We start from the raw sequence: 211,396 nt of genomic DNA on the forward strand, positions 1-211,396 counted from the left end.
GCTAATAATGGCATGTGTGCACACATCTAGTCCTCGCCAAGCACTGTTGTGAGTTTTTAACATGCATTAACTCATTAAATCTTCCCAACAATGCCATGCAGCAGCTCCCATTATTGTTCCTAGTTTGTCCATGGGGAACGTGGGACACAGAGAAAGAGTTCTGTTCAGCACCGCAGCAAGGGAGCAGAGCCTGTGGGAAACCTGAAGCCGACCCAGTCCTGACCTATGTTCGCCTGTCTCCCCTGGTGTTCTAGGTCAGAGGACATTCTCTGGACCTGAGCGACTTCATCTTGGGGTTGACCGTGTATTTTCTAGCTCTAGGAGCCACTTGACCCATTCAGATTTTGGTAAATAGCAATTTCAAACTTAAAACTTTGTTTGAATTGAGGATTGAGATAGTAAGTCTTTCTAGATCAATGCCTCGCCTTATATTTAACCCTTCATGAATATAGCTGTCATTATTGATATTAGCACCATTTTGTTGGTGAGAAAACAGAGGACCGCAGAGGCTAGGTCACTCGCTCAAGGTCACACAGCTCATCATTGGTCAATACAAGGTGGAAATCTAGGTTGGCTTCTCATATTTGGATCCTTTTATCCAGAACACCTTGCCACTACATTTTCATCGAGATCCAGAGTGTGGAAGTCCAGCAAATTGTTTTGACAGTTCTTTTCTAAGCGAGCATCAGTCCTGTATAAAGCCAGCTGTCAATGGCACTGGACACTGTAGCCTGCATGCTCCCAAATCTGCAGTTCATCAACAGAATGAAATCTAAATGTCAGATCACATCCTGTCTGATATTTGTCCTTCCCTAAACACACATAAAACTAAAATATTTGTAGACGGTTTTGCTATTTTCCAAAGCCTTTTCCGGACTCTTTATTCTATGCGCCTTTCAAAGTTCTGCACTCTTTGCTCCCTGTCAAGAGTGCCCTGGCTTGGGCTATGGTTCAACGTATAGGGTCTCCAGTCCACCTTTGCCAGACAGCGTCCCTCAGGATCCCTTCCGCCTCTACAAGGCTTGAAAATCAAGTTTGGAAAACTAAGGCTCAGAGGAGTACGGACAATTCATAAAGCGAGTGGTTGGTGTGAGCAAAGGTATATCCAGGTTGCTACTTGAGGGAGGTAAACTGAGCGAGCCCAAGTTAAGGGAGGCCCTATTTTGCATTTTGGAGAGTAGATGCATCTAACTTTTACCTCTCAACCCCTGTAAGTGACAAATCTTAAATTCTCAGCTGCATCAAGAATATGTTGGGGCACCCTGGTGGCTCAGTTGGTTAAGCATCTGACGCCTGACTTCGGCTCAAGTTATGATCTCATGGTTCCGTTCGTGGATTCAAGCCTCACATCGGGCTCGCTGCTGTCAGTGCAGAGCCTGCTTTGGATCTTTTGTCCCCCTCTCTCTTTCCTCCTCCCCAGCTCATGCTCTCTCTCTCTCTCAAAAATAAATAAGCATTAAAAAAAAAAATTCTCACTCCCCCTCCCCTTTGCCCCTCCCCCACTCATGCTCTTTCTCTCTGTCTCTCAAAACAAATATGCTTTATAAATAATAAATTCAGAGTAACATAGTAAGAAAGATGCTAAGAATCAATCTGGCATCTGTATATCATTCACTTTTTTAATGTCGAAAGAATTGTCATATTTTGAAACAAATATATTAAACATGATTTTATGAAAGCTTTCTGGTTTGGAGAATTGTCTTCCCATTAAGTAAAATTTCAGTGTTATTCTATTTGTATGTAACTAATTTGCAAATACCATTTGCTCATCAATTAAAATGAAAATTACTATTGTTAGTAAATCAGACTGATTGATTTTGATAAGACATACTAGATATGAATAGTCTGAGAGCTGGGAAAATCTATATAACTTCTGCAGTCAGAAATAAGGACCTACTGGGGCACCTAGGTGGCTCAGTCAGTCAAGTGTCTGACTTCCACTGAGGTTATGATCTCACAGCTCGTGGGTTCCAGGCCCCGCGTCGGGCTCTGTGCTGACAGCTCAGAGCCTGGAGCCTGCTTCGGACTCTGTGTCTCCCTCTCTGTCCGCCCCCCGCCCCCCACGTGTGCTCATTCTCTCTCTCTCTCTCTCAAAATTAAAACATTTTTTTTAATTAAAAAAAAAACTGCCTTCATTTTCTCAGGGAGAAAACTTCCTCCTTAATTCCAAAGATCATTCTTTTGAAGCTCAGTGTTTGTTGGAGACCGGAGAAGGATTTGTGAAAGCTCCTCCCAGCTTGTTCCTGTGGTCCAAGCACCCGTCTGTCTGTCGGGATCCAGGGACACTGGAGTCATAACTGAACATACTGCCTACTGCTCACAGGCTGCCCACTGCTTTGTGGGGGTTTCGTCCTACTGTTACATTTATGCCTCACCTGGAGTCCGACACTCATCCTATTTCCAATTCCTAGCAAGCCAACGTAGCACGCTGAACACACCCACGAGTTTTCATTTTTGACAGTTCTTAGAAAGCCAAGCCCAGTATTCTGAGAAGTGTGAGCACCTGAATGAAGGGAAGCCTCAGATGGAGGGGTGGGAGCTCCCCTCAAGATCCCTAAAACCGTGGCAACTCCTGGCTGCCTCCCCCATGAGGCAGGTCTCAGAACCAAGCAAACATCCGCCCTGCCTCTCCTCTCAGGACATTCCGCCTCTTCACGGGTGTTTCCACAAACTCGCTGCCTACTTTCCTCTACGGGTTGGTAAACCAAGCAAGCCTTTATTCCGAAAACATAAGAAGACTCTTCCTTACTACAGCCATGGAGAAAACCCAAGATATGGAAAGCACGCAGAGGAAGCAACAGAAAGACAGAGTCTGGGGCAACATAGACTTTTGGGGGGGTTTGTACAAGGTTTCAGTTGGGTGTTCCTTTTTTTCTGAGACTTAATTTTCCATCCTGGGTAATTGTTTACAGGTAGAGGATAAATCCTGATGACCTCCCGAGGTTCCTTTCAGCTTCTGTGTCTTTGAGCCTGGAGTTTATTTTGTTCTTAAGTAAAACTGCTTTTTTTCTCTACCATTAAATGTATGGGATGGCAGATGAGTTAATGGTCCTGGGTTTAGTACCTCTCTACCCCTTTTAAGAAATACCCTGCATTTCCCTCAAGGGCAGGGAGGATACCTTGTTTCTCTCCAGATTGCCACAAAGCAAGGGTTGGACATTGTCTGACCTGATTCGAAATGGCATATTTGGATCACTTGATAATTAACTTCCTTAAAAACTCGAGATTCCCAAAAAGGGCTAAGAATTTGGTCTTCAAGACAGAAGAATATTTTTAAATGATATAGATCTATGTGTCCTGACACAGATCTCTAAGATACAATCTTGAGGACAAGAAAGTGTGAAACAATATTTACAATATGATTCCACTTGTGTTGTTTAAAAGAGAAAACAACCCCAAACAATTGGTTTCCATAGGTATATATATTTCTGGATGCAAACGCATAGAAAAACCGCCACCACAGAGAGGCCACATAATACGACAGCGGTGTCACCTCAGGGAGAAAAGAAAATAGAGGGAAGGGACCTACCATTATCTGATGTGTTTGTAGTTTTAACAACCCAACTTTATTATTCAATACTTGTGTTCTTAAATATAAACAAATAAGTGGAAGATCAAACGTCAAGGGAATTCAGAAAGAGGAAACAAGTAGATAGATCAAAGTTGCACAGCTCACAAAAGCAAGGGGGAAGCTCTCAAAATGCCGCTCAAAACAAGATCTTAGGGGCACCTGGGTGGCTCAGTTGGTTGAGCAGCTGACTTCCGCTCAAGTCATGATCTTAAGGTTCGTGGGTTCGAGCCCTGAGTTGGGCTCTGCGCTGACAGCTAGGAGCCTGGAGCCTGCTTCAGATTCTGTGTCTCCCTCTCTCTCTGCTCCCCCCACCCCCCCACTCACACTCTGTCTCTCTCTCTCCAAAATAAATTAAAACACTAAAAAAAAAAAAAAGAACGATTGAGCAATGGGGGAAGGGTAATGTTGGGGGCACTTTCAGATGCTGTGTGCTATTCAAATGTACTCTGGAGGGATGATGTAAGTTAGAAGTCACCCAATTTGTACCAAATTAGGAAGCAGTGCTATTCAGAAGAGATATCGATTTTAACTTATTGTTGTTGAGATACAGAGAGAGACAGCATGTGCGGGGAAGGGGCAGAGAGAGAGGGAGACACAGAATCCGAAGTAGGCTCCAGGTTCTGAGCTGTCAGCACAGAGCCTGATGCAAGGCTCGAACCCACGAAACCATGAGATCATGACCTAAGCCGGGGTTGGACGTTTAACCGACTAAGCCACTCAGGTGCCCATCCCCCCCTTTTTAAACTTTTTTTAAATCGATTTTAAAAACAAATCTTAAAGGAACATGTTTTAACATGGAAGTCAATAAATAGATACATATTTACATTGAAAATGACATATTATTTTTATAAATTTCCCTTTTGGGATGAATTGATAGGTGGAAGAGATTTTGTTTATAAAAGGAAAATTCAATTTTAGTCTTTAAAATATTTTGATATTAGTGGTTTTGTGGGTATTTATAAATTATCTAAGGGTTTTGATGAAAGTCTCCTCACATGAATGTTTAACAAAATATTTACAAGGAAAAATTTCATCTCGGTTGAAAATGGAATTTTTCCACTGAGACTAGCAGTATCTCTTTTTCTTTGTTATTAGTTTGCTTAATGTATACAATTTTATTTTATGGCAAAGCATTTCAGGGTCACTGCAGACAATCAGAAGTTACAGAAAGTAAAAAGGAAAAAAATTAAAATTCTCATAATTTAACCAGCAATATCATCCTTGGATTGTCTTTGCCAATCTTCTTATGCATATAGATATCTGTATTACAAAAAGAAAGATGCTATTTTGCAAAAACATTTTTAACTTAATATATTGAAAGATTTTTCATGCTAATAAATCATTAGGTATTTTAAAACCTGGGGACAAAAATGCCATCTATCAAAGTACTCTGGTCAAGAATTCACTCAATAGGGGTCCCCGGGGGGCTCAGTCGGTTAAGTGTCCAACTTCGGCTCAGGTCATGATCTCACAGTTCATGGGTTTGAGCCCCACACTGAGCTCTCTGCTGTCAGCACAGAGCCTGCTCTGGATCCTCTGTCCCCTTCTCTTTGCCCCTCCCCTGCTAGTGCTCTCTCTCAAAAATAAATAAGCATTCAAAAGAAAAAAAAAACAATAAAAACCATTGATTTTTTTTGAGCAATCACATAACTTTTGAATGTCCCTGTATAAAGCATTCTCAAAATCTGGTGAGGGAGGAGAAGCCAGCATGGTTAAAATCCAACCTCATGGGTGGTTCAGGGAAGTCTCAATGTGTCCAGGGCTTCCCAAACTCACACTCAGCTGCTTGGGTCAGGGAGGCAGGGCCTGCCCCCAGGGCTCCGATTATAACCAACCCCCCCCCCCCCCCCCGCCCACCCCACCTGCTGGACCCCAGCCTCCCACAGCCTCCTCCCTTGTACAAATGGGACCTCTTCTGAATCATTCGGCACCCAGTATCTCTCACCAGGACCCTCTCACCTTGTATCTTATTTTTTCTCGAACGACTTTTTCCCGCTGCTCAGTATTTCATATTTGGAAAGGCTTATGTGCTTCTCTGTCTTTGTGACGATAGCCACACCATGTTGGTGTCCATCTGTAGCCCAGCACCAAGCACGGCACCCAGAATATCTAAGTTCTCAACAAAGGCTTGCCAGGTGAACATCACACCATGGTCTCCCTGTCTTGAGGAGGCAGTGTAGACGTTTGTGGAGACTAAAATGGGCTCGGGCGACCATGCACATCTCATTAGGTTCAACAGACTCCATTTCTTCCTCCCGACTGAATCAGTGCACTGGTTGGATTATATTAAATTCCTAACTTCAAACTCTGGGATAAATCAGCAAAAGAAGATTATAAAAAGCAGAAAAAACAACCATTGTTTTAGCTAAAAAAAAATTAAGTAAAAGCCAATTGAATTCCAAAAAAAAAAAAAGTTCAGTGAAGGGGAAGAATCAATCAATAGTTTCATATTACCTGAATAATCAGATGGTGGCATTTTGGTCACTTCTCAACCAGCCATGTCTAAGGGTGTTATAGAAAATATTGGGGTACATCTCTGCAGTCTGTTTTAATATTAATTTTTTTCCCTGTTTTATGAAGAGAACCGATAGGAAGGCCCCCTAGTGGCCAGTGGCACAATTTGGGATGTGAGTCAGCACATCCCAAATGCTTGGCTAAAAACAGTCCTACACATGGATGCTTTTCTATTTAAGCACTATTAGAAACACTTAAAAAAACTCAGCTTTTCTCACAAATGGCTAAATGCTCTACATGTAAAATATGTATTCTTTTAAGAATTGTTTGTCTTTTCCATTTACAAGCATAAGAACTATACAAAGCTAAGGGAGAACAAAACCATATTTCTGTCTATGTCATGACTATTAGTCTAGTCAAAGATTTTGCTTTTCCCTAACTTTCCCCCAGAAACATTCACCTAAAGAAACCGCCCTTATCTATTACGGAACAATACACACTGGAATACCTTTATTATCACTTTTTCTCCAACTTAAGTTTGCCTCAGTAGAACAGTAGCATACTTTCAAGTTGATGTACTTGGAAGTGATTTAATTTTGAAGTTTTAGTTTCTTTAAAAGAAGGTTCGACTTCATTTTCAAAATTATTAATACACTACTTAAGTAGTGTCAGGGTGAATGTGGTATCACCAAGAATTATATTTGAGAAAAGTTCTATCTCAAATCTCAAAAACAAAGCAATAACTCAATTTATATTTTTTGGAAAATAGGACCTTTTCACTTTGAAAAAAAAAGATGTCGAATTATACACATTTAACATATCTTTCACTAATATTTATCCTTCTAAAACCCAATCTCTTAATAAAATGTCATATCTGGAGCCCTTTGCATGATGGTAGAATAAAGTATTGCATTTCTGCATTAGATGGAAATGTTTAGATCATCCTTTTAAAGGAAGCAGTAAAAGGGGCGCCTGAGTGGCTCAGTCTGTTGAGCATCTGACTCATGACTCATCAAGTCATGATCTCAGGGTCGTGGGATCGAGCCCCATGTTGGGCTCTGTGCTGAGCGTGAAGCCTGCTTAAGATTTTCTCTCCCTCTTTCTCTCTCTCTTTCTCTTTCTCTTCCCCTCCCCGATGCCCCTCCCCCACTCTCTGGCACTCCAGCATGCAGGCATGTGCACACATTCACTCTCTCTCTGTCTCTCAAAATAAAAAAATATACATCCATATAAAGGAAGCGGTAAAAACAAAACACCCAACCCTCAGTTGACTCTACCTTTGTATAACGGAACTCTTCTGAGATTCACATTTCATCTACATCCCAATCCAAGTCCTCGGTGTTTTAGTAAAGGTAAGTGCAAATGAAAGTCAGTGATGACAAAAAAGTGGCTGATGGGGCGCCTGGGTGGCGCAGTCGGTTAAGCGTCCGACTTCAGCCAGGTCACGATCTCGCGGTCCGTGAGTTCAAGCCCCGAGTCGCGCTCTGGGCTGATGGCTTGGAGCCTGGAGCCTGTTTCCGATTCTGTGTCTCCCTCTCTCTCTGCCCCTCCCCCGTTCATGCTCTCTCTCTGTCCCAAAAATAAATAAAAAACATTGAAAAAAAAATTAAAAAAAATAAAAAAAATAAAAAGTGGCTGATGAATTTTATTTTGTGACTCCAGTCCTCTCCCATCAGTTTATACAGCTTCTTTTCACTAATCATTATTATCTCATTTCATTACACTTCTCTCACCAGATGAGTGACTTTGATCATTTTCCAAAAAATGAAAACACACATAAGCCATGTATACTCCTCTTTTTCTGAACTCTTTTGTAGAGAACTATGTAAAATAAAAGAAGACACATCGTTCTCTTTCCAAAACGTAGCTTGTGTTTTGTTGTTGTTACTCATCATGATTTCTAGGAGCTTCTTCGTATGGTATCATTAGTGAAATCACAGAATAGGAAGATCATTCTGGCCATGTACATTATTACTAACAAAATTATTCGTGTACACAGAAAGTAGGCAATTTCCCTTCAGGTATTTTAGTTCTTGTCCAAGTTTATATGCTTCAAATGGGGACAATTTAGAGATCATTTGTGGCTCAATTAAGCCAAGAACTAAAAATATCTCTAAATATTCCTTGAACTCAATTAGGTGGTATCCTCCCACCTCCCTTTGCACTTTTGTGGGAGATAACATATTACTATGAATTATTACTGCTTTATTTTGACAACTTTATTTTGGGCTTTCGCTGTGGAGGAAGTGGAAAATTTTAAGCATGTTAAGCAAACGGATTCAAGAGGTGGCCTCTGTGCTTCCTTTGTGTAGGATGAACGGTCAGCTCTTGCACACTTCCAGTCCCCGGCCTTCCCCCAACCCACCACAGCCACCTTGCCATGCTGCATGTGCAGACAACAGCCTTGATGTCTTTGCTGTTAGAATATGTAATCACCCAGAGTTAGGAGTGGAAAATGGGAGCCTCCAATCATAAGCTCATAAAAGGCAATTTCAGTGTCAGAGTGGTAGACTGAATAAATATAGAAAGGATTTATTATGAAGTTCTGTAGTGATGTTGGCACGGGCAGCACGCTGCTGGGCAACATTCTATCGCCAAAATCCAGGCACTAGCACAAACATTGAACCACTGTGTTCTCAGTGACAATAACGAGAGCAGCTTGACGATTGGCTGGCATGGCCACAAAAGACACATGCTGGCATGTTTCGGAACATAAATGATAGATCTGCTGCTGGGAGTTTATAATTATTTAATCAAACCCAGACTGCAGGACCTGGAGGGACATCATGTGTCCTCCCAAGTGTGGAAAAAGGACAGAACTCGACCATTGACAGACTCCAGGGGGACCACAAGGGGCAAGGGGCTGTGCGGGTGTGTGCTTTCCCAGGCCAGCCAGGGCCCGTCTCAGGCCTAGGGAGGGGATCGTTTCCCCCGGACTGCATCATCCCCCAGCCGGCCCGGAGGAAGTGAGTTACCGGCCATCCTCTTGATGTGCTGATGGAAGTGGAATCAATTATATTTCCTTTCATGGAATGAAACTTATGTCCTGTTCTGAACAGGAAACGACTCGTTTGATCCAACTCTTTCTCCATAACACACACACACACACACACACACTTACAGAGGACTTGTGCCAGCTGCTTGCTGTATGTATACATAGTTTTAAATCCTGGAAGAATAAAAAGCTCCACCCCATTCATCCCCACGTCCCGTGTTTGGAGAATGAGATGACGGGCATGCCATGGTCATGAAACACCACATGATACTGGATGTTTGGAGACCAGGGTCTGGGATGCAAATGGACGTTGCTCTTCAAATCAGCTTTTAACCCGTCACATCCTGGTGAAAAGGGACATGGGCTGGGGTGGGATGAAACTCCGACAAGAAAGGATAGTGTGTTTTGGTAGAAAGAGAACAGATTAAGTTAAATGAACATTACATTGCACCCCTAGCCCCTAAGAAACTTGGGAGTTTAAACAAGGTACTCTGTTGAATGTAGCCGTTACGTGCAAAATTCAGCTTCTACTTTAAAGCCTGCCCCCCCCCCCCCGCAATGGACTGATAATGTGAAAGCATAGTTTTGTTTTTCCTAAGGATATTGAGTTAAAGCAAACTGGCATTAGGGAGAATGAATTCAATATGATCTTGATATGACTTATCAAAGTATTAATTCTAAAGTTTTCCCAAATAGAAACTTTCCATTCTGGATAACAGATTCTTCATTCTGCCTCCCACCCCTCCCGTTTCCGCCCCCAAATTCTTCTATTTAAACTTTCGGTACAGAAATGCTTTGGGGGGGGGTGTTACCAGCCGAGCAGATAGGAATGTGCCCCTACTTTCTGTGTTGGAACACTATGTGCAATGTTGAAACCAGGGATACATAGAACTTCTACAGTTATCCAAATAGATATTTTTCCTCTAAATATGATGGGGTTTTTTTCTTTATCAAATGGCTGTAAAAATTATACAAGTGGCCCGCTAGTACATTTTCATTGTAAGTAAAATGGAAAAAGAAGCAACAGTCCCCTTGAGCTGCCTCCAACCCCAGATCCTACTTTCTAACCCCAGAGGTAACCACTGGTAATAGATTGGGTGTGCAAATTTCTTTCCCCCATATGCTCTTTGTAAGGAACAAATTTCAGAAACAAAGTATGGAAAATATTTAACCTTCCGCCACGATTATTAGGTTTTGATGTTTAAGAGGGAAAAATGCCCAAACACATAAAAGCGGAAAATCCCCAAACAATTTGGTAAGATATGCGTTGTAGTTTTCTTCGTTCTGAAAAGTCCTCCAAAGGTTTGACAGACATACTTTCAAACACATGTAAAGACATCTCTACTTTTAGAAAATAAACTAAAAATGAGGTCAACTTCTTAAAAAAAAAAACCAAATCTTTTATCAGTTTCCAAAGTGGCGGGGAAGATTTAGGAGGAAAAAATTAAACCATATTTCAACCACTCACGTCTTATGTTCAACCAGTTTTGACTTTTTCTTTCTGCAGTGCACCGGCATCATTCTTAAAAAGTTTTGTGAGTTTGGGCGATTTAAACACAGATTCTTCCCAAGATATGGATGTACATTTACACACTTGTTCTTTATCTTTAATTGGCATTTTAACAGGATAATCTTTTTACTTCTTTCTTAGATACCTTCAGTAATGCTAAACTAGTTTATATAGAATCTGTAATTAAGCAAAGATATGGGCTTATTTTAAAGGTTGCAGTCAACACTTTATTTTATAAATGAAGAGGAATTCAAGCTAGCTGAAGGGGCTGGAATGATGGCGATGGGCATTCTGCTTCCGTATAAAACCACCAACAAAGATAATAATGAAACTATCCAGAGAACCTTGCATCTTCCTTCTCTTGCCTTCTGAAGACACATGGGAATTTCCATGTTCATGTCGCAAGCATGTTCTCTGACTAATAACTTCTTGTTTAGAGTTGCTTGCCTGTGCTGAATTTCTTTAAGGGCATTAATTATCAAGGGTGCCATTTTCTGTGGCCTGTCTGAATAAGCTCAGGAACAGGACAACATTTTACACCTTTAGGCTATGCTCTGCCTTCACATGATGCTAAATTCAGAGAACAAAAGACAAAACCAAACTAAAAACAAAACAAAACAAAAAACACTAAGCCCTTTGCCTGGCACCACGTAGTCAACGGATCCAGCCAAAGGACTGAATGCTCACATTTTATTTGCTTTTTAAACGAGATCCTTGTGTGGAGAGGGAAAGAGAATGGCAAGAACTCTGGAGCAAGAAGACACATGCTGTGGGTAAAATGAGGTATCTAGTCCCTGACTTTGACACAACCTGGCCCAGAAGACTGGATAAACTGAGTAAGATGAAAGGGTAATCCTGACCACTTGTGATAAAATCAAATTCATATTGTCAAGTTCCAGAGGAATTTCACATAAAGAAGAATTTCTGTGTTGTGCTCTTTGTGTTTCTTTTGCAAGGAGATGGTTCTTGCAGTGAGATAGTTCGGGGATCTGCAGCTCCGTTAATGTTTTCCCCCTAGACTTAAAGTTTTCTCCAAATAGCTTCATTCAAATAATTCACCCAACAAATAGTTCTTGAACAACTGCAATGCTCCAGCAGTGTATTGATGATGGAGTGACAACAGTCAATAGTAAACGTGCTGCTTTAAGGACAGCAGAGTATCGCAAGGGAGTTTGGAAATCAGGGGAAGGAATAGAGATGGTGAGAGCTCCCTCATCAGGTCTGGGAGGCAGGAGGTAGCAGGGGAGGTGACTAGGGGATGGTAAGAAGTGCAGTCATGGGGCTGCTGGGTGGCTCAGTAGGTTGAACATCCGACTTTGGTTCAGGTCATGGCCTCATAGTTCATGAGTTCGAGCCCCCCATCAGGTTCTCTGCTGTCAGCACAGAACCCGCTTCAGATTCTCTCCCTCTCTCTGCCCCTCCCTTGCATGTGTGCATGCACACACATGCTCTCTAAAACATTTTTTTAATGTTAATACACATTTTTAAAAAAGTGCTGTGACTTTTCAAGATGAACAGGAGTTAGCAAGGGGAAGGAGAGGGGAGGAGCTAGGCAGCACAGTGTGTGTAGGGGTAGTCTGATATTCGCCTCCATGGGAGCTAATACTGCAGCAGTGTTAGAATCCATATCTCTTTGTCCTTTTCTGGAAATTCTGAATGTGCATGTCACTTGCACATGTATTGATGGAGTGGTTGTAGGTTTCCTACCGACAGGGAATTTTCTGGGGCAAATCACTGCCATAACTCTAGATATACAACCTTGTCTGGCTCTGAGGGATCAATGAATGCTAGTTTTATCTATAAAGTTAATTTTATCTATAGTTTTATAGCTTTATCTATAGAGTACAGTTAGAATATGATTCATTTTTGTTAGGTTTGCCAAAACAAAGGGAAACTATTTTCTAGAATCTTCTATCCCCTGTACCACCACATGAAGTGATTTAAAAAAATCTCTGGGGGGGGGGGGGTGCTTGGGTGACTCAGTCAGCTGGGCATCCGACTTCAGCTCAGGTCACGATCTCACAATTTGTGAGTTTGAGCCCCACGTAGGGCTCTGTGCTGATAGCTCAGAGCCTGGAGCCTGCTTGGAGTTCTGCCTCTCCCTCTCTCTCTGCCCCTACCCTGCTCACATTCTGTCTCACTTTCTCAAAAATAAACAAACATTTTAAAAATTTGTTTTTAAATCTCTATTTGGGGAAATACCTCTTTTTGGTCTTGATCATACCATGGTACCTAAAAGACCTTGGCTTCATGGGAGCTTACAGAGGCCACCAGCCAATGAGTATGTCCAGCCCTCCTGACTTGTGAGATCACAAGTGGCTTTTTCCTAGCATTGGGTTTTTTCCACACATGGAGATAGAATTTTCAGAAATCAGAAAAGACAAAGAATATTTTGGAAATTTCATTTAAATGTGGCTCCCTTCTTTATTAGACACCTGACAGTCCCATATCCAAGGAGAAAACTACTGCCTAATCTCCAGTATTTTAAGAGTTAAGGTGGTATTTATGAGCTCAAGTTAATCTCAGTTGAAAATGAGTCTGGATCATCTTCTTTTAGCCTCATTAATGCAGAAAATTGGCTGAGTTTTCTTTGAGTTAAAGGAGAGCCAGGTGAATCATCCCCAAAGAAGAATGTCAACCTTCTGTCTAAACTCCAAACTATCTAGTTCCTGACAGCTTCTAAGAGAACAGCAAAAACTTCAACTAGGACAATATGGACCTTCCCCAGAGGTTTCCAGAGAAATTCTGTGCAGTGTCAGCCATAAAGATGATAGAGAAGGAAACTAGAAAATAAAAGCTGAGGACTAGAGAGGATGGCAAATGGATGTCAGCTCTGACTGGTGGCTGTTGCTGAAGCACTGTGTTGGAAGGACAGGAAAGTCACATCTGGGGTCAGTGGCAAGGGCACCGTGACTGACCATCAATGTCTGCCTTGGGGACAGAGAAGGATGTGGGTCCAGATGTAATTACTTGCCCTCCTATGAGTCTGTGTAGGCAAAACCTTCATTTGGAAAAAATTTGTAATTTTTCCAAGATGTAAAGATATAAAAGGCTACAGACTATTGATAACTAAGTGGCATAAGAGACTCTAAACAAATTGAGTGTCATGGTATTTAGCAAATGGCCTGTGTGGAAACATTTATGGATCATTTATTTGAACACATTATAACTGAGTAGTATAGCTATCCATGCTAAGATAGTCGTATGTTCACAGAGCAGCAGTAGAGAATGAGGGGGAAATAATCCATAATGGTGATGGTCATGATAAATAATCACAACAACAGCTAGCATTTACTGAACATCGGTTAAGTACCAAGCCCTCTACTGTGTTTTATATATACACTGTATCGTTTATTCCTCAGAAAAGCCCTGGAGGCAGGTACTATTATAGTCCTATTTGTAAAACAAGGAAATAGACCACAGAGGTAAAATAAATTGGCCAAGGTCACGCAGCTAGAAAGTGTAGGCAGAGTTGTGATACAAACCAAGGCACGGTATTAACCAGGCTTTCAGTATTCATCACTCTTACCCTGCCCTCATATCTCATGCACAAAGGTCACTATTTTGATAATAAATAATTACTCAGGCTGGCCACAAAGCCTTTCTTGTGCCAGGTACACAATAGAGAGATTTTCCTTTCATAATCTCAGAGATTCTGCCTAGTGATGGTTGAACACCTAGAAACAGCCATCAGGGACTATATTAATGATTTCAATATTCAACATGGCTAATGTCCAGAAGAACGTGGGAAGTAATTGAAATCTGTGCTGATAGAGAATGGACGGGCATATACAAATAATTTCTGTGGGGCAGGTAAAGGGCTTTGTGTCTCCATAGATTTACTGTGAGCATTTTATATGGGAGATTCACTGAGAAATGATCCAGAAAGGGTTCTTTTCTTAACGCTGCAGAGGCTACTGGAGAGGCCAGATAGGCACAAAAACAAACAGCATACAAATCAAATGTAAGTGTTCCAAATTGACTAATTCTAAATAGGGGGCATGGAGAAAATATTCTGGGGAGCATGGAATTTGAACCTGGCTTTGAAGTTTGAACAGTAGCCCAAAAGGCATGAAGGACCACATTCCTGGCAGCAGGAACCAAGATGAGCAAAGGACCAAAGATGGGGAATATCATTGTACATTTGGAGATCTCTTGATTTGCTAAAGCAGAAAAAGAAAATGCATGAGTCTTAGAGGGAAGGAGGGAGGAAGTGTAGGGGGGAGCTGGAAAAGCAGCCAGGGCCTTAAAAACCATAAAGATTTGGACTTTGTTCCATAGGCAATGGGGAGCCATGGAAAGCTTTAGAGTAGAGGAGTGTCTTATTCCCAACTATATTATTAATTGATTATCATGCAGCAGGGCAGAAGATGGATTGGAAGGAAAAACACTAGAGGCAAAGACACCCAATTTAAAGGCAACTTCGAAAGCCTGGGCAAGAGTTAATGAGGGCATGATCAAGATCAGAGTCAGGGGTTTGGAAGGAGGAGATGTACAGCAGTCTCTTTTGGAGACAGAGCTGATGGGAGGCAGGTATTTGAGTGGCAGCCATCTATCACGTGCAAGGCCAGCATGGCCTCTCTGAGTCTCAGACTCTAGCGTATTTGGGGGTTGGGGGCAAGAGGACGGGGCCTTGCTCTGAGGAAAAGGGTCAGCAAGTTTCTGCTCTGGCAAAACCATATGACTTCCAGCATTTTTCTAGGACCTTGACATCGACATGACCCCAACCGACATTTTCCTTTTCAGTCATGCTTGTACTTTTCCACTTAAATGAGTCTCAAGCCCAGTTTCATGGGGATTCCAGGGAGCCCGGAAGGGTGAGGTCATCTCCTGTCTTGGGATACAGCAGGCACATTATAGCTCTGTTTTCAATCCTAGAATCTGGGAGTAGGGATAGTCCGTAGCCATCCCATCTGACTCCCCTTGGGCAAGAAATAAAGGTATGCAAACAGACCATCAACAATCCCAGGGAGCCTGGGTGGCGATGCAGACACAGATGTTTGATTGTGGGGACCAAGACTTGAGCCTCTGTTTGTCCAATAGCTGCCCTGAAACCATAGCTAGAATGAAAAAATCCCACATTTATTAGGGTGTATTTTGGGAGGGAAGTAAATCGGCACTGCATTGTCTCAGACCAATAAAATATTAAATTGCTATAGAAATAATACCATGTCATGAAAGGAATTCCCTGAGTTAATATTTCCACATTAAATTAGGCTAAAGCTATATTAGGTTAATATGATACTGTGCTAATCCGGAGAGTGAATGAACTCAGATATGCATATTAGTATTTAGTTGGATTAAAACAACCCATAACCAAATGCTCCACTAACCAGGAGCCTGACATTCCTAACATCGTTGTAATTTGCTGCAAATGTCTCCTCCCCGGCACCGTCCTCCACACCAATTTTTATTGTCATAGTCTCTTGGTGGCAGGTCTTTGTGTTGTCACCTGAAATTAAGGACATTTTACCTAGATTCGAATTCAAAATAAAACTCATTTTGCAGCATGCTCAGATTCCTCTGATGTTCCAGAAGGGAGTATCTTTATTCCTTCCAGACAGTTGAAGAGGCCACAAGTACATGTGATCGATCCCTTTCTTGCCCCATCCAGATGTTCTGCCTTACAGGATGTTCCTGGGTCTACAACACACCGGCCTGATTCAGGAGCTCAGTGTGTGGAAGGGGTCAAAGGGCTCCTTTCATGGATCCACCGTCCCACCATTCCTTTTCACAATAAGCAGGCTGAGGATTGTGAGCGGGATAGAATGACTGGGGCTTTCTTTCTTGCTTGCTCACAGATGTGAATATCCATCCAGGCTTTCCTTTCTAAGTCCTCTACAGTCCGTCCTGGGGTGGGGGTATTTGTCGTAAAAGGACATTATTCCAAAATCTGTCCGTCTTCATGGTAAGTGGATTCTTGCATGTTCACACTTGCGCTTATTTATAAGTAAATTTACATGTGGTCATAAGAGCATTCTGAGACAGGGTGATTGCTCAAGGAGCCACTGCACTCACTCAGATGAATGGGAAAGGGGGCAATTTGGGACTGGCTATTTCTTGGATAAGGGAGCGCCTTGGTGCATTAGCCAGCTGTCCAGGTAGATGAATGATCTGAGGCTGGCTAGAACGAACCATCCTGGTAGCTGTGACCATATACAGGATTCACTGGGATAGTCCTATCCCAATTACCATCTGTGGACCAGTAGTATCAGCATCTACCGGGACTGGGTTACAGATGGACTTTTTCCAGCCCATCCCGGACCCACGGAATTAGTCCCTGGACACTGGGCCCAGGAATCTGTGTTTTAGCACTCGCTCCAGGTGGTTTTTTTGTGTGCTAACACGTGGGAAATATCAGTCTTAGATGTGGGGTGTGCTGGACCCTCAAAATATAGTCAAAACCAAGCTTGCCTGTTGACCTGGTATTGTCATCCTGATGATAAGCTCTTTCACCTTCAGTCCATGTGTCCTGAAAACAACCATATCTGGATCCCAAGTTCACATCCTTTCTCAGCTCCTGATAGTCTCTCACAAGTTGTTGGGGTATTTTGAAATTACTAGTTTAAATATAGGGCTAGAAAGGTGATATGGGGTTTAACATAGGTATGCTTGATGTTCAAAGACTAATGACACCCACAAATGTGCTGGAAATGACTAATATTCAACCAACAGTCTTTTACATTTTGATAAGCTGTTTGAAAAACTCTTCCAACAGCCATCATCTCATTTTCTCTGCTTAAATACTTAGAGAAGAGTCAATCTCACATTATTATTCCCATTCGATAAATAAGGACTCTGAGGCTCAGTAGACTAAGTTCTGAGAATCATACCTTTAATTTGAAAGTCTATCTGTGCTTTATCAAGTTTCAAAATATTTCTGGCAGAATACTTTGCAAAGGTCCACAGTCAGAAAGAAGGTCAATCTGCTGAATCAGATCAATCTGTCCCCTGGCATTCTATCAATTGAAATTTTCAACACCAGATGAAAGGCGGGGGGCGGGGGCGCAAACTCTACCCAGGCAACAGTGACAGGAGGGGTACAATTCCTCATCTGCCAGAACTCTGCCTCTCCGGGCACCAGGACCACCATTCAGTCAGCAGATCACCCAATACCCAACGGAGCGCCAACAGTGTTTTGATTTTAATGACTCCTAAGCTGAAGATGTCCTAGTTAAACTGAGACTGGGCAACCACTTAGCAGTTGGTTAATACTTAGACTATTTAGTCATTCGAAACAATGCAATTAAGGATGAATCATGGCTCAGTAACCTAAACAAAATCAAATTAACAAATGGGTGGCACTCCTTTTGGTCTGGGAGGCTAATTCATAGCCTCCCACCTCAAAGTTCCCTGAATCTTGTGCAGATTTCCGGGCATCCAGACTCTGAATTCCTTCTCATTTTAGCACAGACCCAATTGTTGTCCATGTGTGTACAGCTGACTAATAAAAGGAACGAGCATTTTGAAGGGGCTTGTTACATAGGATCTCTGGGCACTGACATCACAGGAAGTCTGTATGAGCACAGGCTTTCGGATCAAACATGCTACACTCTAAGTCCCAGCTCTACATCTTAAAGCTAAGTGACTATAGGCAAGTTACTTAATCAGTTTTCCTATCTCAAATATGGAAATAAGAATAGTGCCATATATTTGTGCATGTGAGATATATGTTTGTGTGTGTATGTGTGTGTGTGTGTATAGCCACACACACACACACACACATACATATATATACTTTACCGTATCCAATAATTACTAATTTATTTAGCTTTTGAAACAAGTCTATACTAGAATTAGATCTTAAACTATATTAGATCTTAAACTCCAATTTTCCTCTTTATATAGACCTATAATGGTTAATATCTTTGAGATTCTGAAGATTTTAATGGGATCATGCATACTTGGTGTGTGAGAGAATCCTACCATTAAGAATTTTTTTAATGTTTATTTTTATTTTTGAGACAGAGTGAGACAGAGCATGAGTTGGGGAGGGGCAGAGAGCGAGGGAGACACAGAATCCGAAATAGGCTCCAGGCTCTGAGCTGCCAGCACAGAGCCTGATGCGGGGTTCGAACCCACAGACCATGAGATCATGACCTGAGCCAAAGCCGGACGCCCAATTGACTGAGCCACCCAGGCACCCCAAGAATCCTACCGTTTTTAGAAGTGGGTCCATGGAAGTGTAGCGACCTGCCCAAGGTTGCACCACTTGAGACAAAGATGTGGATGGGATCTGCTGCTGTCCACTGGTCAACTTCTCTTCCAGACACAGTGAAGCCAGTTTTCCTTGCCTGAAAGGTGAAATGTGTTTTTTTTTTAAGTTTATTTATTTATTTTGAGAGACAGAAACAGCACAAGCAGGAGAGGGGCAGACAGGGTGACAGAGGATCCCAAGCAAGCTCTGCACTATCAGCACAGAGCCTGACACTCCCACAAACCATGAGATCATGACCTGAGCTGAAATCAAGAGTTGGACGCTTAATCGACAGAGCCACCCAGGTGCCCTGGACTTATGTTCTCGTTAACAACACTGCTCAATAGAAATAGAATATTAGCCATGTAAATAATTTTAAATTTTCTAGTAGTCATGTTTGAAAAAGTAAGAAACAGACAAATTTAATTTCAATAATATATTCCATTAAATCTAATATATCCAAAATATTATCATCTCAACATGGAATCAACATACAAATTTATTAATGACATATTATACATTATTTCTTCTGTACTATGTCTTCAAAATCCAGGGTGTGTCTTATTCTTATCAATTCAGAGGCTAGGTTTTCATCAATCATATTTGATCAGCATTTAGATTTCATGATATTTATGGGTGAAAAAAGATAGATTGCCATACCCAAGTGATGGCAAACATATTTAAAAGTTTTCCAGGGGCACCTGGGCGGCTCAGCTGGTTAAGCATTGGACTTCAGTTCAGGTCATGATCTCACTGCTCGTGGGTTCAAGCCCTGCATCAGGCTCCGTGCAGATACCTCAGGGCCCTGAGCCTGCTTGGGATTCTGTGTCGCCCTCTCTTCCTGCCCCTCCCTCGCGCATGCTCTGTCTTTCTCTCTCTCTCTCTCTCTCTCTCTCTCTCTCTCTCTCTCTCAAAAATAAACATTTAAAAAAAAGTTTTCCATTACCTGAGTTAAACATCCATTTTTAAACTAAAATTTTCTAAAATTAAATAAAATTCACAGTTCATCAGTAGCATTAGCTATATAGCCATTTCAAATGTTCATAGCCCCTTGCCCCTAATCTGTTGGATGATGCAGATCTAGGCTCTTCTAGCCCTAAAATTCTCAATCTTGAGAAACTTCATTGCCATCTCCCACATAAAGATGATATAAAAATTCTGACAGAGGGGGTAGGTGGCTGGCTTGCTTGGAGAGATAACAGATGCACACTTGAGAGAACACCCAGAGATTCGAACGCACTTGCTTGGGTGAACTTGGGCAACAGCTTCACCTGTCTGACCCCCAGTTTGCTCGCGCATGAAATAGGGATTATGACACTTCCTTCATAAAGTTATCGGAATAGTACCACATGAGGGTTAGCGTAATGCACTGACTCCAGGCCAGGGATAGCAAGTGCAGAATAAAACATAGTCTAAATCCTTCTTGAACAGGTAGCCCCGAATTTGACACACATACATCTTTCAAGAAGAGCTCATCTTTCTTAGCGGCAGCCCTGTATTTGCCCGATAGCCCTCTCATCATGCCTCTGGGATCCTTGGAAAGATGCCACTGACATCCTGCAGTTAGAAGTGATTGCTGCCAGGTGATATAATGAGGTAGCATGCTTTTTTTTCATGTCATCCTTTTTTGAACATGCTGTTCTGTTTCTTTTTCCTGGAACGCCCTTTCTGGTTTTCTCTTTTCGGCCTGGCAAATGCTTACTCTTTTTCAGAACCTGGTTCAAGTGTCTCTGAGGGACTCTTGCAAACAGAATTATTCGATGCTTTCAATCATTCTCTACCGTTCTATGTTGAAAGCAACAACAACTAAGAGGTTGGATGGTGTCAGCACTGGCTCCTTCTCAGGGAAGGTCATGGGTGGGCTGCTACAGAATCATTTACTTCAAAGAAAAATTCAATTTCTGAGCGGGGGGCAGTAGCTTAAAAATAATAATGATAATAAATGTTTGACACTTGACATGGATTATTTTGTCTACTCATAAGAACAACCCTATGAGAGAGATACTGTGGTTCCCCTTCAGAAATGACGACCTGGCCGAGTCAACCTGATTTTAGAGCCCGCTCTTAGCCACCTTGCAGCATAGTGTTGCCATTTTGGAGAATGTGGCAGATGTTCCTATTGCCTCCCCTAAATCCACTCTTCTTTTCCCATCAAAAGAGAACCCCGGATTTGTCTGAGGTGTCAGTGTGCCCTCAGATTCCCTTGCAGCTAAGGGTAGACATGCATATGGTTCCTAAGACAGAAACGTTTTTCTAGCCTGAAATTTGCACTTGTTGTGTGGAGGCATAGCAGCCGTCTTGTGGCCATGAAGTCAAGGACCATCCTCTAAGGATCACAGGAAGGGAAGCTAGAAGGAGCCAAGGTCTTTGAAATCCTGACCAGCTAGCTACACCACCCCCCAACTCCCTGGCAGGCTGGCTGTGTCCAGATTTCCCATTAGGTTATCAATATAAAATCTATTTGATGCAGCCACTGTAGTCAGATTTTAGCTACAAGCAGCCAAATGCAATCCTAGTTAATGGAGAAAATTTATAGCTGGCTGAGAAACTCAACAAACTACATTTGTTTGATTTGTTTTTAATTATTAAGTAAACTCTACCCCCAACCTGGGGCTTGAACTCACAACCCCAAGATCAAGAGTCACTTGCTCTACTGACTGAGCCAGCCAGCCACCTCTTAGCAAACTACATTTGATTCCTTCCTCTTCACAAATTGCTACTTGAACCTCTTCTAATTTGGCATTTGCTGCAGAACCTTATCTTTATCATTTCAACTGACTGGGCAAGTTTCCTGTCCTCCTTCCACAAACTGGCTGTGTCATCCCCATGATATTTCCCAAGAAGGGATATTTTCTTGGCTGACTGGGATCATTCCTCCTGGACTATCTGCAGGTTTTCCCATAAATAGCACAGAGATTCATCTGGCAAAACTAAAAATTCCATGGTCACGGTGACAAGGATTCCTGCCTTTCCTTCAGGCCAAAAGTCGAAAAGCATGGAAACCAAGAGTGAAGTTTTCAAAGCAATCAAATAGGCAACTAAAAGTGAAGTTGTAGGACAGGGGTTGGTAAACTGCAACCTACAGGCCAAATTCGGCCCACAACCTGCTTTTTCAAATAAAGTTATACTGAAACACAGACATGCCCATTGGTTTGTATGTATGTCTCCATGTTATAATGGCAGAACTGAGCAGTATCCACAGAGACTGTATGGCTTGTAAAGCCTAAAACATTTAGTATCTAGACCTCCACAGAAAGTTTGCTGACCCCTCTCAGACAGCAATTAGCTATGGAAGAAAGACATAACAGAGACTGACTGGTAGTAATAAGAAGAAACAAGAGCTCTAGCCCCCCTTTATCCTGCTAAGCACAGTGCCAGTTAGAACCCTGCCCTAGTTCTGAACGGCCCATTTGAACTATTCTGTGTGTGAGGATCCTGGGGCTCCCAGGAGGTTCAATAACTTCCCTGAGGTTATACCACCTGATTGACAAAGCAAGAATTCCAACCTGATTCTGTCTGGATCTAAAGACTACAATTTTAATCATTAATCATTAATCATCACATGTATTTCATATTTCATAAGCATAACATCATATTTCTCCTCTCTGTTTAATTCAATCCCTAAATACTGAAATTAATGCAGAGGCATTTAAATTTAAAAAAAAAAAGGCTACGTGGAAGAAGAAGAAAATCCACTTAACTCAGAAAGGTCCAGAATATGGAGATGAGGATATATGTCCTCTAAAAGGAGATAGGGGACCCCAAAATGGGCAGAATCAAGCACAGGTAAGAATGGAATCGCGGTGTTTCTCTAGTCAAACTGGGCTCCCATTCATGTCAGCCTACGTGGGTGGTCTGCCCAAATAGCTCTCCTTTCATCAGGGGGTACAACACCAGGAACCCGCAACTGAGACAGGAACTGTCATCCAAGGGTGGTGCTGAGCTAGTGGGAAGCCTGTCAGGCTCTAAGTCACAGGCCCTGGTCTCCACTCCTCCCCCTAGCTTTGTGCAAGTGATCAGGACTTCCCACTTGAAAAAAGAGAAGTGGATGACAGATGTTGAGACAGGATCTGTGCTGAGGCCTAGGGGTTCACAGCATATGTTTAGCCTGGGCAAGTTATACCATGGGAGAACACATATGGAAAGAGCTAGGTGTGTTTCAGGACTTAATGTGAGTCTAATGTGAGCCCAAGGTTGGAGGCAGCCACTGGAAAAGCTACTTTGGTCTTTGGTTACATTAACTGAAGCATGATATCCAGGATATGAGAGGTGATAGTTCCATTTAACCTACCTCAGGCAGAGTGCACCAGGTGCACTCTGTGGAAGACAGAGGTGGAGAATGGGGCACAGGGGTTCTAGAGACCAACAACTATACATCCACCGCAAAATTTGGAGAGCCTACCATATGCAAGGCACGGGGGTCTTTATTGGATATGCAGATTATTTGCCTCTTGAATGTTAAATCTACAGACATTAAATCAATGATCACACAAGCACCGAGTTAGGAAGCATGGGCTGTGCCATGAGGGGAAAGGATAAAGTGTTGAGGCGAGGTATAATAACAGGGCTCTTAAGTGAGATCGATTCTCTCAGAAGGCCTCCAAGAAAGTGACATTTAAACTGAGACCCAAGAGGTTAGTGGGAGACAGTGTGTCAACACACAGTGGAAGATCATTCCAGGATGAGGCGACAGTAAAGTAAAAGGTCCGGAAGTGGGAAAGAGCCATTTAAGGAACTGAGAGGCAAGTGTAATTGGAGCTTCCTAAATAAAAGGGATTGTTCAATTTTCAGGTAGGAAGGGCACTTAGGTCAGTAAAGAGCCACCAAAGGGTTTTAAGCAGGGATGGGATAGGATACTTTTACATTTTCTGTTTGGGCTGCTGTTGGGATGAGCAGCGGCACCACGATCAGAAGAGGTGAGGCTGGTTATGAGGCTACTGCAATAGTCCACCCTAAAGGGGATGGATGGAGCCATTGAAGAGCAGCAGGAAGACCAGAGAATTGAACCCTGGAGAAATGAGGCTGAGTGCAGGATGCAGTACTTGAGCTTATATATTCAACTAGCTCGCATGAGAAAGAGTCCTGCCAAAGAAAGAATAAGTCCCTCAATCTTGCCAAAGAAAGAGTAAGTAGCAGTGGCTAGAAGCTGATTGAGAAAGAGGTTGCCACACAGCATAAAGAACTTCCAGGCAGGCCTCAGCCTGGATGCTGCTTTCCAAAGCATAGTATAGAACAGGGCTTCCAAAATCCTACTCTGTGGCCTTTTAGATCCAAGAAATAGTCTGTGAGAAATTAGTTCTGTAGTTGGTGAGAGGAGACATGACATATACACAGTACCCTCAGAGAGTCGCCTTGGACCTGATCATATTCATTAACAGTGCTGAGAAGTGCTGCTGTTAAGAAACTGAATTAGCAAAATTTAAACTACCATTTCCCAAAACTTTTCTGGCCCTGACACTTTATTTTGAACCAGCGGTCCATGGAGCACACTTTGGGAAACACTGCTATAGAGAATTCACACATAACTTTGAGAGTGAATTCCGAAATTTCTTCTAAGTCTATAATCTGACATTCTTTCTTAGACCTGACGTCATTCATGCAGTTCCCTTTTATAAAGCAGATATTTCTGATGGGACAGGAGTTCCTGTGTAGACGATCATCATGCATGTAACGAATGTTAGGATATAGATGTGGATTTACATCTTAACTGCCCCACTTACTAACTGACGGATCTTGAGTCATCTCTTTGAACTCCATGAATGTCAGTTTCCTCATTTGCAAAATGACCAAATATTAGTACCAACCGCAAAAGCTGCAGGAAGGATTAAGCAAAATCCCACATGTAAAGGGTAGTGAACACTTCATAAACAGAACCCTGGGATCTTCAGCAGGAATGGCCCTGGGTGTTACAATGACCCAATGAACAGGCCAGTGGTTCACAAAGTTCTAGTTGCATCAGCATCACCAGAAAGCCTTGCTTGCGACACAGATCGTCATGGAGTCTTACCCAAGAGTATCTGATTTAGTAAGTCTGATGAGGAGGTCTGAGAATTTGTATTTCTAACAAATTCCCAGATGATGTCAATGCCGCTGGTCCAGGAAACACGCTTAGGAAACAAACCAGTCAACTAAGTTGGTGTTCAAAGTATCCCCAATTTTTCTCCACTTGGCAGACAGGATGAGGCTTAATTTGCAGGTTGCTAATGAGACAATCCCAAAATTACCTTATTCTTATGTAAATTCCTTCTTGGGGCCAAAACTTGGCTCTGAAAGGAAGCCCCCTTCCCCACCCTGCAGATGGGTTAGAGTAGGGGTTAGGAAGACAGGAGACATAGGAAGTAGAAATACATTCCAGGAGGGGAAAGGATCCTACAAGCCCACACCTCTTGAGGATCCTTTGGTATAGACGCTCTGATTCAAAGACCATTTCCCATTTATCTTCCATGCCTGGTTTTGCTCCTGGAGAAGCAATTAAACTTTAGTTTCATTTTCAACCATTTTTCACCCAGTTGGGAGCCTCTCTGGAGGATTTTTCTCCTCACTGGAAGCTCCTAAAAAGACAAGTCCATTTTTTTGGCTTGTCTCCACTGTTCTTGGGAGTTTATACATTGATTAAAGACCAAAACACACATTATTCTCATATTCAAAGTACTTTTGCAAGTTCTGACACTTTTCCTGGTACCATGTTGAAGACATAGGCCGAGTAGGAGATGATCTGAGGAGGAACAATATTTATGAACTATGATATTTTATAAACACCTGGCATTTATATAAACATGGGAACTGGGATTTTTAATAAGGCAACCTTTCCAAGTTTGGCATTCAAATAGAAAACATGCTTATTGTGTTCTTCCTGCATGTAAGGAATCTTGTTGAAAGTACCTGGCACCTAGACAGTATTTTTGTAAACAGTGATTTTAGTCTATGGTGAATCCTAAATTAGACGCCGCTTACGTGCTATTGCAATATTTACTAATTCCCCCCAGTTTATTTTCATTTAAGGAGTGACAGGAGGGATTTCAACTTTATGATGTTAAGTTGCCTTGAAGGACTTTGCTATGACAGTTGTAATGTTGAGCCCAGAAGAGTTAGGGACAAGGTGCAGTGCAAACTGCTGAGGGCTGGCCCCTGGCCCTGGCATACCCTTTCCTAACCCCCTATCCCAGCCTCCAGCCCCCACAGGAACCTTGGAGCTTCCAACAAAATGCTAGTATTTTCATTTCAAATACTGATTTTGGTTTTCTGGGAGGCCTCATGTAAAATAGCTTCTACTCCTAAATCTGTTGAGTAGAGGAGGTGGAACACTATCTTGTTTGAGGTCAAAAAGATCACCAAAGAAAATTGCTTTCAGAAAACGTGATTTTTCTATTGTTACAGGCAAAGATGCCCCTCACTCCTCAGAATCATGGAAAATTCAGGAAGACACCAGTATATGAAAGCTGTGTCACAGGACTCTGGTTTCTTCTATGCAAACCATCTTTATTTAAAATCATAATATTAGTGTCCATTTACCAAGAACTTATTATATACCAGGAACTGGGCTCGTCACTTAACATTTTATTTAATCTTTACATTAGCCATAAAAGTGTTGTGTTATTATCTGCATTTTACTTATCAGGAAAATTTAAGACCAGAGAAGCTCCTGCCCAGGAACACACACAACATAAGGAATAAGTGGGAAACCTAGATCTCATCCAAATCCTGCATTCTTTAAAAATATATATATTTTTAATGTTTATTTATTTTTGAGAGACAGAGACAGAGACAGAGAGAGACAGAGTGTGAGCAGGGGAGGGACAGAGAGGGAGGGAGACACAAAATCTGAAGCAGGCTCCGGGCTCTGAGCTGTCAGCACAGAGCCCTACATGGGGCTCGAACTCACAAACCACAAGATCATGACCTGAGCCAACTGAGCCAGCCAGGTGCTCCTCCTGCATTTGTGACCACCAGGAGTATTGCCACATAATGCCTGTGAGGTTGGTATCATTAGCACCTTTTTCCACGTATGAGGAAACTAGTTTCACGAGGGTCACCTGTCTTACCCAAAGTCACAGAGCTCCTAAGCAGCACAAGGAATCAAACCAATCTGCATTAATCTACTGCATCTTCTTTTGACCATTATGATATATTTCCACCCCAGCTACAGTCAAATATATATTTTGTAGAATTATAAGTTTCCATTTTTCTTGTTTTCATTCTGTGTCACCTTAATAAAATCCCCAATAATTTTAAAAAGTATTTTTCTTCAATATGTATAGGACATGAGGTGGAAAGGTACATATATTACCCTTCAGAGCCTGATCTCAAAGCCCACCGTCGCCACCTACTAACTGAATATAAAAACCCGGGCAAGCTGTTTGGGGTCTCCAGCTTAGTTTCATCTAGGAAGTGAGTGGTGGTTGTGGTAGGGGTTGCTCAGAGACAATACCTTCCTAGTGGACCTCTAGAGACCATGAAATGGATGCTGTGCCCAGCATGCCGTGGAAGCTCAGAGAATATTAATTTCTTCTCTTTGCATTTTCCACTTGGTTTCTCCTTCTTCCCTCACCATCTTCTTGTATGCTCCTAAATCATGGCTGGAGTTTTCATAAATGGCTTTGCCCCCATTCTTTAGGAACTGCTTCTTTTCTAAGTGCTGAAGTTCCCGGGAGATACACAATCCTGTAGTTAGGCACACTCATTAAGACTCATCCAAGTGAGTCATGGATTTTCTCTCTAGGACCCATGCATGGTGAGTTCATTTCAACATCTTTTTAATCCCATGTCACTAACAACAGTAGAATCAATAAAACCCACGTGTGATGGGAAACCACAAATCTATTTACCTGTTTGAATCAGGCAAGCACCTACCCTGTTGGCTCTGTCATTAAACTTCTGGGAAAACACTCTGCACACCTGGAAATATGAACTGGAAATCTCATCATGAAAGATATTTCTGATAAATCCCAGGCTTCACCACATTGTGATTCTCAGGAAATTCTGACCTTGCTTTGTTTGGGTCTGGACTAGAGTCAAAAGCATCTCTTAAATGAAACATCATTTTCAGAAGGGCTAAAAATGTGGGGCCATTCGTTTTGATTGCCACTGGATCCTTTTCATTCTGCTCAGCCTCTTTATCCCCAGCATTAAAAAAAATAATAAAAAATCACCATTTAATTGACTTGAGGCCAAGTTGGTTGACTACGGGAAAAAAAAAGTGTATGAAATAAGAGGTTACAGTCATTGAGAGCTTTAAAAGAGTGTAGACAGTAAAAAAAGAAAAAAAAATGGCCGGGAAATTGTACTTGCCTTTTTTAAAAAAAAAAAAAAAGACAGGACTGAATACATTTTCCAGGCTCTTGAGTTTAATTAAAGTCAAAGGAACATCTCAAAGGCAAGTGAAAAAAACAGAGCAGGCAAGACATTGAGGTGACTAGGATAAGAAACTGTGTAGAATGTTATGGAAAGAAAAAAACTGAAAGCAAGAAAAGGAAAGGAAAGAAGATGGAAGGGGAGAGGAAGAGGGCAGCAAGGGCAGGGGGAGGGGAGGAGTGGGGGAGGGGAAAAGTGGGGGAGGGGAGGACAGGGAAGAAAGGGAAATGTGGATTTGCCAAACCCCATCAGATGACATGAACTCATTTTCTATCGGCAATATTCACGGCTCTCCTTTAGGCGCAGGTACTCTCCTCAATCTCCAGCTGGGTCACAGAAGCTGGATGTTACATGTCTCCCCTAAGAACACGCACTGGCAAATGCCAGAGCAAGACCAAACCATTTCAGATTCCAAAGCCCGTGGTCTTTCTAATCTATCCATCACCTTGGGTTACCATCTATGCATTTCAATTTTTAGTGGTGGTGAAAGAGGTTAAAAATAACTTTATTGCTAATTCTTCCTAGAAGGGCAAGGCATGTTCACTGTAGAGAAATCAAGTAATACAGACTTCGGTGCCATGATGATAACAATAGAGCTCACATGGATTGTGCTCTTACATTGTGCCGGGTCTGGGCCACAGGTCTTGGAGGGGTTATCTCGTTTCATCTTTACAGCTCCATGGAGTAGATACAGTCGCTTGGGACCTCCTTTTACACATGAGGACATAAAGGGAGGCTTACCAAGCTAAGTAACATGCATGAGGTGGCTCCATTTGAGAAAGGGTAGCTAAGATAAGAAGCCACAGGTGTGACTAAGTCATTGCCCCGTCCCAAGCAGTCCTACCTGAACGTCATCAGGAGAACGCAGAGAATTTTTGACAGCTATTTTTGTAAATAGATATTGACTGGCTAATTATTTTCATCCACACTTTGTTTTCTCTTTTTATTTGCTCTTGTCCTCATTGATACTATCTATGAAACTATGGTTTTAATGTGCTCATTTCAGATTTTCTAATACACATGAAAGAAAACACATCAAAGTAAGTGCAAAGTGGTAAAATAAAATAAAAAGATTAATTAGTTGACCACCTACAATAAATTTTTTAATGTTTTGCTGGTGATAAAAATATCATCCTCTATCAAGCTCAGAGACATCCACTGAACAAAGTAGAAAAAGGTTGGATCATACCCAACACTTCTGGGTGGGGAAGAAAGAGGCAGGACTAGAATGCAGAGCTCAGGGCTCTCACTGCAGACTTTTCCCTGTGTGCCATTAGCCTCTCTCCCGTGTCATGTGTGTTCCCTAGAGTCTCGAGGTTACAGCTGGGAGCTTCAGAAAACTTCAACATACAGCTGATCCTGTATTTATGATATTTTGTTCATCATGGATGTTTTGAATTAATAGTGATTTTCTCTTTTAAAAAATATTGCATTAGAACATTATGATGACTGAGTTTCCTAACATGTTATCATATATAGGGGCGCCTGGGTGCCTTAGTCGGTTAAACATCTGACTCTTAGTTTTGGCTCCGGTCATGATCTCATGGTTCGTGAACTCGAGTCCCATGATGGGCTCTGCACTGATGGTACAGAACCTGCCCGGGATTCATTCATTCATTCATTCATTCATTCTCTCTCTCTCTCTCTCATTTTCTCTCTCTCCCCTCCTGCACAAAATTAATAAATTTAAAAAATAAAAAATAAAATGTTATATATAATGTTAATATATTTGTCTTTATACCAACATATTAAAAATATAATTTTTATTATTTTTTAATGGAGAAAGGAGACCACGAATATCCTAACTTGGCCCCTATTAACTGATTACTTCCTACCTCAATCCAACACACCCCACTTTTCCCTCAGGACCCTGAGGCTTCATGAGAGACCAAAACTATACAAAACAGTGGGCCTAACAGCAGTTCAGAGCCCCTTGTCCCTTCAACTGTGACACATGAATGCACTTTAAAAAGCTTTACCTTGTTGGATAACATTTCTGAGAAATTCCATAACACACACACACACACACACACACACACACACACACACACATATATATTTTTTTCCTTTACTTACAAATGCTTACAGCCCCTCTTGCAAAACTCCTCAGGTTCTCTCTGGGGCACTTTCACCTCCAAACTTTTATCCCTGATAAATTAACCATTATAATCAAACTATCTAGCCTAAGCATTTTGAGTTGCTGTTTTATTTTTAAAAAGGGGTGGGGGAGGCATCCAACAAACCAGATGTGGCCGTCTCCAGTTTCAGTGCTTAATGTACAATAAGTTGCAGGTTTCTTATAGTTCCTCGGGGGTAAATCACAAACAAGAATTAGCACATCACCAGCCCAACTTCCTCTTCCCAGCATGTCTGTTTCAAGTTAAAGTGAACAACGACTCAAATATCAAAGGCATATTGCCCCTAAATTAGCCAATCAGCTCCAAATACAGCTGGAAACAAGAGCAGGGGATAATGTTTTTCAATCAGTGGACAACCCTTTGAAAGTTTAATTATAAATGGTAACCGTTTATTTCAAGCTAAATGGATTTTGCCACTTCTATGTGGGCAATACACACTGCACGTCACCCCAGCCTAATCTCTGTCTCATACTGCCTGCCACAGGGGAAGTAAAAATGATGTAGGTCCCCATTCTCTAACATCATTTGTGTTATTGTATCATTTTTTTAAGGGAATGGCAAATACTTGCTATATAATTGTTCGAAGAAATCAACTTTCTGAGCGGCTTTCTTACAAAGAAATTGGTCTAGGTTGACCTGACAAGGCAGATTAGAATCAGCGTCCCTGGAAGTGGCAATCCCGTTACTCATCAGTGAGGATGGTTTTCCAGGTCAGGGGAAGGAAGAAGGAAGGGGTGGTCTGCTTGAGACTGGTCTGAAGAATCAGGTCTGGGAAGAAACAAGTTGTTATCTGTTCTTGTCAAGGGCTGATGACCTCAATCCCAGGGGTTCACGCTCTGGAGATAATTGCAATGAATCATTTCTAGGCAAGCCTCCAGAAGCTTCTGCTTGGGCACAAGGCAATCTTCCTCACTCACTCCCCCCCTCCCCCCCCAGTTACACATCACTTCTCCTCAGGTGGGAAGATACAGTGGAAAGGTGAGGATTTGTCCGTCCAGAACATCACCACGTTTAGGAAACTCCTCCTCCCCCACTCCATAGACACACTTCTCCCCTCATCCCACAGGACAAAGAATGATGACTGGCCAGCCTGAGTCAAGAGCCACCACTCAAGTGAGCTTTAAAGTGAGATTCAAGGTGTTGCGTGCCCATCAATCTGCAGGATTCCCACGTTCTTTGGAATCAAGCCCGGAATTGGACATCTGGTGGAGAGCTAGTGAGGAAATGCATCCCAACCCTTGAAGACAGATAGACCTATCACTTATCCAGCTGAGTGACCTAATGCCAACTACTTGATACTCTGAACCTCGATAATCCTATAAGTAAAATGGGAACAATATCTGCCCTGCAAAGCTTTTGTAGGGATTATAGTGACTGGAAATAGTGTAGCTACTAAAAAAATCATAAATGTAGATGTAGTCATATACCAAATTTTCATGCTTCATCAGCCAGTGATGATAAAATGGGGTCATGTTTGTATTTAACTCCCAAATGACCATGATTCTGACTCCAAGTGGTAGGACCTCTGGGGCCAGGTTTGCCCTTCCAAAATGCTCTGCAGTTTCTTCTAAGTCTCCCCAGTTGCTGTCGCCCATACATAAACAAAGTGGTCTGAGACGGTCTCCAGGAGGGATCCTCTGTCAAGTAGTGTCCACCGTGTTTTCCTCTACTTTATTGTCAGTGTCACCTGTGCCCTTGCTATTAGGCCATCAGGGTCCAGGCCAGAGATGCTATTCCTGATGCTCCCTCTGTCCTCACTCTCAGTGGTGCTGGATTCTGGAGGCAGTGAGGAAAAAGAACTCTCTCCAACTACCTGCCCCTCTGATTCATTCCTTATTTCCTAAGACAATTCCTAAGACAAACTCCAAAGAATCAGGGACATTCAGAAGTAATCCCATCTTCATTAAGCCACACCCTCCAGAAAACCCAATTTGTTTAACTGTGAACAAATAGCTCCAACTACAGAGATGTAAAACTGCTTGGAACTTCTCTCCACTCCCACCAACTCCCCTCCCCCCTCCCCCTGACTGTGTGTGCGCGCTTCTCAGTAGCTTCAGAGACCTGAGGGCTCAGCCTCAACGGGTCCCACATGGAATCTGAGCCAACCCTACATTAATCAAAACAAACCCCCCAGTGTAGACCTTGCCCACAGCCAGTGACCACATGCTAGGAGGACAGGGGACAGATAACATATGGGTTTGTAGAGGTCAAGGGGTCTCCAAGAAAGGATGTGAATATGATTTGTTGGAGAGACTATAAATCAACTTCTTCTCTTCTCCCTTTCTTACATGTGCCATGTGATGTATAGGGTTTTCTAACAATAAAGACAAATTATGATGATAACAAGGTCAAGGTACAACATTTATTACAAGTTATATCTGGGTTTGGCTTCATATTGGTTCAATAAATAATTTGTGTGTATTGAATCATCAATAGATATTACATAGGAGTATGATATATACACAAAAACAGATTACATATATGTATTAGTATGTTTTATATATATATATATTATATATATATATATATTAAAAAAGGGATATATAAATTAAATATCAGACGTTAGACAAATCTAAATAAGCCACTCTTGATGGTGTGGAGTCAAAGGTAGGTACTGTAGGAAACCTATTTAATTTTTACAAACCAAAAGCTGGCTATAAATATTAACATATGAATGTATCAGAATTCTTGTATTCATCTTTCTGGTCCTTCAAAGCTAAGTTTTACTTTGCAAGGACCCAAAATGCCATTCTGTGGTTGAGAAAATCTGCCCACCAGATCTCACAGCCAATTGTTTCATGCCAGAGGTGCTGTGTGATCATGTATGTAAAGGCAGGAAACTCAGGGATGCTATAAATGGCCAGTTGCCTAGGAGCAAGATTTCAATAAAAACCCTGCATGAAATGAGTCTCACACTTGTAACAAAATGAGTTTGAAACAGTCAAAAAGTGGTAGGAGGTCCACGGCTTTATGGCATGACTAACTTGAGGAGGCAGGCAGGCTAGGAATGCAAGGAAGATAGAGCTGGTTTTATGCAGCCCGGTTCTTTCAGTCTTAGATGGCTGTTCTGTATAAATGTTCTTGAAAGTTCTCAACTCTAATGGTAAACCTCAGACAGCACTATTTCACCAAACCACAGTTTTTTAATGGATCATTACTGTTTTTGCATTTTGTCTTTACTAGTCTTTCCTTTCCTTGGCTGGTCAAACTAGATTTCCACTCTATTTCTTGTATTTCATCACTGTTAAGGATGCTATGATGGCTTCACCATTTCCCATGAATGAAACTGGATTGTGTCTGTTTCTTTTAATTCCTTTAATTTAAATGGGTAAGACTGAGTCATTACGGACAGGTGGTCTCACCCAGAATGCCCGCCAGTGCTAAATGACTAAGGGAATAAGGCTCTAAGGATGAGGTCAGGAAGTCTGACCCAGCGGGGCAGGGTGAAGGTGCCTGGGTTACTCTCCTGAAAGCGCTGGGGCCGGTGGAGGGGGGGGGGGGGGGGGGGGGGAGGGGCGCGGAAAGTACAACAAGCCCAGCAAACCAGATGTCTTAACTAACCAATTCAGTTCAGGTAAATTAATTTAGTAAAACTAATTTAGTGAAACAAAGTAAAGCAAAATTTAGTTACATTTTATCTGATGAGAAATGGCTGTTGTTGCATTTGTTATTTTCTTAACATTTTATTTTGGAATAATTATAGATCCACATGAAATAATGCAAAGAGATCCCTTGTGCCCTTTACCCAGTTTCTCCAGTGGCGACATCTTGCAAAACGATATCACAACCAGGGTATTGACAATGATACAGTCATTTTCTAGGATAAAAGCACAGAAATGCAATGCTGGGTCAGTGGAAGTTGACTGTTTGAGTGTCTATTCATTTAAGAAACTGCCAAATTACTTTCCAGAATGGCTGTACCATTGTACATTCCCACTAGCAATGTACAGATGATCCAATTTATCTACATCCATAGCAGTATCTGGTGGTGTTACTATTTTTTCATTTTACTGGTAGGTGTGTGGTATTATTTCATTGATGGCTAATGATGTTGAATATCTTTTCTTGTGTTTATATGCCATGTGTATAACCTGTTCAATGAGATGTCTTTGCATATCTTTTGCTCATTTTGTAATTTTTGTTTTTGTTTTGTGTTTGACTTGTCTGCTTTTCATTATATTTTTTTCTATTTTTTCATATGACTTCCTATAGGTTACTTTAAGCTTTTTTTTTTAGAATCCCATTTTGGTTTATCTGTATTTTGAGTGTATTTTAAATAGAGCTTTTTAGTGGTGTCTTGAGGTTTTACATTATATATACATAACTTATCACAATCCATTGGTGTTAATATGTTATCAGGTCTAGTGAAAGGTAGAAACATTACTGCCCTTCACCTTCACTGTTTATAATATAATTGTCTTAATATAACATAGTTCTTTTAAATATTTCTTGTACATACACTTAGACCCATATTAGTGTTAGAATTTGTGCTTCTACTGCCAAGCATAATTCATAAATTCTATGAAGAATCTAAGAAGAAAAAGGAATTCTATTTACCCATATTTTTACTCTTTCTGTTGTTCTTTCTTGCTGTTCCAACATTTCCCCTTTTATCATTTTCTTTTTGTTTATATTCTTTACTCATTCTTTTACGGTAGATCTTCTGGTGACAAATTCTCTTGTTTTTCCTTCAAATTAAAAGTATGATTTCCCTTTCATTCCTTGAGGAGTATGTTTGCTGGATATAGAAATTTAGGTTGGCAATTCTTTTCTTTAAGCATTTGAAAGATGTTTTCTTATACCTCCATTGTTTCTCATGACAAATTTACTGTCATTTGAAACGTTTTCCCCCTATAGATATTGTTTCTTTCTTGCTGCTTTCACAGTTTTTTCATCTTAGTTTTCAGAAGGTTGATGTGTCTTGCTGTAAATTTCTTTGGGTTTATTCTGTTTGGGATTCTCTTGGTTTCTTGAATCTATAGGCTCATGTCTCCTGCCAAATTTGGGAGGTTTTCAGTCATTATTTCTCTGAGTACTCTGTTGGTCCTTCCTCCTCTCCTCTCTTTCTGGGACCCTGATGTCACAAATGTTAGATTGTTTGTTATTGTCCCACAAGTCCTAAGGGCCTACTTATTTAAGTGTATTTTTTTTTCTATTGCCCAGATTGGATAATTTCTATTTTTCTATCCTCAAGTTTGCTGATTCTTTCCTCTATGCCTTCCATTTCACTGTTAAGGCCATCCATTGGATTTTTTAAAAATTACAGTTATAGTATTTTATTATTATTTTTTATATCTTTTATTGATTTCCTGGGACTTTCTATTTCTTTCCTGACACTTTTCACTTTATTTTTAAAAATCTGTTTCAAGAATGTTTGTAATTGCTCCTTGAAAGCATTTTTAACACGGCTGCTTTAAAATCTTTCTCAGAGAACCTTAACACCTCTGTCACTTTCATATTGGTGTCTATCAATGCCAAATAAAAACAAAGCAGCTTTCAGTGCTGAGACATAAATTGCATCCTGGGATCTAAGTAGCTCAGCAATGTCCTGATTCTGGCACTATTCTTTCATTCAAATATTCTTTCCTTCATCAAGTACGTACTGAGTGTCTACCTTGTCCAAGCTCTATGCTAGGTTCTTGAGATTCAACTTTGAGATGGTCAGACAGCAACTGTTCTCCAGGACCTAAACATGTAGTAGTGTGCAATTTAAGTTCTTCTAACAACTCACTGTTGCATCTTAGACATCACTTTGTCCTTTTTTATTCTCACTTCAGGATCTTTACAATGAGGGTGGGTTAATTAGAATATTTCTTTGAATTATGAAATACGTTGAGAATACTATGAAAAGCCATGCTCCTCACAAAAACGTGCATAGCCTAAATATATAGCACATACTCGTATACACAGTTTTACATATAATTTTGTAAGACCAGAGAAGATTATCGTTAGGAATATCTATTATTTGTTGTCTAAGGAAATTTTGAGTTCAGTCATTATATGCTTTAAAACATTTATACATCATTTGATACTGATAAACTGTTGTGAGAACACTTACTAGAATCCAGGAGATGTTCTAAACAATTTATATAAATTTTCTTACTTTATTCTCATAACAAATTTTATTAATCAAATGTAATATGTGATTAAACTGTAAAGGAAGATTAAATAGAAATTTTCCCTTATGGACTTAGATGAGTCTAAAGGGAAATATTGTGCTCTATAAATTCAAAATTAATAAAATTCTTCAGTTGCAGATCCCTACAGGGGTGATATAAAGGTGGAAATTGGGAGAGACTAAACTAGGTGACAGGGGAGTAGCCACTTATAAAAGAAGAATATATAAATATTTATAAGCTTCAAGCATTGTTTTAAAAAGAAATAAAAGTATGAGCACTAAAAAGTTTAGAGCTTACCAGAGAAAAATAAAAATAGAATTAGTAATTGTTTTTAAAAACTGTTTAATGAAAAGTAGAAAAAGATCTTAAAGGTATAAACAAAAAAAGGTTAGCTAAAAATTATAGTGTTAAATAGCAAAAATGCCTTAATATATTCAACATTAGAATGAATATAAATGGGATAAATTAAACACACTGGTCAAAAGACAGAAACTCTCAAATTGAATTAAAACAAAAAACAGGGGCGCCTGGGTGGTTCAGTCAGTTAAATGTCTGACATCAGCTCAGGTCATGATCTCATAGTTTCTGAGTTTGAGCCCTGTGTTAGGCTCTGTGCTGATAGCTCAGTGTCTGGAGCCTGCTTTGGATTCTCTGTCTCCCTCTCTCTCTCTACCCCTCCCCTGCTTGTGCTCTTTCTCTCTCAAAAATAAAGAAACATTTTTTAAAATTCTTAAAAACAAAACAAAACAAAACCAAAAGAAAATAAGACCCAGCTATACATGCTTGAAATATATATATATATATAAATAATATATATTAAATATATAAAAAATATATATTTTATATATTAAATATATATATAATTATATATATAATATATTATATTTTATATATTAAATATATATTAAATATATATATATCCATCCATCCAGAGGCACTCATAATCACAAAAGCAAAATACTTAAAGCAACAGGTAAGAGAATTAAGAGAAAGACAGAAATAAAATGCTATTGGAGATTTAAAATCACTGCTGTTAGAAACTGAAATACTAAATCCAATACAAATAAGTTGGAATATAGAAGATGTTAATAATATAATTAAGAAGTTATACATACAAATGTATATACAATTTTTCACCCGGACATAGAATACACACTTTTTTTCTGGAATAAATAGATCAGTCATAAAAAGAAATTACATAGTAGATAAAAAAGAAAGTATCAATATATTTCTAAGGCTCCATATCAGACAATGTTCTCTAACTTCAACTTAATAAAATTGAGTTACCTAAGAATAAAAATCCATGTGAATCTAAACTAAGAAAAAATAAATCTACTATCAAACAGACAGACCTTGGGCAAAATAGAAAACAAAAAAGGAAATTGCACAACTTAGTGATAATGAAAGCAGTGCATGTTAGCATCTGTGGGATGTGGCCAACAAAGTTTCTAGAATGCAATTTATAGCTATGAACACATTCTGAAAATAAAGAAGACTGAGAAATAAATAAGCTAGGTGGTCATCTAATGATGGTAGAAAAAGGACAACAGAGTAAATCTAAAGAAACAAGAAAGATCGTACTATGAAGATAAATGACATACATGGAAGGTTTTAGAGAGGAGGTGAGTAATATGTAATTCCTATTGCACACATATTGTCCTAGAAAGCTGAAAATGTAGGAAGTCTGGGTTGCTCAATTAAGCCAGATGAAAAGAGATTAAGACAATAATAATAATAATAATAATAATAATGTCAATTTAACTTCTGTACTTAGTTTTTAAAGTGTAAAAGAAAAATTATCTATATATTTCCAAAAGTATATTAAAATGATTCAAGAATGACTCAACATAAGGAAAATGAGCAACATAATTCACCTTTTTAGACAAAAAGACTTCAAGGTCACAATGGAATTAAAGGATGATAAAGTTTAACAACCATTTCTGTGGGGAGGGAACCCTTAGAAAACTAGAAATATAGTATTTTTTATTCCTATCTGAAAAAAACCTTAGAAAACTAGAAATTATCTGATAAAGTTTATCTACCAAAATCCATTGAAAACAAAATTTACATAAAGCAATTTTATAAGCATTTTTTTTTTTAGGTCAGGAACGAGATAAAACTTATCACTTAAACACCTGCTATTCCAAATATCTGGAAAATCAGTAACATAATAAAAATAAATAACAAAAGTATTTGATTGAAAAGGACAAGACAAAATGTTCATTACCTAGAAATCCATGGGAATTAGGAGAAAACCATTAGAATTTGTAAGGGAGTTCAGCAAGTTTATGGTAAGCAAGATTAAGTACTAAAAACTAGTAATAGTAACAAGTATTCTGCACCTACTAAAGCAAATTCTTATTAGAAAAACTGTGATAAGAAAATAAGAAAATTTATGATGGCAATTAAAAGTATGAATTATGGGGCACCTGGGTGGCTCAGTGAGTTAAGTGTCTAACTCTTGGTTTCGGCTCAGGTCATGATCTCACAAGTTCATGAGTTCAAGCCCTCCACGGGGCTCTGTGTTGACAGTGCAGAGGCTGCCTGGGATTCTCTCTCTCTCTCTCTCTCTCTCTCTCTCTGCCCCTCCCCTGCTTATGCTGTCTGTCTCTCTCTCTATGTCTCTCTCAAAATAAATTTTAAAAATTTTAAAACTATGAATTATCTATTTGCTAATTTAATAAAGACCGCACAGGATGTTTATGGACACATTTTTAAGTTTATTCTAGGACACAAAAGAAGGCTTGCATATTCTGTCCAAGGTTGGGGTAATTTAACATTGAAATTATATCAATTAGTATGCCCCAAATTTAGTTGAAAATTAATGCAATTCCAATAAAAATTTCAAACATGATTTAAAAAAAATTTTTTTAAACATTTATTTATTTTTAAGACAGAGAGAGACAGAGCATGAATGGGGGAGAGTCAGAGAGAGAGGGAGACACAGAAACTGAAGCAGGCTCCAGGCTCTGAGCTGTCAGCACAGAGCCCGACATGGGGCTCGAACTCACAGACTGTGAGATCATGACCTGAGCCGAAGTCGGATGCTTAACCGACTGAGCCACCCAGGCGCCCCACATGATTTTTTTTTAGAAATGTATTGTAATATATATATATGAATGAATGATGGCTCTTCAATGGCAAAGAACATTTTGAAAGAGAAAGGTAGGGAGATTCTTCTTGCCAAGTTTTAAGACACATTAAAAAGCAATCGTAATGAAGACAGTGTGGCAACAGAATAGGAGCAGGCCAGTAGGCCAACAAAGCAAATTAGAACACCCCCACTGACTACTGGTACCGCAGGGAACTTGGAGTGTCATAAAGATGGCACCACAAATCAGTGGGAAAAAGGACTGATTATCTGGTAAAAAGAAATCAGGAAAACAGCCTCACTATGGAAAATAAAAATTAAATTGCTAACCTCACACCAAATAAAAAGAAGCCCTATGTGGAATAAGAACTAAATGCAAAAGTTAAAAGTATAGAATTAATGAAGACAGTGTAAACCGTATCTTTATGACCTTGAGATAGGAGAGGTTTATTAATTAAGACCCCAAAACATAAACCCTAAACAGATAGGCTCAGGTATCAAAAATGAAAAAATTTTTCCATGGATTTCCTGGGTGACTCAATCTATTGACTGACTCTTGATTTTGGCTCAGATCACGACCTCACAGTTTGTGCGACTGAACCCTATACCCTGACAGTGCGGAGTAAGGGCGACACAGCGGGCTTGGGATTCTCTCCTTGTCTCTCTGCCCCTTCCCCACTCATACTTTCTCTCTGTCTCTGTCTCTCTCAAAGTAAATAAATAAAAATTTAAAAAGAAAGACATTTCCTTCAAAAGTATACCATAGACAAAGTTCTCAGGCAGAGGTGAGACTTACCCTCCACCTTGTAATGTTACAAACAATGAGAGTTAACTGAGCAATTACTATGTAGCAGGCACTGTTCCAAATACTTTACGTACATGGAATCATTCACTCTTCCTGAGTACTATTGTTACCTCTACTTTACAGATGAGGACACTGAAGTTAACTAACTGGTATGAAATCACACGATTGGTAAAGGGGAGGGCTAGGATTTGAACCCTCGTAACCTGGCCAAATCCAGTCTGTCCCCTTAATTGTGGCTACGTGGTCTTTCGGGTCTTTTTCTTGGTCTTTTCATGGTCTTTTTCTTTGTTGGTGCTAAGAAAAGCAAGTCAGGGAAGAAGGATCAAGGATGCCCAATAATGGAAGGATGGTGAGGAGAAGCCATTGAATGTGACACTCCAGGGACTTCCGAAAGCAGTTTCAGGGAAGGGTGAGCACGGTAGGCTTGTGGAGTAGTGACCAACCAGCAAGACTGTTCAACCTTTCGAACTACAGCCAGTTCTAGAAAGTGTGAGAAGGACTCATCTTTCTTCTTAATAGCAGCCACTTGAGCGTTTTGTGGTTTGCATTTTAAGAATATAACTTAAATTTTTTTTTTTTGGATAATGCTGCCGATTATGAAAAACATGACAGCTATAAAATTCATGATCCTTACTTTCCAGAACAGACTCCCCACAAATTCAGGGTGTCTGGCGAGTTATAGCTAAAGCCTTCTAAACAAATTGGTTTTCAAACCAGCATCTCCAACTAATATTTTCCACAACACGCAACCCCATTCTTGTTTGCGCTAAAGCATTGGAATGAAACCATACTCTGTTTGTTCTCCAGCTCACATTATGACCTGCTATAAAATGAATTAATATTCATAAATCTTTTTTACTGCACTAATCTCAATGTTTTAAAGTGGTGATTACCACCTGACATGGGGCAGGCCAAGGACTAAAGGAATCTTCAGACAGCCCAAGATCCTATTCCCACGTGAGCGTTCAAAGAGGAAAGCAAAGGGTTCACATATTGAATTTGAGCATAGACATGAACATTTTGAGAAGGTTTTCCATAAGGACCCCAGATACTTTGGGGTAAAAATGTCGTGAACATTTTTTTTTTTTTCAGAGCGTCTGGGAACATAAGCAGGGGAGCTGGGCATAGGTTATGTAATGTGGAATACACCACGTGGCCAACCTTCTTGAAATTTTCCAGATGGAACCTACAGTTTGAAAAGCTTAGAAATGCCTTCCGTAATGTCCATGTTTTCTGTAATTAAAGTTTCCTCAGACTGTGACAGCTGTGTAGTAGATTGGCTTCGATGATCCGTGTCCTAAGCCACTGAGAAAGCCCACTGGCTTCACAAGGCTACCTGAGGAGAGACAGACCTTAAAGCTGCCCAGTGGGAAACTCAGAACATACTGGAAACCAAGAACACACATACAATGGAACAGAGAACTGGGAGAGAAGTGTAGACACTTTTGGCATGGTTTTAATGAAGAGAATAAGAGGAAGGAGGATGGTTTACATTGTTGAGAATCTTCATTCTCAGTTTCAGACCCAAGTTATCAAAGACAGAGATGGGACCAGGAGGGACACATTCACTCAATAAATAGTTACTGAAGTTCTACTCTGTCAGAAAGCATGTAAGAGTGAACAAAAGCAGAGCTTAAAAATTAGTGTGCACAGTGACCAAATAATGAGATGAAGGAAAATAGAATTATGGGCTGAGATAAATGATTTTAAGGCAATAAAGCCCTATGACAGTAATCAAAGAAGTTAACCAGGTCTTAGGAGTCAGGAAGAGTCTGAGGGTTCCCTGCTAGAGAGACCCAGGAGGAGCCACTCTTGCCAGCAGTGTCAGGGGCAGAGCCAGGCTGGGGGAAGTTGGGGAGCAGACAGCAGTAGCCCGTTGCCCTTTGCCCTGAGCATGCTGTCCCCAAGGGACGCCCGTCAACGATATGTCTGAAATACTCCACTGCCAGGAGCAGTAAGACTGGAAGGGCAGTGGAGGAAGTGATGCGAAACCAAGTCTATACTGTCCAGGGCAGAGACGTGAGTCACTGGTGCCTCGTGAGTCATCCAGTGGGCCAGGCCACACCACCGGCTTGCCCTTCCATGATGGGAATCCTAGCTTGGGCTCCAGTCTGCAGCCATACCAAGCTGCAGACCCATCTGCCCAGTGACAGCTCAATTCGCTTGTCCCTAATACTTTTCAAATAAAAAGGGACCCAAACTGCTATGGTCTTTCACAAGGAAACCCACTTCTCCTCTGGTTTTCCATGCCCAAGTAGAAAACAGGGCCAGGGCTTCGTTTTCAATGCCTCCTGCCCTCCTCATGTCCCACAGCCAAACAATCAACAAATAACTTTCCAATCCACTCCCTTGTCTCTCTTCCTCCTACCTCCGTCTGTGTTGGTACCACCATCATGTCTCATCTGTAGAACCTTAACCACCTCCAACTCCAGCCTGGTCTCCCTGCCGCACCTACTGCCAGCCACCCACCTGCCCTTCCCATGTGGTCCCCACCGGAGACCTGGAGAGGATCTTGAATGTACGGAGCTTCAGAGAGACCAAGAATGACTGCCTCCAACCCCAGGGCATCTCCCAGCAGTCCTCCTGATGACCTGTGGGCCCGGGAAATCCTTGAGCCACTATTGACAGATGGCAAGAGGTCCCTGCAGGAGACTGGGACTTGAGAGAGGCTATCGCCATGTGAACTTCAGTGAAGATGAGATCCAGGAAGGAAAGGCCCAAGGGAGTTGGGGAAGCTGGTGCTCTGCATGCTCTAAAGCCTGGCTCTTCTGTAATTCGAGAAGACAGTTTTTAAAAAACAAAAGTATAATAACCAAAACACCACCGCCACTAGTATGTTGTGGCTGACATGGTCAGGGTCCACCACATTTCCCTGGATCCCTTCTCACCTCCTTGCACACAGCTCCTAGTGTGTGTTCACTCCCAGCAGCCTGCACCTGAGCCTTGTTGTGGGTGGCTGCCCTCAGCCTCCTGGAGTCCATGCACCTGACCTCACTTACCCACCACTTCTCTCTGAGATGTGACCACACTGTCTCCAGAGCTTCCTCAGGGAATTCAGCCAAAATTATCTTTGGTGTAACTTTGCCTGATATCCTTGCTTAGCTGCCTTCCCCTCCCTCTCCCACTTTTATCTGGCTTCTCCTGGGATTGCCTCGCACTAAATCACTTTCCCATAAATCCTGCTCTCCAGGGCTGCTTCTGGAGAACCAAGCTCTTTGCACAAGGCACAGGCTGAGCATTTGTTATGTACTGTTTTCTCCAATCTTCAAAACAACTGTGTGGGCCAGTACCGTAGTATCTCCATCTTACTGATGATGACACATAGGATCAGAGACATCTGGTTTCTTTCAAGCAGCCAGTAGTAAGGAGAGCCATGGTTCCAACCCAAGCCTCGCCCAACTCTTGGCCATTATGCTACACCATCTCTTTGCACCCATTCCCCTCTACCCCTTGCTCCTCACCCACTAACACAAAGCAGAACCTGAGACAGGGTCTGACACTCTCCACTATTCTGGAGAGTAGTCCCAGTAAACAGGTGGGAGGAGTGGGGAGGATACAATAGGGACAGAGGGAAAGCAAATATGAGGGTGTGTGCCAGCTGGCCTCCATGGTGGGTCTTGGTCCCACCTAGCCAGACCTTTGCAGGAGCTGTGTAGACTGTATCTCAGAATTATCCACCTGAAAGACAGAAGGGTGGGGTATTTCTCTACCAGCTCTGTCCCCTGTTGGTCGAGGGACCCCAAAGATGTTAACTCTCTCCCACTCCCAGGCCCACAGAGAGTGCTCCTGGGAACTCTCCCATCCCCTCCCCTCCCCTGTCAGAGGAGCCCCAAGACAGAATGTGAGGAAGAGGCTCTTAGGTGTATCTGGCTTGAGTGGCTGCCACAGCAAGGACTGGAGTAAAACGATGTGAGTCAGAACACACATCCTTTCACTGTCTAATGCAACCAATGCCTCCTAATAAGAGCCCTTATTTGTGGAGCAGACCATGTGCCTGGCACAGGGCTAACCACTTTCCATGTGTGAACTTTCTCAATACCTTGCTGCACCCTGACTGGGCAAGCACTGACCAGTCTACAACCCATTTCATGGTTGTAGAAACTGAGGTCCAACGTGGTGACATTAACCTTTGTGGAAAGCAGCATTGCTGAGACGGGGACTTGGCCTATGCATCCCCAGCTCCCCCTACCACCCGCTGCTGCCCCAGAAGGCAGCCGGTCTCCCAAGCCATGGCAGCCTTCCACAGGCTGGGCAGGCCCCAGCTCCAGGCCCGGTTCTTATGTGGGGAACCCAGCCAGAAATCCAGCCAGGGACCGGATGGCGTCTTATAATTTCTCCATATCCCCCAAGCTGCCTAGCACTAAATAAATACTTGCTGACTGATTGACTCATTCCAGCACCGCTTCCAAGTTTCCCTGGGCCCATTCTCTAGGCAGCCGGGCCCCCTCCCTGGCCTTTTGGACTCTTCCATTTCCACCAGCTCCCGAAGCCTGAATTTGGGAGTTGAGGGAATATTGCATTTTCAGAGATATGAGCTGGTAACAGAAGGGATTTGGCAGCGAGACTGGGTGGGCAGTGGGCTCATGAGTGGAAAAGAGCTGGATGAGATGGGAGGGGTCTTGAGACTCCTTGTTGCAGAGACTCCAAAGAAAAATGTGCATTGGCCACTCTGAGGACATATTCCTGAAAGACCCCATAACCGCGTGGTTAAAGACACCCTCCTCGGTTCAGATCCTCTCCACCTATCACCTTACCTGCCTGTGCCTCCGGGTGCTCATCCCTAAACTGCGATAATAATAGTGACCACCATTGTGTAGGGTTGTTGCTTGGGTGAACATGAATTAGTATAGTGCCTGGCTAGTGGTGAGTGCTCAACACGTATTAACTGTCATGGTTGCTGTTATTATGTAGCCAGGGTTTATAACCTGGCAAGGTTACTTTGCTACTCTCGTTCCCTTGATGAGCAAACGGCCTCAAGGAAGGCAAATGTTGTGCACCCGTACTAGCGTTTACATTCAAAGCTGGCTCAGATTGGCTCTGAAGCCCGTGGCCTTCTGCTACATCAGCATTTCAATCATTTATTGATTGATTGATTGATTAATTATGATTCCAGTATTCATGAGAACTATTTGTCATTGTTGCCCAGCAATGCTTTGCAAATATCCACCGGGAAATGTTGCTTAAGGGGAAAGAGAATTAACTGGTGGGCAAGAGACAAGGAACCTCACTCTCATTGAATGGAAGGACGCGTAAGTCTCAGCTCAGCCTCAGGCTGGCCTCAGTTGAAATCACCTCAAATATTGGGTGGTTTACAACCTATTCAGAGTTCCAGTATATATCGTTTCATAAACCTGCAGGACCTAGTGCTTGCTGGTTTTTAACATCTCATTCATAACAGTAAAGTTGTTCAGGTTTCAAGTTCCATCAGCACATAATATTTGAATTCTCGTTTAAGGTTTAGCTAAAGGTGTGTTATATGTAGGTCAGAAGCAGCCTGGCTAAACTAGCCACCCCATGGCTAGAAGGCAGATGAGCAGAGAGATGGCATTTGGCAAGAATAGGAGGTCACTGCAACGGTATCTCAAGGATCATGGTCATGAGAAGTCTGCCAGTACCTGTGCTTGGAATACTGCTAGCACCCCGTGCCTGACCCTTATTCCTAGCTGCTCACAGTAAGAGGACACCCACGATTCTCTGAGTGTGTTACTCACTTCAAAACCATCCTATGGAGTAGGGAACTGACCCCATCTTACAGATCAGGAAACCATGGCGCACAGAACAGTAACTTTCCTATGACTACCCAGTCATTGAGTGAAGCTGTCACCCCCAAGAAATCAGACTCTGCTTTCTGTACTCTCAACCACTACCGTCCACTCTATCACTCATACAGAGTGGGAACGTGGGCTTCCGTGCCCCACCAGCAAAATGGGGATCATGCACAGGAGAAGGGGCCTTAGGTAGGGTTTATAAAACTTGAGCAAGAAAGAAGAAGTTACCTAAGGGAATGACGGTAGATACAACTCTGTTCCGATCACACACTTGGGTCTTTTATTCACGAGCACCTATGTGTTCTTTACAAAAATCCAGCAAAATGGGAACTGTCCATGTTGATGGAAGTGGAAACTGAACCTTAGAAAGGTCAGATGGCTTGGCCACAGCCACCCAGTTGTGCACAGGATGTGGCCAGGACTGATTCTTGACTTCCAATCTCAGGGCTACTTTCATTGTACCAGAACTACTAGAGGCTCTGAAGGAAGGTTTCTTTATTTATTCCACCTGACTGAAATGCAGATTTTATTATTATGCAGGTATAATGAGGCCAATAGATCAGGAGACAACTGCTATGGAGAAGATAGTTTGTTACAGCTCCCAAGAGGAGGGGACAATGCCACATCATGCAGGCCCACTCCAGGAAGTGCCAGGGTCAGTTAGGAGGCAAGAGGGCGTAGAGGAGAATATGAGCGAGAACCTTTATTGGTGCTTTCAAGAGAAGGAATGGGAAGAGCAGGGTAAGCAGGCTAGACAGATTTTAGATTGGCTAATTTGAGTCATTTTGGTGGACTCTGGAGCACGGGGGCTGTCTCAAGTTATCTGGTACTTGGCCCTGGGGTGATTCGGGCAGGAAGATAATGACCCCAGTGTGAGAGGTGGCTGAAGTTTGGGTTTCAGATGGGTTGGTTTGCATGTGAAAGGCATGTTCCCTAGTGAGTTATTTGCTCTCTCTAAAAATTAGCTAGCCCCAGGAGGGTCAGCTCTTCCAGTGTCAACAAAGTGCCAACATGTAAAGCATCAAAATAAAAAGACATGCTTAATAAATACACTACCCTAGAAGAGAATAGACTTAGCAGTATCCTCATAGGAAGAAACCAAGCAGACAGGACACAATTAGGATGGATGGATGGATGAATGGAGAGCTGCTCAGATGGACCAACAGATCTGTAAGGTTTATTCTCCCTGCTGACCATAGTACTAGTCCAACACGTATGGTCGTTTCCATGGAAACTTCTCTAGTGCAAGATTAGGGGTAAAGCACAGTCACAAAGCAGCATTCATGGGACCTCTGGATAGACATTTCTTCCATTGCTTCAAAACGAAGACCCTGCTAAATGACGTGGAGGGAGAGCTGGAGGCGTGCAGCTGGCCCTCGGGATTTCACATTAGTCGTTATTCCCCATAACTCTGCTGCCTAGACATCAGAGCACGGCTAGTTACAAACATGAAGTCAGCTCCCTTCCAAAATCAATAAGAAGCTTTTGACTGGGCTATCCACGTTGACTCGGAGAGGAGAATAAGGATGCAAAGCTAGGAAACCAAAACTAGAGAATAAAAACTTCTGAATGGGTGCTTTCATTGGTTTGTTGGCAAGAAACACATTCAAGGAAACCAGGTTGGTTCTCAATTCCCTTTTTAATAAATTAAAAATACCTTCTTCTGATACTTGGACACATGGGGGCCAAATGGCTTGGATAATTCATTAGCTCTGATGGAGAACGCCATATTTCTCCATCAGCAAGTTGGACTCATCTTACAACGATCTCCAGGCTCATAACTACACTGGAAAGAGGGCTGTGTGCAAGCCCAGTCCTGCTACATTCAGGATTCGACTCTCCCTGAAACTCTGTGACTGGCGCTTTTTCTTGTGGGGTATTTCTATAGAAACCCATCCCTGAGTCTAGCTATTAATTGGAGAAGATTTATTTATCCTATAGGTTTGATAATCAATCATCAGATTTCAGCACTTGTTTTGCGGGATTCCATTTCATCACTTGCGACAGTATATATTATTATTCATTATATAAGTTTGTTAACGGTGTATTTATTTGAGTGACTCTCCTTCTAAATAAAGGGGCCTTATAAAGTTTTTTTTGTAATAAAAGGTTTATTTTTACATCAGCTATTTGCTTTCCTATGCTAAACCTCCGTTGAAGGCTCTGAGCAGCATGCAAACCAAATTCCTGCGTTTCAGGCAGGGATGGGGCTGCTGGAAGGTGATAAAAACAGCTGCATGGGCCCTTCAGCAGATTTGGCTTTTTTCAGCCCTGTCAGTCACTTTCCCCCTGAGAAGGGAATAAGAAGCCTGGTAGAGATTAGGAATGGTAATGTAAAAAGTTTCTACCTACTGCATAAAATTCTTTCAAATTAATGCAAGCATTAAATTGTCAATGATTTTTCACATAAAGCAGATATTAAACCGTTCATGCCCGCTGGTGTTGGTATAAAGTTTTGTCAACATTTTTGGCACATAGGTTCTGAGCCTGGGGGTCGAAAAATGTTTTCAACCAAATTTTGTTGTTTCAGTTGCTTTTTTTTCCACTCGTGTGTTGTAACTCAAATGTAGATTCTTTTCCCAAAAACGAAATTTGGCAGGCCATTAGTCCATAATGTGGTCTAATGCCTGTGGGTATTTTTTAAACATGTAAATGGCCAAGATATTTAGATTTTTGAGGTTGAAAAACTGCGCACGCACTCCTAACAACTTCTTTTTCAGCTGTATTTAGTATGCATATTTACTGCACATGTGTATTAGGTAGCATGCCGATAGACTGGAGATTAGTTGGGAAAATACACAAACGGCTCTTCGCAGGGGGGACTGTCTCACAGAGCATGAGTTGACATGTCTCCTCATTTTTTCCTGGGGAGGAAGGGGGAGAGTTGAGGCAAGCCATGGTTCTGAGGGCTCACTCCTGGAGTGAGGAGGCTCCAGGCCATTTCTACTCCTCCATGGGGCCTGAAGACACACGGGGCAGGACGGCCATGCCCCAGCCTGCTAACCAACTCCATAGCACATTAATATCCAACGGGAGAGGCTGAGCATCCAGATCCCACGTTGCTAGATCCTGTCTCTTGCCTCAATGCCCTAGCCAGCACCAACACCCTGTGGACACTAATCCCCAGCTCTTCCCGACATGGAAGGATCCACAGACAGAATCCAAAGCAAATACTCTGAGTATAAAGAAAACACACTGTAGCCTAATCCACTGTCCAGATAATTGAAAACTAACAGTTATTACCTCATTTGAAAGTAATTTTTAACAATTAGCTTAGGAAAGTATTTTATAATTTTTTGCTAGACTTACACAAACTAAAAAAATTTCATGTAATCAATTAAATCTGGCAGGATAGCATCAGGCACTCATTAGGCTAGGCTGCTTGAAATTCATGTACAATTTCTTCCTTATGCTGATCTGCAGGAGCTTTTAAACTCGCACTGGGATGCTGGCAACATCCTCCAAACATCTCAGACACATTGTCTCTCTGAACCTGAACTTTTTTAATGGTGGTTAAACATGTTGTCTGCTTTAGTTTCCTGTCTATCTTCATCATGAGCCAGCACCTGTTTCCAATAAATTATATGCAGAACTGTATCAGCCACACCTTGGCAACAGCTGCCACCCTTAAAAGCCGAGTGCCCTTGAGGACAATACACCTGTGAACACATAGAGTGTTTATTTAGCTGAAAGCCAAAACTCTAAGTTACATAAAGCAATTATCTAAAGCCTAATGTATGCCCATTATTAACACAAAATAACCCTGTTCTTAAAAACCAATAAAAATCTATTTAAAGGATTTTTCCAAATCCCACTGAAATTTGTACTCAGCTAGAGACCTAGTCTTAGCCTGGGACTTAAAATTCTAATGGTGGGCAAGGGAGAGGTCTGTATGTGAGTTATAATATAATATATTCTGAGCTCATGCCTGGAATTTGGGGCATGAGCATGCCTGGGTCGTACAGCTGAAGCTTTAGACTATTGAGCAAGGACCGGCTTATTTAAAATAATCTTTGTTACCTGTCACTTTAAAAAAATTGACTATGGTCTAGAGGTTAAAAAAAAAAAAAGGAATGGATTCAGTTAATATTTAAATGTAAGAACAGTTCATCCCAGGATACTTTTCTTTATTTGTACAGCCCACCTTTACCTTATGGTTCATTACCTAATAGCATTACCCTTAGGTAATGGGGTTGGCAGTATACTAATGAAAATGGAACCGGTGTCAGGTAAAGAGCTTCAAACTTCCATCCTGTTGCAGGAAATATATGAATAGTGAAAATTCCAGCAAACTATAGTATCTGCTGCACACAGTTTAGTTTCTAGAGTGTGTGACCTGCATCACTTTCAAGGAATGGGATCACATAGTACATATTGCTGAGCAATAAATAAGAACAGGGCATAGCTATCGTATCTCCCAAGGGAAGTCTCATGAAATCTGAATGATCTTTTGCTTAGGGTTTGTAGTACGTTAATCCCTGTCTGATACTTCCTGTTGACATTGAACTGATGGACCCGTAGTCACTTAGGTGCAAATGTGTTTTAGCACTTCTGTTTGGCTGATGCAAACGCTATGGAAGTAACTGCTAATGAGTATTACAGCTTCCAGCTTGAGCCATGGTACTGTCGGTTCACATTCAGTACAGAAGTGTCCTAAAGCCTGTGAATTGGACTCAGCAGAAGAAAGCCCAGGAGCAGCCTATGTCTTATGACAAAGTCCACAACACATCAGCCTGGCTACCCTTTCCTGAATCTGGACACATGACAGTGGCTTAGGCTGCTACAGGGGGAGGGCGACCCACGAATGCAGCGTGCCATGGCCATGACTGCTCTACTCTCTCCCTTTCCAGTTTGCTGGTGCTCTCATTTAGTTAACAACTGTTTTCCGATCACCTATTCCAGACCAAAAGTGGGGGACACCAAGATGAATGAGACAGATGGTTGCTCCTTCTTGCTGGGTTTGCAAAGACCTCCCCTGGGCATTTGCAACATCTGTGATGAGAGACCCAGGTTCTCGCTGTGATTCTGTCACCACGGGCAGAGCTGGTCTGGAGCAAGAAACTCACACGGTTTCAGACAGCTCCCTCCCTTGTAAAACACGCAAAACAACTCCTGCGGCATCTACATCAGAGAACCGACAGGAAACTCAAATAAGCAACGGATGCACATAGATCCTGCAGATTTCAAGCACTGAGTCCTTTTGGGGACCTTTGGGTTTCAAGCTGTACTTGCACTGAGGTTATTTCTTTAGGTGACTTAGCTTGTTGTAAGTTTGAAGACTCAACATGAAACTCACAAAGTGCGGCCACAGCAGCGGTGTCATTATCAAAACTCCAGCAAGCATTCCAGCCAGACTATTCCCCGCTGGATTCACTTAATGTGTAAGGAGATCTTTCAGCCAGACTTCACTGGGAAGTATATATGTGTGTGTGTATACACACACACACACACACACACACACACACACACGATGAAAAATGAAGAAAATTAGGAAAAATGTGTTTTCCTTTTCTAACAGTATAGAAATAGTATAGCATTATGCTAATTCAAGACTCTGTCTCTATAGATATAAGACTTCCTTCTTTGATTGGGTTTCTTGATTAAGGGCCCTCACATACAATTGCATGTAAATGTGAGAGGAACCCAATTTGCATTCCAGGCCAGAAGACACCCAGGAATGGATTTTAAAAGGAGAGAGCTCATTCTTATCCTTCTGGAGAATTTATCTTTATAAAGGTCAGCAAATTTAGAGCACGCTTTGCTAATTTACCACGTGTATGGGAAATAAGTCACGAGTACAAGTTTGCACAGAAGATAAGACTTGCTATGTTTTACAGAAACTGGGTTTTGAATATCGAAAGGATAATTCAAAAAACATTTTAAAATCCTATTGGTTTCTCTGCCTGCTTGTCAGATTTCCCATTGGTGATGAAACACTGCCAAGGGCAGATTTAGTGCTAGTCATGAAACCAGACCTGGGCTTGTGGTTACTTGATAATAACTGTGATAATAAATTCATCCATTAATTTCTTTCCTGTTTCCCTACATGAGTAATGTTAAACCAAGATGTTATGCTATTGGAGGGAAAGAATCATTTTCATTCTCTTTCTCTCTCTCTGGAAGCTTTTTCTGTTCCCAAAGACTAGAACCACCCTTCCCATGCCACAGGAGGAGAAAGCAAAGATTGGAAATCAGGTGCCCCGGGACCTGGGACTCTCAAAGGCTATTCGGCACAGTGACAGGCTTCTTGGAGATGGGCAAGTGTATTAAAACTGGATTCATAATGAAGATAATAAATACAGTAGCCTGTATGTGAATAACCAGGCAAAACTTGCCCAAACCTTCCCACAGATAAGTGGAACAGAGGCTATCAAGTGAACTTTTGTTGTTTTGTTTGTGTGTTTTGTTTTCTTGTCTCTTTTCAGGCTCGACCCACATACAAGGGGAAAAAATGAGATCACTGTAACATACTTTCTATTACTTTTGACCTGAGAGAATTTATGCACCTTCTAGGGGCATATCTCAATGGACCATATGTTCATTTTTCCTCACAAATGGCAGGCTCACAAATTCCATTTTATAAGATTGAAGATTAGGCTTCAGGTTTATTTCTGTCCCGCACATGGGAAAGAGACAAGCCTAGCCTTTCTGCCTATATGCCTTGAAACAAATCAATGAATCAATAATGATTTGTTTTTCCTCCTTTTCTCCCCTCAGCCCCCTTCTACCCTGAAAGCCAGGTAAAGAATGAAGAGGAACCAGAATGATTTCAAAGTGCAGTCCTTTTGTGTGAGGGTGATTTATGGAAACACCCCAGGCTTGAGTTCTGAAAGCCTTTTCGCTGTAGACAAAGCAGAGAGGACAAACAACACAGTGATCTCGGTGTATAAAACTATACTTCTTTGTGTGGGATTTGGTTTAAGCCCATTTTGAACTGCCAGTTCATTGTTTAAAAATGCACACCTGCACAGAACCAGTTGTGGTCAAGAAGTTTATTAGCAAAAGAATGTTCGTCAGTTCCTGGAAATCCTATATAAAGAACCGTCATGGTTTTTGTTAAGAATGAGATTCCCCATGAGTTACCAAAATCCAGTCGAACATCCTGCCTTAGCTAAGAGGAAGTTTGGAGAAGAAATAACTCTGGGATGGGAAAAGGATCCAGGAAAAACCTAGGAAAATAGGCAAACACAGCCTTACTTGAACTTAGTATCAATACAGTGTAGGGACATGAAAAGATGTGGCATGGTCTCCCCAGGTGTGACGACTGATCTAGGTACAAGGAAATAATAGATGGGAAATGTTTTTCACAGCTGAGAAATACTTCATCAGTGTAAAACTGGGCGTCCTGAATGACACTGAGCCCTAATATTTTTTCAAAGCTTTATGGCTAGAAATGGGGCAAATGGTTTTTTTAAAGCTTCCAGGTGGATCCTTGTGTCTAGAGACAGCAGCCTTAAATTCACTGTGTTTGTGGAGCAGCTGCCAGTGGAGGGCATGGACAGTTGTTCAGAAAGCATTTTGGTTCTGCAAAAAGAAACTCAGAACCTTTTCTAATGTGGATGTTCGCACAGCACAGGGCTCTGCATAATAGTGTAAAACCTTCTTTGGGGGTGGAGACAGAGATGCAGATTATGCTTCCTTTTGGAGGAAGATCTCATGGTTGGTTTGCTTGTTACGGATTTTAGTAGAATGGCGGCCCAGGGCAGAGGTGCCTGCTGGGGATCTCTCAACAGTTGAAAAAAGGTAGCCCCTCAGCTCGATGGCTTGTGGCAGGCCAGCAGGGGAGGTGCTGTGGGAAGTCTGTGGAGAGGTTCTGCTGTGTGCATTTTAATCCCTTTCTGTTTTCCAAAGGCTTTCGTAATCATTGTTAAATCAATGAATCAATGGTCTGGTCTTTGGGGAAAGGGAGATGGGACCAGGTCTACGTATGGCGGCAGGCAGTTGGTGGAACAGGACAGGCAACCTGGGTAAAGTGGGGCTGCCATCTGAAGGAGTGAAATGGGGATTCTGGGAGAAACGTGTCCCCTGGGCAGAACTTGGGAAAAGACAACAAGCCCTAAGATTAAGCAGGATCCTTCTAATTTCAGCGTTGAAGAGGAATGGGATCCTTGAGGCTAGTGCTTTGAGGCAGGGAGTCAGATGGTCGTTCCAGGCACGAAGTGAGAGCAGATTTCCTAGGAGCTCACCCTGGTGTCCCCACTCCCTCCCTGTGTGTCTGTGGGGAGTGACATAACCTCTCTCCACACCAGGTCCTGCATCTATTAAAATGGAGATAGTGAATGTAACTATCTCAAGGAGTTTAAACGAGGACTGAAGAAAATAACATATGTTAAGTAGGCAAAGTACGTGTCAAAGTGTCTGCAATAATAAATGTCCAATAAATTATAACTTTTATTATTTTATAAACTAGAACTTAAGTGTTTATCACTGCAGCAGAAATAGACAGGGATGAATGTGTACCAGGGACGAAGGTCTCTCAAGCAATTCCTGACACCAAGTAGTGACTCAGTAAATTTTTCCCAAGTGATGAATCACATAGACGAGGTGCGTCAGTTTACATTGAGTTGGGACTCAGCTTCACGTACCGAGTTATTTTTTAACTGCTTTCTAAAACACTTGATAGAAATAGTAAGGTTATCCCACTGGGCTTGTTATGCCAAGAAACACAGACATGTGATCGAGTCGATTCCAGGCTGTCACTGCACACTCACCCTCACTGTGTATCCTGATCTGCAACCTTGCCTAGGTCTCCTACAGGAATTGCTCTGGTTTGGCCTGTTTATGTCAGAGAGGACCCCTCAGCATGGGGATAAGTAACAATCACTAAGGGCAGGTGTAACATGGGGCTGCAGGAGGCTTGTTTCTTTGCTAGACTCTATATGAACGCTGTTGAGTGGCAAAGTCAATGAAAAGATGCAGAGACATGAGCAGCAAACAGGCAAGATGCCACCATACTCTCTCCACTTTGTCCCCTACCAGGGACATGGGACTGAGAACTAGAAGCAAAGTGAGGGCTGCAGTTCGTCCAATATCATAAAGAGGGGAAGGAAGGAAGAAAAGAACTGGAAGGGGAAATACAAAGAACTTACCTTTACAAAGCCAAACTCAAACTACCACGTACCCAAGAAAGAATTGTTACCTGACTTGTGATATAATCGAATAGGCAATAATCATGTAGTTCATTTTCACATTATGTCACGAAGCTTCATAAAAATGGAATGGATAATGAGACAGGAAAAGGAATCATGGAATAGAAGCTGTTCTCTGGATCGAAGATACACAGAACTCCATCGGGGTATAAAGGGAAGAGTCCCAAAACCCGCCAGGGGTAGGAGAGTGCTAGGAAATGCAAAGTGAGATGTCTACTCTGAAGGAACTTGACCAGGCTTTATTGCTTGGGATGGCGTTTGGAGTAGGTCCTAGATGACCTTCAAGGAATGTTGGGATTTTGACATGTAGATTCGGGTCTGGTCAGGATCACTGTAGATCCCAGCTCCAGTTAGGGTGTGGATTTAAGTTGCGTCTCTGACCACACATGCTAATTCCATGATCTCTAAATGCATACAAGTGGTAATTAAGGGAAGGGAGCTAATATTTTTTAGTATCTTTTGTGTGCTAGGGTACTGTGCTAGATGTAGCTCTAATTTTTCAGTAGCACTTGGCAGTAGATATTATTCTCGTTTTACACAGGAGGAAGCTGAAGTTCAGAGAGACTCTTGCATCTGGGAGCAGCAGAGTTAAGATTGTAGACTGGCTCTGCCTGCTCTTTCCTCCACAGAAGAGAGAGTCAGAAACTGGATGAGAGAGGCTGTCAAAATGAGGTTGTGAGCATGTGTTGTGATTAAGCACTGAACGAAATCATGCAGTTATGTTGGGTCCCTCCCCTCACCCCAGACTGGAAGCATACACTTTCTGCATGAACTCTGAAACTGTGCAAACCCTATGGTGTAGACATTCTACTTTGCACCTTAGCGCTTACTGTACAGTATTTACCGCACAGAAAATTTACAAATAAACGCAAGGAAGTACGCTCGAGAACGGTCACTGCAGTATTTCTGCAAAAACACATCAAATCAACCAGCCAAAGAAAAAATGCTAAAAGCCTGTTGATGAGAGAACTTTTTTCAGAGCAATAATGAGAACCAAACCAGTTTGTAGATTAAAAAATAAAAAAACATTACTGAGGGAAAATTGACGGATACAATTGTACATATTTAAGGTGTATGGTGTGGTGATTTGATATACATAAATGTTGTAGAGTGATTACCAAGATCAAGGTAATTAACACATCCACCAACTCACATAGTCAACATGGGTTTTTTTTTTGGTTTTTTTTGTTTTTTTTTTTTTTTTTTTGGTGAGCATGCTTAAAATCTACTGTCAACTTTCAAGTATGGGATACTGTGTTATTTTTTTTTTCAACGTTTTATTTTATTTTTGGGACAGAGAGAGACAGAGCATGAACGGGGGAGGGGCAGAGAGAGAGGGAGACACAGAATCGGAAACAGGCTCCAGGCTCTGAGCCATCAGCCCAGAGCCTGACGCGGGGCTCGAACCCACGGACCGCGAAATCGTGACCTGGCTGAAGTCGGGCGCTTAACCAACTGCGCCACCCAGGCGCCCCTGGGATACTGTGTTATTAACGACCGTCATCATGCTGTATATTAAATTCTCAGAACTTATTCTTATAACTGAAAATCTGTGCCCTTTGACCAACATCACTTTATAAACTCCTCTTCCCAACACCTAGCAACTAACATTCTATTCTGTTTCTATGAAATTGCTTTTTTTTTTTTAAGGTTCCACATCTAAGTAAAACCATATGGTATCGGTCTTTCTCCTTCTGGTTTATTTCACTAGCATAATGCCCTACAGATTCATCCATGTTAGCACAAATGCCAGGATTTCCTCCTTTTTATGGCTGAATAATATTCTATCATATATATGATATGTCATATATATAACTATATATAACATATACAATTATGATAGAATATATATATAATATATATATTTCTTTATCCATTCATCTCCTGAAGGACATTAAAGCTGTTCTCATGTTCCTATATTTTGGCTCTTGTGGATAATGCTGCAGTGAACATGGGTGTGTAGATATGATATATGATTATTTAACAATTTCTTTGTTAAATATTTTTTTAGAAATTTTTTTAATGTTTGTTTATTTTTAGAGAGAGAGAGAGAGAAAAAGAGAGTGGGGGAGGGGCAGGGAGAGAGGGAGACAGAGAATTCAAAGCGGGCCCTGTGCTGTCAGCCGTGAGCCCAATGTGGGGCTCGAAGTCACAAATCGTGAGATCATGACCTGAGCCCAAGTCAGGTGCTCCACTGACCATGAGCCACCCAGGCGCCCCTCTTTGTTAAATATTTGCCTTGTTCCAATCTTTCATCATTATATATGGTGTACTGATAGATATCTTCATATATATATAGTTGCAGCTTTGATGATTATTTCCTTAGGATATACCCCCCCAAAATTAACAGGGATTCTTCTTTTCTTTTAATGTTTATTTTGAGAGAGACAGAGCACATGAGGGAGGGGCAGGGAGACAGAGAGGAAGAGAGAGAATTCCAAGCAGGCTCCGTGCTGTCAGCACAGTCCCACATGGGGCTTGATTCCACAAACCATGAGATCATGACCTGAGTTGAGATCAAGGGTCAGATGCTTAACTGACTGAGCCACCCTGGTCCGAGACAGGGATTCTTAAATAGGTAATGTTTTTAAACTTTCTAAATATCCTTTTATTTGTATTGTTTTGATTGAGGTGTAATTAACATGCAACACTATATTAGTTTCAGCTGTGTAATAGGATGATTTACTATTTGTATATATTGTGAAATGGTCACCACAATAAGTCTAGTTAACATCCATCACCATACATAGTTATTAAAGAAATGTTTGTTTCTTGTGATGAGGACTTTTAGGATTTGTTCTCTTGGCAACTTCTAAATATGCAACACAGTATTATTAACTATAGTCACAATGCTGCACCTTACATCCTCTGGACTTATTTATTTTATAACTGAAAGTTTGTGCCTTTGACCCCCTTCACCCATTTCCTTAGGATAGACTCCCCAAAATTCACCAAGATTCTTAAAGTAGTATTTAGTGGACAAAATATGCTATATGAGCATTAAAAAACACACTAAGAGGGGCGCCTGGGTGGCTCAGTCGGTAAAGCATCCAACTTTGGCTCAGGTCATGATCTCATGGCTTGTGAGTTCGAGCCCCACGTCAGGCTCTGTGCTGACAGCTCAGAGCCTGGAGCCTGCTTCAGATTCTGTGCCCCTCTCTCGCTCTGCCCCTCCCCTACTTGTGCTCTGTCTCTCTCTCTCTCTCTCATAAATAAAACATTAAAAACACACACACACTAAGATTATTCTAAAAGTTAATTAAATTAATTAACTCAGTCCTCAATAATAAAAAGCATGGGAAAACATATCCAGGGACTGATCTCGTTTACTTTTTTATGCTAGCTTTAGAAATACTTCTTTAAGTGCATTTATAGTAATCTGTAAATAAATGCACAAAATTTTAAAAGGTAAATAAAAACACACAACTCATTGACCACAATGTTTACCTCTGCAGAAGGGGCAGGATTAGAGATGGTTATCAAGAGAACTATAACTTTCTCCAAAATATTTAAATATTTTACAAAGAGTAGGTCAAATTGCTATATTCTTATGAAATTTAAAATATCCCTTCCTTTATATGTAAGTCTTTACAAGATAGGGTAAATTTTGTTCCCTTGAGTCTATAAGCATGGAAATAATGTGTGTCCTTAAGGCGATTTACATAATTTACAGAGAACCTTCTGCTACCTGATTGGTTATCACAATAGCCCTGTAAGCCAGGCATTATTGTATTTAAATCTGTAAAGCAGATACACACGTTGGGCAGTAATGCTAAATCCACAAAATTCCTCCTGGCTGATATTCAAGAAGATGGCCCTATTTTGGTTCCCTAAGATCTCCTCCCTGCTCTGTTACCACAAAGCTCATTCCTTCCCTCTCTCCCTCTCCCTCTTCCTCCCCTCCCCCTTCCCTCCCCATTGCTAGCTTTGAGAAGTTAAGAGGCCAACTTGGGGAACCCCATGTGGGAATGAACTGTGGGCAGCCTCTAGGAGCTGATGACATCCTAGGCTGACAGCCAGCAAGAAGCCCTCAGCCCTCCAATAGCAAGGAACTGAATTTTGCCAATGAGGTAAGTGAGCTTAGAAGCAAGTTCTCACCCTGATGAGACCACAGCCCCAGCAACTTTGAAGTCCTGCAAGGCTCAAAGCAGAGGATCCAGCCAAGCCATGCCTGAGTTCCTGACACAGAGACTGTGAGACAGTAAATGTGTTGTTCTAAGCCATTAAGTTTGTGGTAATATCATCACATAACAATATAAAACAAACACTTTTTCCATTGAAGGAATTGAAAATTTGAGGCACATCTTTGGAGCAGACTATGCTCAAGAAATTATAAAATTGGAATATCCACCATCATATTGCTCATGCAGGGGATGAAGGTCAAGGTAAGTCATGCACTGGCCCCAGTAGAGCAGCCCTGACCTCTCTGAACCAGGATTCTTTTGTTTTCACTCTATGGAAGTGCTGACATGTCAGCTGTTTTTGCATGTGTGAAAGGATCTTACACAGAGGACTCATGTCTTAGAACATGCACGTGGTGTTTGTACAGCAAAAATAATGTTGGTTCACAAGACCTACGTATATAGGATTTTACTAGAGCAGAGAGGCCTTGGAAAAACCTTCCAACCCAGCAAGCTTGCGTTTTCTTTTTAAAGCAATACCAACCAAGCTTAATTTAAATCAATAGAGAAGGTAAAGGGGGGAAAGGGGGAAAATATTACCTAAGCACAAGATAACAAAAAGGAAAGTGGTAGGTAACATATATAAACCTGGGGGGAGTGAAAATTCAAGTAAAATGTTAGTGGAATTAATTGTTTCTCCCCTAGAAACGTGGCTGACTTACCTCCCTATTAGAAGGTGGCCTTCGCTGAGTGCCTCTTGATTGAAGGGAAAGCATGTACCTTGGCCATGTCATAGTCACTGGCTTACTAAAGGTTGCTGCTCTCTTTCCAGCACCTGTGGCAAGAAGCAGGATATGCTGAACTGGAAGAAAGGAAAAAAAGAAAAAACAAAAAGGCAAAAATATTAGCAACATTGTTTAAAGGAAAAGCTGTAAGAGAAGATGGAAACAGCTTACAATGATCCAAAAGGGAGACATTAAGGCAAAGAGGAAATGTTAATGTAGGCTAAAAACACTTCTGTCTGGGAAGAAAATGAAAAATTCCCCTAATGGGTGATTCAAAAGCAATAATAAGCCTAGTAAACGTTGAATATACACCTACTGAATTAAACAACAGGAATATTGCAAATGATTAGTTAGCACCTCGAGTCGTCATTGCACTAAACTTTTATCCATTTAGCAGATATTGGCACGCACTAACTCTTTAATGTTTCAGCACAACCCTACGAGGTACACAGTGTTGTTAATCTCCATTTTACAGACCAGGAAACTGAAGGCGGTTCTGAAACGTGCCCACCTCGCTCGACTTGAGAGTGGAACTGGGATTTGAATTCAGGGCTCTCTGATCCGCTAGTTTTCTCAAGTTCCACGGTGATAGTAGAAAGGAAGAGCAGGGCAGAGTCAAGGTTAAGAAATGCCCACATGCAGAAGGGAGGAAAGACAATGACTTATTCCTGGGGGTTAAGGAGCCCAGTGATCGCAGAAAAATGCCCCAAGAGATGAGTAGAACAATGGCAACAAAGGCACAGTGAGAAATGCTCTCGGGATAAAACGGAAGAATAGTGGAAAATTTGATTTTAAAACCACTTTCCCAACCACTATGCTGATACTGGAGTGAATGAAAGAGAATGCCTACATTAGAATCACTTGGGAATGCTGTTGGACTCTGGATCCCGCGGCAGCTCTGAGAATCATTGTGACAAGCCATCATTGACCAGGGGGCCCTCTACAGCTAGGGAAAAATTCTGCACCAGAATGTAACTAGGAGGATGCTACTCACTGGTAGGAATGGCCATGGTAACTGGATATGTTTAGGTAACACTGACAAGAAGGTTAGCTCCCTGAGGAACCCAAGTCATAGATTTACCTGGCCCAAAGCCAGGCATGGGTATGGCATGGGTTAAATGAAAAATAATAATAATAAAAATAAAAAGATCATGAATAAGGTGATGTCTCTCATCCCTTCACTCCTGTACTAAATAAACAAGCAAATGAATGAATGACTAAGACATGGTGTAGGCTGACAACAGGGGCCCCTGGATGAAGCTGTAATCAGTGGCAGTGAGCACAGCACCCATTCTGCCATGCTTCCACAGCTAGGTGGCCAATAGATGGTGGGGCACGCCCTATACCACCAGTGCCAACCTGAAGGGCAGTCTGGACGGGCAGTCAGTCTGAGAAATACCTGAAAGACGCCTGAAATTTGAGAGGTCCTATAATAAACAAGGTTCTGTGTTTTGTTTTTTATCTCTGTACGCTGGGTGTGTTTAGAACATGACTTATGGTACTCATGAGATTGTCACCTGCTGTCTCTGCTTCCTTCTCCTAGTCAGATAAAAGCTGTGACACATTGGATTTCACCTTGTCTAGTATAAAATTTTTTTCCAGCTCTATTGAGATATCATCGACATATAACATCGTATGAGTTTAAGATATACAGTGTGTTGATTTGATACGGTCGTAAAATGTAAAATGATTAGCACAGTAGTGTTAGCTAACACCTCTATCACATCACATAATTACCATTTCTTTTTGGTGATGAGAACCTTTCAGGTCTACTCTCTTAACAAGTTTCTCGTATATAATACATTGTTGTTAACTATAATCACAATGCGTTGCATTAGACCCCCAGAACTTATTCATCTTCTAAACTCAAGTTTGCACCCCCACCTTCTTTAATTTCATACTCCTTGGTGAAAGGAGATGGGGGGGAGCAGACTGGAGATGATGCAGAGAGCTGGTGCCTTAAGGAGTCTAACAGACCTTTTCCTCTCCACCATTTCTGCAGGAAGGTTTTACTCCAGCATCTGTATTTTATCCCAGCATCTCACAAATCTCTCTTAACACAGACCATCGCCTGAATCCCTGTAGCCCTTGTATCTCTAAAGGCATCCCTGCACTGTGTTTACCACTGTTACTCTCACCAACAGACATGAAGCTGAGACGATATTTCTAAAAATAAAGCGGCTCCTCCTTCTCTACCTGTCCCCGAAACTGGGTACTGAAACAAAGCCAGGAACACCCTTCGTAGCAACTCCCTCGCTGCCAGGAGATTTGTTTTCAAAGCGTCTGACAAGCCACATCCGATTCATCCTCAAAACTGACTTGTCAGGGGAATAAACAAGTGTCAGAACTTCCCAAGAAATCTAGTGATGAAAAGGCCTTTAACGATGAACAAATTAAATTCAGTTCTCACGCCAAGCAACAGAAAGAAAGCGAAGTGAAAAGCCACAGAAGACAAGCACAGGTATGATTTAAAAATTTTTTAACATTTATTTATTTTTGAGAGACAGAGAGAGGCAGAGTATGAGCAAGGAGGGGCAGAGAGAGAGGGGGAGACACAGAATTCGAAGCAGGCTGCAGGCTCCAAGCTGTCAGCACAGAGCCCGACGTGGGGCCCGAACCCACAAACCGCAAGATCATGACCTGAGCCTAAGTCAGACGCTCAACCGACTGAGCCACCCAGGCACCCCTCAGGCATGATTTTTGATAAGGCCGTTGATAAGCGGGACTGTTAATGAGAAACAGATATAGGAGGGGTTGTCGCGACAGCAGACACCCAGGAGAAGGGGGCTGAGCTGGGCAGGTCTTGCAGGAGAGGTACTTTGGGGCTGACAATTACTCAGCGTTTTATGAAAATGTCCCATCCACGGGCATCTGCTGGAGAATCATCTTTGCACCTGCTTTTGCCACTGGCATCCGTGCGTCTCTTCTCCAACTCTTCTGTCCCAGGGCAGACGTGTGCACAGTGGGATTCCCCTGCCTTGTTTCCGCTGCTGCATTCCTCTCTAATGCTGTCAGATCAAATGAACATGCTCTAGGTGACCGCTCAATACTTCAGGCTTTAGGCTCTTAGATGAGCTGTAGCAATCTAACGGTGTGATGGTTTCCATTAAATTCTGAACCTTGCCCTGTAGGGATGGAGCTACAAAAATGCATAAATTATTTACTGTAAGGGCTTTGCTGATGACTGATAAAATCAAATTAGCTGCTTTGGGCTAAGGATGAATTTGAAACAGAATTTCCTTCTTTGAAGAGACAGTGACAAATCTATTTGATAGGTCTGCATGTTAACTTTTTTTTTGGTTGAAATTTTAACAGAATCCTTTGTTAGGCAAAATGAATGAGATTGGCCTAGGTGATGAACTAGTTTTTTCCCAAAATGTTTATTTTTGTCACATTATTAAAGACATACCCATCCATATAGATTTTATTTTTAAAAGAAAAAAAAAACAGGAAAACCACAACAAAAAAACCACTCACCCATAATCCCAAAATCTGATATTTGGAGCATTTACTCATAGCCTTTTGTCATGTGGGTGTATTAGTATGCAAGTTTTTAAAGTGAAGTCATTTTATATATATGAATATTTACTTTCTTCATATATTCATTAAAATCTATGTTAATGAGTATATAATATTCCATATTCTGACTCCATTTTTTATTACTGCTTTAGAATAATTATTCCGCCAAAAGGTACAAATACTTTTAAAGTTCTTGATATACATTGCCATATTATTTTCCAGAAGCTCTGATTTTATTTATTTATTATTTGAGAGAGCTAGGGAGCACACATGTGATCAGGGGAGAGGGGCAGAGGGAGAAGTTAGAAATCAGTAACAGAAAAACTGGAAAACTCACAAATTTGCTGAAATTAAACAGCACACTTTTTTTTTTTTTAATTTAGAGAGAGAGGGAGAGAGAAAAAATGCAAGCAGGGGCGGGGAGCAGAGGGAGAGACAAAGAATCCCAAGCAGGCTCCATACTCAGCCTGGAGGCCAATGCAGGGTTCTATCCCATAACCTGGGATCATGACCTAAGCCAAAATCAAGAGCTGGGCGCTCAACCAACTGAGCCACCCAGGTGCCCCTGATTCAATTTATAATCTCACCAGTTATGTATGGGTTTTTAATGTTTGGAGTTTGGGGATTAAAAACTCATAACAGAATTCGTTTCATACATACGGATACTTCTCAAAACATTTGCTCATTTACTAGATGAAAATACTCTCTCATTGCTCTTTGAATTAACTGACTAATGAAATTTACTACTTTTAGGCTTTCAAGTTAGTCTTTCAAAGAAACTGGGGTAGTGCATAAAGAGTTTTGCTCTGTTCCACTCCTTCCTGGCCACATGATTTCCTAATTCTCTCATTATGACTGATATAACCAAGAGTACCTGTATTGAAGTAAAAATATATCACTTTTTCGTAACTTAGCTGGTTCCCACATGAGATGCAATACTAGTCTGATTCAAATCCTAGTCTAGCATGTTCAAATAAACATGCTACAGGAGCCAGAATTAATGACAATGTTTAAAATGTATATCTAACTTGACTTGTCTCTCTTAAAGAACATTTTTTAAAGACATAATTTATCATTCATGATATTTCTTTTTTTTTTAAATTTTTTTTTTTCAACGTTTTTTATTTATTTTTGGGACAGAGAGAGACAGAGCATGAACGGGGGAGGGGCAGAGAGAGAGGGAGACACAGAATCGGAAACAGGCTCCAGGCTCTGAGCCATCAGCCCAGAGCCCGACGCGGGGCTCGAACTCACGGACCGCGAGATTGTGACCTGGCTGAAGTCGGACGCTTAACCGACTGCGCCACCCAGGCGCCCCATTCATGATATTTCTTTAAAAATCATCCTATTTCTTCTGTTCATTTTTGCCCCATGGATACTTGAAAGTTTCTTTCTCTTTCCATCAATATTCTCCATCAAAAGCTGCATCCGATGTCCCAGAGCCCTTAGTCCTTGCCTTTTACATCAGACCCTCTTTCCTCCTGATGCTCGTGTCTTAATTTCCTCTATTTCTACTCCAAATTTGGTATCACAAAAGTCTGAATCATGTTGCTGAAGAATGAACTTTGGTTGACAGAATGGTAAGGCAGACACACATGCACAGTGACATATCTTTTCTACACCTTGGCTTTCTTTTTTTTTTAATTTTTAAGTGTTTTTTAATATTTGAGAGAGAAAGACAGAGCATGAGTGGGGGAGGGGCAGAAAGAGAGGGAGACACAGAATCCGAAACAGGCTCCAGGCTCTGAGCTGTCAGTACAGAGCCCGACACGGGGCTCAAACTCACGGACCACGAGATCATGACCTGAGCCGAAGTCGGATGCTTAATCAATTGAGCTATTCAGGCGCCCCACCACTCTGGCTTTCTAAACTCCACTGCTGTTAATATGTAAATGAAACTTTGTCACAAATCATCTGTGTTTGTACAGTAGAGTCCTATCTCAAACTGAGTTAGCACTTGTTGATGTCCAATAAAATAAAAATTTCAAATGTCATTAAGGGCCCACTACACCAAAGGTATTGTACTCTATGCTCAAGAAACAAAGAAACTTACAAAGACATACAATATCTGTTTCCTTTTCTCTATGTGCCTTCGGTTGGAAAGATGAAAATTATAAACAAGGGGGGAAAAGCCCTATCTTCCAAAATAAAATGTAACAACGATGTAATTCAAGAGAAATGTTTTAGAAAGTTCATAGCCACTAGAGTAGTACAATAAGACTGTAATACATATTCCCCATCTCCTTTCTTCAAACAAAACACAATCACCCCAGGTGGAAAGATATGGCAGCAGGGTCTTCAGCTTCCAATTTTTGGGTAAAGTCTCGTCTAGAGAAGGTGGCCTCAAATTTTGGATTCTCCAAATGTGGTTTTGTTGTGGAAAATGTGCCTTTCACATCTCGTGTTTACTTGTCTGTCTATAGATGCCATTCACTGGGTATACCTTTGGTGGGCCACAGAGATGGCCTTGCTTTCCTGTAGTTTCCAGGGGGTATATTTCATGAACGGGCCTTGATTTGGGCTCTAGTTGACTTTGTTTTCTATTTCCCTGATCTTTCTTATTCATGTTTTTGTCTTATTCATGTTCCCCCCTCCGCCCCAGCATCGTATGTTTTTTTTTTTGTAAGATGCCATAAATTCCTAACACAAAACTGCATATAAACAACAAAGGGATGTTTCTAGTTAATCGCGTGCCAGCATTTCTTTCCTTGTATTTGATTAGCTACTTGAGGACAGGGGTTCTGTCTCCCTCATTAGAATATGGTATTTATTTTTGCATTTGTCTTAATACTCAGCATTGTATGCAATATATGTCTCAACAAATTGTTTGTATATATAATTTATCCCACTGAAATAGTTTTGTTGAGCATTGTCCTTGATTGAAACAACAGTTCTCCCTCAGTTCTGCAATCACGCAGGCAAGAGGTGCTGAAATATCCAAAATAAAGCATTTGCACAGGAAATACCAGGCTTAAGAAGATCTGCCATATCGTGAATAGATAAGATCACCCAAACTAGCTAGCTTAACTTTTTAGGAACAAACAGATGGTCAATAGTTCATTATAATCACTGAGAACCAAGATGAAAATGGTCTCACTCAAAAAGGAATTTTACAGCCTCTAGCTGAAGTTTAGGATCAAGCTGAATAAAACTGGGCTGTTGAAGAAGGAAACTGGATGATTATATCTTGCCCAGTCTCCACTGGACACCCAAAGGGAAGAATTAGGAAAGAAAAGCTTTGGCTTTTCTTTGGGAATGGTCCTTCCCTGGTTTGACTTTGTAGAAAAAGCTAATTAAGCAATGCCAGATGAAAAACGCAGGCGGCTGACCCAAGATTTGATCAACATAGCATTTACTCAGTTTAATTCAGTGAGCATTTCCCTGTGTGTTCTGTGCAAGACACTGCCCCAGGCAAGATAGGAATGTGAGGGAGATAGAAGAATGTGGGGGAGGCAGAAATGAACAAACACGCAAAAGACACAAAATCTGGCCCCAGAAATTGCGGAGGAGCTCATGGAGAAGGCATTGGAGGAGGGGTGAGTCAGAGAGCCCGAAATGGAAGGATGGGTATTATTCCAGGAGGAGGAAACCTTCAGCACAAGGGCATGGTGATGGAAACTGTGCTGTATAGTTGGAAAGGCGGGTTGGATGGCTAGACGACTGGGGAGATGGCAAATTACCAAAATATCAAAATATTTGGAGATATGTGGTGACTCAATTACATGCTCCGGTTCCACATAGATGTTTGGAGTCCTAAACAGCCAGATACTGGCCAGGGAAATTTATCTCATGCATGTTGTATGGGTAGTGGGAGGACCATAGGGAAATCCATCCTTTCTCACTCCCTTCCCCCACTCCCAGCTAAGCCAGGACTATTTCTATAGGGAATCTCAGAACTAATACTAGTATCTCATTCATAGAGCTGAGTGGTTCTTTTTGTCCTATGTCAAAGATTTCACTTTATTAATATTAGCACTTCAGATCAAGATGATCTTTTCAAAGCATAGTTTCTACTGGATGAGTGGTTCTTAAGGTACATTCAGTGAAATCCTAAGTTTCCTTTGGAAACACCTCCAGGTTTCCCAGAACGGAGAAAGAAATATATCAAAATGAGGAGGAAACAGGAGCAGACACTCACCCCATTTCAAAGACAGCAGATCTGCGTTAGTCTATTTTATACATGAGCCCCCTGCTTGCAACTTTATTTGGAAAAAAAAGGGGGGATTCCATATCACCAAAAAAAACAACAGCAACAAAATGCTTTCATAACCTATCATTCAGAAAACACAGCAAAGCTATGGGAGTGGGAGGGACATGAAGGGCAAGTGTAAGAAGGAGGGATGTAGACATCAAGACATCAATATTAACGACTGGGGTCTCAAATCCATACTTAAGTGTATCTTGGAATTTTATGACTTTTACCTTCCTGGAAAAAAAAAAAGAATCCACTGCATGGATTCTCTTGGCTTGGGCAAGCCATAAACAGGCAAACTTCAGTAATAATACCTATACTTTTTGAGAACTTACTCCATGGCAGACACTGTGCTAAGCATTTGTATGTCTATTTACAGCAAATCTTTACAATGAATCAAAAGGTCATCATTGGGTGGTTCAGTCGGTTGAGCGTCTGACTTTTGATTTCAGCTCAGGTCATGATCCCAGGATCCTGGGATTTAGCCCCACATTGGGCTCCATGCAGAGTGTGGAGCCTGCTTGAGATTCTCTCTCTCTCCCTCTGTCCCTCTCCCCAGCTCACACACTCTCTCTCTCTCACTCCTCTCTCAAAATTAAAAAAAGGTTGTCATTATTTTAAACTATATTTCTTTTAAATAAGGGGACAAGGTTCAGAAAGTTATGTAACATTCACCAAATCACAGTTAATAATAATTAATAAATGGGGTAATTCATAACAATAGGAACAGGCGATAGACACTATACAAGATGTTTCCACCTCCTCCAAGTCCAATTTCAAGGGCAAACACTGCCTATGGGACCCAATGGTTATATTGGAAAATTCCACAGGAAGAAATTCATCCATCTGCCACAGCTCCTGCAATCTTTGGATCTTTAACTTTATGACTCTTCCTTATCTCTTGTCTCTTTTCCCTCATGAACTACGATAGTTTTTTAAGCAATGAGATCAGTGAGATATACCAAATGTTTACATGCAAAATATGTGATTTATGGGCTTGTAATTATATCCTATCAAAATTTTTATCAAACTATTACCAAAATTTTCTCTTACCTCATGACAGTAGCCCTCAAAGCTTCAGAAAAATATATTAAATTTTTATCTTAAAAAAAGATTTCTATTACCAAATATTGTATTCCAGATTGTTGCGGGCTAGTGTCTCACAAGTTCTTTCCTACCCCTAATGTCTCAGCCTCAATGAATCATTGTTAAAATAAAAACAGGCCTGTCTTAAAGAGTGGTGTCACAATTTCAAATAATGGCCATAAAATGTCTCCTCTAGGCCTGGTCCACAATAGGTATCTTGTGCTATAATGTTGGTAATAATTGTAACGTAAGTGTATTTCTCCACTACTTGATTATAAAGTCCCGAATGGAGTAGCTGTCCTGTTTCGTTTATAGTTACTTCACTGCATTGAGTTTGATAGTTTGTGGGTGCTGTAAGCTCGACAATTTAAGTCCACAGTGCTTGCTTTACTGAGGATTGGGAAAGAGGAGGCATGGGGCTTGGCTGGGGCAGGCATCTTGTAATTCCAAGAAGTGGTAGCCAAAGGAAAGCAGAGAGAAGGTGAAGCAAAAGAGAGGGAGGGAGGGAAGGAAGGACAAGCATGCAAGAAGCTAAAAGGAAGAACAGAGCAAATGGGGGTGTTCACTCTTTACCGTCAATGGCAAAATGCCTCCTCATCTGAATGGTTTCTGCGCTTCATGACCAGGGGAGTCTTCCCTGCTCTCATCCCTTGAGCCTCCCACTCAGATCCTTTGCCAGGAACTCTTTTCCACCCCTTCCTTGCTGCCCCACGCTGAGCTGAGCTCCCCTCCTGTGCATTCTGCATTTGGCCATGCTTTCCTCTGCCCTGGCCTGGATCTGTGAATGCTGGCCACGTGGCAGAAGCCCCATTAGTGTTTGCTGAACTGGACTGCTAGAAGGTTCTGCACCTCTCACAGATCCAGGGTGTAAACAAAAGAGTCTACACGTCCTGGGGACGACCTCGCATCTCCAAGTTGTAGGCAGCTAACACACAAGCCAACCTGTTGAAAAAAAGTCTTGGTGACATCTCTGTCATTGCTCAGAGTGGCCACAAGTGAATGTTAACAAAAGCCTTCTTTTGTTAGCCATATGTGAAGTGGTTTAGTCAGAGCAGAATTAAAGCACACATCCCAGAGGCGGTGGTGGAGAGCACTAAGCCCCCTTATGAAAGTCACCTTCTAGCTCCAGGGGCCCTCATCCAACTGGTCTGCTAGGCCAAGAACTCTCTGCAAGTTGGCAAGAGCAAAGCCTCAGTAGCCTGGAGCTAGTGTGATAGAATCCCTGGGTGGTAAGAGCATGTCAAAAGGCAGCAAAGAGGGTGAGGAGAGTAGCTGAGCACTGTCAGCTGGTGAAGCCACCAGGCTCCTTACACCTTGAACCTGGAGCCCTCCCACACTGTCTGCCTTACATCCACCCCCCCCACCCCACCCCCACCCCCGGTAGCGACCAATCAGATTATGGCCCCCTTCTGATTGCACCAATCTCAAGTGCTTTGTGTTGTAAAGACCTAGGCTTGCCAGCAAGGCTTGGCAACAGCTAAACAGTTAGTAGCCTTAGGGCAGGGGACTTAAAGAACTTGGCCTACACCTGCTTTGTATGTGGAGAGGGAGCTTATGATCCAGGGCCTGCAAGTCAGATAGCACAGATACAGAGATGTAGTTCAAAGATCCAGCAGTCACTAAAGGCTGGAATTGAGTACAAAGGGTCTTTGAGCTGATAATTGTCAAGTTCTCTTTCAGAGAAAAGCCTTTAGGAACAACGTCCCTAGAGTTGCCTTTTATATTGTAAATCTGTGCAGAGTAGGTTTTCTTAAACTACCTGATGGAGCTCTGTCACCAGGGCGTCTCGTGCATTGTAGGATGTTTGGCAGCATCCCCAGCTTTTACCCACTAGATGCCAGTAGCATCACCCTCCTCCTCCCAGTGGTGACAATCAAGGATGTCTCCAGACAGCACTAAATGTTCCCTGGGGCGCAAAAAGTGTCCTCAGTTGAAAACCACTAGTCTAGACAGTGGTAACTCTCATGTCCAGCTACAAAATGAAACCTAGTGTTGAAAGCTCCCTCAAAATACAGCCCGAGCAACCCTGATGATACCCCCATCTGGCTGTTTTTTCAAGACTCCAAGTTGGTTGCATTTCTCCCTAAGCCTCGTGCCAGTTCACCAAATCATTCTAAACTAGCCAAACTCACTGAATGCAACAGACCCAATATCTCCCTGGAGGAAATGCTGACATGAGAATGGCTTCTTCAGGGTCACTCATTAAACCAACAGATTTTTATCAAACCATGTGTCAGGTTATAGAGTTTTGGAAAGATTCATATGAAGCTTCTTACGAAATAAAGTCCCTTTCCTGTCTCAAAGGAAAGAAAACCATAACAATGCTTTGAAATTACCAACAAATCAGCTCTTCTGTACTGATTCTGGATAATTTGGTCACTTACTATCCTTAGGCTCAATCACCCTTCTGCCCTTTTGGGGCTGTACCTTCTCATCTCTGTGTTAATAGGAACTCAACATGAAGCTCTGCAGTGATCACAATGGACAGCCTTTCTCCAGATAGTGCGGTCCAGAAATCTGGAAGCAAGGGCGAACTGTTGATTGAATGCCTACTCTTTGCCAGACACTCTTCCATGCATTACACATACAGTAGCAACAACTTTGACCAAAACTTAGCAACCTCACAGATGAGGAAACCATAAATGTAATCATGAGAAATATGAGAAAAATACATGCGAAACGAGACTGCCACCTGGCATGACAAAGGAGGGATCTAACTAGTCAAGAGAGGACCGCAGACAAAATACTTAGAGTGCACACCTACAGTTGAGGCTGACAGTGTAGGTCAAGACTCTGGGAAGTGGCCCTTCGCCCCTGAAAGTCCTCTCTCCTCTGAATCACCCCAGCTCCTTAAATGTAAGCCTGCTGTGGTCTTTACACATGCTGCCTTACCTTATCAAGACCTCTCTCTCCGTTTTTCTTCCCCATCAGTCAAGGGCAGGCCCTTGCTGACCCATCGGGCATTTGGTACCAGAGCTGGGCTCTGACTGACGCTCCTGTTTATGGCATTCATTGTGATTTCCCCACCCAGGATGTTTGACTTGTGGCTCAGCTGCTACCCTGACTGGGGCTAGTTTTTCAGCCCTCTCCCCAAGTTAGTAAACCAGTGCCCCGGGGAGAAATACCCCAGAACACACCGGCTTGATCATTATTTCTTAGTTCAGGGATGGTAATACTCCCGATAAGTGTTTCATCACAACACGCTCTTCAAGCACAGAGTCTGTTTGTGTGACTGGGAATCAGAGGCTCCTCACAAAGTCCTCAAGAGAAGGATGATAAATAAAGTGACGGACAGAAGACAGAATGCTCACACCTGGCCCAGGCCCTGGTCCGGTTAATATCCTGCCTCGTCTTTCACACCATGCTCTGTACTCCCTGCAGAGATATGAAACAGCATATGAGGGAAAACGCCGTGGGTCAAATAAAACAGCATGGATAAAAGGGCCTCCTGTGTGTAGACCCATTCTTCTCTGGGCCTCGGCCATAAATCCAAGCAATAGCACCTGCATCTTTCCAATGCAAAAGGAAGTTGTGCGGGTCATGAATAAACTTAAGAGTTTTGACCTCAAGAGGCACTTGCTACTTGTATTATTGTCTTACTTACACAGTCAACAGTTTTTTTCAGTAGAAGCTATTTTAGGGGCATAGAGCTCAGTGGGCACTAAGGAGGACACACGAATTAACAACACCTTGAATGGCTTGCAGCGAAGCTACTCAGAGTGGGGCTCCATGGACTGTGCTTGGCCTATGGGTTGTTTGTGACCCTCCATGATGAATAAGAAAGAAAGAATGAGAGGAAGCATTTAGAAACTTGTGCCCAAGGGTGCCTGGGTGGCTCAGTTTGTTGGGTGTCTGACTCTTGATTTCAGCTCAGGTCATGATCTCACAGTTCACGGGATCAAGCCCCACGTTGGGCTCTGTGTTGATAGTGTGGAGCCTGTTTGGGATTCTCTCTCTCCCTTTGTCTCTGCCCCTCCCCTGCTCATGCTCTCTCCCTCTCTCTCTCTCTCTCAAAAACAATAAACTTGAAAAAAAGAAAGTTGTATAGCAAATAATGTGATAGTTGTTGAATAATAGCAAAAATTCAAGTTTTCATTTTATGTCTTATTCTTCATTCATTTCTACAAATGCAATACTTACTGTATTTTATAAAGGTAAGGGTCCTCAGTGTTTTATAGCTAAGAAACAACTTGTCCTTAACCATCGACAGTTTGAGCAACACCGGTCAAATACACACGTGATTAAAATACAAGGCAGATAAAAACAAACATGCTGAAAACCTGAAGTAGTTCAACGTTACACAGGAGGGGAGGAAAATTCTGGAAAACGTGGGTGCAAAGGTACAGGAAGCCTAGAAATGATGCAACTTCACTTTCCAAGTGGAACAAAGATTAATCAAAAGAAATAAATGTAACAAAGACATTATTATTGACACTAATAGTAGAAATGGTCCCAATGTGACAGTTTAAATATCCAGAAATATCACTTAGGTATGAAACTATTGGCACCACATGCAAAGAAGATTCTGGAAATCATACTGTTTCCTTCTGGAAGGAATGAACAGATTTGGTTGAAAACAAGCCAAGGAATCTCAGAAAATATCCACCAATGTCTCAAAGTAGAGAAGGCTTGGTACAGTGGGACAGTGGGAGACCCTGTGAGAGTAAACTCCTCAATGTGCCCTCTAGGGACACCTTTCTTCAGCCCATAAACAATATGCTGAGGTCACAGGGGCGGAGTTGGAGGAGTAGGTAAACTCAGTAAACGTCTCTCTAGCCTGGCACGGCAGAAGCCAAGTAAGTAACAATGTTGCAACAGCAAGTGTTTTAACCAATGCCTGGCAGCAAAAGAGTCCTATTAAAAGGAGGAAAATGCTTGTAACCACACCAAATCAGATGCTGGCTAGCTGCAGGGTTTCTCTGAAACTCTGACTCCATACAGGAGCCTGCTCACACCACAGATGGGAAAAACTGAAATCTGAATGATACCCAGTCCTTGGGATGGAAACCAATCAAGAAGCGAGGTGGTTTCTGGTGCAGGCATTTGAACAAAATGGGAGGTTAATCAAACCGAGGCGAAGTTACCAACTGCAGCGGCTGCCTTGCTTGAGAAATTGAAGGAATAACAACATCCAACCCAAATCGCACGTGGTACGAGAGTTGCGACCCACTTTTAAAAACTGAATGGGGGAGGGGGGTGGCGCAGTCAGTTAAGCGTCCGACTTCAGCCAGGTCACGATCTCGCGGTCCGTGAGTTCGAGCCCCGCGTCAGGCTCTGGGCTGATGGCTCAGAGCCTGGAGCCTGTTTCCGATTCTGTGTCTCCCTCTCTCTCTGCCCCTCCCCCGTTCATGCTCTGTCTCTCTCTGTCCCAAAAATAAATAAACGTTGGGAAAAAAAAAAAAACTGAATGGGGAAGGGGCACCTGGGTGGCTCGGTCGGTTAAGTGTTTGACTTTGGCTGAGGTCATGATCTCACAGTTCATGAGTTCAAGCCTTGCATCAGGCTCTGTACTGACAGCTCAGAGCCTGGAGTCTGCTTTGGATTCTGTCTCCCTCTCTCTCTGCCCCTCCCCTGCTCACACTCTGTCTCTGTCTCTCTCTCTCTCTCTGAAAAATAAATAAACATTAAAAAAAAATTTTTTTAATGAATGGGGGACAAGAATAAAAGGAAAAGAATGAAAGAAAAAAAAGAAAGAAACACTGGCATGTTCCCTACAAGAAAATGCCGCATCCCACCCCCAGTACCCTACAGGAAAGGGCTGCAGCATGAAGAGTGAGAGAGGGCAGGCAGACAGGGGAAAGAGGGAGAGAAGAGGGTTTTGTTTTAGAAGAATTTCAACTGAGAAAAAAAAAGACAATTGTTCTGAATTCTCAAATAATTTTTAAAGCACGTGGGTGAAATAAATGGCCAAAATGTGGTAAGAAAATGCAATGATATGATGAATAAGGTTTAGCAAAATTTAGGAAAGAAATAAGGTTAAAGTAATGCTTTTATAGGACATAAAACCACATGCAAAGCATGGAGCACAATCACTGCTGCAGGAAACGGGCTTGGAAAACACATGAAATGTAGCAAATAATGAAATGTTAGAAGGAAGGGGATCCTGGGTGGCTCGGCCGGTTAAGTGTTTTGACTCTTGATTTTGGCCCAGGTCATGATCTCACAGTTCATGGGATCCAGCCCCGAGTCCGGCTCTCTGCTGACAGCTGCCGAGCCTGCTAGGATTCTCTCTCCCTCTCAAAATAAGTAAATATACTGAAAAATAAAAAGACTGGAAATGTTAATAGCCAGATTTTTAAAAAGATGTTAAAAAGGAAGAATGGTAGCTATACAGGGAAAGGCAATATACACACACATATATATTCTGCACATTAAATATATATTATAATAATTTAATATATACTTTATATCCAAAAATGAATAATAGGTGATTGTTTTTATTAGAATAAAACAAATATTCATGTGAGGAAGACCTGTGTATGTACGGAGATGGCTGACAGATCCTAGGAAAACTGATATATATCAATGTTGAGAAAAAAAGTTCAGTAAAATTACTGTACTTAAATGATCAAGAGAATTGTACAAGCATCTATGCAGAATAGGCAAGTCACTCAAGAAATGAAAAGAGACCAGGTAGGTGTCTCAGAGAATTAGATACCAGGGAAGCATGATAGCAGTAGGTTAAGGCTCTGTGGGCTTTGAGGCGGAAACACCTGGCTTGTCCATACGTTTGCTGGGCGACCCTGCACTCCTACCACTTACTTGAACTTTCTGGTCCTCAGTTTCCTCATTTGTACTCAAGGATGTATAAGAAAATCAGCCAGTGCATATTCTTCTCAATTCAGAGAGGTCATGAAGAGACAGACCATCCGTCAAATTATAGAAGCCAAAGAAGTCACCGCCGACGCATCAAAATACACACAGTAAGAATTGCTGGAAATACAAGGAGAAACTTCAAGAAAATAAGAGGAAAGATGACTTCATACACCTCTCTAGTCCCCCTCTGGTGGGGTCAAGTAGAAATGAAATTAAGAGGCAGAAGTGGAGGGGCACCTGAGTGGCTCAGTCGATAAAGTGTCCAACTTCAGCTCAAGTCATGTTCTCACAGTTCGTAAATTCAAGCTCTACGTCGGGCTCTGTGCTGACAGCTCAGAGCCTGGAGCCTGCTTCGGATTCTGTGTGTGTGTCTCTTTCTGCCCCTCTTCTACCGCTCTCTCTCTCTCTCTCTCAGAATAAATAAGACATTAAAAAAAAAAGGGAGGCACAAGTAGATTTAAATAGTGTAATCATTTAGATAAATATCTACTTTCTGTCCTACACCCAAGAATACATATTAGTAAACTCAGGCAGCATGTATAAAAATGTTCCAAATTACTTTTTTAAAAATTCCAGAAAGTAAAAAATAGTACAGGCTGCACTCTTTAATCACATGTAACAAAACACAAAATACATGAAAGAACAAAAACTGCTAACAACAAACTCCCTGTCCAACAACAAAAAAATAAAATTAAAAAAAATCTCTACAACATCTCTAATGTTAAAGAGAACATCAAAACCACAAATGCAAAACATATGGAAAACAAAATGAGCACATTTCACCCCAAATTCTGAGGGAAATAGCAAAAACGAGTAAGGTAAAGGTCCTTCCTCACACACAGTCGTTATTAGAACAAAACTGTAGAAACAGCAAGATGAGCGTTTCCTCAAAAGTAGAACACACTGGGGGGCGCCTGGGGGGCTCAGTCGGTTGAGTGTCTGACTTCGGCTCAGGTCATGATCTCTCAGTCTGTGGGTTCAAGCCCCACACCGGGCTCTGTGCTGACAGCTCAGAGCCTGGAGCTGCTTCATATTCTGTGTCCCTTTTCTCTCTGCCCCTTCCCCACTCACACTCTGTCTCTGTCTCAAAAATAAACAAACATTAAAAAATAAAAAAATATATATAACACACTACAAAAATAACTAAGGAAACACAGGGAGGGATCCATAAAGATAAAATAGGATTGGTATAGTAGAAAATGCAAGAAGTGATCCTTTGAAAGCCCAGGAAAACAGATAAACCAGCGCATAGTCTAATCAATGATCAAAAGAGGGACAGGCTGCTCAATACTCAAACCAGGAATGAGAGAGAAAAGAAATAACAAATTTAAACTACTAAGAAGCAATGAGGACGTGAAAAGATGTTCGCGCTTACAAATTATCACATGAATACAAATCAAACTAACATTGATGTAACATTTTTAGCCATGAGCTAGGCAAAGACATGTCACTATCCAGTTTAGGGGAGGATGGGGGACGATGAGACCATTTTTTAACTTGATGAGGGTGAAAATCCATGCACATCATCTGGAGGATGGTTTGGTAATATGTTGCCAGACTTCTGAATGTGTGTAACCTTTGACTAAATACCTTTACTCACAGGAATATGTTTTAAGAAGATAGCCAGACACACACATGGCCACGTGGGGCACAAAGAGCAAAACTTAATATTTAATATCCGATAAAACATGTGCCTTTAAAAAATTATGTTGTAGGGGCGCCTGGGTGGCGCAGTCGGTTAAGCGTCCGACTTCAGCCAGGTCACGATCTCGCGGTCCGTGAGTTCGAGCCCCGCGTCCGGCTCTGGGCTGACAGCTTGGAGCCTGGAACCTGCTTCCGATTCTGTGTCTCCCTCTCTCTCTGCCCCTCCCCCGTTCATGCTCTGTCTCTCTCTGTCTCAAAAATAAAAGTTAAAAAAAATATTAAAAAAAAATTATGTTGTAGATTTGCATTTCTTGACTTGGAAAGATATCTACAACATGTGAGGCAAAAAAAAAAAAAAAGAAGCAGCAGCATGTAAATGTGAAATTACAAATTCAAAAATAAGTACTTTGAATACCTGCTCTGTGCCAGATATCCCGCCAGGCATGGTGGGGAGCACCAGGAAACAAGACAGAGAAAGCCCCTGCCCTCATCGACACTGGAATAAAAGCATAAGCCCACACTGGCCTGTGGCACATGTCTGAGGAAAATGTTCACCCTCTATGAACAGTAGTTATCTGTACTTGGTAGGATTTGGGGTAATTTCCTACTTTCTTCGTCATTTCTCTGCATTGATAGTTTCAAAATGCACATATCTGGTTATTTTAATCAGGAGGATGATTTGTTTTCTGAGAGCTGTGGAAATCACTCGTGGTTGAGAGCATGGTGGACTTGGGTGTTTAAGCAGTGCTGGAAAATAAGGGTAGAATTTGCATTCATTGAGACCGCAGTATTTCCCATTATGATCAATATATGATCACTGTTTACCGAATTTAAAATGAGAATACTATGACCACCCATAGGAACATACAATGACTCTCACACAAAATCTTGTGTCTAGATTTAGCAAATCCAGAAGTCTTCTGAGTCTCCCTCATCCACAGATGAATGAAAAAATCAACTGACTACAGCTCTTAGGAGGCCTTAAATAACCCACGTTTCTCCCGGTGAGGTGAAGGAGCCAACGGCTAAAAGTCCTGTGTGGCTCCAGGTGGAGGTACATGCAGTGGTAAAACTCCACTGCAAAACCAGTCATTTCTTAGATTTTTGTAACCTTTTCCCATTGGGAAAAGCAGTGAAATATTTGAGAAAGAAAAGAATGCATGCTTTAAGTTCAACTTATTTTTCACGTTTGACTTTAATTTGGGGACTACACACTCAGTATTTTGATATTGACATCTGTTTTATGTTTTGATTATTCTTAAATGTGCACTTCAGTGGATATGAACTCCTCAACTTTTGGGTGACGTCTGTCATCCGAACCACAAAACTGTCTGCGGTTTCCCCAGGAGCCCATCGTGGGAATAATGGGGTTCGTTGCCTTCCTCAGTACCACATTCATTTGTCTTCTTTATAAGGCTGACATTAGCGTTGGAATGTCCTGCCTGCCACTGTCTTCCGGAAGCCATTTGAATCTTCTTGACCTGGGTCAGAGGTTTAGCTCAGGGCAGAAGACTGTCAGCAGCACCCATATTCTTATGTCCCTCAGAGTATCTCTGTTCTACCATTCAACCCATCTGTGTGTTAGAACACAGCTTCCCCCATTCAAGCTTAGAAATAAAAATGAGTGTGTGTCTATAGAGGGAAGAGTGCATCTCATAGGTACTTTGGCGTAAAACGTGAGAGAGGCCTGAGGATGCAAGTTTTGAAAATAATGAATTGTGTGTTGATGTAAAAGCCCGAATAAAAGGAGCTCAAACAAGGTAGAAGTTTTATTTTCAATAGATACGAAATTGGAAGTTAGAGCATTTAGGCAGCTTGACAAAGTCATCAGACACACTGTGTCATTATCCCTAAGATGGGCCCTTCTCTTCATGGTACAAGATGGCTGCTGGAGTTCTAGCCATCTTGTCAGCATTCCAGAGAGCAGAGTAGAGGAAGGAATAGAAGGAGACCTTCTCTGCCTTTTTTGGAGACCTCCCATTAATCCCACACAAACCTTCTCTCTAAATCCCAGTTTAGTTACTTGGCTCCTATAAGCTACAAGGTAAGCTAGAGGAAGCAGGGTTTTTTTGTTTTTTGTTTTTTTAACCAGATGGTAATGAGCCAGCTAAAAATAAGGGCCCTTATTAATGAAGAGGAATGGGAGGATGGATAGAATGTTAAGAGGCAACATGTAGGCACACACCAATGCATGTAGACATAGCTTTAATGACTTATTAAAGTTCTTCTGAGGGAAGGGGCTGTCACTACCAAGTTACCGCAGGGTACCAATAAGGCAAGATCTGGAGACACAGGGAGGTCTGTAGTAGAGCTTAATTTCAAATGGAAAGATTCTGAATTTAGCTGTTGTGCCCAAGAAAGACGTGGGGAGAAGATAAGTCACCGAGAATATGGGAAGGGGTCAGAGAACTCTGAGAGGTAGTGTGGTGAGTTTTAAAAAAGAAAAAGAAGGATAAAAAGGCAAAGGGGAGGAGAGGGGAAGAAAAAATACCTCAGCGGTAAAGTAGTTAAATGGATCTGTAGAACCGGGATGGCCAATACGCAAACCCACCTAGGGCTGCCCAAACTTACTACATTCACAAATCCCCGCTAGAGGGTGGGTGCTATGGGGGGAGGGGTAAATCTAGAAAAAAGCCTAGAAAGGCCCCTCAGCCAGGTCAGCACACTCCACAGGGGACGGTGTGCATGAGACAACGTTAAGTAGAAGCAGCAGTTTTGAGACAAATGTGGATAGAGAACAAGAGCCCCGCCCCCCTGCCCCATGGTCACAAACTTCCCCGGGGGCTCAGGGGAACAGATGTACCACGAGTCATGAGGTGGGATTTTGAGCCAATTCTCTCCAGAGCTTAAAGGGCATTTCCATGTGGGTTAAGTTGCCATTAAACGTCGGCTTTTCTCTCCTGTCAATCTCCCCAAGTACACGTGAAGAGGATGGGGAAATGTTTATTTGAGCTTTAATAAAACATAAGCTTTATAATGAAGAAAAACAAAGTTAAATGCCATACAGCTGGTTAGTGGTTCAACCAGAACCAGAACCCGTGCTTTGTATGGCCTCCTTTATTTAGGAGGGAAATATGTGTCATTATCTAATTAACCAGAGAGATTCTGGAGTGATGTGCTCGAATGCATGAGTGAGTCTAGGCTTGGCAGAAAGAGGGCCCTGATCAATTAGTCATGTCTGCTGTGTGCTCTGGATGTGGGGCGTGACCTGCCATGCCGCACATCCATTGTCCTCCTTAGACCATGATGACACTCTAATTGCTGGGATTTACATCGATGCCATTAGGTGTAATAGATGTAATAGGCCATGTGTGTTCAGACTTGCCAGGAAGAAGAATCTTAAAATCGTGTTTTTTCTGAAGTCCTGTCTAAAGTGGGGCAGAAGATCAAAAAGACAAACTCTACGACTTACAGATACTCTCGTTTCTCCAGTTCAACCTACTGTGATGCTTCAACTTCTTCTATAACATTCTATTAAAAGTTCAGCCTTTCTTGGCATTCCTCATGGAGCCGGAATAATAATAAACGTGGCAACAGCAAATAGCATGGGCAAAGCTTCTAGTAGGTGCTGCGTGTTATGCTAAACACTTCACAGAGCGCTGTCTTATCTAATTCCCTCAGCGATGTAGGAGACTCATGCTCCCATTATCCTCATTTTCTAGATGAGAAAACTGACAGCAAAGGTTAGGATCCTGCCCCAGTTCTGACAGCTGGTTTGTGTTGAGCCTGTTGATTCCAATTCTAGGGGTAACCTGCATCTCGCTGCCTCTAGGAATGACCGTGGGGAGAACAAGCAGAGCCCCACCAATTCACGGGAACAACGAAAGATTTCCATTCCACATCTGAGTCCTTCCCAGGACCATGGTGGACTCATATCCATAGAGGCAGCTGGGAGGGTAGTGAAATGTTCCTTCTCAGGCATCCTATTGACTTGGTTCCTATTCAGAAGGGATTCTCATTAGTGAAATCTGGAAGAACAAATATTTTTCTGAAAACATTTCCCCTTCCACAGCACTCCAAGAAAGCGACCAAATGTCTTCAGGCTAGGATTAAATTGTAGTAACTAAGGCTTCTAAACAGACAATCACTGTACTTTCTCCCTGAGGGACAAATTAAGAATTTATTGATGCTTTCCCTCATTAGGGTTTCAGTCAATGGAACACAATTTTGTCACTAATATTCTGGTGGGAATTTTCCAGAGTGATTAATGAAGACGAATCCACGGGCCCTGATCAATGGTAGCTGACTGCTCTCAGGCCGGGAGAGGCATGAAGTCTTGGGGTGCATTTCTCATCTCCTCTAGACACAACAGTGTGGGGGGGATAAGTGCCTGTCATCCATCCCTACCACTATGCACTCACTCACTCATCCGTGCCGTCTCCCTCACCCCTAATATTAAAGAGCGCACACAATGTGCCAAGCCCTGTTTTAGGCACCAAGGGAGATAGCCATGGATAAGTCATACAAGGCTCCTGCCCCACCCCCACCCACAGACTTCAGAGGTTCATTGCAGGAGATGGACAGACAATACACAATGGCCAACATCACGAAAAAGAACTTCAGATGGTGCAATGTCCATGAAGAGGTAAGAAGTGACTCTCAGAGGAGCTCCAAGTGCCTCTACACCAATCTGTACCCCCAACTAGAACATTCCTTAAAATAAACTCCAATAAGGCCACGAAAAGCCCATGAGTTGTAAAGAGACAAGACCATCTTCCCTTAAAAGTGGGTAGCATGCTGCAGGCTTCATTATCCATGGTTTCACACTGTCCCTCTTCCACCCCTGATCCTAAAGGAAGCAAGCTTCCATCTGGCCTGGCATTTTTAAAAAATGATGCAGTCATGAAATGAGAAGACAAAAAATAATAAACTCCAGAGCCTGCCTTGAGAATAATGTTTTACCAACAGGATGTGTCATAAATATAAAATGGCAAAGAAAGATGTTCCAGGATTTGTCCTTTGTCCTTTGCTAGCCAGACAGATAATGAGTTACCATCAGGGAATTTTTTTTTTCTCATTTAAACATGAGCTACATATAACTTCCATACTTTTGTGAAAAGGGAACCTATAAATCACAAGTTATTGTTTCCTAGAAACTGGGATTATATAAGGGAGAGCCAAACAAAACCCTTTGTTTCATGAGCTTGCAACTTTTTAATTAAATACCACTTTAAACTCACACATGCATAAGCCAAATGTTCTCAATCCATTCCGCCTTCAAGCCCGGTGTCCAAGCTCCGCTCTCCATCACTGTTGCTATAGTAGGGGTAGGATTCTTGCGTTTATTTGTTTCTATTTTTTCCTCTGTCAATTTAGGTAAACTTAAGAACACAGAGCATAGGACAGGGATTAGTTCTTAACTTTTTTTTTTTTTTTTGGTAGTCATCATGACCAAGGACCAGACTATACATATAAGACTATAAACAAATAAGGAAGGGAAGGAGGGTGGGAGGGAGGAAGGAAAGAAGGGAGGGAGGGAGGGAGGGAGGGAGGGAAGGAGGGAAGGAGGGAAAGAGGAAGAGAAGGAGGAAAGAAGGAAGAAGTAGACTCCTTAGCGTGTAGGGGGCATGTAAACCAAAAACACTTAACTTGACTCCTACAGATCATTGAGGCAGAATCTGATTAGTTCTTCACCAGTGTCTCTGTTCCCTTCATCTTTGGCATACTTCTAAATTGCATTCGCCAATTTCACGTGAGGACATGTGGCTAATTCCCCACGGAATGTCAGCAGAAGGGATGTGTGTTACTTCTAGGAACGGCCCCTAAAATTTCCTGCCCTGTTGCTCAGGTTTCCTCCCCTTTCTCCTGCTGGATACATGCAAAGGATCGAGTGGAGGTCTCCGAGGCCCTGCAAGATGGTACAGCCACACACGAAGCACCTGGGTCCCCCTTTATATTGGGCTGTGACATGAGAAAGGAAGGTAGGACACCGAGGGATGAGGGTTGTTCCTAACACTTAACCAGCTCTGAATAATACATTCCAGTCTTAGTCTGTCTGGGCTACCATAACAAAATACCATAGACCGGGTGGCTTAAACAATGAACATTTCTCGTAATTCTGGAGGCTGGGAATCCAAGATCAAGATGCTGGCAGATTTGGTGTCTGATGAGAGCCCACTTCCTGGTTCATCAAGGGTGGTCTTCTTGCCATGTCCTCACATGGCAGAGAGATGAGAGAGTTCTCTGGAATCTCTTTTTTTTAAAAAATTTTTAATATTTATTTTTGAGAGAGAGAGAGAGAGAGCGAGAGTGCACGCAGGGGAGGAGCAGAGAGAAACAAAGACACAGAATCTGAAGCAGGCTCCAGGCTCTGAGCTGTCAGCACAGAGCCCAACGTGGGGCTCGAACCTACAAATCACAGGATCGTGACCTGAGCTGAAGTCTGACACTCAACTGACTGAGCCACTCAGGCACCCCTCTGAAGTCTCTTTTATAAGGACACTGACCCCATTCATGAAGCTCTGTTCTTCTGACCTAGTCACCTTCCAAAGGTACCACCTCCATCACTGTGGATTAGGATTTCCCCATATGAATTTGAGGAGGGATACACACACATTCAGTCTATAACTCCTTTGCTCCATTGTTCCATCCATGAAGGTGACACTAACAGATACCATGTGGATAAACTCTCTCTTTTTACTATTCTCAGACATTTATGCCATGCTTCAGACACCTCTAACCTCACATTCAGAGGATATCCCAGAGATCTTATCCAAGGATTTTAAATACTAAATTTATATTTGTAGCCAGTTTGTAATCTACCCTTCACTACAATCCCTATTTGAAAAGGCCTTGAAGAATCAGTTCATCAGGGCATCTGGGTGGGTCGGTTGAGTGTCCAACTTCAGACCAGGTCACGATCTCATGGTTTGTGAGTTTGAGCCCCACACAGGGCTCTCTGTTGTCAGTGTGGAGCCTGCTTCAGATCCTCTGTCCCTCTCTCTGTCATGCTCTCTCTCTCTCAAAAATAAATAAACATTAAAAAAAGGAATGAGTTTATGATGAGAAGTCAAGATGAAAAAAGTCTTCTAAATCAGGGGTCGGCAATTTTTTTTTCTGTAAAGGCTACATAGTAAACATTTTAGGCTGTGAGGTTTCTTTTGCAGCTAGTTAGTACCATCACGGCAGTACAAAGGTGGTTTAGATGCACCCAAATGAATAGGCGAGGCTATGTTTCCATCAGCTGTAATTTACAAAAACAGGTAGATTTGCCCCCATGGGCTGACCCTTGCTCTAAATCATTCCTACGTTTTCACTAAATATGATAGAGGCCACACGTAAATTCCAGTATCAATTTCAATTCTTGTGTCATTGGTTTATATTTGTTTGCTGGTTTGTTTGTTTGTTTGTTTTAAACACCACCCCTTGAGTAGTATCAGCTAAGACAAATACAGCTGTAAACACTAACTTTCTCTGCCCCAGCACTGTACTCACTGTGTTTGGCACAAGGTAAAATGCAATAAGTTCTAGTTCTCTTCTACTTTCCATAAAGTTTGCCCTGAAAGGTCAGATTTGAAGTCAAATCTGAATAGAAGTCCCATTTGTTAGTCTACACCTTTGGTCAAATCACTTTCTTTTTGTAAGCCTTGCCCTCCAAAACTGTAAAATGAGAAAATTTATATATTACTTTCAGGATATTTTGGAGAGGGAACCAAATAGAATCAGGTATATATTTTGTGAAATGTAAAGCCCAGTACAGAGGTAAGAGCTTATTATTATAAGCTGCCTCTCCCTTCCTGGATTCTGGATTGACTTTCTTCCCACTTGAAATGTGATTTTTTTTTCCTGACAAATCCCAAGGAGGTCCACTAAATCCCCATTTAGCCTAGGCCAGGAGGCTGTTGGGGGTGGGGGGGGCAGGGGGGAGGGGGGAGGACAGACCGGCTCCACCTGTGTCCTGATTGACTGTCAGAAACCTGAGCCTCCTTTATAGGGACTAACTGCATCCAGAGAACACAGCTCCAACTGCCAAAAAGGGTTGCTGTTTTAAAGAGATAAAATGCAATAAAGATCTTTTTGTAATGGGCGTTCTCAGTATGGTTTGACCAGCCAATGACACAAGGCACTTGGCCTTGGACCCAATGATATTTGAAATGAGCTCTGGAATTGAGATCCTATTCCTATCAAAAGAGTGTTACCCTTAGTAGTCCGCAGCTAAGACCTTCCAAGTGCAAAAATCAAGACTACTTTTAGTCAAGTATTAAAGTGGTGAAAAAGATTTGTGGAGAGAGTATTTATCCCATTGTTGCAAATTTTCATGTCTGCCCCATTTAACTGGGAGTTGCCACGTGTATAAAACTCCAGACTCTAGAGGAAGTCTGAGTCTTCCCAGCCATGGGCATCTGCACACCATCTAAGAATAGTGCACAGAACCACTCTCAAAGAAACAGAATGCTTTTTGGCTCCATCGATGATGCCTGCATTAAACGTTGAAGGAAAAAAAAACTTGAAGGAAATCATTGTAATTGGTTCTTGCTACCTAGTCATTCGATATTCCTGACAACGTCTAGAACAGTGCCTGACAAGAGAAGGGCTTCAACACAGATTTGTCAACAGACCGAGCCCTATAAACTGGGCAGTGTCCTGTATCTGATAAGGTAAAGATGACAAATATCCAACTGGGCCATACTCCACCTGTGCTCACCACAGACATCAATAATCACTCTGAATGGCTTTTTCCTGATGAACCAAAACAGAGCAACAGTAACATCTTGACCAGGGCGGCTCTTCTGCAGCCTGCATAGTCATGACTCTAGGATAATGGGCCCTCTGTTGGCACTTTGCCTTTCCCCCAAACCACGTTTTCCCATAATCTTAGTTAATTGTGGTCTACTGATCCACTCAAGAACTCAAACTAAACACCTAGTAGCATCCTTGAAAATTTACCAGTATCCAGTAGAATCAACAAATCCTGTGCACTCTAATACCCAATGCAAATTCTGAGTTGCTTCGGTTCAACTCCATCATGATGGACCAGGGCCATTTTTGGTCTCAACTACTTGAACAACTTTTAAAGCTCCTTTGCTTCTCTGTCAACCCCCAAGCTCTGTTACCCATACAGCCACAAGAAGGGTGCTATTAAAACTTAAGGCAGATCACGTTAATAGCTCATGGGTGGACCATGTGAACTTCACGATCTAGATCTTTCCTTCCTTTCCAACACCAGGTCAGTTTGCTCTCCTCTCCATTACTGCAATGCAATTGCAGCTTCGTGGACATTCTTCCAGTTCTTGGAAAATATTTGGATCTTGGTTCCACTGAAGGCCTTCCCACATGTTCTATTGTCTCCCTGTAAGTCTGCTGCCCATGCCTTTCATGACTAAGAACTGATTCTCCAGATCACAACCAAACTGCTACCTCCTCAGAGAGGTCTTCCTGGATTACTCACTCAACCCCCACCTTTTCTGTCAGCCTGATGCTCTGCTCTCTAACCCTACTCTTTCTCTGAAGACTTGGACTTAATGTATGTTTTACACACATAGAAGTTGCAATTTTTGTAAAAAAGGAAACATCAATGAAAACAGTACTGTAGTCATTTCCTAGTAATTACCACATTTCACATTGTTATTTTACTTTTTGTTGTTATGCCACTTCTCTAATGTGGTATAAGTTCTTTTGAGAATGGGGACAATGTTTGCCTTGTCAGTACTAGAGAAAACACACACACACACACACACACACACACACACACACAAACACACACACACACACACACACACACACACACACACACACACACACACACACCAAATATCCCTTCACTCTGTATGGTTAGAAATTCTAAACCATATTCATAGATATACCTTTTTTTGTATCTACCTTTTCCACGAAATCCATGTACACGTAGAAGGAATACCCCCAACATAAGAGTAGACCAGATCTCCATATTTGAACCATGGGACACGATCCATTCTCACCATCTGAGCCCAATATTTGTCATCAATTGCCTTATCCAAGATACCTTTAGGGCAGGGATCTCATTGGGACTTTGGCCATTTTCAAATCCCTCAACTAATGCTGCCCCATAATTATGTTTTGAATCTGTGGAAGGACAGAGCCAGGTAGTGACCCAGACATCCAAGTTTTGTTTATTGGGTGGCCTGGGTTTGGTTTAGGCTCCAGGAATCTAATAAGAGGACACCCAGAAAGATGAAATTAAATCCCTAAATGCCTATTCATTCAATAATCCTAAAATAATTTCTAATAAAATTAGAAACAAAGAGCAATTGTGAAGGGTCTTTGTCTGTTTGCCCCACTCCTCAAAGAGCCTCCAGGGGTAGTTTTCAGAGCTTTGGATGAGGTTTGGCCCATTTAAGTCCCATTGTTTGTGGTTCCATTAGAAAAGTGAGTCTCTCCTCCCCCAGCCTCCATGCAACTCTTTGAAAATGGCACTCAATGAGGGCATTCCTTGCAGAGGAACTTTGCCCTTAGGGGAAAGTTTCAGATGACAGGTCATAAATTTAGAAGGCCCCAGTCTCAGAAGGCACCCTGAATGATTTCAATAAGGTGCAGAAGGAGAGGGTTGTTTTAAAAGCATTCTACCAGAGTGTTCAGAATGGAGAGGTTCAGCTGTCAATAGCTCATGGATGGACCACGTAACCTTCATGATCTAGATCTTTCCTTCCTTTCCAACACCAGGTCAGTTTGCTCTCCTCTCCATTACTGCAATGCAACTGCAGCTTTGCAGACGTTCTTACAGTTCTTGGAGAATATGAAGGCCAGTTTATTTCCTGAAGCATCCACATATTTTCTGGTCACCCAAGTCACATATCTTTTTGCATCACTACAGGGGATATTTACCTACCCACTTAACAGGTAGGCAAAGTGAGTCTGGGGGTTCCTTGGGGGATGCCCAATATGGGCCATGTCCTCTAGTATCTCTTCATATTTAGAATATGACCTCGGCTGACATCAAAAATGTTCAGTCTCATAGATGGAGACCTCTTGTCTTAGATTAAGTAGATACATTCAGAGTGCGAGCAGATTAAGTGAAGGCCACCATAACAGAAGGAAATAATAGTGAGGGGAAAGAATTCCCCTCTAATTGACAATTGCATTAATCAGCTCTATATTAAGGCAGAGAACTGATTTGACTTCCTTTTGGGTCTGGTGGAGAGATACAGGGAAGGTACAAATCATCTTACTTGTTAAACTTCCTTCCTCTTTGTACCTTTCCTTTACTCTCAGCATTCAGGATAGTGCCTGACACATAGTAAACACTCAATAAATATTTATTAAATTGCTATTAATGAATGTGATCAATTTACCACTTCACTTTGGCCACACACATTGTCTAACTTTCTGGGATTCATATCACTGTTCTAAAATAGGTTGTTTTGTTGTTGTTGTTTTTTTAAGCAACAAGTCGACCATCATTTCTGCCATTGAAGGAGAATGTTACCTGAGACCACCCTTGGTCACAACTCTAAGATATCCCTCGGTCTCCCTGAAGTGCGCTGTGCAGAGATTGGACATCACAAGCTTCTCCCACAGCAGGTCTAAAGGATGAAGGTACGAGCAGCTGAGTATACAACCCGTGGACCAGTGCCGAGTGAAGTCACTACCTTGGGGGCCCAGGACTGTCATCACTGTCCTTGCAAGTCCACGCTTCTGGACTCTTGTGTGGACACTGTGCACCTGCAGCATCTGGCTGACGGCTCAGTAGACTACAACAGACTGGATTCAAATCCAGCTTGGCTGTGGGGCTGGACTTCTCTGAAACTCAGTGTCCTTGACTGTGAAATGGGAGAGGATATAACCACTTCAATGCAGCAGATAGCAAATTTTGATGTGTACACAAATCACCTGGAGATCTTGTTATGATGCGGATTCAGACTCAGTAAGTCTGGGACGAGGCCTGACATCCTGTATTTCTAAGAAGCTACCAGGTGATACCCATGCTGCTGTCTGGGAACCAAACTCCAAGCTGCAACACTGTAGGGCATCCCATGAGATAACAAGAGAAATCAAGGGAGATCGTTATTTATGTTAATAAGCATTACAAGGAAATTTATTAATAATAGTTATAGGTAGGAGAATTCTGGTTAAAACACATGAAGTTACCACCAACCAGGTTTAAATTAGACTGTTTCTGGCCCTTCATCCTTTTATGGCAAGTTTTGTGATTACATGTGAAACCTCCTTCAAGACCCTCCTCATAAGCCCTCATGTAACTACAGAAGTCAAGGGCACAGTGAGAAGATATTTTATTACCCATGTATTTATGTATGGGTTTTTGGGGTTTTAAAACTGGCAATTAAAACCTTGTAAATTTGTATTATCAACAAAATAAATGTAGACGGGTTAGTTACTCATTGCTAATAAATTTGATCATTCATTTATAAAACGAATGTTCGCCCAAGAATCACAGAGCACTCTATAAATATCGCTTCACTAAGCCACAAACCACCTTGACAAGGAAGGCACATAGCACCCCTGAGGGGTTAAACAAACCCTCCAGGGCCTGGGGGAGGGGAGGGCTGCCTGAATTCCAGCCCTCTTGTCCCCTCCCAAGCTCAGGTTCAGCTTCTGCCCCACAGGGGCCACTCTTTGAAGCATGATATCCGTTTGGAAGCAGTTCAAATCAGCCTGCCTGGAGGCTCCATCCCCAGATAGCCCCAGGAACCTGTCTGTGTGAGTCAGAGAAAACCATATTTCTCTGATTTGAGAGGCAAAAGAGGACTTGCCACCACCCCCCTTCCTCTTTCCCTATCATGTGCTCGAGGCAGTTCAGCTACTGTTGAAGAAGGAACGCCCAAACCAACTGGCCCAGTTATGGGACTCAAATGTGGAATAAATAAAACAACGGTGTTTTATCCCTGGTTTCCCAATCCAAATACCTCTCCCCCTTCAAGCTTTCCCTGCAGGGGGTCCTCTTCACTTCTTTCCCATCAAAGAATTCAGTAAACCCGTTTGTCATCCAGTCCTGGTGCCCTAGATGGAGCCAGGCTTTAGTGTCTAGCAACACAGGGTGTGAATTCCAGCCCCAGAGCTGAGGGGGACCACGGATCTCATGTTCCTTAGCTGTGAGTTGGGATTTTACAGTCTACATCACCTGGCGGCTTGTGAGGACGTGTGCAGAAATAATGTGTGCAAAGCGCCTGGCTTGGATAGGCCCTCATAGGTGGAATTTATCACTGATTGGGGCGGCAGTTGTGATGTTGGCCACAGATGTTGCACCAGGAGCAGAATCTCAGGAACCCTAAGCAATAAAAAGGATATGGTGCTCTTTTGACCCCTATACACGCACACATACATACACACACATGCACACCTGCCACGTATATACACACACACCCACATACATGTGCCCAGGTACACCTTCACACCCACGCCTGGGCACACATTGCATGCACACATCAGTCCATATGCATAACTCACCCATGCTCTCCTCTCACTCATGGTCACAGGCACCCATCCCCCACGTTCATACATGTGCATATACAAACCAAACTCACTCCCCAAACCTATATTATGCTAAAATTTCAATACCATTTTCTGATGTCAACATCTTGGATAAGCATATAAAACCTGACCTTCTCTCTCTATTGTCTGCTTCTTTTGTGGAGAGGGGGCTCTGGCGGGGTGGCCCCTCCTTTGCTGATGCCCTAAACAGAGCTAAGCCTCCTGTTGGGCCATCTGGCCCTACCACGTATCACCCCTCACTTTCTCTTCCCCAGTTCTCCACCAGACCATCTTCATGAAACACCCCCCAGCTGCCAGCCTTCTGAATGCTGATCCCAAGTCTTGCTCTGTGGGTAGGAGGAACCCAAACCTCTGCTCCCACAAAGTCTGATTGTGAGAAGCGGCAGTGTTTGTTCTCAGCCCCCCGTCTACTTACCTGCTGCCCCCATTCCACCTTTGCCTGCACACCTGAAACATCCACGTGGTCCTCTGCTTACACGAGACCTCATGGTTGGTGGGTTCAAGATTCTCCTCACTCATGATCTCTTCAATTCTTCTTACTTGGTAACCATACCTGTGTTCTCTTTCCAGATTCAGTCTCTGGAAAGAGCAGGACTCATCCTTACCTAGTGAGCTTTATTCCAGTCCTATATTGAGGTAGGAAATTTAATGAGACCTTGAAATATTCTATTCTTCACTGCTGCTTTTAGTGGCTCAACATGGAAAACCATAGAATTTTTGAGCAGAGAATCAAAAGTAGAAAATTTATAGGATATTAAGCTTGCTGAGACATGTCAATGGAGGGGAGAGGATCTCGAAGCTTTTTAATGTATCTTTCTATTAAAGGATTCCTGGTTTGCCCTGGGCTTGGAATGAATCATCTCCACTGAAGGCTCTAAGACATCCATTGCTCGGGCTACCTGCCCTGTGAAGGCTCTTCTCTGAGAGGGCAAATGTCTGCTCTTAAGAAATGCTACAGGACATTTTACCAATCTGAGCTTGGCTTGCTTGTGGCCACCCCATATTAGCCTTCCAGCCAAAGAGAAAGGCCATACGATTACTGAAAACAGACCCATTAGGATTAAATTATCTTCAGACATACTAGGATTAAATTAAATAAAGGGCCACTAGCAATTCCAGATCCATATTTAATTTCTCCATGGAAGCCATTATTATCGATACATTTTGCTGGGGAGAATAAATGTTGCCTACCAACTGATGACATGAACTTCTATTAAGTTTTTGTATTATTTTTCCTTTGACTTCCAATACAAAAGTTATCCAAAAGCCATTTATATCTGTATTTGCAAGTATGGTTAAAAACTGCGGTACGTCTCCTTTGTTTAATTCAAACGACATTGATCGATGTTTTCCGTTCCTGCCTTTTCACCTCTGGAGCCTGGCTCACACCATTCCTTTCATCTAGAATAACCTAGTTGCATATGCCCAAATCTGTTTCATTTTCAAGGCGCGCTTGAGGCTCTCAGCTTTTAAGGCTCCAATGCCTTGTTCTTAGGTCTTTGCTGATTTCTCCACCCAAAGGCGTCTCCCCCAGGGGGTGTACACCCTCACATAAGAAATCGCAGGAGTGGCTCCATTCCATGTTCAGAAGGCAAGGCATCCTGGCAAGTCAGGCTGACATTCCTTTGTGTTGGTGTTAACAGCTTTATTGGGATGTAATTTACATATCATAAAATTTGCCTTTTTTTAGGTGAACAATTCAGTAGGTTTTGGTGCATTCCATTTGTTCAACCGTCATCATCATCTGATTTTAGACGCTGCCCACTACCCCACAAAGAAACCCCATGCACAGCACACATCAGCAGTCATGCCCGTTTGCCCATCCCAGAACCCTAGGCAACCAATCTCTATGGATTCGCCTATTCAGGACGTTTCATGTAAGCATTCTTGTACGGTATCTGATCTTCTGTGAGTGGCTTCTTTGACTTAGCATATTTTCAACTTGTCCATTTTGTAACATGTACCAGTGCTTTATTCCTTTTAATCTCTTGTACGGATATACCTCCTTTGTTACCCATTTACCAGTTGATGGACATTTGGGTTGTTTCTTTTTTTGGCTGTTATGAGTAATGCTGTAGTGAACATTCTTGTACAAGTTTTTGCACGGATGTGTGTAGATACTTAGGAGTGGAATTTCTGGGTCATATGTTACCTTCATGTTTAACATTTTTAAGACCTGCCAAACTGTTTTCCAAAGTGGCTGCACCATTTTACATTCTTCCCAGCAATGTAAAAGGGTTTCACCTGCACATCCTTGCTAACACTTGTCATTGTCTTTTTGATCATCAGGCTTGCATTTCAAAAAAGTCTGAAGCTTTATTTCAAACTTGTTTGAGGAAAAGAAGGGTATCTGGAAAACTTCAAGAAACTTTTTTTCCATAGGGGCACCTGGGTGGTTCAGCTGGTTAAGCGTCTGACTCTTGATTTTGGCTCAGGTCATGATATCACGCTTATGGGATTGAGCCCCTTGTCAGGTTCTGCACTGACAACAAAGAATCTGCTTGGGATTCTCTCTCTTCCTTTCTCTCTGCCCCTCCCCCACTCATTCTCTCTCTCTCTCTCTCTCTCTCTCTCTCTCTCTCTCTCTCGCTTGCTCACTCTCTCCCTCTAAAAATAAACATTTAAAAATATATTAAAAAAAGAAACTTTTTCCATTACAATCTCCCTGAACCTCTGACTCCTGAGCAGACATGAAACATGGAAAGAAAAAAGCTGCTATACCTCCAAACAAGGAAGCCCCCTGTGGTTTCCTACTCAGTGCCGTGATTTGCAAATGGTGTGCCTTTGGTAGATTATTATCTGGCCCTTGGTTGCCTCAGAGGTAAAATGAAGGTGGTATTTTCATTATTCATTAAAATGAAACAAGACATGTATATGTAAACATATCTGGAAGTTCACACCGAATGCAGTAGGCATACTCTAGAAAGTTCATTTTGAGTGGTTCTCCCTGAAGTCTTATAGTTTTGTGGCATTGCCTCTCCACCAACAGATGAAAGGGGAAATCTCGGTTAATTTTTGTAAACATTCCATCTGTGTGACAAGAATGGGTATTCTCTGTTCCGTGCAAATATTTTGTATATACACACATCAAGCATGCTAAATGTATAAGTCAAATTCAATTGATCTTTATTTACTTTTTGATCTCCTTGATTGGTTGGTTTCCCAACCAATCCCACATCAACTGTTCATGCATCCATTTCTCCTCATGTTTCTGTTGTATCTCTACAGCAGAGATTCCCGTCTAGTCCTCTCCTAAGTGCTCTGGTCCATCCCGAAGCTCTCTAGTGCTTGAAGGACCTTTCTTCACAGCCTAAGAGCAAAATAATATGGTTCTCAGGAAGAAACGAAGAACTGCTGTCAAGGGACGCTTCCAAGGCACACAAACCTGAGTTCAAATCTTGGCATCGCTGCTTCCCAGTCTGTGAACTTGGGGAACGACCTTCACCTCTCTGAGCCTCAGAGTTGTGTCTACGAAATAGGGAGATTAGGGTGGCTTCCACCCTGGAAAGTTGGGCAGCTTCCATGAGATAAAGCATGGAAAGCACTTATCACAGAGCTAGGAACGGGAACCCAGTTTTTAGTAAATGCCAAGTTTTGTTGATAACCATAAACAACAACATCAACAAGAGCAGCTGCTAACCTTCCTGGAATGCCTAACATGTTCTGGGCACTAAGCCAAGGGCCTCGGCTGTACTGGCTCATTTAATCCTCACAGCAAAACTTTGATAGCAGGATGATCACCATCACCATTTTACAGATGAGGCCACGGGGGTACAAAGGGATGAGAAAGCTGGCCCAAGGTCACCGGCAAGTGATGGCTCTTAAACTGCGCCTCCACCGCGGGAGCCTGGGCTCATCTTCTGATGATAACGTGGGTCGTGGAACCGACAAAAAGACAAACCACAACAGGGACTATTTGTCCCACATCCCGTCCTGTGGCCTCCCAGAAGTGCCCACAGCACCAGGCTACGCTCTGGGTGGCTACTGTGGTTCTTCCTTTGTGTCTGGGAAAGAAGAGTGTTCGATAGGATCCAGCTGCCAGCTCATTGCCTCCTTACTTGCGTATTTCCAGAGCAGCTCCCGGGTCTGGGACAACAGAGCCCTTATTAGCCTCCTTGTTGTGAGCATAGTCACAAACATCTGAGAAAAAGCTGTGATGGAAAACTGAGAAAACCTTTAGAACATGCACAATAAACAGGCACTGCTGGGACACACGGATGCATAGCATGCTACACTTTCAAAAGTTAACGCTCTTGGACCCAAGCCCCAGCTTCCCAGTACAAGTTCTTTTTTAGAAACAAATACACAATACACAAATATATTCCCACTATGAAAAGAAAAACCCTCAAACAATAAATAAGTCTGATGAATAAAACGAGAAACTTGCTCCTTATTCCCCACCTCCATCCTGAACCCACATCTCTTTTCAGTGGTAACCGCCATCGATGGATTGGATTTGCCTCCTCCCAAGCTTCTCCCTTTGCATCTGGATGCATGTATATGTGCACATAACCATGTTGCATTTTGGAAAAATAGCTTTGTTTGCTTTATCCCCTTAGCAATAGGTTTGGGAAATCTCTCCAAGCCTGTGCACACACATAGTGACAGACATCATTCTTATTAACTACTGAAGAGTTTCCCATGGTGTGGCACTGCAATGAATTATTAAACCTTAGTCTTTCTTGGGGCGCCTGGGTGGCGCAGTCGGTTAAGCGTCCGACTTCAGCCAGGTCACGATCTCACGGTCTGTGAGTTCAAGCCCCGCATCGGGCTCTGGGCTGATGGCTCAGAGCCTGGAGCCTGTTTCCGATTCTGTGTCTCCCTCTCTCTCTGCCCCTCCCCCGTTCATGCTCTGTCTCTCTCTGTCCCAAAAAATAAATAAATGTTGAAAAAAAAAACAAAAAAAAAAACCTTAGTCTTTCTTGTTGGACATTTGGGCATAATGGTGGGCAGACTCTGAGATGGTCCCCTGTGATCTGGTATTTGTGCCCCTGTGTAATTGTCTTGCCTTGACTGTGGGTTGGCCCAGTGATTTGCTCCTAATCAACAGAATAAAGCAAAGGAGAGGAGACGTCAAAGGAGATGAGATGATTAGGTTAGAAGAGATTGCAACTTGACTCTTCCTAGCAGACTCTTTTCTTTTGCTGGCTTATAGAGAGGCCTGCATGGCAAGGAACTAAGGGCAGCCTCTGGCCACCAGCCCACAAGTAACGGAATCCTGCCAACAACCATGTGAGTTTGGAAGCGGATCCTTCCTTATTGGAGTCTCAGATGAGTCTCCAGTCCTAGCCAATACCTTAATTGCAGCCTGTGAGAGGCCCTGAAGCAGAGGGCCAGCTAAGCTGTGCCTGGATTCCAGATCCACAGAAACCGAGATACTAAATGTGTGTTGTTTTAAGCCACTACATTTTATATCCAGCAATAGATAATTGGTACAGTTGCTAATTGCTTTCTATCACAAACAACACTAGAACAAATGTTCTTCTGCATATAATTAGTGGAGTATTCTAGGATCAAGTCCTAGACCTGAAGTTGCCCCAAGGGTAAGGATATTTACCATAGATAAATAGCACTAAATTAGCTTCTAAAAAGATTTAGCAAGTTACACTCATGCAAACCAAATGAAAATTTCCACTTGTCTCCATGCCCTTTCCAAATCATTGGTCATTTAATAGAAGTCTGAAAAAAATCAATACTGCATTGCTTTTATTGCATTTTCCTGATTACTAGGATGAGCATTTTTTTTAAATAAATTCATTGGCTATTGTCTTCCCTTTCATCTGAACTTACACCTTGATATCCTTTGCTTTAATCCTATTTCAATTCAACAACCAGAACTATGGATATGAATATTACATCTGGAGACACACAATCACATCCGCCTTATTGTGGATGCTCGTGTTAATCACCCAAAACATTATCTAGTGTCTCCACTGTATACTCACTACTTTGTCCCTTGCAACTAACTCCTAAGCAATTCATGGAAAGATTCTGAGATCATTCAAATATCCTGCTCCTCATCAAAATATCCCTGTGGATTTAGTTGTGCCCTTTGATGATTCTTGAATGAACAAAACTTTATCACAGAGGATTCAAAGTAATGATTTCCCAACTCCCAGCACCCTCTCCACATATACGAGCCCACATTCAGCCTTCTTTTGTAAATAAGGTCTTCTCTCCTCCCCCATTTATGTATTTATTAGTAGCACAGACTCCCATTTTCCTGTTTTTCTCCATGATTTATAATTCATTACCATCCTTAATTATTTTGGTGCCCAAAATTTCCCAGATTTGGCTAACAGAACCCCTTCAAGTCAGCTATAATTCCCTTGTAATATGCCTGCCTTTTTTTTTTTTAAATCACGTCTTTACTTTCTAAGACAACAAAATGTTCCAGGCTCATCTTACACAAACCATTCCCAGTCCCAGAAGCAGCCATGTCTTTGAAGAACCCTGGTTCCTTTCAGTGGACAAAGGTATTAGAGATCAAGGCCTAAGCACCAAGAATGCTTATTAAATAGACCCGCTTTAAGTGCAGTTTGGTGAGTTGTGATGAATGTATGCACTCTTGTAACTACCACCAAAATCAAGATAGAGTTTTCTTCACCCCTCAAAGTCCCCTTATCTTGCTTTTACACAATTTCCTCTGTCCCAAATGCCTCATTTTCTGTCCCTCACTCATTCTGCAAAACCCAGATCAAATATTCTTTCCTTCTTAGAATTTGGTTCAGCTTCCCCAGCCAAGGTTCCTAGTTCCCTCTTCTTTGTTCTCAAAGAACAAAGAGTAAAAGTACTCCCTTAGCAGCCCAAGGGCTCTGAAGATGGATTCTTCTAGCAGTTCCGCGTCCTTGAGAGAGTTAATCAATCTCTCTCTTCATTGCTTTCCCATCTGTAAAATGGTTCATCCTCCAATAATTCCCATATCTACCACAGGGCAAGCCTGTCAGTTTGACCTTCAAAGTATCTCTCAGGTCTTTGCCTTTTTGTACATTTCCACAGCCATCATGCTAGTATCTCTTTCCAATATTATCTAGATTAGTATCTGATAATTATAATAGATTAGTAGCTAATCTATTATAATGCATCCTGGGCTCACTATAATGCACCCTCTACAATGCAGCCAAAGCCATCTTTTAAAATGCCCATCAGCACTGTGCCCCTCCAGATGCCACACACTCCAATGGCTTCTCAGTGCTGTGGTGAGGATGACATCCCTCCCCACATGGCTTCTAAGGGCCTTCTGGGGCTGACCTCTCCTGCTCACATCATACCACATTCTCCTGACTTGCTTTCAAGCTCATCCAGTTCTCTGCACACTGTCCTTCTCCCTCTTGCTGGAATACTTCCTGCATCTCACCTGTTTAATTCCTCTTTGTCCTTCAGATGGTCACATCCTCAGAGAAGCCCCCTCTGCCTTCTCTGAGAGATCAACCCTCCCCCCACCCCCGCCGCCTCCAGGGTGCACTCCTCTAGCTCTGTCACTTTTTTGGTAGCACTTACCACAGTCGTCCCATCTCATCGATATTTTGCGATATTTGATGACCGCTTGTCTCTCTGACTAGACTCAAGTCTCATAACCATAGACACTGTGCCTCTTCTAGGACTGACACTCAGTGGGTATTGGTTGAAAAATGAATATCCCTTTGGGTTAATGTCAGAGTAGAGGAAATAATACGTGGCATGGCTGAAGAACGGCATCACACAAGCAAAAGTAGTCCGTGCTAGCGGTGCATCAAGCTGCTGCTATGTCAGGGAGAGAACTTTACACATAGTTTTATCACTCTCTTACCATTTTCTAGCATGAGTTCTTATTTAGAAGCCTGTTCTCTACCATTCCAAAAATGCCTTGAAGGTGGGGCTAAGTCACAGTCCTCTGGAGCCTCCAGCACCTGGTTCAGTATCTGTGCTCAGTAAGGGCTCCGTGAGTGTGCGGTGAGGCTGTGAGAGCTTCAATAGGTGAATGAAGTTGTTTAACCACCAGGTGCTTCTATTTCCCCATGGAAATGGTGGCAAGATGAAAATATGAGCACCTACCTCTTGGGCCGGTCATGAGGATTTAGCTGGATTGATATTTGCAAAGCGCCTAAAACGGCATTTGGCAAATTGTGAAGTTCTCTGCTTGTTCATTGAATATATGCAAATATGCAAGGCACCAGCCAAATGTAAAGAATTTGAGTCATCAGAACCATCACAGAAAACTTGTGTGGAGGGGAGAGGGGAGTTGGAGGGCTGGTCATTTCTCTCTAAGCACACAAGATAGCATAGGTCCCTGCTTTAGAAAACCCTAAAGTGCTCATCCCTGACCTCTTTTCTTACATTCACATCACATTTTCCTAGCCACCCCTTACACATTTTTAAAGCCAATTATTAACTGTAGGATAGAATGGATTTTTCCCTAAAATTTTCTCCACTGTTCTTTAAAGCCATCGCCATTCCCTCTTGTTCATTTAATCAAACCGAAATTGGATTGTGAAACGGTCAAAGCAAGTCAGATCTGAAAATGCTCAGTTTGGACCTTTTCTTCTTTTATGATTATTAGTTTTGACCACATATGTGGATTTTTTTTAACCTTCTCCCCAAAGAATTCCACAGCTCTAAGTACAATCCCTTCTCAAAACATCAACTGACATGAAAGCAAAACTCTACCAATTCTCTGACTTCTAATAAAAATCTGATAAATTCCATATCTTACCAACAAACCCAGTGGTTGGCAGCTGAATAATTTAGTCACACTGGCCATTTAGCACCATGACAGTCGGTGCCTGAGTCACTTATGTTCAAGATGCTTGCTCTCGAAGGTACAGTGCTCTTTATAAGCCAAATGTAAGGCAGTCAGACCCCATCAGTGACTATCTGCTTGAGGTGATCCTTCCAGTTCTGAATGAGAAAATTCAAAGATGGCAGCTGTCTCTTTAGTATTCAGTTCATACTTGTGAAGCCCTCAACATTTTCCATTTAAACTTTATTGGTGTGAATCCCCCCTTGGAAATTAAGTCATGCTTTCAGTTCCTCACATCCCAGAACATAGCCCTTTTCCTTCAGAAGTAAATAGGGCAGTATCTTGGGCTTTTTCTGAACATCTTGTCAAAGTGAAAAATCCTTTTTTTTAGGGCCAGCATTCATCAGTTGTGCTTGTCTTTTACTCTGACTGAAAAAGAAAATGGCCCAGTCTTCCAACTGGCTATCCTCTGGTTGCCTTAATTCATGGGACGCCAAGAAGGGAAAAATTGGTAGGTTCAACAGTGTTGGACAAGGATAAACAGAATCATATCACATTAACTGTAATTTAGAGCATTTCAACACATCCCTGCTTCTGCCAAAGCCAGCAAGATCAGCCCCCATTGGAAAAAAAGGAGGAATGGGGTGGGGCTGGGAGGTAAAATGGAGAATCCGAATTTCTATTTTCTAAGCTAGAGTTTGAGAATTAGAGACCCATCAGCACTTTCTTGAATGTTTTGCTCATTCATGCTATAAAAATAAATATCACAAAATATTTTCTGGACTCAGCCTCGTCTGTTGCTAAAACCAAAGCCAACATGCTTCCAAACAGACTCACTGAGGCTCATTTCACAAGGACGGACGTTGTCAGGCTGGCAGGCAGCCACTGGAAGAGTTATTGAAATTCAATTCAAAATGATGTACTCTGCATGAAAATGCCCATTTATGAGCATTCAAAAGGATGGAGAATTTCTCAGGAAGATGACAGCAATGACAACTTCTAGGACCGACCAGTGTTGCCTGGAGATGATTACTCCAAAATACACACGCACTCCCAGAGCTTTGCTGGAGAGTCTTCTGAAGGCTGGGACTGTTTGTATTCAGATGAAATCTCTGTAGATTGAGCTATTTATTACAGACTGAGTAAACAAATATATGCAACAGGGGTTTGGTGAAATTTGTAGCTAAAATACCCGCAGCAGGGTCGGCATCATGAATCCCAACCACCCAGCTTAGAACAGCAGAGCCCAGGGATGAAGAGACCCCTTTTTTACATGAGTGCTCCCCAACATATTCAGAAAAAGAACATCTGGAAGTTATGATCTCTCTAGAGAACCCCAGGAAATACTGATACCATTTTTTCCAGCACATGACCTAGGAACAATCTTTCTAGCTAAAACGATGGCTAGTTACGGATATGCGATTTCACAACTCAACCCTAAATATTGTACTTTTTGAAAAACTGTCATTCTCTCCAACAGGATTGAAATGATATCTATGAGGGAAGGGACTTAATCTCATTTACTGCTGCCTTCCCAGGGCCTGAACAAACTTCCTCAGAAATACCATGTGTTCAAAATACATGTACCTCGACCTTTCGGAGTTCTTTCAGAAATTGTATTTGCTGCTATTGAATCGGTAACTGAAACAGGTAGATATTTAAATAGAATTTGTGAGAGAGGAGAATTCTCAGCAATTAAGAAAACATTAAGATTAATGTTCAGCAATTAAGAAAATGATATTCAGTAATACATCCTCTGCATTGGGAGAAGACAACCACCATAACATTTAAAGGTGGTTATTTCTTAGGTGTTTCTGAGGCTCACCTCTATTGAACACCAGCAACTGGCAGGAGCAAAGTTTGAGAGTCATCATTCTAACCTGTTCTGACATTGCTGAGAACATGTATTTAGAATAAGATTATTTTATCTAGCAGGTCAGATTAGGAAACTTGATCCCCAGCTTGACTGATTTATGTCAATTAATGACCACAGAATAAAGGCATTATTATGAAGTGATTCTGTGTAGTTATGCAATGCCTTGAAGCCAGAAATATGAATCTCCACCTCCATATGGAGCTCAGTGTAGTCTTGTGGTCAGAGGGTGGAGGCATCATTCATTTATTTGATAAATAGTCTCTCGGGGCCTTTTCATGTGCCAGGTTCTATCTAGGCCCTGGGAAGACAGTGGGGATTAGACCAAGTCACTGTCCTCACGGAAATTACTTTCTTCTTGTGGAAGAGAAAGATAGTTTTTTTTTTTTTGTAATGTTTATTTTTTCAGAGAGACAGGAGTATGAGTGGGGAAGGAGCAGAGAGAGAGGGAGACACAGAATCTGAAACAGGCTCCAGGCTCTAAACTGTCAGCACAGAGTCCGATGCGGGGCTCAGACTCGGGAATGGCAAGATCATGACCTAGGCTGAAGTCGGACACTTAACTGACTGAGCCACCCAGGCGCCCTGAGAAAGATAGTTTTTTTTTTTTTTTTTAAATTTTTTTTTTCAACGTTTATTTATTTTTGGGACAGAGAGAGACAGAGCATGAACGGGGGAGGGGCAGAGAGAGAGGGAGACACAGAATCGGAAACAGGCTCCAGGCTCTGAGCCATCAGCCCAGAGCCCGACGCGGGGCTCGAACTCACAGACCGCGAGATCGTGACCTGGCTGAAGTCGGACGCTTAACCGACTGCGCCACCCAGGCGCCCCGAGAAAGATAGTTTTTAAAAGAGTGTAATAGGAGGTCACTTAGCAATAGGAGCTATGAAGAAAAATACAGTAAGACGAAGCAATAGAGGGGAAGGTGCTGATGATAGAAAAGGCTTCTCTGGGGAAGGAACATTTGAACAAATTCTTGAATTTAGTAAAAGCACGCACTATGTGATAATAGGGACCACTGACATCTGACAAGATCCCAAAGGGCTTTCTGGTCTGAGCAGCATCACACAATGACAATCAGATGAGAACCATCCATTGCACAACTGTACTTGAGTGATGAAAATAATTGGAAACATCTTGTTTCTTCCACTAGGCTGGCAGAAATTTAGTGAGGTACACAGAAAAGGGGAAGGCATAAGGACACATAAGAAGGAAAATTCTAAACTCTAGGCCTGCCTAGTCATAATGAAAAGCGATGGGCAAGTTACTACATGAGACCCAAGTATTTATATGCAGGAAGTCTCTACCCTTAACTCCTAAATATTATCTTGGGGTTATTTTCATAATCAACATAAAAAAAGAGAGGCAATACGTATCTCAGCAGAAAGAGCACCAATGTTGGGGACAGAGAGATGACAATCAAAGTCTTGGCCTGTAACTTTCCAGCTATGCCAGCTTACATCTATTATCTCTCTGAATTAATCTGTACACTTGGAAAATGGAAACATCCGTGCTTGGTTTATAGGGTTGTGGCAATGTTCATAAAGGCCGAGCCCATCCTGCTGATGGTGGTGGACAGATAGTAATGTACACAAAGTTATACAGAAAACAGAAGGAAAAACTTCCCCTAAACCCCCCTCCCCCCCCCAAAAAAAAACCATCCAGTCTACTCATGGATTAAGGTACATTCTCTTTACTTGTGTTTCCGAAATGAATGTCTATGCACATAGTCTCTTAAGAAACTTAAGAAAACCAACTCTAACTGGTGACTAACTCCCACCTGAATTAGAAACATTAAAATCCACAGATTATTTTAAGAAGTTTAACCTTTTATAAACCAACCTTCTAATTAGAACAGGAATAAGCTCATGTTATCTAAACGAGTATGAACTTAATCAGTACATATAAATGGATGTAAAACAGGTATTTTTTTTTCCGTTAAACATTGATCCTACACGTGTCCATCTCTACATTCATCCAACCAAGAGTACTTGCTGAAGTTTTGCTATGTATCAGGCATTGGTTTACATGGTTGGGTTTCAGCGATAACAGACCAAGTTGATACTGACTGCCTGGAATATTCTAGTGCAGAAGACAGAGAAACACAATTAAGAAATAAACCCCCAAGTAGTAAGAGGTATTACTAAGTGTTAGGAAGAAAATTCTATTTGGAAGAACTAGAGAACAAGTGACAACCTAGAGGAGGTAGGTTGGATATTGAAGAGGGTGGTGACCCATGGGCCAAGACACAGAGGAAATGAAAGAATGAATTGTGTCAAGATCTGGAGGAAGTGCATTCTGCGAAGAGGGAGGAGCAAGGGCCAAGGCTCTGAGGCAAGAATGAACTAGACATGTTCCAAGCACGAGAAGAGCTGTTGAGGCTGGAGCCCTGGGCAAGGCAAGAGGGGGAAGAAATGAGCTTCAAGACGGAGGAACGGCCATGTCACCAAGGGCCTCATAGGTCCTAGTAAGGATTTGATAATTGATTCTAAGTGTGAGGGGAAACCTTTTAATTATATACATTTGTTTCTTTGTTTTCTAGCAAGGAAGTGATTTGATCTGATTTCCTTTTTGAAAATGCCTGTAATTGCTACAGGAGAAATAGAGGCTGTGTGTCCTGGTGCAAGAGGTGGCAGGGTCTGGTTGTGGAGAAGGGAGAAGAGAAAAAAGAAAAAGCCCAGACTGACCCATGAGGAAGTTACTACTCTAATATCCTCTAAAGAAATGGCAGGGGCTTAGAGTGGGTCACAAGGAGCAATCCCATTAGAGATTTAAAATCTTTATATTAAAGCAGAGGGAACAGAACCTCCTGGTGAAGACAGGACTGTATGAGGAAGAGAGAAATCAGGGACAATTTCTATTGTTTCCAGCCTGAGCACCTGGGCACATTTACTGAGATGGGGAGACAGGAAAAGGAGCAGATCTGAAGAGGAAATCGGGAGTTCTTTTTAAGGCATATTAATTTGAAATTCTCCTTACACATCAAGATAGCAACACTGAGCAGTCAGATGGAAGGGAGACAAATATCCATGATTTGTTGCTGATGGGTGTTAATTCCAGGAATAAAAACTCAGTAAATATGTCTCTCTTACCCCTTAAACTTTGGGAAATAACTCCATCTACTTTTTTCAAGAAGTAGATTCTTACCAACTTCACTAATTAAATAGATCTAAAACTCTTACACTCCATAACTCCTGAATACAGATTGTTTCTTAAGTGTATATAGAACATTCACCAAAATAGACCATATGCTGGAGCCAAAAGCAAATCTCAACAAATTTCAAAGGAGTATGTGTTCCACTTCGGTGCAGTTAAACTAGAAATCAATAGTAGAAAGATAACTAGAAAACCTCCAAATGCCTGGAAATTAAGCAACCCGATCCCATATAACCTATGAGTTGAAAAAGTAATTAAAATGAAAATCGGAAAATATTTTGAACTGAATAATGAAATGTGGCATATCACAATGTGGGGGATATAGCTTGACAAGTGTTTAGGGGTAAATTTGTGGCTTTAAATACATACGTTAGAAAAGAACCGTGAAAATAAATTGCCTAAGCTTCCATTCAATAAACAGATTAACAACTTAAACTCAAAGAAAGTAAAAGAAAGGAAATAATAGAAGTGAAAGCAGAACACAAAGAAATACACAAAGATACACAAAAGGAGAAACTAACAAAGCCAGTTATTCTTTGAAAAAATAAGTTGATAAACCTTTGTTCAATTAGCAAAACTGATCAAGAAAAAAAGAAGAGAGAACACACATTACTGATACGAGGATTTTAAAAAGCCACATTATTGCAGATTATATAGACATTAAAAGATCATGCAAATAAATTAGACAAATGAGATGACATGGATACAACTCTTATAAGACACAACTTATTAAAACTAACACAAGAAGAATTAAGAAATCTGTTAAAGAAATTAAAGCTTTAACTAAAAACCTTCCTACAAAGAAAACTCCAGGCTCAGATGGTCTCAAGGGTGAAGTCTTCCAAACACTTAACAAGAAATAATAGCAATTTTATGTAAACTCTTTCAGAGTTAAAAGAAAGGGAACATTTTTAAACTCATTTTATGAGGTCAGGATAACCCTGACACCGAAACATGACAAAGCCATTATAAAAGAAAACTACAGGCCAATCTCTCTCATAAACAAATAGTAATAATTTCTTTTAAAAAGCAAATTTTCCTTAACATATTCCTTGGCTTCGTGTCTTTTTTGTTCAGTTAGACTAATTCGTAAGTACACTCGGGACACCTTTGATGGCTCTAAGAAACACTTCAGGAGAGGAAATTTTCAAACTGGAGTGTATTTTAATTTTTTTTAACGTTTATTCATTTTTAAGAGACAGAGCATGAGCAAGGGAGGGGCAGAGAGAGAGGGAGACACAGAATCCCAAGTGGGCTCCAGGCCCTGAGCTGTCAGCACAGAGCCTGACACGGGGCTCGAACCCACAAACTGTGAGATCGTGACCCGAGCTGAAGTAGGACACTTAACCCACTGAGTCACCCAGGCACCCCTCACACTGGAGGTTTGCATTAAAAAGTAGGTGCCTGTAGTTCGCCTGATATCCCCGAAGATACATTTGTCTCCCCAGGACACAATTCATCATAATTCTGGATCAAAACTATCTTTTGTTCTGTTTAAAGAAAATAATTCAAATTAAGAGAGTAAAAGGACATCAATCAGCTCAGCTCACCAAAACTTATGTGCATGACAAGTATATGCTAACACAAAGGATGCTACCAGTGAGATCACTCCTTGTTGTATGCTTGTGAGGAGCTGCAGGTGAAAACAAGCAGACAATCACATACTAGGAAGTACCCACATACAAAAGCCTTTTACAACCACTTGGCACCAATCATAGTGACGAAGAGCTATGATTTCTGTTAGACAACATATAGCAAATACACCACCTCAAGTTATTTTTATATAATAAGTTATTAGATAAAAAGATAATAGTTTAATATTTTCCTTGCCTATATAAATGTCAAATACTTTCATATGCCATTTTATTAGTCTCAGTACTCCTGAAATGTGTTCACCTTGATCTGCCCATTTTGGAACACAAACCAGTTAGGCTAAACTATTAGCAGTGTACCTAAATAACCAAATTGGCTGATTCATCTTATTGAATTGACCGGTGGTTTCCTACGTGCTTACAAATCAGTCAGCTGCAGTTGCCATAGGTCAGTGGTCCCCAGATCAGCAACATGAGCATCACCTGGGAACTTGTTAGAAAGGCAAATCCTCTAACTCAGCTTAGAACCATTAAATCAGAAACCAAATCAGGAAACAGCCATCTGGGTTTTAACAAGCTTCTGATGCCCCCTCAAGTCAGAGGACCACTAAGTGAACCACAGAGGACCCACGTGTTATCAATTTCATTCATTCATTCATTCATTCATTCATTCATTCATTCATTCATTCATTCATTCATTCATTCATGCGCATTCATATACAACGTCTTCCCCTAAGACACACACACACAGTTTTCAAAGAAACAAAAGGAAAAACTTATGGGAAAAGAAAAGGCTACAGTAATTCAAAGTCTCCATTAAACAGGAGATCAGTTAATTGTGGTATTTTGGCTATGGCATAGACAGAATTGTGTATAGATTTAGGCATGATCTCTCTGGCTTTAATTCCACTCCTCTCTCGCTCAGGAACACGTATCTGAATTACAAGTTGGTGTGAGTGACAGTGTGAGCCATCATTATGATTTGCACACAGGTAGAGTAGGAGATGGTTAAAAGACTGGGTGGGCTCTGGGGCCTGGGTTTGAAGTTCATTCCTCCTATTAATTGTGAAACCTTGGACAAGTCTCTTAACCTTTCTGTGCCTCAATTTCCTTATCTGTATAATATAGATAATAGTTGTATCTATCTCATGAGGTTGTGAGGATTAAATAATATGTAAATATAACATTCTTAGAATAGGGCTTGGCACATAGTAAGTCCTCGTAAATGTTAGCAGTTATTATTGTTAGCGTTGATACTATTAGATCAAAGAAATGCAACCTTCTCATAAATTTCATTTTGATTGATGTCTCAGACTGGGCTCTTTGGACAGCAGGTGACAGACACTCAGAGCTAGATTGGCAAAATGAGAGAATGTACTGGTTTGTGAACATCATGGAAACCATGGCATGAGTTGGCCTCAAGGATGCCTGCAACCATAGATTCATATACACCCAGGACTCTCTCTGTCTCTCTCCTCTCTGCTTCTCTGTGTGTCACCTCCATTCTCAAGACTGGCGTCTTTCACAGGGCAGGGAACATAGTCACCAAGTGTTTTATAGCCTCACCATTTTGTGACCGGAGAAGATGATCCAGTTAAAACACTCCGGGGAAGACCATGACCCAGCCTGGGTCATTGCCCTTCTCAGAACTAATTTCTCCGGACAAGGAAGGCCCCCTTCTCATCCCACCCACCAGACTCGGCAGAGGTACCAATCCACCATGCATTTTGCTGAGGATTTATATCCCTTTAAGGTAAGCTGTGAGCAGACTTCCTGAGCCATCTGGCTTGAGAGAAGTAACCAACCATTTTATTCCTTCTTCCTGTTGTTGCTGTCATTCTGACCATTTCACAATCTGGTCCTTGATGAGTGTCCCATCTTTCATGGCTTTGTTGAGTTTGACCCCAGGGTGAAAATGGGATGTGTGTTTATTTTACCTGACAAAGTACCCATGGCTAAGGCTTGGAGCACTTGAGGACTGTACTTTCTCCCCCTCCAGATGGGGCTGTAATTATAATTTAACTGTCTGGGTCCAACTTAAGGTGAGGAAAAGATATATTAAGTTTGCACACATGTTATTCCCCTACCCCCACCTACATCCCTTCAGCTCCCCACATTTCAAATGTGACCACTTTTTTGGGAAGGTGTGTGTAGGTATGTGTGTGTGTGTGTGTGTGTGTGTGTGTGTGTACACAGTCGCGTTACAATTCTCATTTTGCAAAGTTTATGCAAAAACCAAACACCTGGGTTCAGAGTTTCCTAAAGGAGTCATCTGAAGTAGGCGCTTTATGCCAAAATGTCACAAAGATTTATGTGCTTTCATTTGTGCATTAAATTGAGGACAGGTGGGAGAATGCTCAAGCCTGAGAAAAACTGATAGTTCATTTCTCCCTGAGAAGAGAAATGGCTGCTAAGACTACTGCTGGTTTAGATAAAATAGATACAGATCTTGTAAAAAAAAAAAAAAAAGAGAGAGAGAGAGAGAGAAGAAGAAGGAAAAGAACAAAAAAGGAGGGCTCATGTTTGAAAAGCAATATTTCAGCAGCCAAATAATTACCTCTGCGATCATGTTTCTCACAAATGGGAACCCTGGACTAGAATTCCAAGTTGAGTCCTGCTCCCAATTCAAATGGAACAGGCAATCTCCCACCCAAACAGCCAAGAAAATGGCCCGGCCTCCATTCACACTTGCAGAGAAAGGGTCTCTGGAATGGAGGCAAATGGCGGCCTCGACACATTCCATCTTAATGGCTTGCAACACAATCGGTTACACATATGTAACCACTCATTTTTTAATTTGACTCTTGTTTCAAACACCTTTTCGGGACCCAATACATCTACAAGATGTCATCACTTGATAGGTTGCTACTCTATGCCTGGCCTTGAAACAAGTGATTTGATGTGCTGAGTATTCACCTGGATTTGAAATGAGAGTGTGAATTTGCATTTCATAAAGGGGATGCTATTGGGGAAACAGTCCAGCCAAATTTTTCACCAAGAGAAATGCAAGAGCTGCTCTTGGAAAGCCTAGTGGTCAGCTTCCCCCGGGAGGGACACCGCTTGCCCCCGGGATAACCCGGAGGCGTTTTGGATACATTAAAATGATTTTGTACACTCGATCCCATGAGGTTTAAATCGAGCTTCTGAATCAAATATTGATCAAACCCTTAACTGATTTCTGAAGCAAGAATTTTCTATTTGGAGATGAGAGCCCTGTCCACACTGAGGAGCAAAGGACACATAGTTCGTCCCTGTTTTTGTATGACTTCACTCAATTACATGGATACAAATGAAATGTGAAACCTCCCAGTGATGTCTGATCTTTTCTGGTATAGGCAATTACTACAATTCTAGTGATCTGTCATTTAAGATGACCACTAAATATAATAACCAGATAGTAAAAAATGCTCAACATGCAACAGGGAAAGCTTTCAGATAAAATACTCTATAACTCCCAGACATTTTTTGTATAAGTTTGTTCAGCAGTTCAGCTTGTGATATGTGTGTGTTTGTGGGGTGATAGCTATGACTGCCGAAGGGAGGTAGATAAAGGAAGACATTTTATAAATTGGAGATAAATGGTGTTAATAGTTCAATAAGATAAATGCTTGTCTTCTTTTAAAACTGAATTCCAGAAGAAATTGCAACATGGGAACGGACACAACATTTTTTTTTTGAGGCCAAAAAAACACACTATCTTGCAGATTGGAGAGTGGTATAAGACAGCCTGCACAATATTGGGATGATGCTCTATTTAATTTCTAGAATATTACATTTCTTCTTGTATTACATCTTAGCCAATGTTTTGATTAAAGTTCCACTGCTTGGTGAGATAATCCAATGTTATCTTATGATTTAGAAACAAACAAACAACTCTATCCCCTATCTTTTAAAAAGCATGCTTTGAAAGAGATCCCTACCTTAAATCTGCACAGTTCTTCATCACCATGGGTCCTAGCCATTTTTGAGATACACACAAATTTTTTGTCAAACACACAATTTGTCAAACACACAAATAATTGCTTACCATGTTAGTGAATCTATGGACAATTTAAAGTCCATTGCTAGACACTGTACAGGGCTATGGAGTCAGTTTACCACCCCCAGCTCTGTCCTTTATGATAACTGCTTACACAACAGGGATCCATGGGCCATCTACTAATGCCATTGCTAGACACTTTGCCGTGTTTTAGAGTCAGGTTACCACGCCCCTGCTCTGGACTTTGCACCTTCATTTACAGCCTTTTACTTGATTCAAATAACAGTCCTCTAAGGATTTTATCCCTCAAGCCCAGGTCACGCTCACCTCAAACAGAGTCTCTGGAGGGGACTGAGAGCCCAGAACTGACCACTGCCAACTAATCCAGAAGATCTTACTGTCTCTGCTCCCTCCACCCTGACTCTGGGTCTCTAGCCTCACCTTCCCAGCTAGGATCATAGTTAAGGTTACACTATGTCTTGTTTGGTGGGGTGATAGGGCAGAGTATGAAATGCTTTTTTCCAGGAGGAAATGCACAGAGTTGCTTAGGCTCCCAGTTTCTGTCTCCATAATGCCTCATGGGTCAAGAGTGCCAGCCCTTTACCTCCATGCATCACAAGGACTCCATGGGATAATTCACTGTGGCTCCTCTGCGGTGAATCTCTTCTTGCAGTGGTAACACCAGAAACACACTGTCCCAAACCTCTGAAGGAAGTAACTCCCCTATTTCCCTGTTGTTGGCAATGAACCCTGCCATGACGTGAAATAATAAAAAGAAGCACTAACGATTAGCACTGACTTTGTGCATTTCACACATATTGACTTAATTGATCCTCACAATAATCCTATTAGGTAAGTGCTATTATTCTACACGTTCACCATTGGGGAACCCGGAACACAGAGAGGGTTCTTCTAGTTTGCTTATGATCAAAGTTAGCAAAGACTGGAACCAGGACTCAAGTCCCAGGACTTGAACCAGGACTCTACTTAGCAAAGAGGAAAGAAAATACACACATTTACAAATAACCATATATATATGATGGGTATTGACCAGTGACTGATTGCTTAATTGTTGTTTCTTTTTTTTTTTTTTTTTTTTACTGATGTGAATATGTAATCAAGAAGGCTGGGAATACTCCATTCAGTTGATTGGACATGGAGTTTGAAAAGAAAGCCATATGGTATAGGGGTGAGGAGAATCAGAATGTATGTTGGACTTGGCTATGAAGGAAAGCCACAGAAGGCCAACCTCCCCTCTTTGTCTAGCACCAACATAGCAAGGTGTTGTGGGGTCACATAAAAAGAAAAGTCTGGTTGGAAGTAAAGGGGTGGTTCCAGAGGGTAAGGAGTGAGGAGGCAAAAGGGAAATGCCACTATAAGCTATAGCCCCAAAGATCAAAATGGCTCACAACCCATGTCTATGGTCCACCGGAAAACATAAGTTGCATACTGGACCTATTGTTAATTCTATCTGCATGCCTGTATCACACTGTGTATAGTAAAGCTTACATTAGGGGGGCTTGTTTCTTTTTTTTAAATGTTTGTTTGTTTGTTTGTTTATTTATTTATTTTGAGAGAGAGAAAGAGTACACACACATGACAGGGGGAGAGGCAGAGACAGAGAGAGGGAGACAGAGAATCCCAAGCAGGCTCCACGCTGTCAGCGCAGAGCCCGATGTGGGGCTTGAACTCATGAAACATGAAATCATGACCTGAGCCGAAATCAAGAGTCTGACACTTAACTGACTGAGCCACTCAGCTGCCCCTCGCAGGGGGCTTGTTTCTAAAGGCAGCAAGGTGAAACTTGCCAAGAGTTGACCTTTCCCTCTGTATCCCTCAAACTGCTCACGAAGTAGAATCCATAGATGGAGCTCTGTCAAGTGAGGGCAATGTAGCCAATTTATCCAACAGTGAGGAAACAGATTTCTGTTTCTTCAGTGGAGCACCCCAGAAAGTAGTTGGCTTGAATTTAACGGCCATGTTGTTCAAACCATATAGATTTTTAATTAGCAGAATTGCCCTCACCATAGGCTGATGCTTACACTAAGGGATAGACTACAGAACCAGGACAGAAAAAGGAATCATCAGATTCTCATTTCCTAACCCAGGCGTACCTATGACATAGCCCAATTGAAGGGAATGATACCCAGAATTGATCTGGGTGGGCATGGTTCAATTTGACTAAGTTAAGCCTGTATAAGAGAGATACCTCTGATATCTTCATAAGCATGGCTGGTACTTAGTCATTACACAATGGTATGCTGGACTGGCCAGTGGAAGCTGTAATTGTTAAGTGTCCAAAGGGCCTTGCTGTACCAGTTTGAAGTTTTGACTATCACCCTCTCTGAAAGCATCTATGGACCCACACGTGTGGACCTCCACATGCACATGTACCTCCGTGTACCTGCATCTCCATCCCTGTAGTATAGACAGTATGCCTGGCACTCCCCGGCTTCAAGGCAGGGTCTCTTACTTCTCTCCAACTGGGCATTATCTCTCCTTCCTTTTACTTCTGTCCTTTTGCTATTTCTTCCACTCTGCCTTTTATTATGGGTGATTGCAGATCTGACAGTCTATCTAGGAGATGAGCTCATGGATCCTTAGTGACCCCTTTTTCGAGAATATTAGAGGGTTGCCTTTTACAAAGTCAGTGTTCAATAACAATGAATTAATGAATGATTCCATTTTTTGTGTGAACCAGGGTGCCATGAAAAAAAAAAGAATGAATTAAGTGTGAAACATCAATTTATATTGACATCAATGTATTACCTTCTGAAGCCTTAATGTGGCCAAACCATTCTTGTCTGTGTCCCCCAATCTCTCCTTCTAATCCCCTAATTCCAACTGCCATTATCAGAAGGAAAGGCAGAATAGAAAACCACTGAATGACAAAGTAATTATGAAACTTGGAATTTGCAGTCTCTCTTGGTAGAGATGGGAGATATCAGGTCAAGAAAGCATCTACCTATGAGTTTTTCTCTTAACAGAAAAGACTTCTACAAAACATCCCTCTCTCGTCCTTCTCTCTGCCCACTTGCTCACCAACTATTTTCTCCCTAATTTACTAATTTCCTAATTACTCTAATATCTTACCAGGAAGTAACTTCTTTCCATGGTCCCATTGTAGTGTAATGCCAGTACCACCTTCCTCCAGGGAATTCAAAGGACCAGAGACAGACCCACCTTTCACAGATCCAGCATAGACAGGGCAAGGTTCTCTCCTGGGACCTTGAACCTTGGTCTTGGGACTCAAGGGCCAAAGGTCAGACCCCAGAATAGCAACCCTGTTTGATAAGACTGACCTGGCTTTGCTTCCCTTCCTGTTCCCATCTTTCTGGCACTTCCACCAGCTCTTGGAGCTTTCCCACCTTTCCAGCTTTTCATCCTGCTCTCTGTGAGTTCCCCAGTAGCCTCTAATAAATTCCCCAAGGCTTCAAGTCACCAAAATCTGTTTACATTGCTAGCAACCATTACTTCTAACCAAGAGATGCTTCAGGAAGAAGTGTTCTTTACATGCTCTGATTCCACATGCACTGCAACCACTGCAGGCAAGAGCAGTGGGCAAGAACTACTACTCCTGTCAGTTGCAAAACACAAGTTATACAGGTGAGGAGATGTGCTCTCTATGGAAACGTGCCCATATGCCAGCCTGAAGAGCTGCCCCTCAACATCTCCTGCCTGTTTTGTGGGGTATCTCCTTGAGAACTGTTTAAAAGCCGATTCGAATGACAATATCCATTCATTCGAATGACAATGAAAACATACTGTAGCTACACACGTGCACAAACACACACACACACACACACACACACACACACACACACACACAGAAGCTACTTCTGTTTATCAAAGAAAGATGAGAAGGTTTTTACACCATGTTGTCCTGGATCAATCCATTCACTGAAGATAATGAGTTTGTTTCCTTAATGAACCTCACTCTCTCAATCCCCTTGGGAAAGCCCCATTACCACTACTTAACTACCTTTAGGGGGATATTGAAAATGACTCCATTCAATTGGCTCTAACTGGTTAAAGTGGCCAAATCAAAGCTTCAGAGTTCCAACCCAAATATTTCTTTTTTTGGTTCTTATACACATAATTACATATGATTTACAATGACGCACAAAACTTCCGGAAATAAAAGCAGGAATCTTTGTTCAAAATTTCACCCAATCCAGAAAAAATATACCCGGGAAACAGAAGACATGCCATGAGCATGGGACACATAAGATTGGAAAATGTTTGCAGGATACATCTTCATTATCCCCTGAAATCCCATAAAGGGCAGGAAGGCAAGATCTCAGTAGATCCCAGGGGAAAAATAAAGTTCTCAGAGGCTCAAAAATCTTTTGTGTTGTTCTGACAACTTTCCTCCCAGTGATCCACTGATTAGAAATATTTCCCCCACAGTACAAAGCTATCTGCAGAAGTGCAACTCAGAGGGAGGGGTGCGTGTGAAGCTGGTCTGGGGAGGACCCAATAATGAGGAGTCTTAGAGAAATACTCACAGTAAGCAATGCAGTGGAAAAGAAAACATACTGTAGCTACACTATAAAACTAGGGTGGCTACATAAATGTCCAAAGACTGGAGGATTTGCAGCTCTGGCCTTGGGCAGTAAGGAAGATGGGAAGGTAGGAGTATTACGTCGGCTCAAGAGGGAAGGTTAAGAAACAAAATCTTAAACTGCTTATCTGAGCTGAACTTGTGAACCGCTGAGATTTGCTCATCCCGGGTAATAATAGCTATGCTCAATTATCAGCTCTAAATAGCAGCCATCACAGAAAGGGAATTGGGACAAAATACTGATTGGGGTTTTGAAACCCCAACAATGAAATCAGGTTCATGCAGTTGACCCTGGGCATATTCTTCCACATCATCACCCTCTGAGAGAGAGAGAGAGAGAGAGAGAGAAGATACCCCTCTAACCATGGACAGATTGGCTTCTCTGGGTCAAGTGGGACCCCTGTTGTAGAAGGAAATGCTCATAGCCCATCTCCCAATTTCAGTAGACAAATAAGTAACCTCTGTCTTTCATGTAGGACCTACAAGGCTCCTTGTCCTTGGTTCCTTGCATATCTCCTCAGCCCATTTCACACCTCCCTTCCTCTCACACCTCTGGTATACCTGTCACTCAGCCTTCAGCCAATTGCTAGGCCTTATTCTCTTTAACCCTCAGCATCTTTGTGTTTGCTATTCCCCTGCCTGGAGTGTTGTTTCCCATAACCAACTCTTCCTCTCTTGGCACTACATTTAAAAGTCAACCTCCACGGGGAACAGTTCTCCGGAAACCCTCTTGAGTGGTTCCCACCTTGTTATCTTCTAGAGAAGAGTCACTAAATGATGGGCTGAGTGTCAAATCTGGTGAGCTACCTGGTTTCAGGAAGTTTTCTTGGTGCAGAGCCACATCCATTTATTTACACATAGTCTGTGGCTGGTTCCATGCTACAATGACAGAGCAACGACAACGGTAGCTGCAACAGAGAACATATGGCCTGCAAGCCAAAAATATTTACTACTTGCTTCTTTACAGAAAAGGTTTACTGACTCCTATTCTATAGATTGAATACATTCTATAATTTTTTCTACTTATTTATTATTTTCTCAATTCAAAACTGTAAGTCCAGGTATGCAAGATTTTGTCTGTTTTATCCCCAACACCCAGCACATTGCCTGGCACAAAGACTGCACACAACACTAAAACTAGGCAGGTAATACTATTCCTAGTTTGAAGATGGAAATCTTGAATGTGAAAGAGAAGAAAAATGTATCTGGGCTCAAGGGTTTCAGTCGGTTTAGAATCTGTTCCCCCAACTGGAATGTGAGCTCCAAGAGGCCTTCTTTTTTCTGTCAGTAGCACCTTGAACAGTGACTGGCACTTAGTAAGAGTTCAATAAATGTGTTGAGTGACTGACTGAATGGATGTCCTTAGCTTTGGAAGGCAGTGTTTCTGACTCCCCTGGAGCTGGATGAAGAGTATGGTGCACAATGAGCATGACTAGAATCATGATCAGCATGGGTATTGTTTCTCAAAACTACTTGGTCATGTTCCAGTTACTCGTGCCAACCAAGAAATGCCCTGGCTCTGGAAATCCTGAATGCAAATGATCTAGGCATCCATTCTATTGGGATGAAAAATACCTCCTCTCCTGTAGTTGTGACCAGTGAACTTTTCCAGTGGGGGTTTCATTTTGACTAAATCAGTCAATTCTTCCCTTTACAGGTGAGGAGAGGAGGTGTAGGTATGGTAAGGGGAAAACGTACAATATTATGAATCTTGGGCCCAGGTTGGAAACTACCACTTATGGGTTATATGACCTGGGAACTACCCCCCGCCTCCGCAGCCTCAGTGTGTCTGTCCATTAAATAGCAACACAAGTAAATCCATAAGGAGCTGTTCATGTCATCATCAGCACCATCAGTAACAACGTAAGAACAGAGTTAGTCTTCAAAGAACTAGTTTGATATAGAACTAGTTTAGAATAGGAGTCAAGAGTGTGGACACTGGATCTAAACTACCTAAGTAGCAATCTCAGTTCTGCTATCTATTAGCCATTTTATCTTAGGTAAGTCATTACTACTACTACTACAATAATAATAATAATTTTATTCCTCAAATATATCTCAAGCTCCTGACAGTTTTTATGGCAAATTCCAGACAAAACTTCATAGCTGAAATGAGGATGCTACTAGAAGTAAAACATGGGTCAGACTTTCAGTAAATATCTCAGGACCTTCTCATCCTCAACCTGGAGCTAGTTCTTTATCACCTTCTGCAAAATGGCACCCTTCAATGGTTGCTTGGACTATGACCAAAACATGAGAAAAGAAGTTAAGTGCCAAATGAGCAGGGAGTGTCAGTACTTGGTCTGTGAGAGACATAGAGAAGGTAGTCAAAGGACAGAATCTTTTATTAATGTGTCCACGCTCCCACCAATCAATGGCATGGAGCCCACTCCATCCCAAGATTACTCGGAAGTTAGAACCTGGCCAAGCCTTACTGGGGAAGGGCATGCTAACATGTCTCTAACATGGCTCTCCTTTGAATGGCGTCTTCCTTTTTATCTGTAAAGTAGCACAAGTGACCAGACTCTCTTGAGAAACAGAATCCAGCCTTGATACTCTCTTATCCAAGTTTTGACAGAGCCAAATATATACATTTGTGTAGTGCATTCACCTCCCTTCAGTCAACCTCACCACTATAGCCTTGGACATAGTGAGCTGACCTCCATTCTTTTAGGATCCACTTAAATCCCTTTGGCTTGAGTGAGTCCGGGCAAGTTTTCATGAATGAGACAGAAGAAAAATGTGCCTGAACCAAATGACTAATCAGAGTATATATATTTTTTTCACTTATGCCACCATAAGCCTTTTTTATTAATGTATTTAGTCAGTTTGAGGATTTTTATTAGATATTCCCGTTTCTAAAGCTTCATCCCAAGGATAAGGCAGGCAAGAATTTGCTTCCAAAGCAACTTACTGTTGCTACCTTTTAATAATTGAAGGTTTTAGTACAGTGATTTATCCTTAAGCCTTTTGATAATCCCAGCAACCTCTAGGTGTCAGAAAATGGAAGGCAACCCTCCTGCATTTTGCCCTGTATGCAAGACACAGCATTAACGGAGTCTAGCTAAACTAAAGACCGTTTCAAAACAGGAGAATAAGACGTGGGCAAACCAAGGATCCCACATAAATCCTTCTGTGGAACCAGGAAATGAGCATCTAGTTGAAAAATGTGCCTGTTTTTCTCTCTCCACACCCCTTCCTACCATCTTAATGTTACTTTAAGATTTAGCCCTAAATAACTGAAGCATGGGATAGAGCCACAAAATATAGGCAGCGAAAAATCTTTACTGGAGTGCACCAATAAAGCTAATCCCTTTAATGCTGACGATGACCCCATTTTTGTCACCAATCCTCACAGCCTGACAGAGATGGGGAGGGAGTTGAGATTCCAAGAGCAAATAAAGACCCCTCTTGGGTGTAAAAAATCAGCATCACCAAGCACTTCTGAAGCCCCAACCCCAGGCAAGCTGGGAGAGACAGTGTACATTTTTTAGATGGGGTACTGCCCTCACAGGCAGTCAGAACATAACCATCCATTGCCAGAAACCATTCATCAGACTCTGCAGAAAAGGCTGTCAGCTCGGCCTATAGGCCTCAAGCCAGCCTGTCAGGATCTAGGCTAACAGCCAGAGTGTCAGGGGCTGCGGCTGGTAGCCAACCAGCACTTTGATGTCTAAGGGTTGGCCAGCTGGTATGTGAGGGTGGCCGATGGGCTCTGTAACCATATACTCTGCTCAGAGGTCATGAGTTCTGAGAGTGAGTTGGCCGTTAGAGTATCTCCAATAAAGATGGAGGTAGACATTTTATATTTTTTTTAAATTGTTCAAATTATTTCAGTATTTGTTTTGATTTAAATTTCCATTACACATGCTTTTCATTATGCAACTCAATTAGTATATAAAAGATTTTTCTGTTTAAGATGTTTAAATGAACATAATTGTTCAATTTGGAAAGATTACAATGCTTTTATTTAATTAACACTGCAATAAATACATCGCTCTGTAATGAACCCCATACTTTTAGGCCATTAACCATTCAATAAATTTGCAATATGGAAGGTTCTTTATGGAGAAGAAGATAAATAAAGCTATATAAATGAATATACGACAGCTATGATGCGAAGCAGCAAATTATAGCTTTTTGCTTCTCATCCACCAGAGTTGTACCTTGATTACAAACATATGTGAATGTAATAAACAGCATACATTTCAATTACTATTTTGAACATGAGGTACACTGGACGTTAAAGAAAAATTCTGCACCATTGGTGCAGGCTGTACTCCATGGCATCTTACCAACGAGAAGCTCTTTCGGAATTTGTCCAAAGGCTCATCTGTCGTTTGCCTTATCAAACCAGACCTGGGCCTGCCAGAACAAAAAATAATCTATGTCCAGCAGGCAGCCTCTCAGAACTGGCTGGCTCTACAGTGATCAATTAAAGGCACTTCCCTTACAAGATGTTCCCTGACACAGGACCATTACCTGAACACTTCCAACTGCTACAGATCTTGGTAGGTCTTGGATTGGCCAAGGGCATGTCTTCCAGACCCTGCCTTCCCTTTCCTTCTCCCCCTCTCATATCAACTTTAGGGAAAATGACAAACTTTTCATTGTGTACTGCCCTCTGCCCTCTCTAAACACCATAAGCTCCATCTAACACTGAGCCCTGCAAGGTCAGCATACAGTAGCAGGTGCCAGTAAGCCCAGAGTTCAGGTGAAGCCACCAAGGCATAGAGAAGTATTGGCAGAGTGCCCGAGCCAAAATTGGGAATCTAATTTTGTTTCTTATCTAATGTACATGACTAGTCTTGGTAGCTGTATTATTAATAGCATCAATAACTAAAGTAATGTCGTTAACATTTAAGTAAGGACCAATAGTGAGTGATTATTATGTATGTACCAGGGATTACTATATTGTATTTTATAGATGGAGAAACCAAAGTTCGGATGGTGGGGAACCTGCTTCAAGGTCACAGGGAGAAAATGGCAAAATCAAGCCCAAGCCCTCCAGCTCCCCCAAGAGTTCTCTTTTCAAGGGGTACCCAGGAAGGTCCCCGAAATCCTTCCTTCAGCTTACTTAGCATCCTTGCCTCTGATCTCCTTCATTCCATCCCTGTGGTTTGAGCCTCTCACAAGGAAATCACAAATGGGAGCTCCTCTTTTACCCTCTTCCCCAGATGTCAGGAAAGGTGGTGCCCACTGCCAGGCAAACCTCCCTTGGTAGCCAACTGGCCAAATCTTGCTCACAAGACCAAGTGCTTTCAGGAATGGGAGCCAAAGTACGTGTGAATATGGAGTCAGAACCTGATTTTAAGCCCCAACTCTGCTATTTACCAGCTGTGTAAGTTCAACCACATTATTTACCCTCCCTGTGCTTCACTTTCCTCAAATCACCCTACCTTCATACAGTTATTATGAGATACAAATCAGATAAACCAAACTTATCTGAATTGGCTTAGTATGTAGCAAATAGTAAATGCTTAGATCCTAGCAAATAATAACGGCTTAGCAGAAGACTCAGTCCACATTACAGGTTTAGAAAAAAACGTAAGCCAATTCAGTTGATGATTTAGCCAATACTTATTGAGAACCTATTATTTCTGGATACTGCCCCAGGCTTTTGTGGTAGACAGGTATAGTTTCCACTCCAACACATACTTTGTAGTGTATGAGGCTGGGGTCAGGGGAGTGAGGGGAGACAAAATAAACAGGTAGACAAAAAATATATATGTATGATATTTCAAGTTGTGATAAAAAATAAGGAGAGGTGAGAGAACTGACTGATGAGGGGAAGTGCAGGCCATTCAAGCAGGGGACATACAACCAAGGCCTGAATGAAGATTCGGGCGATGGGCATGTACCATGGTGCCTGAGACATGGCAGTCAGTCAACAAACATGCAGTGAGGATTCACATAATAGACTTCCAGCTCACCTCCCCAGTGATCCTGCCTGTGGCCAGATTTGTTCCTCCCAGCATACAAACCTTTACAGGACCTGCTGTGTGAGAGGCACTACAAGAGACAGAAAAATTGCCTCTGGGCTTAAGCCAGCTTGCAGCCCTTCTGCATTATGATGCTGATAATAAAGGGTTGCAATGGTGGCCTTTTTCTAGACTCCAGAACATTCCAGGACCCAGGTATCTCTTCTGAGAAGATGAGCATGGAGTACGAAGGAGGGAACAGATGTGGCAAGAGGACCATTGGCCAGGGGTGGAATCCAGGTTTGTTCATTCAGTGTGAGGCAATATTGCATATGGAGAGTAACAGGTTTAGGAGTTGAAGAAACCTAGGTCCAAGCAGCTTATAGCACTGTGAGCTTCTTGTTGAGTCTCTATTTCTCCCTAAAATGGGAATACTAGCCGCTACCTCACAACAAATTATTATAATGATTTAAAGTGACATGTGTAACAGAAACAGAACAAATCAACAGGCCACTCTTATTGGTTCTCTATCCTAGGTGGTGAGTCTGTGACTATCAGTATACCATGTTTTCAATTCAACATCTCTGGACACTTGAAAATTTTCCTAAATAAAATATTAGAAACAATATTAACAAAAAACAAAATATGCAAACTACCTAGGATAAAGGAAGTATTAGATTGTAGTTATTTTGATTTTTTTCATTTGGAAATAAATTCCCAATTTATCACATGGCACCAAGCTCTGGCTAGGAATTGAGATGAAGACAGACCTTCTCTGTCTTTGTGGAATTCACAGTCTCCTATACTCTTAACCATCACCATCATATGTCTCTCCATATTACTCCTGGGCCTGATTCCCTATTTTTGCCTCAATTTTATCATTATCAACTGGTATGTGTTTATGTCTGAAGCCACAAATAATTTAAGAACCAACCAGAATATAACTATATGGATGGATGGACAGATGAAGGGATGGGCTTGTCATTCAAGGACAATCTGTGCCATTGGTTGATTAAAAACAAAGTGGCATAATTCAGCATTTCAATGGCTGTACTGGGCTTCTCTTTGTTAGCAGCTCCACCGATGGCTATCCCTTCAGGTTTCCCAGTGCCTCTTCCTCTGGTCACAGAACCTACCTCCTTGGCTACCAAGGTGGGGTCATGACTCAGGCTGAGCCAATCGTATTACACCTCTATTCCAACCACATGACCCAAGTCAGGCTAGAGACGTTGGCCAGGATTTCCTTCCTGCTCATAGACCTGTTAGGATGTTAACACAAGAAAATAAGTACCATATCTTCCCTTCCCTCCTTTCTCCAAATTGCCTGAAGGAGGAAGTCAACATGCAGAGTGAAGAAAAAGAACCACAGAGTCTAGGTCATCTGAGTCCTTGCCTCCAGTAATCTCTGAGGCCAGCTAGCTCCATTCACATCCATTCACAGGGAGTCTCAGCACATACAGCTGACAGAGTCTGGGTTGATACACTCCTATTCCACCCTGCTGATGGGCATGCTTCTCTCAATGTAATGCTTTCTAATAATTACCCCTGGGGCCTGGGCCTATGTTAGAATCCACTGAGTTTAAGAAAACTATTTTTCATTCTAGTGGCAATTGTTGCTTAAAGGCAGCAAGGGAGCAAGTTATGAAAAATTAAATGGTTAGAATAGGCAAAGATTTCTTAAACTAGCCACAAAAGGAACTAACTGTAAAATAAAAACATTGATAAACTGAATCTAATTGACATCAAGAACCTTTGTTTATCAGAAGACACCATCAAAACAATGAGGAAAATGGGAAAATATATACAAAAATATGGAAATCGAACCGAGGACTTATATTCAGAATATACTCAGAAATAACTCCAACAAATCAATAAGAAAAAAAAGTCTGAGAACATAGGAAAAAAATGGGCAAGAGTTGAGGGACTTCACAGAAAAGGACATCCAAATGTCCAATAAGCATACTAAACAGAGCTCAACACCATTACTCTTCAGGAAAATGAAAAATAAAATCCCTAAGAGACATTATTACCAACCTACCAGAATGGTTAAAAATAAAAAGTCTGAAAATACCAAGTGTCAGTGATGATAATAGAACAAGTAAAACCCACAGTGTAGATGGAGCCTAAACCAATAACCTATTTTAGAAAAAAAAATATTTAGCTATTCCTACCAAATGCAAATCTAACCTAGGCCTTGACAATTCCATGCCTAGGTGCACATGCTGGAGAAATAAAAATATATGTCCACCAAAGGACACGCACAAGAATATTCACAGCTGCTTTATTCATAATTGCCCCAAACTGGAGACAGCTTAAAAGTCTATCAACAGGAGAAGGGATAAATAAAGCATCATATATCAATATAATAGAATACTACAAGGGCGCCTGGGTGGCTCAGTTGGCTAAGTGTCTCTTAATTTCGGCTCAGGTCACAGTCTTATGGTCATGAGAATGAGTCCTGCATCTGTGTTGGGCTCTATGCTATGTGTGAAGCCTGCTTAAGATTCTCTCTCCCTCTCCATCTGCCCCTCCCTCACTTGCACACATTCTCTCACTCTCTCTCTCTCTCTCTCTCTCTCAAAAAAAAAAGACTACTACATAGCGATTAAAAAAAAAAAAGAACAAATTACTGACATTACACAACTACACGGGTAAATCTCAAAGACATTATGTTGTGAAAAAACTAAACATAAAGGAGTACCTACTGTGTGACTCCGTTTGTAAGAAGTTCAAGATGAAGCAAAACTGATCAATGGTGACAGAAGCTAAAAGAGGTACTATATTACTAGGAATAGTACTGACTGGGAACAGGCCCAAAGGAACCATCCAGAATGCTGGAAATGTTCTGTATTTTGTTTTTGTATGTTACCAAGCAGGTAAATTATCCACACACGTAAGTAAAAATTCATGGAATTATACTTCCAGGCACATTACTGGAGCCCCATCTACTACTAAAATAGGGGATAATTAGGAATGGGGATATTTTAAAACCTATTTTCAATGTCTTCCAAGAGCAGCCCCTTTATAAGCAGCGTAGGACTCACGCATTGGAGGTAGAGTGTTGTGGGGGGTCTTATTTCGAAGTCTTCTCTCTCCCACAAACCACCATGCACCTCATACTTATGTAATGCTTTTGGAGGGCGATTCATATTTCTTAGATTATTTGCAATGGCTTCCCTAATACAGGCAGGACAGGTATTTTTGTGCCTATTATAGAACTGTGGAAACTGGTGGAAAGACTTGCAAGAGTCTGGGAACAGTCCTGAATTGGAGAAACCAAAGAATGGGAAACAAAATATCATGACAAATAACTCCGATCCTGTGCTTGCTCTCTCTCACTCTCTCTTCACATCTCTTCTTTCTCTGACCTGCTTTTTCCCTTTGCTCTTTTCTCTCCATGTCCCCATTCTCTCACCTCACTTCCTATTTGCCTTTGTTTTCCTTTCCCTTCGTTGTACTCCCTTCCCTCCCTTTCTTACTCAAGCTTACCATGAATCTACCACTCTCTACTGCAAACTAAAACTTCATTCAGAGCTTCCAGGGTCCTGTGCCAGCTCTCAGTTCTGTGTTTCCTCACTTGTAGCATCTTGGCATGGAACACACACATAACCTCTTCCCAAAGCCATCCTGCAGCAGAAATCTATCATTCCATTACTGGCACCTATTACCCCCTTTCTGGGAAGAGCCTACCACTTCTCCTAGAGGAAGCCATATTTTCTCTTGTCTCCATCTGTCCCTTTCCTCTCACTCTTCGTGGACCTGCACACATCTGGCTAGTAAGAGCATTCAAGCCCCCAGGCTGCAGTGACCGGTTCATAGACGGGCGTATGACCCAAGCCAGGACAATGAGACTGACCCTAGGACTTTCTGTGTTGGGTTGTGAAGCTAGTGCATGAGTCTAGACCTGTTTGGGATCATCTTTGCCATCACTTGGGGACAGATTGCTTGAGAAAGAAACCAACACAATGGAAAACAGAGCTGAGGGCTTATGATGGACTATTTGAGCACCTGCACTCAGTCATGACTGAAGTTAGACTACCCTTAGTTTTCTCAATTCTATAAGCCTTATCTTTTTAAATATTTTATTTTTATTAATTTATTTATTTATTTATTTATTTGAGAGAGAGAGAGGACAAGCAGGGGAGGAGCAGAGAGGGAGAGGGAGAGAGAGAATCCCAACTAGGCTCTGCGCTGTCAGCACAGAGCCCGATGTGGGGCTCAAACTCACTAACCACGAGATCATGACCTGAGTGGAAATCAAGAGTCGGGTGCTTAACTGACTGAGCCACCCAGGTGTCCCTATAAGCCTTCTATAATAACCTTCTAAGATTAAGCCAACTTGAAGTGGCATAGATTGATCTATCACTATCTCTGATTTCATTCTTCTCTATGCATGAGTTGGCCATGAGAATTTCAAATTTCTCTAAAGAAGCAGAGTCTTATTTCCTCACCCCTTGACCACAGTCATACTCCTAGAAAGTATGAAAGTCAAGATGCAAAGCCAAGTCCTCTGGTTGTGGGGCCCTTGCTCCCAAGCCCTGAGTCATAGAAGCAGCGGTCGGTGCCTGCCTTGCAGTCCTGGAAAGCCAAATCCCACAGCAACGTGAATCCCTGGGAAGCTTTGTCAATATTTTCTTAACAACCCTAACTGCACCTGAAAACAAGAAAACATTACAAACTGAGTTGTTGTTTTTTTTAACACACCAGGAAGTCTAGACACCTGCTTTTGTATATTTTCTGGAGGGGAAAAAATAGACTCATTGTATGAAATGTATTTCAGCCATTTGGAGAGGTTTTAGTAAAGATGGGTCACGTTTGCGATTCGGCCATGAGACATAAATGTTTAACACAGGGTCTTCCTCCTCACCCGCTCTTCCCCTACGGATGCTTTGAATAATGCAAAGTCTGTTTTAAGCTCTGCTGATTTACTCAAGAAAAGGATCAGCGTATTTTGAAATATTGGTCATACGGTCTAGCGGACGGGAGCATTAAAACACAGGGTAAAACTCAACAAGCTACTTCCTGTCAGCTGCTTCGCAAGACTTCATAGGCTCATAACACTTAATAAAAAAACATGAGCTGTAAATAATACATGATTTCAACTGTATTTTTCATCAAATGAACTAGGCATTTGTGAGACAGTTTCTCCCTCTGTGAGGAGCACGTAAATTCTTTGTGCAGAAGATGTTCATTTCCTGCCCTTCCCTGAGGCCCCACTATGTGCTAGGTGTTTGATTCATATAAAGTAACTGATACGCAAACAGCCTTGAAAAGGCTGCCTCCATTGGGACGCCTGGGTGGCTCAGTCGGCTAAGGATCTGACTTCGGCTCAGGTCATGATCTTGCAGTTCGTGAGTTCAAGCCCCACATCGGGCTCTGTGCTGACAACTCAGAGCCTGGAGCCTGCTTTGGATTCTGGGTCTCCCTCTCTCTTTGCCTCTCCCCCGCTTGTACTCTGTCTCTCTCTCTCAAAAACTAAATAAACAGTAAAAAATTTAAAAAAAAAAAAAAAGAAAGAAAAGCCTGCCTCCAAAAAAAGGCGATTTCTTGTGGCTCCAACTAATAGATATTTTACAGTTAAATCCATGAGGCAGATCCTCTTCCTCTTCCTGGTTCATTAGGAGGTCACCTCCATGAGGACAGGAACTCATCAACTTATTTACTTCTAAGTCCTTGTGCCTAAAACAGGGCCTGGCACATAGTAGGTATTCATTAATTATTGGATGGATGGATGGATGGATGGATGGATGGATGGATGAATGGATGAATGTATGGATTAGACAGACAGGAAGCTAAAACTTAGGGAGGCCATCCAGCAAGGAAGTGGCAAAACCAGGCTTTGAACCCAGATCTGCTGCAAAGTGTCCCATTCACCAAGCGTACAGTTGGTTAAGGGAGAATGTACCAACTTCCATCTTCATTTCTAGCCCTGTGAGTCACCACGAGTGGCCTTTCTCTAAAAGTCACACCCTGTGGCCATGGGCAGGAGACCCTGGGACAGCCCATGGCCACACAGCCCTCTCAGGACTTCCCAGGGCCTATGTGTTTGGGACAAGGGAGCACAGAAAAGGACCACCTTGCTAACAAGTGTTCTGCATACCCCTGATGCTGAGGAACGAGAGGGAAGGGACTGGCCAGGGTCTGTAGGGAAGGACAAGGTTACATGGGACGAGGTGACTGACATGTAGGGGAGGTTTCACGTGAAGGCATGTGGAGCTGTGTCCACATTACCCCGCGTTGGGCTGCAATGCCTCGTTAAGTGAGGCCCCCAAGGGTTAACCAGGAAGGTGGAGGGGCACAGCAGACTGGGGAAAATCAATCTGGAGGAGGAGGAAGACGGGGAAGCAACTCGGGCTGGAATCATTTTGTTTTATGAATAGTTTATGAGGCGTATCAGGAGTCACACTAACGGGCAAGGGCTGGAATGTTTTCTAACTTTAAAGTGAAAGCCGCCCACCAGGCCACGAGTGTGGGAGAGGCAAAATATGAAAAACACGGAGGCCCCTCTCGGCACTGCCCAGCTATCTTGTAAAACATGGATCTCGGGGCTGCACACACTAGAAATGTGTCTCTCTCTTTGAATGCTAAAACCGCCTTGGAGTTTTTCACAGCCACCATGCTCAACTAAATGTTTTCAGGTGACTTATCTCAGCGCCTGAAAAAGTGTCACGGGGTGGATGGCCCCTGGGGCCGAGAAAGGATCTGGAATGGAGGACCACAGAGCCCGCGGGGTGCCTACCTCTACACCAAGTGCTTTCTGTACTAAGAATTTTGCACTGGTCACCATGGGGCAAGGAGGAGGTTCACCCAGGGGGAGGCAACCTTGCTGGGGAGGAAGAACACACAAGAAGCCTCAGAAAGGAATCTTTATTTGTCTAAATCAGCTCAGTGCCATTAACAGCTCCCTCTCCACCCACAGGCAAAGCCACAGGCGCCCCATAAACTGACCCCTCCATCCGAGGCCTCAGGGAACACCTCCTCCCTGCCTTCCCCAACCCCTGGGCTCTATCTCACAGGATGGAGCCCACACCCCATGGCTGATCCTCTGGGTCTGGGTTGTTCCTATGCTCTCACCCATCCCTGGAACTTATTCCAGCACCATCCCTTGGTTCTCCAGGCCAATGTCCGGGATTCCCCTTTGCCCCACTTCCCACAGTCAGCTCCTATGCCTAACTGGCTTCTGGACCCAAGCCAGGGTCTGATTGTGGGCCCCTTTCTTGTCTGCAACATGAATTCAGGCATTCGTCAGCAAGATAACGTAAGGGGCATTTCCATCAGACAAGCTGTGTATCAAGCCCTGGGTTGACTCTGCACCCTGTCACTGGGGGGTACCTTTTCAGCCTCCACCCAGTGACATACTGCCCTCGCCTCTTGCACTGATGAGCTCTGAAAATCTGGCTCGCCAACACATCCTACTCTCAAACCAGCTCTCTGTCTCTTGTCCCTCAGCAGAAATTCAAGTCAACACTTCGTCTGATAAGGTTTTCTCTCACTAGTAGTTGAAAGGTTTTACCCTTCCCAGAAAGGTTGGGCAGTTACCCTGAGGGTCAGATATATTTCTCGGTGTCCCTCCAGTCACACCTATTCTGCCCCTGAACACAATGTTTTGTTTGTTTGTTTGTTTGTCTGTTTACTTTTCCTGTAAGGTGAAGTTAATATATCTATCTAGGAAGATTCTGGTATCCCTCACAGCTCACTCTGGGATGCTGTTTGCACAAAATCCCTGTAGGGAATGGATATTAGGATATTAGTGAGGATATTAAACATGGTATTTGGCCAGGGGATTCATAGATATCCAATCCTGCTTGCTTTCTTGTTTCATTCATTTCCTATTCAAAATTAATGACTGCTTGCCATGTATCACAGCCAGTTCTGTACAATAAAACAGCAGCAAAAAAAAAAAAAAAAAAAAAACAAAAACAAAAAAACCCCTCCAGATGAGGTAAAAGTTCCTGCGGAGTTCACAGCTTAGTGAGGGGAGAGAAACATCAAGCGGGTTCACAAGTGATTATAATCATGTAGGAAAGTAACAAGTCCATGAAGACAATAATGACATTGAGAATGAAAGGTGAAGGTAGAAGGATGAAGAGTGGAAGAAGTTTACTTACAATCACAGAGAGTAAAGCAAGGAAAATCACCCCTGCTTTCTGGAATCTTTGGTCTCCAAACCCAATACAAAGTCCTAGAGAGTTAGTCTGAACTCTGGGGGAAAAAAACCCTTTCCCTGAAGAGGGCCAGTCTGAACGGACAAACAGCATTCTACTGGAAAGACCAAACCCAGGTACTGACATTGGCATTTCAGTGTAAGGAAAGGAAGAGCTCAGTCGCCAGTAACAAAGGACTGAGGTACTGAATGAGAAAGGGTGTGTGGGTGTGGGTGTGCATGTCCACATAACTGGCCTCCCCCACATGTAGGCTGCTGGAGGGTGAGAGAGTGCCCTTCCCAACCTTCCCAGCTACAGACCAGGATAGTGGGACCACCCACAGCAGCTGTTGGGCACCTTCCTATCATGGAAAAGCCAATACTTCCCCCGCCAGAAGCTGACATATGGACAGATCCCAGCAGGAGGGTGCGGGCATATAGTGAGCCTTGGAATTTGGGGATGCTCTCAAGTCCTTTACGCTAATCCCGTTTGCCTCCTAATATAGGTAACCGTGGAAGTGGTCATACACTGAGAGAGATGGGGTTGGAATGAAGTGGTGGAAATAGCTTGAGTCAAGGGTGTAAGTCTGACCCCAGGTGAAGGAGGCTGAAAGGTTGTTAGGCTTATATTTCTGTGTTAAGCTCATATTTCTGTGTATATTAGGGGCACGGTCTGTGCCCCTAATGAAAACTTCATTGTAGAAGACAAACTATGTTCTAGAAAGCGTTCAGTGAATATACAGCTATGATAAACCTTGTAGAGACAGCGCAGAGAGATTTACTGTAAACTTACTAGAAAATAACAGGTAGCAAAGCTATTTCTTTTAGGAAGGAGGAGACACTAAGAAACAGACCAAAGCAGAAAAAAAAAATCAAGAAATTCTAGGAACAAGAGGGAATGGGTTTTCAAATTCTGGTGATCTAGGGCTGAGAGGAAGTAATCAAAGGATCTACTCATCAATATAGTTGCCATAATATTCATAATGGCAGCCTGTGACATTTGTTTTTACTAGGTACTAGGTGCTAGGTACCACACTAATGGTTTAATACACATCAAATCTTGTAACACTCATGACAATCCTTGAAGAGAGGTATTATGATTTTCAAGATGCTTCTAGAAGGGACAACTGACTTTCAGATAATTTGAGTAACTCTCCCGAGATCACACAGCTACTAAGCGGCACAGACACTTCCAAACCCAAACCTCCTGGCTTTGGAGTTACAGGAAAGCAATGGCCCACCCAGCAGGATCTGGTGACCACTTATAGAGAATCACCGAAGGGCCTGATGGACCAGAGCTTCCCAGGTCCTGCCAGACATGGGAATCAGCCCCATAGATGATTGTTGAACACCCTCTGACTTTGAGAATGAGCAGATTCTGATTGGTAGATTGTACTGGTTGGAACAGAGGGAAGCTAGTGGTTCCTAAGAATCCAACAGCTGGATTGTTAAAAAAAAATAACAACACTTTGAGAAGAGATGGGGCACAAGAGAAGCTCTGGAGAAGTCTGAAAGGACCCATTTACCCAACAGGGCTAATGGACGTTCACCTGGCTGTGACTAGGGTAAACAAAGACTCTCCCCCTGCTCTCTCCAGAGACCCACTCCACAACCAGAAGTCAGGGGGGTGGTTAGGAGGGATCTGTGCACAGAGGAAAGCAGATGAAACACAGACTGCTCAGAACTATGGTCCCCAACTCAGCAGAGTTCAGTTTCAGGGAGAAGGAGACAGAGGAATGGAGACAGGGCTGGGGATGCTGGAGGTGAACTCTGCTCCCCCTGCACTCCCCTGCAGCCACTGAGGGCGAGATCCATCGCAGCATGGATGAAATAGCACAGCTTGATTTCCTAGGAAGAGGGGCGCAAATGTCTTCTGCTGTCCTTATGACTTCTTTTGAGAAAGGCGAACTACTGAAAGGGCCTTCCTAGTTCCTGGCACTTTCTTATTCCCAGGCTCTCATGTTAGAGGGGTCTCGCCCTGACTCTGTCTCTGTGAGCCCCATACAATGTTCTTTGTGCCAGCGGCTTCATCAAAGAAGAGAACCTCCACCGGGCGACCTTAGTGTGAAGGCAGGAGGCACAGTCAGGGTGACGAGGGAGTGGGCTTTCATCTTCCTACAGAAGGGGTTGCCTTTGCTCTGCTCCTGCTTGCCTCTCTGGGGGCTTTGGATTGAAGAGTAGGTCATTGTGGAGGAGGGTCCACCACCCCTCAGCTGTTAGGTCCTAGTGCATGGACACTTAGGGATGAGTGAACAGGCCCTCAGGCCTCAGCCCTTTGAAGCCCCCCACCCCAGCAAGGGGTTGGAGGTCTGACTGTTCCTCTCTGGGTGGGGGGGTTGGGGGAAGCAGGGCCCAAAGACCCTCACCCCTGCCCTTAGAACACTGGGGCTCTTTTTCCATTCTCACCAAGTTGGGAGGAAACTTCCCAGTTTAAAGGAGAGACATTTTGTGGGCATGGCCAAGGACAAACACACCTGGCCAGGATAAAAGCTGCCAATTGGCAGAGTTGTTCCAGCAAGAGCACTTCAGTTAGTCACTGACACATGGACACATACACCCAGGCACACTCATGCACCCTGCCCTCGAGGGGCACACCTCATGACCCAGACCAGCTATATGCAGGATGAGAAGACTCATAAATGAGACTGGATGCTCACTGATGGGATGAAGTGTGTGCAGGGTCACCCGGCAGGGACCAGACCTTGGTATGGGCATTTGGTAGAACAACCTAAGGAGTGGGCAGATTTCCCCAGAGGTGGTCCCAGCTCCCCAGTGGCCACACTCCAGCTGCTATGCGCCATTGGAAGAGAATCCCATGGGCACTCCAAGTTACCCCGCAAAAATGCCTCAGCCCATAACTGAGCTCAAATATTTGTCCACTCAGACTCAATTAACTCTCTGGTGCAGCATAGAGTGCCCAGCCGGCTCTTTTCAGATGCAGCCTCCTCATTGTAGAGGGGGCTTTATGTTTATGTCTCCCTAAGAGGCTGAAGCTATCCTTAAAAATAAGTGCGTGTATGTGTGCATTTGCATGTGTGTACGTGTGTGTGTGTGTGTGTGTGTGTGTGTGTGTGTGTGTGTGTGTGGTGGGGGGTGGGTGGTGAATGAGGAGGAGAGAAGAAAAGGAGAGAGAGAAACAGAGGCACAAAGACAGACCAAAGGATGGACATTCACCATGCTGACATTTCCAGAAATGGCCCACACTCTGACAAACCCAGCACAGCAAATCAAACCAAACCCAGACGTTTCCAAGGAGAGCAGTGCATGTGGTCACCACAGAAACAAGGCTGTACACAGCAGAGTTAATCCTCTTCACACAGCACACCTGCAACTTTTCCACAGCGTGTGTTGTTTGGTTTTGCACACCCACCCCCAATGAGCATTTGAATTAATATAAACATTTCTTAGCTGGTCCTTATGGCAACAGCAGCAATATGGTAGGAGGGACATACTCAGACAAAGACTGGCATAATGCCTTCTTTGTGTCGTCCTTCCCAGGGGAGCAGGGACAGTGAGACCATCCAAGAGGGTTCTGGGGTGGTCCACCAGTTCAGGGGTGGCTTGGGCTTGTTTAAGATTGGGGCAAAAGACAGGGGTGTGCTCAATGACCCTGTGTCTGTAACATTTGGAAGGGGAACTTCCGCATGATGGAAACGTGAGGGTGGCCAGGAGCATTGCTTTTGCCAAAAGTGATGCATTCACAGAAAAGCAAGAACAGATACAGGAGAGAGGATATGGGGGGGGGGGGGGTGGGCAGCAAGCAGAGCCAGTGTGGGAGTAGGGAGGCTGGAAACCCAGGAGAAAAGCAAAAGTTTTCATCAGCAGGAATAGGGAGGAAAACTCAGTATCAGAAAATACAAGGCTAGTGATAACCAGTGTGCGTTTTTGCCGTGGCTGATGGGGGCAGAAGTCTTCCCTGCAGAGGCAGGAAGTATCAAAGATAAGACCGCAGAACTGAAATGTCTACGAATGCTGATGATGGCTCAGTTACCTGTACAACTGAACTCCTCCCTTTTACCATGCTGTCCATCACTTGCTGGTCACCTAAGGTGCTGGCAGTACACAGTGAATATGTGAAAATGATTGACATGTAATCTGTAATCTCCCTTCTCTCTTCTTCTCTCCCTCTTTCCCTCTCCCTCTCAACAATGAGAAAGTTTTATTCAAGTACATATACATTGCAGGGGATGGAAAACAAAAAAGGAAGCTACAGTCCAGGATCCCAAGTTACGCCTTCCACTGCACTAACAATCTGTACCAAATAACCTTTATTTAAAAGCATTCCTCCATTCAGTTAACACATACAATAGAAAACCACCATAGCTTGCCAGCAATCCAGGAGCCTTACAGAAAAGTCAGGTCCACTTGTCAGAGGCATTATTGGAAAAAATTCTTCTTGCATAGAGACTCCTTTCACAAATTTGTATAGATCTACTTGGAATCATCAAAAGGTCAGAGAGCATCAGGAAAGGGTCAAAGAGTCAAATGGTATGATAAGCCCTATAATTTTAGTACAAAGCACAGAGGAGCTGGGGACATGGGTGGGAGTGCCTTTCCTCCAGACAAGGGTGTTCGAGAGGGCAGTAGTTGGCCAAAGCATCCCATAGGAAGTGTGATACAGCTTAGCCCTAAAGGATGAGCTCAGTTGACCCAGTAAAGAGGATACAGTTTTGACACAGGGTGTTCCAGGTGGAAGGGAAATGACACAGCCAAAGGCTCAGAGGTTGGGGAGAACTTGGTATGTTGACGAAATGGTATGTTGACGAAACAGTTCAACAAAGGGGATAATAGTCATGAGGTGGTGGCGATGGTAAAAGTTGAACACACAGGACAGGTTATGAAGGGCCCCATCAGACATCATAAGGTGTTTGGGTCTGGTCCTAAGAGAAGGAAACTACTGTTCTAACTTCACTGGTGGGATAGAGACCAGGATTGTTCAACTGGGCTGCATAAGTGGCCTTATAGAAGAGGTAGCAAAGCTAGAGTGAAGGTGGAATTGTCTACAAACATGGTTTCCTCTGCTCTTTTCACACTGAAAATTTCAGGCCAAAGAGAAATAAGCCAATTGCCTGCAGGGCTGTGAAGTCACTAGTGTTTTCCCTCCATTTCATTTGGCAGCCTCTTGGGAGAAGGAAAGCACTTATTATGCTGGAGGGGAAGAATGGGCCCCTGGGCATTCCATTTGGAAGCCATCTTATATAATGATGTGGAATACCTGACGGGCACGGCTGAAGATGGTTTTAATCAATGGAGTGATTGAAGCAGCCGGGCAGGCTCTGTGTGATCTCTGGGAGGTATCAACAGGGAGCAATGCTGAGGTTTGTGTGTGAGCACTGATGGGCTCAATCTCTTCTCTCTCATTCCCTTCACTGGCTCAGATCCAGGATGTTAAGGACTCAGTGGGAGGTCATGGTGAGGGGTGAGGACCATCTTAAAGCATGTGCCACACCATTACCAAGCCATGGACGAAGAGTGAGAAATTCTAGCTCAAAATCTGGAGTCCAGGATATCTGGATTGTAATGTCAGCTTTGCCCCTTGCAAACTCAATGAGTCTGGCACATTGACTTTACATCTTAACTCAGCATCTCCACCCATGAAGCTCAGTTTATCTTACTCTTTCAAAGAGGTATATATGGTGAGAGTCAAATATGATAGTGCACATGAAGTGCTTAGCATGGGACCCTGCTCAGTCAACACTCAATAAGTGATAGATAACTACCGTCATTACTGTTATCAGTAGTAGCAGTTTTAGTATTAAATGAGTATTCATGCAAGTATTCCTAAGACTGGGAGACCCACATTTACTAACTTAGATGCTTGGCTGCACAAGCAAATACTGATGGAACCACCCTGGATTTTGCCTACATGATGCCAAGAGAGCTTGGAAAGCCATGTAAAACCACACGCCAGTCACATCAGCAATCAGTACCAGTAGGCAGCAGTGAGATTGCTGGAGACTAAGTTTTCACTTTCTGACTGGCAGTGGTGGTATTAGAGTACAGCATGAAACAGAGTTGTGTGAAGTGGTCAAACATGGAAAACATCTTTTCACAAATCCTGGGCAACCACGCACTGTGATGAACGGCAGAGTGAAAATGAGCCACACCAGGAGTTGGGGGGGGGGTGTCTTCCCAAATGCATCAACTTTTCACACAACTCAGCACGCGGTGAGGTCTTTGTGGTGCCGGGAACCCACATATGATGTGTGTCATGAGGCAAGAACAAAGATCAGACTTGTATAGGCTTTGGCTTCCTGCATGTTTATGGTGTATACAAACGGGAGCTGCTGAGAAGCTAAACCCGTGAAACAGTCCACCTAAGAATCAGAGACCTGGGACCAGCATGGAGACAATGTCTGTTAGAGATGCCACAAGAGGGAAAGATTAGTAAGACACAGCACAGTGTTTCAATGTAGATGACCCCTTACAGTTTATCTAACTTTACCAAACTGGAATCATGCCATGCTTGCTATATGGTGTCATGCCATTTTTACTTAAAAACATATTTTTGGACAGCCTTACATATCAATAAAGGTGCAACTATCCCCTTATTTTAGAGGTGCATAGGGTTCTATTGTAGGGTGCAAATAACTTTTGCTTAAATGTAAATTACTACCTAGTGTTTTAGTCAGGATGGGTATAAATTATGCTGCAGTAACAAACAACTCCAAAACCCTAGTGCTTTATAACAGTCAATAGTCAAACATTGTGACATTTTACCAACATGCACTTCAGAGAGATTATACCAATTCATATTCCCAAAGGTGATCCAGGACAGCTACCCATTTCCCCCACACTTTTATGTTTTAGGAAGAAAGAGGGCAAGAGCAGGTCATTTAATATCATGTACTTTGCAAAGGCATTTAGTTGATGCCCTCCCCTCAGCCTCATGTCCTACCTTCTTCCCACCCAAAGAATCCCAGATGTTCTCCCAGGAAAGCCTCTGTACAGACACTGATCTGTCTATTAATTATACTGTGTCATGTTGCTTCCAAACTTGGATTCAAGAATGATTCCCAGAAGGGCTATCTTCCTTGTGGGATGTAGACTCTCCCACTCTATTCCCCCACACCAAGCGTATACGAGCCTCTTCTAGCCTGCAAGACATTTATTTTCATAGCTTTGTCATTAGCTCTGTGCAAAGCTCTAAGTAGGGAAGATGATAATGAAGAGGAAAAGATGATGTAACATTCTTTAGAAGCCACCTCCCTTGCAGTCTGAAGTTTTAATTACTGTTGATGAAATGGTCTTAGTTCTGAGAAGAGATGCTCCTGGCTTATTTGACCTGTACATGGCCATGAGAAGACAGAATGTAGCCAATTGGGCTACTGAAGAGTCATAAGAAAATCATTTTGCCAGCTTATACCTATCTGTCCACACAAGCACTGAGAGTGCTCCCAGCTATGGTGACATTTTCCAGGAACCAGGCACAGGCTCATGTTTTCTAGAGTTGTGACAACTGGTGGACCTCCATTGTGTTTCTTCCAACCATTGCCAAAGCTCACTTCACTGGGACTGGCAGGAAGCCGGCTACCTAAGACTTGGCCTCCACTCTCCCTCCAGATGGCTTTCACCTTCTCTTTTAGTTACAGTGCATAAGTTTGAATCCCAATTTATCAGAGCCCAAGAAGCATAGACTCAGAAAAACTAGAGTTTCAACCTCAGCTGTTCTGCTTCCCAATGGTGAACTCAGTGAGTTGTTCTTCCTGAGCCTCACCCTGTAAAACATGGATTATAGTATCTCTCCTGTTAGTTGGTATCAGATTAAATGAGGTTATGATGTAAAACACAGTACCAGATACACAGTAAAACACTGAACCATTATTACAATGTCCTACAACCTGTGTCCACAATCTCTACTCTAAGCCTGGCCTCATCACCTCACCTCAAAACTGGTATAATTGACTCCTTTTGGCTTTATCTGTCTCTGCTCTCATCTCTCAAATGGTGAATACCCACTAGAGAGATCTGTCATTCATTCATTTACTCATTCATTCATTCATTCATTCAGTTCTTCCATTTTATTTTGTGGGAACCCATTTAGCCTACCAGTTAGTTTTGTCATCTGGTAGACCCAGTTTGGTTTCTTGGACCTGCCAGTCATCTAATGTTTAACCTTGGGGAAGCTACTGGAATTAATCAGCCCAAGTTTCCTTGGCTAAAATAAGAAAAATAAGATCCACCACATTAGGAAGTAGTTCTAAAATTTGAGTTTGTGTAAAATCCATCTGGAAGTTTGTTTAAATGAAGATTCCTGGGCAAGATCTGGGGTAGAGATGAAATAACCTTATCTGTAATCAACCTTCCATGTGATGCACTATCATATTTTGAGAAGCTTGCCATGAAGATACAGTTAGGTGCTTCCGTCAAGGTCTTAGTTCAGTGCTTTGCATCTAGTAGGTGCTGTTAGCATTCAACAGACTTCTGAACCAGTCAAAAAATGTGTTGAGCCCCTCAGATGTGCAAGGCACTGTGGTAGATATAATACATCAATAACCCAGAAGGATGCATCCTGCCAGCAAGTCTAGAAGGGCAGGCAGACATTGAATACTTTAAGAATCACACAAAAAAGAAAGAGTAGGTTTCTCTAAATCACTAGGGAAAAGATCCAGACATCTCTCTTCCGGCATTGTCTCCCATTTTAAGACCACCTTCCTAAACCATGCAGGCAGTGGTGTGCTGGAGACAGCTCATACCAGCTAGGGAGAGCCCCATTATTCAATATATTTTTCAAATTTTGTGAGCTGAGTGACTTCTCATTGATAATTGCCTGTATTGGGAATACTACACCATGGAAATCCAGAAACATCACAAATCAGTGCTCTCCTCCCAACCCCAAAAGCCAGTTGTTAAGTGCTCAGTAGTACACCATGGCACACAGGTCCTCTTACCACCCCTCCTCTGTTCTTTGCCTTCTCCCATAGGTTTATACTGCTTTGATCCCTACCCCTCCGGATCCAATTGACTGGCTCAGAACCACCCAGATGAAATCTCATGCCATGTTTATATTTTTTCCCTGGGAGAGTGGTTGAATGCCAGGTCAGCAATCCCTCTGGCAAGAACGCACATCTTCATAATGAGGTCCACCTGCTAGGCACAACCTATGCTTCTTGGTTAGGGAAGGGAAGTCTCCCCTCAAGGAACAGGGATACCTAATGGAATTTTTCTTGTCATCCCTCTAAAGGTCCACTCTTTAGCCCCCTCCACCACTGAGTTGCTCTCTTGGGTCACAGAACAGGCTGTTTCTAAGAGTCGATTCTACATGGTGGGGACATTCAGGTGATATCACCAGTCCTGGATGGAGGAGGGACTAGCCCTGGCAGGCCCCTACATGAGGTCCCCTAATCAGATCGTTGGCTGGCCCCTCTATGGGAAATTCTTTTGCACAGAACATTTTCTCCTCCCCTGATTCCCTCTGATAGGAGCTCAAAAGGAGAAATGCCAGGCCATAGAATTTAAACAGAAGGGCCTTAGACAATTTATCTCACACTTCAGCAACTTTGCAGTTTATATTTGTAAACCTCACTTATTTACTTGTCCTGTTTTTGTTAAAGTAAACTCATTTGGAGCCACCACATAAAAGGGTTTTGTTTACATGGCCTCTGCTTTCAGTTTAGATTCCTGGTTTAGTCTATTAAAATGAGTTCCATTTTATTCTTCCAAAGAATATGAAAACTCTAAATAAAGTTCTGAGTTTCCCAGACATGGATCCCAGGCTCAAGATTTTGTACAAAAGGCTCAGAGCGTGGCAAGAGAAGGGTGGGGAGGCAGAGAAGGAATCTGTGGGAGGCCCAGGCCTGGAGTCTACAAATCAGGCTTGCCTGGGTCCTAGAGTTTGAGGCATGAAGCTTGCCAAAGGTTTCTGGCCTGAAAACCATGATAGGGTCCTCTCAGGATACAGCCAAGCACTGGTAGCTCGCGTTGGCTCAGTGGGGCTCACAGGAGGGTTCCCAGAGTCTCACTTGCACCCTGTTACCTTACACCCAAGGTCCTGAGAGTCAGCACCGTGTGCTTGTAGGAAGCCCCCACCCACTTACCACACAGGAAATGGTCTCATTACTACAGACAGAGCAAAAGAAGGCTTATTGGCATTTCATCACCTGCTCCTACACCCCTCAATATGTGTGTGTGTGTGTGTGTGTGTGTGTGTGTGTGTGTGTGTGTGTGTGTGTAGGGGGTCTTTCTGGAGCACTGGAGGCAGAAATCACTGCCATGGGAATTACCCACTGACAAGAGTGAGCAATTGGAAAAACATTCATCCATTTTCCTCCTCCTCTTCTGGCTCATTTTTGTTTATGAGTAGTAGGAAAAGTCACCTCCTAGCAAAAGATTTAAACAGAAGAGACTAGAGAACCATGAGAACTTTCTCACAGATGTAACACTCCTCCACAGAGTCTTTGAGATACCTTCTCCCTGATGCCCTTCTTTCTACCTCCAGGAGGTGGCTATGCACAACTCCCAGGTGATGGCCTCTGCGGGAAGGTGCTGGCGAGAAAGCTCTCACCCTGCCAGCAGCCACTGAGGGAAAGCCAAACTCCCAGGCTTCCCCTCATAGGGAAACCATGACGGTGTGATGAGACTAGGAGAACAGGATAACAGAATGAGTTAGATACATCTGAATATCCTGAAAGGGGAAGGTTATGCAACACACTGTCCAGTTTTTTTTTTTTATGTTTATTTATTTTTGAGAGAGAGAGAGAGCAGTGAGGGAGGGGCAGAGAGAGAGGGAGACACAGAATCTGAAGCAGGCTCCAGGCTCCAAGCTGTCAGCACAGAGCCCAACACGGGGCTCAAACCCACAGACTGCGAGATCACGACCCGAGCTGAAGTCGGATGCTTAACGGACTGAGTCACCCAGGCACCCCCACACTGTCCAGTTTAAAAGCATCTGCAACACAGTATTGTTTATGTTAAAAACACAAAGCCTCAATTACAAAGGCATTATGCTGCATGAAAAGACACAATCAAAAGGATCAAATAGTGTATGATTCTATTTAAATAACATTCTCCAAATGACGGAATTATAGATGGGGAAAAGCTTAGTGGTTGGCAGGGATTAGGGAATAGTGGATGGCAAAGAGGTGTGACTTGAAAGGAGTAGGTGACAGAACAATTAGAATAATGTATCGATGGAATAATTCTGTATCTTGATTATGGTGGTGGCTACACAAATCTACATGTGATAAAATGGCTTAGAACTATACACACCCATTTTACCAATGTAATTTCTTGGTTTTGATATTGTAGTATATTTATGTAAGATGCAACCACTGGAGGAAACCAGGGGAAGGGTACACATCTCAAGACAATGTCATATATTTCCATAGATATATTTGTAAGTAAATGAAAACAAAAAACCTCCCAAAACTAAAAAGGATATATATCATACTGCTTTCTGTGGTCGCTTTGCCAAAATGGAAATATTTTATATTAGGGGCTGCTCAACAGGTGTTTAGCCTTTTCTGTAATGTTAGAATATTTTTCCAACAGTATGCATTTGTGTATTGTTTTTATAATTTAACAAAGCGTCATTAACTTTGTAGAGTCAGCCAAAACTAACAAGTATTGATTGAGAATTTGCTGTGTGCCAGATATATTATGGCTGAAGCAGTGAAAAGCCAGATACAGTCCCTGTCCTCATGGAAGGATGGTCCAGCCATACAGATAGCCATTAAACAGATGGTCACACAGATGATGGTTGCCGGGACTAAGAGGCATCTAGAGTGGTAACAATGTGGCACAGGAACCTGGGATTCACCTCCAAAGCCTTCACAACATCCCTGCAGCCAGCAGCTACTCATTCACTTGTCAACTCACTTATTCACTCATCAGACATTCGTTACGCCTTTCTGGATTACCCTGGAGAGACACAGATGAACAACTCGGGCTTCCTGCCTTAGTTACAGAAAGCACATCCAAGAAACTGACCACTTACAATCTGGGCAATGAATCTGCTGCGGGGTGAGGCTTCTCAAAGATGAATGAGAAATAGGCTGAAACCCTGGGACCTGCCAGAATGAGTAGAACAAGGCATTCTTATGCTGGAGCTGGGCCCGAAGGACTCATGAGAGCCCATTGTTAACTTTTCTAGAATTCTGTGAACCAACTTTTCAACAATTCATTATTATAAATTAAGTTGCAAACATTTATATTTAACTTGAATTAAAAACAAATATAGTGAATACTCAAGATCATCACTTCCTAGTTATTTTTGTACATTTTGCTATTATCTACACTCGAGGTTATTAACCATTTGGGGGTATCTACATAGTGAAGATATGTCAGATGGTATGATGCTGTGTTTCCCTTCTCAACCCTGTGTCCAATGATGTCACATCAGTAACCTGAAAGGAGCCGTGGTCGGGGTATTTACACCATAGAAATTAGCAAAAGCTACAAGGCAGAGCTCCCTCCCCCACCCCCCACACACTCCCCACCCCCCAAATAAATGGTTTTTAATCATTTACCAGCATACCACTGGACGAAGGGCAAGTTCTGCAGAGGGCACCTTGCTCATTACTGTTGAAAACATTCATGCAGTTTTAGATCTTCCCCTTTAGTGCTGACCACAGGGCCAGGAACTCAGCAGATGCTTAAGAGCTCATTAAGGGGCAGAAAAAAGGCAAGACAGGACACCAAAACTTTCTGTGATGCTTTCCGGTGGCTTCAAACCACACCTAGTGTTTCTCTTGCAAGTGATATCCTCTGATTTTTCTTTATTTTTCCCAGGGGGCGAGGGGAGACATAACTCCTCCAAGGCCCTAAAACAGGCCTCTCGTAATTTGATGCAGATGTTCCAAACCATGCTGTGGACACAGCCATATAAGAAGCCCATGGCTCCTGTGGGAATTCCCACCTGAGCCTGCTGGTGACACCCAGGATCAGCGCCCCAGGGCTGTCCACCAACAGTACTACCTGTCTCAGCTCCCACCATGAATCCCCACCCCCACTCCCAGCCCCTCCACCTTTCTGTTTCCCAGCCCCTCCACCTTTCTGTTTATAAACCCTCTGCCCCCACCCACCATTTGTGATGTAAAATGGATGGTCCCTTCCAAGGCTTATGGATCTCACATCACCAACTTCCCAGGATCCCCACCTCTCCAGCATTTGATCCCTTTAGATGAACACAATGGTTTTCAAACTTTGTTGCATTAAAGTTTCCCATGGTGGCCCACATAAAATGAATAAGAATTGAGTTGCCCTAGTTGAAGTGGAGCTTGGGTGAGTGGCCTATCTATACAGAGTCTACAACATGAAGAATGCCCCCTGGAGTTGTGCGATTCACTGGTTCTTAACTTGGGTGCCTGGGTTCCCCTGAGTCCTCGCTATCCAGCTTCAATCCCTGCCCTCTGACCCACCACCCCTCAGAACCCTTCAAGAGGTTCCCTAGAGCTCCATGGGTGGATATCTTTCTTTTTTGACTGCTCAGCATCCCTTTCCCCATCTTCTGGATTCAGCACTTTGATTGTTCTTGGGGAAACTTGTTTTCTCTCTCAATAAACATGATTTAATGTGGACAGACTGGCAACCAAGGCCCTAGGAATGGCATCATCAGAGACAACGAGAGGTTTAACTCTAAAACTTTTGTGGGAATTGTTGAAAAGAGGCATCATTTCCACAGGGCTTGTGAGAAGGGCTGCTGTAAGCCTGAAGCTGCTGACAGCCATCTTATCTGAGAATGGAATTAACAAGGAGCAAAACAGAGCTGGGAACAAATTTGAGTCCTAAAGACAACTTTTGAGCATTTGGACCCAGCTATGCCTGAAAGCCCAAAGCTAGAAACTCCTGTACCTTTTAGTTACATGAGCTGGCAAATCCTCCTTTTTGGCCTGAGCCAGTTTGAGTTGGGTTTCTACGCAGCTGGAAAACTGATGCCTTCTAATTAGCCTATTGTTTCCAAATAGCCTATCTGGCATTAGCTTGGACAACCAACAATTTCTGATAGAGTTTTGGAAAAATACCGAAAATAGCTTAAAGGAGCTCCTGTATAACAGAAGGGCCTGGGCACACACATGCACTTTCATGACCTCCTTCCCAACTGAACCCATCCAAAATGGCAGTCAAGGAAGTAAGGAGCCATCAACCGGCAGGACCATGAGAACAAGATATCAAAGACAAACAAGAGATGTCAACAAAATTGAATAGTATGGGTTTCCAGATTGAAAGAGTCACGGAGTGCCCAAAATATTGAATGAGACAAACATTCACACTCAGATAAAGAGAAGGGATTAACAGCTGTCAGAGAGAGAGAGAGAGAGAGAGAGAGAGAGAGAGAGAGAGAGAAGCTCATGTTAACAGAGAGACAAACAGAATGGCAAATACTAATAGAATAGAATACTAATGGATTTATTTTTACTAAAACTGGGAAGCAAAACCAGCACAAAGCAGTTTCGGAAACTCTCTGAGCCCCAGTTTTGTCAGCAGTAAATTGGTGATAAAATAGAGTATAGAGGAAAGGAAACTACATCTATGAAGGGCAAGCAATGTAGGAAGGGCTTGGTGAGACAATGAATGGAGATGCCCTTGAATTTCTGATCAAAACCCACCTTGGTCAGGACACGGCTCCCAAAGCAGGCTGTTCCCCTTTGGGAGGGGCCTAGGACTCCAGCTGTAAATGAGAACAGCTCAGAAATCTCTTCCTTGATGGAATTAGAAGCTAGATCTTTGCACTGAAGGTACCAGACCTTGGGTTGGACCCAGGTGAAAAATCCAATTGTGCAATCCTTCTTCATTCCTCAGATGCCTCAGCTGCCCACATCCCTCAGGGGAGGTTATGGGGAGGACCTGCTAGGACCCTCAGGAGCTCATCCTCACAAATCATGGTTTGAGATGAACAACCAGAAGCTCTCACCCATGGCAGGGCCATCAACAACTTGTTCACCATCACCACCCAACACAGCCGCACGGTGAACCCACAACAGCTGCACAATATATTCCTGCCTCCTGTCAATATATTTTTGTCTAAAATAACGCAGGCAGTCCACTGCCTGCCAGCCTCTCCCAGTTCCCCCTCCACATGTTACACTGGGTTTCATTTCCAAAACACATATCTCACCTTATCATCCTCAGGAAATTTCTAAGGCTCCCCCTTTCAAAGGCAATAAAATCCCAATTCCCCAGCCTACCATGTTTGCCCCACTATATGCCCAGCATCCTCACTCCAAACACACTGGAACCACCTCCTCTCGGGAAACACCTCCTGCTCACTCTCACCTCCAAACCTTTGCTCAAGCCATTGCCTCCTGTCCTACAGTGCTTTGTGTATGCGCCCATCAGGCTTCCTCAGAGTCCAGACTTTATGCAAGTTAATTAAGAATGTCTGTCTCCAAGGAGGCCAACAGAGAAGAATGACCACAGTGTATTTAAGTCTGAATCCCTGAGAACACCCAGAACAGAGGTAAGCACTTGGCATCAATCCCAGGGACTAGTGGTAAGTCAGTAATGTCTGAGGTGTGGGCATCTTGATGCCTTTCACCTTGAGTTCAGGACTTGGTATGTTCTTCATTAGCCAGAAGATGCTCTATTAGTCAACTATGTATTAACTGCTATTAGTCATATTGTCTCACTTGCAGTTAAAACTTTGTCCTATTTATTTTTTCCAGTAGAAAAATGAAAAACATCATGCCACATTCCATACATCGGGAGCACCAGACATCGGGAGCAAAAGACAGGGAGATTTGGTGAATCAGAAGGTCTTTAAATGCAGTGCCGGTGGGGGGCGGGGGGAGGGGGGCTCAGTCCTTTTGACTGGCAGTAGCTGTGTTAATGGAATTCATTTTGAGCGAACTTCTCCCTCAGGATCCCCATCACCACCATCTTGCCCACCACTGCAGGACGAGTGACTGGCACTTAGCAACATTAAGAGTGGCAACCAGTCCTTTCTTACTCACATGTCACAAAAGTGGGACTCGTTATTTGGATCAATTTTTTTTTTAATTTGCATTCCTCTCTCCCACTCCTTCCTTCCAGAATCTCCAAAGTGAAATAGAGACTGCCCCAGCCAAGACAGAAAGGAACCAATATCTGCTTTGTAAGTTTTCTTTTAAAGACAATCATCATTTTTCATCCCTCCCCAGAACAAAACTATCAACAATAATACATGAAAAAACAATCACAGTTGAATCCCAACACAAAGATCTGGAAGACCCACTAGAGACCCATGCATAACCCAAGTTCCAGAAAGACAGGAAGAGGAGAAATCAGCAAAAACCCCTTATTTTATCACAGGTAGTAACGCGTGCGGGCATTTGTATCTGCTGTGTCCCCTGTAATTTGCTCTCCTATAGGGAAATCTATCCAAATGGAAGTGTCCAAACAGCCCCCTCTTCTGCCTCTGCTCTTTTGGGATCTTGACTGTGGTCTGCGAAAGGTCTTAGGAGAGCATGTTTTCTTTTTCCAAATGTGAAGTGTTTGGCAGCAGGCACAAGATGAGTTCAGTGCAAAGGCCCTGCTCTTGTCGGCTTGGCTTGTGTTTTTGGCTCCTGGAGTGTAGCAGAGATCCAGGGACGTTTGCCGCAGGCCCTCGGGAGGCTGCCTCCCATGACAGATCCGGCTTGCATCACAGATATCCAGGTCCGTGAGCCTCGCCTGGTATGTCCCTACCTCTGTGCTCTGCAGTTTACCTGGGAGACACCTGGGGGCCCAGGTTCCAGCTCCTTCAAGGCCGAGTGCCCTTAATTTCAGCACGTTTCCAGGCTTCTCTGCCCTGCCGGGTCGCGCCTCTGCAAAGAAGCAAAAGGCCTGTGCTCTGCAGGGGTGACCCTGCTGCTACAGAGGGCTGTGGTCATGCAGGGGTGATACACGCACGGCCCAGGGTCCTCCTGGACAGTGCGAAGAGAACCATCTGTCAATGTGTTCGATGCTCGTTGAGGAATACGGCCAACTGAAGAATTCTCCACCCTGAAGTTGTCCCACCAAGAAGACCCTGCCAAAACCACCACCAAACCAAGTTCAGAGAGAAAGAGAACAGGGAGAGCAAGATGCCCACCCCACCCCCACTCCCCCCATGTTGGCAAGATGGCCACCGTGAGAAGGTCCCAGAAGGCCTAATTCATACCACGGCCAGGTTTGCTTTAAGACTTGAGCACGACTGGAAGGTCTGCTCAACCTTGAGCGACCCCACTTCACTGAGCATCTTGCCATGCCTTTCGCCATCAGAAGCCCCCTCACCCCCACCAGGGGACCGCAGGGACCATCTCCCAATCACTTACAAGATGTCGGCACAGCAATGACATCAAAGATGTGGACAAACCACCCTTCACTTATGTGCTCGCCCTCGGACATACGTTTCTAACATCTCACGTGCACCGGCCCTTGTGGTGGGGGAGAGGTGTCGGGTCAGAGTGGTGAAAAGCAGCCTGTCCCCTGGCAAACCATAAACTCTAACCCTATCTACGCAAGATGGGAGGCAATCACTTCTCTCATCTGATTGGCAGAATCAGAGGCACCCATGCATTTCTGCATGCAACTCTGACAAACTCCCCAGCGATGTTGAAGCCGCGGGTCCTAGAGGACCCTGAGAACCACTCCACACGTAGCATACTAAGGCTGGTCAGCCGCTGGTGATGGGTCTGCTGGATCACTGAGGGATGACGTGGACCAGCAGTCAATGTGAAGAACCTCACAGGCTCAGAGGCAGGGTCTATCCAAGCTGTGGGGGGCCTACTCCATCTAAGGGAAACTCACACTTCACTCAGTCCTCCTGCGCCCTGCCTCACTTCTGTTAGTCAGCCCCGGGTGCTAATTCGTATCTCAAGTTTCAAACTCAGCATGACGTATCCTCAATATGTCCCGATTCAAAAGCTATAAATTAGATCATATATGCTGGGTGCCAGGCACTTTTATGCATTATTTTATTTAATTACTCACAGCAACACTGTATAGCAGTACCAGTAATATCTAATATTTAAATAAGACTTTTGTGCCAGGAACTATTCCAAATGCTTTAGACCAGGGTCGGCAAACTACGACCTGTGGACGAAAACTGGTCTATCACCTGTTTTAATAACACAGCCATGCATGTTTGTCCATGAGTGTTTTTCTGCAAAAGTAGAATTGAATAGTTGTAACAGATACCATACATCCCACAAAATCTAAAATATTTACCCTCTGGCCCTTTATAGGAAAAGTTTGCTTAAACTTGCTTTAGATATATTAAACTATTTAATTCCTGTGACAGCACTACATGTAAGTGCTGGTTTTTTGCAGTAAATACACATAACAGAAATTTTACCACTTGAACTCTTTTTAAGTGTGCACTTCAGAGGCATGATGTACATTCACACTGATGTGCAACCATCACCACCATCCATCCATCCCCAGAACGTTTTTCATCTTCCCAAATTGGAATTCTATATTCATTAGACAATAACTCCCTATTCTCCCCCTACAGCCCAAGCCCATGGCAACTGCCATTCTACTTTCTGCCTCCGTGAATTTGAGTCCTCCAAATACTTCATATAAGTGTAATCATACAGTCCTTGTCTTTTTACGTCTGGCTTATTTTACTTGGTATACTGTCTTCCAGGTTTGTCCGTGTTGCAGTACTTGCCACAATTTCAGTCCTTTTTACAGCTGAATAATATTCTATCTTATGTATATACCACATGTAATTTATCCATTCATCTGTTGATGGACCCTGGGTCACTATCACCTTTGGCTGTTGTGTATTCACAATATTCCCCATGCTGCTATGAATACAGTTCGAATCTCTGCTTTTGAATCTTTGGGGTTTGCACCCAGAAGTGGAATTGCTGGACCATATGATAATTCTATGCTTAATTTTTTGAGGAACCACCATATTGTTTTCCACAGCAGCACCATTTTACATTCCCATCAGCGATGCACCCGTGCTCCAGTTTCTCCACATCCTTGACAATACTTGTTGTTTTCTGAGTTTTTGTTTTGTTTTATTTTTGCTTTGTTTTTGCTTGTTTAGTTTATTTTTTTTTCAACGTTTATTTATTTTTGGGACAGAGAGAGACAGAGCATGAACAGGGGAGGGGCAGAGAGAGAGGGAGACACAGAATCTGAAACAGGCTCCAGGCTCCGAGCCATCAGCCCAGAGCCTGACGCGGGGCTCGAACTCACGGACCGCGAGATCGTGACCTGGCTGAAGTCGGACGCTTAACCGACTGCGCCACCCAGGCGCCCCTGTTTAGTTTAAATACTAGCCATCCTAATGGATATCTCACTGTGGTTTTGATTTACATTTCACTAACGGACAGTGATGAGCATCTTTCTAGGTGCATGTTGGCCATGTGGGTATCTTTTTTGGAGAAAAGTTTATTCAAGTCTATTATTCATTTTTTAATTGGGTTATTTTTTGTTGTTCAGTGGTAAGAGTTCTTTATATACTCAGGAGGTCAATTCCTTCCCATATATATGATTTTCAAATATTTTCCCCATTTCATCAGTTGCCCTTTCACTCTGTTGATCATGTCCTTTGACGCACAGAAGTTTTTGTTTTGATGAAACTCAACTTATTTTTCCTCTGTGTCCTAGCCAAGAAATCATTGCCAAATCCAGTATCATGAAGCTTTTCTTCTGTGTTTTCTTCAAAGAGTTTTGTAGTTTAAGCTTTCAGGTTTGGGTCTTTGATCCATTTTGAGTTAGTTTCTGAAAGGTGTAAGGTAAGGGTCCAACTACATTCTTTTGCATGTGGATATCCAATGTGCACATCATCTTTGGTTGAAAAAACTTTCCTTTCCCCCATTGAATGATCTTGGTGCCTCATTGAAAACCCATATGCAAGAGCTTATTTGGGGGCTCTCTATTCGATTACATTAGTCTCTATGCCTGTCTTTATGCTAGTACCACACTCTTTTGATTGCTGTAGATTTGTAGGAAGGTTTGAAATCAGGAAGTATGAGACCTCTGACTTTGTTCTTCTTTTTGAAGACTATTTTGGCTGTCTGGGGTCCCTTGATATTCCATATGAATTTTAGGATAGATTTTTCTATTTTTGTAAAAAACATCATTGGGATTTGATGAAGATTGCATTGAATCTATAGATCACTTTGGGGAATACTGCCATGTCACAAATAGTAAGCCCCCTAATCCATGATACAGTATGTCTTTCCAGGTATTTGCATTTTAACTTCAGTATGTCTTTGGCCTCCTTGGTTAAGTTTATTCCTAAGCATTTTTTTGATGCTATTATTTTTTGATGCTATTAATGGGTTGTTTTGTCAATTTCCTCTTCAGGTTGTTCACTGTTAATGTACAGAAATGCAAATGATTTTTGTGTCTTTAACTTTGCCAAAGTTAAGTGCTACTTGTATCCCCATTTAAAAAAATGGGAAAATGGTAGCACAGAAAACTAAGTAGTTTGCCTGAGTCACACGGTTAGTAAGTGAGGGAGCCAGGGTTGTAATCCAGCCATTCTATTTCCAGATCCTCTTCTCTTCCCCATTACTCTCAACTGCCTCTTCTGAAAAAGTAATATCTTGGCCAAGATCTCACTTACAGAAATGCCAAATCCAGATTTTAGACTCAGAACTGACTCCAAATCTTTGCTCACAGGATAATAGTATTCTGACAGCCTTAGGATACCCCAACCACAAATTCATCAATCAAATAACTTGGTTATACAGTGTGAGGGAAATTAAAATTTTGGATTTTTTTAAATAAATTGAGTATATGGAAGAGGTGAATGAATTCAGCCAAAAAGCAGCATGGGTGATACACCAGAATAGAGGTAAGTCCTGTCCTGATTTTCCTCCAGACAGTCCTAGATGCTTCATTTGGTTTAGATGGTATGTTTTATGATGGCTTTAACTGTGGACACTACATTTCCTCAACTGGTTAGAATTTTAAGTTGAATTGTAAAAGGCAAGAAAGGAAGGTAAAAACCTGAACAAATTTCTCCTGAATCCTCCCAGTTTTGTTTTGTTTTGTTTTGTTTTGTTTAACGCCTCTCTCCTCTAAAGAGCATGATGGAGTTGGCTGGAGGACATAATGAGGAATTTACCACTCTGAGCTACAAGGTAAGGATTCCAAATCCTGCAAGAAGCCCAGGGGTCACTTCCAGGCTTAAGTGCCAAATGAAATGACACCAAGTGGCCTTGTATGAATCTGTGGGATTCCCAAGCTGCCCAAGAGGTGGCCATTGTACCTTATGAAGGAATGCCATGGACCCATCCCAAAGACCTCGAGCAGCAATGCCAAAAGGCAATGAACTTGAACTAAATAAGTCTTCTCATTGGCTGCTGCTGTTGATGTTGTAAAAGACTCTGCCCAATGGCTTCAGGCCTGAGTAAATGTTGGCTTGGCTGACCTGGTCCACTAAAATGAATTGGGAATGACTAAGGTGTATGAATGCCAGCCCTTCCATTAACAGGGAAGGCATGCAGGGGCTGCAGAGAGGGTCAGCATACCAAGAAGCAAACAAAGATTCCCTTCCGAAGGGTGAGTTACAAGGAGGAGGGGAAGAATGAGAAGACAAACCTTGATGTCCTTGGGAGATGGGCTGCTTAACAAATCCATCCTGACTGCAACATGGCCTGAGGCTTGAGTGCTTGATGCCCCTAAGCAAATGTGAGCACCTGGAGGGACACAACTATAACATCTAGGAGCCTCAGCCTTACCTACTGCAAAATGGATTCATATACCATTTTGCTCCTAGTATTACAAGGAATTGTCCTAAGGATCAAATAACAGGAGATAGAAGAAAAGGGAAAAAAACACTTTACATAGTTAAATGCCCTATATGAATGTAAGGTATAATCTCACAGCATAGGTTGGGGTGCTGAAGACAGTGGCAGGAATCAAAGGGGGCTTTGGCTTTAATTTCAATGCTTTAATTTTGTTTTGGAGTGACAGATTCATAGATGTTTTCTGTATATTTTAAAGGCATACACACATGTAATATATATATACAAATCACTATATTCAAAAAGAGCTTCGGCTCAGTTAGATGCCAACACACAACCCTCTTCTTTTCCCCATTTGCCCATTCAAACCCACTTTGTGGGGCCAATTCTTTCCCAGATCCTGTAAAAGGCCTAGAGGTGGGCCCATCAATTTTCTGGTCAGAGACCACAAAATGTCCTCTTGTCACTTATGGTTTCATAAATTGTGTCATTTTGATAAATAATGTACAGTTCCATATAACAGTCTCAATTCTACTTAAAGCTCACATGGTCTCAGGCTGGACCTCTAACAGGGGAAGAAGCATGAAGATTCTTCTTTATTTCCTTTTTTGCTCATATCTTCCCCCCAGTGGCTAGATTTCTGACTCCTTGAGGCCTAGGTGGAGGCAAGGAGAAAGAAAAGGCAGGAAAGCTCCTTCTATATCAACATCAGTGTGATCTGACATTGGTTTTCCCTGGCCACTGCAGATGTTTAAAGCCAGACCTTTGAGGCTCTGGGTGGCTCAGTGGGTTGAAGTACCCGACTCTTGATTTCAGCTCAGGTCATGATCCCAGGGTCATGGGAGTGAGCCCAACATTGGGCTCTGTGCAGAGTGTGGAGTCTGCTTAAGATTCTCTCTCTTTTTCTTTCTCCCTCTCTCCCCTACTCACACATGATATCTCTCTAAAAAGAAAATAAATAAGTAAATAAAGCAAGATCTTTGCTGGGCAGTCTGGTTTGTCTGGTGTTCCTCCATTTCTGGAGAGCTGTCTTCCCCAGTTCCTTCATGCAGGCCAGGGTCTCCCCACTGGCTGTTCCATGCTTTTCCCTGGTGTCCAGGCTCCATGTACCCAAATCTCCAGGCAATCTGTGCAAACCCATGGGGTGGCTGACTTGAAACCTCACTTGTGTGCCCTGGGGTTAGGAGGGAGCTCACTATCCCCACCGTGGGGTGGAGACTGGGGAGCAGGTGACAATCACAGCCTGCTCAGACTCTCTCCAAAGGACTTTTCCCCAATTTCCTCTCAGCTTCTTCAATTTTCTGGTTGGGCTCTTCAATTTTATACCTTCCACTGAGGGATTAAAGGTTGCAAAACCCATCCTCACCTATCCTATCTGCCTATCCCACACAGACGATCTGGTAGACCTTTCTGTAAATATTATATGATATAAAAAGCAACTCTCTTTGCCCGTTGTCTGCAGTGGCCCAAGATAACAGGCACTAAATACTCCTGGGTGTTTTGCTAAGTGAGACAGACAGTTCTCACGGAGTTGTAGAAAAAGTACTAGAGGCAGCTGTGCTCTGTGTTAATAGTACCTCATTCCAAGGGCTGAAACTATGGGTGATGTTTTTTGTTACATTACTCTATAGTTTTTAAATGTTAATTTAAAAAAATAAAAGATGAGAATAAAAAGATGAAAAATTCTAGAAAATGGGGAGAACATGTGAAATGAAAAGAAAGAAAGGGAGGAGAGAGGCAAGAGGGTGAAAAGGCAAGAGAGAGACGCAAGGAGGGTGAAAAGGAGAAAAGCAGCAGCCACGGCAGAAAATAGATGCCAGAAACAGATACGGTTATTTTTTTTTACAAATGTGCTTTTAAAGTGATGTCTGCCTCCGCGCGGGAAATGCACACATTAATTTAGAGCCAGGATTGCAAACACGCACCCCTCTGCAAAGGGTAGGCAGATACGCTAGAACGAACCGTCCGCCACATTTGGGTGAACTGCTTTGTCTTTGCATGAAGCCTAGGGATGGCCAGCTTGGCTGAAGGGAAGGAATTCAGACTCTTGATCAGTCCAATCAATCGGATGGGACTGGTGTGACATTTGTATTTTTGCACCCCTCCATAACAGAGGAGATGCGGGGAAGTTAAGACAGAGTAGCTACATAAACAACACTGCAGAGACCACCTACGAGCTCCTTAAATAGCATTAATTTAACAGCATCCATTTGAACAATGTGCTAATCTCAGAAAATCTTCTCGTGAAAGCAGGTGTTGGCATCAGCTTTTACTATAGCTGGAAAAGTAAGGAAACTACAATTATTCTTTTCTTGAATTCTAACACTCTGGCTTGCCACTGTTTGAGATCGGATAGTAGGCACCCAGCCGAAGTGCAACGGGGTGCCACTGGAAGGGTTTTAAGCAGAAGAACTATGTATGGGATATTCCCTGTGTGCCGTGTGCCCTCCACTCTGATCCACTCTCCACTCTTCTCCATCTTGCTCTGTACCCATGGACGGTGACCTCTGCAGAGTTCATCCCCTGGGACTTTCTGCTGTCCACATTTGAGTTGGGTTCAGTCAGTGGAAAGTGCCAGGGGCATATGGAAAAGGAGAGGAGAGAGAGATGGGGTATTTATTCACGGTTCAGTCTTTCATTCTACTGAAGGCCACCCCTCCTGGAGTTATGATGTGTCCTCTCCTACAGCCACACAGGTCTCATCGGGGGGCTGGTAACTGGCCCCCCTACCTGTCCCTTCAAATTTTTTTTAATGTTTATTTATTTTTGAGACAGAGAGAGACAGAGCATGAATGGGGGAGGGTCAGAGAGAGAGGGAGACACAGAATCTGAAACAGGCTCCAGGCTCCGAGCTGTCAGCACAGAGCCAGACATGGGGCTCGAACTCACGGACCGTGAGATCAAGACCCGAGCTGAAGTCAGATGCTTAACCGACTGAGGCACCCAGGTACCCCGGCCTACTTGTCCCTTCAGATCAGACTGGTCACAGAAACCAAGGGGGCTCAAGGAAGGGCAGGAGTAGATTTGGGGAGATTAGTCCAGGAGGCAGATGGTGATGGTTTGGTCTAGGGTGTCTTGTAGAGGAGATAAACTCTATCCAACCTACAGTCACAGATTGAACATGAGGGTGAACAAGACTACTAGGTTGTAGGTCTGAAAACTCCGACGAATAATGGGCCCATCTGTAGTGATAAAGAATATTTGAAAAAGAAAAAAAGAATATTTGGATGCAATCATTTCTCTCATGGAAACGCACTCATGCACCTCCACTGGAAGTGGAGGCTGACCTATTTGGGAAGATCCTAATTTTCTTTTTGCCATTCACTATGAGATGATAGAGGAAGTAGGACCTTGGGGAGAGCACTTTATTTTTTTTTTATTTTTCAATATATGAAATTTATTGTCAAATTGGTTTCCATACAACACCCAGTGCTCATCCCAAAAGGTGCCCTCCTCAATACCCATCACCCACCCTCCCCTCCCTCCCACCCCCCCATCAACCCTCAGTTTGTTCTCAGTTTTTAAGAGTCTCTTATGCTTTGGCTTGGGGAGAGCACTTTAGGGGCTGTGGCTCAGTATGGTTGAAGGGCCATTTCCATATCATGCATTCGAATGGCGAGTTATTTTCCAAAGTTCTCATTTGCCTCTGCAGAACACTCACACACTGTTTCTCTTGCAACACCTAATGAAGACAGATTAGGCAAAGCAACTTAAAAACTTAACTTCTTCTATCTCTCTAAGTACCAGAAAAATTGAATGTTAGATTTATAATTATTGGGCATTTTGTTTGAGAGAGAAAGAAAAAGCTCATACACAGAGAACATTTTCATAAATCATGTCCATGATTAAAAAAATATGGTTCGAACAGACACAACTGTGTTTTACGCTGCATCTGTTTCACATACACAAATGTGTCAGGTTTACATAAACCACACTGATACAGATGAAAAATAAGGGAAGAACAAGATAAAAATAGCTCTTACGGTATCAGTAACACATCTTTTATTATTATAATATATGATACCGTTGCAATCAATCACGCCGTTCTATTGCATTGACTAGTGACCTGAAGCCCCATGAAGGAAGAGCCAACATCTAGGAATTGATTCTGAACTTCAGCTGAAAAAAAAAATCTCTGGGATCATCTGTTTGGATGTCTGGCGACAATTCTGAAGATAGTGAACTGACACCATCTCATCCCCCCACCCCGTTGTCAGGTCTTGGTTTCAGATTCACTCCTTTGCTCCCAGGGCACGAGTGGGAAGGGAAACAGGCTGTCCCTTTGCTGACACTGCCATAGACAGATCATCTATAACCGGAGCCACCCAACCAGCCACAGTAGCTTCCCAGGCCTGAAAGATAACACTGCTGATTTGCACTTTTAACAGCCCCCTCTCCTCCTGTCCCTGACTAGCCGAGCAGACGCACAGCTGGAAAACTCAACTCATTTTTTTCCTTCAGCTAAAACATTTAACTTCTATACTACAATTATAAAAATTGTTGAGGTCTCCAGGGAGGATTTTCTTTTTTAAATGCATGTAAACTTGACCCTAGTAAGTAAAACTCTGCTTTCTCATTCATTGACTAATGCATACTTTTTTTTCCCCTCACAAACTTGTACTATTAAAGTTTCTCTCAATGCTTTAGCTTCACTTTTTGGACCTTCACTGGCTCTGATCTTGAGGCCAATTGATCTGTAGATACTTCACTGCTCTGCCAAAGGCAATTCTATTGAAGGAGAAGGAGAAGAAGAAGAAGGGGCAATTCTATTTAATGTCTGATGCAAACATTTACCCCAGATATGATATTTCACCAAGTTCAATCTTCAGATCTTGAGGTTGCTTACAACTCTGCCTTCACCTTGCTATCCCAGTTGAAAGCATTTGGTATTTTATACATATGTATCAGAAGATTTTTTTTTTCATTTGTGGAGAGTGACCTAGTGTGAACACGTATAGATGGTCTGTTTTAGGTTCTCTATTTATTTTGAGCTTTGTGTTTGTCAATTGCCCACTGAATTTTCCTGACAGACATGCGATATTTCCCAGGCAAGAAAAGATCAGCCTTAGAACTCCTTTGCTCCTGGCTGGTCCCATTACCTCCAACCTTATTGTGTCTACCAAGGTAAGTCGAATAAGAAATAGAAACAATCCCATGGAGAAATGTACAGGAAGAAAACAAGAAGCCTTCTGGAAAATGCTCTCCTTGACTCCTGTCATTCCACAGTCTCACAGGGGATGCGTTCATCCTCTCTAAGGTGGTTGCTGACTCAAAAGAAGGTTGCTTCAGAGAAAAGTCCCTCCTGACCAAGCTGGTCTGGGCTTCCTATCAGTGCTTACATATTCCTTCCCCCACCAGGAGACCCGGGTCCTGGAGACAAGAGACTCTGTGCTGTCTTCTTTAGTGCTCCACCTTTGTAACTGAATAAACATTTGGCGGTTAACTGGCAGAGATTTTTTCTTGGTTTTCCCCCTCTTAATACTTGTTCATCCATGGAAAATGTGGATAATAAATGCAAATGAAAAATGAAAAATTAACACTGAATCCCATTACCCACTGACAACACATTGGTGTATTTTGTTTCTTTTTTCAACGCATAAACTTCTTTTGTTGTATTATTTTAACACAGCTGTCACTGTACTCCATGTACTATCTTATATCCTCAGTTTTCCTAACAGGAACATTTTCACACAATAAAATAGCACAAAGTAATTTTTTCCTCTGTTCCATGATATGTCTGTAGCTATTTAATCGCACAGTGCCTAATGTGAGTTCAGAGCCACACCATCTGGTTCTGCACCACCAAGGAAAGGTCTGAGTTCACAGTGGAGCAAGACAGGCCAATGAACTAAAAATTTAAACCTGTTTCTTCAAGTCTTCTCCGACTTGTATACCTACCACCATCCCAATGCTCCCCTGGGAAAACAGAGAAGTCTTCAGTCTCAGAACATTCTGAGTTGCTTTCAGGTCCTCAAATACATAATACTCCTGACTCCTAGCTTCTAGGCTTTTGCACATTCTGTTCCCTCTGTTGGAAATGCTTTTCTCCCTCTTGACCCTCCAACCTTCATGGTAGCCCCAGTGGAACCTGAAAATTTCCTGTTCAACTCTTACGTCTCAAGTCAATTACCCCTCCCTCCAAGACAGGGATGGCTCCTTTCCCATGTACTTCCCACCATCGGCACCTTCCACACTAATTATAATGGACCACATTCCAGTCTTCCCTGACAAGGAAAGGACCATCTTGTCCTAGGAGACAAGGATCCTCTTTTTCTTGCCTACCACTAGAGTTTTTGCATGGTACTTCTATATGGTAGGCATTCAATAAAGTTGCTGAATAAATCTATGAATGAAAGCACCGTAATAAATAAAACAATAAAGTTGAAAAATTTTCAGAGTCATCTTGCTTGTCTAAGATGGCATGGTCAATGCACGTTAGATGTCAAGGGATCCTTCCTAGACTCCTCTCCAGCCACTCCTCCTTCCTTGTAAAGCCAGATGGGAACTGATCACTTGGTAACTAGACCCATGATGACCCACTCCTTGGGAAATTTCACCATTCAATGGCCTTTCCCCTCCTGACACCAAGGCCTCACAGGTATGAAAAATATGGACTCACCCAAAAGAAGAGGGCTATCCTCTCTCAGAACTCATAACTGTGTATCGGGCTAATGATCTTCAACTCTGCTACGAAGAAACATTTATAGGCGGCCCCTTCAAAATCACAAACCTTACTTTGCCAGACATTCCTGGTCAGGGAGGGAACTGGAGAATCTTTTCTACAGGGCTTTTACATTCTTTCAGTTCTGAAATATAATGCTTACAAAATTTTAATTTCACCCCCAAATTCCTAAATCCCTGGAATGCAGGCCCGCTGGGCTGACTCCTCATGGCCAGTGATGGCCCATCAGTGAGAGCTTAGGCACCACCAGGTAAGGCTGCCGCCTCCATTACAACCATGGATGTTATACTTGGATGGGGTGCTCTGGGAAGAGATTATACAACTCACTAAGGAAATAACCACACCTCTAATTCCTCAGACCCACAATGATCCACTTGGCAGAAGGACACCTACATGAGGAATTAGAGAAGGAAAGCTTTCCAATAGTCTGCGAAATTTATGAAAACCTAGTTCAATCCAAAAGGATCTCATAAATATAGTGACACACTTTTGTACACACACACACACACACACACACACACACACAATCCCTCAAGCAAAGAGTAGAAAATGGCAAAATGAGTTTTTCTGGTTATTTTTACAAAATTTCTTACAAAGATGTAAAAATTAAATCCCATTACATTAAACTTAACGGGAGTTATCTTTACTAAAAAGAAGAATATTATATGAAATCGGAAGACCTGAGGATACTCAGATGGTTACTACCCCTGGGTACTGCATCCACCATGAGAAGCAGGAAAGGCATAAGAATCCAATATGAGAAGCAGGAAAAGGCCTTAGGTCCTATCCACTTAAAGGAAATACAAACATCATTAGATTCTTAAGTCCCAATAATTCATTAATTCTCAATCAATTATGCATGCCACAAATGTATTGACCTTCGGTATTGGCAAAGTTAATGCCCCACCACTGGAGATAGCCAGTATGCATAATGATTTTCCCTTAACCTATAAGATAACTTTAGTCACGGGAAAAGGAGTGCCATGGGCTGAATATTTGTGTCCCCTCCAAAATTCGTATGTTGAAACTCTAACTCCCCAGTAGCCATATTTGGAGATGGGACCTCTAAAGGAAGCAGTTAAGGTTAAGTCAGATAGGATTGGTGTCCTTATAAGAGGGGATAGTACAGCTCGCTCGTGCTCTCTGTTATTCTCACTGTCTCTCTCTCTCTCTCTCTGCATGCATAAATGCACAGAAAAAGAGGCTATGTGATCACTCAGCAACAAGGCAGCAGTCAACAAATCAGGAAGAGAGCTCCCTCTAGAAATTGAGCTTGCCAGCATCTTGATAACGAACCGTGAAAAAGGAATTTTCACCCATTGGGGGTCATTTGTATAATCAAACCATCGTTCTATTCCTAGGAGCTCATGGCACGGCAGTACTGCCTGGTGGTTAGAAACCTAGCCCTTGAAATAAGAAAACACAGATTTGGTTCCCAGCTCCACCTTTTGTTACCTGTGTGATGTTTGAAAGCCATTTTACTTCTGTGAGCCTCGGCTTTCTTATTGGCGAGACAATGGCATTATTAACAACAGTACCCTCCCATGAGGACTGCTGATGTGTTAAGTGAGATCACGTGTATGAAATGCCAGAATTATAATTCAGCTTCCAAACAGTGGCTTTGTTGATAAGCATCTTCTTGGAACTGATACTCAGTGCATACAGAGGAGAACAGGTTTGCCTTAGCCACCTGATGTTCTCCCCCAAATTTAGGAGAGGTGACATTTCCCGGCAAAAGATCTAGTCGCAGTTCTTGAGCTAGAATGGAATAGACCTGAACACGGCTTCTCCAGAGATGACAAATTAGGAATAAAAAGAGACATGGCAAAGAGTTATAAACCAACAAGGCTGCTGTCAATGGGCCACGAACTCAGTGAGGACAGGGACTGGATTTGTTTTGCTCACCACTGTTTACGCAGTGGCTAGCAGAGTGCCTATCTCAAGTAGGACTTGGTCAAGATTTGTGGAGCAAAGGGGAAAAAAAGACAAGCAAGTGGCTACTGACCGAATGCCAACTGGCAAGTCCTGGTCAGAGTCACATCACGGATAGTCTTCGCAATGCCACCAATGAAAAAGGAAAGGTTGAATGTCACCTTAGTTCACCATATCCAATTGACATTGATGGATGGCGATGAGTGGCCTTGTATATTAGATCCTCATTTTTTTTTTTTTGTCCTGACTGGGTGTGTGAAAAATAAAGCAACAAGGACTTTAATAAATAAACTCACTGCAAGTTTCAAAACTGACCACGACCTAGCAGAATTGTCACTCTACATGTTTTCACTTCTAATCCTTTCCACTGGCTAATGCCTAAATAAAGGAGAACAAATATCTGGCACCCAAATGTTTTCAGAGCACACAGCAGGTATTTCTAATCCATCATGACATTTTTTTCCCCTTGGCTTGGTCTCAGGCTATGCTCAACACGGCATTCCAGAGAGCCCCTGACAATCAACTGGAGCTGGCCTTTGAGGTGGAACCATTCTGCCTCTGCTCTAGATGGGTTTCCTTTCACATCATTGGAACCGTCATTTGTTAGCATTCCTCCCAAGAACCCACTCTTCCTACCTATTGGAAGGAAGCATCCTAATTTTCATTTGAGGACCCACTTTTTCTCTTCTCCTAATTTACTGTCAGCCAGGGACACTGACCCCACGCTTGGATCCAGAGTCACACACATGACCAGTTGGTTCGCTCCATTCCCCTGGCCACAGTGATTGGTTCAAGGTTGTACAAGGGAGTGCTGGCTGTTCTGTTATGTGCAACCAAGAGAATAAGACTTGAAGCAATGCCCATCTTGATGCATTCCTCCAACGCATCAATGTTACAGATCTCTAGAAAAGATCCCCCAGGCCATCTACCTTGCCAACCTTGCCTTGTCCTGTTCATCACTTTTTTGGAACTGAGGCGAGCACCAGCTAATGCAACAAAAGTCTTGGCAAAAGAGGTAGATGGGGCCTTACAGGGCCGAGAGACCACCTGGGCATCTGAGGCTTGGACTTCCTTTCATCCTCTTTGCCAAGTGAATGTCTCCAGTCCTGGGATGCTCACCATCTTCTTGAAGTATCATTTCCAAATCAGCCAGCTCTGATTATTCGGACTCAAACTTTCAGGAAGAGAGGGGCATGCTAAGCCTGAGCCTTTCATTCTGAACTACACCCCTCAGCAAGCACTTGTTTGCCCACTTATTTCCTCACTCAGTCACTTCTTCGTACGGTCAGTAAATATTTTTCAGTACTTTCCACGTGTCAGGCACTGGTCCAGGTATTTGGGAGACATGAGTGAACAAAACACACAAAGCCCCTGACTCATGGAGCTCACATTCTAAGAGACAGAAGACAGGCGATCAACAATAAACATAACCATTAGAAAGTGACAGGTACCACAGGAGAAAACGGAGCAGGTGAAGAATGACCGAGGGCCCAGTTTTACCACCGTTAAACCATGGTTGAGGTGGGCCTAGCTGGTGCCGGGACACTGGCCTCTGACGTGAAAGAGGCCAGCGGTGACCCGTGCGCAAAGTTAGGGGTCCTGTGACCAATGTATTAAAGTTGCTTCCCAAGCTCTCAAACTTCTGAGTGACTTTCTCCACTTCCAACCACCGGTGTTTGTTGGTAGCTGGGGGCTATGTCTATACACAAACCAGTTTGACTGAATTTCTTTCTATTTTTTGTTTGTTTTAAGTGTTTGGGTGGTGAAGGGTGGAGAGCTGTCCAATTTTGGCAGTGAGAAGTGGAGTAATGTTGGTGGGAGGTAGGCCGACCTCACAGTTTGCTCACGCACCACGCTCCCCCCCCCAACCCCCACCCCGGGGACTCGACTCCATAAACGTCTGGGAACCTGAGTCGGGACTCTGACAAATGCGTGAGCCACAGCAAACACCTGACAGGAATTCTTCTTCTTAGTAGCAGCTGGAGATGCCGCCTCTGCCAGGGCTGGCAACCCGCTGACCCTGGTGTCCTGGGCCTGGGGAGCGGCCACTGGGAGGTGGCCTCCTTGGCCCGGCGCCACCCCAGAGCGGAGGCCCTGTGAGCCGGCCGCCCTTCCCATATGTGTTTGGGCTTTCTCGTTCCTGACCTGTCCTCCCACCGGCCCTACCGCTTGACTGAGATTTATGTGCCGGCGTCACGCTCACCCTGGAGCCTTTGAGGAAAACATAAAACAAATCCCAAGGATTTGGGAGGGAGGGGCCCGTCATCAGTTACTGTGAGGGAAGTCAGAGGCAGCTGCACATAACCTCCACCAGTTCAAGGTGCACCCTGAGGCTGGAGCCCAAATCCCTTCGCTGCCAAAGCTGGCCGGGCCGCCTGCCTGAGCCCAGTCCCGGGGTTGGCTCGAGTGTTTCCCCGTGAGAGGCTAACTCGGGGGCTGCACACCCCTCCCAGGTGAAGCCCTCTGTGTGTCCAGTGAGGGTCTGGGCAGGGCTACAGGCTCAGGAGGTGGGGCAGGAAATACCAGGGGTCAGGACTAGACCTCCAGCCTCGGGGAGGCGGAGTTACAATGAGCCCCACTTCTTACCTGTGTGACCATGGGCTAGTTCATCACTTCTGCATTAACTCACCTGTGAAGGGGGTAATGATGGTGCCAAGCTTATCTGGTTATAGACAGAACAAAGGGTCTAAAGCTTATCAAGTCCTTCATGCCATTCATGGCATATAAGCGGCACTAAAAATATCAGCTACCAGCATTATAATTGATATTCTTTTTTTAAACGTTTACTTACTTTTGGGAGACAGTGTATGAGTGAGGGAGGGGCAGAGAGAGAGAGGGAGACACGGAATCTGAAGCAGGCTTCAGGCTCCGGGCTGTCAGCACAGAGCCTGACTCAGGGCTTGAACCTACAAGCCACAAGATCGTGAGCTGAAGTCAGACACTTAACAGACTGAGCCACCCAGGCGCCCCTTGATATTCTTGATATAACAACACACACGCACACACACACACACACACGTGCACACACACACACACACACACACACTCACGCACCACTGCCTAGAACCTGTAGGCTCTCCCCATCTCTGAAAGTTTTTCACAAGAGCAGTCCCCCTGAAAATATGACGAACCAAATCCTCCATTTTAGTACTTTATCCTTATTCAATGACTTCAAGGGGGGAAGCAATTTGTATGACTGTGCTCACTGCCATCAGGCAACTAACCTGTCTCTTTATGGAGAACATAAACCATGCACATTGGCACCGGCCCAAAGCTGGGGAGAAAGCAAGCTGTAAAAACAGAATCTTTAATGGTTATATTCCCCTGGTCTTTCAGATTATGACCTAGTCCTCACTTCAGCACCCCGGACACATAGAGTCTTTCACCAAGGCCAGTGGGAGGCATCTGTTCCATCGAGAGCTAAATCCTGTAGGACCACACTCAGGACTGTGGGGTTACAACACATTCAGATACAGTCAGACAGACACACACAGTCACACAAATACACACACGGACATGCAGAGACACAGACACACAATCACAGACGTGCACACACACATAGACACATGCAAACATTCACATAAGCAAACACAACTAACAAATCTAAACACTTAACACCTAAGTACTTAACAACTCACCTCAATCCAAATCATCACTTCGATTAGGGAATTATTGTTCCCTGTAAACACATGCAGAAACCGGAACTCTGTAAAATCAAGCAACTGCACAACATGCCCCAGCTGGGAATCTGAACTCAGCTCTGCCTGTTTCTCAAGCCTATGTTCTTTCTTATGCATGACACAGTCTCTCTACAAATATTCCACACACGTTCTCCTGGATATCTGTCAGGACCCACTAAAAGTTGTCAGCTCAGGTCTGGTTTGTAGTCTAGCTGCAGAGGGAGGGTAAAGGCAGGCGATCGAGTGGTGGTGCTCAATTGGGAGTGATTTTGCCCTCCAGGGGATCTCTGGAGGCATTTTGGTTTGTCACAATCAAGGCAAGGAGATGCTACTAGCATCTAGTAAGTAGAAGCCAGGGACAGTGTTGAACATCCTACAACGCACAGAGCAGGGAATTACTCCATCCCAAATGTGCTGAGGTTGAGAACCTGAGAGTAAGAGAGAGATGCCACCCAGTCTGCAAGTGAGGTCAAGAGCTCTCCTGTGCACACTCCTAGATGGGCTCAGCTTACAATCCTTCTCCCGCCTGGAATGAGCTGCTCACTTTGTTCCCAGAGTTGTGGCATCCTCCATAAACTCTGGGACCCATGTTATTGTTTTGTTAAGGAAATCTTTCAAGTAATTACTCACTTTCTCTTTCTTTTTCCTAAGGTAAAATTAGAATCTCTTCTGGAATGAGCAGATCCATAGGGCTATCATTTTTTATACTCTCCCCAAAGTCTTCTGACTTTATGCTAGAAAGTGTATTTTGATGCCAACCAAGAATAATAGCACTTAGGGAACATAAACCACCTTTTGCTACTCAAAATGTACCTTTTGTGTTTTATTTGTTTGAATAATTTTCTCCAATTAATTTACAAGCATGTGAACACTCAAAATAGGCCAAGGGATCCTCTCCCAACCAGGAAGATGTTTGAGAAGCCCCACAAAGTCTGCAGATCATCTCAGGCTAATACTATTACTAGATAAAAGTTAAGCAATTATGTTATCAGCGTTCTCCAGAGAAACGGAACCAATAGGATATAGATAGCTAGAGCTAGAACTAGAGACAGAGACAGAGACAGAGATAGAGAGATAGAGACAGAGATAGAGATAAAGATTTAGTATAGGAATTGGCTCACATGATCATGGAAGCTGAGAAGTCCTAGTACCTGTTGTCTGCCAAGTGGAGAACCAGAAAAGCTAGTGGTATAATTTGTCCAAATTCAAAGGGCTGAGAAGCAGGGGCTCATGGTATAAGTCCCAGTCTGAGTCTGAAGGCCAGAGAATCAGGAGAGCAGATGTCCAAGGGCAGAAGAAAGTGGATGTTCCAGCTCAAGAGAAAATTTGCCTTTCCTCTGTTTGTTCTATTCAAGCCCTCAATGGATAATATGGTGCTCACCTGCATCGATGAGGGTGACCTTCCTTATTCAGTCTACCAATACAGATGCTTATCTATTCCAGACATACCCAGAAATAATGTTTTACCAGCTACTGGGCACCTCTTAACACAGTCAAGTTGGCACATCAAATTAACCATCATAGCAATTAATCACTGACAAAATTCCTAAGAATGGGGATCATATGGCCATTGATCAGAATATAGGGATAGTTTGGTCAAAACATGTCATAACTCTCTCAGCCATGGTTTGACTGAGTCATGAAACTGAAAAGACCAGAGGAGCGATGACTTCGGGCATGGCTGGATCCAGGTGCTCAGAAAACATCAGCAAGATCTGTCGTCTCTCAATTTATCTGCCCTAATTCCTCTGTGTTGGCTCCATTCTCACAAAGATTTTACCCTCAGGGTAGCAAGATGGCCACTCCAGCTTCTGCCTATATCCTGGTAGAGTATGGTTCAGTGGGAAATAGGTTGGGCCTCCTTTCTGACATTCCCAACAAAAGTCTCAGTGTGTTTCTTATTGAATCATATGTCCATGCCAACCACTGAAGCCACGGGACATGACACACCACTTGGCTTAGGGCCTGTCGGTGCTGTCCAAGTGGGTGATGGGGAAAAGAAGGTGGATAATGCCATCCAAATCCACAGTGACAACGTTAAGAGCAAAATCAGTATTGTCCCCAGTCAATGAAGGCTTGATCCTGAAGAATCAAGCAACTGACAGGAGTCCTTACTGGCAGTGATAAGCCTGGCTCTGACTTTCTAGAACTGCCCTAAACAGGACACCTGTCCTCTCTAAAGACCTCCAAAGTCTTGTCCGTTTCAGAATGTTTTCCTCTATGGATGCCTTCAAAAACTACCCTAGGATACATATTACAAGTTTTGGCATTCTCTATCAGTTTTGAGACCCATATTCTTTCCTTATTTTTTTGGATAAGAACAATCTTTCAAGTAATTACTTGACACATACTGTATCTATTCCAAACACAGCAAATAAAGAAAAATGGGACAAGGATCAGCAGAACTTTACTGCTGTTTTATGTCTTTTCTGGCAGTTACAAACAAACCAGCAAGTCACTTAGGATAACCTACTTGGCTTACAAGTTTCATGGTAGCATAAACCATTCGGTACTACCGTGCCGTGGAGAGCAGCCTGAAGAAGTCCTCCCATGTCTGACAAAAAAGGGTGGGAAGAAGGGACAGGGACTAACATGCTACTGGGCCATCAGGCTTGTCTTTCCCTCATGGGGGAAAATCATTTTCTGGTGGTCAAATTGGGTAGAGTGTGGAACTGTTATCGATATTATGATAAAATTATATTCTTTGGTGCAAGCATGAAGCCTGTAATTGTTGATTTCATCCTCTGATGTGGCCAATTACGGATACATATATTGGTAATAACTCAGTTGGGCTCTTGGCATTACCTAGCAAAGAGTTGGCTGGAAGTACTCGGGTGTCTATTAGGAAAGTAGGAGAAGCATAAAGTGGTGGGTCATGTGATCCATCAAGGCTGTAATTGCATCACCACGTAGAGTCTGTTTCTCTTAGTCCATCTATTGTCTCTGTGTCTAAAATGGAAAAGATCTCATCTTCATCTAGAGAATGACAGGGCTTGAAATGGTCAGACCCAGGATTTCTTCCAATGGGGGAACATTACTCAACACTTTTAAGTGTTTTAAGTGGGACCACATGACCGCATTTGAGTCAGAGCCTCTGAGCTGAAGAGGAATTCATTGGAAGACAGGAAAATATTCGGAATGTAGTCCAGAGATAAAAAGATGCCCAGTAAGCTCAGATGGGTAAGACATATAGAAGATGCGTAAGGCTTAACACAAATCTAATCCAAGTTCTGGAAGGTGATAAAAGAACAGAATGGAAGTCTTATCAAAGAGATAACATTACCCGTTTTCAGATTTAGGATTCAGCACAGAGGCATCATAGTGAAACTGCCGAAAACTGAAGAAAACAAAACAATCTTAAAAGCAAGAGATGATATAACACAGATCGCCCATAAAGAACTAGTTTTTGGAACAGCTGCTGACTTCTCACCCCCAAGTGTGCCCAGAAGAACGGAGCATCTTCAGGGGGCTGAGAGAAGTTCCTGTCAGCCCAGAGATCAATGCCCAGTGAAACTCTCAACAACGATGTTAAAATAAAAACACAAACAAAAACTGAGTATTTATCCACAAAAAAGTAACCTACAAAATAGCTTTAAAACTTTAATTCTAATGGATGTATGTTAGACACAAGAAAAATTATTCCAGACGAAAAGCTGATGTAAGTAGTAAAAAGTGAGCAAAGGCATTGGGAAATATGTGGGCTAATCTAATGATTGTATACAGTGATAATGCAAATACCAAATGGGATGGGGCAAACAAAAAATAATAGCTGAAATAATAATACTGACCTATAAGAGTACCAGAACTCCAGCTGACAGTAATTATGGATAATAACAGTTGGAAGGAGTGTGATCTGGGAGCAAAATTATCCTAAGTTTTGAAGATTATTCTGGAGGATGTGAAATATGTTAACTAAATGTGAACTTTATTAAGCAAAGTACACTTATTTAAACTGCTAGTATAACTACTAAAAGAATAAGCAGAGAACATACATCCACCAAAGAGGGAGCAGGGGAAAATGGAATAAGAAAATAAAATCCAAAAGAAGACAGAAAAGGGGGAAAAGAATCAAAGGAAGGGGGCACCTGGGTGGCCCAATGGGTTAAGCACCAGACTTCAGCTCAGGTCATGATCTCATGGTTCATGGGTTCGAGCCCCACGTTGGGCTCTATGCTCACAGCTCAGAGACTGGAGCCTGCTTCAGATTCTGTGTCTCCCTCTCTCTCTCACTCTGCCCCTTCCCCATTCATGCTCTTTCTCTCTCTCAAAAATAAATAAACATTAAAAAAATTAAAAAAAAAAATAAAAAGGATCAGAGGAAGCAGGACAAACCCAAAGCACATGACAAGTTACAAGAAATAAAGTTAAATATATCAGCATTCACAATGAATATAAATGGATTAATATCTTCAGATAAAAGACAAAAACTTCCAGTCAGAGTTGGAATTGAAAAAGTTCAAATGTATGCTGCACATAAAAATGAAAATTAACAGACCTGTAGGAAACAAATCCACCAGTATAACAGCAATTGTTTCAATACACCTCTCTCAATAATGACACATGAATGAAGTAGATCAAGAAGTCATTACAAACTGAAAAAGTCAAATAAAAAATCCTGATTCTGTGCATTACAAAGAACAGGAGCCTAACAATTAGAGAAGACCCACACCCCTCAAGTGTAAAAACTGGCTACATATTATGTCTTAGAGCTGACCTTGGAAAATACAGAAACATGGCATCTCCCGTGCCATGTTCTCTGACCAATACGCACTTAAGTGAGAAAATGTGGGGGTTGAAAAAAATATATAGAAAAACTGTATATGGGACACTTAGGAGGCTTAGTTGGATAAGCAACTGACTCTTGATTTCAGCTCAGGTCATGATCTCCCAGTTCATGCAATTGAGCCCCATGTCAGGCTCTGTGCTGACAGTGTGGAACCTACTTGGGATTCTCTCTCCCCCCCGTCTCTCTGCCCCTTCCCTGCTCATGTGTGCACACTCTCTCTCAAAATAAATAAACTTTTTTTTTAAAAAAATCTTCATATAATTGAAATTTTTTTTTAAAAATAACTAATGTGTCACAGAAAAATAATAATGGAAATTAGAAAATACTTAAACATGGGTGAGGCAACTAAAACAATATTACAGGGGAATTATACTTTCAATATTCCATTATAAAGTAAGTTATAAGCTCCAAATTAATGAACTAAGCATCTAATGGACAATTAGGAGGGAAAATATCAGGATAAAAACAAAGAAAATAGAAGGAAAGCAATAATAAAGATAAAAACAAATATTAATAAAATTAAAAACAACACCAAGAGTAAAGATCAAAAAACCCAGAAGTTGGGGTTCTGAAATGACTAATAGAAAATTAGGGGCGCCTGGGTGGCGCAGTCGGTTAGGCGTCCGACTTCAGCCAGGTCACGATCTCGCGGTCCGGGAGTTCGAGCCCCGCATCGGGCTCTGGGCTGATGGCTCAGAGCCTGGAACCTGCTTCCGATTCTGTGTCTCCCTCTCTCTCTGCCCCTCCCTCGTTCATGCTCTGTCCCTCTCTGTCCCAAAAAATAAATAAATGTTGAAAAAAAAATTTTTTTAAATAAAAAAAAAAAAAAAAGAAAATTATTGTCAATATTAATATAGGTAATTAATACAGATAAGATGCAAATAAAATTAGGAGTGAAAGAAAAGACAGTAGTAGAGATGCTACAGATATTAATAGTTAATAATAAGTTATTATTTTATGGACAACTTCATACTAATAAACTCACAAATTTCGGTAGAATGGATAAATTCCTAGAAAAATTCCTAACAAAATTGACTCAAGAAAGAAGAGAAAGTAGAAATAATCCTATAATTATTTTAAAAATTAATCAGAGGATACAAAAATGCTTATTCAAAGGGGCATATGTACCCTGATATTTATTGCAGTGCTGTCAACAATAGTCAAATAACGTAAAGAACCCAAATGTCCATTGACTGATGAATGGATATACACAATGGAATATTACTTGGCAATCAAAAAGAATGAAATCTTTGCAACAACAGGGATGAAACTAGAATGTATTGTGTTAAGTGAAATAAGTCAGAGAAAGATAAATATCACATGATTTCACTCATGTGGAATTTAAAATATAAAACAGATGAACATAAGGGAAGGGAAGGAAAAATAAGATAAAAACAGAGAGGCAAACCTAAGAGACTCTTAAATACACAGAACAAACTGAGGGTTGATGGAGGGGGGTGGGTAGGGGGATGGGCTAAATGAGTGATGGGCATTAAGGAGGGTACTTGCTGAGATGAACATTGGGTGTTAAATGTAAGTGATGAATCACTAAATTCTATTCCTGAAACCATTATTATACTGTATGTTAAATAACTTGGATTTAGTTAAAATAAAAAATAAATGTGTAAAAATGAAAAAAAGTTATATCAAAAGGGTGCCTGGGTGACTCAGTCGGTTAAGTACCCAATTCTTGATTTCAACTCAGTTCATGATCCCAGCATCTTAGGATCAAGCCCCATGTCAAAACCTGCTTGGGACTTTCTCTCTCTCTCTCTTTCTCTCTCTCTCTCGCTCTCTCTCTCTCTCTCTCTCTCTCTCTGCCCCTTTCCTCTGCTCACACACTCTATCTTTATAAAATATAATTTTTTTAATTTTGAAAAAAATTAAAAAATAATAAAAGTAAAAAATTATATCCAAAATTTCATTGCTATAAAAAAAGAAAACACTGGATTCTGATGGCTCTATAGGCATGTTTTACCAAACAGATAGGAAGAGATAATTCCAAATTTATACAAACTCTTCCAGAGCATTATTTTTATTAGGCCAACCTAACCTTGATCGCAAATAAGACAGGGACAATATAACAGGCCAATTTCACTCATGAGCATCAATGAAAAGTGTAAATAAAACACTAGCGAATCAAATTCACAAGTACATGAAAACATTACAACATTATTACCAATTTGGGTTTGGTCAAGAAATATAACTTTAGTTTATACAGAAATAAATGAATGCAAGTCATCATATGAACAAATTAGGAAAAAAAATCCCACATGATTATATAGTAAATGCAAAAAAAAAAAAAAGGCTCTCCATAAAATTCAACTCAGTCGAATGAACTATAACTACCAGAAATAAGATTCTTTAGTGATGAAAGTTGAGAGTATTCCACCTAGAAATACTTTTAGAAATATAGAAGAATAACTTTATTACTTCAGTAAGAAAAGCATTTTTAAAATAAGACGTAATAAGCACAAACCATAAAATTTTGACAATTTGTGTTAAGTTCATTTATTTTTGAGAGAACAAGCACAGCGGGGGAAGGGCAGAGAGAGGAGGGACAGGGGATCCGAAGCGGGTTCTGCCTTGACAGCAGTGAGCCCCACACAGGGCTCGAACTCAGGAACCATGAGTTCATGATCCGAGCTGAAGTTTGATGCTCAAGTGACTGAGCCACCCAGGCACCCAGAAATTTTGAAAATTTAAAACTAGAAATCTTTTTCATAAAAAACAACAAACTGGGGAAAGACTTTTGCAACCTGTAACCAACAGAGAATTAGTATCAAGGATAAGGAATTCCTATAAGTCAGTGATAAAAAGTCATTACTCAATAGAAAAAAATCCATAAACAACATTTAATAAGGAAGACAAAAGATGATCCGTTTCTATTAGCAGCTCTATAAATGTGAATTAAAACCACATTGAGAATATCACTCAGCCATAAAAAAGATGAGATCTTGCCATCTGTGACAATATGGATTGACCTAAAGAGTATTGTGCTAAGTAAAGTAAGTCAGTCAGAGAAAGAGCGCATATAACTTCATTTATATGTGGAATCTAAAAAACAAAACAAACAAAAACAGATTCTTAAATACAGAGAACCGGCAGTTCCTAGAATGGAGGTGGACAGGTGGGGATGGGTGAAATCGATAAAGGGGATTAAGAGGTACAAACTTCCAGGTGTAAAACAGGTAAGTCATGAAGACGAAAAGAACAGCACAGAAGATAGTGTTAATATCATAATAACATTGTATGATGGCACATGGTGACTACACTTATCATGGTGAGCACTGAGTAATGCAAAGAACTGTCCAATTAATATGCTGCATACCTGAAACTAATATAACATCATATGTTAACTATACCTCAATAGAAAAATGAATCAATTAACATACACACTGAGATGTAACTTTGGACTGGGAATGATTAAAAAGTCTGACAGTACTTGAGGTAGTCAAGGTTGTGGGGCTACGGAGCTTGTCATTACAACCTGGATTGGAACAGCTGCTTTGAAAAGCACCGTGATGTCACTCAGTGAAGGTGACTGTGCACAAGCACCAAGCCCCAGAAATTCCAGCCACAGGTTGGAAAACTCTTGTAAGAAATTCTCCCACAGAAAACTCTTACAAATGTGTGCCAGGGAACATATGCAAAAATGATAGGGCAAGATTATTCACATTAGTGAAAAACTGGACACTAGCTAAATGTCCATCGACAGTAGGATGGATAGATAATTGTGGTACATTTAGACAATGGATGGTCTCTGACACTTAAACTCTTGCGTAATGTATAGAGGCACAATCAGGGAAATAGCAGGAGAGAGTGTGGAAGGTACCGGAAGTGTTTGTTAGTTTGTTGTTTTTAATTAATGGTGGTGGTAGTTACCTGACATTGATTTCATTATTCTTCTTTAACTGGGCATACATATTTTATAAACTTTTGTATCTATGACATTTTATAATCAAAAGAGCATTTAATAAAATTAGTCTTTTTTTCAACTTTAGAAAGGCTCTAAAAAGAAGCAAGATATTTTGTATTGTGTTTTAAATGTTTTAAGTCAACCAGTAGTACTGTGTTCTTTGAAGAAATGCTATAATTTCCAAAAAATAAAGAACAGCATAGGGATATCGTTACCATTATGTGATATTCTTTATGCTATATAGCCAAAGCAACTTAATGAAAACATTAAATAAAAAGTGAATGCATTACAAACAAAGAGCATAGCTATTATTTTTTGGAGGTTATTTTTTTAACATGGAAAATCCAAGAGTATCATTTAAAAAATAAAAATGAATAAAACCAGAAAGAGAATTTGGTAAATTACTCTCAGCCAAAATAAATAATAAATATATGAGAATAAAGGTTATGCAACAACTTATTTTGAAAATACCAGGAAAATATTAGATTCAAAAAAAATACCTTAAGAACATAAGATACCTTGAGATAAACAAGACATCTTTAGGACCTACCTAAATAAAATAGTAAAATGTTACTGGGGTACAAAATAAAGACAAATAAATTAAGAGAGAGAGAGAGATGCCATAGATACCCTTTGGATGGAAGACATGATATTACATCAATTTTTTTCAAGACCAGCCCATAAAATGAATACCATCTCATTACTTTGGGACTTGATAAAATTGTTCTAAAATTAGTCTGAAGAATAATCAGTGAAAATTGCAAGAAAAATATTTTTAAAAAGAAGAAGAATCCTATAGCAGAGATTTCTCAAACTCCTGGATATTAAGATATAAAGCTTCAGTGACTAAAACAATACAACACTTATTCAGGTACAAGGATATCACACCAGGATGTTTGCTGGAGTGCTTTTGATACAAAATGGGAGCAATCTCATGTCTGTGGACATGAGCCCATTTATTAAATTATGTGGCAGTAAGCACAGTGAAATAAAAACTTACATAAAAGCTCATCTAGGCGTGCCTGGGTGGCTCAGTCAGTGGAGCGTCCGACTTCGGCTCAAGGTCATGATCTCACAGCTCGTGAGTTTGAGCCCTGCGTCCAGCTCTGTGCTGACAGCTCAGAGCCTGGAGCCTGCTTCGGATTCTGTGTCTCCCTCTCTCTCTGCCCCTAACCCACTCGCATCCTGTCTCTGTCTCCCTCAAAAATAAATAAACATTAAAAAAAAATTTAAAGCCCATCTACATCTAGATACTTGTCATTAAACTGCAGAACTCCAAAAACAATGAGAAAAATCTTAAAAGCAGGTAGGCACAAGTCTGTATTATGAACCAAAAGACGGCCCTTTAACTGGCAGGAAACTTCTCAAAAACAACAGTATAGGTCAGAAAAAAATTGAATAATATACCAAAAATAGTGAGCAAAAATAAACAGCCTAGAATTTTCCCCTGACTAAATTACCATTTAACAGTGAGAGCAAAGGTTAAAATAAATGGACTTCCATACAAAGCCTGCAAGAATTTGCCCCTGAAAGTCCCTTTCTGAAAGAACTATCAAAGAATGTAAGACAGAAAGAAGGGGTCTGAACCCCCTGGGTGAGAGCAGGAGGAGACAGACAATGAATGACGAGCAAACTGAGAAAATCTAAAGCAAGACCTGGGTACAAAAATGATCGTTACTAATTTTGCAGCATAAAAAGGGTGAGACACAAACATCAGATTACAATAATATATAATTAAAGGGGTAATGAGAGCTAAAACGTTACATATACCTCAATTTTAAGTTAAGCAAACTCATTAAAAATATTTTATGGAGCCTTTAAAAAAGAGAAAAGAAACACATAACATGCAAGCCAATGAAGGGATAAAAGGAGAATTGTAAAGAAATCAAACAATTCGCACCCCCCCCCAAAAAAAAGGAAAGGAGGGAAAAACAGAAGGAATAAACAAGGTGAAGAAATACCCAAACATGCATAAGTCTTGCTTCTGTGTAGAAGGATGTGGATGAAGCATTTCTCTCGGTTAACAAGAAAGCACCAAAGTTTTTCAATCATGTTATTCTAAGGAGCTAGTAAAGAGCAGTTAGAAGCCTTGGATAACTGAATTACAGAGAGAAAAGAGGCTTAGAAAGTGGGGAAAGCTTCAGCTTCAGTTTGAGTGCAGATGGACAGGATCATCGTAAACAGAGATAATATGTGCAGATAAGAAGAAATCAGCAAAATCTGCATGGACCAGCAGGCTGGATCCTAACGCAGAACAAATGATTCACTGCAAGAACTCTCGCCCCTCTCCCACACCCTTGAATTGTGCCAAGAAAGCGTGGATACAGGAGGGAGAAGAGAATATGGTTCAACGGTCTTACTGGAGTTGAAATCCAAAACAAAAATATGTGAAACTATAGCCCAACCTCCTCCTCTCTCAAAACTAACAAAATGAGAGAGGGAGTGATTGATAACAATGAGAAGGACATTTTCCCTCTCGGCTTTTTCTCCCCCAAGTTCAAATCCAGTCATGAGAAAAACATCAAACGAATCCCAAAGGAGGGATATTCCACCAAATACCTGACCAGTACTCCTCAAAATTATCAGCATCGTAACAACAGGGAAAGTCTGAGAAACTGCCTTAGACCATAGGAGACACGGGAGACACCATGACTCAGTGTCACATGGGATCTCAGATGGGATCCTGGATCTGAAGAAGGATGTTAGTGGGAAAACTGGTGCCGTGTGAATAAAGTCAAGTTTAGTTCATAGTAACGTACCAAGGCTGGCTTCTCGGTTGTGACAGGTGTAACAGTAATGTAAAATATTCCTAAACAGGAAAGCTGGACAAGGGATGTGCTGGAGATCTTTGTACTGTCCTTCCAACTTTACTGTGAATCTAAAACTATTATACAATAAAAAGGCTATTTTTAAAAAAGAAACATGGGGCGCTGGGATGGCTCAGTTGGTTAAGCGGCTGACTTTGGCTCAGGTCATGATCTCGCGGTCCGTGAGTTCGAGCCCCGCATCGGGCTCTGTGCTGACAGCTCAGAGCCTGGAGCCCGTTTCAGATTCTGTGTCTCCCTCTCTCTGACCCTCCCCCATTCATGCTCTGTCTCTCTGTGTCTCAAAAATAAATAAACATTAAAAAAAATTTATAAAAAAAAAACCATTTACAAAGTACAAAACACTTATGAAAAAAATTAACAGAAGATAAGCAAAATTGGCATACTGAAAACAAAAAAAGTACAGCTCACAAACTTTTTTAAAGCATCTCACTAAATGGAGGGATATGCCATATTCATGGATTGTAAATCTTCATATAGTTAAGATGTGATTTCTCTGCTGAATAGATCAATTGATTTGATGTAATCCCAATCTAAACCCAGCATGCTTTTTTTTTTTTTGTATAAATTGATAGGCTGGTTCTAAAATGTAAAAGAATAGCCAAAAACACTCTGATAAAAAGGAACAAAGTTGGAGGACTTATACTGCCTGATTTCAAGACCTACTAGTAAGTGAGAGCAATCAAGACAGTGTGATGAGGGCATGTTTACACAGACATGGAAACAGAACAGAAATACACATATATACATGGCACATTGATTTACCCCAAAGGAGTCAAACTGAATCATGGAGTAAAGAGGATGGTCTTTTCAACAAATGGTGTTGAAATAACTGGATATCTATCTATCTATCTATCTATCTATCTATCTATATTTTTTAATAGCATCTGGCCCTACATCATACCACAAACAAGAATTAATTCACAATAGCTCACAGACTTAAAGGTAATAAATACAACCATAAAACTTAATTTAGGAAACATTTTTACAAGTTTAGGATAGGTAAAGATTTCTTTGTGAGAAAAAAATGAATCATGAGAAAAACTGATAAAATGGAGTTTGCAAAAATCAAAACCATCTGCTCTTTAAAAGTTATCAGTGAGAAAAGTAAAAAATAGACTACATACTGGGGGAAAATATTCACAATGTATATACATCTATCACAGCATTTGTATCCAAAACAAATAGAACATAACAACCTTCAATAATAGTAACATAATGGATCCAATAAAAATGGGTAAAAAATTTAAACACATAATTTATAAATGTATAAAAACACATAATTTATACAAATGGCCAATTAGGACATAAATCAATATCCTAAGTCATTAACATTGTGTGTCAACTACACTCAAATAATTTTTTAAAAATCCATAGTCATTACAGAAATTCAAATTAAAACCACAATGAGATACCCACTCCAGAATGGCTAAAATGTTTTAAATTTTTTTTCATGTTTATTTATTTTTGAGAGAGAGAGACAGAGACAGAGCATGAGCAGGAGAGGGCAGAGAGAAAGTGAGACAGAATCCGAAGCAAGCTCCAGGCTCTGAGCTGTCAGCACAGAGCCCAATATACAGGGCTCGAACCCACGGACCATGAGATCATGACCTGCGCTGAAGTCAGACACTCAACTGACTGACCAACCCAGGTGCCCCGTGAATGGCTAAAATGTTTCAAATTGACAATACCCACTCCACAACAACGTGAAGCAGCTAGAGCTGCCCACCGCAATGTAAAATGACCAAACAGCTTTGAAAAACAGTTGGGCAGTCACTTATAAAGGGATGTATCCATTTATCATATGACCCAGAAATTCTACTCCTAGATAGTGACCTGAGAGAAATGAAGACACATCCATAAAAAGATCTGTAAACAAATTCACAAAGAGGCTTCATTCAAAGAAGCCAAAATGTGGAAGCAAATCCACTATGTATCAGCAAGAGAATGAGCTGTTATATATTCAACCAATGAACTGTTATTGCTTATCAAGACAAAGGATCAAACTTCGATGCATGCGACAATGTGCATAGATTTCAAAAATACTACTTTTTGCAAAAGTAGTAAAGACAAAAAAAGTACATACTGTAGGATTCCATGCATGTGACCTTATCTGTGAGACAGAAATGAGAACAGCGGTCACCTCTAGAAGGAGAAGGAGGGACTACACAGGAGAATGAGGAAACTTTCTAGGGTTCTGGAACTATTCTAGATCTTGATTTGGAGTGTAGATGACATGGGTGTTTATATTTGTTAAAACTCACCTGTCTCCAGATGTTGTAAGCCAGTAAGCCATCATCTGGGATCCATGAGCATCTTTTAAGCCCCTACAGAGTGAAGATAGTAACCTGTGCCCCAGGGAGGGGGAAGGAACTCTTGTAGTCTGCCCTCAGGTATCCTCTCATCTTGCTGACAGGCTGAACTACCCACTTAGTCAAGAAGCAGAGCACTCAAGGCATGGGGAGCATCAACTGGGAAGAGGCAGGCAGAGAGAGAGCTAGAACAGGGATACAATTCCCCCAGGTGCCCTATGCAGCCTTATTTTCAGAGACTGCCATTTGTAGCAAGGGCCTCCCCAAGCTGCTTCCAGGCAATCCCTACACATCCTAATGTCCCTGCAGATCACTCACAGGCTCCCAGCTGACTCACACCTTTCTTTGATCTTCTAAGTGAAGGCAGCCTTCAAGTTCAAGGAACACAAAAGACTTCCACAGGTGTTAACTCACCCAATTGCTCTATGAAGATATCACCCAGGCCCATCATGGCAGGAAGCTAACAGGAAAGTGCTGGATGTGGGGCCTTACAGTTTGGAAGCTCAATATATACTTTTCTGAGGTGCTCTGCTGAGAGATTTATGTGACTCAGTCTCCACTCCCAGCAAGATACTGCAGCGGGAAGGCTGCATGGGCACCAAATGCTTGAGACACGATTTATCATTCATGGCCTCAATTCCTTAAATCTTGTAGTTGTCAAATGGTGCTTGTGAGATTTCTCTCTCTCTGCCCTTATTCCTATTCCTTCCTGGTAGAAAGATGGGGACAGTTTGTGAGGGCAAAGCTGGGTTTCAGGATACCATATAGGAATGGGTCATCGGCATAAAAATTCACTGCCAGTCCTGACACGTAATTGGTCTGGTTCCGAAATTGCAAACAAAGACCTCAAACAAAGCTCAGCAAACCCCCAGCTGAACAACCAGAACCTAAATAGTGTCCTAGTGCTATAACAGAAGACCGCAGACTGGGTGGCCTCTAAACAACAGAAATGTATTTCACAGTTCTGGAGTCTGGAAGTCTGAGGTCAGGGCACAGTCGGGTGAGGGTCCCCTTCTAGATCACAGACTTCCTGCAGTACCCTCACAGGGCAGAGGGCTGGAGAGATCTCTCTGGGTCCTCCTTCATAAGGGCACTGGTCCCATTTATGAGGGCTCATGATCTAAGCACCTCCCAAAGGGCCCCTCCCCTAATACCATCCCCTTAGGGCTTAGGTTTTTGACATAGGTATTTTCAGGGAACACAAACATTCAGACCATAGCAGCGGGGACCTTCTGATGCTTCCTTTCAAATCTCCAGTCCTATGAATGCACACATTGAACTAATATTCTGCTTGCATTCCCTTATTCCACAACTATTTACAGAGGGCCGCACACTGTTCCAGGTGCTATGGATACAACACTGGACAAATTAGTTAGCAATCCCTGCTCTCACAGAGGGCACGTTCTAATGAGGAAACAAATGAACACAGCACCTTTGGACTATAAGAAATGCAGAAGTGGGGACATGGTGAAGGGATTTGGTGTGACTTCATGGGGAGTGAGACCCCGTAGCCAGGGAAGCTGGGGAGTCCGAAGATGCTCTTGGTCCAAGCACACGAAGGCATGTCCCGTTTTCTTTTGTTACCAGTCTTCCTTATTGCACCACCGGGAACCCCAGCTCTCAGAGCTTTATATTCCTGTATCTTAACATAAGATTCTTGGTTCATAAAAAGTAGGCTTCTACTAGTGTTTAGGAACACGAAACTTGTATCTCTTTTAATTGCTCATTCACACAACACCTTATACAGGTCGCACGAGGTACTGGCCATGAGGGGATATGAGCCCTCCTGCTACCTCACCTGAGGAAAAGAGTACATAAAATGCTAAAAGAAGTCAACCCACTATCCTCCACTTGCAACACTGGAAGAAGGCAGCCCTTCCCTCAAGGCTCTTTACTTCCTCTTGTCTAAAAATTGTCATGATAACTCCATGTTTTTAAGAACAGCACTTTACTGACATCTGCCAGAAAACAGACATAATAAATATCTAAATCCACAATATTTGTGATATAAATGACATCTCTTACAAGTGGAACTTTTGTGCAGTACACAACCTACACAGCCATACATAGTGACCCTATAAGAAAAATCATATAGTTCTAGGGGAAAAGCACTGATGTGGGTGCTGGTTCCAGATCTGACCTAATTTTCTGTGTGACTTTGGAGGTCTGAATTGACCTATGCTAATCATGCTGAAATATTAGATTTTTGGCATAATGCTGCCATTGATGAAATGTGAGTGAGTGTTAGCCCTACCCCACAATCTTACTACAGAAAACAAATTTCAGCTTAAATCTGCCCCACTGGAAGATCTTTATTAAAAAGAATTAATTGGTGAGGGTGCACAAAACAGTTCACGTAGTCTATACTATAAGGTTGGTGAAATCCCAGCTCTGTGACTTTTCAGGCACAATGATCAAAGCTTGCATGAAAGGTTGACTCAAAGCAGATGTCCCAATTGCCTAGGGTCCAGTTTGTGCTATCTGTATAGTCGGCCTCAGACAAACAGTGATCTGTGTACCAATGGATAGGCAGTCTCAGGTAAGGTTATGCCTCATGGTCCACCCCCATTTGGGCTGCAGGTGGGTTTTTACAACTTGTTTAATGTGAGAATAAGAAGTTGTCCCTAGTATATTACAACCAATCCACATATATTGACTATACTAATTTCACCCGTGAGAACCCATTTCTAACACTTGTCATGCTAATGGACAAGCCACTCATTTCACCAAGTCAAATCCATCTCTCGAACTCCTTATGCAAATCTCCAGAGCCCATGGTATGGGTAGAGGAGATAAAGACAGACAAATGGGTTTTCTGATCAGAATGCTGGTTCACAAATCCCGGAGTAGGAATTCCATCTAGGGAATTGGCTGCCTGAGGGTATTACAGCTAATAGCACACTCTTAAGATCCCACCACCTAATGAGTATTGTAAAATACAGACATCCCCATCATGAGAACATCACCTAACATGCCTTGCCTGTTTCCTCAGTCATTCAGTCCACCTCATTAAACACACACTGGGAGAGAGGCTTGAGATCATTCTGCCCTAAGGAGCTCAAAAGTCTAGATCTTAGAAGGCAAGTAAATACCATTTCCTGTTGCCAACCCATTGGTAGGAGCTATTTAGAGTAGTGTCTCAAGAAGAATCCAAGCTCAGCAAGAAAAGATATTTAGGGTTAACTGATAATATCTGCCGTGGCATGAAATGAAAAATGGCCGTACATATTTATGTGCTATTCCCACACTAGACATTCCATAATGAAAAGACAGTCTTACCAACCTCCTCAGATATTTAAAATAATAAAGTGGATTAATTAATTGTAGAACTACATTGAAAAACGTCTTAAAACACTGCCAATTTGAGGCATCATTACTACCAGAAGTAGCTGCCAACTCAAGCAGAAAGATGGTATCACATGCCCATCTTTGGGAAGTCAAACACACCAGGGATGAAGAGAGAGAAGTGTAGCAAGCTTTACTTATGGCAATTTCCTGTAAAGAAAGGTCAGTACGTACCAGGCTATGCCAACATGGCTCCCATTTAGCTTTTCTGAAAAAACCAAGAAAGGATCCAGTGGGCAAGAGCCCTGGCCATGCTCAAGACACCCATTCTGCAGTGAAAGCACACTGTGGACTTGGGCACCGGTGATCTGAATCAAAGCTTAGTGGCACAAGCTCCCCACAAAACTGCAAACCCCCTTTGGAACAAGGGCAGCGTTTTACAGATGCATGGCCAGTACCGGTGGCCCTGCTAAAACACAGCACAGGCATTCCCAAAAATCACCACACCATGCAACGTTTTATAATAAAAACCACAGGAGAAAAAGGTGTTGGAACACAATGCCCAAAATCTTCATTGGGGACACATATTTTTTAAAGAGAGGAACCTCATAAAATTGGTAGCACCTTTTGTACAGCGTGTTCAACAGCTGAGAAATACATGGTATTACAATAAATATGGCAGTTTACCTGGAAAAGACCTGGCATTTCCATGTGGGAAGTGGGCGTGGGAAGAAGGCTTGCAGCTTGCAAGTGGTCGTTGTGCAGTAGAGGACGGAGGTTGCCTGAAGTTGGACCGACAGTTGTGGTTCACAAGACACATGCTGACCTGAGGTGGATGGTGAGCGTTTGAGGTGCGTCCACTTGTGTGTTCCTCCATCTCTTTGCTCAGCTTCCAGAGTTCGCCAAGTGTTTATCCTGGACATGATTCAACACACCCACATGTTAAATCTGTGTCCTGCTCAAATTGTTGCTAATACATCAATCTTACTGGAGCAAATGTGAATTTCTAAAACAAGCGTCATCATAGAGCTGACTGTATACAAGGCTAGCCTAGAGCACAAAGGGACTAATTAGTCATAGTTGTCACTTATCGAGAACTTAGTGAGCTCTTACGAAAATTTTCTTAGTCAAGCATCACAGCCAACTCACAAAAAGGGTCATATTTACAAATGAGGAAACCTGGGGCTTAGAAATTAAAATATTTGCCCAAATTATTCATGCTGTAAGTGGTAAAGACAAGATTTGAACCAAGTTGGCAGGAATGCAATGCCCATGTTCTTCACTGTGTCTGTTACTGCCTCCCCAAGAGATTATTACGTGTGAGGATAATATAGCTACTCATTGACTCATCCAGTGATTGTGTAGGTCTCCTTTTTATACCTTAGCACACCAGCTACCACAAAATTGTGCTGTAGCAATCTATCTCAAATGATAGAAAGAAAGATCAAATTAGGAACTAGGAATTGGGACTAGGTTGTTATCTAAGCCCCTGGCCCCACCCCAGACGATGGCTGATCTAGTTCAGCATGTGGCTGATGCCAGCATCTCCCAAGGACACCACTGCAATTGTATGGAGACCAGCAAGAGCACCACAAAACCATGGGACAACCTCAGACCACACAGGACTGTCTCCAACAGTGGCACCTTGGGGTAGCAGAAGCTAACTGCAGATGGGGCTGCGCAGGACAGAAACGAGCATTTACCTGCAGAAAACTTACTAACATCGCTGGCTCCATATTTGATGCTCCCATCAAAGGTTTCAAGATACCTAGCTCAAAATTATACAATGAATGGTATTGATGTCACTTTGGCAAGTTATCTTGGGATTTGGAAATTTCTACTAATCAAACAAGTCACCATCAAATAGTGTCTTATAGAAACTGCAAAGGCGTGGGGTCTGGTTGATAGGTCTATTCAGAAGGCAGATGTGCCTCTGTATGTTGGCTACGTCCCTTCATAGCTGTGACATCTTGGGCAAATGATCTGGCTTCTCCATACCTCACCGCCTCATCTGCAAAACTGAGATAAAGGAGTGCACGCAACAGCAAGGTAGTAATGATTCAACAGTAACTATAAAACTCTTAAATCAAGGGCTTAACAGATGGCGGTAGCTTCTGCATCAGCCATATTCCTCATTGCTATTATGATCATATCTTCAGCCCAAAGGGCCGGATACAGCCAAAGAGGGATCCCAGTCCATCTTGCATGGGGTTGTCATCAGAACTTCCCATGCAAATAAGAAATCAAATAAAGCCTGTCCACGGAGGAGGAAATAGACAATTTCCATTGGTATAAAAATACTCACTTTAAAATGTGGTCCCATCCTTTTCATTGGTGCTTGCTTTCTGAAAACCCGCACTCTACTTCCTCAACTTTGACAAAACCAAGTGCCACCCAAACACAGAGAGCCAATTCCAAAATGACTCAAAGAACCACGGGAATCAGAAAAAATCAGTTAGCTGCAGTCTTGAAAAAACTTTAAGGCAGCAATTATGGCCTGTTCAGTCATATCCTGTCCCTTGTATTATAAAAAAAAAAAAAAGTACTTTGAGGGGACTAAGGAGCTATGGTTTGCAATGAAGTAAATCCAGTATTACTCATCTTGACCAAGACAACTGTTCCCAAGTGTACATATTTTTTAACATAAAAGGGTATACAGAATTAAACTCATCATCTCCAAGGTATGTAACAGATTTCCCCATTTTCAGGTTGTTGTAAATCAGGTACCAAATTCAAGAGAAGAAACACAGACCTAAGAAGATATCCTCGGTGAAGAAGACTGCCTCACCCTCCTGAGGAATCCTGCTACTTTCCAGGATGCTTCCAGGTATTCCATCCTGAGGAATACCTTGCTAATAGCAGCAGCAGCTTCCTTTCTGCATTTGGGGAGCTACCCTTCCCCTACTTAAGTCAACCTACTATTACCTGAGACAAGACCAATTATATCTCATTCTCCAGATCAGAGTGACTGGCTGGGGGATCGGCCCCAAATCCAATCAGTGGGACCCAATCAGGCCTCGGTCAGCATAGCTGGGACAGAGATCAGAAGTCTTCTCCCCACTCCATTGGAAGCAGAAGGATGGAGATAATGATTCTCCAGCTACTTTGTCACTAGGGGAGGCAATCCCTTCTGAGAACGGACCTCTGTCAGAGCGCAGGAGATGAAGAGAGGAGAAACGCAGGATCCTGGTGGCAGCATTAGAATATGTATATCTATCCATGCCTGTAGCTGTACATTCTCATGGAACACATCTACATGTGCCATTGAATTTGCTTCTCATTTGCACCCAAACTTTGACCAGGTCCGCCTCCCTCTGCTAGAGTTTCCTATGTGGAGTGCCTTCATTATTCCTCCTCATCTGTGTTAAATCTAAACCTCCTTTAAAGCCAAGAATCCTCTCTCAGCGAAGTCTCCCCTGACCACTCCAGCCCTGGCCACGGCTCCCTCCTCTGAGCTGCCAAGCACTGGCCACTGGATCCATTTGCTACAACATGACACACCAGAAGTCAGGCTGGATACGCACCGTTTGTCCCCAGTTATGCTGGAAGGATATCAGGGGCCCACGAAGCCCCTCATGGAGCCTGGCTTACTCAGTTCCTTACACATAGGAATCCTCAAAAAGTATTTAGTTGACTAATGAAGCTAATAAAAATGACTATCTGTAACCCAGAGTGTGACAATTAATAAAAGCAATATTTTCTTATCATGCGAATGGAAAAGATCAGAGTAATCTTTTCCTTTTACAGATTCCATACCCTTTATCATTTTTATCAAGAACCACCACCGTGGCAGTGCCAACCGTGATAAACAGGTAATTTTTTTGTGCTTATGGTAAGGCCATTTCATAATATTTTATTCCATCTTTGCCACAAACTCATGAGCTTATCCCATTAGCCCCACTCTATAAATGAGAAAGCCAAGACTCAGAGACACAAGGGGACTTGTGCGAGGTCAAGGTTAACCAGCAACAGAGCCAGGATCTGAACCCCGGCAACCCACCCCAAGGTGTTTGCAATCTGCACTGAAAGAACTTGAAAATCACAATCTCCCCACTAGTGTGTGCTGTGACTATACCTGCAAGTCATGGTTGATGTATCTCACTAAACGCTTCTTGGATAAATCCTTCATAATTCCCAATAATGATATCACAATAATTTTTATCAGTTGTATGGAATCATCCTTTAAAACACTCTAAGACGATAGAGATTCAGGCTAATTTTAAGCTAACTCCTAGTACAGGGCTGCATCGATAAGGGCAATGATGACTCTCACATAAATGGCCACTGTACTAATGTCTTAGCCATTGTTTTCACATGTGCTGCACAGGGCATGTATTAAACCCAGGGTCCAATGATAAAGATGAGAGGCCTCCTTTATAACACAATTGTCTTTTGAAACAAAACCCAATAGGTATCTAATAAAGCCAGGCTTAATGTTCTCTGTAAAGATGTGCCCTGAGATTATACACAGGAACTGCAGAACCCCATAACAAGGGGATGAGATGGAATCGGTACTGGTTTAGGGACAGCCGTCACTGAGGCCAGATCTTGGAGCTGCAGCATCCCCGCTGGTGTGGACCACTCAACACATTTGCCTAATTACGGATAGAGCCCCTGAGGCTAACAGCACTGAGTCTGCAGTTTAGATTTAAAACTCCAAGCATAGCCCAGGGGAGTTGCATACTCACTCAGCTTCAGAGACTCCCAGTAGGATGGCTCAGCAGAATATGTTTTTTGTTTTGTTTCGTTTCCTCCACTCTTTTTAAAACTTAAAAAAAAAAAAAGCTATGGTTTCTGTTGGCTTGCTAGTGGGTACATGTCCTGGGGTCATGAAAGGTTGAGATGGCTGTCTGTGTGCCTGGTCTCAGCTCTACACCTGACAGGGTATGAAGAAAAGGAGAAGAGCAGAGAGAAGGAATCATTGAAGCGAGCAGGATTCTAGCATTTAAACGTGTATTTCATAAAGACTAGTGTCTAAATGCAAGCCAAGTCTTTATCCAGTACTCAAAAAAACAAAAAAAACAGTCCTCTGCCCAACATGGAAGGTAACGATGACTGTTGTTTATTTTTGCCTTACACACTTCCTTTAGGACCGAACTGTTGTATCAAATATGACTCATTTGTGTAGAAAACATGTCAATATTTGGCAAAGAGGAGGCGGCTCCCATGACAGCCCACTATCTTCTGGCTCTCCATATGTCCAGCACCTCACCTCTCGACCATTCACCCATCCTCTATGCTGTTGGAGTTATCCGTCTGGTGGAAAGAGTTCTTCAAAGAAGGAAATAGATCATCTTGAATTTCCTAAAACTCAAGTTCCCCAGAACCAGATAATCACTTGGCTCATGGAATGAAGGAGTAGAACTCCAAGGTGTTTGCAATCTGCACTGCACAAACCTGAAAATCACAGCCTCCCCACTAATGTGTGCTGTGACTTTACCCTGCAAGTCGTGGTTGATGTATCTCACTAAAGCGGACAGGAGAATGACCTGGGTGACCAATAGAGCCATACTCAAGAGTCTGAGATTCAGTTCCTACAGAAATGTCTACTGTAAGAATTCTGTCACTGGCTCATCCAAAATTTCCACAAACAACCCTATAGGGACCCTAAAGACTTCCCCACACATTGTTCTCTCTGACATCATCTTCAAAGGTTTATGGGTGTTCATAAAATATCATTTCACAGAAATACACAAGAACACACAAACTCACATACGTGGAGAAGACAAGCACATTTATAAAACGCTAAGACAGGATATCTCCAAGTTAAAGGATTATGGATGATTTTTGCTTCCTTTTATGGTGCTTTTCTCCCCCACCCCAACTTTTAAACTATGTTTCACATTTGTAATTTTGAAAAATAAGTTCTTTACTTAAGGCATGTAATGATAAAACAATGATGAAATTTATTAGACATTCATAGAACAATACAATTAATACAGACCTTGGGTAATAATGGCACTGCTTAACTTTAAAATTACACACATACGTATATATACATATGCATATATACATATATGTATATGTGTATAGATTACATAAGTGATAAGTGAAATATACATACACACATATGTACATACACATATACTATATACATGTGTATACATAGTATATATGTATATATACATATGTGTGTATATATTACACAAGTGATAAACTACATTTATCTATTTATATATAGACAGTGTACATATACATACACACACACACACACACATATGGCAGCTCATAGGATTAAAGAAAAAGCTGACCAACAAGGCCTTGGAAGTCCAAGAATTGGGGTCTCTTGGGGATCCAGGCAGAAACCAATTAAGACTTCAGTCACTTTCAGTCCATGAGTCTCTTGGCTCTAGCATCAAATCCCAGGAGAGACAATTTATGGGTCTATCTTAGACCACGTGTTCACTTTCTTCTCTGTTGAGGAAAGGTCACCTAAATTGACAATCCCAGCATGACTTCATGTGGTAGGGGAGGAGGAGCTCCATGAAGGAAAATGAGATGCTATTTCTTTGCTATGGAAGCAAAGAAGTACAAGTCACCAACATCCACCATGACGAAGACATTGAATATCTATTGGGTACATAGTAGGTACTATACACCCAGCTAAATACACTCTTGACATAGATTGCCCCACTTAATAATAATAGGTAGACTCCATGATTATTCTCAACTTATACCTGAGGAAAATGAAGTTGAAAAAAGATTACATAGCTTACTTATGTAACACAGGTGAGTGTGAGGGTTGAGATTAGCCCCAATCCACTGGACCCTAAATCCCACACTCTTAACCACTATACATACAACCCCGCCCAACCTCCCCATCATTGCCCTATTATCTTTGCTACGTGTTCTGCTCCTTCTTCGATCCATGGACTAAGTGATTATCTGGAGTCTGGGGAATTTAAGTTGGAATGTCAAAGAGACTGGGCATAGTCAGGTCAAATACCACCACCGCACCATGCCTCATTAAACAGCTACCCCTTGAAGGCACAGATAATACCATTCGATGTGGTAGGAGCTAAACACAGCCACATCCAGAGATGCATGTTAAAAAGGCACAAAGAAATAGTCACAGGAATAATACCAGATTTCATCTCTATTCTGTTATCAAAAAGAGAGTAAGGCCAAGAAATGTAAGTGCCGGAGTCCACGGAAAACCTAAAAACACGTCTCTCTGAGTGCTTCTCCTTCTGGGTCTGGACTGGGTGTATTTCATGGAAAGACAATCTGTCTGTTTCTAATCCACTTACATTTAATTTATTAAGACGTTTTGGGCCAGAGTTATTTGAGTCCCAAAAAGCATTATGGGTCTATTTTACAAGACTTTAAAAAATCTATTTCCTTTGAACAAAGAAGTTCTATTTGCCTCAAGTGGTTTGACCAAAACCTCAAAAAAAGTAAAATTGCTTCTAAATTCGGAACTAAAGATACTTAAGCCCATTCTAAACTCCATAAACACTCTTGTCTCAGGCACTTGAACACACTCAGGCTGTCTAACCACATGGGGGTCAGCTGGACCCCTCAAATGCTGACCACCAAACAAACATGGAATAGCATGATCTGAAAGGGGTTTAAAGATAAAAGGCAGAGGAACTGGCCACTCACTAGCTTCATGGCCTCCACTCATCCATTTCCCGTCTCTGGGCCTTGGCGTTCCCTTCTCTTAAACAGAAACAGTGTTTATGTTCTTAGTCCACAGGGTGTCCAAGGATCAAGAGCTAGAATATATGGAAAGGCTTCACCACATACAAAGGATCATCTCCGTTATCACTACCATTACAAACTCTACAATAAGAAAGTAGAAATAGTCAAATTGCGATGGCTAGCGGCTTAACCAAAACTAAGAAGATGAATTTTCCAAGTTCATAGTAAAGATTGGCCATGCCAAAATGGCTCAAAGATCTCCATTTACAGATGTCAGCAAAACTCAACTCTCAGGGTGTAGCCCGTGTGCCCATCACTATGGCAATGGGTTGACATGAGAACATGCGTTTGTGTGTTCAAGAGTCTAAAATAGTCACAGCATAAATTGTGAACAAATTATCCAAATAAATCTGACTCCTGCCCCTCAAGCCCAGCAATAAATATGTGTTAGGCAAAGCTTACACAAAACCTTTCCTTGAATCTGATCATGATGTAATTTTTATTGCAGGCTCAAATAGGGAAGGTTAATGATAGAGCAAATGTGAAGGGAAAGAAGCTAATTTGGGTGAAACATTAGCTTGTTCAACTTTCAGACCACAGCAGAAAATATGACGGTTAATTTCGCGTCTTTGTGCGGAGCAATGCACAGAACGGTAATGGTTTGAAAATGAACTAGCAAATGAAGAATTAAGTCTTCCAAATACTCAGAAACAATTTGTTCATTTTATTAAAAATGTATAGCAACATATATTATTCACTGACTCAAGTGACATATTTTCCCGTCAGGAAAACCAAATTGCAAGAATTACATTTGTTTCCCAATGTATTCTATGGGAAGGTGCCAAAATGCAAGCTTATGGGTAGGAAACTTCATATCCAGAGTAGATTTTCCACATGTCACACTGCTAGTTGAAAGCAGCTCCCCAAAGAGGCAGTGTCTGGTCCTGGGGATCACTAAGGGCCACAGGAATGCCAAATGGGGATATTTATTGGGAAGATTCTCCCTCGTCGACTTGTCGGGAGTTTTATCGTTTTCAACTGATCTGAAACTGAGACCAGCTGGTGAGGGCAGAGCAGTCAATGATATTTATTCTGAAGAGGTGGAATGAAGATAAGCAAAGGTAAACCAGGAATTTCTTCCTCTAGCAGCCTCAGAGAGCCAAGAGAAAGCATCTCCCCTTCCAGTCAGCGCTCTAAACTGGGCTAGTGGGCTTTCTCTTAGAAGGTTGGATAATTAGTATTTTTGTTTATATGGGCCAAGAACCAGATAGAGGATATTATATAGTTACCTAACAACCATTTTAAATGGAATCATTCAAAATACAAAACCACTCTTAATTTGCAGGGCACACAAAAACAGACACCAGACCAAATTTAGCCCACGGGCCGTAGTTTGCAGACCTCAAAGTACAAGTCAATATGCATGTTTTTTTAAAATCTGAACTTCTAAGGCAACTTTATATGATAGCGTAATGTTTTGAAGTAGTGAATTATTCTTTTTCTTTCCTCCCCACTGTTCCCTCAGCCTTTTCTCTATTCAGTTAAGGCCACCCTGAGTTCATTGCCTCAGGACAAGGTAAGAAATAAACAAGAATTTCTTCCTGGCTTTTGAAGTCTGAACACCTTTCTTAAGTTCTCCCCAGCATGGAGAGATGAGGGAGAGAAAGACCCTTGTTTAATAATAGATGTGGAAGGTGAGATGATGGACCCCCAGTGGCAAAGCTCCCTACCTGAGCACAATGAGCGGCCTCAGCAGGTAGATGGGGGGAGGGGGACAAGCCCAAACATTGGTGCTTGAACATGTGGCTGGCAGCGCCTTGTTACAAAGGGCAGCAAGCACCAGTGTTTCCATTCCATCCCTGGCTGAGGGCCAGCAGAGGGACGAGAAATCTCAGATCCCCCTGGCTGATGCATAGCATCTGAGAACAGATGAATCCTGGGCCCCAGATACTGAGTAGAGGCCCAGAAAAATAACAGGACATCAGAGAAAAGGTGACTTCTCAGTGGGTTGAGCAAATCAAGCCTAAGACCACCTCACAGAATACCCTCCATCCCAGATGGACACAGTAACGGCAGAAAGATCCCCCACCCTTGGAGAGAAGCCCTCTCCAAGGGCTCACCCTTCGAGAGACACAGGGCCAGTGGCTGGAGGAGAAAGAGCTGGGTGGGAAGGGACCTTGAACATGGAAATGGGGGTAACTCAGCAGCAAGCTCTAAGGATGCAGACCAACACTCAGATCGTGGATGAGGGACACAACCTTGGGTGCCAGCATGCCAGTGGGAGGGTGGTAATTGAAGACCAGAAGATGGGGCAGCACCTGTAGATGCCAGCACAGAGACGTGTCAAAGGAGAGGCCATATAGGACTACCCATGCCTTGCCCTCCACTGCCCCCCAAAATCTGGCACAGCTCCAAAGGGAGAAGCTGATGCTTCTCCAAACAGAAGTGACTTGACTCAGAAACTGAGGATGGGTGATGGTTGTCTACAGCCATACAGCTTACCTACCCGAGTTTGAGGACTGGGATTCCTAATCTCTAAAGTGAAAAAAGCAATGGTCTGAAATGAGATCCAGCTCTGTTACTAACTGTATTTTTGATAAACTGTGGCCCTACTGAGCCCTGGTTTTCTGACATGATGAAAAGAAATTGTCCAGATAATGGATGTCAAAGAGGTTTCTGCTTTGTGAGCCACAATCGATAAAATGGTAGCTGTTAATTAGCACATTGAGCGGAAGCGGCTTCCAGGGTTGTATGTGGGTTTTTCATGAAAGGGCACCATCATCCATTACTGATGCTTCCCATGGGTACGGAAGGAAGAGGAAAGGATAGTGGCAGACACAACACATCTGTCCTAGTCCTGGGCAGCAGCTACATGATCTCCAAGGTGCTTTCTAATTCAGAAAGTCAGCAGTTTTTCAAAATGCCTGACACCCAGGAGTTGTTCCAGAAATTTTTCTTGAGAAAAATTTTCAGAGAGTCCAGGCAGCCTTGGCAAAAACCGGGGTCAGATAGGTGAAGGTGCAGGCCCTGGCACAGCGGGGAGACCCAGCAGACCTGCACACTTGCTTCTCCATGCCAAAACTCATAGCGCACTGGGATGAGGACAAGACACAGAGTCTATTTCTTTAAAGCTGTGAGTCACCTGGCTTCTCTGCGCCTCACTGTGCTTCTTTGACACTCAGCCCCAGAGAGTGTCAGAAGGATCAGAAGACGGGGAACACACCCATCACACAGCAGGCACTCGATAATTGCCCATCTCCCTCCGTCTTGCACTGGGGATTGCATTTGCCAACAAAATGGCAGTCTACAGGAAAATCTTTTCTCTCCGAGTATGAAAATCGCTTGTCCGCAGAAAAATTCTTTTTAGGCTTTTGAAGTACAGAAAGTTCACAATATTTTTTTTTTTGAGTTTGTTTTGACTCTCGCTTCAGAATTACATAGGGAGCTTTCTAGGAAAGCCAATTGCCAGACTGGTAGCCGATTGCTGCCTTAGACCTAAAGAATCAGAATCTTTGGGTGTGGGGCCTGGGAGACCATATGTTACCACGATTCTGACAACCACTAGTATGCAAGACCACCATTTCAAAAGGAGGTACTTATAACCTCTCCCTACCCCCCAAACTACAAGGTTCATCCTCTCCACCTCCTCAGGGGGTCTTCCCTGAACACCCTATTTAACACAGCAGTCCTACCCCTACCCAGGCTTCCGTATCCCCCTCTCTCATTTTACTTCCATAACGCTTACTTACCATTTATCTTGCCATCCATGTATTTTCCTTATCTGTTTGTCCCATCCCACCCCATCCTGAATGTCAGCTACACAAAGGCAGGCCTCTTTTTGTTCACTGCCACATCCCCCAGGGCTGAGAACAGCAGCTGGCACACAGTGGACACTCAGTAAATACTAGGAGAGTTGTTTTTCTGTGGCCCATATTCTCATTCGACCGCAGAGGGCTCCAAAGGGAAGGTCAAAGAAACAAGAAAGGTAGTATGTGAAGGTTATATAATGACGTGGTTGAAAACGCACTATGCTAGAAATTTTAAGTACTGATCCAGTAATCTTTCAAGATAAGAAGGAAGTAGATGATCCTCCAACCCTGACAATTTTCTCAACTAAACAGCTAATCTATGCTTTGGTTTTCAGCTACTTGGTTGGGTGAAAAGTGAGACATGTCCTAAATCCAGAAGCACAGGGAAGACCTATGATTCCGCCTCCGGGGCCACTCACAAGGTCCTCTATGTGTGCTGGCTTCCCAGCAGTAAGCTCTGCTTGCAGTGGTCTGCCTGCTCCCTGGTCCAGGCCCTTGACAGCCAAGACTAAGCCAGGCGCCACCCTCCCTTGCCTCTGAAAAAATGAGGGTGTGGTTACAAGCATCTGGAGATGAGGGGGGAGAATGTTATTTAGCAAAAGAGACGCATCATTATTTTCTTGCACCGGGATCATGTTTCACTTAGCTGACTTGGCTCCACATTTAAACAGCATCCCCCAGGCAAATAATACAATTAAGCAAATGGAGAGGAGATTTAGTAACAATAAATTCCATAGAAAAGGCCATTCTTTTGCATGCAGTTTTAAAAGGAGCCAAGCATTTAGATGGATCAATCACCCTGAATCTCACCAGCTCAAACATTATATAGAAACTGCTAGTAAAAGCTGATGAGGATTTGAAACACAAACACACATACACACATAGACACACACACACACACACACACAGAGTCATGCATTAGGCCTAGACATTCTTTCTTTACAGTCCAATAACTAAAAGACAATTATCAAAATAGGCTTAGGATACACATACAAGAATTCAGGCCAGAATGGAAAACAAACTACAGGAATAAAATCTACCTGAGAGCCAGTCAGGGAGGGAGAAGAACCTGGGAATAGAGCTCTGTGTTAGAGCAGATGAAAGATTGAACCGGGAACTAGGAGACCTGAATCATCATGTCAGCTCCACCATCCATATTCCGGGTAATTTTAGGCAAGACGATGACTTTTGTGGGTTTATAAGCTGCTCGAACCCCATCACCACCATGTTTACCACCTCTAACCTCCACTTGTGCTGCTATTTATTTACTGCTTTCATAGAAGTCAACTCTTCTTTATGTGTATATGGTCACACACTGGGGAAGGAAATGACTATTTATTATTCTATTTGTTGTACTTTGCTACAACTTGTACATATCTCAAAATAAACATATTTACTTGGAAAGAAAATTATTCCACTAATATAAGAGGAAAGCTAGAATTGCTGGTCTTAAAATAGAAGGTTAATGACAAAAATAAGTACAATGGACTCCTGCTCTTTACTCAGGACGGACAAGTTTGCTTCAGACCAATTCCTTTGCCAAGAACAACTTAAAAATCTGGATAAAATGTATAAAATGTAAAAATAAAAACAAAGAACTTCTGTGTGAAGACATTGTGGAGACGCTATAAGCAGCTAGAACCTGAAGAGCCACGAGCCCAGAGAGAAGTATATCCAGTACTGCCCATCCACTGATGCCCTCCAGGCATTTTCAGATTTGTACATTTCATAGAACCCAGAAGTTCAAAAGTCAACAGTCTCATGATAACAAAAATTGAGGTATGTGGTCCACCAAAGAGAGGAGCCCTGGTAAATATTTCAAACTTCCAATTGGAGCCATGTAAGCACAATATATCAGAAATGAGTGTGAAGTGGAAACAGCTCAATCCTTACAAAGACTAAAACCCCATTTCAAGCCAATTCAAACCCAGATGAAATCAGATGACCTTCTAGTACTCAAAACACCTGACAGAAGCAAAAGAAAATGTAATTCTCTGGAAGATAATATACTCCAAAGCTTCAAATTGGTTCTGCAATGTGTCATGCATGTACTATGTGCAACACTGACCAAAAAGTACCAGGCATGCCAGGAGATATAACCAAATAACTAAAACCAAGGGAAAAAACCCAGACTCACATGTGAGCCACATAGAGTTATCAAATGCACACCACAAAATATCCATGACTAGTAAGTTCAAGAAAGTCGATGATAAGACAAAGAATTTCACAAGAACTAGAATCTTTACAAAATGAAAAATGTGACTAAAGAATTGAAATACACAATCACCAAAAAATAAGAGCACAATATATTGGGTTTATGGCAGATTAAACAGTGTAGAAATGACCAATAAACAGAAAAGGGGTATTCCATCCCATTAATCATCAGAGAAATGTAAATCTGCAAATCAAAACCACAGTAAGATATAACTACACACTTACAAGAATGGCTGAAAACTGTGTACCTAACAGAAATGCATAGCTGTGCACAGGAATGTTCATAGCCACTCATAAGTACCAACCAAAACCTTGAAACATCCAGCATAAAATGGATAGATTGTGATATATTAATACAGTGGAATAATACACAGCTATGAAAAGGAATTAGTGTTACATAAACAATACAGATGAAACTTTGAAATATAATATGGCCTCAAAGAAGCCAAACACACACACACACAATTACGCTGAGTAATTTAAATTACATAAATTTCAAAACGGGAAAAGATTATCTAGAGTATTAGAAGTCAAAATAGTGGTCTCCTTTGTTGGAGTTTGGCAGGGGGAGACACAGAAAAGAGGACTGCTGAGATATTTCTACTACTTTATGTCTTAATCTGAGTGGTGGTCATATACATATGTTCACCTTGCAAAAGATCATCAAGCTGGGTTCTTCGATGTCCTGTACTGTCTGAATATATACACTGATAAGTAATTTTTTTAATCAAACATAAGACAATATTTGCAACCATACTAATGCTTTTAGGAATTATTTGAACCAAATGTAGAGTCATTTGATGTAAGACTAACACAAGTCCAAAAATGAAATACAAGTCCACAAATAAATATGCTTTTGGAAAAAATAAGTATATTTAGTGAATTCAAAACTATGTTATTAAATTCTAGGCAGATCCTGTTGCTTGCTGAGCCCAAGTCCTGATCTCTTGGTTAAACATGTAAATAAGGAAGTGTTCAAGAAGCACTGAAGATTTACCACCAAATGGACATTGCTTCTTGATATATAATGAAACAGGATTGAAAAGGAAATTGCTTTTTCAAAACATGATATGGTAACACCCATTACTATGTGTCATCTGAAACTCTCTGGCTAAGCACCAGAGCCCCTCCCCCACACTGTGGGACATGCTGGCTTATTTGATCTCAGAGTTCCTTCCCAGATGACCATCTGTGACTTGCTGATAGAAGCCTGCACACTCAATGAACATTACAAATGGTACTAAACTCAAAAATGGTTTCAAAAGAAGAAAACGGAATCAAGTTCATTGATTGTAGGATTTGTTAAAGTAGGTTTAGACATCTATCTATACCTCCAATATCATGACCACCACTCTCCCCTACATATAACAAGCTGACCTTGAAAGGAGGCAACTCCATTCTATGAGGGTTCCCTCTCCTGCCCACATCTGAGCTATCGGCAAAGCCATCAGCTCCACTTTCAAAGTATACCTGGAATCCAATCACTCCTCACCGTCCTCCAAGTCACCCCCATGCCTCACCTGGTGGTCTCCTAACTGGTCTCTCCACTTTCACCTCCGTGCTCCTTCAGTTTGTAGGCAACAGAACAGCCAGAGTGATTCTGTCAAGCCCCAAGTCAGAGTGTAGCACTCCTTTGCTCAGAACCCTCCCATCTCATGTAGAGCAAAAGCTAGTATCCTTGCCCTTGACTTGACAGCCCATTGCCTCCCTGACCTCATCGCCTACTGCTCTTGCCCTGGTCACTCTGACCTAGCCACAGGAGTCTCGTTGATGATCTTCATCCATGCTCAACATGCTCCCACCTCAGGGCCTTGGCACTTGCTGGTCCCTCTGCCTGGGACACTCTACAGTAGATATCTCTGGCTCACTCCCTCACCCCTTCAGTCTTTACTCAAATGTCCCCTGACCAATGAATCTCACTGTCCCCTTCTTATGCAAAATTACACCCCCCCATTCTCCCAACCCCTGTTCCCTGCTTTCTTTTTCACTTGATATTCATCACCATCTAGTATCCTATGTGTTTATCAATTTACCTTATTGAGAGCTTGCCATCCCACCTCTTTGTACCAGGAGAGTTTTCAATAAGTAAAGCAGACTTTGAGACTCACAAACTTGAAAAGACACTAACCCCCTTCTAGCTTTAGCGTGGGAACTGTGCCATTGGTAAAGAAAGCCCCTTTCTTTCATTCTTACTGGGCTGGTAAAGCCAGCAGGATAGTCGAGCTGCTGACAAGAAGCTGCTGTTCATCCTTCAAACCGTGACATTCCATCCCATCCCACCCTTCCAACTCCAGAGGTCTCCCTGATTTACTGGGGGAGAGGAAGCCTTCACTCTCTCACTCCCTTCGGGTGGGGGAGTAGAGCTGTTCATTCAGCAAATATTTATCAATTACTGTTTATGCACCAATGAACTACGTGCCAAGAACACAGGAGAATCCGGCATAGCCTTTGCCCAAGTGAAACTCACAGTCCAGAGAGCAGAGAGGGAGAAGTGGCTCTCTCAGCACCCTGATTCAACCTACAGAGTTGTGAGGGGTCCTGACAGGTGTCACATTGCCACCAGCAATTTGTAGGTAATAAACCACTCCCATGTGCAATCATCTCGTTTTTATTTGTAATTGAGAGTGGCTTGAAGGCTGTGCCGATGAGGACACCTTCACACTCTGAGAAAATGAAGTATAAGAAATGAAACATGACCATGGGGATGCCCATGGAATGGGGATGCTATGCTCAAGGTCATTGGGGTGCAGACTGGAAACAGGTTGGGAACCTCTGATGAAAAATTCTTTCCCTCAGATAATAACTTGTTTAATTTTTTTTACTGTTTCTTTTATTTTTGAGAGAGAGAGAGAGAGAGAGAGAGAGAGCGAGCACACAAGCAGGGGAGGGGCAAAGAGAGAGGGAGACACAGAATCCCAAGCAGGCTCCAGGCTCCAGGCTCCAAGCTGTCAGCACAGAGCCCAATGTGGGGCTTGAACCCATGAACTGCGAGATCACGACTTGAGCTGAAGCCGGCACTTAACCAACTGGGCCACCCAGGTTCCCCCCTTGCTTAAATTTACAGACAGCAGTGATAATGACAGCTGTTACTGTCACACACTGGTAACAGGTACAAATAATAGGCACATGGATTAATTCAGCTCATTTAATCCTTACTACAATAAGGGGTATAGATATTAATTTTCCTTTCAGTTTTATTGAGCTATAATTGACCTACAGAACCGAATAAGTTTAAGGTGTAAAGCATAATGACTTGACTTACATATAAAGCAAAATGATTACCGTGACAAATTAATATTTATCATCTCTTACAGATGCTTTTTTCTTTGTGATGAGAACGTTCAGGATCTAGCCTCTTATCACTTTTTATTTTTAAGTTTATTTATTTTGAGAGAGAGCAAGCACAAGTTGGGGAGGGGCACAGAGAAGGAGAGAGAGAATCCCAAGCAGGCTCCAGACCCAGCACAGAACTCGATGCGGGGCTCAAACTCACAAACTGTGAGATCATGACCTGAGCCAAAACCAAGAGTCGGACGTTTAACCGACTAAGCCACCCAGGCATCCATCTTTTAAATATACCGTACAGAAGGGGCATCTAAGTGGCTCAGTCGGTTAAACATCCAACTCTTGGTTTCAGCTCAGGTCATGATCTCACGGTTTGTAAGTTCAAGCTCTACATCAGGCTCTGTGCTCTTAGCACAGATCCTGCTTGGGATTCTTCCTCTCCTTCTCTCTCTCTCTCTCTGCCCCTCCCAAGCTCATTCTCTCTCTTTCTCTCTCTCTCTACCTCTCTCTCTCAAAATAAAGTTAAAAAAATACATACACCAGTATGTATGCAGCAGTAGCTGTAATCATCACATTGTACATCACATCCCCAGTTGTATACATTCCAGTTATCTCAGAACTGAAAGTTTGTGCCTTTTGACCACTTGCCTCCAATTCCCCTTCCCCAACCTTTGGCCTCTAATAACCACAAATCTGATCTCTTTTTCTAGGAGTTTGTTTTTAGATTCCACATATAAGTGAGATCATACAGTAGTTGTCTTTCTCTGACTTATTTCACTTAGCAGAATACCCTCAAGGTCCATCCATGATATAACAAATGGCAGACTCCTTTTTATGGATGAATAGTATTCCAAAGTGTGGATATTATTCAATCCCACTTTTCAGATGCAGAAATTGGCACTGGAGGTTGTACTAAATACATTACCCAAGGTCATTCAGATAGTAACAGGTGAATTTAGACTTCAAACCCAGATTTGTATGATTCTAAATCTTTGCCTAAAATCCTTCTGGCATGTAATGTGGCAAATCAAGTTGGAAGTCTTTGGAATCAAACTTTACTTTGAAGAGAGATTTGATGCATTTATGATAAAGTTCAGCTTGATGCAACCAAGAACCAATTAAGTGAAATAAGGAATGTAAAGTGGGCAGCCCAAGTTCTGACCCATAGTAAGAGCTAGAAGGTAGGAAATATCACATTTATCACATTATCACATTAGCCCTTCTTTCCTTCCTTCCACTCTCCTTCCTTCCTTCCTTTCATACCTTCCATCTTTTTTTTTTTCAACATTTATTTATTTTTGGGACAGAGAGAGACAGAGCATGAACGGGGGAGGGGCAGAGAGAGAGGGAGACACAGAATCGGAAACAGGCTCCAGGCTCTGAGCCATCAGCCCAGAGCCTGACGCAGGGCTCGAACTCACGGGCCGCGAGATCGTGACCTGGCTGAAGTCGGACGCTTAACCGACTGCGCCACCCAGGCGCCCCCCATCTTTTTTTTTAATTAAACCAGCTACCACCTATTCCTGCTCATGAGTCTTCTAGTTGCCTGGACAGTTCTGCTGAACTAGGCTGGACTCAGCTAAGCTTGCTCGTGAGCCAGCTTGTGAGTCAGCTGGGGGCTGGCTGGTCTAGGATGGCCTTGGTCATGTGTCTAGAGCTTGGCTGGGATTCACTTTGAGGTGACAACCATCAAGCTAGCCTGGGCTTGTTCACACGGTGGCAGTAGTGTTACAAGAGTGTGACTATAAGCAAGCCAGGGCCCTGGAGGCCTAGGCTTATAAGTGGTATTCCATCACTTCTGTTGCTGTATAAGTCATGAGGCCAGCCAGACTCAAGAAGTTAGGGAAACAAATTCGTACCTCTTAATGGGTGGAGCCAAAAAAATCACATTTCCCAGGCTGCCTCACATTGATGGGTAATGTCAGTTCTCCTGGTAGAACAGACCAGCACAGGCAAATGAACCTAGCATGCACACAGGTTCCCATACTCAAGTTCAATCTGACTACCTACTGTTTAATGCCAGTAATTCTTACTTCTTTAATTTAGGTCAGCAACTTTTTTTTCCCTTTAAATTGGAGACCCACTCATATCTTTCTCTGATGGAGTTTCCCTTGATTTGTTAGTCATCATATTAAACTATCTTGGGTCTAACAGCTATGAAGAAGGAAGACATCCAGAGCTCTACCAGATAAGTAGCACTAAAGTCCTTCCCAAGTCAAAAGCCACTACAAGAACTGTGCAGAGCCACATATCACCCAAACCCTATGCCTTTAGACCCACCATGAACCTGGCCCAAATCTACCTCCTGCTAATGGCCCATGGGTACCCTCTTCGTGGGCCCAGCTTCCGATGCCTCCCTCAACCCACCATGAGATTGTGTGCACTCCTTACTTTTGCACATGCTGTTCCTGCTGCCTGAAATAAATGTCCTAACCCCTCTTCTCCACTTGGTGCACTCCCATTAATCCTTTACCACCCAGATTATGTCTCATGTTCATGCATGCTATCATTCAACAAATATGTACTGGCCTGCCAGGCCCAGGATGCATATGGGAATTGAAAACAGGCTCAGCCCCTCCTCCTCATGGAGCATATGGTCACTCTCCTGTGAAGCCACCCAACTTCTAAGTTCCTGCCTCTGCTCTGTTCCCACAGGCGTGTGTGTGTAGGTATGATTGTATATGTAAGTGTGTGTGTATACACACACGTGAATTCACACACACACACGCGCGCGCACACACACACACACACACACACACACACACACACACACACACACACACCTTTTACCCCACAGACTGCACTGGACTCTGATGATTTGTTGTGATTTTTTCTCTTCCATAAGATGGTGAGCTCCTTACAATCAGGGATCACACCTCATTATTCTATCATTATGATTAGATCACCCAGTACTTTCCTTAGTTGAAATTCAAATAAACATTTGTAGAATAGACAAACGAATGCATGTCCGAAGGAAAAGGTGCTCTCAGAGGGTGTTTCATTCCATCCCTTCATTTTGCCAACGAGAAAACTAAAACCCTGGTACACATCACACTACGTGCTGAGACTATACTGCCTTCACACGGGGAGCAACGTGGCTCCCCAACTTCAGCGTCAAAAAGGGAACTGTTTTATATTTTAAACACAATGTATGGTTTTCAGGAAGTTTATATCCCATCCTAGAAAGATTTTAGGTGGGCAAAATACAATGTGCCAAGAGTGATTTCAAAACAAAGAAAAAGTGATTAAGAAATTGGGTTTTCAAGCCAGACAGATTTGGAATAAAATTCTAGCACTGTCTGACCTCGGGCAAGCTTTTTCATCACTCAGTCTCACCTTCCTCGCTGTAGAATAAAGCTGCCCATCAGTACCTGCCCAGGACATGTTGGGAATATTTTATGATTTTAAAAGCACAGGACTTAATCCTCATAAAACACGCAACATGTGAGAGTTATTTTTTTTAAAGAGAGAAGGAGAGGGCATGCATTAGTGGGGGAGGGGCAGAGAGCGAGGGTGAGAGACTCCCAAGGAGGCTGCATGCTATCAGCACACAGCCATACACAGGGCTCGATCCTACCAATTGTGAGATCATGCCCTGAGCAGAAATCAAGAGTCAGATACTTAATCCACACAACCACCCAGGCTCCCCTGAAAGCTATTATATTTTTTATCATTGATTTGCAATTAGTTTAAGCTCAACGTATAGAGGTTCAAGTATAACCACAATTCTATTCAAGGGGTCTCCACAATGGCTGCTCTCTTAAATTGGTTACAGCAAACTTCTCTAAAGTTACAGAAATCTTGGGTGCCTTCTCACAGAAGTTTCAGCTGCAGTAATGCTTGGTGCCACAGGATTTACCTACAGGAATTAAAGCATCAGCAGGGTCCTGAGCACAAGAGAATGAACACATTCTGGCATATGATGGCGAGTCTGATACCACAACGAGAGTGATTCAGATGCTGTTGCTAGACTAGTAGAACCTGGTTTTAATGGCCAGAAGATGTTCATTTCCTGAGGCTTGGTTAGTATACTGAACAGTCCTTTTTTCCATGTGTAAAAATGGAAATGTAAAGGTTAGAACACTATGGCTAAGAATGGCTTTAAACAATATGTTATGGCATCTGAGAGCAACCCTTTTATCTTTTACATCTTCGCTTTTTATTGTCTGGGCTTTTATGAGCTGTGTGCTTGAACTAGACCCAAATCCTGGGTGCCACACTCAAAATCATATGGTACATCTGCTTCTCTGACTGAGGAGGTAGGCGGATTATGCTTATCAAAATCTTCCTCCCACCATGAAGTCAACATACATTCAGCGGAAGACAAGAAAAATGTTGCATCTATGCTCTCTCTGAAAGAAGGCAGTTTGTTCACATTCCATGGGGGCACAGGACAGGGCACAGCCAGAGTCACCAGGAGGACCCTTGACATTGTATTGATTATCTAGAGCTTCCTATACAGGCATATATCTTCCTGAGGAATCTTCAGTGCTGGTGAGCACAGACCCATGGCATTTACCAAGATGTCTCCATAACATCTTTGTGTGAACCTTGAACCTGGTTGGCGTTCCCTGGAAAAAAGGAAATGCTCTATCATCATTTCAAAAATCAAGCAAATACGTTTTAGCTTTTTTCCAAAGATAGCATGAATTTTTTAAATAAAGACTACTAATCAGTTTAGATTAGTAGGAAGTCAGAAGAGCAAGAGCTACAGTGTAGAAGTCCTCCTGTTCTCTGGGGAACTAAGGGAACTTTATCTGGCAGCTGCGGGTTTCTCTTCCGAAAGGAATTTGTATTTCTAAAACTTTTGTGCCAAAGTTAACTGGACGCCATCAACTGTGTCTTCAGCCTGCACATTTCACGAGGTTATGAGAATTCACCCAAACCATCCCAGAATGGCTGGGTGAAATGTGAGAAGTAAGAAGTCAGGGAAGGCAGATGGAACCATTGAGAACAGGGTGGTTGGCCTACAGGGCGAATCAAAAGATGTGGTTGGAAATTATACCAGAAAGGTATGCCAGGGTGACACGAGGAAAGGTTTTGAATGTCAAGCTTAAAAAAAGGTCTAGAATTAACACCCTACACAACAGGAGGCCATTGAAGTTTCTGAGCAGATCGGTTTCTGGAGTTCACAGGGGGCTAGGCTGCTCCTGCCCCCTCCAACCTTACCGAGGGCCCTCACGCTCACCTGCAGTTAGTGAGAGAAAACCATGCCCCGGTTTCAAATACTGTTTCTGAATTGGCCAAGCACATTGCCCAGTGCACACCTGTTGGATATTTTCAGGTTCTCCTGTTATCAAGCCTATCAGATACCACGTTGCTGTTCTCTGCTTGCTGCTACACAGAGGCTGATACCATGCGGACCTTGCAGCCCTTGATGGATTTCCATTCAGGAGTCTGTAGGAGTACCTTGGATTGGGGGTGGGGGTTGGGATGCTTCTTTGTTGGTAAATGTTGACCATTTGTTTATGGCTTTGCTCCCCAGCCGTCCTTTCTGTATGTAGGAATTTGGAGAGATTTAAATAGATGTATCCACTGCTATGTTCCCAGAACCTAGAACTGGGTTCAGTTTTTTTTGGTAGAAATCAAGGACCTGGGTGAACTGCACACTTGGTTTGACCTGGAACAGCATGGGGTGATGAGAAAATTCAGGACGGCAAGCAAGATCTTTTAAAAACAAAATTGAAAAGGAGGAGGAGCTTGGGCCGATAGATGGTCACGAGAAGGGTAGCCCTGAGGAAGAACAGAGATGTCTGTGAGAGCTTTGGACTTCCTCAAAGGGTACACACCAGGAGCTACCATATGGTTTAGTCCAGTCAGGAGCTCACCAAGGGTGATGAATGGCATGGTCGTCTCTTCTTGGGCTCATGTCTCCTCAGGACATCCCCAACTTTCCAGGTAAAAGTTCAGACTCAGCTCTGATGACTATAGGGAGGAGGCCAACGCATGAAGACAAAGGATAAGAGAATAGACATGAACAAATGGAAGTTGAAAAGAACCAGTTTTGCTACTTGGGAAATGAATTCCACAGGATGCAAATGGCTGAGTTGGTAGGACTGACGTGGGATGGAGTTCCAGTATGAGAATGTCTGGGGGTGGCTCCTTACCCATCACAGAAGGAAGTATATACTCCCTTCAGGGAGATAACTGTCTATCCCGATTTGTGAGATATATTCCGAGGACCCTCATTCCTCCTCTGGAGTCCCAGACTCTGAAATGAAGCATGGGTGCCTCAAACCCTCCTTGCTGTCTGTGATGAAAGCCTTTCTGGACATGAAACAAGTCCCTCTCTTTCCCTTATTCCTGCAGCAAAGTCCAGAGAAATTTTCAAAACCTGATAATAGGAGAGAAACCCTTAAGCACCATGCAAGCTGTGTGAGAGACTCTCCCATTTGTAACCTTGACCTGTGAGACAGAAAGGCAGCCTCATGGAGGTAAAATAGTGCAAACCAAACCAGAACTCCAGCCTCCCAGCAGGTCACACACACACATACACACACACACACACACACACACACACACACACACACAGCACAGGGTGGAACCCACCATACCCAAAGATGTAGCCTCAATTGGGGTGGGGGAGGCACACTTGAGGCAGAGAAGCAGTGGGTCAGTGGAATTCTTCAGCCAGAGCCTTACCCGAGGCACCTTCCAGGCTGTAGCCAGAACCGGTCCTGGCAAAATCATTAAGGTAACAAAGGACCATTGGCCGTTCCTCATTCTTCCCCCTCAAGGCCTCTCCCACTCTCCCCTCAGTAACACCTCTTTCCTTTGCCAAGGAGCCCACTGACTTTATGTCTTGAGGGGATATCAGAGCACAGACTTCCAAAACAGGGACTTTGGGCATGTTTCTTAACTCTTCTGAGCCTAAGCTTCCTCATCTATAAAACAGGGAGGATACTTAGCTTTTCATTGCTTTTTTCTTTTTTAATGTTTATTTATTTTTGAGAGAGCGCGTAAGCAGGGGAGGGGCAGAGAGAGAGGGAGACACAGAATTTGAAGGAAGCTCCAGGCTCTGAGCTCTTAGCTCAGAGCCTAATGCGGGGCTCAAACTCAGGAACCGCAAGACTAAGACCTGAGCCAAAGTCAGACACTCAACTGACTGAGTCACCCAGGCGCCCCTTAGCTTATCATTCTACAAACACAAACAAGATCTATCCATACACAAGGAGACCATGCAACCCTGTTGATGCAAGATACCCCCAGGTTGCCTGTTGCCCTGGCACCCCCACCAGTTAGTACCATCTTTCACTCTCAAAAGCATCCCAGTTTGGATAGTAAATTCTTTGGTCACCCTCTATATAAAGCTCCTAACGCAAAGCCTGGCCAAGAATAGGCAGGCAGGCCTTCCTCAACCCAAATGTACTTTCAGAGAACTTGAGTCACACTGAGGTATAAATGTTTGACAGTATCTAAATATTAGCTCTGCCACAAATCTCCAATTAAAAGCCTCCCTCTTGGAGCAGAATCTCAGTTACAAGTTTGTGGGCTGGAAAGATACTAGGAGAGGAAGGGAGCTGGGGCCATTGTACCTCCCATGCATCAGACTGACCCCCAGTGGCCATTCGGAGCTTTGTGACTATTCTCAAGCCTCACCTGTCACCCCAAGCCCACCACCAAACATACCCAGCATAGGTGGCTTGATACCATCAGAGGTAGGGGTCTGAGCCTAAAGGTTGTGTCTGTCGGGTGAGTGCTTCCCCCCACCCAGGTGGTTCAAAGGCTTCTCCTTCATCAGGGATTGCTGACATTCCCCACACATTCAGAGCAACAAGAGGACACAATGCACCACAACCTGAGGTCCATCAGGAAGCAGGTATCCGATCCAGAGACAAGGGACCAGGAGAGGTGAGTGATGCTAGGAGAACACTGAGCCTTACAAAGCAGACAGATCTTTAAATATTAAGTTAAAAATTGACTCCACAGCTATTCAATTCAGTCATTAAACATATGAAAACTGGTTAGGTGCCAGGCACAGGGGTAGTCCCCAACCAGCAAGATGGCCAGGATCATAAGGACAAGGGTGACAGAAGGGACAGGTGGCACCCATGGGTGCCCTTTGACCGGTGTCAGATGCTGTGGCCAATTTTAAACTAACCCACTTAGACTCCACATTTCCCATTAAAGAGATACATATTTGTTGAAATAATATATTTTCATTATTTTAAAAAAATTGGCAAATTACATATACTAAGAGAAGTAATGTTAATTTCAAGCCTACTAGGCAAATACAGCCACTGTTAAATTTTGGTGTTTTTCTGACCAACATTTTCTTCTAAGCTACCTTTGCTCCTTCCTTTTGTGTAAATCTTGCTCCTTCTTTTTGTGCCGCCAAGGAACGTACAATTTTAAACATTTCTTTTTCTAATCACAAAAGAACATACATTTATTATAAGAAAGGTGAAAAAACACCCTAAATCCAAAGGACTGAAGAAAAGCAACCACAACTTGCTAACTATGTACAGACAACTACTGGTGAGGCTTTGAAGTGAATTCAATCAGCTTAAAACTTCAAACCCACCATTTTGCTAATTAGGGGAACGAAGAAAATAATGTCCTTAATGTTTTGGTGCTTGGTTTACCCCCTTAATAGATTATTTTAAAGCTACTATTGATGAAATTTCTTCTATAAACATGATTTCTAACATCTATATAGCAAACCATCAAGGGCTATAAAATTATTATTTCATCCTCTGGGTGGACACTGAGGTTTTGTGCGTATCCTTGTTTTTGTTTGTAATTTGTAGTCTGCTCACTAATAATTCTTTGCCCAATGTCCACCGTGTGCTAGAAAGTGTTCTAAGTTCTGATGATACTAGAAACATGATTGACAAAGGTCTCTGTAAATAGGTTTTTGTACATATATCTTGGATCATTTCCTTAGAGTACAATTCTAGAAGCAGAAACGTCGGACTGAAGCATCATACAGATTTAATGCTTGCCTCCCACAAGAGCAGTATTAAAAAGTGCTTTTTCCTCTCGCAAACAGTGACTTTATAACAGTTTTTGAATTTGGGAGAAGGGCAATCATTTGCAGGAAGCTGGGAAGTGAAGTTCTAGGAGGCATGCACTACTTAAAATCCAGCAGGAATGAGGAAAAAGTTCCTTATTAATCATAAAGTAATAAAATGGAAGATGTGGCCAAGCACCCAAACCTATGGCCAGACTGTTTTAATCCTGTCTCTACCACTCACAGGTGAGTGGTTCTGAGAAGGTATTCATCCTATCTGTGCCTCAGTTTCCTCATCTTTAAAATGGGAATAATCATCACACACAGCAAAGGGCTACTGTGGTGATTGCATGAGTTAAACACACAGAAAGCACTTAGAACAGTGCTTCCCATTAATTACTTGTGTGATCTTTCTTTTACATAAAGTCTAATCTATAGGACTTCTTATGGCACAACTATGAGGTAAAGTAAATCTCCTTCTCCAATTCCCAAAGATTTTCACTTGTTGATCCAGAAAAAAAATCATGAAAGAATACCAAAATTAGGTGTGAAACCTAACGGAGCTGCAGATTTTATCTCCCTCCCATCACTGGCTCTGCACCCAGGTCCTCATGTAGGTCCTGAGGCAACATCAAGCCCTTTGGGTCCCATGACCACAGAATATTGTCTATCTCCTCAGTCTTTCCACAGACACCAGGAACCACAGACCTCAGTGGGAGAAATACCCTGCCTGGGCCCTCGTTCTGAAGGAATGCTCTAAATTGAATTGTCTAAAGCTTGCAGTGCCGTTGGCTCGCAGGAAAGTGCCAGGATCTGGAGAGACCTGGCATTTTGAGTTATGCGACAAATTACCCGAAGAAGGCAGATTTCGACAGGAGCTACAGCCGACTGTGAATTTGACGTCCGGCCGTTGGTGATTAATGACATCAGGGAAAACAAGCCAGCAGGCACCCATGTTAAGAGAGAAAGCTATTTTAAACATCCCCCATTCTAATTAAATATTTCTTCTTACAACACTTGCAACCTAAAAATAGGTTTGATCTGTCCATTGGGGGCCACTTCATGTTGACAGCAGAAGTTTAATTAGATTCCTCAAGCAGGAATGTTATTCTCCAAGGTTTTTGATACTGGCATTAACTCCAGGACTGAAGGCTCAGTTGCATGTGTATCTGGTGCCTGCTAAAGTGCAAGACAGTATTTTCTACAAAATCCTGACGCTAGAGGAGGGGGACAGAAAGGCACATTTACACTTGGTATAATCCAGCAATGGGTGATCATGAATATACTGAACACTTTAGCATAGAAAGTGTTTCATATGCCAGGTTCCAGCTCAACACAGAAGCCCCAAGAATATACTTGGCATGAATATCTGCTGGAGTAGAATACACCATTCCCCCATGGCAGTTATTTTGACTGAATTAATGACAATTTAGTCAACCCAATGGTTGGTCACTTGTTAAGCTACTGGTCACTTGGAAACCTAGACTGTTGATATATTTAAGCAACAGAGCACTGATGAACACAGTGAATGTGTCCAGCATTTTGCTACTCAAAACACTCCAACATCCTTGGTGTCTATTCAGTCGGCCATTCATTCAACCAGTTCTTATCAAGCACCTTCTAGGAGCATACAAGTGGTGACTAAGTCAGAGAGAGTCCCTGTCCTAATGGTCTTGGAAATTGAGGAAATACCATGCGAATCTCAATCGCTGAAAGTAGAACCGTTGAGTCTGGAACTTTGGATAACATAACTATGCTGCCTCAGCAACAGTCAACCACACACTGACCCTTGTGCTTTTTTTTTTTTACTTAAGTGGGCTCCAGGCCCAGTGCAGAGCTCAGTGTGGAGCTTGAACTCACAACCCTGAAATCAAAACTTGAGCTGAGATCAAGAGTCAGACACTAAAAAAAAAAAAAAAAAAAAGTCAGATGTTTAACCAACTGAGCCACCAGGCACCCCTATCCTTATTCTTTTTTATTCTTTGCAATTTGACAGGCAGAACATGGTACCTCAGGGTTGTTTTGTGTCAGCGGCGGGGGGGGGGGGGGGGGGGGGGGGGAAGGGGGCAGTTATTACTAAAAAGATTGAATTTCTTTTCCAAATGTGTGTTGGCTGGTTGAACTTTGTGAGTCATCCACTTATGTCCTTCACTCATTTGTCTATTAACATCCTTATATATACAACTCTTCATATTCTCTACCCATTTTTCAATTGTTTTTCTGTCAATGATTAGATGATTTTACACATTAAGGAAATAAAGCTTACTTAACATCATTCATCATCAAGGAAATGCAAATCAAAACCACAATGAGCTATCACCTAACCCCTGTCAGATGGGCGATTATCAAAAAGACAAGAGATAAACACTGGTGAGGATGTGGAGAAAAGGGAACCCTTATATACTGTTGGTGGGAATGTAAACTGGTGCAGCCACCATGGAAAACAGTACGGAGGTTTAGAACTACAATATGACCCAGCAATCCCACTTCTGGGTATATATCCAAAGCAAACAAAATCATTATCTTGAAGACATCTGTACTCTCATGTTCACTGAAGCATTATTCATAATAGTTAGTGCATGGAAATAAGGTAAGTGTTCACCAATGGATGAACAGATCAAGAAAATGTGGTACATATATACAATGGAATATTATTCAGCCTTAAAAAAAATTAGGAAAGCCTGTCACTTGTGACAGCATGGATGGACATGGAGGACATTATGCTAAGTGAAATAAGCCAGACAGAGATGGACAAATACATGTGAAACTTCACTTCTATGTTAATTTAAAAAAAGGTCCAAGTCAGAAACAGTAGAAAAGTGGGCACCAGGGGCTGGTTGGTGGGAGAAATGAGAAGCTGGTAAAAGAATACAAACTTTTGGTTATGAGGTAAATAAGACCTGAGGATCTAATGTATAACATGATGACTACAGTTGGTAAGACTCTATTATATAATTCACATATGCTATGAAAAAAGAATTTAAATGTTCTCACCAAAAAAAAAAGAAGTAAATGAAAAAGTTTTAAATAAATTAACCCTTTGTCAGGAAATTATAAGGTTGTAGTTTCTCATGATTCTAACAGACGTTTTTTAGGGGGAGGGCTGTGCTGATGATTTTTTAACTCTTATGTAATTGTCTTTCTATTTATGTTTCTGCCTTCAGTAACATGTTTAGAGACATTCACATTCCCAAATTATGTGTTTTAAATGTTCATCCATCTTTTCTCCTTGTTTAAATCTTTAACTCATCCAGGACTTTGATAGGAGGTTAAGAGGTAGAATCTAGTTATATTTCCCCCCAAATTCAACCAGTTGCCAGAGCCTTCTTTAAACTTTCCAAATGTTTCCAAATGGTGTCCAGAGGCACAGCCCAAATGGGGCCTCATTCAGCCGTCCAAAGCATCAAATGACCGCCAATGGAATGACCACAAGGCAATAAACAGGTTCCATCAAAAATTATGGAGGAGAGAGCCAAATATTTTCCCTCTGAGAGTATTATTAAGAAAAGTATTTTGTCTCAAAGCTCTAGCAGGGGGGACAAATGCTATTAGAAAAAAATCAGAGAAGTGTTTATTCTGAGCCAGTGGTCAAGGTGAAGACTAAAAGAGATACACACATGCTACAGACTCCAGATGGGATTGAAGACTGATTCTCATGTTTAAAGATCAAGAATAACTTTCCTCAGAAACGCAGGTAAATATTAATTTATTCAGATGTTAACTCCTGGTACCAGGACAAAATGTCCATGACCTCTCCATGGGTTAGAGTTCTGACAGCCGGGCTGAATTGCCAATTTGGAGGATTCTTGCTTGACTTGGAAGAATCTTTGAGCCTAGAAAATACAGATTGTGGGTGGTCGAATGTTGTCTTGGCTAGAGATAGGAGGATGACTTGATGTCCAGAAATTGCTGTTGACAGGTCTTCAGATGCCTATCTCTGTGGTTGTTCTTCTTTTCTTCCTTGTTCCTTTCTTCCTTGTTTTCAGAAACATGATGGTTCCATGTTTGAGATACGTCTGATCAGCTCCAGATACAGCCTCCTCAGCCTTCTTTCACCCTTCAGCTATTTAGTGAGCATGTTCTATGTCCCAAGAAATGTTATGAAGTTGGGATACTGTGAAGGACAAGGCAGACAGGCCGCTGGCCTCATGGGGCTTACATTCTAGAACAGGAACTGGCAAACTACAGTCTGCAGGCCAAGTCTGTCCCACGACATAGACCCGTAAGGCCCAACAGCCAAGAATGGTTTTTATGTTTTTAAAGGTGTTTTTTTTTAATCAAAAGGAGAATATTTCCTGACACATGAAAATGATACATATTTCAAATTACAGTGTCTACAAATAAAGTATTGGAATACAGCCACATCCATTTCCTTACATATTGCCTAATTAGGCTCTTTCACACTTAAAATGGCAGAGATGAATCAGTGTGACAGACCCCATATGGCCACAGAGCTTCAAATATTTTCTGACCCATTACTGAAAAGGTTTGCTCTTGTGGAAGGCAGACTAGACAGGAAAATAAGAGGATTACAGACTAAGGAAGACTCTGTGGGAGGTCTTGACAGCAGGGGTCAGGGAAGGCACCGATGGAGAGATGTGACTTGAACTGAGACCCTGAGGTCTCAGCTTGTGAAGAGCCACGGGGAACGGCACCTCAGGCAGTAGGAATAGCAAGTACAAAGACCCTGAGGCATGAAGAGTCAGGAAAGGATGTGTGCCGAGGCACGTGGGAATGGGCAGCAGGGAGGCTAGTGGGAAGAGGGGAGGGTGGGGTGGAATCACTCCGATCACACAGAAACAGGGCTAGAAGCAGAGGGGGCCTGACTCCCCCAGGTGCCCAGGAAAGGAATGAAAGTGGCTCAGACCAGAGTGGTGGAGTAGAAATGCCGGTTCTGGAGAGAGTCAAAGCACATGTTGGAGGTGGAGCCCACAAACCTTAGCGATGGACCGGATGTAGGCAAAGGGCAAGGGCAAGGGCAAGGGCAGGGCTGGACATCCTGCTTACACTGGGCAGCAGGGGGCACCATTGCTAAGATGGGCCAGGGAGTTACAGCGAGCATAGGAGTTGGAGGGGAAACTGAGGACTTGTCTTTAAAATGCTTGAGGAAAGATGCCAAATGGAGGCTGGATCTAAGGATCTGGAGCTCGGGGAAGAGGCTGGCGATGGGGACGGGAAATCTGACAAACCCATCCTCTGAGGCTGTGTGTTTATTAAAAAGACTCACCCTGGAGATCCTACTCATGAATTGGCCACTTCCCTGCCCACAGGCCATGGGGTTTCTGTGGCTACCAGCAGCCAGATGCTCTAAGTACGCCCTCCCTTCCAACCAGAGGAATGCTCCATGTACATCCATTTCACCATCTGACAAACATTTATGAGCATCTTTTTAGTCCCATTACCTCCTCAAGTCACACATGTCAGTCACTGCCTACAGTCCCCTGGCATGAAGCGGGATTCCTGGAAGCAGGGTGAGTCTTCTTTACAAGAGGCCACCACACCTCATTGTACAGGGCTCATGAAAAATGTGTCCTGCTCAACTTGAAGCAACTCTAGGCCTGTGAAAACTTACCTCCTGTTTTCAGCAGAAGAGCTCAGCTTGGAAATGCCTGGGCAGTTAGGTAGACAGGCTCTGGACTTCTGTGAGCATGTGGACTTGTTTGGGTCACTGAAAAAACTATTAGCAAGGTCACCTCTCAAGCAACACTGGCACTGGTTCCCCATCTCCTTGGCAAGCCCCATCTTGTAAGTATGCAAGCATAAAATTACCCAATTTGTACCCTAGAGATCCCCT

At 42.4% G+C, this 211,396-nt stretch overlaps 1 protein-coding gene across 1 annotated transcript; it reads right to left on the reverse strand.

Moving 5' to 3' along the window:
• Nucleotides 1-2,599: 2,599 nt before the first annotated feature.
• On the reverse strand, nucleotides 2,600-180,517 carry LOC125153066 (uncharacterized). Its single transcript, XM_047835953.1, has 5 exons — nucleotides 180,385-180,517; nucleotides 59,992-60,131; nucleotides 18,689-18,824; nucleotides 15,864-15,982; nucleotides 2,600-2,689 (listed from the first exon to the last, which is right to left on the reverse strand). The coding sequence occupies exons 1-5, from the start codon at nucleotides 180,515-180,517 to the stop codon at nucleotides 2,600-2,602; spliced, it is 618 nt and encodes a 205-aa protein (XP_047691909.1).
• Nucleotides 180,518-211,396: the final 30,879 nt, after the last annotated feature.

Source organism: Prionailurus viverrinus, chromosome A2 (assembly GCF_022837055.1).
Source record: "Prionailurus viverrinus isolate Anna chromosome A2, UM_Priviv_1.0, whole genome shotgun sequence".
NCBI classification, from domain to species: domain Eukaryota; kingdom Metazoa; phylum Chordata; class Mammalia; order Carnivora; family Felidae; genus Prionailurus; species Prionailurus viverrinus.

What these genes read in the sequence shown, in the direction of transcription:
- LOC125153066 (XM_047835953.1), bottom strand. Translation starts at nt 180,517, where the DNA reads ATGTGTCTTGTGAACCACAACTGTCGGTCCAACTTCAGGCAACCTCCG. An exon ending in GGCCACCTTCTAATAGGGAG is followed by an intron (nt 18,825 to 59,991) that starts GTAAGTCAGCCA and finishes TTCACCTTTCAG; the next exon opens with GCAAGGAAAACTGGCTTCAC. An exon ending in TTAGGAATGTCAGGCTCCTG is followed by an intron (nt 2,690 to 15,863) that starts GTTAGTGGAGCA and finishes ACCAACCCGTAG; the next exon opens with AGGAAAGTAGGCAGCGAGTT.